The sequence below is a fragment of the Nyctibius grandis genome, chromosome 16 (assembly GCF_013368605.1).
Source record: "Nyctibius grandis isolate bNycGra1 chromosome 16, bNycGra1.pri, whole genome shotgun sequence".
Classification (NCBI taxonomy): domain Eukaryota; kingdom Metazoa; phylum Chordata; class Aves; order Nyctibiiformes; family Nyctibiidae; genus Nyctibius; species Nyctibius grandis.
Window position 1 is genome coordinate 6,954,436 of NC_090673.1, and position 280,271 is coordinate 7,234,706.

At 47.2% G+C, this 280,271-nt stretch overlaps 9 protein-coding genes and 1 non-coding gene across 19 annotated transcripts in view; 8 read left to right on the plus strand and 2 right to left on the minus strand.

Annotated features, from left to right (window-relative positions):
* Positions 1 to 1,882: 1,882 nt before the first annotated feature.
* On the minus strand, positions 1,883 to 32,135 carry LRSAM1 (leucine rich repeat and sterile alpha motif containing 1). 3 transcript variants are annotated; one of them, XM_068414088.1, is made up of 26 exons: positions 31,496 to 31,559; positions 30,205 to 31,141; positions 27,002 to 27,186; positions 25,356 to 25,412; positions 23,660 to 23,704; positions 23,141 to 23,218; positions 22,189 to 22,257; positions 21,359 to 21,443; positions 19,541 to 19,662; positions 18,224 to 18,314; positions 17,476 to 17,606; positions 16,797 to 16,826; positions 15,615 to 15,737; positions 15,389 to 15,528; positions 14,885 to 14,929; positions 14,440 to 14,510; positions 13,566 to 13,665; positions 12,575 to 12,662; positions 11,764 to 11,838; positions 10,077 to 10,157; positions 7,739 to 7,834; positions 7,052 to 7,150; positions 5,658 to 5,789; positions 5,045 to 5,126; positions 4,612 to 4,760; positions 1,883 to 4,090 (listed from the first exon to the last, which is right to left on the minus strand). In XM_068414088.1, the coding sequence occupies exons 3-26, from the start codon at positions 27,071 to 27,073 to the stop codon at positions 3,965 to 3,967; spliced, it is 2,187 nt and encodes a 728-aa protein (XP_068270189.1). In that variant the 5' UTR covers positions 27,074 to 27,186; positions 30,205 to 31,141; positions 31,496 to 31,559; the 3' UTR covers positions 1,883 to 3,964. The 3 variants fall into 3 exon arrangements, with proteins under 3 accessions (XP_068270189.1, XP_068270191.1, XP_068270190.1); XM_068414090.1 differs by lacking the exons at positions 30,205 to 31,141; positions 31,496 to 31,559 and adding an exon at positions 32,066 to 32,135; XM_068414089.1 differs by lacking the exon at positions 30,205 to 31,141 and having other exon boundaries at positions 31,496 to 31,551.
* RPL12 (ribosomal protein L12) lies at positions 31,728 to 34,573 on the plus strand. The gene is made up of 7 exons (XM_068414091.1): positions 31,728 to 31,868; positions 31,984 to 32,057; positions 32,448 to 32,546; positions 33,246 to 33,327; positions 33,791 to 33,877; positions 34,282 to 34,394; positions 34,480 to 34,573. The coding sequence occupies exons 1-7, from the start codon at positions 31,832 to 31,834 to the stop codon at positions 34,483 to 34,485; spliced, it is 498 nt and encodes a 165-aa protein (XP_068270192.1). The 5' UTR covers positions 31,728 to 31,831; the 3' UTR covers positions 34,486 to 34,573.
* Positions 32,976 to 33,104, plus strand: LOC137671032 (small nucleolar RNA SNORA65). The gene has a single exon (XR_011049383.1). It is a non-coding gene; the product is annotated as a small nucleolar RNA SNORA65 (small nucleolar RNA).
* Positions 34,574 to 35,644: 1,071 nt separating the features above from the next.
* ZMYND19 (zinc finger MYND-type containing 19) lies at positions 35,645 to 46,601 on the plus strand. The gene is made up of 6 exons (XM_068414031.1): positions 35,645 to 35,740; positions 35,994 to 36,053; positions 37,481 to 37,587; positions 42,678 to 42,818; positions 43,822 to 44,002; positions 45,058 to 46,601. The coding sequence occupies exons 1-6, from the start codon at positions 35,690 to 35,692 to the stop codon at positions 45,199 to 45,201; spliced, it is 684 nt and encodes a 227-aa protein (XP_068270132.1). The 5' UTR covers positions 35,645 to 35,689; the 3' UTR covers positions 45,202 to 46,601.
* Positions 46,602 to 50,226: 3,625 nt separating this feature from the next.
* Positions 50,227 to 59,147, plus strand: DPH7 (diphthamide biosynthesis 7). Its single transcript, XM_068413878.1, has 9 exons — positions 50,227 to 50,426; positions 50,881 to 51,017; positions 51,460 to 51,547; positions 52,288 to 52,382; positions 54,047 to 54,213; positions 54,727 to 54,799; positions 55,602 to 55,667; positions 55,868 to 56,040; positions 57,090 to 59,147. Exons 1-9 carry the CDS (start codon positions 50,289 to 50,291, stop codon positions 57,710 to 57,712), a joined length of 1,560 nt encoding a protein of 519 aa, XP_068269979.1. The 5' UTR covers positions 50,227 to 50,288; the 3' UTR covers positions 57,713 to 59,147.
* A 928-nt stretch (positions 59,148 to 60,075) lies between these two features.
* MRPL41 (mitochondrial ribosomal protein L41) lies at positions 60,076 to 61,671 on the minus strand. The gene has a single exon (XM_068414030.1). The coding sequence runs from the start codon at positions 61,558 to 61,560 to the stop codon at positions 61,153 to 61,155; it is 408 nt and encodes a 135-aa protein (XP_068270131.1). The 5' UTR covers positions 61,561 to 61,671; the 3' UTR covers positions 60,076 to 61,152.
* A 139-nt stretch (positions 61,672 to 61,810) lies between these two features.
* PNPLA7 (patatin like phospholipase domain containing 7) lies at positions 61,811 to 178,903 on the plus strand. Of its 4 annotated transcripts, none has more exons than XM_068414086.1 (36): positions 61,811 to 61,945; positions 62,593 to 62,650; positions 65,603 to 65,668; positions 66,125 to 66,212; positions 67,266 to 67,348; positions 68,518 to 68,606; positions 68,993 to 69,133; positions 70,508 to 70,667; positions 71,734 to 71,814; positions 76,711 to 76,839; positions 78,214 to 78,294; positions 78,847 to 78,991; positions 79,556 to 79,648; positions 84,197 to 84,297; positions 85,193 to 85,339; positions 89,501 to 89,578; positions 90,427 to 90,632; positions 95,699 to 95,830; positions 97,070 to 97,193; positions 107,779 to 107,892; positions 118,338 to 118,398; positions 120,585 to 120,737; positions 128,992 to 129,055; positions 129,546 to 129,714; positions 130,861 to 131,043; positions 131,611 to 131,729; positions 147,904 to 148,060; positions 155,592 to 155,708; positions 158,402 to 158,471; positions 160,534 to 160,650; positions 162,657 to 162,805; positions 164,244 to 164,396; positions 167,141 to 167,248; positions 172,493 to 172,577; positions 176,836 to 176,906; positions 178,057 to 178,903. In XM_068414086.1, exons 2-36 carry the CDS (start codon positions 62,618 to 62,620, stop codon positions 178,135 to 178,137), a joined length of 3,948 nt encoding a protein of 1,315 aa, XP_068270187.1. In that variant the 5' UTR covers positions 61,811 to 61,945; positions 62,593 to 62,617; the 3' UTR covers positions 178,138 to 178,903. The 4 variants fall into 4 exon arrangements, with proteins under 4 accessions (XP_068270187.1, XP_068270185.1, XP_068270186.1 ...); XM_068414084.1 differs by having other exon boundaries at positions 61,812 to 61,945; positions 176,836 to 176,939; XM_068414085.1 differs by having other exon boundaries at positions 61,812 to 61,945; positions 120,588 to 120,737; positions 176,836 to 176,939.
* A 16,242-nt stretch (positions 178,904 to 195,145) lies between these two features.
* Positions 195,146 to 241,596, plus strand: NSMF (NMDA receptor synaptonuclear signaling and neuronal migration factor). 4 transcript variants are annotated; one of them, XM_068413842.1, is made up of 15 exons: positions 195,146 to 195,278; positions 203,576 to 203,637; positions 214,094 to 214,573; positions 219,098 to 219,173; positions 221,900 to 221,968; positions 226,152 to 226,204; positions 228,213 to 228,302; positions 229,959 to 230,080; positions 231,224 to 231,307; positions 232,402 to 232,435; positions 233,001 to 233,071; positions 234,215 to 234,294; positions 235,950 to 236,052; positions 236,450 to 236,525; positions 238,323 to 241,596. In XM_068413842.1, the coding sequence occupies exons 1-15, from the start codon at positions 195,172 to 195,174 to the stop codon at positions 238,418 to 238,420; spliced, it is 1,605 nt and encodes a 534-aa protein (XP_068269943.1). In that variant the 5' UTR covers positions 195,146 to 195,171; the 3' UTR covers positions 238,421 to 241,596. The 4 variants fall into 4 exon arrangements, with proteins under 4 accessions (XP_068269943.1, XP_068269945.1, XP_068269944.1 ...); XM_068413844.1 differs by lacking the exon at positions 228,213 to 228,302; XM_068413843.1 differs by lacking the exon at positions 221,900 to 221,968.
* An 8,514-nt stretch (positions 241,597 to 250,110) lies between these two features.
* Positions 250,111 to 269,491, plus strand: TPRN (taperin). 2 transcript variants are annotated; one of them, XM_068413909.1, is made up of 4 exons: positions 250,111 to 252,282; positions 265,628 to 265,811; positions 266,081 to 266,211; positions 266,578 to 269,491. In XM_068413909.1, the coding sequence occupies exons 1-4, from the start codon at positions 250,117 to 250,119 to the stop codon at positions 266,638 to 266,640; spliced, it is 2,544 nt and encodes an 847-aa protein (XP_068270010.1). In that variant the 5' UTR covers positions 250,111 to 250,116; the 3' UTR covers positions 266,641 to 269,491. The 2 variants fall into 2 exon arrangements, with proteins under 2 accessions (XP_068270010.1, XP_068270011.1); XM_068413910.1 differs by having other exon boundaries at positions 266,084 to 266,211.
* A 1,914-nt stretch (positions 269,492 to 271,405) lies between these two features.
* ANAPC2 (anaphase promoting complex subunit 2) overlaps positions 271,406 to 280,271 on the plus strand; it is an 11,681-nt gene continuing 2,815 nt past the window's right edge. The window contains 10 exon segments of the mRNA XM_068413908.1: positions 271,406 to 271,873; positions 272,696 to 273,318; positions 273,828 to 273,960; positions 276,240 to 276,414; positions 276,562 to 276,681; positions 277,155 to 277,272; positions 277,356 to 277,537; positions 277,686 to 277,827; positions 278,582 to 278,657; positions 279,240 to 279,443. Of these exon segments, the coding sequence (XP_068270009.1) occupies positions 271,406 to 271,873; positions 272,696 to 273,318; positions 273,828 to 273,960; positions 276,240 to 276,414; positions 276,562 to 276,681; positions 277,155 to 277,272; positions 277,356 to 277,537; positions 277,686 to 277,827; positions 278,582 to 278,657; positions 279,240 to 279,443 (2,241 nt within the window).

Consider the following 280,271-nt stretch of genomic DNA (forward strand, 5'->3'; position numbering starts at 1 on the left):
GGGGTTTTTTAGGGTTCAGTCTTGGGACCTAAAATAAACCATGTTTGTCCTCTGTGCCCCTGTGCACCCCTGCCTTGGGTGCAGGAAGGGTGAATGTGAGAAAGCTCCGGGCTCCTTGGGGGGACAGCAGGCTCTGGGGGTGAGGGACGTGCCCTGTCCTCAGGAGGGGAGAGGTACCATTGTGGGGGGCTGGAAAGGGGCTGGTCCTGCTGCTGGGTGCTGTTTGTGGCCAGGAGGTGGGTGAACCACGGAGGGAGGGACCCTTCTGAGGATGTGCCCGAGAGGGCGTTGCTGGGTGGAGATGGGGCTGGCGGAAGGAGAGGACCCCCCCTCCTCCCTGCCAGGGCCCTGGGTATCGCCCCCAGCCCCGGTGCTGGCTGCCGAGGGCGTCGGTGGGGCATCGTGCTCGGTGCCAAACACTCCCTGCCTCGGGGACACAGAAAAACAGCCAGAGACGGTGCTGGGCCAAGGTCTGTCTTTAATGTCTCATGTCTCTGTGGGGCTGTGCCCTTCCCCAGCGGCCTCGGCCCCCGGCCCTCTTCGTGAGGGGAAAGGGCTTTTTTAATTGCTTTTGAACAGTTTCACCCACAGAAAAGCAGGACGGTGCCCTTCCCGTCCCCTTTCACCTCGTCCTCGCTGCCGGATGAGCTGGACTGAAGCGCAGCCGGGGGAATTCTCCAGCCTCTGGGATTGCGACACTGGGATGCGTGTGTGGCCCCACGCTGCGACTCCCGCTGGGAATGCCAGAGGTGCCAGGAGTATTATAAACACAGCACGAGTGCAGCCAGACCCTGGGGGGTGAAGGAGAGCTCTGCAATAAGTTAATTTTTAAAGAGTCTGATGCCCTGGGGCTTGTGTGGCGCTCACATGCCTGGGCTGGATCCTGGGAGGTGCTGAGCCCTGGCTGTGGCCATCTCCCTGCCCGCCTCACCAGGGCTGAGCTGTCCACGGCCTGAGAAGTCCCTGACCCAGCTCCGGGTCTATCCTGGGTGCCCCAAGGGGGGCGGCGGGGGGCTGCGGTGCGGCACGGGAGCCCCTCTCCCCATCCTGACCTACTTGAGGAAGACCAGCAGGAAGAAGGTGGAGACGATGAGGACGAGGATGCCGGCGGCGAAGCCCAGGCGCAGGTTCTCCATGGAGGCGAGGGGAGGCTGCGTGTCCAGCAGCAGCCCCCGCCCCGGCAGCCCCAGCACGAAAGCGCCCGGGGCCTCGGCGCCGCGGCGGAGGCCGCAGGGGGACACCATGCTGCTCACCGTGAAGACGGGGGCATGAGCTGCCCATGCCACCTCCATGGCCACGGGGCGCACCGAGGCTTGGCGAGCAGCTGGGGAGACGCCGCTGCCTTCTTCCTCATCCTCCTCCTCCTCCCCATGTGGGGTCCCCAAGGCCGCCGTCACCCCGGGAGCGCCCGGCGCCAGCTCGGGCACCAGCGTCACCATCCTGCAGAAGGGGCAGCTGACGAAGGCGGTGGCGGCGGCGCGGCACACCAGCTTGCGCAGGCAGCTCAGGCAGAGGGAATGGCGACAGGGCAGCTGCTGGGGAGCTCGGCCCCCCCCGGCGCCCCGATACGCCTCGTAGCAAATCCCGCACTCCCCGCCGCTCTCCGGCCCCACCACCATGGTGCTCTGGGGGAGCACAGCCCGGCCTCTGCGGCTTTTGAAGGCGGGAGGTGGGCGAGGGACGTGCCTGGGGTGGGGGGACGAGGGTGGCCACCCCCCTGCTGACCTTCAGCCCAGCCCTGGGGTGCTTGGCGGGTGCTGGACCGGCACGCTCCTCCTCTGCCACCCGAGGAAAGGTGCTGCCCAAAAACAAACCACCTTATTTTCCCCGCCCCCTTTCCCTTTACAAATCCATTATATTATTATTTCCCAAACACAACGTGTGGGGTTTTTTATTATTTTATTTTAGGATGAGCTCACTGGTGGGGACACCAGCCTCCCCCCAAGCATCTTCAGCCTCGTTTCACACCAAACCTGGGGCACATTTGTCACCTAGTGCAGGGGATGGCCCTGGCCAGCAACTGGCACAACCATCTCGGGGTTCAGGTCGGCCGGGCAGGCAGGGACATCTCCGAACCCCGAGAGGGTTGTGCTGAGCAAAGAGCGGCTGCAGACAACTCCAGCCCCTGCACGTCTTGAGTCTGGATGTGGGCGAAGGGCAGGGATACATTTTTTTAATTATTCTCTTTTTTCGCCCCCTAATCTCTGAAAATGCCCCAGCACAGCCTGGGGTGACACTTGGTGGGGACAAGCTGGCAGCCCCCAGGCTCCCGGGTGATGCTCCAGCTGTTGGGGTGTCCCCGTACATGGCCCTGAAGCTACATGAGGCTGTGGTGGCCCTGGGGACATCCCGGCACTGCCAACGCGCCAGGAAAAGCTGGCACTTATTTACGGGCAGGCAGTGGACCTTGCCCTGAGCTCCTGTCACTCATTACCACCCCCCAGCACAGCCCGGGGGGCACGAAGGCAATCACTGGCCACTGGCACGTCTGTGGCCAGTGGGATGGGGTGGAGGGGGCTGTCAGCAGCATCCTGCTGCTGAGCAGGTCTTGGGGCAGTCGGCAGAACCTGGTGCCTCTCCTCCCTCTCCTGGGGGGGGTCCTGGCCTGGTCCCTGGACGTCCTGGGGGGACCAGGGTGCAGGGGAGGCTCCCTGTAGGGCAGGGGGTTTGCAGAGGGTGGCCAGGACCCGTCACCCTCCCTGCGCTTCACCCCTGGCAGGTCGGCGTCTGACTCCTTCCTCCTCCCCGATCCTGGGGAACACCGAGCCCCTCCACTGCCAGCACCCTCGGAGAAGCCCAAGATCCTCAAATTCTTCCTGGTTTGATGTGGGAGAGGAGGAGGTGACACCGGGACAGCCGGGCACGTGGCGGCTCTGCCACCGCTCCGCAGGCCCTGGCGTCCAAGCGTCCTCCCCCTCCAGAAGGAACGAGGCAGCAAACACCCACCAGCAGAAACCAGCTGCTCTTTAATGGCTTCTCCTGGGGGCAGGGTTGCGGCAGGACCGGGCTTATCTCCGCATTTTATCCTTCAAGGTCAAGAGACAAAAGGCTGACCGGGATCGTTACTCATTAATGGCGATGGAGAACTGCCCGCACGCCCATGCACAGTGGCCATGCGGAGCTGCGCCAGGCACGGCCCCAGCCCACCCGCCCGCCCCTGGGCTTTGCTGTCGGGCGGCAGCAACACTTTCTGCTCACAAACTGTGGGTTTTGGCTGAGGAACCCCCCTGGGCTCCTCTGGCCAGGGCAGGTCCCTCCAGTCCCGGATCTGGGGCTGCTGCAGACTCTCCCCTACAACAGGAGGATGAATTAGGGGTCAGAGAGCTCCTTGCTCTGCCCTGGCACCCACTGCCCGTGGCTGCAGCCCACCAGTGCCCCAGGGATGCTCCCGTGGGTCACCAAAGCAGAAGCCCCAGACCTCTGGCATGACGTAGGTGCAAGGCACTGTCAGCACCCCAGAGCATCGCAAGCCCCTGTCCGAGTCCTCCCACGGGAGATTCACCCACCTCCGGGCACCAGCGCTTGACGCAGGAGCACGGCAGTGCCCCGGGCGCAGTGGGGGAGCTGCCAGGTCATGGTGGCTTCAGAGATGGCACTAACTGTGTCCCTGCTGAGCGAGGGGCATTTCTGAAGACAAATCCATCAGCCAGAGAGGAGGATCAGAACTGCATCCAGTTCCACCACCCAGTGCTCCCAGGCAAGAGGTCGCTGGGCAGGCAGGCAGGAGGGGACGCAGCTGAAGAGGGAACCCCAAGGCAGAGGCCGAGAAGCCACCGGGGACCGTGGAGGGTGCTGAGACTCCGGGGTGCAGCCGGCGGCCAGCCCGGGGCCGTGCACAGGGAGGGCGGTGCTGGTCATGCTGTGCGAGTGTCTGTTTGATACTGACACGGAGCAGAAGAGGCACATGGCCCCGGGAAGGGGTGAGGGAGGTGATGCCAGGCGGCCTGGCCTGCCCCCGTCCCGCCTAGCCGCTGTGGAAGATGCGGATGCGCTGGGTGACGTCCTTGCGGCACAGGGGACAAGCGTGGAGCCGCTCGCAGCAGGTCTGGCAGCAGCAGACGTGGCCACAGGGCAGGAAAATCATCTGGGTCTGGGGGGAAGAGACAGAGGAGAGGACATGGAGAGTGTTGGCGTCCCGTAACACTCATCCCAGCACCGCCGGACTCCAGCACAGGAGGAAACGAGGCTGGAGGAGAGGGGGATGACCCAGGGGTGTCACGGAGCGGGAGGCAGAGCCCCTCACCCCGAGCTCCATCCCCGGGCACAGCCCAGCGCGGTGTGTGCGCGAGGGTCTGGGCTGTGCAGGGCGCACAATCGCAACGGGCCTGAGGGAGGGACGTGGGTCAGGGCTGCACCAAGCAGCCCCGCGAGCGCTTCCCACGGCTGCTCTGCGGACAGACCCGCGTGGGAGCTCCGCAAGCTCCTGTCCAAGCCCGCAAGGAGCCCAGCCCTGCCCTGCCCTGCCCGGCCTCCCTCCCTGCTGCTCTCGGGAGCTGGAAGGACGAGCATCCAGGCGTTGCCCAGGGGCTGGGGACACAGATACGGGGGTTGTGCTGGATGCTGCCCTCGCTCCACCCCTGCTCCAGCACCACGTGTGTGCCGGGGTCTCACCTCCTGCTCCATGCAGACAACACACTCCGACTTCTTCTCATCCCACCGCAGCGGGGGAGCCGTGGGGACCACAGGGCTCGGAGGCTCCTCGAAGGGAGCGCTGGGTTCTGGGGCTGCAGGGACCTCGGCCTCCGCCGTCCTCAGCAGCTCTGCAACCACAAGCAGGAGGTCTGAGCACCCGGAGAGCCGCCCGTCTCCCACCCGCCCGGCACGCACAGGGATGGCTGCAGGCAGATGGGACCTCAGGGCTCCCATAAATAGGAAAGTCGATGGCACCAGCCTGACAGTGCAGCCCCCACTCTGCCAGCTCCCTTGCATGGCTCCGCTCCCCAAAGGGAGGCATCTGGCCCTGCAGATCTCCCCGTTCGAGGTTCAGGTACCTGCTGCAAGTGTACAATGTGTCAAAGATCCGGCAGAAAAGAACCGGTGGTACCTGGGATTGTCTTGGCCGCAGCCAGGATCTCCTGAGCTCGCTTGAGGATGGCACGCTGCAGGCCAGCTTCCATCACACCGATCTGCGGTGCAAGAGGAGGGCTGTTAGCTCTTGGAGGGGAAAGGAGACTTATGTCCTGAAGGGGACACTGGCAGCTCTTGGGTCTTGCTGGCAAGACCCAGCCATGCCAAGGGAAGCCACGGAAGCACCTCCATCGGGCATCAAAGCCAGATAAAGGAATTCCGCTGGTGCCATTTTTACTACAAAGAGCACCTGAAGGATCTTGAAAGACAGACCCGTGGTGCTTAGGGACATGATGGCTTTGGCAGTGCTGGGTTAACGGTTGTACTTGATGATCTTAAAGGTCCTTTCCAACCAAAACGATTCTGTGATTCTACAGCTCATCCTGCAAGTGCTCTGGGAGAGCTGTCGCTCACTGGGACGGGGCACAGGGCAGCGCTGGCACCCTTCCCTGCTGGGAGGTGACACACCAGGAGCACCAACGCTCCCTCCTGCCAGACCTGCTGTGGGCACAGCCATGGGCACGGCCGGGCTCGGAGCAAGGGCAGGGTCAGTCGCTGTTGCCCTGCACTGTGTATCTGCTGTCTCGTACCTTTTCCAGGTCACTGGCAGTCATGGTGCTGAGCGCTTGCAAGGATATCCGATGGTGTGCGAAGACTGGCACGTACTGTTCCGCAGACAGCTCAATTAGAAGGTTCACCAGCTGCCGCTCCAAGCCCTCCTCCTGCAAAACACAAGGCGAGCTCCCAGACTGCGCTCTCGAGCAAAGGCACGGGGCCAGGGCTGGCAGCGAGGGCAGGGACCGGGCTCATTCCTGCCCTCCGCCCTGCTCCAGGCACTCTGCACCCCCGGAGACACCAAAGCTCGAACGCCCGACAGCCGGAGGGGCTCTGGCCCCAGGCGTCCTGGGAGCACCATTCGAACCGCTGTGCTTTGGGAAGGACGAACCATAACGGTGCCGATGTCCGCAACAGCCCCGGTTTGCAAACGCGAGCCAACGCGCACACGGGCAGAGCTCAGACCCGTCCCTTTGTGGCAACCCCACAGGTATTGTAACAGCACAAAGTCCCTGGCTCTGCGTTAGGGCAGGGACAGGAGCTGCTGCGTTTGGGTGAATTTGCAGGGGAATCTGGGGAGCCAAGCGGAGCTGTTTGGGGGTTCAGCTGTGTCCTGGTTTTGAAGGCATAAAATTTATAGAATCACTTTTCTGTTCCATTTAGTTTCAGTGTGTGGGCAGCTGTGGGATGGAGATCAAGGCCATGAGCAGTTAAATCCAGGGCAGCTGCCCCAGGCTGGCCCACAGGTGTGTGCTATAACATTAACATCACCTTCACTATAAATGGGAAAGCTGCTGGGGATGGGGGGCTCTTTGCTCTGGTCTCACTCATTTTCCTTCTTCTCAACTGTTGTGATTACTGGAGGGACTCGCCGAGGGACTCGCCACCACTCTATAAGCTAAGTATAACTTTGTGTCTTTTGTATTAGTATTGATATTGGTTTCCTCATTTTATTAAATCTGTTTAAATTTCAACCCATGAGTCTCCCTCCTTTTCCCAATTCCCTTTCTCAGCTGGGGAGGGGACACTGGGTGATAGAACAACTGGTTGTTGTTTAGCCCTTGGTGTGGGCTAAAGGGGGAGACAAGCTGGAACAAAAAGCCCTTCCTGGAAGATGCTCAGGAGTCCTCTGCTCCTGGCAGGCAGTCTGACAGTGGGATGGCAGCTCCTGCTGGCATGCAGCTCAGGTCTTGGCTCCCTCCAGACCCGGGCAGCCCCACAGCCTCCGAGGCAGAGGAATGAGAGGGCTGCTGGGCAGCCTTGCTCAGAGCAGCTAAATGCAGAGCAGCCCGGGGGCTTCCCTAGCTTGTCACCCTGCTCGAGGGGTCTGAGCCCTGCCTCAGCTGAACCCATGGGTCCAGGCAGGGCTGCCTTTGCTCCCCCCCATGCCCTGCAGAGCTACAGTGAAAGCATTAACAGCAGCAGCGACCTGGAGTTTCAAGGAGAGGGGCTTCTGGTTCAGCAGGCGCTGGTACTGGATCAGCCAGTAGTTCTCCTGTTTGGTTTCGCTCTTTGCCTCCATTTCCAGCTGAAAAACAAACCCATTCATGCAGCAGCCTGAGATAACGTTGCAAGCGGTGTTTAGGGCAGCCTGAGTTGGACGTGTCGGGGGGAAACCACCAGCCTGGGCTGTGCAGAGTCAGTTCAGAGCACTGTGATGGGCACAGTTCGGGTGAGATGGGCATTTCTGGCCTTCTGCAGCCTGGCCCCGCTTTGCCCCCACATCCAGCCTAGGGTCGTGCATCCCTCTGGTCACTTTGCCCCAGACACTGGTGCAGCCCAGTCTCCTGAAGCTCAGGAGAGCCTGGAGGTCTTCAGGATGACAAGACCACACACAGGGACCTTGTGGGATTGTGCTCATCCCCCCTACGACTCCCTTTCCTGATGGAGGAGACTGATGATGCTGGTGCCTCTTGCTGCACCAGGGACCAGCAGTAATTGTGCTCCTGAGAGCTTACATTAGCACTTCCTGAAGTTAAATTACTCTCTAGCTCTGGACACAACCCCTCTGAGCCCTCCTCTGCTCCCCTTTATCCCCATGCTGACCCATGAACTCTCTCCCTGGCCAGCCCATGCACTTCCTCATCTACAGCACCTAATTAGGGGCCTTCGTTACCAGTATTTGTTGCAGTTCTTCTTCCCTTTGCTTTTTTTCTTTGAGCAGCTGCTGCAGGAGGTAGCCGAGTGCTTGGCGTTGCTCTGCGATCACCCCCTGCAACAGAAGGACTCTGGCATCCCCACCTCCATACCATATAGCTGTAAGCCACCACCCTGCCCTGGGTTCCCAGCAAAGCACTTACCGTACCCATAACAGTCACAGCAGAGGTGGAAGCCCTGTGCTCCACGGGCCCTCGGCCTGGCTGAGCAGCCAGCCCGAACCCTCTCCTAGCAGCTGGCACGGCAAACCCAAGCTGAACCCATTCCTATAGGTCCTGCATTGATGATTAGCCAGTGGTGCCAACCCCCAGCATGTCCTGGGCAGCCCCAGACTGTGCTGGCCTGCAGCAGCTCTTCATCCCTCCACCAGAAAGTCAGTCAATGGCATCACCAGTGTTCATGGTCCCCCTCCTTAACTGAGAAGGACCACCTGAAACTAGGTCTAGAAGCCTGCAGGTATGCGGGACAGGTAAGGTAGCACCTCCCCACGCCTTTGGGATGTTTGCTTTCAGTGGGGTCTCACACCAAGCACAGCTGGGTACCAAGCAAGGTAAGTCATCACTGCAGCCACGCTGCTGGGCAATGAGGAGAGGTTAATTGTCTCAGGAACCTCAGATCATGTGGCATCTCTGCATGGTTCAGTCCCAGTTAGCTCATACCTGCTGGGAGGATCATTAACTGAGAGGCCGGTAGTCACCGGCCACAAGGACTTCAGATGTTCATGGACAAAGGGACAAGGATGCTGTTAGAGAGCTGACCTCCCAAAGGAGAAGCATGGGGAAACCTTCATTGATTCACACCTGGACCCTATGCAGGGACAAGGTCCTCTGGTTAACAGGAGACAGGAACCCCTGCCTCTCACTGGCAAAACCCACCATGAGCTGATCAGAGATGCTTTGCCCTGATGGAGGCAGGAAAGCTCTGCTGCGTCAGGACCTCTGCAGAGGTGAGAGAGACAGCTCATGACACGCACGAGATGCCCCAGATGAGAAACCCAGGCAGCTTCAGCTAACCTTGAGGTGAGCTCTCCTGCCCACCCGCACTGTGGACACCCCGACGGGACCACACTCTCCCAGACTGACGTTGCAAGAGACCTGTGCAAACTCTTCCCTTTCTCAGGGTTTTTTTGGTTCTTCCCACTTTCCAATGATTTCCCTAGTTCATTACTAAAGCACCTGCCTGCTGCACAGGAGGCATCAAGCATGACTGCAGAAAAGCTTCTGCCAAAGCACTTTGTGGGCACTGCCCGGGCGATGGGGGTTCAACCACAGCAGGGAACCTTTGGGCTGCAGAGTGCCAAGTGGCCGGGGGGTACGCACAGAGATGAAGCTGTCCTACACCTTGTTTCCTAGTGTCCAGTGCTGAAGTTGCAAACATGCTGTGCTGCAGACAGGTACCAGGGCAGAGACTCGTCTTCTGCACTCCCCTGGAGCTCCTGTGGTCACCTAACGGAAATCACCCATGTCCTGTGTCACTTGAACTGCATCTGCCTGGGGTTCCTTGGTCTTCCCTGCATGGACTTTGAGCGGCCCCCGCCACCATCAGACCTCCAACACTGCAGTGTTATACAGAGGAGCCGCATGAGTTATGGTAGTGTAACCCAAACCTTACACTTCAAGGTGTCCAGCACAGGACTCAGAGGCAATCCTATCTTGAGTCAGTGCTTACCAGCCTGCTGGGTGCACTACCCTTGGTGTTTGCTACTGATTTCAGGCTGACTAAACAGGTGACCTAACCTGGCAAATAGCACACACAAGAAAATAACTGATGCAAAGGCGTAACAAAGAAATTTAAAGCCGAGCTGCTTAAGCCAAACTTGGGGTTCCTCAATGTGTGACTGCTGATGGAGTCAGCCCGTGGGATGGTGGGGCAGAGCAGCCTGAGAGACAGGGCTTAGAAATGAAGGGGGAGAGCTGACAGCCATCACTGGCAGGTATTTAAAAACAAAACACAACACAGCAATGTAAGAAGACATGCGATGCGTGGCAGGCAGGCGTTCTGGGACAGCCAACAACTGGATTGCAAACTCCTTCCCCACCCAGCAAACCTGGAGCTGCCCATTGCTATCAGGGCTGCTTGTTTGGCTCTCCCCTGAAAATGCACCAAGATGTTTAGGAGCAGCAGCAATGTTCCCATGTTAGCACAACAAAGAGGGTTTCGTGGTGTCCTGTGGGTAAGTACCCTTCTGACTAAGCATAAAACCATCTGGAAACTGCAAGGAGCGAAAGAAGCAAGTGGAGCTTTTGTGATGCCAGAGCAGAGAGAGGGTGGGGGGGCAGCCTCAGAGCCCTACATACCTGCAGCGTCTCTGTGTCCAGTTCTTGCCTCTTTAACTCCAGCTGTGTCAACTGCAATAACTCTGTTTCTATTAATTTAATCTAAACAGAAGATGAAACATTTTTTACTGACATTTGAAATGACTTTAATTTATGCTCTTTTAAAACGAGGTCTAACTGCTGCCCTGGGAGGGACGGCACTGCAGAGCTGCCCAGAAGCTTGGGGAACGTGCTAATGCCCTTCTGTGATGCATGCTCTTAGGGTTGCTCTTCATCTTTTGCCTGAGGAGCTCTGTCCCCTGCTCTCTAATTGCCTCTCTACTCTAAACACCTTCTGTTCAAGTCTAGAAGCACATTGCAATCAGTTTGTTCAGCCAAACCTTTTGCAGCCACTCTAGAAGGCAGCAACTGATTGCCAAAGTCCCCCTAGCACCACCGCTCAAACTGCAGATTAACTGGGGCAGGGTCCTGGTTTCCAGATGCTCCAGCAAATCCCATAATGATATGTGCTCTTTTGGGTGGGGCAACTGAGACACAGAGAGGTGAAGTGAGTTGCCCAAGATCCCACAGCAAAGCCAAGATGAAAGCCCAGCTCACGGATCTGCCAGGCCATCTACCATCCCCAGGCCACGCTGCTTCATGTGCACCACTGACCACGGGATTCCTGCGACACTGGGGCTCTGCAGCAGGTGGCACCCAGGGCTCCTGCCCGCTCCCTGCCTGTGCAGGATGCTGGTGGGGTGGGCTGGATTTCAACAGTAAAAGGTCCAGCCATGGTATCAAGGAACAAACTCCCTTGGTTTACAGAGCAAGTGCGAGCAAACTGCAGGGCTCTTATTGATGAACTGAAGCAATGGAGAGCTGTTAAGAGTCATCTCCTCAATTGTCCATGCACAAGCCATAGGCTTCTAGCAGAGACTGGTCACTAAGTAACTCATATATCAAAGCTCTTAAGCTTATCCTGACCTGAGACCTTTCTGCTCATGTCAGATCAGGAGAGGGAAGACTCTGGAGCACTATGTCAGAAACCAGCCACCCATCTTCGTGCATCAACCACCACTACTTTCTCCACCAGCTCTTGCTCTTCCCCCCTGACTATCGCATTGCACCTTCTGCAGAATGGAGCTCAGAAAGGCAGGCTGAGAATGGGAAAGAAAAGGTGAACTTATGGCTCAAGGTGCTGTTCCGATGCGCTGGATGGAGATGCAGTGGGCTCATGTGGAATCAGCAGCCCTGCTAAGTACACAACCTGAAGGAAATTGTCATTGCAACTGCAGATCACCCCTACAGAGCCAATGCAGGTCTGTCCTCTAGTGACCACTCTCCAGCACTTCATCCACATTAGTGCTGAGATGATTCAAGCAACGGCAATTCCACTGCTTCCATGAATCTAAAACCTGCACTGACGCTCCCTCCTATGGAGCTGGGAGACTTTAGTTTAACCAACCAACGCTGCCCAACGCTTTGTTACAGAGGTCTTGGCAATAGAATCACAGAATCCCAGACTGGTTGGGGTTGGAAGGGACCTCTGGAGATCATCTAGTCCAGTCCCCTGACAAAGCAGGTTCCCCTAGAGCAATACAAGAGCTCTTCATTTCCTCCAGACCCTGCTCTATGCTCACAGCGCTTTGATCTTCCTCAGAAGTGTCTCATCGAATGGCGCTATGAGCTGAGTAGCTGGTTGCTCTTTCCTCTGCCGCTGACTCACCTGGTTCCTGATCTGCCTGTGCATAAGATCCTTCTTCACTTGGAGAGCTTCAAAAGCAGCTTTCTGCATCTCGATCTAAGGGACAAGCAAAATCCTGCTCAGTGAAGCTGTCGATGCAGCTGCAAACGGGCTAAGAAACCCTGTTAGCTGGCAGTGACTCACGTACGAGCACCTGAACAGGGCTTACTGTGGGCAACACGGTCCTGGTTACACCATGACTTAGATCCCACAGTCGCAAAAGGTAAAACCCACTTTACAGACAGACACAGAAGTTATATTCATGTTCTTCAAACACATATTTTGAATGCTCTGTATGAACCCCGCCTCTCCTTTTTGGGCAGCACTGAGCACCCAGGCTGTGCAATAGGACACGGCTGCCCAGTGCTGCTGAAACATCAGCTGCAGAGGTCTCAGGTTCAAAATGAGGTATTCAAAAGGAGCAGAGGCTTCAAAAATGCTTCCTGTAGGCAGCTTGCCCCAAGTCACCCAGGAAACCTGCCACAAGGACATGACTTCTGTCTCAAAATCCTCTCTATTAATCATCAGACCAGTTTTGTTTCCCATGGTCTGTGCCACTGTCTTTTCTGAATATCTGCTGTCTAGTTAAAAAATAAATACATTTTTCTTTCACCCACCCAAATCAGTTTGTTAGAACCCCAGAGAGTATCAAAGTTCAGCACATAGTGTTAAATAAAATAACTTTTGCATGCAGCCTGGCCACCATTGCTCCTGGGATCCACTCTCGATCCTGCTTTCACACGCGGTTGCTTTCCCTCAATCCCCCCCACCAGCAGTTTGCTCCCTTGCCCACCTGCTGCAAGATCTGACTGACGGCTTTGTTCTGATCCAGCTGTTGCCAAGCCAGGATTTGCTGGAACTTCTCGTCCATCTCAGCCAGGCTGCAAGAAGACGGATTTGCCATGGAGTTACTGCTGGAGCTGTGACTCTCAACACAAACAAGAGGAAAAGCAGGCAACGGGGAATCCAGGAATGGAGAAATTTGTTACTGAACAAGGGTTACTGAAGGCTGACAGATTTAAAACCTCCTTCCCTACAGACAAACCAAACCTGCACCACAGACCAAGCCAGAACAGAAGCACTGCTGCCTGCATGTGCACAGCTTGAAGTCTAAAAAGGGGCTGCTCCTGCCCTGGCAAGTGCTCAGGTGATGAATTTGCACGTCGGTATTCTGCACTGGAAAGGGTGTGCTGATGGAGACCCGGACAACGTGGCCAAATATTGCCTGCACTGGCAGGCAGGACCATGTCTGCCCACAGTCCTCTGTTGGGCAGGTCACAGGCACACAAGTTTGTTCCTTTTAGTGTCAGACGTTGCCAGATTAAAATTTCTCACCTTCTTGTAAATAGAGAGAGCCAGAATGCTCTCGGTACCTATAGCAACGCAACAAGTCCTACCTACATACAAACAGCATCCTCCAGACAACCCTGGGAGGTGAGGCAAGGAGTTCTGTGCTAGAGTTTGACACGGAACTGGCTAACAAAACAGGGAGACGACCAGTCTAATTTCATCCTCCATATTTAGCAGAATGTATAATGTAAAATAAGCAGTGTAAAAAAAGTGGTAGTTCACCCAAAGGACGATTAACGTGCATATTCTTGTGGTTAGAAGGTGGTTCATTTAATCAAGTTTGACAGTTTCTTTAAATTGCATTGTCACCTGCTCTCACACAGCTGTCCTGCTGCAGTGGTTCCAGGGTGTATAGATGGGAATGACAGCAGGGACTGCTGGAAAGAAAGGGACTTTACAGCAGCACCGCTAGCCCCAGACATCCCCCACTGTACCTGGAGCAGGCCTGGTTGACAAGGTCTTGCCGACGAGACTCGTAGGTCATCTGGATGAGCTTGTTCTTGTAGCTCTCGGCCAGCATTTGTTGCATGGCAGCTAGGAGACAGAAGTGCTGTCAGCTTGCGTCAGGAGCCCGTGTCTAGAACAGGCACTTCTCTACCACTGCTGCTACAATCACTTGCAATTGACAGCGCCTTCTCTCTCATTGCCAACCTGTCCTTGCCTGTTTCATTTCATTCATTTCAGAGCAGACTCATTCAGCTGCAAGAATCGTAGCTATTTATTGGGAAATTAACTGAGCAAACTCCCCTCTGCCTGTGCTTGCATCTCTCCAGCGCTCAGAGGAGCTCAGTCCCTGCCTACGAGCCCTCAGATGGGCTGCAGCTCTGCCCGTCCCACTGTGAGTAACCCAGCCTCAGGGTGACAACACACACCACTTCCCTTGCAGCCCCAGCAGATCTGTTCATGGTCATCATGAGCAGAAAAGGCTCCTTAGTACCATTCTTGCTTACCACACGCCTCCTGCCTCATGAACCTGATCAGTTAACATCTCTTTGGTACCTCTGAAATATGAAGCACTGTGTGTGCTTATATCCAGTCTCACAAACTCCTTGTGTGTACCTGTAGCTACACAGGGAGCACAGCTTGTGCCTCAAGGAGAACTGTCGTGAGCTGAAGGTGGAAGCGGTGGATCAGCTATGGTACAGGTGCAATGCTACCGCTGCAGCTCTGCCCCACTGCACCAAGCAACACAGCAAGAATGTCTACGTGACAGAGCATCTCCCACGTGGTTGTCACCTATTCAGCTCATCTCCAGAGGAACCAGGTCTTTCTCGCACCTTACCACCCCAAAGAGTTGTCTGGACTTACAGGCCACTTCCCTTCTGCGTAGATGCTCCGTCTCCTCCTGTGTTATTGCCATCAGCTGTTCCATCCTGATTCTGCCCAACAAACAGGAACAATTCAGCCACTCCTTCAAACATGCACTATCATCTCACTTCTCCTCCACCCACCCAGCTCAGAGCCTAAAGGCTGGGCAGATTAACCCTACCACCTGCTCAGGAAAGCCATGTGCTTATAAGAGACACAAAAGTCTCAGTGATTTCTTGGTAAGGAACCTCTAAGTCTATGGGACACTACACGCACATCTACTCCAGTGTCTTGCCTCCAACAGTGACCAGAACCAGCTGTAGGTATGAGATGAACCTCCCCTGACTTACGGTGGATTCAGACTTGTGGCTCTGAAAGGAAGGTCCCAGCCCTCTTCCCAGCTTCTTGCCCCTTTTCTAGAAGAGCTTATTTCAAGAAGACTCACCTCTCATTCTCCAAGGATTTCAGAATGTCTGAACTTTGTTTTTGCCTAAAAAAGATAAAACAAGAGGTTTTCATCAAGCTGAGCAGGACATCCTGCTCCCCCAGAGGGCAGAAAACGCCTTTGCTGCTCATGCACAGAAGAGCAGCTTGAAGCAGGCTGGTGACCTTGTGGCAGCACCAGCCCAGCAGGAGATCCAGCAAGTCCAGGCAGCAGTACCTTCAAATACTTCAAATATGCACCTTCCATGAGGAATTCAGATTTTTTCCACAGCACTGTGAAACTCCAACAGCACACATATGTGTGAAACACAATTTTTTAAGGTGTCAAATTCCACCTCCTTTAAATGGGACTTTGGCAGTTCAACAACTAAGGCACCTCCTACAAACACCGATCCTGACCGGTTCCGTGAAACTCAGAAAGGGCAAAATGAACCGCTCGGAATGGGACAAAATAACACGAGCTCCCAAGGGACAGAGATCACTGCAAGACACCCTGGGACCCTACCTCTGATTGTCCTCTAGCAGCTTCTGGATACGGCTGGCAATGCCTTGCTCCGCTTGCTTCAACTGCTGCAGCAGCTTCAGGCGCTCCTCCTCCAAATAGCGCTGGTGCTTTGTCAGACCCTCCTCCAGCCTCATCTGGTCCTAGGCCAAAGCAAGAGAGAACCAAAGGTGAAAGTGGTCCGTTTAGAAGGCTGTGTCTTGTATGGGGCCTGCCAGAGGAGACCTACCTCTCTCACTGTCTGCAGTATCTCGTCCTTCTGACTGTTGATCTGCTGAACGAGCAGAGCATGTTCTCTTTGCCCCATGTTCAGGCGCCGCTCAAATTCCAGCTTCTCCTGCATTTTTTTTTCCTGAGAGGAACAAGAAGAAAGATGAATGCCAGAAATCAGTAGGCTGCTGACTCTGCTCTTTCCCGAGCAAGAACAAATTCTGGCAAAAACGTAACCCAAGGCACACTAATCCTTTTGACAACATGAAAGCAAGCCAAATGGCAAACAGGAGGCTTGACTAGGGGATGAAAACGTTCTCTGCTTAGGAACCCAAAAACTGTGAAGCAGAAGCTGCTCCTCTCTTTATGACAGTCTCCAAACTCCCCACAATTCATTTCATAGTCACCAAGCCGAAGTCCCTGGGCATCAACGCATGCAACTGAAACAGCCCATACAAACAGGCGGAGGGAAGCCCAAAATTAAGGTTGTGTTCAGTTCCAGATGACAAGGGGACTCCCTCGTCTGAAGACAACAGAGTGAAGGAGGGAGCCAGCTAAAAGCAGCTCTAGCCAAAGGGAGAGGTGAACTGCATGGCAGGAGCTTCTGATTATTTCAAAGTGAGCCTTGCCCAGGGGAAGAGGCAGAGAGCAGTGAAATAAAAAGAAGAGCAAACTAAAAATGCAGCCAGGTGAGGGGATTGGAGGACAGAAACAAGGAATGCTAGGAGAGAGCAGGAGCGGTGGCACGATGAGCCAGAGGGCCAAGGTAGGAGACGCAGAGGGGCTGGAGTTCGGGGCAGGGGCGTACTGAGCAGTTTGTGCATGGACTGCTCACACTCGTCTGCCCACCCCATGTGAAAAACAAATGAGCTTTCAGCACCAAGAGGCAAGAAAAAAGCCACCTGGTGCGAAAGCCCCCGGATCCAACTCTGCAAACACGGACTGACGTAAACTGGAACCGCCTGCTCACGAGAGAGACCGCAGCTCGTCAGCTGTGTGTGTCAGACCAGTCAGTCACCAATTCCCCCACGCTCCCGCTTGTCTCCTGCAGTGAGGAGTGAGCAGCTTTGGGGGGTTTTCTGCAAAAACTCAGCTCCCAAAACGTTCAGCTTTGGCTGAGAAACCAGATAAAGGGATGGAAAACAAGAAGCAGAAGCTGGCCTACGCTGCAGACAAAGTGTTTGCAGGCATTTGTCCTTACCTTCCTCTTCTCATAATCCAAGAATTTGTTCTGAAAAATAAACAATATTAGCAGACATTTACTCCCAGAAGCAATTTTTTGTAGATATTATTAACCCACATTATATCTTCCCCTAACTGAGTAAAAACCAAAGGCACAAGAAGATTAACACAGGCACAAAGTCCAGTCATTCATGCTTCTCCAGGGACAACGAAATTTACTCTGCACTTGCCAAACAGCCCAGGAACTAGCACAGCTTATCACAGTTCCATGCCTGGCCTCACCTTTCCCAGGTAGGGCTGAACAGGTCTAGCACTTGGCTGGCAATCACAAGGTTCTTCTGCAGTTTGTTGTCCCCCCCAAAACACACGTTACTGTGCTGCACACACTGTGTCACATTGTCACCCCTGTCCCTTGACTGCATCATTGCTTTCCAGGATGGAGACAGCTCTTTGCGATGTGTCTTCCAGGAGTCAGCAGTGGAAACACCATACCCAGCTCTCAGGAAGGAGACGAGCCACCCATGCCCACAGTGCTATGCCTGGTTCTGGACACTGATGCTCTCTTGATCCCAAAAGACACATCTCATGGGGGGGAAGGTGATGAGGGACGATGGGCTAAGTGCTGAGAGATCCATCGATGGAGCAGAAAGACAAATCCAAAACCCTCTCGCACGACTTTACACGCAGTGGGGCCTCACCTGCCACTCGCTCTCCTCCTCCAAGTACTTATGCACTGCCCTGTCCACCCCATCCACCGATGTTCCTCCTCCATCGCTCTCAAGCGCGGGGAGCAGATACTGTGAGGGAGGGTAGTACGCAATTCCACACTCTGGAAGGTATCAGACACAAAACAAGAACATTTGGTGCTTAAAGACCTCCTTGGCAGCACGGCCAGGGGCTGGCTGGCGTGCGAGACTGATTCTAACTGTGCTCCCTCTCCCCACCCCATTCTCACCAGGAAGACGATCAAAGTGAACCTGCTTGGAGAGAAACGCTTCCTTCACACAGGTACAGGTATGCTGACTTCTGCAGGGCTGCAAATGTTACTGCCCATAGCAAAGTAAGTTCTGACTGTCCTTTTATTTCAGGGATTAGCCCAATATCTGGTAAGGCACTTCCCCTGCACGAAACCTCTACCAAACCTTCCTGTCTGTATCAAACACAGTGTTTACAAACTCACAGTACATTATCTTTGTCCTCTGAGTTTTCCATCTGGTTTCATCTTTCTCTTAACAACCCATCAGTCTGCAGGCCCCAGGTCCTTCCTCATAGCAAATGAGGGTGGAAGAGACCTCGAGTGACTACTGAGTCTCTCTCGTTGTCCCAAGGCAGCTATAGCTGGACAATGCCTAATCTTCCCACAGAAGAAAATACAACAGCACCTACTCAAGAGCACAGCACAGTCCCTCAGGTTCTCATTACCATCCACGGACTCTTCTTGCTTACCTTTGCAGAGGAACTGCTGAATGGACTCTGTACCTGCACTGCAAATGTCAGGTGATGGGTAGGTCATGGAAGAGGCATCCAGGGTCAGCGTCTCAAAGAGAACACACAGAGCTCCGGGTTATTCTGATGGCACAGCCAGGGTCCAACTGCAGTTATCTTTGCAGTTCCCCAAAATTTCACTTACAGAGTGATAACTTTATGTTACTCTAAATCCTGACATAAATATGAGGTTGTACTGAATTTCTGCTGTGTGTTTGACACCTTTCAGAGGTGACTCTGCTGTCCCTTACTTGGGAGCTTCTGAGCTGGCCCTTCAGTGGAACATCCCCCTCATGCAGACGTGTCTACTTCGTCTTTAAGTACCAGAGGGCACAGCACTTCACAACCACAGAAATTTTCTACTACATTTCAGTGTGCTGGAGCCCTTAAACACGATGCATGGAAGGGATGGTGATACAAAGGGCACAGAGAGAAGAGCAGCACCATAAAGAATGAGTGGAAGGACCACTTGCTGTTTTGTCCTACTGTGGCCACCAAAAGGACCTAATGTTGCCTCCTGTAGAGAAGGGCTTATCAGGAAGGCCTAGAAAGGAACAAGTTTATCAAGCACAGGGGAGCATGCTGCACAGATCCCTCATCTTAGAGACCGCCCACAAGAGAAGTGAAGGCTAATGTTGTGTGTTTGAGACAGGAGAACATTTATTCGCATCCTCCATGCTGGTGTCTGAGTCAGCCCTGTAGTCTGACATTTGCACAGTTTAGTATTGACAAGTTTGGCAGCCAGAAGATAACACATCCATAAAAACCTGGATGCTCATCCCATTTTGAATGTGCACCCCAGGGAGCCAGAAACCCACGGAGGATGATAATGAGTCAGAGATCTGTCAAGTTAACAGAGGCAAAAACCCCATTGGAAATATCCCACCTGCTCATTTAGAATCAGAATTCAGAATTCTTTCAGAATTAGAAAGTGGCTGAGTCAGCCTGAGCCCACAGGCACAGTTCGTGCTCGCAGACAGCCCCAGGAGGTAACACCGAGAGGTTCACTCCTTGTGGATTGCTTTTGTCATGATTAAACCATGGCAAAAAGGGATCAGAAAAGACCAGAGCGGGAAGGGTACGCAAAAGCTATTGCGGACACCATGGACCACATATAGCCTCGTTACAATCCCCCACAAGTGGGTTCTGCCCAAACCCTAAAAATTCACTTTCTATGCTAAATTTATTATCGTATTCAGCAAGCAGGAGGGAAGCAGCCTGCAGCAGAATAAACAGCCTGCGAAGGGGAGAGACAGACAGGGCTGGCTGGCTGCACACCTCCAGCGTGCGGACGTGAGCCAGCACCCGCGGCAGCTCTTGCAGCACATTCTCGCTGATATCCAGAGTGCGCAAACTCCGCAAGCCACTCACAGCAGCAGGCAGCTCCTTCAGCTTGTTACCTAGAGTGAGAGAGAAGCCACTTAGTACCACGTATCCTTTCCAAAGCAGGACCCAGCAAGTTCATCTGCTGGAATACCAAACCATAATCATACATATGGCTCACTTTGTACACTCTACTACAGGGATGGGGCTGTCACGGGTCACACGAGGACTCCAAAGGCTGCCATTGCCCACCAAGGCAAATGGGGATCAACATCTACTTGCACACAGCCCCAGTGCGCAGGTCCAGCAGTGGTTCCTCATGCCAAAATGACCTTCTCAGCTGAGGTCACTGCTGCAGGCTGGATCTGTGCTATTTATCAGGAGAATATTCATAACATGGAGCCTTCCTCCCGTTGGTGTAAGTACCAGAGATGGGAGAAAGGGGACTGTGTGTGGGACTGCACATCTAGGGGTCAGAGGCCAGGTGATGAAGACAGATGCAGCAATGAACTGAGCTGCACTTCTAAGTCCCTGTCCTCGTTTCTTGGGAATAAAATTTATAGAATCAAGTGTCTGTTAGATTTTGTTTCAGTTTGTGGCCAGCTGTGGGATGGTGATCAAGGCCATGAGCAGCTAAATCCAGGGCAGCTGCCCCAGGCTGGCCCACAGGTGTGTTCTATATCATTAACATCAAGTTCACTATAAAAGGGAAAGCTGGAGAGGAGCTTTTTTTGCTCTCCTCTCCCACCTCTTTTGCATTGTCAATGATAGCTATTCCTAGAGCAACTTGCCAGCCCTCTTGGAGGTAAGTATAATTTTGTGTGTTTTATATTACAATTGTGGTTTTTTATTTTATGAAATCTGTTTAGCTTTAGCCCGTGAGTTTACCTCCTTTTCCCAATTCCCTTGCTCAGCTGGGGAAGGGACACTGGGTGAGAGAGAAACTGTTATTGTTTAGCCCTTGGTGCGGGCTAAATGGAGACAGTCCCTCACTCTCCATTTCCTTCCCTGTTTCAGCAACAGCTCCCTGTAACAAAGTCTTCTTTTTCTCCCAAATTTATGGCACTGTGTATCTGAAAAATGCCCAGGAGTCTTGAAAAGAAGTATGGCTGTGACCTTTGTGTTAGGGCTGTGCAAACCTGGTTGGGCTACACAGGCTCCAGGTGTCGGTGGACTTGCTCTGTAGCTCAGTTTATCTGGGCTGACTGCTCTGCTCGCTTTACTGAACTGCTTCTGCCTAAGGCCTGCTATTTTTCTTATACTTGAATCTGCACAGACAGATTTCTTAGGTCGGTTTAAATCATTATCCAGAGGGGGACAAACCCTGGCCTGGGACCCCTCTTGCAGGGCAAACACAGCACTCCCAGCTTGAGGTGAGTCTCATGCTCCAAGAGGAAGATGTGTGCCTCCAGCCCTCTCAGCACTCCTCGCCGCAGGAGTGGGGCAGCGGGGGCTCTGAAATGTGTTCATCTGCAGGCACACAAGTCAGCTTCTAGCTCTTGAGATTGGGCACGATGACCCACAACTTCTCCTTTGAGAAAAGGCTGAATGATATCATCATATGGACCGAGTTTGACCCATTTTCTGCTTAGATTATTTCTCTTGTCTTGCCAACTATTTGAATTCAAATCTTTATGTTCTTCCTTAGCATTCACAGTGTAAACCATTTGCTGCTTGCCCTGGTTGAAAGGAATAATTACTAACGCAGCTCAACACAACCCAGGTAATAACTGGTGCTTTGCCCAGAGGACTGACAAGAAATATGTGCCATACCTTTCACATTGAGCATCTGGAGCTGGGCAAGGTCTCCTATAGATTGTGGAAGACATTTTAAAAGGTTCCTTTCAAGGTTTAAGACCTAAGGTATTAAGAAAAAAGATATTCAAGAAATTCTTCATACAAGTCTCAGGTCTTCTACACGCCTATGCTGTTGGGACTACTTTCAGACCCAGAAGGACAACTTGAAATTGGTTTTAGGCAATACTTTCAGGGCTAAAAAAAGTGTTATACCCTGTATCCAGGGTATGCCTAGCTACCACACACAGTGAGAAAGGCTCCTCACAACCAACAGCAGCAGCAGGTGCTGAACCCAGATGCAGGAACTGGGGAGCAAAGTGTCCTTCCCTCCAGGGCAGCTCTCCCCCACCCCAGCTCCTGCAGAGGGGTGGTGACTGAACCTAAAGCTACACCCTGAGCAGAGGGGACCCTCAGCATGCACTATGTCCCACCGCACTGAGTTCTCAACATAATCACACCAGGGAGAATGGAAAAACCTGAATATTTTGGGAAATCTGTGGGACTGGAAGCTCCAGCTCTGCTTGCTCACAGCACCTGCTAGGCAGTGTGAGCCATTTGGACTGCAAGCCCTTGCACTAAGCTGGGTCTACATAATTCAGCATGCCTGCTCTTCTGCTCTTCCCCTGCTCTCCCTCTCCAACAAGTCAGCTCAACAGCAGCAGTCAAGTCAATGATATAGATATGACAGCCTGAGGACCATCATTTAAGTAGTGATTAATTAAAACCAAATAGCAGTAACCCCATATTTGTGCTGTCCTGTAACATGCCCTTTACAGACATGTGGGATGCAGCTGCAAATCTTTTACCTGAAGAGATGTCAGCTGACCAATATCAGCAGGAAGCGATGCCAGCTGGTTGTCATGCAGGTCTAGAACCTGGAAGAGTAGAAGATTTCATTAAACAAGGTTGGGAAAAGACGACACGATGCAAGCATGAAAGGTCATGAATTATCTAGCAATGAAAATTACTTCTCTTCCAATGGGGCTTTGAAAAGCAGCTTAATTTTTCAAGGAGACATAGGCACTTAATTCTTGTAGGCCTTTTGAAAACTCAAGCCTCTACACATTGATAAACAAAAGACTAGGGAGAGCAGTGACAACAAGGGAGCTGTTCCACAAAACTGGATGACCCAACTGGATAAATCATCTCCCTGGAGCCAGCCTGGCAGAAAAAGACATTTTCTGTCACTCATCAGTGAGCTGAACTGCTCCATGGAAGCTGAACTGCTCCAACACCAGCGCTGGCACAGGGAGAGGGCAGGACTACGCCTGGAGACCTCCCTCCATGGGGAGAAGTGAGCTGCTGGAATGACTCTACCTCTTGTGGAACCACAGCATGAGGGTGGTGGAGCTGAAAGCCCTCAGCATTTATATGACAGGTACAGTGATACAGCCCCATCACACATGGTCACCCATCACCAGTTGCATCCACATTCCAACGACCCACCAGTGCAGAAGAGAGATAGATCTACCCCACAGCACACTCAGCCCTGACTGACCACCACTGTGAGAGGCTGTTGAGGGGGGAAATGTGGGATTATGAAGAGGATAAATGAGTTCTGGGACTGATTATGATTTTATACCAACCACTCAGCGACTGCTATCTGTCTACCTGGGAGGAAAGGCAGGTTTCACACCTTGTAACCCATTCTTGGTGAAGACAGTCAGGCAGAAGGGATTTATTAGGACTAGTGTGTTTTAATGCAGCTAGAATGCAAGGAAAATAGGCTGCAGATTAACTGTTAAGAATCACAATTACCTTCACAGTTATGAGATTCAGGAGGCTGCAGGACTTTGGAACTAAAGATGTCAGATTATTTGTATGAATAATCAGCACCTGAGGAGGAAAAATCCCATTGACACATGAACACAAGAGACACTGCTGTCTAGAACAAGCCAGTTTGTTGGGATTTAATTGCAGAGGCTGTATAAGAGCTCAGTATCATATAAAATGTTAAAAGAGTAAATGGATTTTCATAGAAGGTCAAACATTTAACATGAGATCTAAACAGCCTAGTTCTTTACATAGGAAATATGATTAGATAGGCTAAGACAGAAACAACCATCTCATCTTTCATGACAGAAGTCAGCTCTAAGCACACAGACAGGATTAGTCCTGCCCAAATTGCTATGTAGTATCATACAAGTGGCCAAATGCATCACAAGCAAACTTCTTCTGAAGCAACCCATAAACAACCACATACAGTCATTTCAAACACAACAATAATACTCAAGCATAATAATAGAATTATCTAATAATTTCTGATTGCAACATTACCTTTTTTTGCAAGACTTTACAAGTTGCAAAGGCCCCATAAGGAACCTAGAAACAATTAAAAAATAGTTTAGTGTCAGACTGCTCAAGATACTATCTTTGTAAGCACTTCTACAGTAGCCACCTGTAAAGTCTGAGTAACTTAGCCACCTGTAAAGTCTGAGTAACTAACTGTAATGAAAATGCAGGTGATACTTAAAATTACTGGCCCCTGGTTTTAGCCCAGGATGCCAGTAGTTCCTGGTTAGCTTCCATTTAAACAGCTTGCAATGGCTCTCCACAATACGAGCACTGTGCACAGCACAGAGCAGACTGAGGTTTAGGTAGAAGCTCAAGTCTTGAGTGATTTAATATTCAATGTGAAGATGACTCAAGAGTTCAGGTGTATTTTCAGTTAGTCATCATCCAAATGTACTCTATGGTTTTGCAACCTTGGCAAACACGCTCCAGTGGGCTAAATGAGAAAGGTGAGCGACAGGCAGGACTGAGCGTCCTTGTATGTGCTAGGCTCTGCAGTCAGAAAAGGGATATTCCAGCAAATTCAGCCCATGCCAGCCAAGGCTGAGCACTGTGACCTGCTCTGCAGCATGGAACCAGCATCAGCCAAACTGTCATCCAGAGTTAATTTTAGGACCAAATGGGTGGCTCGCTTTATTTATTGAAACTACGAAGGCTAAAAACAAGACAAGAAAGACAGAGTTTTATGGTACCAATCCAAAAGGAGCTGCTGGGGATACAAGACCAGCTCTGAATGGAGTTGGCTCAGTGCATCCTCTGTCTGCCACCCTCTTACCCAGACTGGCTCACAGACTGTCCCACACAGCTCGCAAACCTACACACAAGATGCTGTTGGCTTCTGATCTTGGAACAAAACATCCCAAAGTCTCAGCAATGCCATTTCATGCTGCACAGCAGACAGTTATCCTCTCCAGGATGGTCCCCAAATCTCTCTCCAAAGAGCAGTGCAATGTCTATTAGCTTGTTTGGCAAAGGCATCCTGTGACAAATGGTTACATGGGTACCAATGTGTTTTAGAAACACAGGACAATGAATAAAAACAAAGTGAAATAAAAATGGGCTTCTGCTTAACAGGATTGCCTGGCTGCCAGAATGAGAAGCTGTGTCTCCTCTGAAAGCCTGGCAATCTGTCACTGACACCTCACACTCCAGCAGACAGCTTGTTTCTAGTTTAGTTGGCTGCCATAAAAGAAGCCAAGCTGGAAGTCAGATTTCCATCCTTAACCAGCAGCCTGGAACCAGGGATTTTAACTTATACAGAAAAATAACTGCTGGTGCCAGACTTTGTAGCTCTAAGATTAGAAACAGTCAGCCTTTGGCAAACAGATCCCCTTATGACCAGCAAAATTAGGCCATGAGGTCCCAAACTAGGGTCCTATTAAGGTACTGGTGGAGGGTATGAGACCACTCTGTCCTTCCCATCTTGTCAAATGAAAAAGGATTCCCAGGACAGAAATGCTGATGCGTCAGGTAGGACAGGCCATCTCCCACCAGAAAAAGGGGAAGAAGCCCCCAGCTGAAAGCCAGAGCTCAGCAGACAGAGGAAGAAGTGGACCAGTAACAAGGCCATTTCTGTCACCAGGCTCGTAGACACAATGATACTAAATCTGACTGTCGGTAACAAGAAGCAGACAGAGGAATCAGACCTGTGAGCTAATACTGGAAGTTGTAGAGAACATACCTCTGAGAGTTCACATTTGGATATGTCAAGAATGTCATCAGCACCAGCTTCTTTTGCCTGGAGAGAGAAGATATGCAGCCAGAGAATTAGACCATGCAGAAATACACGACCTCTTGATGCATATTGACTGAACTACTCAAGTGGCCCCTTCCTAGAAAATGCAATTCCAGTTCTCTGCCGCAGCTACATAATTCAATGACGATGCTAGAAGCAGAGGGTGTGCTGCTACAACTGCAGCAAGCAAAAGCAACCGGGAAACCAAACTGCAGAGAAAACCTTTTGGTGCAAGACATGAATTTCTGCATGAAGAACCAAAGCACATCCTAATTCCGCAATTTGAACGGAAAGGATATGGAAAGGAAATGATGGGTTCTCAAGCACCAGAGAGGCACTTCCTAGGAACAACAGCACTGCCATCCTAGCCTGGAAGGAGCCCGCTGTGTCACTGGCGTTTCTCACCCAGCAGACCAACCTTCTGAGCCGTACACAGAAACCAAAATAACCCACTATTGCCTTTTTGCTTCCAAAAGAGCTGTGCTGTGTAAGAAGGAGCAAGGACTTGCTGCTTCTGTACAAAAGTGGTTTTCCATGTTCCAGTCAACTACATCCAATGCAGCTGTTGACAGCAACGAAACTGCACAAAGCTCACCGTGAGCAGCACCGCATCTCTGGAATTATTTTCTTAAGTAAAAGGCACTGCACGAGGTAACAAAACCTGCTTGTGTTAGTGCCTCTGCCAAGTCTTCAGAATTGGATATCCTGACCCTAAACTAAGCACGTGCAATACAGAACTAATCCTGGAACGGACAGATTAAGCTCGCCCTCCCCAGCCACGCAGGAGCTGAACAGAAACGCTCCAAATGAATAAATTCAGTAAAACTAGTTTCATTATTGGTACATAACAAAGCCTTCCTTTTCAAAATACCTTACAGACATCCAACAGGCATAATTTTGTCACTTCTAAAATGCAGGTGCCTCTGGGGTAGAGCACAGCAGATCCCCTATGCCAGCACCGGTCCACAGCTTCTATGGCAGAATAGGTGAAATAATACAAAAGAAGGTTGTATTCAGAAAGCCAACTTCAAATCTGCGGCTGCTGTGAGGCAGGTAGTTCTGCCAGCGTTGCTGGCATGACTGCAACCTGCTGAGGATCTACCCCAGAGGATCCTGGCTAAATCCTAGTCCAGGAAAACAAACAGCAACATCTAACACATTAATCCTCTGAGTGATAGAAAGAAAAGAAATAATAATAAGAAGCAAAAAAGGGGCACAAGGAAAGCCAGGTATGATGGGAAAGGGGATGTCACAGGTTCCTTGGCAGGAAAAGCAAACTGGGAGATCTGTAAGAGTGAAGGGGCATGAAGGAGAAAGGAGCAATGGGGTCCCAGATGCAGGCTGGCAGGAGGTGGGGTGGGGGACACTATGTGGAACCACAGCAGCAGAGAGGGATGGAAATGGCACAAAGGGGATCTGTGGGAGGGCAAAGGGAGACGGGGAAAGCAGGAATTCTCTGATGTACATTAGGAAGATGACCTGCTGTCTTGGTGAGATCAGTAACACGATTACTGGTAATGCAGTGGACGTACCAAGTCACCTGGCATCCAGGACTAGGCACAGAGAACAGAAAAGACCTCGGCATTGCTTACCAGGCACATTTGGTATTCAAGGCGCTTCCGAGCATCATCACTGGGTTTCTTCTTACGGCAGAAGAGTGGCATCTTTAGTTTTGACTATAGCTCTGTCTCAGTGGCACAAATGATCAGCGTAAATTAAAGGCAGAGGGCTGCTGGAGTATGTGTTTGCTGGGGAGCCTGGACTACAGATCTGTGCCCTAATAAGTGAGGAAAAAAAAAAAAGAAAAAAGAAAAAAATCACTGTCTTGCCGATTGTCTTTGTTTAAGCCCTTCTCTGGCTTGATCAACCAGGCAGACTCCAGCACACCTCCACAGCGGAAGTGTTAACGCGAGCCACAAAAGCACTGCTGTGTCTCTGAGACAGGTTGATTGTCTTGGTCATCCCTGTGCAAGATAAATGAAATCAAGCTGGAACATGTACAGAGAAAGGCTATTGAGTGATCAGGAAAATGCAGGGTCCACTCTAGGGGAGGAACTAAAAAAGCTGCAACTGTTTCAAGAGATCAAGCACCAGGGACAGAAACCGAAGTATTTAAACTCAAAGTCAATTCTGGCACAATAATAAGCAACTGTAAAATGTTCTAGAATAAAGCTAGGCTAGAACTGTGAAAAACTCCTAATCCTGAAAGCAACACAGCTGCCTTCCCCTTCCAGGGCAGGTGAGAATAAACAAGACCCCAATGCAGTTCAAAATACAGGTAACTGTTTGCAAGGGACTTGATGACCACTGAGTACAGAAGAGTCTCCTCTGGCACGTCACACAGCCCGTCCCAGCCGCTTCCCAGGACGCCACGGGGACCCCAGACAGGCACCGGAATCGGGATGCCCAAGCTACACTTTGCTTCTCAGCTTCAGAGGTTGTCTCAAGTTAACAAAACTCTCAATTCGTTTGATTTCTAGGCAGCAGCAGAGTCGCCCAGGAATACTTTCCCCATTTTAGTCACACAGTGAGGTGAAAAGATTCTGCTAAAACACCTAATAGCTTAAAGTCAGATTTTTGATAAGCTTATCAAGCCATATCAATTTCCAATAGTCTAATAACTGCCTGCAAAGCTAAAAGAACCTAACTTCAGAAAAACCCTGACTGCAAACCAGAGCCGATCGCTGCTGCCCCAGCCACATGCCAGGGTGAGCTATCTGCCCTCCCAGGCACTTAGGAGTGTCTCCCAGGCTGCGTGACTCCAGGTCAGACTGCCGTACTCCATCCTGGGCTTACAGGGCAGCCAGATCCAACCCCAAAATGGTTGTTCTGGGTCACTACAGGACTGAGACCTGGGGAATGTTCTTCTGATAATTCAAGTGGACTGTACGCAGACACCAGCTGACTCAAGAGTAGAGGGAAGAGAAGTTGAACCAGAAAGAGGAAAGAGTGGATCACAGTTAAGATGCCTGATGAAACCAGGACCACAGGTGGGTGATGGGGTTGCAGAAACCGGAGTCAATTCTCAAGAGGACTCTGAACCAGCAGGGGAGAAAAAGAGAGTGTTGGCAGATTTTGTGGGAAGGGCAGAAAGCTAAGGCTGGACAAGAAATGGGGAGACCAGCTGGGAATTAGATGGGTACCAGTTGGGATGCTGGGAGAAGAGGGATGGGGATAAGCAATAAAATCATGGAGGAAAAGGGGTTCGTCTGCTGCTGCATGAGAGCAGGGGCCAAAAACTGGTAATGCAGAAAGAGTCCAAGTTGGGGCTGCTGGTGAACAAGGGCTCACAAGGGGAGAGGATGCAGGCGGGACTGAATCTGGCTTGGTGATAAGACTGGGACAAGATGAGAGAAGAGCACAAGTGCAACAGTGAGCCCAGAATGGGGAGACTTGAACCGGCTGGGCCAGAAGCCTCAGGGTACACGAGGAAGCTAAGGAGCCATGATCAGCACTGCAGGGCACAGAGGGTGGGCACGGGCAGGAGCTACAGCTGCCCAAAGTCCAAATCAAGAGACATGCTATGAAGCCTGCACTGGAAGTTTCACTTTGCAATGACTTTTTTAAACATTGTTTTAATAAGCAATTTAAAAAACAATACAAAAGAGTCAGTACTTCACCAGTTCACCAGTACATTCACCAGTAAGTGGCACAGCTATACAATGCAGTTAATTTAGTGCTCAGTGAAGCTCCTGTGTTGTACATAAAAAAAGATGGTTCTCTGCCAGCTCAATGTCTACAGATTGGTCTCAAACGATCCCGAAGAGCACAGAGCCACAGGACACAGTCAGAGCTGTTCCTCGCGCATGGAGATCCCCGCCAAAAACTAAACAGAGCTTTAGGTAGACAAATCCTTAGCCTGAAAGCAAAATATAACTTCAGTCGAAACGCATCCAAGCAACTACCCTTCATTTCACTCCAGAAAGAAGGAGGTAAAGATGTCCCCTGTTTTGCTGTACTGCTGTCACACCACTCTGCTGGAACAAGCTGAGTCACAGCAGAAGGTGGCTACAAACTTGTTCTGGGCACTAGAATCAAACTCTTAACAGTTTCACGGCTCTTTCCCTGCCATCTCACTTTGCCGTCTTTTTAACAAATGCCCCTCAGGCTCACCTGCACCCAGGAGGGGAGGTAAGAGCAAAAATTCAGAAGATTAACCGAGAAAGGAAGTTTGTTGTCAGGAGCTACTGTTTGGAAATGCAGGAAAGAGATCAAGATCCATAAGCAAGTGTAACATATCACAGACAGAAACAAAAGAAGGAAATTTAAAGAGAAACCAGAAGGATGAGGGTGCCTGCGGCAAGGTATCGGTAACTGCTGAACATGTTCAGCTCTTTGCTGAGGACTTACACGTTCACTTGTCATGTCTTACCTTTCTCTATTACAGCTGGATACCTTTTATTACCCATGTGGATAATGGAAAAGCATGAAAATTTCACCCAAGAAAATACATAAAGACGTGAAGGCTGAAGGACAGACAGGTGAACAGGGAGAGAATTGTATCAGGAGTCAAAAGATGAAGAATCAGAGACTTGTTAAGTGGACTGAACAGCCTTTAAATGTCAAAACTTGCCTTAGTGAAAAGACATGTCAAATCTGCAGCAGCAAAGCTGTTCCTCTCTGTGTGACACTGGCTTTGCGTGCTCTGCTGACCACCTTCAATTTTAAGTGAGACTAGCACTCAGCAGTCAATAACGAGAAGAGCCTTTGGCATGCGACCATATTTTATACGATGTAATTTTTATTTATTAAGTTATTGAAAGAACTATCTGTGCGTGCCTGAGAGAGCACCCACCCTGCAGCGAGGGATCATCCATGAACTGCAAATCCTGCATCCCTAGGGATGCCGGTGGCTGGTCTTTGCAGGCACCGGCTCTGCCTGCCTACGCAGCAGTAACACACACACAGGGCAAGAAAGGGCAGGGGAATGTCCACCCTGTTTACAGTCTGCAGCTGTCTGGATGTTAAGAGTAAAATAAAACCAAAACCCTAATTTTACAAACAAATGTAATGACAATGAAACAGCAACATGGCTATATAAAAAGACCCCAATCAAATCCCAGCTTTAAAAACATTCTGCACATCACAAATACAGCACGGCACTGTAACAGACAAGATGGGGGTCTGGAAGGAAGAGAGATTTTATTTTCTGTGGGAAAACATGCTCAGGAACAGAGCAATGAAGCAGTGAGCCAGCATCTGGACCTGAGCAGGGCTCCTGCAGAGATGCTGCCTAGTCATGAAGGACAGAGCTGTCACCAGACATCTCTCAGGCAGCAGTTCTTGCTCACTGAGAGGATGCTTATCGAGCCACTATCAGTGTTAGCAGCACGCCCTGGAACCAGACTGAGGAAGGATGCAGAAGGCAAACTGCAGCTTTGTAACTTACTCTCCCACAGCACGTTTGCTCTTTGTGCTGGAGAGCTGTCATGAGAGTGGTACCACACCCTGTAATAACCAGGCTCTGCTCGATCCCGCCAAGGTCCTCCCCTGGCAACGCCTAAAACAAATCTCTCTTCTTCTCCAGCTGCAGCTCTGCCTCTCAGTCCTTTCCCTTATCGTCACTATTCTGTTCTTCTTTTTAGCGACTCCCTGCAGTGTCCCCCTCCCCGGTTCCACACGGCTTCCAAAGGCTATCTCTCTCGGTCCTCCTCTTCTTTACTCTTTTATCAGCCACAATGGAGCCGTTCTGTGCCCGAAGGCCCGAGCGCTGCCAGCACCGACCCCGACACCTGAGGAAAGCAGCAACAATGAGCAAGGGCAGCGTCTCCTCCCGCAACAGACACACCCGCCGCTTCGGGCACCGCTTGCTCCCAAAGCCCCGGTCGCCTCTGCGGAGGCAGCACAAGCGCCCGCACGGTGCCCTGTGCCTCCCCGCTCCCCTCCGAGGAGCCCGGCCGCAGCCTGAGGGATCTCACGCCCACACAGAGCCTCGCACCCTCGGGACGGGCTGAAGCCGCAGCCGATCCGCCGCGAAACCCGGCCCCGCCAGGCCCCGCGTCTCCGCGCTGAGGCTAGAAGAGCCCCGCACACGCTGCCGAGGCCCCGGAGGGCCGATCCCCCCCCTCCGGCCCGGCCCCGCTCACCGCTCCCCGCCGCCATGATGCGACACCTCCCACCCGCCCGCGGCAGGGGTCACGTGACCTCCCGCCCACGGGGACCACCGAGAAAAGCCGCCAGACCGCCTCGCTCCAACCATAGAGTTCTCCCCAGCGCCCCCAGGCGGGGAGGCCGCCCGCCCCGCCCACTGCCCACACCAGCCACGCACGGCGGCGGAGGCGGGGCCCGCGCGCGACCCCCCCCCTTCTCGCGAGAACTCGGCGGGTATATCCGGTGCCCGCGCGGCCTGCAGAGCCTTTCCGCCGCCGCGCCAGGCCGCAGGCTATCGTATCCGACGACATCCGCGCTCCCCCGCCGCCGCCATGCCGCCCAAGTTCGACCCCAACGAGATCAAAGTCGGTACGTGCCGAGGGCGGCGGGAGGAGGGCGGGGGGAAGCGGCTGGGACCGGGCTGTGAGGGCGGGCCGGGCCCGGTCGGGCGGAGCGGGGCTGACTGGCGTTGCTGTGCCTGCAGTGTACCTGCGCTGCACCGGCGGGGAGGTCGGCGCCACCTCCGCTCTGGCCCCCAAGATCGGCCCCCTCGGTCTGGTACGTACCGCGGCACCGGGCGGGACGGGGCCATGGGCGGCTCGTGGGGCGGCGGGAGGCCTCATGGCGCTGAGGCGGAGGGAGGCGGCGCTTCTCCCGCTCCAGGAGCGCGGTCGCTTGGGCGAGGGACGGGGCAGGGAGGTGGGAGTGGAGGCGTGAGGCGGTGCGCGGGGTGCAGCATGTCCCGGTGGGTGCCCGCTGGTGGGCGGCGGCAGTGGCGGGCGGCTGCCCCCGCACCACCGTTCGGCCAGGGAGAAAATGAGGGGGTTTTGCGATATTATAATGCAGGGAAGGGAACGGTGGTGAGTGTGGGATACAGTGTTGTACGGGGATGTGCTGCTGTCATCCTGGTGCTGTTTTTTGTGACTATAACATGTCTTGTCTTCTTAGTCCCCCAAGAAGGTTGGTGATGACATTGCCAAGGCCACGGGTGACTGGAAGGGGCTGAGGATCACGGTGAAACTCACCATCCAGAACAGGCAAGCTCAGGTACCGAACGCCAGAAGGGATGGCTTAGTGGTGCAAGCGTCGAGCACAAACGAGCTCTTGCTTGCTCGAACCACAAGCTGGAATCCCGGCAGGGTCGACTCAGCCCTTCATCCTTCCGAGGTGGATAAAATGAGTTCCACACAGTGAGCTGTGTGGGGGTCTTCTGGGAAAGACCTTAAAACACTTGCGTGAGCCTTCTGAGAGCCTCTGGCTCCAATCCAGCGCGGAGGGAGCGTGTGTGCAGCCGTGGGCTTGCCAGGCTGAAGGTTCCCAGCCTGTGAGTGATGGGAACAGATCTGCTCACATGCAGAAGTTGATCTTTTATCCTGTTGCAGATAAATTATTCCTTCTACAGAACATCTGACCAGGAAAAAACTATTTAAAGCGATACAGAAATCACCAAAAACTCTTTCCTTAGTCCTGTAGCCACCTGCCACTATACCTGACCTGAATTCCGTGGCTGGTATATTCCAGTGGTGAGCTGAGAGGAAGCCCCAGCCCAGGAAGCAGTCCTCTTCTGGTGGTGGGGAGGCCTGTGCCGAAAGGCTGGGAACAAGTTTCTGAATCGCAAAACAAGCCTCATGTACTAACAAACTCACTGAAACGTGGTGCTCTGGCATGGAACTGCTTGGTTGAGTATCTTCAATAGCTACCTAATTGTGCTTGGAGGGGGGGAACAATTAATCTCTTTTCATTTAGATAGAGGTTGTTCCTTCTGCCTCTGCTCTGATTATCAAAGCTCTCAAGGAGCCTCCTCGTGACAGGAAGAAGCAGAAAAACAGTAAGTTTTCAGCTGGCTTCAGTTCTGAATGTGATTGGGTGCTAAGAGGGGAATAGGTAGGGTACCTGCCTCCAAATTATTCAGTGTAAACTGGCAAACAAGTGCCATGGGGCTGTATCCTGGGCAGCCGGCATTTCTTAAGGGTCAGACAGCAGTTTGTAGGCCAGCAGAGTCCAGAGTCTTGGAAGATGGGGTAGAACAGCCACCTGCTGCTGTACCTGTCTTGTGCAGACTAGTGCAGTGTAGAGGTGAACTGACAGAAAATACCAGCTTAGGAACCAGAGTTCTGGTGGGAAACTGTGCTGAAGTCTGGGAAGGGGTGGGCTGATGGCAGCCCCACTGTAGTTGTAAACTCTTTGTTTGCAGTCTGAGTGCTGGGAATGGTGCTTCTCTAACGAAGCACGGGGAACTGGAAGCACCTGTGTTGACATGAATTCACTGGTGCTATTGCTTTCCCTCCCAGTTAAGCACAGTGGCAGCGTCAGCTTCGATGAGATCGTGAACATTGCGCGGCAGATGCGCCACAGATCCCTGGCTCGAGAGCTCTCGGGTAAGTGCTGGTGTTGCAGAGTCCTCCCTCTGCTTGCTCTGAGCTCCTGAGCCAGGTTCTGGTCTGGTTCCTGGGAGGGCCCCGTAGCTGTGGTGTGGTGGTGGAGCTCCTCAAGTGGCTTGGCCAGGAAGAGCATTGCGGTGCTGTGAGCAGCCAGCCTCATGCCTTCTGGTGAGGGTGGTACGGGGTGGTGAAAGGAACGTGGGGCACTTTCTGGTGTGTTCACTGGAAACCAGTACACTAGACCTGGCTTAAGTGGTTTGCTGTCCTCTGGTGAGCCCTGTGGGTACAGCCTGCAAACCCCAGAGGGGAGGGATGGACAGCTGAGGGGTGAGGAATTGAGTTCCATGTTCTTCAGTTTTTCCTGTGGTAAAGCACTGACAAGCTGTATCTTCCCTCTGCAGGGACGATCAAGGAGATTCTTGGGACAGCCCAGTCTGTGGGCTGCAGCATCGATGGCAGGCACCCACATGATATCATCGATGACATCAATAATGGTGCAATCGAGTGCCCAGCTGTAAGTATCCATCTCTGACTGCAGCTGCTGTGTTAGACTTTACTAAAAGACTCTACTAATGGGCTGTGTTTGCTTCTTTCAACAGAGCTAAGACTGCAGAAAAGAAGTTGCCATGTGAAGGCTCCTTAAGTTTTTTGTAGCACCTTAAATACTTAATAAAAGACCCAGTTGTCTGCAAACAGCATTGCTGGCTTAGTTTGTCCTCATCCCACACTGCAGGAGTAGTGAGTTTTGGCTGGGGACCACCTGCCCTCTGCATCAATCAAGGTGATGGTTCTTACACAAACTTCAAAGCTATGGGCAGGGACACCTTCCACCAGACCAGGTTGCTCCAAGCCCCATCCAACCTGGCCTTGAACACTGCCAGGGAGGGGGCAGCCACAGCTGCTCTGGGCAGCCTTGGCCAGTGTCTCACCACCCTCACCGCAAAGAATTTCTTCCTAATATCTCATCTAAATCTCCCATCTTTCAGTTTAAAACTATTTCTCCTCGTCCTGTCACTCCACACTCTTGTAAAAAGTTCCTCTCCAGCTTTCCTGTAGCCCCTTCAGGTACTGGAAGGTGCTAGAAGGTCTCCCCAGAGCCTTCTCTTCTCCAGGCTGAACAGCCCCAGCTCTTTCAGCCTGTCCCCATAGCAGAGGTGCTCCAGCCCTCTGAGCATCTGCGTGGCCTCCTCTGGACTCCCTCGGGTTCCTCCGTGTCCCTGCAGAAGTGCCCTCCCGGCCCCTTTTGCCCTGTTAGGTTTCCCCTCCGAGCCGTTTCCCAGATCAGCGCCAGTGTCCGACAGCCCGAGCGGCTGCGCGCTGCCGCCGGAGGAGGAGGCGGAGGGCCCGGGGCTGCGAGGCCCCGAACGTCCCACCGGACCCGCCTGCCGCGGTCCGCCCGGGGACCCCTTCAAGCGGCCCCTTTAAGCCCTGCCCGCCCCGCTCGCGCTCGCTGCTGTTGGCGGCACAAAGCTTCCCGCGAACGTGACGTCACCGCCCGCGCCTCCCTCTCCCGCCCGGAGCCCGCGCCCGCGCGCGCGGCCCCCCGCCCTCTCCTTCCCCACGTGACCCAGCGCCGCGCCGCTCGCCGATTGGACGACCCGGCGGCGTAGTAGGAGCGACGCGCCGTCGGCGCGGGCCGCCATTGGCCGAGCGGCGACGGGTGGGAGGTGGTGCGGCGCCCCGCCCCCCTCCCCTCGGGTGTGCGCGAGGCGGCGGCGCGTGGCAGCGGCGGCTCCCGCCGGCGGGCTCTGAGGGGCGAGCGCGGGTGGCGGCGGCGGCGGCCCCGGCCCGGCCCGGCCCGGCCCCGCCATGACCGACTTCAAGCTTGGGATCGTGCGGCTCGGCCGGGTGGCCGGCAAGGTGAGCGCGCCGCGGCCTGAGGGGGCGCGGCCGGGCGCTGCGGGCCGGGCTCGGCCGCGCCGGGCGGAGCGGGGCCGGGGTTCGGGGTCCGGCCGGGCGCGGTGCTGAGGGGCCGCGCTGCCGCCGTGCCGGGGGCGGGGGATGCGGGCAGTGCGGCCGGTGCCGCCGGAAGGGGACGGGAGGGGAGGGGACGGGAGGGCCGGGCCGGGCCAGGCGGCCGCGCTGACGGCGGGGCGGGCGCGGTGTGTTTCAGACCAAGTACACGCTGATCGACGAGCAGGACATCCCGCTGGTGGAGAGCTACTCCTTCGAGGTGAGCCCCTTCCTCCCCCGCCGTGACCCCCCCATCCCGCCCGGGTCCCCCCGGTGCCGCTTCTCGCCGGCCCCGTCCCGCCTGTGCCGCCCGCGCTGCTCCGCCTGAGCCGCTTTATTCTCATTTCTCTCCCCGCCGTACCGCATCCCCCGCGGGGACCCCACGGACCGCCCCCCCCCTTCCTCCCGCCGCCTTCCGCGGGCACCGGGGCCCCTTTGCCGCCGGCTCCTGGCCCAGCGGTGCCGGGAGGGCTTTGCGGTGGGACCGGCCTGCGGAGTTCCTGCGGGGGGGGGTCATCGCCATCTGTTGCTGAAGGGTTTTTTTTCCCCTTGCTGTGTGACACGCTTAAATAAAACCGCTTGTGGAAGCGCTCTGCCGCGCAACGCTCCTGCTTTGGGGGGAAAAAAAAGTTTTAAATCATTAAAATACCCGTGTGAATGCTTTCTAGCAGGAGAAGTTCTGGTTTTTCCTTTTATACGAGCATTAATTTAAAACAAATCAATTTTTTATATAGTTTTTTGTTTTCAGCTTTCTGTTTGTATGCTTTTTGAGAACTGATAATTTGTCTTCCCTCATTTGGTTTGGGAAACTTCACAAATTTTCGCTCTGCACTCTGTCTTGGATGAGACAAACTTCTTTTATTGTAATTTACTCTGGGACCAGAAAAAATATTTTCTCTTAACATCTGCTGAAAGAGGGTAAGTGGATTCTACCAAGGCTTTGAAAGGGAAAGAATTCTTTTTTACAAAATCTTATAAAACACAGGCTTTTTTGGAGGGGGAACCGTTTTTTGCTCAGTGCCTGTAGCGCAGCGGGTACTTCAGAGCCACTCGTAGGAGTTTCAAGTGCTGTGGCAATGCTGCTACCAGAAAACACCACGTTTACCCATTCCTGCTCTGTGGTTGCTCGCTGTAAGTGTGTGCTGTCACTGAGAGGGGTAATACACTGGGAGTAGCCTAAATTTGCCTAGTCCTTAGTGCAGTTTGTGAGCATTAGCACCAAGACAAAGCGTGGAGCGGAGAAAAGAGGGCAGGACCACTCCTTTCCACTAGCAACCCCTAATTAGATTGGTGTAAAGCAACACTGAAAACAAAGCCTTGGTGGCTTGCTGATGGCTGTACAGAAAATCTGCGCCAGAGCGGAGAATGGATCCTGGCCCTACAGGCTCACAACTGGATTGCTGCTGTTCTTTGTCCAAGTGGGAGCCCTGCTGTGCACAGCCTCCTTTCTTCCCCTTCCCATCTTCATAAACGACAATAGCGGCGCTGGTTGGTTCCCCTTGGAGGTTTGAAACAACTCAAATTCCATTAAGGTCAAGTGACCTCTAGGAAACAAGTGTTAAATGTTGGATCCTTCCCGTATCCTAGTGGAGCGTGTGCTCTGCTACTCAGTGTTGGATGTTCTCACAGCCTTTCCGTTTTCTCTAGGCCCGGATGGAGGTAGATGCTGATGGAAATGGTGCTAAAATATTTGCTTACGCGTTTGACAAGAATCGTGGAAGGGGATCTGGCCGTCTCCTGCATGAGCTGCTTTGGTAGGTATCGTAAGGAAAGCTTAAGTACTTGAAGGGTTCACTAAGGTGGAGTTTGCTGCCACCAACTTGTATGGTGTTTATTTCTCTGCCTGTAGTATTTTAAGTCTTCTCAGGAGGCTTGCAGCTACGCTCAGTTGGAAACCCAGCACGGGGGGTGCCCATAGATCTTATTATGGTTTGGTTTTGCACTGAGCTTTCAAACAACTGAGCCTCTGTAAAAACATTACTCCCAGGGAAAACAGTGATAGGTGAGTATTATCCTAGTAGAGACTGTTTAAATGTGAGAAATGCCACTGAAACTTCATTTGGGAGTTGGGGACTGGCTCCATTTAGTAGGGGAAGACTAACCTTTTGAGTTGTCAGGTTTTTTTTTTGTCCCATGATAATCAGGTACGACTTATTGGCACCAGTGAGAACTGGCAGAGCACTGGAGAGAGAGAGAGAATCTCTGATAACTTAAACCTTTGAATTTTTTTGTTTTGCCTTCTGGAAAGCTGCCTCAAGTGGTGCTGATGGTGCTTCATATCAGCTGCTACGTCTTATCTTCCGTATTGTAGGAATCCTTGCTTGATGGCCTTCGTAGCTGCCAGTTTAGCTTCAGAGGCCAACTTAGTTGTGAGAGATGAGTTCATCCGGTGAGCTAATGCATTGCTCTTTCTGGATATGTTCATGGGTTTGTAGAAAAGATAGGGTGTGCTAAAGAGAACTGTTATTTCTCTTAAAAGCCTTTTTTGAGAAATTAAGCATATTTTCTATTCAGTTCCATAAATTACACTTCGTAGTCACAGTGCCCAAGATACAGCTGTGCTTTCTTTATTGTTCCAGGTTACTTTTTCTTCCCCAATCTAGTCTCTCTACAAGAGGAGAGAGACAGGAAGAATATCAGGGACTATTATTATTATTTACAATCTGCTCATTAAATATGGATTTTCCCCTGCATCTGTTAATGTTTAATCTTCTTGCACAGGTAACTTTGGTGAAGATTATGAAGTAGGCTACAGTATGTGGAGCAAATCACTGTCAGCTACTGCTAGCTGTGAACCTCATACAGTAATAACTGTCGTCTGCAAGTAGCACTAAACAGCACCTTAAAATTATTCCAGCTGACTGTTGAAGGCTGTGTAGATGATGACAGTCCAGCTGTTTGCTTATTACACAGCCCAGTCATTGCCTCTTCTGTTTTTTTTACTTAAATTAGGAAATAATTCTAATGTACTCGGGTAATTCAGCTTGTGCTACGCTAGCCTGCACTGGTGTTAAAAAATCTGAGATTATCTGTGTAATAGGGAGTTTTGAAAGCCACAGAGGCAGAATGTAAACTGTCAGACCAGCGAAGCTGCAGTTCTGAAATTGCAAAGTCAAATTCTTCAACTAGAAAATACGAAGTATTTCAGCTGTTCCTGTAAATTCAGTTTGACCCCTTTGAGGGTGTACATTTTGCTGTGATCTTTAATTACAAGCTAACACAGTGCAGGTTAGTGTACCTTTGTGACTGAGTCTCCTGATGTTTTTAGAAAGCCTTTTGGCTACAGGTGCTGTGTAGCTACTGCCTCTCCTAAACAGAATAGGCACATGGTTGTTTTACTTACCTGCACTGGGGACTGCTTTGAGAACAGAACAGAAATGTATTTTAGTGGCAAGTCCTTCTCTTTGCAAGAAGGAGTCGTGCTGAAGGTTTTGGAACCTTTGACAGACAGGAGAGGTGGGCAGTACCAGTCATTATGCTTTCCGGTGCCAGCCTTGCTTCTTGGGTAAATTAAAAGCAAAGAACTTGAATTACTGCAGGTGTAGGAGTGTAATTTAACTGCTCTCCCCCAAACATACCCCAAAAAAGCTCACTCTGAAAAAACTAACCTAATTGTGTGCTTCTGGTTGAAGATGAAGTGAGTAGGCATGTGTTGGATGCTAGTGCAAGTAAAGCAGACTTTTAAATTTTTAAATTTTTTTTTTGAATTTAGTTAAGCAGGTATCTTTGTTCACATAGTGAGGCCCTCAGAATAGGACACTGGTAGCTACCGAAGCTGCAGCAGTGACACGGACCTTGTCCCACTCTTCCCCCAAAGCCCTGCTGCTGACCTGCACAGTGGAAACTGTGGTACTAAATGGACACCACTAGCTGAAAAATGCCCGCATGTGCTGCAAATATTCTTTCAGGATGGACTTCCTGCAGCCTTTCGTGTGCTTGCTGTGTTTTCAGGATGAACTGTTAGCTCCTCCAAAGCAGGATTTGGAGGTCTCTGGCTAGGGACCTGCAGAATAAGTCTGTCATCTTCTCGCCCTGTTCCCTGTATAGAAACCCCAGCTTGCTGTATTTTGGCTGGGTGTAGTGATGTTCCCTGGGGAACAGCAGCATCAGGAGATTAGTCATAAGTATCACTAAGTCTGTGTTCAGAAAGACATCTAAGACCTGATTTCTTTTTTTTTTTTGGAGCACTTACCATCATACTGCCTATAACCTACTCAGTTATGTCTCCTGTTGACTTGAATTGCTGTTGTCTGTCCTTGGCGCTTTTATTATGGGCCTCGCTTCTCGAGTTAGCTGCTGAGATACAAAAAGAACAGTTTCCAGTTAATTCTCTGAAAAGTTTGGGTTTAAGTGTTTTGCCTGGCATCTTGCAGGAACTCAGGTGTGCTGGGGGAGGTGGAAGCTACGGCTCTGCAGGAGAGTTGGCTGCGTTACTGAGGCTGTTTCTTCTCTGTCCCCTCCTGCAAGAAGGCAGGTTCTTCCATGAGCCTGTCCTTCACTGTGCATTTCTGATTAACTTCTAGTCCATTTGCACACTTTCGAAGTGTAGGGCTGGGGAGAGCAGTAGTACATACTCATGCATTCAAAAGGTTGCTTGGTTATGTATGGAGAAAAGGGACCGTCCTGAGTTTGCTGGTGCTAATTCTGGCATCTTAGTCAAGGGGTGTGGTGGTAACACTCTTACTGGTCATCAGCAAGACCCAGTTTCCACATTTACTTTGTCACTTGAGGTAATAGAAAAACTGACAGCAGTGTAGGCGGATGTGGGTTTGTACAAAGTGAGGAGAGTGGGCTCACTTGTGAATTTTATCGGTATTTGCTTACGGGGGGTTGTGGGTGCAGACCTGGACTTTGTAAGAGCAGTGGTAGGCATGTGCCCCACTGCTGTGGCTTCCTGGTGTCATGAACAATCTCTCGTAATCCTTTCTCTTTCCCCAGCTCCAGCCTTTCTTAAACTCTCATTATCTAATCCATTTCAAATATATTTCTTAACTTGGTCTTAGACTCCCCTCCTCCCTTTCCCCCCCACCCCTCACAGTTTGCTCTTGCTCTGAACTTCTGTCTCCTCCTCCCAGATTCCTCGTTCATATCTATCCCATCTCTCTTGTTGGCACTTTATCCTAGTCTCAGTCTAAGAACCTTAACTCCTTCCCTGTCTGTGTGATGCTCACCTTCATCTGTTTGGGTCCGTGTACCTACTGGGTTCCCACTTGTAGCCCTTGGGATTCCAGATTTCCTTTGCCAGACCCTCCATTAGCCTTTGACAACTCAAAAGTAGCTTTTCCTCCTTTAGGGCATCTCAGCAGACTCCTTTCAGTAGTTTGTTTGCTTTGGTGTGTTTTGGTTTGTTTTGTTTTCCTAAAAGAAGGATTTTATTCCTTTTACCTTCAAAAGGGAGAGCTTTTCCCTGCCCTGTGGAGGCCCCAAAGGCTCCCTAGCAGGAGGTTCCACGCTCTGTTCTCGTGCAGGGCTGCTGTTACGGGAAGAATTGCTTTGCCCTTGAGCTGGAGCACAGGCTGTGTGTGGGTGCTGCGTGTAGCCTCTCCAAGGGAATTTTACTCATTAAATTCTAGGAAGTTTGGGGGCATATGTGAATTGCAAGTGTTTTTCTTTCTCCCGAGGTATGTAATTTAACCATATCTGGATGGATTTTGACAAAGAAAACAAAAGACTATGTATTTCACTGTCAGTCACATTGAAATGAATTTCCCTGTTCTGCTGGATAATGCTAGAGCTTTGTGAAGGATTTAAAAAGTGGGAATTTTTTAACTTGGGCAAATAGTATCTCTTCAAAATTGGATGAGCCATTTGAACTGAAATGTTCAGTAAACACTGGGCTGGAAGCAGCATCCAAACTAGATTTGGGTGAAGTTGTAAGTAGCTGTTGGAATGGTCTCCTAGAAGGAAATACTGGGTAACCCTCAGACAGCACTGCCAGTTTTACATTGTCCTTCTTGATGACTGCCAGTATGTTCTCTCTGTGCTGTGAAGTTAATCATGGCATAGCAAACAGACTGAGACACAACTTCTGTCCCAGCCTTACATTTCAGGTAGGATGGGGATTCCTGCCAGAAGTGATACAGAAACTCAGCCAGGCATAAGGGTGCTTGACAGTGAACTTGATACTTTGTGAAATAGAGAGAGATGAAAAGAAGGTGGAATGGGAAATGAAAACTGTTAGAAGGCAATGGGGAAGAATTGCAGTAGGACTTGATGTGCAGCCATGCTCCTTGCTAACAGCCCTGCTTTGGTTTTGAGCAAGTTTCGGTAGATGTCTCTTGGTCAGTTGTGGAGTCATCACAGGCTTTCTATGTATTACGCACAATTAGAGTCTAACAACCATTTGCATACTTGAAACCTCTGTCCTGTAGCTTGTTAAGAGACGTTTCTTCATAAATAACAAGCTCTGTGACTTCACACCAATGCCAAACTTTCATAAATGTGTCTGATAGAATTTCCTATTAAAATAATAAAACAGTATTGGCACCTTTCAAGTCTGCTCTGTGCAACGCAATTACATAGGTGCTCTTGCAGTAACTGGAGTAGTAGTCTCTGGAACTTTCTTTACAATATGCTTACAATTAAAAATACCATGATTGTCCTTTGATTCAACTCATTTATAGTGGAAATAACATCTTGGAACAAGTCTATTTCTTCTGGGAGTTGATATATCTGAAGTAGCCACTGTAGTCTGTTGGCAACCCAAGTTTTACTGTGGCTGTTTCAGTGACACCAGACAGCAGGCAAGGATGCAGCACACCTTCTGGAATTAGTCTGATTCTTTGCTTTTTAACTATGGAGTCTTGTTCATCACTGACCTTCAAGTTGTTTTTGTCTCCTCCAGGGAGAGACACCGGGGAGGGATTGCTCCTGGATTTCAGGTGGTACATCTCAATTCAGTGACAGTGGACAACCGCCTAGACAATCTGCGCCTGGTTCCTTGGGGTTGGAAACCCAAAGCTGAAGAAATCTCTAGTAAACAAAGGTACGTCAATATTTGGCAGGGGATTGCCATCAAAAAGCTTGAAAATAGCTTAAATTGTTGTGTCTCCTTCCTTTAGTGATTTTTGTCTTGGCAGAGACTTTTTTTTTGACCTTGGACTGCTTACACAATCCTATACACCTTAAGCTTCCTCACCTGGGGAAGAGAGTTAATGCTCACTGTTCATGCTAGCTGTGAAGGGACCATCTAACCCCATGGCAGTATTATGTGGAAGTCCTGCTGTGCCAGATGTTGTCACCGCTGTGAAACAGCCTGCATTCCCTTCCACTTGGGTGGTGGCATCTGGGCACGCTGAATTCAGTCTGCAGATTTTACTGGCTTGTGGCACTTGTCCTCAGGCACCAAAATTCTAACACAACCTGTAGAAGCTGACAGCTGGAAAATACTTACAGTTGTAATCCTGTATTGGGGTTGAAAACAAAATGAGTGCCTGGGATCAGCTTCTATCACCTTTCACTTAGGAGGCTGTGGGAGCTTCCTACATGCTGTGTTGCACTAATGTTGCTTAAAGCACATCAAACTCTTAATGTCAGGATGGATTTGTTTAATTTATGATGTAATACAAGTGTGTTTGTTTTTGGTGGGAGACCCATAGACTTAACATCACGCTAGACACTTTTCTGCAGCACCCATAAGATGGGGATGTTCAGAGCTTATTAAACTGATTTTGAGGAGACGTAGTGGATGGCAGTGATGCTATCCTAGCATGTTTCTGGGAGCTCAAGAACAAGACACAGACTTCAAGCCATTTACACAGAAATAATTTTGCTTGATGTGTTTCTTGATAGATAATTTTTAACTTTTTTTACATTTAGGCTAAAATAACCCTAAAAAGACGCTATATTTGAGGAGTACATGTAGGCCTGAGGCTTAACAGGCTAAATATGTTAACCATACCTACTTTACTAATGAATTGGGAATCAATTTCCTGCTATGCTTATTATGAATTTATGGACCAAACTTTTACTTTTTTTTTTTTTTTCAGGGAGCAAAGTCTGTATTGGCTGGCAATCCAACAGCTTCCTACAGATCCTATAGAAGAGCAGTTTCCTGTACTGAATGTAACACGCTATTACAACGCTAACGGGGATGTTGTGGAGGAGGAAGAGAACTCATGCACATATTATGAATGTCACTACCCCCCATGCACAATGATTGAAAAACAGGTGTGTTCAAAAGAGTTGAAAGTAAGCGTGTAATGGCTCAGGTACCACGTGTGTCCAGGGGTTTGTTCCTTACAATGTAAAGCTTTACGTGTGCCATTCAGTTGCTAAAAGCAATAATTCTTTTTAAGTCAGGTTTTCTTTGGCATGAATCCTCAGACCCTATGATAATTTTCAGTTTGAGAGAATGTAGTTTTGAAGTGGGACAGTAAATGACCTAGTGGTTCACTGGGAGGAGTGTGATTTCTGCAAAGTGTACGAAAAGGCAGGTGGAAGAGTTTCCCTAGGGACCCAGAGCTGGAATGAGCAAGCAGCTGTATAAGACAGGAGAAAGCACTGTAAGAGGTTTTGGGCAGTAGTGGAATCAAAAAAATAACGTGCTTGACCTTTCATGAGAAGAGGGTGGATTTGAGCAGCTTTTATTCAGGGGAGAAAAGGGAGAAAAGCTAGTTCTAGTTCTTTGCTGTAGGTAGATGAAAAGAAGCCACATAAGTAGTCAGAAAATGAGATGTCCAAGGGCTGTGCCTCTTTGTCAGACAGTTGTCCTTAACTGTGAATAAGAAGGGCTTTTCTTGTGATAACAAGTGTTGAGTAGGCTAAAATCATTGTGTTCCACTTTTTTATTTGGGGAAGGGAACATTTGCAAAAGTGGTCTTAAATGCCCTCTATTTGAACAAGAGTGAGCTTTACCTTTTCTTTGGGCCTGCATACAAAAGCTTCCTGGATAACTAAGTTTGGTGGTGGCTGAGCTTGTGCAGCCCTCCTAATGATTTCTGAATTTTAAGATGTTTGTAGTTGAAAACAGAACTTAAGTTGGCAAAACAGTAGCATTATGAGAACAAATGTGAAGCGCTCCCGTATTTTGTAAAGCCCATTCTGCGAGAGCAACTGCAAAGTGAAACAAATGCAATCACTTCAAAACCTCTCTGACCCTCCTGGCGGGATGTTTATCCTTATGATAGGTGCGAAAGACCTGATCTAAACCTACTTGGGAAGTGATGCAGGGGTGCTCCCTGGCACTGAGCAGGCTCACTAACGCTGTCTTGTGTTCTTCCTAGTTACGTGAATTCAACATTTGTGGCCGATGCCAGGTAGCGAGGTACTGTGGGTCACAGTGCCAGCAAAAAGACTGGCCTGCTCACAAGAAACACTGTCGGGAGAAGAAACGGACCTTCCAGCAAGAGCTCGGACCAGAACGATGACCGGGTGGCAGAGGCCTCTTAGCAGCAGGATTCCTTCTCAAAGGCATTGGACTCTTGCTTTTGCACAGTAATGACAGACTGCTTATTGAAGCCAGAGGCACTGAAGAAGAAAAAAACCCTGTGATGCTTGAGCAGAATGGCTGACTGGACTAAGCCAGCTCTGACTGGTGCTGTGGAAAGGGATTGGGTCTACCCTTCCAGTATTATATTCTCAAGCAAAAAGACTACTGTGGAGGCTCCAGGCAGGAAGCTTCTCATTATTTATATGTTAATACGTTTGTAAACTCATGTACAGTTTTTGTTAGAAATTCTTGATAGGACTCATTAACTGTAATGTTCAGATGAGAACACGTTGTTGGCCTAAACGTTTTAAAAAAAAAAAAAAAAAAAAGTTGTGTAGCAAAAGCTTTTCCTCCCATGTGGCTAGAAGTATCTGTGGCTGTGCCAAGGCCAGGAGGCAGGCTCCGACATCGGCAGTTATTGCGGAGAACTCTGCATGGAAGTTATATTTAAAAAAAAAAAAAAAAAAAAGGCAAACAAAGTAAAGGTTGGAATGAATTAATGTCTGCTCTCTAGCTTTCTCCCGTTCCCTTCCAGCTGCTGTCAGAGCACAGTCACGCTTGGACGTTGGAAATACCCGCTCAGTAGGAACCAGCACACCAGAAATGGGAGCGGAGTGTAGGGGACCATCTGGGATCTGTGCGTACAGGCAAGCTAGAACATGTCGCTGCCTTCAGAGAAGGGCTGCTGGAGATCGTGCTTTAAGCAACCAGTATTTTTAGAAAGCTCAATTAGCTTTATTGTTATGAAATCTTTGTATATAAAGTAGTTGTAGGGAAGCTCAGGTAGTCACCTGTGTGTGGATGTGGTTGCCCTTGTGGCTTCCCCATGAGCATAGCAAATACTGTAGTGATGTGCAGATACGTTTAAATGATCTAATATTTGATAATTTGAGTTATTTATTCATTTTTTAAAGAGATGCCATCAATCCAAGAATCATTTTTTGATTTTTTTTTTATGTAGTAATGAGTAAAACAATATGGGAGGAGGATTTGACTTGCAGAGTACACGCCTGTTTTTCTTTTCAGACGTTGTCATGTATATCTGAAAGTTTTTTCTTTTTCATTTTTGCCTTAGAAATGTAAGGAATATCAGCTGAGTTTCCTGAAGAGCTAAATGGATAATTTAGTGCCAGGAGTTAGTCTTACTTCACAGTAGAAGAATGTGAGCTGCTGAACGCTTAATTCAGAGCCTTTCTTGGAGTGCTTAGTGAAATAGGTATTTAATTTTTTTTTGTGAAAGCCATTAAGAATTTAATTTTTCAATCAGGATTCACTTTGTCACTTCATGTTGCAGTGTTGGTCTTGCTTGTATTCAGTTTGTTAGAAAAATTGAACTGCTGTGGACTTCCAATATTATATTGTGTTTCTAATATCTGCAAAGGAAGTTCTTAATTATTAGTATTTGGGTGGGTTTTTGTACTTTGGCTTTAAGCTTCTTGGGAAATAACAAAGAACTGAAGGCTCCCACTGGAAGTTCACTGGGTAGGCACACTGTCAAGTTGCAACTCTTAGTTCATGGTTATACTGTAACTTTTCTGTTTAGGCAGACTAAAATGCCCTTAAGTATGAAGTCAAGCAGGACATAATGAAATTTTTGTTTAATGGGTGATACTTTTTTTAAGGAAACATTCAATTATTTGCTTTAAATGAACTGTACAGTTTTTGATGAATGTAAAATGGGACATAAGGAATATTTTTTTTTTGAGGCAATCCATTGGAAAGAGCAGAAGTATTGAGTCTTTTTTTCTTTTCTTGCCTTTTTAAAAGGCTGCTATTTGTCACACCAATTTTTCATTGTATTCCCATATATTTCCCATTGTATTCCCAGTAATCATGTTTAGCAAACTGAAGTGCAGTCTTAAGAGCATTTAAACACTTCTGCAGCACTGAGCAGGGAAAATGGTCATGGTTAGTCCTAATGTCGGTAATGTTGCTGCAAGGAGAAATGAGGACAAAGATAGACTGCAGGAAGCCCTGATGGGGCAAATGGGTAGATTCCTCTTGAGCAGCAGGTGAAGGGAGCGAAGGAAGGGTGAGACTTGAGCTAAAGAGTCTGCAAAACTAGGATGGTGGGTGCTTAGGGCAATCCTGATCCCAGTGAATGTGGGAGGGAAGGGGGTGGGAGGAAGGTGAAGCAGGTGAGGAGGGAAGATGCCCACTAGGTTAGGGGTCTGTTAGACCATCAACCAAATGAAAAATAACAAGTTGCCTGGACATCCTGAAAGGGCTTGGTGAAATGACACAAGTTCTGATTTCAGTGTGTAACCTCTGACTCCAGACTGTCCTTGTGCCAGAGGAGGGAAGTGGCTACAGGGATTTAGACTCTTAGAAAGGTCCCAGGGACTGCAGTAAGCATGTCACTGCCTGCAGAACAGTTTTTCCTGATGGGTGTGGGAAGTTGTGTGGTCAACGATTCTGGCAGAAGATCTTTGTAACTTACAGAGATCTTCCCTGTTTGTAAGGTGTGTCTGAAAGGAACCAGTTACACTTGAACATGGCACTTCCCCTTCATATAGTCTATATGGTTTTCAGAGGCTGAAGCTCTTGTAAAGGACCTCCTTTCCCCTCTTAAAGAAACCGGGCTGACATGGATATCCTCGTATGGGCAAGTATTTAAAAAGCACAGGGTTAGAGTACGTGGTCATTTATCTTGGAGCAGGCCTGGGCAGTACTGGTAAATGAGCTGACTTCTCAAGGACTTACCCTGATGGAGTTACTCTCCATTGAAGATGTTTCCTGCAGGGGAAGAAAATGCCTGCATCTGTATCTTTTATTCCTTGATTCTCTGAAGCATGGAGTACTCTTTGTACACACCTCTGATTTACTTGTGGACCAAAACAAGGCTTAATGAGTCAGGTTCCCTAGATAGGAGCATCCGTTTGGAAGAGGAGCTCCAGAGGACTTCTGGGGAGACGCGTGGTCACACTTGCTGGGCTGTGAAGAGTATGGAGAGAGAGAGAGAATGAGAGCAGTGGGTTAGAATCAGGGTATGTCTGGAGACAGTTTTAAGACAGCACATTGGGGCCAGGAGCAAATGTTTGCTGCCCATCAGAACAGAACTGGGAGAGGACAAATGGAGGTTGATGTGATTGAACAGCAGAGTGTGGGATGCTCATAGAGTAAGAAGAAATCCTTAATAAACTGAGCTTGTGTCCAAGTGTAGAAGATGGAAAGAATAAGATTTGGCAGGTGAAATGTGGAAAAAAAAGCAAGCAAATAAATACCCCACCAAGCCCCAAAAAAATGCAGAGGAAAATGGAATATGAAGAACACTGAAGTCATAAAATTTGCACAAATTTTGAAAAAATCAGGAGCAGGGAGACTGCCAGAGTCAGGCAACTTGATGCAGAGTAAAGGGAAGGTCTGACCTGAAGTTAAAATCCCAGCGGAAAAAAAAACCCCAAGTGAATTATTTGCATGTGTTCACTGTGAAGGAGCTGGGGGAATTCATACAGGAGTACCTCTGTATGGAGAGCTCAGCAGAGAATCTGTTTAAAACTGAAGTGGTTTTAGGAGAGATTAAAGTTCAGATGAAATGAGTGGTAACAAGCTGCCAGCACCAGACTGCCTGCGGGCTCTAAGGGAGCTCAAGGATGAATAAGCTGAGCTGCCAGCCGGAGTGGTAACCTCTCTCTTGGTACCCTGGGCAAATGTGACAACAGCTTCTGAAATGAGTTTCAGGACAAAGGTGGCAAACAACAATCAGGTGAATGCAGGACTTGCACTTAGCAAATTCATAGATGCTATAATGCAGCATCAATGGGTAAATATTGGGGAGGAGTCAGTGCAGGTTTTGTACAGGGAAGTTGTGCTTCAAAACTCCATTGGAATTGTTTTAATGGCATCAATAAGCAGGGGATAAAGGGGATTTGGTTGGTATGGTCTGCTTGAACTTCCAAAATGCGCTTGAGCGTGACTTTGCTCAAGGCACTTAAGGAAAAAAAAGCTGCTATGGGAAAGGGAATGTCATCATGTGGACAAACAACTATTTAAAAGACAGGAAAGGAAGAGTTAAAGGGAGGGTTTTTTTGGTGGAGGGAAGTCAACGGTTGGATGCCCAATATATTAAAAAATAATTGGGAAAAAGTAATGAATCAGGAAGGTGACAACATCTACTGAGGAGGTTATTCAGTGTAATAATAATATAATAAAGGCTGAGTAAAGAATTGCAGAAGGATCTTACGAGACAGGCTGGTAGATGAAATTCAGTGTCAATAAATGTAGTGTTGCTTATGGGAAAACCTCAAAAGACAAGCCCTTAGCTGCCTATTTTCTCTCAGCAATGAGACCTTTAGGTTGTGAAACACAGTCCTGGAGAAATTTCTGCTTGGGTAACAGCAGCAAACCAGGCTCAAGGAAAGGATGGGGAGCAGAGACCAGCACCGCGGCATAAGTTGGCTGCGTGTTGCATCCTGAGCGTGCGGTTCTCACCCTCCCTCTCGGGAAGGCCTGCGAGGAAAGGGGAAAGGCCCAGGGCAGGGAACAGGGTCCTTCCATGGTCTGTGAGGGCACAGCTCTATCAGTGACCTCCCGTCTCTGGGAGAGAGATGAGTGATGGGGATAGGAGGAAGGTCTGTAAGAGCGGCACAGGGAGGAGGCCAAGGGAATACTGCTGCTGATTTTCTCTCTAATGAGCAGCTGCTGGGTTAAACCGAGCAGCAGCCCTTCACCTAACAGCGGCGGAGCTGCAGACACCTCTCCGCGGGATGCGGTGGGTGCGTGTGGGAAGAGCTTGGACCAGTTCATGGAAAAACCCCTCATCCGAGGGCGCTAAGGACGAAGCTCAGCGCGTCCCCGAGCTGCTTGTGTCACCGGGCCCCGCTTCCCGGCCGGGCTGCGCGGGGGCAGCTGCTCCCCCGGTGCCCCCGACGAGCCGAGCCGCGCCCGGCCCGCCCCGCCCCGCCCCGCCGGCCCGCCCCTGACCGGGAAGCAGACGGGCGGCGGTTCCGCTGCGCGGCGGCGCGGCCTCCCCGGCGCCGTCCGGCCGCCGTCCCGCCGCCCCGCGCAGCATGAGCCCGCCCTGAGATGGCGGCGCCGTGCCGGACGCGGACGCTGCAGGTGGTGGACACGGAGTTCAGCGCCGACGCGGTGGAGTGGTGCCCGGTGGAGGGCTGGCACAGCATCCTGGCCTGCGGCACCTACCACCTCCGCCCGCCCGCCGCGGTGAGCCCGCCCGGCACCGCACCGGGGCTCGCTTCCAGCCCCGAGGCCGCGCTCGGCGGGTGTTTCCCGCCCGCCGCGGACCACCTCAGCCGGGCCCGGGGTCGCCCTTGGCCACCTCAGCCGGGCCTGGGGGTGGTTTCTCGCCCTTTGTGGGTCGCCGCAGCGGCCGCCTCAGCTGAGCTCCCGGCCCCGGTCCTGTCAGTCCCCGAGCTGTGGGGCTGCGCCTTGTCCCGGCTGGCTTGGCTTGAGGTGGCCACAGCATGTGGGGCTGAGTGGGCACGGCTGGCTCTGAGGGAGCTGTGGCGACTTTAATCCCTCCAGGGAGGGACTTGACAAGTGGGAGCCCTCTGCCCTGCTGCTGCCGGCTGCTCCTGGCAAGGCCTCGCGTGGGGAGAGGTCTGGGGAAGGTAGAAATGCTGCTAAGCCTCTATTTTCTTCCCAATTGTTGATGTAGACTGACTGCCGAGGAAGCAATGGGGCCTGCGACCGGACTGGGCGCCTCTACCTGTATCACTACAACGAGGAGCAGCCTTACATCCCGCTGACCGAAATCCAAAGGATTGACACTGCTGCCATCCTGGACATCAAGTGGTAATGCTGGCCTGTCAAGGCTTGGAGCTCCCAGCAGTGCGGTCTGCCCCTCTGGGGTCCTTTTTTGGCTGTTGGTATGGCAGCAACAGTAATAATCACTAACTAAACTGCCCCTGGCTTCTTGGAGGGAAGTATTCTTCCCTTTGCTTCAGTGAGCAAAGGCTGCGCTCATTTCTGTTACGCTCTTCTGCTAACTTATGAACAGCTGCTTAGTGACTGTGGACCTCTTTTGTTTATATATTAATATATAGTACATTTCGCCTATATATATTCGCCTCCATGCAGGTTTGTGGAAACTTGAGGAGCCTTAGCTTTTCTTCATGAGATTTTTTTGGTCGAGTACCTGCTCCTTGTGCATCCTGGAATAAGAGTTATGACTTTGCTTTCCTCCTTAAATACAAGACAGATGGACATTTAAGACTTGTTTAATTTGATCTTTTAGGTGCCATGTTCCTGTTGCAGAACATCCCATGGTTGGCATTGCAAACTCGACAGGCGCCGTGGAGTTTTGCCACCTGACTGGAAGCGAGGTAGGTGGCTGTAACGCCTGCTGCTGTTGAAGCTGTGTTTAACCCAGATTTAATAAATCTCTGGATTTATTAGCGGTGTTCAGAGACTTGTAGGAAAGCTGTATGGTTTCCATGGCTTCCTCAGTATGCTTAGCGTTTTAAACACTTCTTTTGTCTTCTGATAATGTTTCTCATAAATCCCACAAATTTGTTCATGGCACCAGAGACTGGCTGGGCTGTACCCACTTGCAGAGTGTTGGAGATTAGAAGCATGAGGGGACCAGAAGCAAACCCTGGAAAAATCTCACTTGAGAGTATGGACTAACTGGTAAACACAGCAGAAGGTGCAAAGGTGTTAAAAACAGGGAAGAATTTTGGAGAGGGGGTGTCTTTTGGTTGGGAAGAGAAGGGAGTAATTTAGAGAGCCATTCCCACAGCGAAGAAAGCGGAAGCCAGTCTGTAAGGGAATTCAGCAGTCAGGTCCTCCTGCACTTCATCACTCACTGAGAGAAAGCAAAGTTTACGGGGGATTTGGTAGGAGATGGGGAGCAGAAGGGTGGGGATCCATGTGTGCATATGTTTGCCCTTCAGCCAGTACAAAGCAATTGTATGTTGCTGTGAGATGTTTCATCTCTTCTGTAGTGCTGGACCCTAATATGCTCATCAGTCTCTGGAACTCCTGCTGTGGGAGTAAGCAGCACACATGTTGTTAAATACCTGGTGTCCTCCTAGTCTTAACCCATTCCTTTTCTTTCCAGTAGAAGAACAGCTGCATGTTGGAGCCATGCTTCAGGGTTGATCTCGGTGCTCAGCGTCTGGCCTTGTCTTTAGACTGGTCCACTGGACGAGAGCAATGGTGAGGATGGGAGATAAAGGCTGGTGTTGGAGGTGGTTGTGTGTGTGACAGTTTTCAACCATAAGTTGAGGACTTTAAAATGAACCTTTGATGGCTTTTTGTGAAGTGGTTTAAGACTTTCTTGGTCCCAGCTGTCTCCCTGCACCTTCTCTAGAAGTTACTGTTTCCAGAGCAAGGGTAACAAAGGAACACGAACACGTACTGTGGCTTCTGTAGCAGAGACTAAACCGGCAACAAATGTGAGGTTGTGCTCTGGTGAATGGCGGCAGGTGAGCCAGGGATGTGTCTTCTGTTGCCTTTGCTAAAAGGAAGGACCAAGATGGGATGCAGATGGATCCACTGGTTTCAACTCTGCTCTTAGAACAACTGAAATTTTAGTGTGCGTTTCTGCTTAAGAACTGCTAATAATAGCACGTGTAGGAAGTTTAAACGTGAGTTAGTGAGAAACAGGAGAGAATTGGTTTGGAGGTGGCTCCTTCCTCTCTCAGATGCTCATATATTTGATTTCAGAAATGGCATCACTGCATGAAATAACATGAATTAGCTGCACATTGAAAGAGGTAGGGTGTATGTTTTCTGTAAGTTAAGTGCAAAACAGAGAGTGGTGCCTTTGGTGTAAGACTGGAAACTGCGGGGATCAGGCAGCTGTGTACTTAATGCTGTGGGGCAAATATTTCATAGCTTTTGCTTATTAACACTGTTCCTGTGCGTGCTGTTTAATGAATAAGTAGAATTCCCAGTTATACTTTCTTCTTCCTTAACGTTCCTTATTCTCCTTGTCTCTGCCCTTCAAGATAAATGATTGTTGCCATGATGAACAGTCCCTTTAAAGCCTGTCGCTGTTGTCACTCGAGAGACAAATAACCCTTTCTAGAAGCTGAATGTGCAGCCTTCACATGTCTGTAGGAAGGGGGTGACCCCGTATCTCTTGTGTGGAAATTTGGGGGATTCAGTATGGTTTAGTAACTAGCATACAGTGTAGAACTGGAAAGAAGCCCTGAGCCACCAAATCAGTACCTATGGTTGCAGGTAACCAAACAGAAGGTACCTAGTTCGTCAGGGAATGTCAGAAAATCTGTGCACTGTGAGCTGCAAAACTTTGCCAGTGCTCCAAGAACATTGTGTCCAGAAACTGCAACTGTACTGTGCCACAGCAAGAGAGCAGGAAAGGTCAGGGTCAGCCAGTGCTTCAGATGTCTGTGATAGCAGGGAAATAAAACATTTCTTCATATTCCAGAAGAGGAGAGAGACTCTGAGAGATCTTGTCAGTCTGACTTGTAGGAAAAAAAATCCCTCTTCACATGGAATTTGTTTATTGATGTAATATCAAGCATGTGCGAAGTCAAGTTACGCATCTAGGAGAAAGATCCAAGGCTCGTTTTCTTTCCCTCACGTGAGCGTTTGCTCCCCCTGTGAGATCAGGGAATGGGGATCGTTGATGTAGATGATTTTAAGATGGGATGGGCTGAAGCTAAGAACAACTGTACAAATGCATGAGTTCCTTCCGCTCTACTACCTGTTTCTATCAATGTTTAGTTGAATCAAACATATATAGTGTTATGTTACATTATCTGTCTATACTTTGGCTGCTGTTTTTTACTCTAACAGCTTCTTAGGACACGTGTTTCAGTAATTTGTAATGTTTTCTCTGTATTTCACTGCAGTGGATGTCCTTTGAGAGTGATCAGCAGTGATTCAGAGGGGAAGCTGAATCTTTTCTCCATAGATGAATCTGCACCTTCTGTGCATGTCTTGAACCAGTGGGAAGCTCACAAATTTGAGGCCTGGATTGCTGCTTTTAATTACTGGGACACCGATATTGTGTATTCAGGTCTGTAAGAACTGGGAATGTCATTTGGGGGTGTCAGGGAGGGGGCATCTTGTTCAGGGATATGTGTTCCTTGTGATTTTTACGTCCCAGGGTTAGGTACACTGCTTGCATCACACCTCTTGAAAGAGCTGGGGCCTCTGCTAGGGGTAAAAGGCTTCTTGATTGTGGGGAGTGGTTGGAGTTAATTAGGAGAAGCTGTGCCTTTTAAACTGTACTTTGGTTGGCTCTTGGCAAAAAAGATGTTACATCTCTTGTGGTGTGCAAGAGAGAGCAGAGAGCTTCTAGAGTCCAGTCTTTTTTTCTTCTAAATTTTTTTTGTTTAGCAAAGTGAGGGTACTGTTAATGCACGTCTCTTCTGTGGTGACGAGTACTGTGAGCCTCAAGTGATGTTTGGTGTGTCCGTTAAATGCTGTGAGATCCCAGGGCTGAAAAGCATCAGCTTGGTGTTGCCTCAGTGTCCTGCCCTGGTCCTTTGGATGGTAGTCAGGGTACCAATATCTTTTCTTTGTGCAGGAGGAGATGACAGCCTGCTGAAGGGCTGGGACACCCGGTGCAGTCCTGAGACTCCTGTCTTCACCAGCAGGAGGTAAGCAAGCCATGGCTTCAGCTGGACCCTAAAGCTGTCGTGTATGAACACACGGTGCTGCTGTGTCCCTTCCCAAGCTGCTGAATTCAGAGACGTGCAGTGACAGTGGAGTCCTGTTTCTGACTCCCTTGAGAAATGGAGACATCAGGACAATTTCAGGTTGCAACTTTCGTCTCTGTGTCCATCAATATAATAAACCAAGAGCTCCCTTCCATGCATGAAGATGGCGGTAGCTTCTTTCTAAAAGAAGGGTCCTGATTGACACTTTTATTTGGGAATTTGTGTGTGTGTTAAATTTGGTTATCTTATTATGGAACGTTTTTTAGAAAATATTTTATTCTCACCTGTTCACTCACTTGAAGTAATCTCTTTTTTCTGGTGGCATAATGTATCTTTTAGAATATGATTAAAACAATATACACAACTCTCCAATGAAATTGTATATGTAACCTTAAAATACACTGGGGATTATTGCTATGGAAATATTGATGTTGGGAGTAAAGTGTCGTGGGAGTGGAGTTGTGCTGAAATTCTTATGGGCTCTGAACAGCAGTTTATGGTACAACTATTACTAGAAAATATTTGTGCTGAGAGACTATGTGAGCAGCAGTTTTGCCCTGGAAAGGCTGTTGGATTGTGTAGGTGGAACTCTGCCTGTGTATTTCACTGGGCTGAGATTTGAGTTCACCTTGCTCTCCTTTCCTGAGACACCTTGATGTAGTTGTGTTGACCCAAAATCCTTGAAATTCAAGGAAGAATCCCTTCTCAAATGATACATTGCTGTCTCTTCCTTCTTTTGCAGACACTCAATGGGCGTGTGCAGCATTCAGTGCAGTCCCCACCGGGAGAATCTGCTGGCTACTGGCAGGTAAATCCCTTCTAGCTGCCCTTCACCAGTGTGACCAGCCTCCCCTGTTCTTTTGAACACACTACTACTGCTCAAGGTGTGGTCTTCTCAGAAATTCAGTGTGGTGAAGAGCATGCAATCTTTTGTAATTTTCTTTTGTACTTGTTGCACTGAATCAGGTTTGCTGCTTGTCTGCGTATTTATTTGTGATATGTCTCCAGCTATGATGAGCACGTGCTGTTGTGGGACACCAGGAACATGAAGCAGCCGCTGGCGGACACCCATGTTGAAGGTGGAGTTTGGCGGTTGAAGTGGCACCCGACCTGTGATTTTGTGCTGTTAGCAGCCTGCATGCAGAGTGGATTCAAAATCCTTGACTGCCGCGGCAGCATGGGTGAGTGTGCAGTGGAACAGAGATGCTCTTGGCACTGCTCTGCTGCTCTCCTTTCCTACCCCCAGGTGAATGGGGGAACACCAGCTCTGAGCTTTCTGGAAAGATCTGGATGTTAATAGCCGTAGACTTTTATTCCACCTTGAGCTAACTCTTCCCAGACCTGTCCTCACTGTTGGCCCTATCGGTTGTGCAAAGGCACTGTCATTGTTCATCCATAAGTCTCCTGTAACTTCTTTTTACGGGAAGAAAGCCTGTTAGTTTTGGTGTGAAGGCACCACCTGTTGACATGACCATCCAGGTTTGTGTTCATCTTGATGGTTCAGAGAGGTTCTTCCGATGTCAGGTGGTGCTTTACTGTCAGCAGAAGTTACTGACCTGCTGGTGAATTGGTTATTGCCTCAGAAGGGAAGTGCTGTGCAGTCTGGTTAATCGAGAATAACGTGAATAAGCTCTCCATGTGAATCAGAAGGTATTTACACGATTAAAAGCTGTTTGCATTTACATTACAAATAGAATCTTGCATAAATGGTCGCCTTCCTGGGCTTCGTCAGGCCTTGGGCAGATCCACAGCTTGTGAAACGAGGATAACATTTCTCCTGTATAGGGAAGGGAGGAACTTGGTGTCCATTTAATATCAGAGTAAGCGTTTGACTCTGAAAGCTCATGGGAAGAACACATCTGCAATTTATTAATAACCAGAACCTGGTCTGGCAATCTCACCAGCTGTATTTGTGGCTCAGTGGGGATCGCTGTGTGATCTGGCTTGTCTTTCTTGAGCCTCTTCAGGTATTTTGAATAATGAAGCTCTTAAACCTCATGCACGTTAAACCCTCTTCTCCTGTCTGCTTACTGAACCAGGGAAAATCACGGGTGAAAAATTGTCAGGAGAGGCAGAACCTCATTTCTCCTCGAATGCTTAGCTCTCGTGCGTAAGGCAATAACCAGAGAACTCTTCCTGTAGGACACAGCCGATGCTAGAATGGCTTCTGAGCAGTCTGCAACAAACCATTTCACAACTTGATTTCTGGTCATTTCATTTTTTTTTAAAGCGGAAAACATGGAGGAATGTGTCATCCTGTCGTCCTATGTCTTGCACAATTCCTTGGCCTACGGAGCTGACTGGTCAAGGCTCTGTCCGAGGGATTCCTTGACTGCAACACAGGACTCTGCTGCTGCGTGCCAGTCTTCGGAGGAGCTTGTGGGAAGATCAGAGGAAGGAGATGAGAGACTGAATTTGCAGGTCCAAAACTTGAAGATAATTTACGAGTCTCCTACGGCTACTTTTGATGTAATACTGGATGAGGAGAGCGAAGGCCCTGCCTTGCCGCTCAGAGCAAAGGGGCGTCCTAAGCTGTCTGGGGATCCTGACCTGGCTAGGGGCCCTGATTTAAAGGGGAGTTTAGATTCGGCTGGGAGTCCTGCCCGAGGGCGGGATCCCGAGTCAGCCAGCTGTTCTGCCTCGGGAGCCTGGAGACCCAACAGAACAGGCCTGGACAGAAGCCGTGATTCAGCCAGGTCTCTAGACAACCCGAAAGAAGTGAGCATTGTAGCAACTTGTTCTTTCTATGACAATATCCTCCATGTCTGGAAGTGGGAAATGAGCCTGGTGACTGCTTCAGAGACGCCAAGTACCACATCTCTGTCTGAAAGAACAGGTGAAAGTCTGCATTGACCAGTCCCGAGGCAGAGGGGTAGGGAAACTCCTGTGCTGGGAGCGGCAGCTGAGCTTATGCCCCATCTAATTTCTGTTGGGCATTTCCAGTTTTATTGTTGAGCTTGTGAGTCTTTTAAGGCTGATACTGATGGAATTACTGGTGGTTTATTTTCAGCCTTTGCTTTGGGGTGCATGGTCAGGCACAGACACGTTTGTTTAGTTTTCTCTTAATGTACTAGTTACAAGTAGGAGAGCCTTCCTCTCAAAGGCTCCTTGTTTGTACCTTCTATTTGAATCCCTTCAAGGCTGGTTTGCTTTGTATGATTGATTTATTAATCCCGTTCTCCTCCTTCCATCACAAACCAAACTTGTCTGCGCTGCTCCGTGTAGGCAAGCACACAAGATGTGGTCAGAGGGTTCCCCGAAGGTCTCAGAAAAGCCCGTGAGTAGAGGCTTAGCTGTGTGTGTGGCTTGCTGTGTGATCTGTAAGCTAGCGTGTACCTGGAGAAGAGATTCTCAAAGACAGTCCAGATACTGGCAGTGCAACGTGCTCATGGTGATCTTTAGTAGAGAGAAATTCTTTTTTAGAAGGAAATCCAGACTGACCGGTATGACAGGCGGCAGTTCAGTGATGGGAAGCGTTGTTCTGAGCAGGGCCTTTCTTGTGAGGGTGCTGGTGTATCTGCACAGCCCGATTTTTACATCAGACCCATCACCTGGGTGCAGTCTTACTTTACCACTCTCCAAACTAAGCACAACCTGGTTTAGCATAACCTGTGTAGCGAGGTTTTACTGCCGGACTTAACCACCCCCCTCCATAGCCTCTTGGTATCAAACTCATGTTTTCTGCTCTCCGCAGTGAGACATACATTTAGGTCCAAAGTCAAGATCTTTCACATTTGTAAAGGTCAACAGCTTTAAGGTCAAAACCTCCAAAAAGTACAAGCAGTGTTTCCTGATGTCTTTTAAGTTCAAAATAAGTAAGTACAGAAACCAAAATCTTACCAACCTTGCCCTAACTACCTCCAGGAATGGCTGCAGAATTTCTCATGGTTGCTCCATTAGCTTTCTTTTTTCACTGTGAAATATCAGCAAAACACCGTTTCTGGAACACTTTATTATCTTCGTAAAAACAAAAAACCAGCTTAAGCTAGGTAAGTAACTTGTAGCTTGCATGGTTTCTCTTTGAGGGTCCTAAAGAATTAGTTGTCTGGAGGGAAAGAAACACCAGCAACAGGTATCTATCTGTAACAGTGCTGCCTCTAACACGAGGCACAGCAGATCAGAATTTAACTGCTTTGAAACTCCTCTTTCAAGGGTGAATGTATTTTAGAAAACATTCTTGAGCACTGTTACATGAAGATTCATGTTAGTATTGTGAACAAGAACTTTTGTTTAAAAAAAAAAACCACCCTATTTTTGGATGTTTCTAAAATAAAATCCATATAAGTGATTTATCTTTCTTGGTTGTTTTGATTTTAAGAAGTCCTTCACAGTTAGTCCTTGTGAGGACCTTCCGTCTTGTCCTATGATGGCTCAGTCTCTTCCAGGGCGTTTGGTGGTGTTGGATGTTCTTGGGGAGTCAGAGCAGACAATCCAGTTTCCTTATGCCTCTGTGAGAACACTGAGGGTGTGTCCCTGTAGCAACACGGCTTTTGACTATGACTCGGTCTTAAGAAGGTTGTAATGCTGTTTTATTGCCGTGTGAGATTAAGAGGAAACAGGTTAGTGAAGCTGGTGTGGTGTCATGGAACGCGACCAGCTTGGGGCACTGGATTTATGCATTATGCCAGTCCTTGCTTTGCCCTGAGAAATGAGTTGTCTCATGTTACAATCTGCCTTCCCGTGGGGATGGTAAGGCGGGCGACTTGTTCAAGACCAAGCTGGTATTAGCATCAAAGGTCTGCTCGCCAGCCTTGCATTCACCTGTCCTCTGCTTCCCCTCCAGCCAATGGCAAACGCTTGTCCTTTGGCAAGCGTGAGGTGGAGCCTCAGAGAGCAACACCCTGCCAGGAAGGGGCGAAGCACCACCTCTGCCGACAGCAGCAGCACCCACAGCCGAAGGCAGAACCCAACCACGTTTGTATAACCATTACTTTGATGAGCTGAAAAATAAGTGAAAAATGCGTATCGGGCTCAATTAACCAGAAAAACTGCACCTTCCCTCAGCCCCACGATGGATGTGGTTCTTGCACCCCCTGTGCCAGTGTGCAACAACTCCTTCATTTGCGGTCACTTAGGGCTGCAGCACCAAGAGGTGGAAAGTGGCGCATCCCCTCCCCACCCGCACAGCCCTACCCAGCCCTGAAAACACCCTTTAAGGACTCATCTGTCAGTCTTCATGACAGACTGGATGCTCACCAAGAACACAGTAAACATGCTTCCTTTCTCCAAAAGTGAACATTTTAATGGCGATTTAATTCTTTAATGCTTAAGCTTTGCAGTAATTTTTATTTGGAAAACCTCATGGAAACCCCAGACACAGCACTGTCACACAGAAGAATCATTTTCTCATACTCGTGCACTTGGGTGTCAGAGAAACATGTTATTTCCAAAGACATTTAGAATTTCTACTTTAAACAGTTGCACACTACTGTCTTGTGTCACTTGTATCCATGTAGTATCTGATGAACAGCAGGACACTGCTCTTGGAAGCATATAGGTCCAAAAATAACAATTCTTGAGATACATTTCAAATTTAAACAGTTATCTTACAACTTCCATCAGCTGCACTGCCCAGGAATAGACATTAAATGTTCCTATTAACTGCGTCTTGATTTACTCTAAAAGAAAGTGTAGGCTTAAGGCTTGGGAAAGTCTGGAAAAATTGTGGCATTCAATATAAGCTGCAGTTCTGTCCTCAGAGAGTTTAGAGTGCGGACTTGGTTTTGCCTGTTGGCGGTCTCGCTCCTGGTTTAGTGGAACACTCTGCTGGGGATCAAACCATTGCGGTGTTCCCTCTTTGGCTGCAGCTGCCCCTCAGAGTGAGCGGCAGTGCTCTGCCTGGGGTACACCGTTCGGCTGGCAGCCGCCTGCTCTCCACAGCCAGGAACTTCCCGACTCCCAGGGAGGTAAGACTCGTCCTCCTTTGTTCCCAGAAGTCAGGAATTCCTTCCCAGGAGGAAGGAATGATGTTTCAGCAGCCCAGAGAGAAACTGCCTCCTGCTAATGATCAGCGCCTGGTCAATCAGCTCTTGTCTGACAGCAGGACACCCGCAAGCTGACACAACTCCACTCTGTGCCAGACACGAGTAACGCTTTCCCTACTGATGGGACATTAACCACCAATTTTCCCACAGCAATTTAAATCAGACATTGCAGAAACACAAAGTGGAAGGATTTGTTTATAATAGCCAGTGGCAGAAACCGTCCCGTATTCGCTGGTGCGGGTCACGTCTCGCAGAACGACGATGCTCTTCCCGTGGCGCAGCAGCCCAGGGAGCCCCGCCGCTTGCTCCCTACCGCGCGTAGTTCTTGGGGAAGAGCTGGAAGAGCTTGCCCTCCTGCGTCGGCTCGAAGCCGTACTTCTCCAGGTTGTTGGGGTCAAAAGTGCCTGCCTTCACGTCCTTCTCGATGCGGGGAGCCACCACCTCGGTGAAGAGCAGCTTGGCCGTCATGGGCGGCTCGGAGCCCTCGGGGGCGCGGTACGAGACGTAGGGCTTGAGCTTGAAGCCCTCCAGGTCGGGGACGACGAACTGGGGCACCATCTCTTTGATGAGGATGAACTTCTTGCTGGAGGTGAGCACGCCCAGCTTCTTGGCCCCGCGGCCCTTGTTGTAGCTGCGGGGGCCGCGCTTGCTGGTGAACGGGGACATGCGGTCGGCGCCCCGCACCAGCCCCCGGGCCAGCTCGGTCAGCAGCCCCATGCCGGGCGCTCCTGAAGGCTCAGCGCGGCCGGTCCCACGCCCCGCTCACGCACCGGCAGCGGCCCCGCGGAGCCCCCCCTCGGCGCACTCCGACCTCCGCACACACCAACACCGCCCGCTCCCATTGGCCGAAACGCGCCAGCCAATCCGCAGCGCCTATCGTAACCTGCGACGAGCGCGGGCTGTTCGGCGCGAGGGAGTGGGGACTTGCCCCGCCAATCAGCATCGAGGAGCCCGGGGCGTGGGCGGGGCCTGCCGCTCCCCCATGGCGGGCGGCGGCGGGTGGGCGGGGTCTTCCCTCACGTGACCTTCGCCCCCGACCCCCGCGGGTGACCTTTGACCCTGGCCAGGGCGGTACCGAGCGCGGCGGCGGCGGCGGCGGCAGGTGAGGGGCCGGGCCCGGCCCGGCCCGGCCGCGCCCGCTGCGGTGCCCGGGGCTCGGGGGGGAGCGGGGGGGACCGGGCCTCGCAGGCTTGTGCAGCAGCTCGGGAGGCGCCGGTGCCCCGGTTATTTAACGTCCGTGTTCCGGGATTTATTTTAAGGAGAGGAGGGAAGCGGAGCCGGGCGGGGGCCGCGGGCTCGGCGGGGGGAGCCGGGGGTCTGTCCGCACCCGCTGGCGGGGCTGCGGCTTGTGTCTGTGGGGCTGTTCCCTGGAAGGTGGGTGTCCCGGGGGGCTCCCGGGGGTGCTGTCAGCCTTTCGGGTCCCGGTTCTGCGGGGAGGTTTCGCTCCGAGAGAGGCAGCCGCGCGCTGGGGCGATGGGGCGAAGCCCTGTCCTGCGTGTGCCGGCGGCCCTCGGCTGCTGTCCTGGCTGGGAGCTCCGCGCTCCCTTCAGGGGTGCTGGGTGTCGTTGCTCGACACGGAGAAAAACGGACAAGGAAGTAAAAAAAAACCAAGTTGTTTCCCTTGAGTTGTCTTGTTCTGCCAAACTGGAAGAGCCGCGCCGGTGCGCTTTGTGTGGGGGAGCTGAGAACACTTCGGGTTAGAGACTGTGGTCAGCTCTTAACTCTGTCTTGTCTTTTTTCTTTTTTCAGTTTTGCTCCAGCTGTACCTCCAGCCATGGATGAAGAAGGGAACAGCACCAGCCTCCAGGTACAACATGCTTTGCTGTTGTTTTTGGGGGTATTTATTTCCCTGTTAGTATTTCCAGAAGCTGAAAGCTGCTGCGCCTAACTTGATGACGTGATGTCCTTAGATACAGTGCTTTTATTTTGAAAAAACTTTTCCTGATGAGAGTTTTATCCTTCCAAAAATTTCAAGATTGGTCCCGTTTTTTTTGTGTGTATGTTTTTGTTATTATTTAAAAAAAATATTTATTTTTTTAATGCAAACTACTCACACTCTGCTTCATATTCCAAGCTGTTACCAGAATGATACAATTTAAGTACCTTTTGCTTCAACAGTGCGTTTTTACCCTAAAGATGGAAGAATTGCAGAATTCTCTGGCAGCCAGCTCTTCTTGCATTTGTTCTTAATCATAAATAAGAAACTCATAGTCCAACAAGGCACGTGGTGCTTTTCATAGTAATGAGAGACAAGGCCCATGATAGGAAATAGTTATTTTCAGAACTAAAAAATGCACACAGCCTACTTGTATGTGGTTAAAAAAGGTTTTGTGAGAATCCAGTATCTGTAGTCAAAACAGAGGCACGTGGACCCGTGTACTTATGAGCTCCAAGGACATTCCATGCTCTGGGCAATCCCAATTTTAAGGCCTTGCTTTTGGCACTGGTAAGCGTTTCCCTCCCCTCCCGAAATGGGGTCTGTCTCGCTGTTTGCCTTTGATTGCTGTGTGAAGTTGTTAAACTCCCGGCAGAGCTGCTTGTTCTGTGCTTGGTACTCTGGAGCTTTATTTATGCAGCTGGATATTTTTGTTAATTACTGTTAATTCTCATTTTCTTCATGAAATTTCAACATCATTGGAAAAAGCAGACAGATGCTATTGATGCTAATACATGCGCTTAGCATATCATTGCTCCATTTTGTAATGGCGTGAGGGTCTTTTCAGGGTTGTTCTATATGTGTTTTGTCTCTGAGAATTGTTTGAGACTGTGTAAGGCACGTGTGAAGTCCTTGAATTTCAGTTGCCCTCCTAAGAGAGGTCCTGCAGGCTTGGGCTGATGGCAGGGCCCTATAGACCTGACTTAACCATGACCTCGTACTTCTCTCAGGTGCTGTCATGGAACAATAACTGCTTACGCATCTCCAGCATCTGTGTGGTTGCAACCTGTCTGCTTGCTCTGCTTTTCCGAAAGGATTGTCAGTACTTGAAAAGATACCCTGCCAAGTGTGTGTGGGAATGTTGTATTTTCACTGGTGGTTGTGAGAAACCTTGCAAGAACCTCCCGGTTTTTCTTGGAGGTCTGAATTTCTTCTCTCCCTTGTCATTTTTCTGTATTGAGGCACGAGGGCTCAGTCTGTGCGTGTGTGTTTTCTTCTTTTGCTCATGAAATCGTTTCTTCTCCTCGTGTGGCAGCAATGTGACTGTCAGTTGGCAACTACTATTTTTGATGTTATTTGAGATCGTGCAGGCCTGGATAGTAGCAGAACTGCGCGTGTCCCTGACACTGTCAAGGGGAGATAAATTAAGTGACCACAATAGACTTAGACCAGGAACTTGCTGTGTTTTGCCTGAATGTGTTGTGTTTGTGGCTAACAAATTTTCAACTTTTTTTTTAAAATTCTTGTTACTTTCCACTATGATCCCACTAATAACAGTCTGATAATAATAGTGATAGAATTAGTTTGACTAATATTGGGAAGATACATTATCAAAATGCTGTGTTAAAGCAACCAAAGAAGACAAACTGAGGATGGGGGTCTGTTTGTGTTGACTGGTCAGGCAGGAGTTTAAGTCATGCTGTAGAACTGGAATGACCGTCATGAGAGAGACTAGTTTGGTGACTCTCAGCATGCACGTCCTTTTTCTCTTGGTGGCAAAGCTAAATTAAGAAGTCATCTGGATCTGGAACCAAGGGCAAAGACTGGGACCAGAACTGCATGTAGGACTTCAGATTCAAGTACTTGTAAGGCTCGAGACTTATAGAGGGACTGTCTCTGTTTAGCCTGCACCCAGGGCTAAACAATAACCAGTTGTTCTATCACCCAAGACCCCTCCCCAGCTGAGAAAGGGAATTGAGAAAAGGAGGGAGACTCGTGGGTTGAAATTTAAACAGATTTAATAAAATAAGAAAACCAATATCAATACTAACACAAAAGACATAAAGTTATACTCAGCCCATATAGTAACAGTGAAACTCTCCAGGGATGGTGACCATTAAGGGGAGAGAGAGAAAAGACCAGAGCCAAGAGCCCCCATCCCCAGCAGCTTTCCCATTTATAGTGAAGGTGACGTTAATGTCACAGCACACACCTGTGGGCCAGCCTGGGGCAGCTGCCCTGGATTTAACTGCTCATGGCCTTGATCACCATCCCACAGCTGGCCACACACTGAAACAAATGGAACAGAAAAGTGAATCTACAATTTTATCCCTGCGAAACCAGGACAGGGACATATCTGTCCTTGTACTTGCTTTGTTTCCTACTTGTTCCTAATACTTGGTTTGCTTTTTCCCCCCTGTTCTGGTAAGTTTTGAGCTGGCATTTGTGGGACTACTGCAACTGCCAGTTTTTTTTTCCTGAGTAACAATAGTAGGCACAGGTCTGGGACTGTATACCTGAGGTTAGAGCTTTTTCCCATGTGCATAATTTTCTTTTTATAGTGAATTCATTCAGCTGTTTTATTACTTATTTTCTCAGTCTCATGAAGTCCTTTATGTTCAATTCTTGTCCTTGTTGCTCTGAATAACAGAGTAATCAAAAAAAGTTATCACCTCACTGACCCTGTTTTAGGACTATTTAGGAATGCGTTGAGCTGACACCACTAATGACCCCTCTCCACTGAACGTCCTGTGTCTGCAAAGGGGGCTGTAGTTGAAAGAAAGACGCTGGAAAATACAGTGAAGTAGAGCAGGCATCGAGATGTTTTTATGGAGGCTTTTTGCCACTTGTGGGAAACTAATTTCACCTTCCTTTTGGTGCTAGGCTGTGTTACCAGCAGGAGGAACACGAATTCTTCAGTTTGTAGAAGACAGAATACAGACTACTATGGTAACATAGAGCTGTAATCAGCTGGGTGAAAGATTGTGCGCGCATAAATAGCGTGTGGCTTCTCGGAAGTTCTAGGAACTCTACTAAGTCACAGTCAAAGTCTGAGTGTTTGTTTCTTTGCTGTCACTGTGCATGAGGCAGGAATTAATTCCTGTTATTTCATCCCATGTACTCTGAGTTGATCAGCTCACAGGTCTTTGGGGGGAAAAATTCTGAATATTTTGCATGTGAGCTTATGAAAATTCTGATTATTTTGCATGTGAGCTCATGAGTGAGACACTGATGTAGTTTAGACTTCTTGCATGTGTGATGTTTTAATTAAAAATTAAGTATTTATGAATGTGCTTGACTTTTAGACATCTTGCTGAGATAAGTGTTCTTCAACCCTCTAAAAAGTACTTCATTTTTAAACTTTAGAAGTTACTAAGTTCTTTCCTCCCTAAATTCCTCTCACAGCTGACCGGAATTGCGATTGGAGCTGCAGTCGCATTACTGCTTATAGCGATTGTTGTGTTTGTCGTTTACAGAAGAGTGAAACGATCTAGTAAGTACTTGTCCTGGTTTCATTGGGGTTTGGTTTCAGTTTGTGGCCAGCCATGGTGGTCAAGGTCCTTAGCAGTTAAATTCAGGGCAGCTGCCCCTGGCTGGCCCACAGGTGTGTCCTATATCATTAACATCAAGTTCACTGTAAAAGAGAGGGTTTGCTGGGAAGAGCTGGGGCTTTTCCTGCTCTCCTTGCCTCTCCTCCCTCTTCCTCATTTCTAACAATTGTGATTTCTGGAGCAACTTGCCAGTGCTCTGTAGATGAGTATAGTTTTGTCTCTTTTGTGTTGTCATTTATATTTATTTCTTTATTTCATTAAATCTGTTTAACTTCAACCTACAAGTCTCCCTCCTTTTCCCAATTCCCTTCCTCATTTGGGGAAGGGACATTGGGTAATAAAAAAACTGCTCGTTGTTTAGCCCTGGGTGCAGGCTAAACAAGGACAGTACTCAATAACTGTGTATGTTTTAAAAGCAGTTTTCTCAGTTATCTTCAGTATTTTTGTAACGATATGTGGTAGATTGTGTGCTGGTTTGTGATTATATTGGTTGCTGTGAAGGTAGGGGTTCTTGCAGGAAAACAGCTTTAAAAAGATGAAGAACTTGTGTTGATTCACTTACTTAGGTCTGAACATAGAATTCATAACTGTCACATGCAGGACGCTGGAGGATTTTATTTCTGCAGTGTATTGGCATGCAAATGATTTCAACCCTGCTGTAATTTCACTGTTACAGTAATGAGAAACAAGTGAATTAGAGGTTTCCTTTATGAGATTAACATTACCTGATCCTTATATCTGTTTAGAGAGCCTTTTTATCTCCTCCGGTGATTAGGTAGAGCCTCAAGGCAGCTCTTCCCTAGTCCAGTGTGGCTAACCACAGCTGGATAGAGATATCTTGTGTTGGTTTAAATTCCAAACACTGCCCACAAGAGCTTGCTGCTCAGTAGACAGGAGCTGCAGCAGTTATGGAGGTAGCAAAACTGAGAGCCTGTGCTTTGCTTTCCCTTAGCAAAGAGCTGCAGGTGGTTTCTGATGTGATGCTTCTTTTTTAGAACAACTTCAGCCACATGTGCCTCAGTACAGATTTCGCAAGCGAGACAAAGTGATGTTCTACGGGCGGAAGATTATGAGAAAGGTAAGGGCGTCTGGCGTGGTGGGAGGGAAGTAAACATTACAATCCAGTTCAGGAGGTGGTGTAAGTTTTGAAGTACTTCACTTGCTTAGCCTGGCCCAGGGCCTTCAACTTAGAAAACTTCACTGGAGTTTGGGGATGTTTCAGAGCTCCTGGAATTCTGCCTGAATTGCTGATGGAACAGCAATAGCTTCTCTTTTTGGACAGACCTTTTTCAAGAATATTTGCAGACAATGAGGGTAGTAATAAATCAATGAATATCGAACTCAGCATTTATGTAGAACTTGGCCAAAAAAGCCCCCAGTGAAAGGAAATTGCGTGTTGCCAGCAACTTCTTAATTATTCTTTAACACAGTTGTTTATATGTAACACACATAAGTAAAGGATGCTTAGAATTCTGCATGGTAAAATCATTTCAGGTAGTTTTTGGGTTTGGATTTTAGACCTTGCCTTTTGTTTTTATTTCTAAGACATAGAATATTACAAACTAACTGCTGTTGACTGTACTTCATGTATTTTCGATAAAATACCAAGATTTTACTTTCAAAAAAAAAAAAAAAAAGGAGCCTCCAAACTAATTAGAGATTTCTGTCGTGAGAGAAACTTTTTCCTGGGATTCCAGTCCTGGAGAAACAAAAGGAGAACTAGTAATGTTTTGAAAGTAGTTAATGAGGTGTTTTCTTGGTCTTGCAGTGGATGCATTTCTCCAGAAGGTGGCACTTAGGAACTGTTAAAAGAAGTGAAAGCCTTGCTACATGTCTGTGTCGCTGCTTGTCACCATCTCAAAAATGCCTCAGTCCCTAGTTTGTCGGCATCACAGACTGCCACAGGAGTAGTGGAGCTTTAAATGTTACTTGTCTGCCCGATATTGAGTGTTCCTGAGCAAGAACTGTATAGCTAAGGGGTTTTTCCCCTCTACTATACATTGCCACTGTAGTAGTTGCTTATTAAAATCAAAGTATACTCCACTTGCTTTCTAGAAGGCAAGTGATCCTAGAGTAGGTGTTGTTCCAGTCCTCCAAGGTCTTGTATGAGTGCTTCACTCTGCTCACGTTCTTCTAATGACTTGGTAGATGAGTTGGATCCTTTGCAGGGTTGGAACTAGTGGGTTAAGAGTTGTTGTTTGTTTTGGTTTTTAGTAAATGTTTTTTGTTTTCATTATTTCCTCCGAGGTTACAACTCTTCCAAACTCTCTGGTTGGGAACACTGTACCTCGCCAAAGGATGCGGAAGCGCGCAAGGGTTTTATCTTTGGCTAAAAGGTACTTGGGCTTTTGGGAAGGGGAAAATTCATGCCATGGAGGCTGGTTTTGTGGGTTGTTTTTGTCGTTTGTGGTGTGGAACCTATCCCCAGCATAGTGCTTTTCCGTAGCTGTTGTTTTTTTCACAGTCCTGTCAGCTGCGCAGCAGCCTGGCATTTTGCCGGGAAGTTTGCTGGAATGGAGTGGTTTATGCACACAGCATTGTCTCTAGTTTTGCTGAAGAAAGGCAGGAAGGTGGAACGCTACTGTTTTATCTGCTTGATAATGTGTAACGTGGTACGATGTGCATTTAGTATTGCAGTCAACCTACGCTGTCGATGTACAGCCCGTACTTAAGACACACGAGGAGACTGACTGAACTTTCTGGCTTCTGTTTTTCCTTGTAGGATTCTGCGTATTAAGAAGGAATGTCCAACTCTGCAGCCGAAAGAACCACCTCCCTCTTTGCTAGAGGCAGATCTGACTGAATTTGATGTAAAGAATTCCCATTTGCCATTGGAAGTCCTATACATGCTTAAAAATGTTAGGTAATGTTAAATGGAAAGATAAGGTTGGATTTTGCTTTCGATGTATGTTCAAGTGATCTAAATATTTGGCAGTTTGTGTCAAGTCTTACATTTTATCACTGCATGGTCAGAATCTTTAAGCAATTGACTGAAAGCTCATCACAGAGTGAGAAAAGAATAAATGACTTCTAATTTTCTAGAAACATTAAAAAAATAGTTGAGTGTTTAAAAAAAGAAAAAAAAATATAGATTAGTGGCCTAAATTTGGGGACAGTGATAATAAAGCTTTTCTAACATGAACAGATTTCTGTTAGTACGTTTTAAAAATTCCCTTTAGAGTATATCAGACAATTTTTTGGTACGGAAAGGCATCAATTGGTAAAATGTTAATTGGATACTATATTGACAGCTCTCTAAATTGCAGAATCTTTTATTTCACTGGTTGAAAAGGTTGCAAACAGAATCAAAGTCAACTTAACCCTCACACCTCTTCAGTGGGTTGAGAGGAAGAGATGGTCTTTGTGCTGTTCAGCCAAGTGTTTGTATTGCTGACAGAACAAAGAGGATGAGATCTTCAGACCCGTAATTTTGGTTTTGTTTGTATAGGTTCATTTTTCTCCCAATTATGATATAATTTAGTCCTGAAGGTCATACATACTGTAATAAAACTGCTATTTAAGTCATCTAAACTTTCTACTGTGGAATTATGATCTGCTATGACTAATTGATGTTGCAGTTGAATTTGATTGATTGATCCATCAAATGTGAGCTAATGGAGCTGTATGAAGGGCCCTTCTGGTGCTGTGCACAGAATGATCAGATTTAAGCCTCGTATTTCTGTCTGCCTGGTAGTGACTGACTAGTTTCAGGATCAAAGGAGTCCAGTTGCACATTACTTGCAGGAGGTGGAATATTCCAAACTTACAAGTACGTGCAGATGACAGGAATTTTTCCCTTTGTTTTCAGTATTTCTGTGGTGTTCTGGTTAGGTGGACAGGGTAGCTGTACTAAAAGGGAAAGTTCCAAAGGGTGTCGTATCTCATATGATGGGTGAATCTATTGCAGGTTTTTATATTTTTTCCCTTTCAAAATCCATGCTGGTGTTTGCTTGAGGAAGACTGGATATACTCCTCCTGAGCCTGCTGGCGTTGCTCGGAGTGCTACTCAAAAAGGAACTCCCAATATCTAATTTTCAGCATTTTACAGTGCTCATGCACTACTGTCTCGGGGAGTTCTGCTACTTCTGCCATGCAATGACTGACCCTGGGCTTCCTCTGCTGTTCATGCCTGGGGGCTTTGCTAATTTAGGAAAGATTTTCCAAGGGCAGTGGCGATTTTTAGGTTTCCCTTTGCAGAAAAGGGAAAAAGGCTAATACCGAATTTTCTTTCCTGCAGGGTCCTGGGCCACTTTGAGAAACCCCTTTTCCTGGAACTGTGCAAGCACATGTTTTTTGTGCAATTGCACGAAGGTGAATACATCTTTCGTCCTGGGCAGCTGGACAACAGCATCTATGTTGTGCAGGATGGCAGGCTGGAAGTTTGCATTCAAGAAAGTGTAAGAATAAACTGATCTGTGGTTCTTGAGATAAATCTGTTGGTATAGCATATAGGTTGGCATGAATCATTAAGCATTGATTAAACTTAGACATTTGAATCATAGTGATTCAGAAAGGATTATTTCCAACCCTTCAGGGCCATGATATTTATGAAGATCAAGGTTTTGAGTTGTGGTCCCCCTTGTCTTAGATGAGAGAGCGAAACACAATGCTGATCAGGTATTCTGAAATGTCCTCACGTGCTCTAGTTGCATAGTTATTGAGGGAGGACAGGGTGCAAGACGGGCTTTGCAGAGCGTTGGGAACATTCTCCTTTTGGATGGTAGTTATATAAAACAGTTGGGTGTACAGAGCAGGAGAGACCAAGTACACTTCGCTCCATAATATTCTAGCATAGTAGTTAGCAGCTTTGCCTGGGAGGTGGGAGATTCAGATTCACTTTTGGGTAGACAGGGAAAAGAAATAATGGCTTGTTTTATGGGTGAGTCTTAAAATGTTGAGTGCTAGCCCTTGTGATCCCTTCTGCCAATTTAGATCGTTTTTTGCCTTTCTTCCGGACTGAACTTTGTGTTTAGCCTTAACATGTGAACAGTTTTCTGGTGACTGGAAATGCAGGGGTTTTGTTTTTGTAAATTATCCCAAATTTGCTGACTTCTGTAGATTTCTGCATTTTGCTGTTGTTTGTTTCGTACTACCTCTTGTCCCCTAATCCCTTGATAAAGGGAGCTAATTCTGTCTCACAGTGAAGGAAGCTTTTTTTTTTCTTTTAGTGGTTGTTACGTAGCAAAGACAAGCAGGTCACATTTCCACCTAGATAAAACTGACTTCTAGTTTCTTTTAATTTATCACTTTTAGAATGGTGGTTTAAAACTTTGATGGTTTGAATTAGCACATTTCCATTAGAGCAGAGAGAACACAAGCATCCAAGTTATAATGGGGGACCATTTCTTTTAGGGCTCCTCAGAGTACTGGGAGAATGAGAGCAAGTGAAGCTTTCTGAAATGCTCCATATATGCCAAATATGCAACTGTGAGCCTGCAGTAATCTCCTGTCCTACACTTGCAGGATGGAACAGAAGTGGTTGTTAAGGAGGTGCTGGCAGGAGACAGCGTCCACAGCCTTCTCAGCATTCTTGATGTTATCACGGTAAGTTCTTGAACGTGCAGGTTTTCTGCAGTGCTGCTTTATGTCACAGAGCCTGTCAGGGGAAGTGGGCTTCGGATATTGCTAAGAAAGAATCAGAATGGAAAATGTTTCTTTGAGCAATTCTTTTCCTCCTCCCAGGCCTTCACAGCTATAAACTTAGCTCTGTGGTGTGTAAGCTGGTTGTGAAATGTGTATGCTTGACAGTGTAACACCGGCTATTTCTGATAAGCAGCAGGATTTGAATTATTCTTTTATGGCTGAAAAAGTGAGGTATGGTTTGATTTGCTCAAGGTCACAAAGCAGTCAGGAGGAGGACAACGACTAGGTTAGGGCCCAGTCCAGGCTTTCACACTGTTTGATTTGTTACCTACTGAATTTATTTTTATTTAGTTTAATGAGAATAAATCTGACAGTTGTTATTATTGTAATTATACTGTGAAACCAGTTGATGGATTTAATTTTTTCTTAATACGTTAATGTTGCTGGTAACCATCTGAAGGTTGTGCTCTTTGGCAGGTGACAAGATGAGCTAAATGCCAGCGGGTCGTATTTATTGCACAAATTAGTAGTGTGGATTTTGTTTCAGTTGGAATTACAGTGATGGTTTTGCTGAAGTTGTCACGGTGCTTCTATTTAGGAATACCTAAATTAAAGGCGGTGAATTCGTCATTGTCAATAATACGAAAGCACTTGAAGTGCTTATTTGAAGGATTTTGATAGTTGAGGGGATGAAGATAATCTAATCAATAAGTTGTTCATATTTGACCTTGTATAATGTTTCTGTTGTGCTTGGCTGTCTCCTTTCATTAAAAGGTAACGTTATTCTGTGTAAGTCATTTTAGTGATTCTGTAAAGTGTTCTTTGCCACTTTTAGATGCTAGCATGTATCTATATATCTCTATAATTTCCATAAAGCTCACGGAGTGATAAACAATTTTTAAGCTTGGTCACGCTTTCTTCTGTAGAAAGTAATGGCATGTGAAGAATTTGGACTGTACAAGTCTAGTTCTTGCTGTTGGATCCATATTAATAGCAGATTTATAGGTATCTTTGCCCTTGTTACTTTCACCGGTGAATTTTCTTAATATTCTAAAGAGCAGGACCATCGTACAGGGACATGAATACTAGTCATGTTCTTTTCCTATGTTCTTTTTGAATAAACAGGAAGAAATCCTTGTGTAACAATGGTTTGTGGCTTTGTGTTTTCAAAGGGTGGTTGCTATTCATTTTGTGTTGTGTGGGTTTTGGGTTTTTTTAATTCTCATTCTATCATTTTTTTTCTCATTAGTTATACCACTGGTAAATCAGAAAATAAAAATTATTGAAAGTGTGTTGAAAAGAGTTACCAGTGTGCAGAATGGTATATAACCAAAAACCTTGCAAATTTTTTTGCTAAAGTAACTTGTTCTCATTTATTTTTTCTCATTTCTCCCTTGTTTCACAGCTTTGTGAACTGGTTGTTTTGTTTCTGTTTTTCCTCCGTTTTATACTCCTTGCTGACTTTAGGTATAGGAGTAGCATGAAAATGGGCAAGGAGGGAGAAAGTAGCATTGATCAGAATAGAGGAGACTTCTCAGTGGTGTTCCAAATTAGTGAATGAGTCTTAGAACTTCCTGCAGATACCATGACCTTAATTAAGTTTTACTATACCACCAGACATGGATCTGACATGAAGAAATAAAGTATTCAGAGAGGATTTGAGTTGTCTTTTTCTCATTTAGTTTTCCAATTTTTTAAATTGAGAAGTTCCCTTAGATCTACTAAATACAAAGGTACCAGCTGTGACCTAAGAGACTTGTTCTGTGTTTCACTTGTTCTGAGAACAGATAAATGCTGCTTTCTCAAAACTCAAAGGAGAAATTGAAGGCTTTGAATCCAGGTAGATGCGAGCCCTTTCCTGGTATTTTGGAACAATTCTGTGTTGTAGTTAATCTGATACTGAGCTGATACTGCCTCAAATATTAAAGAAGTCTCCGAACTGAACATCGGTGATGTCCATGTGAGTGTTTGCCGAAGGTGTTGCCGAGTGCTCCCTCTACCCCTGTGTGCAGTCAGATCTGTTTCCTGAACAGGGAATTTTCATTCAGAGTTAAACGGGACAAATAGAGACAGCATTTGATGCTGATTGCTAGAGCTTTGGGTGTTAGGCTTCCTTTGTCCTCCATGTGGAGATGGTATTTGGAAAACTCTGAGCAGGTGGCATAGCTGGAATGAAAAAGAAGAAACTGGGAGGAATATTGATCAATTGCCAGTGACTGAGGGGAGAAAATGAAAGTCTGAGGATTAAAAGAAGCTGAAAAAACACTTGGGATAAAGGTGAGCCTGCAGGGCTCAAGTCTGTTTAAATGACAGTGGACAAGATGAGGTTATGAAGGAGCAACTGATTGCTGCAAGAACTTTAGGTTGCAGCAGTGCTGGTGTAGTGTGGAGGAAGATGAAATCTAAGCAGTGGGAATAGAGAAAATATGCCAGATTTTTGGGTACAAAAAGGAGTTACCCCTCCAAGTGGGAGAGTGTAAGGCACTTGTGTCTCTTGTAGCAGATGTCTTAACCAAATTCATTTGGATTTGGCCATTGGCTGTCATCTGGATTCAACTACTATAGCTGTGACATTGGTTACCTGCAATATTTAATTACTCCACAACTCTTAGAGCAAGACAGAAGTAAATAGTTATCCGTGTTGAGAACGAAAAGTTCTCTGTTGAAAAACTCCTAGTTCATTGCTGATTATAACTGAACTGTTCCTGGTGACCTCAGTGTGCGATTGTAAAATATTGTAATTTAAACGTGGTATTCTCCGTGTGCAGCTGATTATGTTTGAGAGAACTGACAATTACGGAACATTTCCTCTTCGTGTTCCTCTGACAGCTTTTAGCATGTTCCAAACCAATTAAACATGGTGGTTGGCCCTGTCAAAAGCAGGCTGCTCTCGTGCAGGGATTTCGAAAAGGAGAAATGATATGCTGAAAAACTGGAGCGGTAGGCTGCTGTTTAGAGAAAAAAAGGCTGCTGTGTCGTTATCTGTTATTATCCTTAAACTGGTTTTCTGAGAGACTGTCAGCATTGGTGTATCCTCAAACAAGCCCTGTTCAGAAAAAACACCAAACACTTTTATTGGGTAGAATGTAGACCATATAAATGTGATATACCGTGCTTATTTTGCCCTTTTGAGTAACTGTTATGGAACACTGTTAAACTTAATATTTATCCTTTGTCCAGCAACTAAAGATTTAGTAGATTTCTGTAGTTTTTCACTGTGTATTTGGTATAGGAAATACAGTTGATTATAGTGATGTATGTACTTAAAAGCAGACTATATAAATTTTCCTTTACATTTGAGTATAAGGAGAATTCCAAACTACTTCTTTGTCTGAAGTTAGTCTTTAAACTGGCCTGAAAAATAGGAATGTTGCATTAATTTTTGGTGCAGCAAAAGGCACAGGAGTGTAATTTGTTAATTTCTTTACTTAATTAAAAGACACTCAGAAAAACTGAGTACACCTGGTAGCTTTGCACTGTAGGTCAGAGATATTTAAAATTTCAAATCCCTCAGGATCTTGAAAAAAAAAGCTATTATTTTATAATAGATTTTATAAAAAGGTCAGCTGAAGTTGGTGTAATTAAGAAGTTGGTTCCAATTAATTTAATTTAATTTTGGAATCTGCTTCATCGTGGCTTCCAGACTAGCAAGGCAGACAGAGCTGTAGCTTTATTTTACAGAGTGTTTATCATTGTACAGAATGTATCTTGTTTGGTTTTGCTGTGTTCTTTCAGCAGAAATTCTTTTGCAGTGCTTGTGTTCAGCTGTCTGATGTGCTGGAAGACTTGCAAGTTTTTCTGTTTGTAATCAGCATTTAGCATCTGTGTGTTTAGCGTTTGGAAAAATTTGCCTTCTGCTGCTGAGGAGGAATGAAAGCTTCAGAAGCTGTGACTGTGTTAAAGTAGAAACTCCATTTCTTCCTTAGCTCCTGCTCTGTACCACAAAAACACTCCTTTTATCTTAGAAATATTGGCTAAATCAGTGTCTCATGTATTAGTAAATGTATTCATGACTTATTCTTTTCAGCATTTACTAATGGGGTAGGAGGAGTGTTGTCTGGAGTTTTTTATCCAAGTGTTTGGCAGTAGATTTTTGGTAAAATCTATTTTGATTCAAGGGGGAAAATCCTAAACCAGAGGCAGACCTTCCCGTGTAAAAATCTCTGTATTCTGCCCACTTACAGTTTTATCTTTCATTGGTTTGTTAGTTCTCCATCTGTTCTTTGAGCAACTCAGGATGGTCTAGACCCAGTTTATCTCCAGTAAAGAGAAGCTGTTTGGCTTTGTCATTTGGAATATTTCATAGCCATATCTATGAATATATATATATTATATCTCTGTCTTAGAACACAAGAAGTCTGCCTGGTTTTTGTCTTATTTCATTATGTATGTAATTACTATACAATTTTATTATATTTTTTTTGCTGATTGTGTGAGTCTATGATTGTTATTGCAGGAAATAGCTTGGTCGTCAGTACACATAATAAAATCAACAAAACCTCATTTCTCTGCAGTCTTGAATAACTGGAAGCTGAAATACTTCTGAAGCCTGGCTTTGTATGTAATAAAACTGTAACAGAGTAGACCAACCAGCCAGGTCCCCTGAACCTGATACACCTTCTTGTAGCTCTTATTTCTCTACCTCTGTCTCTGTTTAATGCTAGTGAAATTCCCAGTGTGAATTCACCTGACCGTGCTGCCCTCATTACACCACCTGTAGGTCATGGAGCATAAGTTCAAGGCTTTTTGTGGTCAGATGATGTCTGTCAAGCATATACAATATCAAAGTAGAAATTTGGGAAGAATTGGGTCAGATAATTGGTGGATTAACCTTGTGTCTCTGAAACTTTCTATTAGGGTCACCCTGCTCCTTATAAAACGGTCTCAGCCCGAGCAGCCATTCCGTCCACTATATTGCGACTTCCAGCAAGTGCCTTTCAAGATGTCTTCCAGAAATATCCTGAAACTCTTGTTAGAGTGGTACAGGTAAGCTTCCTTGTTAAGTAGAATTGGCCAGGGGGGTGTGTATGTAGAGGAATCACTCTAATTTCGAAGTTACAGTGAAGACATTTTGAAGTTCAGCAAGCTCATCATCCTTTTGCAGGTGTGGAACTGTTCAGTATAACTTCTTTTCAAGATTTGGACTCGTTCTGCTATTCCTCTTGCTCTTAGAGCCCTAGACTTAATGATCTCAGCATTAATGACATACAGGAATAAATAAATCAGATACGTTGAATCAGTTTCTGCATATGATAGCCTCTCGAATCAGCCTGACCTGCACTGTAAGCTCGTTGGTCCTGGTGGAGTAGAATGTGCTGGCATGGGCTCTGTGTTATGGTTATGCACCAACAAAGCTTCAGAATGGCTTAGAGTGTGGAAAAGACTGTCACATACTCTGAAAAAGGACTGATGTACCCTCAGAAGCTGTTTGTTGAGGGGTGATGCTTTGTAAAATTCACAAAATTCAGACTGAGGTGTGAATTTCCACTTCAGGAGCAATTGGCAGCATCTGAGGAAAGAGCTGTGCTTTGTATTAGTTTTAAGTTCACCTTCCCTTGCTTTGCAGGAGCTTAGGCAGTTCTCAAGTGAGCACTGCAAATGTCTTGTATATCCCGCAAGTGGAAGCGAGTGCAGGGACTGGTGTATTAACAATTTGAGTTTGGAGAGTTTGCCAAGGGGCGCGTTGTCCCACAGGTATAATAGTCCAATGGGCGCACGTGACCTGATCATTCTCGTCTGTCCTTTTGTTTTACTATCACTTCTAAATCTTTTTGTCCTTACAAACTGTTCTGGTAGCTGGATGATTTATGAGTGACACATGAACCTCCTAATACTGATGGTTGAGGAGAACAGATAATTATACCAATTTAATTTGCTCTGTGAGAGCTGATACAGAAGAGAGGATGGCTTAAGAGTGGGAATAAGGTGCCAGGGCAGAGGAAGGTCAGCTGGCAGTGATGTCTTATGCTAGCTTAGAGTGTTCGTAGAGCAGTAGCACAGGCTCTGGGTGGGGAAAGCTGAAATAATTTTTTTAACGAGGGGGGAAAAATGGAAGCAAATGCATTTATTTCAAGGCACATTTATTATTAATGTTTACAGAAAGCAAAAAGCATTATTTGGTGTTTGGAAATAAGGCTTTGGATTCTTGTGCCATCAAATGATTATGAAGTCTTTGGTAAATGACTTGAATCTATCTTTGCTTCAATTTATCAACTGCTAAAAGGAATTTCAGCTTAGGGTACAGTCTCTGTTTTATAAAGTGCCTTCAGGTACTCTGGTACATAACTGTATCTAAATGCAAGAACAAGTGTGGGAGAATCCTAAATCCGTTCCTGTTGCTTCTTGATTTCCCATTTCTAGATCATCATGGTAAGGCTGCAGAGGGTGACGTTCCTCGCTTTGCACAACTACCTTGGTCTGACTACTGAGCTCTTCAATTGTGTAAGTTCAGTGTACATTTTATCTGCCCTTCCTGTGCAGCCTGTCTGTGACTGGGCACAGAGAGGTTGTCCTTCTTTCAGAAGATCATAAAGCAAATGTTATATATTAATTTAGTAATGACAGTACTTGAGAAGTTCTTGCTATCACCAGCCCATAAAATCTAGCTTAGGCTGATGCGTGGGGAATTGGGGAGAGGTGGGCAAGCTTAAAAGAAGTGCATCACTTCAAAGTGGTGTATGTGCCTCACTGAGCGTGTACATCAGTGTGTTTCAGCAAGTCCTGATGCATTAAAGATACTGAGTCAGTTCTACCTGTAATGGTTTGAAGGGTGATGTACCCTTGGTGGAAGAGGACCAGGTCAGGGAATACTTAAGCAAACTGGACATACGTAAGTCCAAGGGCCATGATGGGATGCACCTGTGAGTGCTGAGGAAGCTGGCAGATATCATTGCAAGGCCATTCTTGATAGTCTTTGATAAATACAGGGTCCAGTCCTTTTTAACATGTGTGGGTGTGTGTTTTATGTTTGCCTTTTCACCGTGCTTCTTGTAGCAGAGCCAAGCCATCCCGCTCATCTCTGTGGTAAGTGTAACATCTGGAGGAAGTTCAAGTAAAGCAGTAAAAAGACAAGTGTCTAATGTATCAGAGGAAGATCGTGGAGAAAAGTTTGAAAAAGCTGGGGAAGCTCTGGAAATAGGTAATGTTTCTGGAAATGTGCAGTAACTGTCCTTTGTGATGTTCTTGAACTGTTGTGCCATTCATCAGAGAGTTTTTACTTGATGAGAGTAGTTTAGGGATTGTCTTAAATCAGTTTCGGGTTTGAAGTCTTTGGATACTCTTTTAGCTTTGTTAGGAAATGATTGCCGTGTTGTTAATGATACTGAGGGGTGAGGGGAAGGGGAAAAGAAAGTGGCTCCTAATGTTGACTTTATAGGAGGAGCTGTGAGAATTCTGCACTCTAGATACTAGCAGAAGAATTGCTGGATATGTGTAGGCTTTGGGGTCGAAGTGTCAGTATGTAAGCTGAACCTAGGAAAATAGATTGAGTTGAATTTTGCCTTTGGACCTCAAAAACAATTTTTAATTAAATCAAAAGCAGGAAGCAAGTTTAAACAATGTCTAACACTGATGTTTCAAAACCTTTAACACAGCCTTTAAGTTTTAAAAGTGAGTAGCGAGAGGTTCTTGCTGTCAAGGGAATGTATTTTATTAGGGAGTAGCTTGTGTTCACATTTGTGTAATTTTTGTTTCTAAATTTCAGATATGTTGAAGATTTCTGGTACAGAAATCTCTGAGCATCTTTTCAGAAGAAGCCTTTCTTCACCTCCCTCTGCAGGGTCTGCAGAGGCTTCTAGTAAGTAGTGCTTGGCAAAATTGTGGGAAATATGTAGTGTAATCTAATCGTATGGGGGAAGACACATGCTCTCTGGAGCACTGCATTAGATAATCTTCCTGTTTATGTTAGATAATCATCTTGCAGTAGTACTGCTTCCTAACTCATTTGTCAAAAATTTATTTTCTGAAGTAATAAAGGGACTATTATATAAGAGAGCATTCCCTTGCTGTCTCTATTAGCAATGGGGAGCAGTACAGTAATTTGGCTACTGAGAGACCTGCAAATGAAGAGCTTTATTAATTGATATAACTGAAACAAAGTGAGTTATGATGATATGCTATGATCTTCCATGCAAAAGATGACAGATTATTCTTGTTTGGCCGATTGTCCCTAAAAGCACATTACATGGCTTTGTTGCTTTTAGAGGAATGTTTTTTGAGTGGGTAATAAAGGTGATTTATCATTGAATGCTCTGAGACATTTATGAGGCTGAGCTGTTTTGATGCTGTGATACTCATTTCAGTGAACTTCAGTCATCTACACTGTAGACATCTTCCACTGAGCCAGTAGCTTATGTTAGCTTTATGTTCAAGGTAGAGAAACTGGAACTTCTTAGGTGAACCATCAAGGAAAGAATCTGTCTTTCGTCAGCAGAGTACCAAACTAGCCATCTTGAGGTAGTTGTAAGGTCATGCTTAGATACTGTTGTCATTATGCAGATATTGTTAATAGAGAAGTCATATGAAGTTTAACCAGTGGAATAAATGTACCCTGGATACGTTAGAAGATACATGTATTGCTTATATTGACTATTAAATGGGTTAGGAGATCATCTTATGAGGGGTTAGAGAGTATGGAGATGAGAGAGGAGGGAGACAGGCTGAGGGAGCGCTCAGCGTTGAGGGCTTTCCCCTATGTGAGGTTTCTAACACTTGTTGCTATCAAGTTAAGTTGGTTCTATGTATAGAAGAGTAGAACAGGTAGTAGGGTTTCTTATATCTTGCTTCATTTTTAACAATAGAGAGCTGATTCACTTTCTCTTCAGTTTCTACTATGAAAAGTACAGTGTCTCAGTTACATTTTTTCATAACTTCCGTGTTATTGTTGAGGGGGATGAATGTGGCAGAGAAGTAGGATTTTGGCTACTGACAAGCGGATCATCTTTCTGAAGCAGGGAAACAAATGAAGGGAAAATATTGAAGTGACCCATGCGAGACTTGACTTTATTTTCATATGTGCTAGGTAGTTTTGCACTATGCATTATAAAATGTACCAGCAGACTTGATTCAGTGGTGAATTCAGCAATGCTTGCTCTGAACATAGGTGGTTTTTCCCCCAGGTAAATAAAGTAGTCCAGTGAGATCTGCCTGTGCAGCCCTGTTGAAGTAGAGTCCATGCATGTTCTCGGAAGGATGTGGAGGGATCCCTGCGTACTTAACAGTGAATATGTCCATTTGTCCTTCCTTTCTCCTTTTCTGTGTCATAACACTTACGTCGGGTACACAGAGCTTAGCAGAGAGAGAAAATTAATTTTTACTGACAGAAGGAGCATATCTAATTGGGTAATTATGATTTACCTCAGTTAACGGAGCTGATTTCTGCTCACTGCACTGAGGTTACAGTTGCCATTTAGCTTGCACGGAAAGTATCCTGATGTCTGTAATGAAAAGATCAAGATCTTGCTTCAGACTCTATTCCGCTACCTTACTGTGTGTTCAGACTCCATGGGATTATTGATTGTTTATTACTGATTCCAAGAAAAGAGAACTGTCTGTTATTAAAGCCATGCAGGTGCTGTTATCTCAGCATCTCTTTGATTTGCTTGGCTCATTAGAATTAACAAAAATGCTAAAAATTACTTTGGGGAAAACATTTTTGCCTCTCTTGCTCATGGGGTTAGGGTGTAATTTGTTCTTCTGGTTTTTGTATAGCTACCTAACTTGAAACATAGCAATTGTGCAGATGAGGAAATACAATCCTGCCAGGTTAGGCTAGCCTACTTTTTAAGTATACTAACTCTTTATGTGGAGAAAGGTGTAATTAAGTCATGTGGAGCATCTGGGCTGGTGGACAGAAGAATTAGATTAACAAAATAAAACAACAGGATCTTTTGTATGTGATAACTTCATCAGTTTTATTGTTCTGGAAATAAGTGTTCCCAGCTTAATTTTTTTACAGGTTAAATAGCAGCTGTCTTTTACTGGTTGATTTGTTGGGGTTTTTTTTAATCAAGAGTTAAGAGAAACTACTTTTCCTTCTTCAAAATTGAAGCCATGATCCTGTAGCGTACGTGCAGGAGCGTAGGACCACCTGCGTTAGGAGAAACAGGTAGTTCAGCGAGCAAGTACTTGGAAGGAAGGAGGCAGTTGAAACAGGGCCAGGGACTCTGTCAGTTGTCATTGTTTTTGCAGTGACTTCCATACCAGCAGTGTGTGGGATACCAGCGAGCACATGTTCATCAAACAGGGTTGCATTCCACTCTTGAGTTTCCCACTGCCTTCTGTTCTTTTGACTCAACGCTTCTAGTTAGAGCTTGTTCTGCCGTATCCTTTCTAACTCCCATTTGAGCAACAAGACAGTTTAATTAATCACTGTGTGGGAAGTTTATATCTATGACTGAGATGAAGACTTCTGCTTTGAATAGAAGTCTGGTAGACATAAACTTTTGCTCTTAGAATGCCTCCTCTTTTTCCTCTCTGATTTTTTTAATATGCAGAGCTATGTAGAGGATGTGTTTCATGCCTACATGCCCATTATCAGATTATTTAGGTTTAACCTGAGAAGTGTGTGTTTAAATTTAAAACACACTTGGGGTATTGAGGTTTAGTAATTATGCTGACACTGTGATTTGTGTGGCAGTGTAACTGTCGGGTACTCAGATCAGCCCATATGGAGTTCCGTGCTGCTATTTCTACTATTCCAGCTTTTTTTTGCTTATAACTAATTTAGGGTCTTTAATGTTGCAGTGTGTATGAAATTCAGTTAGTAGCATCAACAGTTTTTTGTTTGTTGGGTTTTTTTTTCCATCGTATGGTTTGTAAGTTTTGCTGATGGTGATCTTTGGGTCACCTTGTTAGGTTTCTTGTTTGGAGGCTGATCATTAAATGATGTTATGACCCCAGTGGCAGGTGTAGATTTACTGCGTGCAAAGATTTGTTCGTATTTGTAGATAACATGGAAAAGAGTACTCTGAGGTAGATCTGAATCTTTGGGACAGTAGGATTCTCTCCTTGTCCTAGCTGGGGTGGAGACAGGAGTCAAAGTCCTTCAGAAATAAAATAATTGTATTTTTAAAATTAAATTTGTAGACAGCTGTTCATGGGAGAGTAATGTTTTCACATGATCATATGTAATAAAGGTGTAAATATAGGGCAGCTGCATGTTTCCAAAGGCCAACTTTCCAAAGAGCAGGGCAATCCTGGGCAAACTCAAGAGTGTGTGTGTATGTAGAGAGGAGGGGGGACAGGCGAGGAATGTAGAATTAAAAACTTGAGCCCTTTCAGAGTTTGTTAGGTAAGAAAATTCAACAGTCAGGAAAGACAATTGCTTTTTCTAAGGGTCCATCCTATTTTTGAGCAGTAATTTTTATTTAAAAAAGCAAAATTATAAGAGCAATGTAGTAACAGAAGGAAAAAACATAAGGGAGAAAAGTTAAACTTTTCAGAATACAGTATATTTTTGAGACATTTTAGGCATAGCAGTATGATAGAAATGATTATAGATTTGTTTGTCAAAGGAAATTGCAATCTCTGCATCATTCTTAAACTCGTCTGTAAATGATCAGGCTGATATGTGGGTATCCTGTTCAAGGTAATTAAATAGGATGTGTTTCCCAGTTATGTTTGTGTTATTATCTCAGAGAAGTTCCTGGAAGGTGGATGGGACAGCCAAGGAGCTAATATAATTAAGATGTATTAAAATTGGGAAGTAAGGAATAGAAGTTGTTAGTGACTTCAAATTAATGAATAAAATAAGGGAGACCTATAAGGGAACTCCTTATGTATCTCTTGGCACATCACGTGCATTGAAAGTTTGGACAAGTTGTAGAAAAGATCTGAAATTATTTTAGGCATCAGGGTGGGATGCTTTCTATGGAGAGACTTTAAGAAGTTGCTGATCATAATATTCTCCCTATGAAAGCTCTTGCAATATACTGGGTACAAAAAAGTTCTTTGGTTTAGTGGAGGAATGGTTGACAAGAATCATTTCCTGGAAACCACAACAAAAATTTCATGGATTTGCCTCTTCCTGATAATCTTCAGATCCAAAATTACTCTGTTTTGTCTACCCCAAAATAATTATTGTGCTCTGTACAAGAGTGGGTGTGGGAATGTTGGGATATACTGTATACATGAGCTCAGATGAGAAGATGTAAAGTTCCCATCAGATCTTCCAGGTCAAAAGGAATGAGGAAATTGGAATATGAGGATGCCACTTTCTGTTCTATCCTCAGCTTCAGAAATGAAAAAACAAACAAAAAGTTGCTCAACTTTGTGTACTATCTGCTATTTTTGAGCAACTGTCATAAAGGAGGTGCCTAAAAAAAGATTTTTACGTTGCTTGTAGATAATTCCATCTGTGCTAAGTCAGACATGGACATGGCGTACGAAAGAGCCAGAGTGCACTTTGGCTCTGAGGACACTGCCAGCAGTCCTGTTGCGGGCAAGGTAGGTCTTCTCCTTCGCAGAGTCCAGCATGTTTCTTGCACTGTACTTCTTTACTCATCATTATTCTTTGAGCAGTAGAAATGTTTTCTTCCTTACTTCAAATACATGCCCTTGCAGGTGTTCATCTCTCTACAAGTTGCAATATTTGGTGGTCTTGTGTCAATGTGTTTTCTACCTTACAGTTGTTTCAGTAGATGTTGGTGACTGTTTAGGCTTTTTAGTGAAGATCTTGAAACTTTGTGGAGATTCCCTTGGCAAGTAATGAGAAAGCACTGCTGCAACTGCTTGATTTTAGGTATATTGCCTTCCTCTGACGCATAAAAAGGATTATTTGGAAAGGTGAATTTGTCAGACCATGCTTTAGTTGTAAGAACCACCTTGCAGCAAGGAATTAAAAACCTGTGAACTTTGTGTAGGTTTTCAGTCGTGATTTATGAATCTGTTTTTCTTTTGTGCTCTGCTTTTTACAAAGACTGACCTAGAGGTTAAGAGCACAAAAATGCTCTTGAATTATAAAACTGCAAACCAAAATCTGAAGAGAAGCTGTGGTTAAGTGGGCCGTTGATGGACATGTTAACTTTTCCTCCATCTTTGTATGTGGTGTTGATCAAGTTTTAGTTCTATCAAGCTGGCAGCTGCCCAGTTTGTGACAAGTCTCTTATTCTTCCCTTTTGCAAGCTGTGATGAGTAACTTTGTTTGACTTAAGTGTCAAGCTTTTCAGAAAAATACCAGGATAATGAAGTTAGCAAGCTGTTGCTTTTTTGGAAACCTACCTCTTTATTCAGGCCACCAGTTGTGGTGGATAGAGAACACAGATGATCCAGCAAGTTTTTGCTGGGTAGGTGCCAATTATAACATCTAAGCCGATACTTGTTGTGTATCTGTTCTTTGCAGTCGATATTGAAGAAGACTGTGATGGTGACAGGAACTCCTTCAGCAGTTTTCCATTATAGCGCTGTGCAGGATTCCTGTAACAGCAAACACACTGATGCCATCGTTGAAGCAGCGAAGAAAGACCTTTCAACCTTGATGAAACTTGATGTAAGTTATTGCAGGAAAAAACAGCTTTGGTTTTGCTTTTCATCTCCTTCTGCCAGGCACTAAAACGTAAATTGTCTCCCTAGTACACCGTAGACTCGCAGAATGTTTTATTCTCTAGTCTGTTGAAGTTATTAGCAGGACTGAAATAAATTCGAATTATTCTGCCATCTGAATTATTCAGACCATACCGAAATGCACTGCATAAATCTTTTATCACTGTACAGATTTATCCATGTGAGAAGTAAACGTGCAATTTCTGCCGCCTTGTAATTTCATGCTCTCACATGCTGTGTGAAGAAGTTACGTAAAGGCGTTCAGGTGATTACTGAATGTGTTAATGCTGTTGGCAGAGTGTCTGAGTGCCTCGTTTGATTTCTGCACTTGAGTCTCTGTATTTGGCCATTGGACATGAGTGCATTTCACAGCTGAGTGACTGTGCTATGCCCATTCCAAGTTAAATGCTTGGTGCCCTCGCAGTCGTTATTATTGAGCTCAGCCCTTGCTTCTCACCTTCATGTTGTAAGAAGGAATGAAAATATTTATTTTCATCGTTCCGGTGATTCCAGCTGCATTTCGTTATGGAGGTGTATCTGTTCATGCAGCTAACCAGACAAGTTGGGAAGATTGTACATCTGTCTAGATCAGTCACAGATAATCCTAGTTTTGTTACAGCATATATTTCAATAACTCGTCTGTTGATGCTGCCAGAGGCCTGGGCACAGCTCCTGCAGCCTCCTCTGCAGCCGCCTCCTCTGCTTTAAGAGATCTCACCAAGTGACACTTAGTAGAACTTAAAATCCAGAAGTAAAATCTTTTAACATTCCTGCTGACTTCCAAATTATTCCTGTTGCAACTTCAAAAATCTTGGTCATGATCTTTCAGGTACCAGTAGTGAGGCTTGAGCTACATGTTCTACGTTGATTTGACTAAGGGGTGCAGTACTGGCTGTTAGTTTGCAGGAAACTTAACTGGCTTGTTACGTTATAATTTTCAATTTTTTCAGGCGTCTATATCCTCATGAAAGGCTCCAGGCTATTTCAGAAGAAGTTATTGTTACAGATGGAGTGAAGTAGGACTAGGTACTTTCATCTGCCTCGTTCAGCCTCCTGTTCTTGATAGGACTGGCCTCAGACGCTGCTTGTGACAAAAGTTTGTATCCAGTACACAACTGATGTCTTCCTTTTTAGACCTATCAGATAGCAAGCAAAAATTCCAAGATCACTGAAGCTACTGATTACAGCACTTTTTTTTTTTAATCTGGAATAATTTTCTCAGTGATTAACAAGTAAACAGATTAGAGTTGAAGTTAATTGGAACAGTATTCTTAAAATGCAGCATCTAATAGGCAGTGTTTTTAACTTGAAGATGTAAATACTGATGAGATAAGGTAGGCTTGTCAAACTTTGTTAGAGCAACTCAGTTTTTCACAAATGAATAAGAATCTGATGGAGTGTAGCCAAATGCTAGAAATCTCATTTAAATGTCAATGTTAATATTTTCTATGCAGGATAGCAGAAGTTGATTCTTCTACAGGCAATGGAAGAAAAATCTTATTGTCTAAAATATTTGTGTTCAATACTACTTACATCAAGGAAGAAAATGAACTCTGTAAGCTCTTAAAAAATTAGCTCTGCTCTCTCATTTCTTAGCTGGCTGGATGCATTTTAAGATGTTGTTTTTCAGAGCAGCCAATCAGTGTGAATAAAATCAAGATGTTTTGATGACAGATGGTGGTGTTTTGCTTTTTTGGTTGTTTGGTAGGGTTTGTGTGTTTTCGCTTTTTTTTTTTTCATGAGACTGTAAGAGAGAGGAGGGGATAATTTACTATAGGAGAGAAGCAGTATTCTTTCAAATGACCCTTAGGTATCTGATTTTCTTTTTTTTCTTCTAAATAACTTGAATTCCTCGGGTCTCTGTCATGAATGGTTTTCAGTCTCATACAACTTCTACATGTTTTCGGCTTTGTCTGCAGTTAGGATATGAAAGTTAAACAATGTTGCAGGGCGTATCTTCTGCCTGAGCTATAAGGGAATTGAGTCCTCTGACAAAAAAATTGTCTGTCCCAGTTAATTACTGCTTTTGTTTGTTGTTTATAAGTGGTTTGTGCTTTCACTTCTACATCATAAACCTCTGCTAATTTCTTATCTATTATGGTAGCACAAAGAAACTAACTTGCTATGAAATGGATTTTGTTGTGCTAGCGACTTGTGTTCCTAAAAGCTGGTGGCTGGAGGGGATCGGTGCAACGTTATTTAGCTCGAACCCTGTAACTATACGATATTGAATTTGGGCTTGCTGGTCTCGCCCCTTCAAGAGAGAAGATACTAGAAAGGATGGATCTTGTCTGTGATCTTGTTTGTCAACTCCTTTGTTTCTTGATCAGGGTAGTAATAGCACAGAAAAGTAGGATTTCAAGGACTGCTTGGAGGTCATTCAGTCTCTTTTCATGCCCAAGGCAGAATCAAATATTGCTAAGTCATTTCTGGTGGGCTTTTGTCTAAGCTGGTCTTAAAGCTCTCCAATGATGAGGACTGCACGGCTTTGTGTGCAATCTATTCCAATACTTAAGTAGTCTTAGACATGAAAAAAAATCTTTGCAACAATTTTTGTTAGAGTTAATGCAGACAAAAAAAAGCTGTTGATAAGTAGAGCTCATTAGGGAGCTTGTGTTCCCTTACTGTGAGACAGTTAGAACTTTGTTTTTAAGTATAGGTAATACTATACAACCATAAATCTATAAATATAGAAAAAACATCATAGAAATTAGTTGAGTTGATGCTGCTGAACTGAAATATTTTGACAGGTGCTTGTCAGGTTCTTTGCATTGCGTATGTTCCATGGAACAGATTGGTTTCAATAAAACTATTTTTTGATGGAAATCTGTTCCTTTTATCAGCTGTAGGTGTAAAGAATAGTTCTGATTATTTCACTTGTTCTATTTTTCCCAACCAAAAATGAAAAGAGGGAAAACCTGGCGTAACGATTACAACAGTGCAATGTTTACATCTCCGCTATATTGTTTTCCTGATGCATTAAGGTTAATGACTATGGGCAGATTCTGCCACGCTGCTTGTGCTGAGTTGTTTCTGACTGCATGCAGCTCTTGCTTTTAGTGGTTCAACCTCTGTGGCAAAGTACTGGACACCGTGGTGGCTGGCTTTGCCTTGCAGAGGCTGAGCTGCCAGACGCCAGGACTGCACTGTCCCTCTTTAGCATAATGCAAGAATCACATAATTGAGCCTACATCTTTGCCCTTACCCATTTGGATGATGGTAATAAAATGTTGAGCTTTTGAAAATTTACTGGTTTGGGTGGATGTTTTGCCAAAGCAAAGGTGGCCTGAGGCATTAGGGTTTGATACTGACTGCACGTGGGACACCAGATTGTATGGGCAGTTCTTTGAGATGAAAGAAAATTCCCTCCATGCCTGGTGGTTGTCTGTGCCTTTACACAGGATTATGGTGGTGACCAGCTTTGGAGCTGGGAAGGAATCAGCTGGTGCACTTAACCAGATCAGCTCGTTGCCACTGCAAGGGTTTGGGGTTGGGTCCAAACCAAAGGCAGGCTTTTGGAAAGACCTTCCCTCCTGTGTGCTTTTCAGTCGGGAGGAAAATTTCCACTCTCCTGTGCAATCCACATGTGCGTACACACAAGAATTCATTACTTGGGGGAAGCTTTTGGTCTACAGTGTGTATGAAAATCTGCTACATGTGCATGGCAGAGCTGAGCTGTGTGACCAGGGAGGGGCTGTGATAAAGCAAGTGTTAGATCATCTTGTCCAGTTCCTCCATGATGTAGACTGGTTTCACTTTCATTTGAAAATAACTTCATATTTCATGATTTTTCATGCCAGCTGATATAGGTCTCTTTTTGTTATAGACCCTTAAAAGAGTCTGGGATCAAAACTGACAAATATAAAATCCTTAACAATCTAAGTCTGATAATTGAAATTAATTAAACCTTTTTTCTTCTAGAAGAAATATTTGTTGGGTAGAGAAATATAAAAACCATGCACCATATTTTAAAGAGATTCAAGTACTTATAAGATCATCTTTAGTAATTACTATTCTTATTTGCTTTATTTCAATGCTTCCTCACATTTTTGGAGCCTTACATGTGCACAGACAAGTAAATTGTCCCCCCTGCCCCTTTCTTCTCCAGGATCCTTCATTGTTGAATGGCAAAGTGACACTGCATCAAGTTACTGCTGGGACTGTGCTGTCGAGGCAAGGAGATCAGGTGAGTGAGCATCATCTGAGAGCAGAGAGAACATTACAACTGGCTCAGTCTTTGCCCCCCACCAGAGGGTATTTATACATGTCGATAATAAATAAAAAAAGCCCATCCACCCACCCTTCCCAAACCACCTCTCTCAAGGTGAACTTATCCCAGCTCTCAGCCTTTCTGCGCACACGGAGTAGCAGTGTTGCCAGAGCCAGAGTGGAAATCTGGTACCTGTCTGTGTTCAGCTCTTATGTACCTTCAGGAGAGGGTACGGAGTATCATACCTCCGTCCTTCCCGAGGAGGTGTGGAGGCTGGGCAGCCCTTTTCATGCCCTATACTGCCGGCTTTCAGTGATGTCAGTCAGTTACAGTAAAGTATTTTCCTCCCCCCGTACAATAGAAATCCAGTGTTATTTGTTTATCCTGTTAGGATATAACGAGATTCATTTATAATAATACTGTGTAAATAGACAAGCTTATGCAAAGCAGATGGGGGCAGCTGCAGTTACAGTACTGCTGTATTCTGCTCTGCTGAACTGTGATGTCCCTCATCATGCTGCTGTGATTACCTCGTTATTTCCATTTGCAATTCTGTTGTTATTTCTTGAGATCTTACAGATGCAGTCTTCATTTTTCATAACCATACAAAGAGAAACACATTTTTCAATGTAGTGGCTGCTTAGTTTTAAATATTCATAACCTGCTTTTAATAATTCACTATTGTGTCTTATTTTATCACCTAATTTTTCAAAAACTATAGGCAGTTTTCTAGAAAACAGATCAGTCATGATAGTACTGTCACTGTGATAATTGCTTTTAAAATCTTTGGGGATTTTATTGAGCTCTTTTTCCATTTTCTCCAGGATGTTAATGTTTGCTTTGTGGTCTCGGGGATGCTTCACGTGTACCAACGGAAGATAGGCTCAGAGGAGGACACCTGTCTATTCATTACCCATCCAGGGGAACTCGTAGGCCAGCTCGCTGTCCTGACTGGGGAGCCGCTGATTTTCACCATCAAGGCCAATCGAGACTGCAGCTTTCTGTCTATTTCCAAGTCCCATTTCTATGAGTGAGTTCTGCCACAAGAACATATATTTTTTTTTATTATTTTTTATTTTTTGATGTCCCTTTTGAACAAATGGGAGTGGTGGATGTATGTGTGGCGTAGTACAGCTACAATACATCCTGTAGCAAACCAGATAGCTTGTGTGAGAGTTTTAAGCACCCAGATGAGCTCTGACCTATCTATCAGATGGCTTTATTTCCAGCAAGAGGTAATACAGGGAACTCGGTAATATTAAACAGTGGTATCTCCTTTGTTCCAGGTTTACAGAGCACTTAACCCAATGGGGTGTAATTTATGACAAGACTCGTGTATTTCATAATCCAAATAAGAAAGTCTGGCCAGAGCCTGTGCTTTGCTGGGTTAGGTGCTTCTTTGCCAGGCCCTTTCTCTTAGATTCGTTATTTCTTTTTGCTGGAGAACCACCCCCATTCTGTTTCCAAACACAGCCCAGGCTGTTGAGTGTGTTATGAATGGTTGGTCTTGGTGTAACCGTAGGTTTTCAATGCTCAGCAATAGAATAGGTCAAAGAATAATGCCCCTGTGCAAGATGGGTTCCTTTCTGGACCCTAGAAGTAGTACATGACTCGTGACTTAATACTTAAAGGGGGATATATGTATTTCTTAATTAAAAAACAGCCAAACCCAATATGATGACTATCATTAGCCTCACTGGCCAAGATTAATGATTAATACTCTTGATTTATTCCATGATCCTATTGTTAAGACTTACTGTTAGTTCACACACATAATTTGTGTCAAATACCTCTGTTTCCTTTCCTTTTTCAACTTCTGCTCGAATGTGCCGTCAGTCCTGGGTTATGTGTAGGACTTTTTGAGGTTGTGTTTTTTTGAGGCCACTGTTATGTTGTATATTCCTGCGTACTTCTTACTTTCTAAATGATTCTAATTGTTTGTATTCCTAATCAACTCTACCACAGAACCTTATTCTGTGATTTCTGTTTTCTCACCTCAGGCCAAAGGCTGTACGCTGTAAAACTGAACCTGCTGTTCTTAGCAGTGTGCTTGGTTAATTAGCTGTGTTCTTCCTGGTCTGTGTGGTGGATGTCAACTCTTTGACCTGATTTCTGATAGATACTCCCCACTTGTGCCATTCCATGTGCTATTGAATCTATTTCTTCTGAACCCCTGCTCTTTCTTTCTTTCTTTTTTTTTTACTGTTGTTTTCTCACTTGTTTTTTTACTTCAAATTTCATTTTGTTGTCTCAGCCAACCAGTCAGATTCTACCTTTTCCTCCTCTTTTTCAGTTTTGATATTCAGTCCTGGACTGACTCATTTGCTTGAGCTCATTTTCCTGAGTTTTCTCTTCTCTCTCGAGAATTGAGTTGTCTCGTGTTTATTCCAACTTAACTTTTTCCTTCCATTAACTCCTTACCAGTCAGTAATCTCAAACCCCTCACTGTATCACCTCTTCATCATTTCTGGGACCTTTGCAAATCTTTTTCTCCTTCAAAAAGTCTATTTCCATTTCTCTGCTTTTTACAATCTCTATGATCTTCCAGCATTCCATCTTCACAATTTCTCCTGAAACTCAAGTTTTATATCACTTCTAACTCCTGTTCCCATATGTAAAAGTGTCATTGTAGAAAGTCTTTGAAAAAGCATGAGGTTTCTTTGAGTTTGTTCATTTTTGCTTTGAACTGTATGAGAAAGAAAAACTTGTTGATAAAATTAGAAATAAGTTTTATTTTCAACTTTTTGTGCCAGATTCTGTGCTCATAGTCCTACAATGTTAGGCTTTCTCCTTCGCTCAGAATCTCACAAGAATTTATTTTTTTTAAAATTTTTTTTCTTTGGCTCTTATCTTACTGATGAGAACAAATTTGACAAGAACCTCCATTATTCTCCAAAATTCCTTTCTTGTCAAATATATTACTCTTCCTTTGAGCTGCCCTGGAACATTGTATATGCTTTTTCTCAATAATTAATGAGAGGGCGAAGCAGAAAGAACACGGTCAGTAGTTGCCATTAGGCAAAGAGCACAGTAATGGAAGGAGCCCAGGGTTTAGAATTGCATGTTGGATGTTAGACAACAGGTTAAATCATTTTCACTGAAACTCTGAGGCGGGAGCCTTTTACGTGGTACTGCCATGACTAAATAACTGTAAATGTAGAGTTTAAGTACAGGAGTGACACGAGCTAATTATATAGTATGTATCTTAACTGCTTTGCTATTTTGCTGAACTGATGTGCTAAGTGTGCGGTGCCTACGCTGCAACTGTTGGTGTCTCCTGACGAACGGCGTAATCAAGCTGTCACCAGACTCTCTTGAGGGAGTATGTTCAGGCTCTGCAGTACTAGGGACTCTGTCACATTTTCTGCTTCAGTAAACTTCACAGTTTGGAGTCTGAATCATGTGTGCTTGCCAGAGAAGCAGGAATGCTTTGATTTTTATATTGCCAGCCAAGCTGAATATCAAATTGCATCCACGTCCACAAGAATATCTGCATAAGTCCCAGGCTTTCACAGACACTCATTTAGCCTTTTCATCACTATATTTGGTGAGCTTTCTAACAAAGAATCCTGAGGATCCCTTCAGGATCAGGTTTCTGTAGTACAGAGCTTTGGTTTTTAATTTTCCCGGTGGCAGGCATGCGCGAAGCAGAAGAGCAAAGATGAACATACCCAGGTGAAAGGAAGGAAACCTGGCTGATAATGGGGGGAAAAAAAAAATCTGCTTTTCTCCTCTTGTGCATAAGGGTGGGCTTTTACCTTCTGTGCTAATACTCTTGTAGAAGCTGTATAGCACTCAGTGAAATAACAGAGCTCCAGATGGAAGTAAAAGCAGCCTGTTAGTAGTTTACATTTTGACTGCATTGAGTATTAAGATACATATCTTGAGGGAGGAAAAGGAGTTAAATGGCTTTTATTGATCACAGCAGACAGCCTGCGTGGGAGGAGACTCTGAGGGCTGAATAAGCAAGTAGAGTAAAAACAACGAGCTAAACCATTTAGGGGTTTTCAGGGGGTTTATTTAACTTTCAGATCAGCTGAGAAGGGGGATAGGGCTGGGTGTTTTGTGTGTGTTGAGGGATTAGGTTGTCTGTTTATTAGTGCTTATCCTGAGGTGCCTTTTTCAGCTTCTTTGTCCAAAGTTCTGTTAGTGTGGTACAGTAAGATAACATGTTGTTTTTGATAGCTTATGGAAACCAAGGTGGTCTGTAGGCAACTTGGGTCAGAGACAGGGCGGGCATGGAAACCTTGGGGCAAGAGAAGAAGGGCAGGAGAGTAAAGCTGTCCTGCTTTTTCATAATCCTGTTTTGAGGGCTGGATTTTAAACTGTGCTAAGTGTAAGATTTGTTCAGTTTAACTTACCTAGTAGCACATATGAGCACAGGGGGACAAGTGTGACGAGCTCAATATGGAATAGGGATATACACCTACGAATCTCTTCTGTTTCAGATTCAGGGATTTCGGCTGAAGAAGTTATAAGCTTCATTATTGTGAAAAGTAGTAATTTGAGGCATTGGGTAAGGAGAGTAGGTAAATATGAAAGCTCCCTGCAGTGGCCTGTGTGCTGCACTTGACCCATAGCACTGTCAGCTCTGGGTCTACTGCTGCAGCTATAGGGCTAATGAATGAGAGATCTAATGTTTTAGAAACATCCTGGTGAGTTTGCTTTTGTTATCATGTTCTAGAATTAGGGATCTCTGCTTGGGCTTTCTCTCATTTCTCCCAGGTTACAGTGGTCCACAAGGAACTGTATTTCAGTTAGGGAACAACAGCTGCCAATGCTCTTTCCATGCCTTTCTCTCCTCCTTCCTATTTTTTGGGGTGCAAGGTTAGATAGGAAGCTCACAGGGTTCGTGCTTAATTAGAGTTCCCGCATACACAGGGTCTCCTAAGTAGATTGTCTTACGGCAGCCTGGTATCTTCATTGTAAAGGGAACGTTGATGCAGAAGACATACTAGGTATTTATCATTTTCTCTTCTTTGTTTCTGCCCATGTGTGGCTTTAACATAGCTCCCTCGTCTCTATCTGCATGTACTTCACGTACCGGGTCTGCATACACTTACCTACTTCTTTCTGAATTGTGCTGCCTCTTGTGAAGTAGCTGTTATTTAGTAGTCTGCCATCAATTGCTCTTGATGCTGTGCAGGAACAGAAAAGATAAGATGTCCTAACAGGTACACCATCTTGAGATGTGTGTGATCAGCTCGCTCCTGTGGAGTAGTGCTTCAGTGAGAATTGGAGTGCTTACTCACGAGGTAACAGGATGCAGTGATCTTTAGGCTAAAAAGAATGAGAAATAAGACTTTCTTGAGCAGTTATCAGGTGTCTGTGAGAGCAGTTTCCCTCAGGCCTTGCAGTCAGTGTCGAGTTTGCAGTTATCACTGGCAGAACATTCTCAAAAGTTTCTCAGTTTGGGAGAAGTATTGAATTACATGGTATCTTTACTACTAAAGACTTTAAGCATCACTCAAAAGATTCAGCATGAAGATCAGCAGCTTTATTAGGAGATGTTTCAGTTCTTTGTGGCCTTTGCAACAGGGAAAAGGGAACATTTGAAATACAGAGAAGGTCTCTTGTTTTGAAGAGCGTCAGACTTCATGTGTAATACCTGAAATCTGGATGAAACTGTGAGCACGTGTGCATGTGTGAGAGACTGAGAGGTGCAGAATGGCAGGGAGGGACAATCTTCTGGACAGTACGAACATTTTCCTGAGTAATAAGAGCCCTGGGTGAAGGGGAGGTTTGGAGGGTGGCTCATAAACAAGAGCTAGCCTGGCTCCCATCCATCCCGCTGCTCACTTAAGGAAGGGAATTGGGCCAGGCAGCAGGACTAGCTAGCATCCTATTAGCGTAGTCCTGCTGCTACTAGGACAGTGTCAGCTTTGAGTGATGTTCAGTTTGGGCTAGGTTGGCAGGCTGGGCAGCCCCCTGCTTTGTCAAATTAGCACTCATGTAGTGTGGTTGTGGCGATAGTGTGTATATGGACTAACTTCTCAATTAGTGCCTATATAACTGCCTGGTTGCATTGGGATGTTGTCTGGTGTGCCTGTTCCTATTTTGGGGAGGTACTTTAACGCCACTTTTTTTCCCTTCTAGGATAATGCGGGAGCAGCCAAGCGTAGTTCTCGGCGTGGCCCACACTGTTGTAAAAAGAATGTCCCCGTTCGTTAGGCAAATTGACTTTGCCCTGGATTGGATGGAGGTGGAGGCTGGACGAGCTGTTTACAGGTGAGACATGGACAAAATTGTATGTTGTCTGTTGAATATTTAAGTTTTCAGAGTTAAGGAGCTGTGCTCGCTTGGTGACACACAGAATAAAAAACTCATTGGACTAAATTTATCAACCATTCCATCAGGTTCATCTGTTTGCCTATTTTGAGATTATTTTCTTTCTGCAGTACCCTTCAAGATTGCTTCAGTCTTTTGTCTCCAGGTGTTATTAAAATTCTTTCATACTATTCCTCATCCTTTATGTTGTCTTGGCAAGCTTTTGAAGTGACATAATTGATTAAGATATAGACAGTTGTATGTTCTGGTGGTAGTTTCTGTATTGTTAAGGGCATGAATGTCTATTGTTCAGAGGGTTTTTCAGCCTTTCTAAAATAAACAACAAAAGTCAAAGGTAATTCAGTTAGGCTTGTTCAATAGTCAATTGAAAATAGGCACTGCACATTCTGTTTAAGGGGCAGAAGTTATCCTTGGGAAAACTTAGTTTTATGGATTTTTGCAGTAGGACACATTTGAGCCATTATATGGTTGCTGCAGTGGTGGGAGAATAAAGGTCTAATTTAGTATGTGTTCTGTATAATTTTCATTTTTATAACTATACCTGCAGCACTAAAGCTAGTGGAAGTTTTGCATTACTTTGTGCATCAAACCAGTCATAGCTCTCAATATCTTGTTAAAATCTTTTGGAAATCCTTGCATTAGTTTTAACTCCACTCCCAGAAGGATGATGCTTTGTCCATGTGCTAGGTTATGCTGGAAGTGGGCATCCAGACAGCTCTCTTAATCATGCAAACTGGATAAAGCAAAACCTTCCTGGTGGACCTACGTGTGCACCAAAAGGAACCTGAGTCCTGAGCCCCTTGGGGGTTTTTCTCTTTGACCTGCAGAATTTCTCTTCTCATCTGTATTGACCTTGCAGTGCCAACAAGCTCCTGCTGTAACCTGGGGTGAGCCTGGTGTTTCCCCTAGAGAGCACTTGCATCCTGCTCATCTGCTTCCAGACCTAACATTAACCACTTGTGCCAAACCTGTACATTTAAACATTAAACATATTTCCAAGTCACCTTTTAACGATTCATGTTCAATTTCTTGTTTGCTTGTTGTGTTTAACTGTTGGTTAAACATTTTCCTATGTCCTCTAAGCAAGGTAGGGAGTGATCAACTTATTAAAAGACTCTAGATGCATTTGCTGAGCAAAGATGCTTCACTAATCCTCATTATGGATTATTCTTTCTGCAGACAGGGGGACAAGTCAGACTGCACATACATTGTGTTGAATGGCCGACTTCGCTCAGTCATACGGATGGATGATGGAAAAAAGCACCTGACCGGTGAATACGGCCGAGGAGACTTAATTGGAGTGGTAAGAGCTGGTTTCAAAAAAGAATCATTCTGCTGAGAAATTGGTATTGACTCCACACTAAACAAACAAAATCTTTCTCTGATCAGTTGTTCATCTTACTTAGGTTTTCACAAGTTGAAAAGATGGAAAGTCCTTTCTACCTGGAACCTTTGTATAAGAATACATGAATGGGATTATTAGACTTGATTTTAAAAGTCACAACCAAACCCAAAAGCCGTGCACAATGCCCTTTTGTGATATGAGTTACTTTCTTTCACATTGAGAGGGGCACGGCCTGTTAGAATAGCTCAGGAAGAACTGCAGGAATGTGCACTAAATGGTGATTTGAATAAAGTTAGTATAGAAAGATTCAGTTTGGCTGGGGCCCCCCTGGAAGTGTCTAGTCTAGTCTCCTCCAGGTTAGCAGAGCTAACTTGAAAGCTGCATCAGGTTGTTCAGGGAATGTGTGGTTATTAAAAGCTGTTAAAGCCACTTTTGATTTCAAAATTGTAGTATTTATCCGTGTTAAACACTTAATATTTATCTGTTTATAGCCAGAATTAGCGTCCCTCTGAATAAAGAAAACACAAGAGCTGGTATTAGTACTATGGGAAGAAATACTTGCTCTTAGACAATAAGAGGAAGAGGAAGGAGGAGTACAAGGCTGTTTCCCTCTAGGGAGCTGATTCAAGATTGTGCTGATTGCGAAAGGTGTTATTTTTGAAAGTGGCATGATCCTGCAGTTAAGTGTTACCTCCTGGTATCAGAGGTTCAGCTCTGCTACCTTGCCTCTTTCCCTTGATCACTGGCTGTGTCTATGATGGAGGACTCTGTAACTGGGGCAGGAATACACCATCAGCATGTGAGACCTGGTTGTCTCTGATGGTAGGTGGGTCACAGACCAGTATCTGTATTGTAAAGTGTTTGTGGCAGAGGTCTTGGGTACTGTGTGAGGCTGGAACTGACCTCACATGTGAGTTGTTTTTCTTGAGAGAAGTAAAAAAGTTTTCTTGTAAGGAGGATGAAGTTGCTGGACCTTTTCAATGTGTGTTCACAGCTCATTTTCACTTGCCTAGTAACTTGAAAATAAATGGTATATCATTTGGAAGTGACTGCAATAGAGTACAAGAGGCAATTCTGGTGATACTCACAGCAGGAGACAAAGGTGGTCTGGACTGGTCACTGCACCATATTCCTTGAGTTGCACATGGAGAGTAATTAAGGATATCTTCCCAAGATCAGTGGTACTTCTGGCTAGGAGTTTTGTTGGCTTGGGGCTGTGTTTGGAGAAGTAGGTCTAGTCTTGCTGCTGGGCACGCTCTTAAATTTTTCTTTCTTTGTTTTTCATTTTTGGGCTACCTCTTTGGGGTACCTCATTAAAGGCAAAATGACATGGTTTAACAGGAGCAAAAGCTGAGATCTTTTGTGACTGATCATGCTGGTATGAGGCCTTTTAGTGTGTGAATAAGGGTTTGTCAGTTTTGATACGTACAAGCATTTTTCTGCTCCTTTCCCTGCTTTCTTTCACCAGCTGTGATCTGTAGCTCCACTATCAAGCTTCTGGAGTTTTGCAGAGCTCCCAGGTTAAAACAACAGAGCTGTTCTACTTTTTGGAAGCAGTTTTGAGTGAAGGTGGAGTACACAGTCTAAACTCTACCTCCTGTACGAGCACTATCACTGGTTTTGGCATAACATTTTGTGCTGGCTCAACCGTTTATCTGGTGAGGAGAGAGAGGTTGATTCAGTGGATGGACTGGGACATGTTTGCTGTAACAGCACCATGTTTGCTGGTGAGTCCCTAGGCACGGATACAGAAATACCCATATAATTCATGTCTAAACCATAAGTCACTTTTCTGGATCCATGTTATGACATGAATCATTTTGAAGACTTTTGTGGCTCCATGGACGTCACCTACTCCTTCCTACCCACAGCTCCCAGGCCCACTGACTCATGCAGCCATTTGTTGAACGAATCTCCATGCCCTGGCTGTCTTTCAAAAACACGGGGGAGGATTTGTAAAGATTGCCAAGATTAATGTAGCCGTTCTTTGCAGAGGGCATTAGCAAAATGACATTTTTCCTTTTAAAAAGGTTTGTTTATCCCCTTCTGTGGATCTGTTATAAACCTTTAAAATCCTGCTGTAGGGGTGAGGTTTTTTTCCTCTGAAATAAAGTAATTGGAGGGTTCTAGGTGCTTGCAGGGAATGAAATTAGTGGTTGGTAATCGGTATTTTGGTCAACTGGTGGCGTGTTCCTCCCTGAAACCCTTCCAAGACCCTCCCATGTCATTTGGAACTGTGGGCACTAACAAAATACAATTCAGTGTCTTTTTGTTTGTTGCCTTTATCTCAGAACTTTAAAAATGCTGTGTGTCATATGCATGAGCTGAGTATTTGCCATTTCTGCTTTCAGAAGAAAAGCACTGAAAAACGAAGGATTTCAGACAAGATGTGAATTTTCAAGCACGTGTGTGTGCTCCCAAGGCTAAACTTGTGGCCTGAACAGTTTTCTTCCATATAATGACTCAATGGCATCTGTTTCTGAGGTCTGTCAATTCAGGGGGAGAAGAACAGATTAGAAACTAAAGTTTGCCTTCCCTGTACAGTTACTTGAAGAGCTGATGAGGGTAGTTACGTTAGGGGAAAATGATCCCTGCTCCCTGGGAGCCTTTTTGGAGGGACACTGTGAGCTGCTTGCTGCTGCTGACCTGATCGATGGGCAGCTCCAGTTGCTGTATCTGGTCAAAACTTGGTTAAAGGCCTTCCAGGTAGTTTTTAAAGGACAATGATGAATCTGTTAGTTAATTCCCTCGCATCTGAAATACAGTTGACCACTTGAAATACAATTGACAGAAGAGCTGTTGTCTGGAGACTATGATTTGACTCATTTTGGGGGGAATCTTTTAATTTGTTGGTGCCGTTGCTACAGATGCACTTGTGGAAAAATGCTGAAATGTTTAATTTTACTAAACTGTTACGCGAGCTAAAGCGTAAATCTTCTAGTGTCATTTCTGCCATGCCTAGGTGATCAGAGGAAATCCAAAAAGCCCAATGTGTTGATAGAGTGAAAGGGCTTCTCTTCACTAAGTTATTTGTTTAAAATGCTTATGTTAGTCTCTTTTTTTTTTTTCTTTAGTGTAGCTGCTTTAGTTCTGATCTTGGTTAAATGCTGCAAACTGTAGTTTTTACTCTTGTTATCTTGATCTTCTTAACACGTTGTCTGAGAAAGAAGATTCCTTTTCATTTGTTAGTTTGTTATGCCTATCGATATCAGGCAAACTGGCCCAGGCATTGCCATTTAGTCTTGTCCCTAGCACAGCTGATGAGGCTGGGGCAGTTATTCAGTATTTTTTTTACAACCTGCAAAATAGGTTGTCCCAGTTGGGTTACAGGATCACAACTCCAAGCATCCTGAGATGGGTGTTCTTTGCTTTTTGCGTTGTCGGAAGGACACTAGTGGGTGGGGAGAAGGGAAAATAGCATGACAGAGCTGTCTTGCAGAATAATCTCCTGCTGAATAAAAGTTATTTGTATACCGCCTGCTCCCTTCAAGTATCTGGACGTGATAGAACCTTCTGTGCAATTAGCTTTTTATGCAAGTCGACACTTTTTCTTAATTGGGTTCCTGAAGAATGGCTGCAGCGTTGGTAAGATGACTAAATGCCAGGCAGTTCTTGGGGGCCTCAGTGACAGCTGTTGAACTTGCAATATTTTTAAAAGCTGGGGTCTTACGTAGTTTATAGCTCGACTTACTGGTAGCCACCTGCCTCGTAAAGCTGTTTCTGCAGTGTCTTACCAGCAAACCAGTTGGCTTCCAAAAATGCCCTACTGAGGGGGAAAGTTGCAGCAATGTTTTGATTAATTCAAGATCCTTTCTGCTTCTCTTAACAACTAGAATGCCCCTTCTATTAGTAGGACTATACCCAGTCGTTGGGTAGCAAAATAGCAAAACAAGTGCAGAAAGTCATTAGTGCAATAGTACTTTCTTTTAATGCAGGGCAGCACGAGTGATAAATTGCAGAAGAAGAATCCTCGTCTGCCTGTGCTGTGGCATATGAGTTCTGCTGTGGAAGAAATCAAGCTTTACATTCTAGAAATAATGGCTCTTTAAGTGTTTTTAGATGTTAAGCTGTTCATCTCATTAATACCATTAAACGTGCATGGCTTTTTTCACTCTCAAAAAAAAGTTGAAAACCCAGAAGAATCTGTAAGTGGCTTATGATTTCCTTAGGGGTTTGGAGCATTGTCCTTTTGAAATGTAACACTGACTGTTAGAAATCTCTAATTGCGGAGTAATCCTCAAAGGAAATACACCAGTGTCAGGATTACACTTGTCAGGCTTTTGCTCTTTGTCAGCATTAATGTTATCGTACGCTGCGTCTTTTGACGCTACCAAAGCCAGCTGAGTATCATTGTATCCTCAACAACCATGCTAATGCTGGGCAATTTCTACTCTGTTAAGCCTGGTTTATTTTGTCGTTTTTAAGCGTGTGGATGCTTTTTGCTGCTTACATGCATGTAATTTTTTTCAAACCATGACTGTTTCATTTGCTAAAGCTTTAAGTTACTAAAAAAATAGTTGGGGTCAATTCAGGTTAGTGGTGCCTCGGGCACACTCTGTGCACAGCCCGTATCTGTGGAGATTGGAGGCGGATGAGGTCCAAGAACTGAGCTGGAAGACGTGGTTCTGGAAGGAGGTGTTCTCTTTCCATCTCTTCCACCGTCTGTCTTGGTAATGCGTTACTAAAGATTATTATTTGCCTAGCAGCATCTTAGGTGTGAAATTGTATTTAAAACAAAAACACCCCAAAGCTAAGCAAACAAAAACCCCAAACAAACAAAAAAACCCCAAAACAAAACATAAACCACACAACAGCAAACCCTCCCAGTATTTACTGGCAGCGAAGCAAGACAGAGGAAGCTCTGAGAAATGAATTCACATTTGCACAGCTGAATTAGTGTCAGACTGAAATCAGTGTCCTGATTGCCAAACCTGTCTTGAGAGTGTTTTTAGCTGAATTCAAGTCACTGATCTTGAGCCATCTGAACCTCCGTTTCCTACAAGCATCTTCACTTACAGTGTGAGCTGCTGAGTACTGTCTGTTTTTCCAGTTTTCTCTACAACAATTTATTCTTTTATCCATAACAGTTTATCTTTTATCTTTGCCTCAAGTTCTAAACAGCTGATGGAAGTAAGAGACCATTCATCACTGAAGATTGTTGTGGTGCAGTTTCGTGGTCTCATTTCTGGCTGGGAAAACCACAGGCACAGTTTTGACAGGATCTGCTGTTAAATTATCTGGCGTTAATGTTATATGGATAAGTCATTTGGCTTTGTAGCTGCCACAGATAAAACTGCAGAGAGCTTTATCTCCCTAGCCAATTCTTTTTAGAGAATATTAGGATCTTTGATGACAGATAGCGATAAAAGTTGTGACCTGCTGGGTTTCAGGTACGTGACTGCATGCATCAGACCATCATTCCTTAAGCTATTTTGTGTCTCCCTCCTGCTTCCAGTTAAACTTCCTTGTTACGCTGTCATTGCTAGTGTCCAGCTATCAACTAACTCCTGACACAACTTCTGATCCCCTTCAGGACCATCTTGCACCTCCCTTGCCTTCTGCTCCTTTCTCCTTTCCATTTTGAGAAATGCTGCATCGAACTAGGCAAGAGTTATGACTGCATCCCTTTAACCTTTCCAAAACGCACAAGTAAGTTGTTAGCAGAAGAGAATTTTTTTTTTTCTTGATTATAACTTTTCTTTTTGGCAAGCATCGTTAAGTAAGAGCCATTGAGAGAGAAGTGTGATCCTTTTCATTGTCATGAAAATGCTTGGAGGCCAAGAAGTAGTGGGAAGCAGAGTTCAGCCGAGGCAACAGAAAGTATTTATGGAGGAAGAGTCAGCAGTGAAGGATGGGGAAGGATGTTGCTGAAGTTCCATCCAGGTTTGATATTCTATATAAGGAGTGAAACTTAAATACACTAGGTAGGACTGCTATCAGTTCCCTTCCCCAGCTATAATCTTTCCCTTTTCTGTCCCTTAGCTACATTCACTGCAACAGGACTGTTGTAGCACTGCTGCAAAATGCAGGCTCAGTCCTCTCAGGAGAACCAGTAGCATGACTCCCACTGCCTTAATTACAAAAGGTAGCAAGCTCAGTCTTATTTAATTTTAGAATCTATTTTATGTATAGACTTACACATACACACATCTAGATCTACAAAGTAAGACTTAGATGTATGAGTATGTATATAAGTCTTTTTTTATATATAGATATATATTAAAAAAAAGAGGGAGGTTTGGATTCTTCTTTCTGCACAGCAGAAGTGCTGGGTGTCCTCAGTCACAGGGTTAACTTGGCACACGAAAGATTGCAGAAGGTGGTTGTTAGAACAACTTTCAAGAGTACACGGTGTACTGCATTCATCCGCTGGCACTGCTCCCGCAAATAGCATTGATTTGCGGCTTGTCTGGTTGTTCTTCCCACTCATTCATTGCTTCCAGCAGTGTCTCCTCCTTTGTCCTTTTCTGATACAAACAAGTTAGCATTTCAGATCCTTCCTGAAGGCTGGAGGAAACACCTCTGAGATTAGCATGCTTAGTTTGCTGCTTCAGGTGCAAAAGAGCTGAAGAAGGGTCTGGGAGCAGCTTGTTTAAGTCAGAAGAAAATTGTTCCATGTAGTGTTTGGTCGCCCTTCATGTAACATTGATTGTGTGACATCGCTGTCTTCAGTTGCAGCAGCATCATCTCCTGTCCTAGTCTAGCAAGTCCTAGTCCTTATTTACACGTGGCTATAGAAAAGATGGGAAGTTGCATGCACATTTCGCTCCCCTAATCCATCATTACAGTCAAAATAAAAGCAAAAAATATACCAAGTTATCTGAAGTGCACACACACAAAAAACAAAATCCACGGTGCCTGTGATGTTCCAGTGTTGGCCATTGAGATACGGGTGTGCTACCTGGTGCCTGTGCATCTGACTTGTAGCTGATCCCTTTCCTTGAGCCTCCTAAACTATCAGCAGATGTCAGTGTTGATATTTCTTCTTCTTATGCCTCCACGAGTGTATCCACGCTTCCTTGCACAGCGTATTTCATCCCTGTCCCTTGTGTTTCCCGCTGTCTTGCGATGGTCCTTCCCCAGTGCCTTTGGGGTGAGCTGTTGGTTTTGCGTAGCGCCTGGCACGGTTTGGGGTGGACGTTGTGTAAGGAGGGAGTGAGGAGGCAGTTTTGGCAGACAGGCTTTGTCTTTTCAGTGGGGATCCGGGGTGTCTGCGGGGTGTGTGCCCCGACAGTGGCACCACAGGCGTGCTGAGAAGTGTCTGAAATGCTGCACCCTGTGCAGGACAGCCTGTGCCCCCTCCGTTGATGCTGCTGGTGGAAGCTACGCTTGCGTTGAAGAGAAGAAAATGACTTTTTACTATTTTTCTCTGTTATCAGAGTTCTCGCTTTGTTTTGTTAGGCCTGATGCTGTTTTGTTGAAACACGGCTGGGTGTGTCCTGACCGATCTCCTTGGCGCGCTCTTCTGTAAGAGGGTGTGTGTTTGTGGCTGCTGGGTCTTGCCAAAGCATCTTGCATGAACATGAAAAGTTGAAGCCTACAAATATCAGGCTGATGGACATGTGGTGGTTGTGGCTTTCATTAATGAGGATTTGGAAGATGAAGAGTTTAGGGAGTCAAGGGATATGATTTAGTGGTGGACTTGGTAGTGTTAACGGTTGGACTTGATCTTAAAGGTCTTTTTCCAATCAAAACAATTCTGTAATTCTGTGATTCAAAGGTGGCTTTTTAACCACAGGGTGTAAAGAGGGGAGAGGTGAGAATGTAGTGAAGACTCAGAATAATCCTACTGATGGTCCAGATGTTCAATGACAGCCCTCTCACTTCTAGTGAAGAGAAAGTGTTTTATGAATAGTTTGGGGTAACTAATAAAAATAGAGATGATAATTTCCAAGGGGAAAGTAAAAGTTGGATTTCTTGGTGTACAGTGTCTGGGACCCTGATATTTTCCATGCTAGAATACCGGGGTGTATTTGCATGAAAATATAAAAGCTGATGGCAAGACTTATAGAGTACCTGTATGTAAGAGTAATACAAGATCCAATTTCTGTAATCAGTTGGGAATTACAGTTAACATAACACTGGTGGTGCTGCAAATGCCACTTGCTTCAGAGATTTGAATGGCTCCTTGTAAAGGAGGTTTGAAAAAGGTCTCCACCTCCCCTCTGATCTGCCTAGGGAACAATTCGAAAGGCAAAGTCATGGTTTGGAGAAAAAAAAATCCCTGAGGCTTTGTTTTAAAGTTAAAATCTAATTCCTGTTTTTACAAATCTTGTCTTTTCTGAAAGACTTGTGAGCCCTTTGGAGCACAGTTAATTTTATGCACTCGTATATCACAAAAAGAGTGGAAAAGGATATTAGACAGTTTGAGTGTTCTTCTTCTTTATACAAATTAAACTCAATTGGGTGATGACTGGAGAGAAGAAAGGTTTTAACAACTGAAACGCTTAACCTGCTTTCAGAATAAGGAAGGTAAATTACAGAGCCAAAAACTGTGATAAAAAGCTGGTAATAGGGGAGAGAGAGAAAACAGATAATGTTGTACAACCATTTGAGGAGCCTAAAGGGGACTTGTTGCTCTGTAAATGTATATACAAAGAAGGCGTGACCTTTTTTTTCCCCCTTCTATATGTTTGGTTTAAAATGGGATCACATAACAAAATGTCCCTGGCATCTGAACAAAACACAAAGGCAAAATGTAGTCACTTTACATTTACTTGTGCAGTTTTTCATGCATAGCAGTTGGTGTTGATGAAACTCTTCTGTACTTGCTGGGGTTACCATTCGCAGCCTGATCTCGGCTTTCTGGACTAAGGGCAAGTTTTTTGAGATCTAGATGTTCTGGCTGTCTGAATTGTCCATTTTGTGTGCATGGAGTCTTCCAAGAAAGCACTCTTGTTGGGAGTGGGGTCACTGAATTGCATGTTTTAAATTAATTTTCTTGTACTGTGGGCAGCAGTACATGCCCTGGTGCCTGGCACCGCTCAGCTGTTGTACAGTGCATTAGAGACACAAGAAGTTGATGTAATGTCTCTCAACCCCTAGTTTTATACGGAAAGCGGTGCTTGTGTTGGAGTTTGCTGTAAACATAACCTTTGGAACAAATTCTGAAAAACAAATAAGCAAAAAACCCCACTAAACCCACCCTCACCCTCAAAAAAACCCAAACCCAAACCAAACAATTATAAGCTAATATACTATGTTTCTTTTTCTACTGGAAAATTTAAGAAGAGAAGTCATGTTCACTTTAACTGTCCATGAATTGCAGTTAGATTGAGGAATTTTTTTTATTTGTATATTAACCTCAGTAATTACAGCTACTACAGTGACAACCATTTTTTTTCAGAATGACTGATCCATGGATTTTAAGCCCAGTAAACGTTGCCTGTTGCTAAAACTTGCAAAACTGAGCCACCAGGCTGTTTCTAAGCAATTAAATGTTGTAGCTCACGCCTGAGCTCTGAATGACGCAGTCTCGCCTAGCAGGCTATCTCATTAAGCATGTGAAGATATTTCAGCAGGGAATTTGATTTCTGCATTTCAAAACAAAATCAGAGCTGGTGGCGGGTGCGGGGCTCTGCAGATGGTGCAGTTGGGGATTTGGGGAACGGCTGCATTTTGCAGAGAAGGCTTTTAGAACCCGGTTTTGTTTATGTTGTGTAAGGTTCTCCCTGTAGAGTAGACTTATCTCTGTATTAATTTTCATGGTGTGATCATTTTCTTCTTTAAACTATTACTCTCAATAAAATAAATGTTTCCAGGTGAAATAATTGGGCACTAGGAGGTAGGTGTGTACTGTCACACATTTTCCTGTTTACATAGCATAGATACACATGCGTATGTAGAAAAAAAATAAAAAATAAACAACTGGAAAAGCAAAGCTCACTTCTGGCCAAAATGGGCTCATTTGCTCCTCATCCCTTTCTTCAATCTTTAGGAGGTCTTGATTATTTCAAGGTTGCTGGTATTCAGCTTCTGGGAGTAAAATGAAAGTATTTCAGGGTGGCATGGGGAAAAAAGAAAGGAAGAGCAGTAGAGAAGTGGGGTTTTCTCTTTCTCTCAGATGGCGCTATCACAATTAAAAATGATGGATTAAAAGGTGTAAGTGGTGGTGTGGTAAGTGAGTTCATTGTGTGCCTCTGGTTGCTGTTCTCACAAGCTTTAAAAAAAGTTCCTGTGCCCACTCTGGAGATTCACTGGGTGTGAGAGCTTGCAAAAGCTCACGCAACACTTTCTCTTGTAATACTGTCTGTCTGTCGCTGTGGGTTCTGGTTCTGTGAAAAACTGCCCCTATCTGATAGCAGAGCGTGTGCCTGAGAGATGTGGATTGAATAGATGCAAATACTTGTTGCAGATGGATGTGCCTTAAGTAAACCACCTCTGCAAGCGCCCGTGGGGGAAAACAGCGTTGTGGTTTGAGTGTGTGTGAGCAACAAGTAGGACAGTCTGGTTCTTGGCAGTCGTTTGCTTTCTTCATCCTGACGTTTGATTTTTGCAACATGCTGTGCGTTATCTTTAATGTTTTGGCTGTGTGCTCTTTCAGGTAGAGGCATTAACCCACCAACCTAGAGCCACAACAGTACACGCAGTCAGAGATTCAGAACTTGCCAAACTCCCAGAGGGAGCCCTGACGTCTATCAAACGCAAATTCCCCCAGGTAAGAAAATGGAAAGTATTTTCCGTCTATCTCAAAAGATGTGTGAGGAGCTAAAACTCTCCATTACCACCAAGTCCTTTGGGGTTTTTGTATGATTGGTGCATACTGAGAAAACATTTTATTCTCTTTGTACGCCTGATCTGATCTATACCAGACTTTCACCAGCTTCTCTTCCTTTATCTTCTAATCAATTTTAGCGTGTTTTATTGCAGGGCTGTTTTGTGTACCTGGCATGCATATTTAGCAAAGTGGAAATCACTTAGTGCTATTGATAGTAAATGAAAGTTTGACTTCTAAAATCACTTTAAAATGTTGTTATGCATTTGTCTTGCTCGCTGAGACTCAAAATCAGTGCTTGGTTATATGTACCGTGTCCAGAGCATTGATATTTGGGGGTTGGTTTTCCTCTTCCTTGCATTTTAGGCTGTCAATCCTCATTCTGCAACTGCCAGATCTGTCTGTGTCCTGAAGACTGTGATTGCTCCCTTTGAATCCATCAACCCATCCATCTTCTTTAATTCACTTGACATTATACCTCTCTCCTGCAAATCTGGAAACTGGTGGACTTGAAATTTAATTCTTTTGTCCCTAAGTGTATCAGGGACATTATACTAAGCACTAAATCATTGCACTAGCCTTAAAGGCAATTCTTTAATGCTGTTACTTCAAATTATTTCTGATTTTTCTTTTTGCTCTCTTGAAGACATATACTTATTTTACCAGATTTCTAAAAAAAACCTGCAAAAGTAATAAACCTAATTAAAATACTTGTATTCTTTTGCTTTCCTAGGACCCATAATAACGTTTTTGGTTGTTTTTTCTTTTACACTGTAAGATATAAAGCCTGTATTCATGCATTCTCATGTTACAGTAACTCTGGGAGCTTTGTCTGTATTATTGCTAGGAGAATTTCATCACTGCAGTAAGTGTTCAGAAGTCAATGAAAAATAATCTTCTTGATTTCCCTGTAAGCATTATTTTTGCTTGAGTGTTTTGGAACTTCTGCTGTGGGTTGTTAAGGCACTCCTGTTCTCTGCATTTCTCTTGAATACTCCTCTGATTCTGTTCTCTGTTTAACGGAGCAGATTTCCTGCCCAGATTTATGAACTGGTAGCAGCGTGCGACGTCTGTACATAACTAGCCACAAACTGGGTACTGACAGCACGACCTGTCTTGAGTTGCCCTTTTAAATATCACTCTCCTTGTGAGTGATCAAGAAGTGAGGAAATGAGCCAGGTGGAATTTAAAACCACCTTTCTCCTTACATAGCGGATGATTTTAAATGTTACTAGTAAATATTTAAACTGTAAATTACTAGCAAGCACTGAACACGTAATATTTAGTAATGCCTTGAACACTGATCTGCACAAAGCCTGTGTTCTAACTTTGCTTTTTTGTCCGGGGCAAGAATTGATTTCAGTGTCTCTTTTCTCTCTGTTCCCTTTTTCTGTTCTATCAGGCAGATTGTTTTCCCCTAAAAAGTGTTCTCTGTGGAGATGTGGATCTTTTTGCTTTGCAGTTAAAGTTGAGCTTGAATGTTACGTTCACAGTACAATACCAAACATTTATTTGTAATAGATTTCAAATGTCTTCCCATGTCTAGGGAGTGCAGCCTATCAGCCTCATGTTCCTGACCTTTTTGAATATGGAATTAGTTTTCTCTAGATGTGCATGTAGTTTGGCTAATTAGTTGCAATGAAACAAAATGATAAGAGATCTTTTAAGGAAATGTGTTTCAAAAAAGGTTGTTAGAAAAATACATTCTTGCTGCTGTTTGAGATCTCTAAATTCTAAATAGCTGTTAAACTGGTATCAAAAATGTGACAGCTTACATTTTTGCTCTTGGATTATTTTAGAACAAGCATTAGCAGTAGAAAGAGGAGAGTAAGACAGACTTTAAGTAGGTGATTTATGCGGTTAATGCCTTCAGACTGTCTTAAGAACCTAAGATGAAATATTCTTTTTTAGTATCTCAAAGTTCTTCTCTTTTTATGTATTAAGTCCATCAGATAAGAGAGGAAGGACAGAAGTGAGAGAGGATTGAAGCGATGGAGGAAAACAATAGCGTAGAAAGGTTGAAGTCAAGTTGAAAAAACAAAGTCAGCTTTCAAGCTAAAGGAGTGTACTGGAGAGAAGTTTTTGAGCTGGAAACTAATAAATTACATACAGAGAAAAAGGTCCCGAGTAGCTGTTTGTTAGGAAAAGAATCCAGGCATTAGAGGATCAAAAGCTGACCATGGCTGAACAATGTCATGCAGTTGCGAAAAAAATAACTATGTTAACAGAATGCTTTTTGGAGAGAAGAGAGCCTTGCATTCTTTGTGATGTTGGAAAAGCTTCAGTACCAGCCTGTGGCAGCGCGTTCGGAGGAAGAGGCAGACGAAATGAAGAAAGTCTAGAGGACAAAAAGGAGGCTAACTGGTGTTTAGAAATATTAACCTGTAAAGGCAAAAAGACTGTGAAAGGTTAAGGGAAAACACGGCAGCTATTTTCAAATGTATAAAGTTGTCTTCTAATAGAAGGGGCATAAGCTACTCACCATATTGGGATAGAGCAAATGGTAATGAACTGAAATTGCAGCAGTTGGATATTAAGAAAAACTGATTCTGCTCCCTAGAAAGGCTAAAAGATGGTTACTCGTTTTTATAACCTCTTAAAATATTATGTTTGAGGTAATGCTTTGTGCTGAGCAGAGGGATGGGCCAAATGAATTCTCTCTGTCCTATTTTCTCTCCTGTTATTCTAGTAGAGTGATTTGTACACAGGATTTATGTTTTCCCAATCCAACCAGAAGTAATAAAGTAATGAAGGGATAGCAGGTGCAATAGTTTGGAAATAATTGCCTAGGTAGCAAGAGCTAGCTTGTGATCCAGCAGTGTGGTGGAAGATTTCCCTCTTAGTCCTCTGCAAATCAGAAAACCATTTTTTAGAAAAAAAAGCCACTCTGCCTCCATCAAACATGTGCTCCCCTACTGACTCGTGAAGTTAAGTTAACCTGAGTCTTGCTTGGTGGAACAGCGATCAAACATTGGTGCTTGTCCCCTGAGTCAGGTGAAATGCTCTCGTAGTTCAGAGGCATCCCACACCAGGGAGAATTGCTTGTTTTGGTGTTCCTGTTGGCAGCCTCTGTAGAGCTTAAATGGTGTGTGTCTCAACAGCCAAGAACTGGGCAGTTCCTAAGGTTGCATTACCCTTTCCATTACCCTTGAGCTTTACTATTGCCTGTCAAGGATGAAGAACCCTTTAATTCTAGGAGTTAGTGGAGGGACTTCATCCTGCATACTTTTCACCAGTCGTGATGTGTTTGTAGATGATCCAGAAAAGGAGATGGCTTTGGAATGCATTGTAGGAAAGTATTACCTGATCGGTAAGAAAACTGTAAACGTGGGTGGTGCTTGCTGATAAGAACAAGGAGGGAAATCATGCTCTGTTAGTCTGTACAGTAATTCAAGTTCCTTGAGCTGTGATGTACAATCTGGAAAAATTGCACAGCTGATGCTCAGGGAAGCACTGTATGCTTGTCCTCTGGTTTGTCTTCTCCCCTGGGCATCCTGTCAGACACAGGATACTGGTCTGCTGGGATCTTTGGGGTGACCCACTATAGCTGCTGTTATTCTGAGGGATGAAACAGATCGCTGAGCGTGGGGAATCTCATCTCAGTTATAAGTAACAGCCAAAATTTCAGAGTATGTGCCCAGAAACGACAGATGTTGACTTCTAGGTCCTGCTAAGTGTGCAGAAGTCAAATCTACATCTTCTAGCTTCCCAGGAAAGCATCCCAACCTTGAGTCACTCTGGATGTGGCAGCCTAGACATTCCCCATTGAAGGTGATCCACAGTGCAGAATTTCTCCTGTGCTTTTTAGGACTCATGCCTGAGGGCCACAGCTCTCCGGCATAGCCATCAGGGCACGCAGCCAGTGAGAGCATTTGCTCCTCTGACAGCCTCGGTGCTTGCTTCTGGTGCTGCTTGAAGCTTTTCAGAGTTGCAGGAGTGAAAGGGAATTGATTCTTCCTATTTTCATCTCTGCCTTCAGTTCTGAAAAGTAGGACAGAGAATCAGCTCACGATTTTTGGCACCGAAAAGCGGTTTCGAAGTGGTAGCGAGGGTGCAGAATTTGTGAGCAGATTAGAGATGTTCTAACATCAGTGTGTAACTTGGATCGCATTTCATAGATTATCTCTGCCTCTACTGAGCTGAGATTGGTTTTATAATTCTAACTTGAGATTTAAACCTGCTGTAGCTGATGGAAATTGCACTGACAAATTGCTTAGGAGCCGCGGGGGGCGGGGGGTAGCTGTAAGACAACCTTTTGCATGTTAGAAAGGCATGCTAGAAAACAGTGTTTCTGCATCTTTTAATTCTCTAAGTCTGCCTTTGGGGTTTAAATATATTCAGAATCCATCATGAACAGTGAGTCCTGCTATCTTTGTGTGCGTATTTTAACCAGAGCTTTTCGAGGGAGCTCAGTAATGTGCCCTCTTTTCAAAACGCCTCCCCCAGGCACTGTGTATATTTTGCGTCACATTATTTCAGCTTCATGTGGCACTGTGGAATAGGTCAGGAGAGGCCACGCTTCTAGATTTTTCTGCATTTGTTCTCATGGCCTATTAAAATAAGTTTTTCTTGACTGTAGGAGAAGAGGATGTGAAAAGAAAAACGTTCAGTGGAAGCGTGATCACTGGCTGTAGCTGCCAGACGTGAGGCAGGCAGGAGTGAGTGCTTAGTCATGGCAGTGATGCGAGACTAACATTTTTCTTCAAGACACAATTGATCACAAGCGTTAGAAACTCAAACAGCCCCAGGATAAAGCTTCAGTTCTTCTGTGTGCTTTAGCAGCATTTGTAAAGGTGCCAGAAATGGTTGCGAGGGAGCATTTAAGATTTGCTTTGTCACGGTGGTTCTCAACTGTCAGAAGTTTTAATCGGAGACCCCTTGCTAAGCTCCCTGATCCTGTGACGAGCAGAGTGTTTTATCTGATCTGGGGCCATGTAAAGCTTCAGTAATACCATGGTTTTATTTAAGTTGGTGATCTAATTTACCTCTCCTCCTCCCTTGTCCCTCAAAAAAACCCTTAAGAAAGCTGGTAGAGAATAATCTCAGCTCCTGGAAAGAGCTCCACAGAAATGAACCTGCTATTATGGGCATTTGTATAGATAAAATAGCTGTTATTACTATTTTACCCCAGTGCCTTTACTTTGTAGAACAGAAACCCCTTGGCAGCCCCATTTTCTATGCTAGGTTATTCACATTGGGTCTCTGTGTGGTAGAAAGCCCTTTATGTGTCCTTTAACAACATCCCATATGTATGTGAAGGTCTACAATACCTTGCTGTGAAGGCATCAGTAAATTGTTATTTAACGTATTTAATTTAAAGGTGGCCTATTGGATGACTGATTTGAAGTTCTAAAGGCTTAACTGTTCAGTATCTTATTTTTAAACTTCAAGGTCACCAGAGAAAGTCCTTAGCTCACCTGCAAGCCATCTTGTTCACTGCAAGAATACAGGTCTTTGGGATCTGGCTGATGGGAGAGGATGCACTAGACAGGATCGGAACAGGCTTGGAAGGAGAACCACGTTCAGATTTGTAGGGCTGTATATCTGTTGGTTGTACAGGATCCAAACTGGCGTGCCAGGCTTGCTCCTTGCCTGCTTTAGCCAAGGCTGGCTTCCTAAACCAGGGACCTGCAAACAGACATCACTGACAGGGGACGGTACTGCCCTTCCTAGGGGACTGACCTTTGGCGTTCTTGGTGCAGGTGCTTTCTGCTGAGATTTAAAATAGCATACAATTAAACCTGAGCCTTAGTGCAGCCTGGAGCAGAGTTGATGAATATATTGTTTCATTTTTGTTCTTATGTTTCTCCTTTTCTAGGAAAGATGGATTTGTACTACACTGTACCTTTTCTATCTGTTACTTGTTACTGTGAATTTGGATATTGGTGGAGATTTTGTGGAATTTTCCCATGATTTCTCTCAATGAGCTTTGTTGAAAGTTAGTTAAGATGGGAAAAGCTTTGTTTGGTACCATCGTTATCTATTAGCAGATATCAGTTTGCCAGGCAATCCATACTATTCACAGAATGAAATAAATATCCATAGGAAAGTATTTTACAACTGAATTCTCATGAAAATCACTTTCAAAAGGGCTTATTGTAAAGCAACTCTTAAGTTTCACAGTTGAATGGGAGCAAAAGCTTTAACTAGAACCCAGCCTTGGAAGATTAGCTTGGTGTGGATAATGGGTTGAAATATTTAAAAGGATTATAGGAAATACGACAATGTGGAGAGACCATAACCACTTGGTGTGGGAATTATAGTAGCTGTGAAGCAAGGGGTGCTCAGGATAACACCTAAGACCTGAAATGGATGGAGCAGTCAGCTAGCGGGGCATGCAGAGCTGTGATACTGCTGCCCGGCCCCATCGCTGAAGGACGTTTATTTTGAACCTGAAATTAGTCATCCTAAAGTAGGCAAACACAGTCCCCTTGGGAGTGTGAAGTTTAGTCCTTGCCCTGCAGTGCAGAGGCTGCAGGTCTGTTGAGTAATTTAATGTTAGTTAAGCAGAGGGAAAATTAATGGTTTCCCAGAACCTTCTCTGTAGCAGATGCAGAAGCACTTTCACGTTCAGTGTGAGGGAGCTGGAGGGATTGGAGGCTGCCAAGAGAGCTCGAGTGGGTCTTCCTGGGGATGGAGCTGATTCAGAAGCAGCCAGGAAGACAACGTGCTTCTAGGCAGATGAAGTGGTAAGTGGTAAGCTGGGTCAGAGAGGTGGAATTGTGCTGAGGAAAGTGCTCTCTAACGCCATTTGAGAAAGACAAATACTCTCTATCCCATTTTACCCTGCACAAAAGCGTTCTGGTGAGTTAATCTGAAAAGGTGAGTAGGTGGAAGGAGGAGGAGGAACATTGTATTTCCCTTGCAAAATGTGTGTCTCAACTGAATGGCCTGCTCTGGGACAGGTTGTATGAATTTACATGTCTGTGAGAGCAGGAGAGGTTTTGGGGCTTTTGGGGAATGGTACCGATGCACCTGCAATCTTGAGTAGCTTTTGAGAGGGAGAAATACTCAATATTTTAGCCCCGTAAGGTCAGTTTTCTTCCTTCTGCCCTGAAAAGTCTTTGGCATAAGCTCAGGAGAGTGAATTTTTGTTTGCTTTGGGATTTGTTTTTTTATAGTTGACCTAGTTGTCTGTATGACCCAGGCAGGTTCCATGGCTCCAGAGTCCGGACTCGTGCTGCGAGACCCCGTGGTGTATATTTAGGTTGCTGGCAAAGCTTTGTGACCTTTCCGAGTCATTTCACAGCTGGAGATGGCAGCAGTGGGGAGGAAAGTGCGCTCTGTGTCACAAGGACAAGTTTAATCTGCACGGTGGCAATTTCAGCGATGCTGCTCTGTTCACACCTGGCCTACAACAGAAGTGCCTCATCCATGTCTGTGCTTCTCGTTATTGGTTGAAGTGATTAACTGTGATTAACTGAGCAGGATCCGCTCTCAGCTAGCGCAGTCTCTAGTAATGAGGAATGATAAACTCAACGTCCTCACAAACTGAAACAAGTTTGGCTCTATCCCTAGTACAGGGGGTCCAAAAGTTGCATTTACTTTCAGGCAATTAATGATTCTTGCCTAATTTAGAAACCTCCCGGTGTTCTTGGAGAAGTCTGGACTCCAACTCGATGCCTTTTTGCAGTGCAGATTTTTCTCCAAACCTGAAATCTAAACCGCCTGATTCTGTGCCAGCAGATTGGGCTGTGACTCGGTGCCTGAGGAGAGCGGGGTGTGTGTTTGCAGGGCTGGGTGGATGGGTGCTAGAAGAGACTGTAAAATCCAGGCTGTGCCGTAGGGTTGAGCACACCAGACGCTTCCGACTGTGCTGTGAAGGCTGTCTAGCCCTGGGTGATGGTGACACAGGGGAAGTGAGACAATTTTGCATGTACAGATGTCTGGGAAGTGCTCTGCGCTGTTCTGGCACCGTGCTTGGGAAAGACTGGCGTTTGCGTGGGAGAGGGCGTAGAAGTCTTGTGTGCTTCTGGAAAAGCAGCACCCAGTCCATCGCTGGCTTGGCTGTTCTGGGGGCTCTAACGGGGGCTGTAAAGACACACTGCACCTCCAGAGGATTGAAAATTCAGGGTTTCTTCCGGGTCAATCCAGTTTTCCCAGCAACACTGCCAGAGTTCCTGCCTTCCCCCTCTGCCCAAACCCTTGCTGCCAATTCCCAGAGCTTTTCGTATGAAATACAGCTAAATAGGTAGGGTGGGAATAAGTGGCTGCTGAATCGCTGCCCGGTTGTCTGCACTGAGGTACCTGCCTGCTGGTGTCCTGTTACCTGCCTTCCTCCTGCCTCCATCTCCTCCAGGCATACTTGGAATAACTCTGTTTCCCTTCAATCCCTGTCCTAGACCTCCTAGCCCAAGGGCTAATTTCTTGCTTCCTCCTCCTCTCCCCAAGCTAAACCAAGTCCCCTCCATGCCACCCCAGGTCCTCTCACGAGTCTCCTGGCTTCCTTGTCATAGTCTCTTGGGCTGTGTCTGGCTGTGCTGCTCCTTCTTTTTGTGCCATGTTACTGGGGGGGTTAGAATAAAGGGGTTTGGAAACTTGAAGGGTGATATTTTTTTGTCTGTTGGCTTTGAGTTCTCCCCAGTTGTACTGAATTGGGTGAGAGCTTTGGCTGCCCTGCTCAGTAATGGGTATAGGTTGATTGCTGAAGCTTGGGTCTGTTGTCGATGGAGAGATGTGATTTATATTGACTTCTCCTTCAGACGGATGGACAAGTCTCTTTTAAAGGGAAGCATTGCCTTTTTGTGAAAGAAAATTTAGTGTATGTAATATAAAACTCCAATGAAATTTCAGGCCAGTTCTTAGCTCCGATCCCAAATTGATGTTCCTTCAATGTTGCCATGACTGCGACAGGGTGACTCATCCCGTTATGGCTGGCAATTTGCTTGTCTTACAAAGTCACTGGGGAAATAATTTTTCCATATCTATATGTACCAAGGCTGTAAGGTTTACTCTAGCAAACAAGGCAAATAATATTTCCTGGAGCAGCCAACTGGAAAATGAGACCAGTAGGTTCTATTCTTAGTTCTGTCATTAACCTTGGACATTTTCTTTAACTTAGCTGGAGCTCTCCTTAGCTGTCTGTAAAGCAGAAAAGGTTATAAATACAGGAGATGGAGTTTTAATTACTTACTGACTTTTAAAGTGGTTGGGAAGTGTAAAATGTTGATAACACCTTCCAAAACTGCTTAAGGGAAGCCCTAGTGTGCGGATACAGGTTGTTAGGTGAATGCATGTAAGCTGGATATAGTGAACACTCCCGAGAGGCAGGTTATATCTCCCTTAGGAAGAGCAACCAGACTCTTAATTTTTATTAAGAATTCCCTCTTTCCCTCTCTGTTCCCTGTAGTTGGGGCAATTTTCCGTAGCTACACCCAGCACTATTAATTGAATTCCAGAACGGCAGATCTTGGCGTTATTAAAGATGGTTGATGTGGCAATTATGATTATGGAACAGAAATTGCTCACATAACTTTGTTTAGCTGTTACTCCTTCCTCCACTATTAGTTGCACTGTGTTGGAAGTTGCCTCTTTGCTCTTCTCCCTTCTTCCTCCAGATGCTTAAAAAACATTGGTGCTTATTAAAGCTGTGGAGTTTCATAGTGTAGGGCAATTTATTTTATTTTTTTTTTTAAGCAGGATATACAAATGATTCTGATGGGCATGCTGACTTGTCTTGATGCTTGCATGGTCTTTTATTTGAAAGATGCATCCTGAAGTGCTTGTTCTTACGGGAACAGTGTCTCTTTCTTTGTCCAAAATGCAAGGTACCCATTTGCTGCTGCTTGTTTAGCTTGTGGAGAGTTTGGAGAACTTTCATTGTTGAGGTTTTTGTTTTTTTTTTAATGTCCTCATGAAGGTTAGAGTTATTTTGACCTTGAATTATTTGTCTGTGGGAGAGTATCTAATGATTGCTCTATTACTTCTTAATGCATTAAGAATTGTCTCTTCTCCTTATTTGGTAAAACATTTATGCATAGCTTTTCAGAATAAATGATGCATTTTCCAAGTCTACCACTCCTCGGTATTGCGATTCTTAGTCTTCTTCTACACCACTTGGTGGGAATTATTGATTGACATGTTTCCCAAAATAATTGGATTTTTTCTTTTGTTCCCAAAGCGGGTTAAATACTGCCTTTTTTGCTTTTGTTTTGTTTTCATGTCTTTCCAGATTAGAGTAAAATAAGGTAAAAGAAATCAAGACAAATGATCAGCCACCCTACATTACAGCCATGAAAGAAGCTGTGGTTGTAAAACGTTGTCTCTGGATGGTTCAACCTGAGATAACACCTTACAAAAGTTTGAAAGTATCCATTTAGATGCACTATTTTTAGTACGTTCTGCCTGAATGTTTGTTTCTTTTCTCTTTCTTTCTCTCCCATTGCTAGGTTGTGACTAGACTTATTCACTTGCTGGGCAAGAAGATTCTTGGCAGTCTTCAGCAGGGAGGTAAGACTCATTCCTGAGCTGCTCCCATTGATGCTGGTGCTTCCTTGGAGCTCGATTTACATCGTTAAATCTGGAAACAGAAAGCGCATACTGGAAAAGAGAATTCATCACTAAATATTTTAGCTGTTGTCACAAGTGATTTTCTTAGATATATATGTGTACAGATTTTTTTTTTTGGCAGAGCATGGTTAATTAAGTGTGGGAATGGAATGATTTGCAATTGAGATAGAAAAGTGCTGCCGCATAAGTGCAGTGAAATTTCCTTGAAATTCCTTGCAAGAGAAGTGCTCGAAGGGAGCGTTGGAAATAGTGGCTGTAATAGACTTGAATCAGATAGTCATGCTGAGTGGCATCTGCTTGTAGACTGACTTAATATGTTTGTATTTGCATTATCTTAATGAATTGCCTGAGAGGAAAGGGTCTGCTATGGATTGACTCTTAAGCTTTTTGTATGTGTCAGAGGCAAAACAAAGTGTATTTACTGATTGAAGTGAGTAGGAGGAAATTTTCCAAATTTTCTTGAGCAGCTTTTAAAAGAAAACATGCACGTTAACTACTGAGGGTGTTGTGAGGTTCTTTGCTGTTGTGGGTTGTTTGGAGTTTGTTTTTAATTACTTTTATTTCTGTTTTTGCAATATTCCAAGGAGGCTGAAAACAAGATAGCCAACTCTCATGTTTCAGAGCAGTCTTGGGGAGTGAATCTCAAAGTCTGCTCTTTCTTTACATGCTCAGCTTTCTGTACACTGTCAGTTGTGTATGAATCTCTAGTGAAAATTGTTCTTAAAGTTTTTTGCATGCTGAAATGCCTTTGTGGCCTAGGGCACTGCTTTCTGAACTGCTTGGGAAATAGGGCAATATACGATCTGGAGAAAATGAGAAGAAAATTAGTGGCAGCGACTGGAGTTCAATCAGAGAATCTCCATTGAAGTTCTGAGGAGGGAAGGACTGGTGGAGATGAAGGAGTTGAGCAGTGATGTGTAACTTGTTTGAACCTACAAATGTCTTCTTGAAGATCGCCAAAAAGTATTTAATGTTCTGTGCAGAGCTATTTCAGAAGACTTGAATGACTCAATCGCTGAATATATTTGAAAAAAGTTTATCTGGTATTTCTTTGTGTCCTGCAGTGTACTGTTGATCTTGCATATAGACTTTGAATGAGTTTTCATATGGTATATCAAGTACTTCCATATGTTCATCTCAAGAATTCATTTTAATGGTGCATCTTAGGCCTTTGCTGGGTGAAATGAGATAAGCAGGATGTTAAATCCTAACTCAGCTGACAATAAGTTTATTGTGTACTTAGAGCTGAGTTGATAGGCGTTAGCAGCAAGTAAGGTTGTCTGAGAAGGCTTAGTTAAAGAGAAAAGAAATAGTATCAAAATAAAAAGAACAGTTTGTAGAACACCCCTGTCATTGGTCTTTTCCTGTTCTAAGCTGTCTAGGAAGGTGTTAATCTTTGTCACGTGCATCGTGTGCTTCTGTCAAAAAATGCTTTCTTCTGCCCCTGCTCTTTGTCCTTACTCAGCTGACCATATTATCTTGGAGATACTTCCACAGTTCCTTAGCAGCTGCTTCAAAGGTTCCATGTTTTATTTTAATACTCTGAAGCACATATCTGTAAAGCTCCACATTTTTCCATCTTGGAGAGAAGTGAAAATAGGTGGAGATACACATTTCCTATAGCAACTTTGTTTGTTGAAAACAGGTATTTATTTCCTTGATCAGGAATACCATAAAAATTGAATGTTAATTTTTGAAATATTTTGATACTGACAACAGGTTTTGGGGTTTTGTGAGTTAAGCTAATTCCTCTTGTGGGCTAAATCAATGCCTATTTCAAAATTGTGGCTGTTCAGAGTGACTCAGAGTTTCTTTTTATCTTTTTTTGTAACAGATCAGATAAATGCACATTGTATTTAACCTGTTCCTGACATCTAGATATGTTTAACATTGCCTGACTTTTACCCATGCATGCTATGTCAGCAGCCAAAAATGATGGAAATTGATCTTCATCCTCTTAAGAATGAAATATGTGGGAACTCTTTCCTTTTATGTGAGATGGAGGATGTTACATTTATCTTAGGTTAAGCAATTCGGTGACACTTCCCTTGCTGCCTGACAGTTGCAAACAATGAAATAGCACCTAGCTTTCTGGGTTGGCTGATGGCAAGTATTTTCTTTTCAAGCAGGTCACCCGCTTGGATTACACAGCTCGAGCAGCAAGTGGGATGCTGGAAATCCTGCCAGCAATCTCTCCACAGTAGCAATTATGCCGGTGTCTGAAGAGGTGCCACTTACGGCTTTTACTCTGGAGCTCAAGCATGCTCTCAGTGGTGTGGGTAAGAAGTGTTTACTGCATGTAATAAATGCTGCTTAGCTTTTTAGGGAGAGGTATGGCCAGGTAGCTGTCATTAGTCAAAGGTGGATTCATGCTGCATTGGGGGGTAGTGGTACAGCAGTGCTCAGGATCAGCCTTTTTCATGACCTCTTGCTTCTCTGTTCCCATCCCTAATGTGCATTTAATTTTAGTGGAAAACTTTGTGGCCTTAATGACTCAGAAATACTAGCCAATCTGTCTGGTCTCTCGCCTTGGCTGCCCTCAGCACCCCTAAGGCTGCAGGCACTCCACTGGACAAACCCCACCACCAGTTCATCGTTCCAATGGTGCGTGGCTGAGAGTCTGGTTCTCTCTCACACGTGTGCGAGTCTTTCAGGCTTCCTCGATTGTACAGCTTTATCCAGCAAAGGATTTCTTACGCAGTTTTCTTTGGTTGAGGTAGTACAGTGAGCGGTAAGCGTAAGACTGGATGAAAGAGACTTGTGGAGGAGATCCAGGTTGGCACTGGAAGTTCAAACTTAAGTCTTAAATCATTGTCCCGTTTGTTGCCAGCTTGTTTGTCTGTCTCATGCTCACAAAACCATGTATTCAGCTCACAGTTGAGTCATTTATCCATTGGTGAAGTTCTTTGGCAAGTTCCAGTTGCGCACAAAACCATGTATTTAATTTACAATTCAGTTCGTGCTCGGTACTACAGTTTGACATTTCCTGAACATCCTCTTCTCATCCTCGTACACTATCACAGATCTCTTGAGTAAATCTCCTATAGTCCTTTGATGAATTGTTAGTCTGCTATCTCACGGCTTATTATTTTGAAAAGTACAGGTTACATGATGCTTGAGGTATAACCACGTACATTTCTTGGTTATTTCCTTTTTGACCTTAACGGGAGCTGGAGCTGGCCCTTATTATTCTGCTTTAAAAATCTTCGAGGTGAGCAGGCACATGAAAAAGCTGTTGCTGCTTGAACTCTTACCTCTTGAAATACAAATTTGTATGCAGCTTATGGTGGAGCTGTGTTACAGTGCGTACTAATTTGTGGGCGTTTGAAGATTCCTCTTATTTTGAGATGGCAGAAAAATTCTACATCCGTAACTGAGCACAGATCTCAGCCGTAGCTGTATTGCTAATGGGAACTTCTTATGGATGGCTGCCAGCTTGTTTTGATGTGTGACAGCACTAGGAGCCTGTAAATAAAACAAACAAAAACTTGAGTAGTAGATGGACTAGTCAGAATAAACATAACCATTCTAGTTGAAGGAAACTAGAACGTACCAAACGAGGGGTTTTGTTACGATAACTTGGCCTTTCCTCGTTCACCCTTCTTTTTTCTTTTCTTTCCCTAAGCTGATGCCTGTGCAGTACTTGGCAGCTATAGATGGTACCGTACAACCTTGGCATCTGAAGTTCTTGCCAAAACAGAGCAGACGGCTGCAGTGGGAAGAGGAAAGTGTTGTGTGAAAACACAGCTAGCCGTATGGTTCAACACACCGCTGGCAGACCAAGCTCTGGGGCCGTGGTGGCCTCTGGTTGCCGGGTCAGCCTGTTGCTTGTTCAGCCCCACAACACTCAGACAGTGGTTAACCTTCTGCCAGCGCTTTACTGAGCGTGGCTCCGTACGGTACAGTGCTGAGGGATTTTCCATGCAGGCTTTATTATTTATTTTTTTTTAGCAGAACCAGGTTTTTTTTTGGTGTTGGTAGCTTTTGTGTTTTCTCCTTTATACTACGGCTATAAACTTTTTGGGTATTCCTTATTGGTGCGTGACAGAGTGCTCTGAGCTGTGTGCCAGATGGTGCTTTGCGATGAGGAAAGGGGCTGCTTTTTGGAATGATTTTTCTTCTGATTTCTTGTATCAAAAAATAAGTAGGAAAGTCAGCATTGTGAAGAAAATTTTGGTTTATTTTTAGATTGTCCTGGTAATCACCTGCCCATTAGAACTGTGTGCGTTTTACTTGTGGGGAAATTGAAATGTTATGTGAGAAGATCTGCGTTAGGGCCTTGGTGAGCAGCTGGTGTGTTGGAGCTTTGTGCCTGGGCCACCTGAGTGCTTCCCCGCTTCAAATTGGCTAATTGGCGCTTGGGGTTTGGGTGTGAACTGCGATTAGACCTTAAATGTATTTATGGAAATGAGAGATGTTATTTAATATGCTTGAGAAGGCTTAATTGAAAATCTTTCTTATAAGGAACTATCTTTCAGTGCATATGTTCTAATTTTGAAAATAAGAGATTTTGCTGTGTAGATTTGTGCTATTAGCATATTTTTGTTGTTTATCCTTTTGTTGTTTTTTTTTTTTCTAGAATAAAATTTTTGTTTAATTTAAAATTGTAATCAGATGTTGCCATTTAACACTTGACTTAACATTTGATCCATATTGTTTCATTGCTCTGGGCTTGAAATATGTTCCGGAGCAGTGGAGGGGTAGCCTTGGTATATTTGAGCTTGTGTGAGGCTAAAGCAGTTGGTTTTAGATTCCTATTGCAACTTAATATATTATTTTAGAAAATTCCTTACTCTTCCTGTTAATATTGACTTAGATGACTATTGCAGTGATGCCTGGAATCCCCTTGCTGTAGGTTGGAGACAAGAGGATAGAAGAAATTAGGAGAAGGCACTCAGTAATAGCGAGATTGCGGCAAGAACCATCATGAGGTATCGGCTATTGCGGCTCTTGGGAGGACTCTGCCCTGCTGCAGGCTGCCCCTTGTCCCAGGGAGGGTGGTCGGGGTGCAGACTGGAGGTAACACAACCTGCTTAATTGGGTTAGAGGGTGGTTTTTGTTTTTCCTGGAACTGGCAGGAAAAGGCTGTTGGCAGTGCTGTGAGTTGGAGGTGGTTGCAGGTTGATCTATTTAAGATAGTAAAATATTTGGTAATTTTTAACTGCTTCCATCTTATTAAAGGAATATAAAAATAATGACAAATAGAATATCTCAGTCTGATAGCGGAAGCTTCATAACACCATGAATTAATATATACTGTCCACAAGAACTGGAAAATTACTCAGATTTTTTTCTTTTTTCCTGCTGAAACACTTCTGCCTGTAATGAGGCAGGACATATTGGTCTGCTTGCTTGATTCTGTTGCGTGGGTTTAATTATATTTTAAAAAAATTTCTATTTTTTTAATTTGCAATGGGAACACCTCACATGACCAGCCTGCTCTCCATACTGGGCTTTCTGGGCCCCGGAGCACGCTGGCCTGGCTGACCAGGTTGTGCTGCATTCTGCACCCAGGGAGCACCGACGTGTGGTACCACCCACAGCTTTATCCAACCAATTTGTGCAGGCTTCTTTGAGATTTGGTGTTTCTATGGTTTATAGATACTGTTTCTGGACAGTGTGATTGTGTCCCAATTAAATACTGAGGGATGTTCATGTCTCCATGGTGTTTGTTCTGTTGGACAGTGAAGCGGGTACTTGATATCTGACAGCAATAACTCTACACGAATCTGCCTTCATCTTGAGACAGGTATAAATGTAAAATATGATCTGAGCATTGAGGAGAGAGCAGGGAAGTCCCGCAGAGCACGGTGAACCTGAGGCTGCATCACTGCGGCCTCACTCCATTTGCTTGTATGCTTCGGTGTAAAAGCTCTTTCTTTGAATCTTGGTTTTTGGGTCTCCAAAGAAGCAGGATGTGGGATATAAAAACTTCCAAAAAACAGGGACAGAACTTTCTACTTCTGAACTGGAGTAAAATGAAGGTGGGCAAGTTTTACTGCTGTGAAAAGTTTCAGGTTAGGATAACCACGCCAATGAATTCTGGTCAAGGTTTGTGATGTCTGTTTTTTATTATTAATATTTTTTCCCCTTAATCCTGGTAGAGCTGAGAGCATCTCTAATCAAAAAGCTCTTCTGCAGTATTCAGATTTTTAAAAGCTATTTGCCTAACTATTTTTTTTTTGTTCTTTTACTGAGACCAGCTAAATGATACCACGTGGCTGTGCAAATGCTGATTATATGTGGGAGCCCTCTGATTGTATGTAATTTAAAACTGAAGTAGAGAGGGATTCAAATCCAACATATGGGTTTCTCTCCTTCCTTTCTGCCCTTTAAATATAAGCTTTCTTTTAATTTCTAAAAATGTATAATATATTGGAAAGCTCACTGAAATATCTTTACTAATAATTTATTGGAGCTTTTAATTGTAGCTCTGGCTGAATTTCCCTTCTTTACACACAGATTAGATTTAAATGTGAAGTGTTTAATGTGGTGCCTGGACCCTGGCACAACGTGGTATTTTTTGCTGGGCAAGATCTTCTGACACCAGAACATCAAACTCATTTATCACTTCTGTCTCTTTGGCACATAACTTTGTAGACTTTTATTAGGCCAAATATAAATTCTCTTCTGATGAAGTCCAGACAAGTAAGTTTGCTATGCTACAATTTTTTCCACAGTTCATTTTGTACTGGGTGGTATCTTTTTGTGCAAGAATTTTTTCCAGGTGAGGTGGATTTGCAATGATTTCTCACCATCAGAGATCAGTCCTTGACCTCTGGGTCTCTGATTTCTCTGGGCAACTTTTTGACCGTGTTTTATTAGACTTACAACTGGGATATCATAGAATCACAGACTGGTTTGGATTGGAAGGGACCCTAAAGACCATCTAGTTCCAACCCCCCCGCCACAGGCAGGAACACCTTCCACCAGACCAGGCTGCTCCAAGCTCCATCCAACCTGGCTGTGAGTGCTTGTGTTCCCACTCCTTCACATCTTATGAAATTCTTGTTATGTGGAAAAAAAAAATTTACAAAGTTGAGTACCGTGCTCATCTTTGGAAGAAAACGAAAGTGTTATGTCTCTTGTGTGAGACTTATGTCTCCTTACAGGGGCAGGATTTGAGCTTGGAAGCCTTGCTGAAGGGCTGTCTCAACTTTTTCTTGAGTGCCTTATAGTCTTAAAAGATAAAATGAACCAGACTCTGATATTTGCCAGCTTTTTTTTCTTTCTCTTTCACGGGCTTGTAGTTCTGTACTGAAAAACGGATGACTCTGGAGTACCAATTTAGATGCTCCATGGGGTTTCCCCATGAATCATGATCTCTGTGCCCAGGGTAAGACAGCAGCCATGCTGTGTTTTCTCACCTAAAGCACATAAAAGCTAAGATTCAGAATCCCAACGAGTTCACTGAAAGAAAAATCCCCCAAGGGCTCTTAAAAGTCACCACCTCCGGCTTGAGGAATTCATGAACTGTGAATTGCTGGAGGCTCAGAGAATGTCCTTAAGTTTTCCTTGCTCTAATACTCTCCCCCAGCAATCTGCTGCTGTTCACAGTCAGAGACACTACTGGGCTTAGATAAATATTTAATGTTACCTCATATCACCTCTCCAATGTTCTTAACTTTGAGCTATTCACCCCATGTCTAACCCTACTGGAAGAGGACAGTCCCTGAGGGTGCAAGAGGCTGCTGGAGGATGGAGGGGTGTTTTCATGATGCCAACAGCAGCTGTAAATTGCCTGCGAGGCTGATGTCGGGTGTGGAGAGAGCGTCACTAGATGATGGTGTGTAACTCTGAGGATGCACTAACACAGTCTTGGACACTCCTGCCTGCTGGTGTGGCTGTTTGAGGGGTCTGTACTTGAGAATTATTTTTTTTATTACTTCATTGCTCTCAGCAGTTTAGTTTAAATAACACTTTGGTCATCCTGTTTCATGCACTTGAGAACACATATGTTGGTGTTCTTGATCACATTAACAGAGGGTTATTTAACGGTTGATTAATTGGGAGCTTGGTAGAAATTGGAAGTGTAGAGCAGATGGTTGTTATTTCTGAAGCAAAACAATGTTGGTTCAGTTAGAAGCATCACTGTGTTCTGCGCTGGGGATGAATAAAGGTCTGAGTGTCTTTGTGCCAGGGTGCAGAGGGGATGCTGGGCAGCCTCCTCCCGAGCCAGCTCAGCTGTGTCTCTGCCTGTACACACGTGTTTGTGTCATGTACTGTGAACTGCTCCTTTTCCAAACACAGAAGTGAGGTGAGTGGACATGATTTCTGAAGTCAAATGTATCTGCAAGGCTCTCTTGAAGCTTGATGGGGATGCGTTGTCCCCATTCAAGATATCTGTGGGTGAAGTAGCCATCACCTTGACTAACGTAAAGCTGCACTCCAGCTCTACCTCTGCCTCTCGCCTGGTGTAAAAGGTGTTCTGGCTGGCTGGGTCACTGGGTTTAATGGTTTCTCCTTAGGGCACGTGCCCCCAGTGCATCAGATCAGTATGGTGCACTCCAAGCTCCTTTGCTGATGTTCTTGGATCTCGGTGACCGGGTGCAGGAAGGTAACAGGCAAACGCAGAGGTGGAGCACGCTGTTCCCTCCTCGTTGTTGGTCTTTCTTACTTGACATTTTTATTGTATTCCTCGGCTCGTTTTACATTCCTGGCTGTTTGTCTTTGCCTACTAAACTTCCACCGCTGTCACAAAGCTTTGTAAGTCACATATTGTGGAAGAATATTTGGTTTACATATAATTTCTATTTTGCTGAGAACTTTGACACGTTAATGAACGCAAATGATAACTCTGCTGTTGATGGCTTTTCCAAAATGTACACGTCCTCTCTCCCTTGCTGTCTTCATAGCATGCACTGTCACGAGTATTTTTTCTGGGAGACCTCTCTCAATCCCATTACCTCACCCAGAGCTGTGCAAGCCCAGCTGTTTGTGAGGCTGAATGGTGAACCAGGTCAAAGAATCTACGAATGTTAAAAATTAAGTGGTAAAAGCCCCCACGAGCATTGGGTCTGTTCCCTGCAGACAGACGGTTCAAGGAGCACAAATGGAGGAGCAGCACATGCAGGAGTGAAGGGCAGGTTAAACCAGTTCAGGTCTCAAAATGCTTGTGAACTAATTCCCTCTCCTTTGGACTTGTTCCTTTCATAGGGACCAACTCCAATAAACTTTATTGGAGGATGAGGAAATTAAATTCTACTCTCAAGTCATCTTTTACTTTTTATCTTTTGGTCTCAACTTCTGGGATATTTTTTGTCCTTTTTTGTTTGTTGTTCCTTCATCATCTGTGTCACAAACAGCAAACATTATTTGGGTGTTTGAAAATACAAGATGAAAAATCATACTTCTGAGTTCTTTTAAAGTCTAACACTAAAGTGTCTTCAAACAGGGTGAAGCAGGAGGGATCAAGCGTTGTCGGGGAAACAAGTTGGCCCTGGAGGTCAGGATGCCCAGCTCCAGATACCGTACTTGTGGTTTTTGCTTTTTGAGCATATAATGCGAAATTGTGACCTTTTACCACGTCGTTCATTCATGGTTCCTTGATTTTTTACTAAACACATTAAACCACACTGCTCTATTAATGCCTTGAGAGACCTCACATAATTGTTTTGTTATTTCATACATAAATTTTAGTTCTTTTATTAATGAAAAAATGAGAGATTACATTATGAAAACATTAATACAAAGCAACTGCTCTTTCATGTTTTGTAAATGTGACTTTCTCTGTCAATATGAGACAGATAATCTTTTCTTTAGGTATGAGGTTAAGCCCTTAAGTTTTCTTTTCTTTGCTTTTTTGTATTTAGCTGCAGTTATTTTGCAGCCTCCACCACATATGGCCTGTATTGCTGCTGATGAAATAGAATTGCTAATAAGAAAAATAGACTGAAGTGCCTGAAAGAAAGTTCATGTGCACCACAATTCATCTCAGATATAACGTTGTTGCCAGATGTGTGTGTATACCTGTCTCGGACTGTGCCCTACAGATTTGGGAGTCTCTTTCTGCTTGGGGTTGGTAGTGGTATGGGTTTCTGTTGGCATGTTGAGTAAGAAGTTGTACTACTATAGAGAGCTTTAGGATTCATCTGGGTAGTTGGTTCAGTGCAGGATGAATAAATTATATATTTCAGTAGGCCAGTGAAATAGCTTCTGTCTTTGTCCTGGGCTTTCTGTGGTTGAAAAGGTACCTGATATTCTGAATGTTTGTGAAATGCAGCTGCAGTGGAAACTGTCATCCGAGGTGACATTGAGGAATGCGATAAAAGAGAGTTTGGAGGCTGAGACTAACAATAACAGAGCTCAGGGAACACGGAGAATGGGAAGATGTTATTGTAGATGAGTGTGGGAATCTTTGTGAAGGCTTTGTGCCAGCTCTTTCTTCCACGACGGCTCTAACCAACGCACTGATCCATCATGATCTTCAAAGCAAATTCACAGAACTGCATTTGTTACAGCTGCATTTTCTCAATACACTTTGTCAGGAGCTGAATGGAATGTGTTCACACCTGAAACTTTTTGTTCTTCTAGGTCCTGCTTTGCTGCTCACCAGCGATAACATCAAACAGCGACTTGGTTCTGCTGCGCTGGATAGGTACCTGCCTTATTTCTTACAAAAAATGCAGAAGGATACTATGCTGGTCTTACAAATATACAGTGTTTGGGAATAAAATCCTGTGTTCTAAGATATATTGTGCTTTCTCATCAATGTGTTTGAAACACAAATGTTTCAAGAGTTTTTGGTTCAAATGTGGGTGGTTTTTTTTTCTATAGTTTTTCTCACTTGTGAAATTGGAAAAGCTGAATTGCTCCAAGTGGGTATTGAGTACTCATTCCTAGGGATGTTGTGGAAGTCCTATTGAAGTTAGGCACCACTGCGTCCTCTTTGCTCTGTGTGTATATCTAATGGTATAAATAACAGAGAAATAAAGAAAGCATGAGCTAGAAATGTGGGCGGATAAGGTTCCTAGACTGGACGAGATGCAGGTTTGCCCTTCCGATTTTGTGCTTGACATGTAAGATTTCTCTCTACTTTGTCAGGAGCTATGATCTAAAACCATTTGAATTTGTTTTTCTGTCCCCAGTATCCATGAATACCGACTAACTAGCTGGCTGGGACAGCAGGAGGATATTCACCGTATTGTGCTATACCAGGCAGACAGCACCCTTACTCCCTGGACCCAACGGTGCATCCGGCAGGCTGACTGCATCTTAATCGTCGGGCTGGGAGACCAGGAGCCTACTGTTGGAGAGGTGTGGAAATAGCTCCTTTCTGGATTTGCAGTGTCAACAGTCCAGATCAAAGGAGGTTGTTTCATACTCATGAATTTTCCTGGGTTTAATACTCAGTGAAGCATAAATACTGAAGTATTCCTAAGAAATGTGTATTATAAATTGAAAAAGAATTGAACGAGGATCCTCTGAAATGGCAAGTTCTATATAGATGTATTTCCAACTAAATTCTTTTCCTCTAAAGAGTCATTTTGGCCAATGGTAAATCAAAAGCCAAATTGCTTTGAAGCTTTGCGTTTCTGCCCAGAATTTCTTTGCAGGATCTCTAGATAGAGAGAGAAATTCTTTCCTGCCTGGATGGAATTCATGATGTGTGCCTAGGAAAAAGTAGATATCGATTGTATTGTATGAACAACTTAATATATTTTATTACAGACTGTAAGCTGCATTTTTTTATCCCCTTACTATCTATTTTTATTTTTGGTATTTTATTACCAAAGTTATTTGACCAGACACATAAAATCTGCAAGAAATTTAAAAATGAGGTCACAAGTGGGTTTTTTGGGATAGTGAAGTGCTGTGTCTGACCTCCAAAGAGCCCGGGACTGGTACCATCTGCAGCGTTCTTGCATGTCACTCTGTGTTGGTTCTTCATGACTGTGTGTGGGAGGCAGGAAGCACAGTAAAAGCAAGTCTCCATCAGTTGCCTAAAACAACAAAAAAAAAATAAAAATAAGGAATGCAAGGAGGCAAAAGTGATCTGATTAGAAGTGAAAGAACAACACGTGCTGAACATTTGTAGGCTTAAGTATGACTTGGGAAGCAATCTCATTTTGCATGAACAGTGTGTGTCTGTGCTGTGCATTTAATAGTTTGTTTTAGGTAAAAAGCATTCACTTTTAAGTAGTCAGGTTTGAATCCTTGTCTGATTTTGGAGTTCTGTATGCCATGTAAGCCCACAGCTAACAGGGTAGTTGTCTAAGTCAATCTTGTTTGAGTGTGCATAGTTATCTGTAGATTCAGATAGGAATAGGGGTCGCATGTATATTATATGTGTGTATATATATATATATATATGTATTTCACAATACAGTATTCTGTTAAACTGATCCTGGAGCAGTAAATACCTGATGCCCCCATTCCTTTGGTGTGTATAACGTGCTGTAGCTGGAGAGGATGCTGGAGAACACCGCAGTCCGAGCCCAGAAGCAACTTGTCCTGCTGCATAAGGAGGATGGGCCTCTCCCTTCCCGAACTGTGGAATGGCTCAACATGCGGAGCTGGTGTTCTGCTCATGTCCATCTCCACTGTCCACGCAGAGTCTTTTCCAAAAGAAGCCTGCCCAAGCTGGTAAGAGATTCCTGCTTTGGTGGCTGGTCCCTTAGCTGTAGTACTTTATCTGTAATCCATGTATCAAAGGTAACCTGACATAATGATACTACATGATATTCTGATGTGCAACTGACTGTTACACAGATAGGGTTCTCTTTAAATCTGTTTGGCCTCAATTTACCGTAGGAAACGCAGGGGTAAGGGGCTCATGTCGTCTTTATGGATGCACACGTGGCTGAAGACAGTACATACTATCTCAAGGTCATATTGATGGGTGTGTACAGGCGGAGGAGTTCTTTTCATTGGGAGGATCCCTATGCTGGTGAAAACCATGCTAAAGGTAAAGCAGAGGCAGACTTGGGATGCTTCCCAGTAACTTCAAACCCTTGTCAAGAAAGAGAAATAGCTCCAAAGAAAATACTGTACTACGATGAAATTCTCCCAGCTACTATGAGATGCATGTGATCGCTAGAACTGTTTGGGTAGTTCATTAACCCTCTTTTCCTTTGAAGAACAGCTATCCACTTTTTAACAGTAGACTCTACCCTGCCTTTAGAATGACCATCTTCTGCCTCTCTTCTGCAGATAGAGATGTACGAACGCGTATTCCAGAAACCACCAGACCGTCACTCCGACTTTTCTCGCCTGGCTCGTGTCCTGACTGGAAACGCCATTGCACTGGTGCTTGGGGGTGGTGGAGCAAGGTAGGTGGCTTCTCCTGGGCACACTGGTGCATTGCTGCTAGGTCCTCAAGCACCACTGTCACTGGGCCGTGACAGGTTCTTCAGGATAATAGGCATCCTGTAAAATCAGCGCTGTTCTGTAAGCAGCATTTGGGGGAGACGCTGAGGACTTGCTTTTCTTACACAAACTTAACCTGCTGTGTGGATTTGTGTTTGGATTTCTGCAGAGGAACATGAGTGTTTGTGACCTCTTGAGACCTCTCATAAGTTGGGCTTAATACCAGGAGATGACCAGGGCACTAAATATGACGCTGCTTTCTTTTGTTGGCCTATGCTATGGATTTTTTTTCCCCCCCTATGGATTCTTATATTAGAAAATGTCTCACAATATTTCAAAGCTCTTCAAAGTTTGAGCAGTAAGAGGAATTATGTCCTCTAATGGGAGGATGTTCTCTTCTTTATAATCACCCAAAACCCCAGGTACCCATACACTGCTGACAGCCTTACTTTACAGAAAGATTGTATTTTTGCAGATGTGAGGGCGAGGTGTGTGCTGAACACTTTATTAGAATTCCATCTGAATTCCTAGTGAGCTTTGGAAATAAACTATTACTGATGTTTTTCTTTGGAATCCCTTTTTACTTTGAGAGTTTTATGTTGAGACAGATATAGAATTTCGTAGCCCTTCGTCTCACGAGAGCGCTGTCTTCGTTGTCTTCATCACCGTGTTCTTAAAGCCCTTCTTTAAAACAGTCTTTTGAAGTACTGTTCTCAAAAATAAAAAATATAATTTGCATGTAGTCTGTCTATTTAAATCCACAGAAATATCACATTTTTGTCTTTGGGCCAGTGCGTGTTTTGTGGGGAGTATTCATTACGGTAAAGGTTAGTGCTCCTTTGTGACAGCTTGTTCTGATTAGTCACTTGATGCTGAGACAGCCAGCGCTGTGGCTGTTAATCTTTGAGTGTCTGAGAAGATGCCTTTATCCCGCTTGCTTTCACAGTTTCCTCACCTAAGATGATTTCAGTATTTCATTCTGAGATAAGCACTATCCTGTGGAGCCACAAAGTAAAGCAGAGGAGGGGAGCTTCTACCTAATCTGGGGATCTCAGGAGGCTTCTAATCGACTGATGCAAAGCTCTTGTGGGGTTTTTTGTTAGGAGCTATCTGGTATCTGTCTGTTCTGAAGCCTGTGTCATATATGTGCACTTCTGTATTCCTGGCAGCACATCTTGCTCATTCCCTTCCTTTCTTCCTTCTGTAAACACTCCTGTAATTTTTGCGAAACTATTTATTTTTTGTTCTGCTACTTAATTTGCAAGCTACCACCTGCTGGTTTTCAAGAGCAGAGGTAAGAAAGAGCAGGATTATTGAGCCTGTTTGTTGGTCCTGTGTTCTCCTCCTCCGCTGCACTGTTACTGTGTTGGCTTTAGGCTTTCTGGATGCACACCACCCATTCAGCAACGTGACTGTGTGCCATTAGCCATTAATTTGCTCATTTCTGCATCTGTGCAATATGGAGGACTTCAAGAGGATTAAATGGCAGAATGGATAAATACAATAATTTCTTCTTTCTCTGAAACCCTATTTATGTCATGGACTAGAATGCTTTTTCTAGGGGTTCAGGCTTGGCACATGGATGGTGTGAGCATTGTGTGTTCAATGGGAAGGCACAGAATGCTGTTTCTGTAGGTGAATTGTCATCTAAATTGTGGTGAGATGAAAGACTGATTTCTAAAAGATTTGTTTTTGAAGTGAGAATATAATTAAGACTGGGGAGAGAACAAAGTTACTCTGAACTGTGTAAAAATCTGCCTTTGGAAGGTTCACAGCTCAAAGTAAGTTCTTAGGTCCCCACTTCTACTAACAAGGGAACTTCAAGGGATTATGCACTAGGTCCTTAAAGTCATCCTGTGATTAAAGCCCATTCCAGGTAAAACCGTTTTGACAGGTCGCTGCACCAACTCTTGATAGTTAGCATAGCCTTTGGATAATCTGCTACACAAAGTAACCTCCTACGTTGTTCTAGAAGCATGAATCATACTGGTCACAAAAACCAGAGTGAGCTAATAGTTACAGGGTGCTGGCTGGTGGTTATTTCTGTTCAAGGTATTGTGTTCTGTGACTCCACTAATATCAATTATTTAGTTGTTATTTTTGGGTATGTTTGTCTCCCTTCCCAGTGACAGGCAGTTTGGGAGGTTTTACCAGAGCAGCTTCCTAGTAATTATCTTTGTGGTTTGTCATGACAAAAGGCTCATAGGAACTAAAGGTTTTCCTTCTCTTGTGACTATAAAAATAAAACAAATCGAAGTGATACAGTTCTAAAATTATAGTGGTTTGCTTTTGTGAAGTGCTAACTTAATTTCAGTTAGAAACATGGTGGAGTTTGAGGGAAGGGAAAGGGGATTTGCGTTTAGAAGAATAATACATTTGAAATGTAGTTGCAAGAGCAATGACACATCAAATCCTGCAACAAAGGCATAAACCCTCCCACATATCACTCTCATGACCTTCAGCCACCCCACGTACAGCCCACCCTTTCTTTGGTTTTCTATAGTCATCTTAGCAAAGCTGTTTGAAAACTAAAATTTATGGGGAGTAAATAATACAGAAGTATCTAGGAATCCCTAGGGCTTTGGGGAAAAAAAAACGGGTCGTGCTGTTTCAGAAGATTGACTTAAGCAAAACTGTGGTGACAAGCTTTGTCGTTGATTGTAACGTCATTATTGTAGGAGTGGATTTGGTCCAACGTGCCTGTTCCACGTAGGCATAATGGGAGAACACAGAGCATCAGACCTGTTCCCGTTTGGTTATTTTGATGGGAAACTGTATTTGCAGTAACATCCATGATACAAATACATGAGATGCTTATTGAGAAGGAAAGGGCTATTAAAAGAAGTTACTTGCCTTTTTCGGATGTGCTGTCTGAAATAAGGCATAATAATCAGCTGCAGGTTCATCCAGGGAATGGACGCTCGTGGTGCCAGAGACCTTTACTCACGGAGTCCACACGTCCTGTCCTGTCTGTGACACTTGGTGCGTGGGTGGACGGGGCTCTGCAGCATGCCGTGCCTTTCCCTTCTCCCCACTGCCCTTTCCTTCAGGCAGAGCATTTAAGCTTTCCCCGGGGAGCTGCTGTTGAAGGATATTTGTAGGTACTTCATCAGGGCATCTTTTCTCCTTTTTCCATTTAGTTTTCTCTCAAGCTCCTTATTTCACCTTAGCTCTTGACATATCAAGTAGTTTGTGGTTTTTTTTTTTTTTCCACAGTGCTTTCTTGCTGACTCTAAGGATTTGACTCACGCTCATACCTTTTCATTTTGGGCAGTCGACCTGTTTCATCAGCTTGTTCTTTCTGCCTGTTCTTTATTTTAAGCTCTGGCCCTCTGAAAAGAGAGAATAAAAGCAGCAGCATAGGAGAAGCAAGTTATGCCTTTCTTGTTAGGGAGATATTTGTGGCTGATGAACCCGCTTGTTGCCTCGTCTGTCTGTGCTCCTGAAGCCTGTGCCACGTGCAGGGTGCTCACACTCCGTGCTTTTAGAGAAGGCCAGACGTGCAGGTCTATCTACCACCTGGTGATTTATTGGCTGCTGCACTGAGCCTGACTTGGGTCTCTGTGCTCCTTAAAGCCTGGCTTTATCTTCTGATTCGCTGGCTTTACCCGATGGTGAAAAGACTGGAAGAGTGCCCAAGAGGCAGATCTCATAATTGTTCTGCTCTCAGGAGATCACATTTGCCTTCTGCACCGTCAGTGTTTGACTCCAAGACCCCTGAATGCACAAAGAATAAAACAAGGAGGCTTTACTGTTTGGCTGCAACTCCAATTTATTCAGGCAAGTCTGAGTAAAAACCTGTTTATCAGTCTTGCTTACCTTCTCTGCTACCAGATCCCTCAGCACTGCTGTTCATCCAGAAGGCACAAAGACAGAATTTGTTTGTGCTCAGTCTGCACTGGGACAAAGACTTGCAGCTTGTGAGTAATCCCAAGCAGAGTCAGGTCGGGCAAAACTGCATTCTGCAGTTGGAAGGAACCAGGGGATGTACAGGTCAGATTGTCCTACATACATGGGTCAAGCAAGGAGAAGGTAGGGCATGCCCATACCCACCTTGCAATGTGGTGGATGCACATGTGCATCTCCCAGTGCAGGTACAAGCAGCTCTTATTTGCAGGCTGGGTCCAATGTTGGCAGCACGTTGAGAGGTTTCCCAGCTATCCCTGTGCCCTGTTGTGTTTCTGAACAATCACGGTAGAGAAGGATTGAAGAAAAGCTCCCCACATAACGTAAGGAAAAGCTTGAAACAATCATTTTGAGAACTTTAGAAGGTCATATTCCTTTTTTCAGTGTTGATGCCTGCTTTTAGCATGCCAGTTTGGCTAGGAGGTGAGGAGCCCTTGCATATGAACAAACCCTGTAGCGCTTCCCCTGCTCCATCTTGTTTAAAAAGGAATTGAATTTGGGTATTGATGACCTGGCCTATCCATGTAAAACACTCGAAAGCAAGTAAATGCTGTGCTGTAAGATGGTATATTCTTGCTAGAGTGTCTTTGGCCATTGCTGTCCTCTGGGGAGCTCCTGACTGCATTTAGCAGACGAGGGGGCGTGTTGCTGATGTTCCGTGGCCTGTAATGCAGTACTTTAATTACAGTCTCGGCAATTAAGTGGTATCAGTGTTGGCATGAGTGCAGAGGCTGAATTTGCAGTACGCTCATGTGAGGAGTCAGAAATGATTAATGAAGACACTAGTATGTTTTGGGGTTTGTTTTGCTTTTCTGTCTTGTTTGTTATTCTAACTTGGAGAGGAGTGTTAAAATGTACAAAAATCTTGTAGTCTCATCCCGGGTGAGAGGAGACTGATTCTTAATTCTATCTTCTTCCCATGATAATTGAGGACAGGATGTGTTTTGTGGTTACTCTGGTATTTAGTTGCTTGATGCTTCCTACTTAATTGGATTTTGCCATCAACTCTGAGAAACTTTTGCATCTTCATTGCATGATGCAGATCTTCAGTGTTTGGCAAGAGGATACGCTGCAGGCAACAGAAATTCCATTTTCACCTCCTGTGAAATTCTCCTCAGCTTTTTTTCTGAGAGAAGCTATGAAGTCACTGTTTTCTTTCCCTTGCTTGAATTGATTAAGGAAAAGTTGACAGGCCAAAATTAATGAACACGCAAGTACTCAGCAGCATAACATGGTAACGCAACAGCTGGACTTATTGGGGCAATGTGCTGCAAGGAAGGGAAAATAAAACCTCCTCTTTTGGGGGGCTATTGTTGACCAAGGTCAAACGGCAGCACAGGAAGGTCTGGTTGCCAGCACTGCTGCTGACGAGAGGAGCACCGGGAGCTGTGGCTGTGCAAGTTCTCTAGCGACTGAGATCCCTCCTGGACTGTTGTCTTTTGCTTCGTGGTCCACAAAAGCAAAGAGAAGCATGCCTGTTCCCTGGAAATAGGGAAGGCTGCACGGAAAATGTGTAAGCTTAGCGAGTCTTCTAGGGCATAATAAAAGTGAAGGCTCCTAGGTCAGGGCTGAGGTTTGGACACCATGGGTGGAGCAGGCTGGCTGGTAGTGCAGTGGTGGAGCTGACATCTCATAGCCCAGTGTTCAGTGTGTGATGAAACATCCGAGGAATAAAGAGCTGAAATTTGAGGTGGAAATGATGTGCCAAAGTGCTGTCCTTGGGATGGACAGTTTGCTCCCATGACGCAGACAACGCGCTTTCCATGCTGTAGCTGCTTCTCCTGCAGTGCAGGTGATAGCAGCGTCGTGGCTATGAAACCCTGATGTTCAATCTTGGGCAATAACAGAATCTCCTGGGGAGACTGTGTGAAGTTTTATGGTACAGGTGCTTCGGATTCAGTTCCAGCAGTTAAGGAAGATTAATTCTTATTCCTCAACTAAGATGGATAACTGGTGGTATGAGGCTTTTTACTTCTATCAGTGGGAGAAGTGTGTGCATGGACATTGTCTTAATGCTACCACTGCAGAGCTGCAGTACTTGAAATGGAGATGGTGGACTTGTAAGATCAATTACTGTACCTCAAATACAGGGGAGTAACTGCAAGCATGAGGGGAGTTGCTTTTTTAAACTTGACACAAGCACCCAGACAATGTGCTGTAAAAAGAATGTGTAGGGGGAGAGGGAAGGAATTTGCTGCCTGAAAATACTGTCATAAAGAACAGAGAGCAGTGTTTTTCCCTATGGGATCCTAAACATGCTCTATATAGACATTACAGAAGGGATGAAAGAACATCCCATGGGGATTTCCTGAGCTCTTGATGTTCCTTACGTAAGCTGGAACACAGCAAATGTTCCTCAGCTCTTCTGCTGGGTTCAGAACTTTACATAGACTGAGTCTAATGAGGGGCACCCCAAGGTACGAGGGATTGGGATCTGTGGAGACCAAATGTGCCAGGACTTTATTCTAGTGCACAGTGGCTGAGGAATAACCAGGCTTCTGGTGATGCTGTTTGCGGTGGTGTTTTTCTCCTTGTGCTGGAGAATACAGGTAATGCTCATCTTGAGAACTTGCTTAATAATGTCTTCTCCATGCTTCCATTCCTATCTAGATCATATATAATCTATTTACCTTTTTTCTTTTTCCACCTGGCCATGTCTCTGTTAGGCTGCAAGTCTCTGTTTTCCCTTTCTGACACATCCAAGCCCGAAGATTACCCAGTCATTCATTCCACTGTCATTCCTGCTTGTTTTCTTTGTATCTGCCCTTTAGTTCCCTTTCTCAGTCTTTGCTTTCAAGTCGTCTCTCAAAGGACCTACTGCAAAAAATGTAGTTTGTCAACTGCTTCTACCATACTGGGGGGTGCCCTTATTTGTCAACTTAACAGAAATGCGCTTGGCTTTGAAATAATTCTCAGATCCTGCAGTGAGCTTTAGGACCACACTGTGTTTTGCAAACAGATTATTGATAGCAATGTTTAAGGTTGCTCTCAGTGGTTTATAATGGGGTGCAGCTGTCCCCTTTTTTTTGTTACCTCTATCTCACAGTGCTTAAAATTCACAGTAAACAGAGGGCTGACAGCTTGAAAATGTGTGAAAATTAGATTCGGATTCTTTGAAGTATTCAAAAAACATAGTCTGATAAAGCACTTGTTCTGAAGTAAATTATGGAACAAAATTCTTGATAAAACCATTGTTCTTCATTCTGACCTTGGCTAGGATAGCTCTGAAAGAGCAACAGCAGCCTCTCCGAGGTGCTCCTGGTGTCATGAGTTTACTGCAGCTATCAAGGGTTAAATCACTGAAGCAAGGAATGGGCAGTCAGGACTTCACTCGTGTTCAGCTCCTGATATCTCATGGGCTTGAGCAAATGGCTTAGACGCTTATAACTTGTGTTCTCCTTTTGTAAAACAAGGCGTTTGCCGGCTCTACTTTGGCATCTGTGCAGGTCACCCTTCATAAATTGCTCTGAAGCACTTACATGGAACAGAAGGAAAGGATAAACATTACCATTAGGAATTGTTTGGGGTTTTAGCAGGGTGTTGTTATCTCTCAGTGCATAGGGAGTTACGCTCTCATCTCATGGGTTGGATGTGTCTGGGGAATTTGCTTGAAATCTGACATCCAGCCCAGTTACTATGATAAAGTTAACTCTTTATTCCAACGTGCAGTGGCTGAGGAATAACCAGGTTGCTGGTAACGCTGTTTGTGTTGTCTGGGTACAGTGCCAAGACATGGTCAACATTTTTGCAGGGCCTGCTGAGGTTTGAGAGTGTCCTCGCCTGTTCTGGGCAGCAAAGAGCCCACACAAGCAAACCCTGTCGTCCCTAGCCAATTCTGGGCAGCGCCAGCTCTGATGTCTTCTCCCACAGTGCAGAGATGCTGTAGGAGAGGGGCTCTGATGGAAGCCAATGGGTTCCTGAGTAGCTGCCTCTGAAACTGAGTCTGAGGATGTGCCAGGTCCTAATCAGCTGGAGGGTGTGTTTGCTTTCCTGGCATCATGGAAAGGTTAATGGCTGGATGTGGTGATGTGTGATGCTGTAGAGCAAACATGGGTCCAGCACTATCCTGAGGCAGGTGAGGAGCCTTGGTGGTGTGGAGAGCGGTGGTCAGTGGTGCTGGGCTCTGCTTGGGTTTGGCCAAGGTCCCTGTCTCCAGCTTGGTGTCTGGCAGTCCCATACGGAGCCAGTCTGGCACAGATTGGGTCCTTCTGCACTCAGTTCACACCATTTCCTAATTTCTACTTATGCAAGATAAGAGTGAGGGTTTCATGCAGTTCCTGTTTGTTCTTTTTCTCTCTCCCAACAGTCAGGCAGCATCAGTGCAGATAAACCAGACCGAAATCTGAATTCCAGTGTCAGCCACACAGTCAGGCTCCTGAATCCCCTGTGTCTTTCAAAAAGCAGATTTGATTTCAGGGCAATATCCAGGAGCTAAAATAACAGAGAAGAGTCTAAACTCTTTATCCTTAAAGATAAAGTTACACCTTTGACTTGGTCTTTTACTTTTGATGCTGTTTTGTAGAGGCTGAAGGAGAAAGATAAGGAATGTGTGGGCTCTTCCTTGGAAAAGATGATGATAACTTATGTTTGGATACCTAATTTAAGTCTTATCCAGGTCAGCCCTAGAGTATATTGTTTGAACAAACAAAACCCAAGTCCTAAAAATAAAACAGTGAGTTCTGAGTATTTGCTTTTGTTGAGAAAACCTCATGAGACATGGCTGTGAACTCGTCCTGACGGCTTCGGGCTTTGTTTGCAAATGGTTGGTAATACACTGCAGCATGATTGCTCCCGAGAGGCTTGGCTTTGATTTCTTCAGGGACGGACTGTCTTGTGTATTGCCTGAGAGCTCAGTCATATTAATCGTGTTTATGCATCTGTTCAAAATTCTGCCTCAAAGTGCAGTTGTCTTAAACCCAGACAGAGCTGTGTGGCTGTTATCAGATCTGACTGCTAATTGCTCGGTGACTTGTGTAATAGTTGGGTCATCACATGCACGTAAAAGCCGTGTTCATATGGCTTGGCACCCACGTAATGCTTAATGATCTGATTTTTCTTTTTCCCATCTGTAGCACCTATGTAATTGCTCATTTGCTCCCATTTGCCATGGAGGTTGAAGATTTTAATGGCTCCTATTAAATCCTCCAAGCAGCAGGAGCTTGGGAGCCATCTACTTTAAAGTTATGACTTAAACAAAATAAAAATTAATTGCAAGCGGTTTATTTGGACTGTCCTGTCCTGATCTTCACTCTTCAACCCACCAAACTCATTTATTCATAGCAGTACTTTGATATACAGATGAAATTAAACAAGGAGATGGTGGAGTTGTGGTTTAACTCTTATTCCTGGTTTCACATCTCTTTTTATCAGCTGACAAAACGTGTGCCGTGTTACAGAGCTGCAAGTCTGAGGGAGCACTTTCCACGTAGCAGTCGTAATGCTGCTTTGGCCAGTCCACGTGCTTTCAGGAAGATGGTAAAGCTCTTGTATTACTGTGATTTTTAGGAATCTCTGTCTAACTTTGTCTGGGCAATGAGCTTTCCTGTTAAGAAAGAGGAAATTAGAGAAGTTGTAAGTAAAATCACAGTTAAATTCTTTGAAGTGCTCTGCTTTTGTCTTATTTCTGCAGCTTCCAGATGTTGTGCTCAGAGTGGGTTATTTTAAGACTTCTCACAAATCAGTCTCAAAGGGGTGGGGGAAGGAGGATATATTTGTTTTCCAAAGAAATTATCTTTCTTTGCAGATAACTGACTTCTTTCTTGGCTCGGAGTAAGAGACAGGATTTTGTTTGGCATCCCCAAGCAGGGAGCGATGGAGGGGTGCAGTTTGCCGTTCAGCCTCTCTTCCCTCCCTCCTCCTGCATGCACCTACCGGAGCGTGCTGCTGGCAGATGGGATCAGAAAACAAAAACCCTGGTGCATTTTCTGATTTCCTTTTACTTTGGCTTTATTTAGTGTTTTTTTTCCCCTCCAATGGCTTACTCATGTATCCCTTCACACCCCAGGACTGGGTAGACCTGACAGCCCTCCTGGAAGGGCTGAGCAGTTTTTCCTCATTTACTTCTGTGTCAGACACAAATCTCTCAGTTTAAAGCTTGTTCTATAGTTTGTGTATAAAGCAGAAACAAGACCAGTGCTAAAGGGATGTTGTATTTGGATTTTCTTGCAGGAAAGTAGTTTCACTGGCGTTGTGATAAATAGGAGTTGCTTTTTCTGCAGAACGTGCCTGTGTAGCCCTGGATGCGCAGGGTTAATCTCTATAGCATGGCAAGGCTGAAGGGAAAAAGGCTCCTTATCCTGAGTTAAGGACACGGTGGGAATCTGAGGGCAAGGCTAAGTGGGAGGATGAAACGAGGCTGTTGCTAATGGAGGGAGGACAGGAAGAATTCAGGTCTCTGAATCAATACGTGTGTAACTGGGGACAGTTTGAAAGATGGGCAGTGGATGGGAGAAAGGTTCCTTCAGGGCAGCTGCTGGGAAGGATCCTGTTGGTAGCTGGTTGTTGGGGTGAGAACCCAGTAATGTGGGATTATTCCCTTTATTTAGCTTAGAAATGGGGCTTAATTCATTAATTAATTAACATTGTCCTGATTGGAAACTTCTTTCTAAGTGCACAAGTAGTACTGCTTGCTGTTATCCTTTTGAGCTGTCAGCTGTCACTGTAATTATTCTGGCAAATTTATGACACTGGGAAGTTTTATGGTCAGGAAAGCTGGGAAATAATGTTATTGGGAAGATCCAAGTGCGGTTAGGTTTCAAAGCGATATTTGTATGTATTGTTGCAGAAGATTGAAGGTGCAACTGGAGTTGCAACTTGCAGAAGAGTTGCTTGATCTCTAGGTATGTGACCGTGCCCCTCAATGTTGGGATCAGCAACAAAACACGTACCAAAAAATGCTGCTTTTTGTATAAAGGACAAACTTCTCTTTATCTCACATTTCCAGATACCGCAGTATTCCAGATACCACCCTTCATTTAAATCATGTCTAATCCTCAGTTAGACATTATAGACGCCCCCAATACAATGACCGAGGTGTCTAACAACACCACCACAAAAGATGTTATTGATAACAGCTCTGTAGTGGATGGAGCTGTATTTGTTAGTCTGAGACCTGATTCAGGAACCAGCCCCAGCTTCAGGATCCAGGACGAGAAGTGCAGGTGAGCCCGGGTGCTGTTCCTGGTGGTGTTTCGGGACATGCTGTCCGTTCCTGTGGGCTTGGAAGCTCAGTCACCTTCGGTTTATTTCTAGTGCTTTCAAAGCGGCGCCGGGGAATCGTTGTCCGACACACCACTTCTGCACGTCTCTGAAGTGGATGTAGTAAATACGTATTCATCTGCGCTTGCCCCGTAAGCTGGGTGATCTGACAACTGCTCGTAACGTACTTTGAATGAAAGCTGTTATAGGAAGGAAAAGCTGTTTTTATTTGTATAGCTTTGCTTCTTCAGGAGTTTTAAGGTTATGAGGGAGCCTTAATTCAGGTTTGTTAGACTCTAGCGGAGCTCAGTAAAGTCCCCTTGGCAATTTCTCTATTTTTCTACCTACTTTGCCATTTAAATACATCAGGAAGGTGGTGCAGCAAGCTGTGTATCCTGCTCTGGGGCGGCTTTGGTTAGAGACACGATGGAGCTCTGCAGCAGCCATGACCTTAATCTTGTTTTAAACCAAAGGAAATAACATCTCTTCAGTGCAGTCAGATCTCCTTCATCCTGATGAGTCAGTTAGGAGAGGTGGGTGCTGGGGAGGCTGAATACCTGAGCTGTATTTTCTCATCCTTTCTGAAACTGAAGTGGACTTTGGAGGGGTGCAGCGTGATCAAGCTGCAGCCTTACCTTGCTGCTCCATTAGTCATGGTCTGAAAAATGAGTGTCCCGTCTCTGTGTGCTCATGGTATCATGTTTATTCTTCCTAACGCTGACAGGCAACATCCTATTGATGTGTTAAACGTGGCTTGTGGAGAACATATTGGTGCACAGTCTCTGTTTTTGTATTAATTGTATTTTCTTCAGCCCCTTGACCTGAGCACGGAGGACAGCCTGTATTCCTGCTGACGCTTTAATCTGAACTGTCCTGCTGCATTTGCTTCTTCCTGAGAGTCGTATCTAATCTGAGCTCTGGCAGGCACGTGAGGAGCAGGCACATGCACGTCTCACAGAAGAATTTTTCTTTTATCAGTTGTGCTCTGGCCTTTGTGCATTACAGTCACATGCCAGTGGCATTTCCCTGGGGGATGAAAGCAAGGGCTTGTTTCAGGAGGAGGAATTTTCCTGCAAGACCTTCTGCCAGAAGAGCTGTGCTCTCTGCTGGGCTGTGTTATTTCAAGGAAGCATGTCTTCAACCCCATAACTCCCCTCCCTGCTTTGTGGTCATTTATTTGTGACCGTTAGTAGTAAAGAAGAAATGGTGCTTGCAGTTCAAGAAGTACAGCACTGCTTTGGGAGGCTTTTTAAGCACATTGAGCACGAGTTTGGCAAGTAGCGCGGTAAGCGGCACTGCAGGGCAGCTGATGCACGGAGCAGCCCGTGACTTGCCTGGCTCAGATCAGGTTGCGAGGCAATGGCAGGGGTGAAAAGGGAGCGTGGCTCTTATTTCCAGTTCCTCCTCGAACTGACTGGTGCCGTTTCCGCTCTCTCTGCAAAGGGCGCTAATTAATCAGGCCTGTCCTAGGGAGTGATGTACGATGGAAAAGAGGCTTTGTTAATATATAGACTCTGCGCTGCTTGGGCAAACCTTTGGGGGTCTGGTGCAAATTATTTGAAAGTAATCTTCTAGGTCGTTTGTCTTTGGTGCCAGGAGTCCTTGTCGCTGTCCTGGGGACAGGCGTTAATCCTGGCAAGGGAAATGCTCCATCCAGCTGCACCATCAGGCGGCTTTAGGCAAAGGACAGCGGCATGTGCAGCTCCAGCGACACACTGTGCGTCCCCTCTGAGCTCCTTCCTTCTATCTAGGAGGACTCCCCTGTGCCTCCTTACCTCTGGAGTAAGTGACATTCAGCTCCGTGTCAGCCGGGTAACCAGAGATTTCCCCGTCCCTTCCTCTGCTCCGCACGAGTGCTGTGGCACTGATGTGTACAAACAGTGTTGCCACAAGCAATTGTCCTTTGTACTCACTTGCCAAACACTTGTATTTTCACATGTTGCCCTAAAATGGGACAAATCCCCTGTGAAATTGTGCCTGGTATTACAAGAAGTGCACGATCCCTTTTCTTCTACTCTAGTACTCTGTTAACAGGGACTTAGCTCCCGGCTTCAATTTCTTTTCCTCTTTAGTTGTAGCACGAGAGCTGCCCACACCGGCTCTCCGTGATGCACCGGCGAGTTGTCAGTGAGCGGGACGCGTGCTGCCTGGCAGAGCGCCGGCTCCGCACGCAGCTTCCCTTGGCAGCCTGCCCGTGTTTGTGTGCGCCGAGAGCTGCGAAGAAGTGGCCAAGAGGGAACCAACCGTGAGGAGTTGTTGAAAAGTTTCATGTAGTAGCGTTGCTGGGGTAATGATGGCCTAAAACTGTAGGGAGGGGGGAAAAAAAACCTGTTTATGTCTTTGAGGAGGCTGGGTGGTACATGGAGAAATGGGGTGGGTTTGGGCACATTTGCTTTTCTTTGGGATTTTAGTTTGCGCGGGTACATTCAGTCACAAACGCTTCTGTTCAGGATGGTGGAACTGGAAGAATCAGGTTTGTAGATATGTATAAATGAAACATAGTTTAGTCTGGCAGTTCATAGGAGGTCCCTTTCCAAGCAAGAAAAGTACTTTCATTCCCATCTTGCAGGTCAGCCCTTTGAAATTGTTGCTTCTGTTGGAGATTCGTGGCTGTTACACGTTTAGGTGGATATTGGCAGGGACTCTGCCGATGCACGACACAGAGGTGATGGCTTGCCAATAGAAGTGATAATAATCTTTTGTTATTCATGCAAGGGCATCATGCAGCAAAGTAAAAGCCAATCAGAGTGATCACATCAAATCCCTTGTATTTTATGGATGCACAAACGCATGAATGAGGAGATCCAGTTTCGGAAGAGGTTAAAGGGAGAGAATCCAGTCTGAGGCTAGTCCTGGCCAGTTTAAAATTGTCCTCCATGTAGGAAATGCTTTACAGTACTTAACATGTCTTAACAAATCCACATGATGTAGGCCTTCTGCAGAAAGCAGGTTGGATAGGTCTGTTCCTCGGCGAAACATCAGTGTCAGGTAGTAACTTACACGCAGGGATGAGGCAGCAGCAAGTGCCAGGTGCAAGAAGCAGATTGCAAAAATAGCCTAAAAACAATGGGCTCCTCTGGCAGGGATAAAAATACTCTTTTAACTTAAGGCATCTTATGAAGAAGAAGCAATAGTAAAGCAAGGGAAGGAGAATTTGGAGAGGAAAGCTAAATGAGCCGTTTTCTGCTCTTGGATTACACCAGCACAGATTGGTCATTGAAGTAATTTACACCAGTATAACCGAGAACCTGTCTGAAAGCATTTCAGCAGCTGGAGGGGATTTATTTAGATGGAAAGAATGTGTTCAGCATAGCTTGGCCAAATGACACCTACGGCGGACTTGGCAGCTGTTAGCAAGTATTTATAGGATGTAAACAGCAAGGGGAAAGAGGATGGAAATAGAGCAAACTGGGAGGGAGAGAAAAATGGGAGGAAAATGGGAAAAGGAGGATTTTACAGCTGTATGGGTTAGACTGCAAAGCATCCATCCAGGTGGAATGAACTAACTGATGTGACTTGATGTTAATTGGACAAAACATTTGAAACTAGAGGCCATAATTTTCTACTGATAAGGCAGCAATCAGCCTCTGCTACTAATTTTTCTGCTTCTGTAATGGTTCTGTAGAGCAGACAGGGATCCCTCTCCCATTAGGGGATTGCTCTTTATAAGATCAGATCAAATGTTCCCTACCTATGCTTTCTTTTCTGATGGTAGGTAGTAACATTTGCTTCAGAAATGAGTATTTGCAACAATTAGCAGCTTCTGAGCTTCCTGAACGCAAGGTTGCACCTGATCTTTCACGTTGAGTAGCCACTGACAGCCTGGTGCCTTTGATTCATTCAGTCCGCATTTGAATCCATCTGTGATTTGACCTCTTCAGCATGTGATAACTGTGGCTTCCCCAATTTGTGCTTTACATGTGTGTCAATTCTTTCCTTTACATTAAACTTTCTGCATGGTGCTATCCTTGGCTGGCCCTGCATGTCTCCCATCAGTCACGATCTTCCCCAGTCGAAGATTTGAGTCTAGTTTCTTTGCACGTGAAGTCCTTTCCATATTCTGGTCACCTTTTGTGCTTCTCTGTCATTTTCTAGTTCTGCTATTTTTTTGTATTATTTTTTTTTTTTAGTGAGAAGTCTGAGCCTCCTTGCAGTTTTCAAAATGCTGGTGCATCATGGATGTATGTTCTTGTGTTTACTGTTTTATTCTTGTTTCTTTGATTTGCCTTTTGAATTTCCACTGAACACTGGGTGAATATTTTTCAGGGAATATCCACAGTGGTTCCAAAACCTCTGTGTGTGAGCAGAGGTAGTTAAGAGCTCATTGCTGCAGGGGCATTGCTACTTCTGGTTTTCTCTTGTCCCGTCAGCACTGAGGTTCATCTGTTGTTCATCACTTGACTCCATCATTGCTCCGAGTTCCTTCTGCACTTCTTGAAATCAAGGAATACATTTACTGTCCTGAAGGAATTTGTATCATCCTTGGACGCTGCCTCCTCATCTGCCCCTTTCCTGGGTCTGTGTACAGACGAAACTTCGGCCTTCTCATTGCTGTTTGTCTCTTCCTGCTCTTTGTTGTCCATCTTCAAATTCATTATTAATCCCTTCGGTGACCCATCCTGTGATCCCAGGTTTCCTTGCAGAATCACTGGAAGAGAAACTTGTGGAGAGGTCTCTGAAATCCAGATGTTCTTGGCTGCTTTGGAGGAACCCTGGTAGAGTTTTTGATGCGTTGCTCCCTTAAAGCCCTGTTAACTTTTTCCTCACGATATCCCCTGGCTTGATCCTTGGCTGTTGTTTTCGTATCGCTGCCTTTCATACTGAAGTCAGGCTGGGTGGTCTGTATGTCCTGGGACCCTCAGAGTCTGTTGGAAGATTCCTGCGTTCATACTGTTTGTTTCTGGCACTGAGGCTTGTTTAGCCATAGATTGGCGGTTCAGCTAGTGCGCACTCGAGTTCCCTCAGAAGGTGGCATTCATGTCTTTATGGCTGTTTGTCTGATAATGGCTTTTTTTTTTTCTTTTCTTGGCACAGGGGATGCTCCCAAGTGGGAGTTATCAGAGCGCTGATTGAAGCTGGCATCCCCGTAGACATGATCGGAGGAACATCTATCGGTGCTTTTATGAGTGCCTTGTACGCCGAAGAGCGCAGCTACAATCAGATGAGGATCAAGGCTAGGCAGTGGGCCATGGTAAGCGTTGGGGATGGTGTGCTTCTCTCCTCAGATGGAGCACAAGAGCTTAACCACAGGCCTTAGCAGGCAGCAACGCCTAAGCAGCCACCCAAGGAAAGTGCAGCCGCCTGCACTTCAGTGTCTATACGATGAAAAGGGCCCTGCCCAGCAAGGTGCTCAGTGTCACGCTGGCAGGCGAGGGCCCGAGGAGGCAGGAGTCAGATGCTTGACTTTACTCTGCACAACTTCTAGTCACGCTATAACTGTAGAGTGATGTTGTTGAAGTGTGTTTGCCTGTGTTTATCTTTGTTTTATCTTCTCTTTTTATGTGCTTGGAATCTTGTTTCCTTTCCAACTCTCAACAAATGTCTTTCTCTTTTGTATAATTTTCTCTCTTTCGTTCTCACATGCTGTCATTTTTCAGTGGAACTGATTGACAGAGGTAATCCTTCTCTAAACTAAATACAAAATGTGTGATTCACGGTGCAGCCTGAGAACTCCAGAGTGGTGGTACTCTGGTTCAGGAGAAATTTTTAACTTTAAATATTTAATACAAGCAAAACCGTATTTTCATAGGTAAACCAAGGTTTGGGAAGGTTGTTTTAAATATTGACCTCTGTGGGTCAATTTATTTATTGATAAGATGTTGAGCAAGAATTGTCCTGGCACCAGATTACACTGGTTCAAATTGACTAAAGGTGAAGATCAGCGTTATTTCTGAAGTTTGCTAGTTACAGCTTTGTACTGTTCATATGAAAACTACATTTTCGTGTTGGTTTTCTTATTGAAAGGGAAGCAACATGGGGAATTTTCTAAATTAGATTAAGCTCTGGATCTGCTTAGATCCTGAATTTTAGGGTGAAATAGGTGTCTGTAGTTGGCACATGTATATTGCTCACCTTTCCCAAGTGTCTTCTAACCTGCCATGGCTTTGAGACAAAATCTACTGTACCTTGGTAAGATACCACTTACTTTGCAGCTAGACAGTCTGGGGCATGAAAATACCTCTTGGGGCCCCAGCGTGTTTGTGCTGTCCTGGTGGGCAGAGAACCATGGGGCTCTGCTTCACCTCCCTCTCCCTGTGTGCTGGAAGGATGTGGATTTTGTGCTTTTTATTTAAGAACTGCCTGTGCCTGGCAGGGTTGGGAGACACTCGAAACATAAACTGTTTATGATACAGAGCAGTTTGCTGGAATCGCAAAGGTGGAGGAGGCTTGAGATTTAAGGACGTGAAACCAACTGTACTGAATCGTATCAACACCCATTTAACCTTGCACTTTTATTTCCCACATTGGTCGCTACCAAATGCTTACAGGACAGCATCTGAGCAGGGCGAGCACGTGGCGATGCCTCCCTGCAATGTTTTCCTCCCCTCCAGCCATCTGTGGCTCACTGCCCTCTCTCCATTGCTTTTCGTTAGACTGGAGCGATGGAATTTTCCTCCGTGCATTTATCCAGAGGATTAATCTCCTCTTGTTTGTGAACTTGTCAGATCTCTTCTGTGCAGGGGGTGATGCAGAGCTGGAAATGCTGTTTTCTGGGCTTCTCAGGGCTGTGCTCCCATCGAAGCCGGCTTCATTTCCAGCATTGCGGCTCTTGAGCTCGCCAGCCTAATGTGGAATCACGCTCGCTTTTACCAGAAATAGTTAAAGATGAAAAGAAGAAATTTAATCTATTGATTAACTTTTGAACACAAATTGCAAAGCTCGGAGAACATTTTGCAAAGGAAAAGGCAGGTTTTGGTCCAGCCTCGGGCTCTTTCAGGTATTGGTACGTTAAAATCCGCAAATAAGTAGCGGGAAGAGAGGTTAGTGTCCTCTGTTAGAGCAAGCATTTCATCTTCTTAATGAAGAATGGATTTACTTGAGGTTTTTCATGATTGTTCTGACGAGGTTGCCAGGTCCACATCCAAACCAGAAATTGTTCAAGGGTTTGAGAATGAAAAAAGAAAAGACTGCTCTGTGTGAAGCCCTTTTCACTGTTAACAGCACAGTCCAGCAAAGTGGTTGCATTGTAAATTGAAGCAAGCCATGAAAACCCTCTCTCCAAGTTCAGATCACAGCTAATGTACAAAGTAGCTTGAGGGATTGTGAATCCTTTTAACAGTGGCTATTCTGAGTTATTTTTCTCTTGTATTGTGTGGCTGGGACTGTGGACAGAGCAAGGAGAGTGGCTCCTTTCGCTGAGCACCGGCTCTGCGTGTAGTAGCAGGGAGGTTTGTTGGGGATTCACAGAAGATCCACCTGAAGGGACCGAGTGTGAGCAAGGTGACAAATCCACCAGATAAGCCCCAAATTCCCAGTGTCCTAAAGTTGCAGGGCTGTCCCTGCTGTCCTGCAGAGCAGCATCGCGTGGACGGCTGCAGGAGGCAGCTGCTGTGCAAGGGATGCTCTGGGCAGCGTCCTTCGATAAACCCAACGTCATGCAAAAAGGGCTCGAGCTTCTGCTCCAGAAGCTGCTGATTCTGCTCCTCTGAAGCCTGTGAGCTTTTGCTGGTGAAGGTTATTGCTGAGTGCTCTTTGTGCAAAACCTTGCAGCCTGGCTTTTGTAGCCTGTGGGGGTTTTGGAAAAGTGTTCGCTATGATGGCTTAGATAACTCTGATATTAATTTCTTTTTTAAAACCATCAAAAGAAATGCTGGTTTTGTCCTGCAGTTATTTCTCTTTTTGTTTTTTTGTTTTTTTGTTTTTTTTGGTTTTGGGTTGTTTGGGTTTTTTTCTTTAGAAATTGGCATATCTCTAGTTGTACAATTGGGTCTGGGAGAAGGGGTATTTTTAATGGGATGTGTTTTCTGGACCTAATGAAGCAGCAAAGAAATAAATTACTTTTTTTTTTTGTCAAAATACAGAGTGGTATGAAAATTACCAGTCACATTAGTTCCCTGTGTTTTTCTCTGTGTGTCTTCTGTGCCTGTGTTTAATCATGTTTCCAGATTGTTGAGTTTTCTTGTTTTTTCGCTGGAGAGTTAATATTTCAAAGTATAAATATTTCACAAAGAATGGAATATTCTACTGTTGAAGGGAATATGGTTGTAGGAATGTGTAGCTAAAAAGCTTCCCATAAGAGAATTAAGAAGGGCTGGGAAGGTGCAGTCGTTTACTGTCTATAGTTGCATGACAGCTAAAATAGACGTGGGGCGTTTCTGAGGTCGCAGCCATTAGGTTCTGCCTCTCCCTGATGCTGCTCTAGTATTCGTGCGTTGGGAGATGCTGTGGTTTAACGAGCTGGTCTGGCCAAAAATTCATCCCTTTTGTTTTTTCTGTCCTGGTTTCTGGCCAGCTCAGCTTCCAGAGCTGCCCGCTGCAAAGGTGGCCGTGCTGGCCCAGGGCAGTGGGAGGCAGAACCATCAGCCCCGGTGTGGGTCACATCAAGCTGCTGTCAGACTGGATCCCGATACTCTTCTGGATCCGTTACACCAGCTGTTTTCTGCCATACCCGTGATGCCCATGTGGGACCGGGTGCAGGTTAAGGCTGGCTTAGGAGCATGGTGGCAGCCTGCAGCTGCCCTGCGTGGCCCAGCAGAAGGGTTAGTGGGGAAGGGTGGGATGCCCACGCGACGGGGACCATGGAGGGCCCTTTCGCTGTGGGAGTCCGAGGGAGAGCATCGTTAGTAGGGGCGGTGTTCTGTAAACCGCTTTGCATCCTACACTGTTTGCTTTTGTTCGTACGCCAGATCTTCCCCTGTAACAACAGCTACAAGGACAGATCCCTGCAAACAAACACAAAATCTGAGCTCAGCAGGCAAACGTTGCCAAATTAGATTGGCATGAAGAGGGGGCAGGATATTATGGGAAAGATACCTCCTGACTGGAGGAGATCAGCAAAGTAAACTGGTCCCAGTCCCGCAGGTGAAGGGAGTCTTGGTTCCTGTGCCTTAGCACTGGTTCAGGCACAGCGAAAGGTAATACGGGCTGAAGCAGCTTTAAAGCGTGCGGTGAATCCTAAATAAATAAGTTCGTTACAGATTGCACGTTAATGAATATGCACATGTTGTCTCCGAAATTGGGTTGATGAGCTGCAGCAGAGAACCTGCTTTGGGTGTCCTCCAGCCTGCTGGCGCTCGAGGACAGTGTCGGGCTGCCAAGGTGGGCTCTGCTGTGCTTTGGTGCTTCTTAATTGCCTCTTTTTAAAACTTTATCAACCGGTTTTGAAGGTTTTATTCACTAGGTTTCTTTGCTTGCAAAAATTAAACCAGGGCAGATTGCTTTTCCCTTGTAAGCCAGTTGAGGTGTTCCCTCTCGTTGCCTTTCAGGTGAAATTCTGTATTTGAGATTATTAATAACAGGAGGCAAAAATACTGGGTGTGTTTTTGTTAAATATTAAAAATTTGTTATACCGAGAGGTACAGGAAAAATCTGTTTTCGTGTAGTGATAAGGCCTGATGGTTCATATTTACCATTTCAATCATATTATTTGGGATGTTGAAATTAACCCTAAATCAAACATTATCATTTGGGAAATTCAGCTAAAAGGTTGCACGCAAAATCCAGACTTGCCTAGTGCTTTGAAATGCCCAGTTAAGGCACCAAACTGTCCTATTTCTGCCCCGTAGCGACCGTGTCAGCTAATGGTCATGCAGATGACACGTTAATGTTGCAGGATCAGAACATCTGAATCTGATTTTAAACATACATTTACTTACCGCGCCTTTCTTCTTCACCCGACTCTGCGATGGTTACGGTTTCTTAGATGGATTAATTTTAATTTTCTTCAACTCTTAGATTTCTTAATAGTTCACCTTTAAATCTGAACTTCTATTATATGTTATTCCTGCCTTCAGGATAAATATTCCCTGTAGTGCTGTTTATCTGAAACTGTTGGCCGGAGTTAAGTTTTTTATTTTGTCTTTAACATTTTTTTCTTTGTGAATTCCTTTGCTTGTTTCATTGAAACTTTATATGTGAACACTGAAAAGACACTAAAGGAAATTCTGGATGCTATCTCTAGTAGTTTAAAAAATATCTAATCTGTTCTGTTGTTTAAAATTTTTGATCTTACAAGAAGTTTTCCCATACCCTTGCACTTTTTTTATAATCAGGAACACTGAAAAATCCTGGGATTATCCTGGTTTTAGAATGGTTGTAAACCAGCGTCAGCATCAAAGAACAAAATACCCAGAGATTACAATTCAAGCTTCTTTTTGTCCATCATCACGTGCGTTTGCTCTTCTTCTGCTCTTCTTGAGCAGAAGAACCTTGTCCCTTCCTTGTTGAAGTTGCCTCATAGCACAGGGTAGCTTTTAAAAATAATTTTTGGTTTGAAGGTCTTCTTAATAAGAAAGCTCATCTTGCAGCAGAGCTGTAGAAATGGAAGTTCATGAGAAGTTAATGAAGAATTGTAAAATACCTGCTCTCTCCTAAGGGAATTGGTAGAGGTGCCTTAAGGCTGTGCTTCCCGTCACTGGGCTGGAGGGAACCGAAGCTGTGTTGTTCTTGGAGACGCTGGTGTTGACCCTTGTGCTGTGGGTTAGTAGATAAGTCTGAAGTGGAGCAGGAGTCAGAAGGCTCTGGCTGCCTTCCCAAAGGGTCATCTTTAATTTATCTCAAGAATGGTAGGTGGTGGCAGCTGTTCTTGGAAGGCTGAGGGAGGCTGTTGGCCATCAGCATCAGCTAAAAGGGCATCTCCCAGTTATGAGAAATGAGAATATTAAGAAATACCCATTAATTGGAAGTGTTTTGTTCATGTACAAGATTACTGTGAGCATTAATTGCAGGGAAAACGTAGAGGCTCAGCATTATAAAGATCATTTGCAGCAAGGATAGCCCGATGTTTGGTACTAAGTTGGAGATATTTTTCTTCAGTATTAAATAAAGGACTTTTTGTAAATGCCTCTTTCCCTGATTTAATCATTTTAAGTAATGTCAGAGACCAAATCCCTGTTTTAAGTACAAAACTAATTCCATTTCACTCTGAAGCTGGGTATATAGTATATGTCTATAGTTAGGTTGGCATGCTGTCCTTGCCCCTTCAGAACCTAAAATGAGGATGTGAATGAAGGTGACAGGTTCATAGTTGGCTTTGTGCTGAGGCTTTTACATTCTCCCATGTTTCCTGTTCATATACTTCTTTTTAAGGATCTTTTTTTCTTTTTTTTTTTTTATACTTGGACATGTATTCTCTGGGCAGATACCTACTATATATTTAAAAGCAGCTGGACATGACAATATAGGCTAATCCTGCTCTTTAAATCATTGCTAGAGTAAAGCAAAGGCCAGATGTTGATCACAGATCCTTTAACAGACTGCAGGTTTAGAGGCTGTTTTGTGCTGTCGATCTCTGCCTGGGTACAATGCCATATTGTCTGTTAAATTATAGAGAACATGTAGAGAGAGAAGGTATTTCATTTAATAGAAATATTTAATCCAGTGAAACCCTATTTAATTGCAAATTAGTTAATTGGGGTTTTTTGTCTTCTGTTGCATTTTAACTGAGCGTGATGTAATATATTGGGCATTGAATTTTGTTAGGATTTATTAGGATTTGAGACCAATAGCATGGTGATGGGACAAATACGGTGGCCATAATGCCATACAGTTCAGGTATTTTCATCATTTTATCTTCTAAGTTAGTGCACGGATGTAATGCACTTGAAACGAGAAAAAAAGAATCCATGAAAGTTTAATTACAGTATATGTGTGTTTAGAGGAGACATGTGTGACGGGGCCAGCGGCTGTTATGGGATGTAATAGGTACCTATAGTGCTTCAGGAAATCCCATGCGATTTGGTTTATCTAGCTTATGTGGAGTGCCCATACTGGGATCTAAATGCTGGCTGCGAGCAGCGGGTGAAGAGCACAATAACTCATTTTGGGAATGAAAAATAACTGACAGTAATCCACAGCGAGTGTGTTTAAAGCTCTTTAGGTTGTGACTGACTTAACCTCGTTGCAGTCCCAGAGAGTCACGGATATGTCTTTGTAAGGGCTTACACTTACAATAAAAAAGTGTTCAGATTGGAAGAAAAATCAGGTGTGATCCAGAAATGAGATGAGATCTACAAGTGTTTACATCAATTCCTATGTTACAGATTTAGGATTTCCCTTCCACGCGGGTAAACTGCACATACCCCGTGGAAGACTTTAAATAAGCTGAAGTTTCAACGCAAAAGGATAATGAAGAGGGAGATAACTAATCATATCTGTTATTAAAAAAAAAAAATTCAAGAATTAAACTGTATTGTTCACGTGCATTTGTTAAGGCAGAAACCTGTGCCCATGCACGCTGCTTTAGAGGGACATCTTGATTTGTGGGTAGAAGGGAAGCAATGCAAATGTACATTTTTCTGTAGCCTTATTGCAAACTGGCTACAGAGTTTGCTTTTTCTTTTAAATGTATGGCACCAGACAGGGAGTTACTGGTTGTAGTTTTTGTAGTTGTCTTTCTGTCCCCTTGACAACTTTTGTACTTAAAATAGCAACGCTTCCAGCGTGTTGGCTGTAGAATCGGGAATATGATGTCTCTCGAATTGCATACGTTAATGCATACATTAATATGGATTCTTGCACATATTTACCTTTGAAATGCCTTTTTTTTTTCCCTTTCTTTTTAGGTTATGAATTCAGTGTTTAAGACTATTCTAGACTTGACATATCCAATAACATCTATGTTTTCTGGAGCAGCTTTTAACAACAGCATCAACAACATCTTCAAAGATAAGCAGATAGAGGTAGGTTGCTTATTCACTTTATGTATTGTAAATGATGTCACTGTATTCTGTTGTAGCAGAAATAGCTTTCTTCCATGCTAGTATGAGATACAGGGCTGTGGGATGACTGAAAACATTTTAGAACTGTGAATGTGATGTTACATGAATATAGGAAGGAGCTTATTCTTTCATTTTGGATTTAGAAAACACAGAGTAGATTATTTGTAGCTACTTCTGTTCTGTTTGGTAAAGGTATACAGTTGTTTGAGAGCAGAAGTTAAAATTGTGTCACAGAAGTAGAATTGCTGAGACTGTTTTATCACTTTTCTGCAAATCAGGTCTGAGACACCCTTAAGGCACACCAGAAGCACTTACGTTGAGCTGTTATTTCTGACGTTGAAAGGGAAGTTTCCATCTTCTCTTAATTTTGCTCTCTCACAACCCTTGTAACGTAGGTGTCTCCTGATTCCCAGCAGTGCTGTTTGTGGGGTAGCCCTGGTTACCAGCAACCCCCGTGATTGCTGCTACAGATGTCAGCCAAAGGCGGTCCACGAGAAGAGATCAGCCTGTGCAAGTTCTCCCAGGAAAGCACGCAGAAAGCCAGGGCTGGGTGCTTCAAAGATATTTCTCAGGAAATAGTTATTGCTCCTCTGAAATTAGCTGTCCTTCCAGGGGAGTACCAGGCTCTGGAATTTTGATCTCTCATGCCAGAGGCACAAATTGCTCTTGCAAGTCATCTCAGCTGAAGGTTCAGGTGTGAGGAATCAGAAGAGAGTCTTATCAAGCCTATTTCAGACTTGAATAATGCTCTGTCCTGAAAATAAATGAAACGATGTCTGAGAAATGCAGTCTTCATTACTGCGTGATAGGTCTTGGTTTAGTTTCCATCGTGCATGTGTTTGCATGAATATGAAGTCTCAGACAGACTTCTTTCCCCATTCCCCTATTTTTGCTTAAAATGTGGTTGATGCACCAAGATCTGCAATCATCAGAATATCTTTAGCATGGAGAGGCACCCCTAATACTCTCGTAGTCACACTTTATTCATCCGCCCTCCTATGGCATTTATACCAGATGGGTTGTAATACTTGTGCAGCATCTGTTAGTCCTCCCCAATTCCACCATCTTTGCAGAGCTGATTAAGAGATTAAACTCGTTAGAAAAAAAAACACCTCCTTGGGAGTTCAGAATTTTGTATCAAACAGCACGGAAACTTATCCCAGCAACACAAACTGACCAGAGAGGGAGTGCTGCTCAGCTCGTACTGACAGCTGGAGTCCAAACCCTTGTTTGGCTTGAATTTAAGGCACATCAAAGCCATGCTAAGGAGGGCCCAGACACCTTGTCCCATGAACAAAGAGGCTGGCTGGATGGGAAAGCAGGTTTACCTCTTCAGTTTTCATTCAGTTCTGTGTGACTGACAGAGAAGTATCAGCTGCTGTTTTCTGGGCATAAGTTCAATTCAAACAAGTCCTCCTCCTCCCCCTTTGCAGGCAACCCTTTCATTAGACACCACAGAGACTTTCCAAAACTGTCTTCTCTCCATCAAACGCCAGTGCATTTGGAAGGCCACCTTCCTATTCAGTTTTTTCCAGCTAGTGGGATGTGAGTACAGACATGGCTGAAACAAAAATGAGAACTTCCCCTGCCAGGAGCAGGGCTTGTTAGTTTGATTTAGCCCGTGTTGAATAAACTTGTGAAGGACTTAGCAAGGCCATTCTTGTTGTATATCATCCTCCTCCTTAGGCAGGTTATGTACCACACTCCTCACTGCTGTTTTACTCTGTAAACAAGCAACCTCTGGGATCTTCTTGAAGATGTACCTTGCAGGATCCTTTGTTCCTGGAGGTGATGCTGCAAAGCTTTGTGGTGTTCTCTTTGACTCCAGGCAGCTTTGGGTGTCAGCAGCACTGCGCTCCATCCTCTGCTGAAATGACTAGCTTCATAACCACAAGGAACAAACTGAAAGGCATTTAGTCAAAAGGCCATGACTCATGTTTTTCCCTCTCATTGCCTTGGGCTCTGGGGTCTCAGGAACTGAGGCAAGGAAGATACTGCCCGCTACAGTCTTAGGTTGGGTTCCCAGGGAACTGAGTAGTTGCATGCTCATCCATGGTGAATACGATTATGGAAGACTTGCTCTGTGTAGTGGATCAACACCACCTTGAGTGGAAACTGTTGGGTGAAATGCAAGAATGACCATACTGGGTGAGATCAAAGGTCTTTCTAGCTTAGTGCCATATCTCCAGGGGAGGCCAAAAGCAGCAGGTATTTAGTGAACTAGATAAAAGGTGAGCCTTCCCTTCATGTCCTCCTGCAATAAACAGCCTAGGGATCTCTTCAGGTGAGAGTTATCATCAGACCCCCACATTTCATCTGAAAGAACAACAGATATGAGAAAGAAGGTGAGCTCCTGGTTTGAGTGATGAGGTTTCTGTGCTGCTCTGTGTGCTGGACAGTTTTCTGGAACAAGTATTTGCTATTAAAAAAAGGAAAGAAGGACTTTTGTCTGTCTTGATTCTGCATGAAACTTTTGCGTAAGAAACAAATTTATGAACTTAAACACAGGGCTCACGGGTTTTTCTCCATCCATGCAGGCTTTTGTGTCTACAGCGCTCTCTACAGAGGTTGTTGCTTTGGTTTGTGTTAGGCATGGGTTTTAGTTTAAGTGCAAGGTTACAGATTTAGTAAAACTGGGACCTTCTCTGTTGCAGGATCTGTGGATTCCTTACTTCACAATCACAACCGACATCACTGCCTCAGCAATGAGGGTCCACACGGACGGTGAGTATGCAGGCAGCCTTTCTGGCGGCAGGTTGTAAATAACGATGTGAGACTTCATGTCACCCCTTGTTCCTGGAGTTTTCCTTGCCTTTAAATTTGTCTTTCCTTTTGTTTCTCCCTTCTCTGTTATTTGCTGAGCACCAAACTGTGGTGGTACACAGATAACAAGGAGCAGAGCTGTTGGGAAGAAATTAAGTGAGATGCTGTATTCACTGTTTAGAGGGAAAATGGGTCCATTGACACCATTCTGGTTCCTTAAAACATCTCATGCAGTGCAGGTGTTTTAGCCATAAATCAGAACTAATGCAACCAAACCACTGCAGGATTCAAATTCCCCATAAAGGGAAGCTGTTGGGAAGCTGTTTTCCCAATAAACAGACTCCTGTGCCTGAAGCAGAGGCTGGGTTAGGTTCTCATTTGTGTCCAGTCCTCTTTATTTCTCTGGTGGAAAACTGTAATGTACTTTACTGACTGAACAGAGGAGAAAGCTCCGAGCTGCCTGCTCTGCTGTCAGGACGTGGTGGCAGCCCTGGGGGACACTTGCTTTACCTTTTGTCTATATGGGGTAATGGTGCAGTGAGTCAGGCTTCAGTGAAGAAAGCAGAAGGCTCCCGGGTACCCCTGGGGTAGCTGAAGCCTTTGCTGCCACATCTCTCATGTTTTGTCTTTGGAGCCGGCGCAGGCAGGACTCTCCATTCCTGCCGTTAGGCTGCGGGTTATGGAACCCCTAAATTACCCTGACACCGGGGCTTTGTTGGCCAAGGGCAACTGAGGGAGCTAAAACACGCAGACAAAGCATTAACCTTTCTTAGAGGTTTTGTATTCCCGTTCTGCAGCAGGTTAAGCCAGCTTGGGTCAGGAAACTCACTCCATCCAGCCGCTTGTTCCTGTGAAAGTTTAATATAAGGATAGAAACTGGGTAGAGAATGGTTATGGTTGTCTCCAGAATCTACTGAAAGGAGAGGAAGGAAGCTCCCAACTGCTGCAATTGCCCATCTTGGTTTCATCTGTGGGGTGTAACATAAGAAGTCAGCATTTTTCTTGGGTGGAAGTTCCAACTCAACTAAAACTATTAATAATAAAACCCAAATCTGCCTGTATTGACCTGTGCTAAACAGTAGGAGTGCTTAGGTTATAATTAGGAACAAAACTGTTACGTATTTTAAAAAGAAAATAAAAAATCAATTCCCGGTTTGCTGGAAAGAATTGCTGTTTGAAGAACCAAGTAGTTAATTACTGAGAAGTGAGCTAACACTGCAGGTCTTATTTATTTTTGATATTTTAAAGATTCACTTCTCAGATGAGGCTCTTGACCTCTTTGGAAATAGAGTGTCTTTGTAATTCAGCTGATGCAAATGTTAAGAGAGAAATCAGTAAAAGGGAGCCTTAAAGCAGAATGTTTTACAGGAAACAGATCAGATCAATTTCTACTTGATGAAACTTTCTGTTTCTAACAGCTTAAAAGATTATAACTTTCTTCCTTACAGCACTATTAGCAGAAATGGCCTAAGAAGAGATAAGATCGCCACCATGCACTTGCACTGATTTTACAAGTGAAAATGTTTGCTTATGACAGAGCAGGGAAAGCAGAAATTTTGGGCTTCTACAGCATATATTTTTCATGTTGAGCTCTTGCTAAAAGTCTGGGGTTTGTGGATCTCTGTAGAACATAATGGCTCTAATGCACTTCAATCTGCTTATTCTTCCTATCCCCTTGTCCCCAGGAGAAGCCTTTTCCTTTCCGTACTGCTGTAAGCTCAACAAAGCACTAAAGATGATCCCCACAGCCAGGCATATGCTGAAATCTCCTTGAAGGCAATAAATGAGAGTCATGGGCTTAAAACTGGGGTTTCTAATGCCTCTGCCTGATAGTACATCTGAATATCCTTTTTTTTCTTTTTGCCCCTAGCCAGGTTTATCATATAGAAAGTAATAAACTGCTTTAATAACTTTCTAACAATATTCTCAGGAGAGCCTCTATCTCCCGATTATTTTAATGAGCGCAAAAGCCTCTGTGGCAATAATTAATGCTGTTGCCGTTCCCTCCCTCTCGTTCTTGCAGGCTCTCTGTGGAGGTATGTCCGTGCCAGCATGTCCCTCTCTGGGTATATGCCTCCTCTCTGTGACCCGAAGGATGGGCATCTCTTGATGGATGGAGGTTATATCAACAATCTTCCAGGTGGGTGCACAGATCGGTTGGGAAGAAGTTACCAAGAACACAGCCTGTCTAACAGCCTGAAAAACTTTGTCTTTTTTTTTTATTTTTCCCCAAAAAGGGAAACGAGGAGAAATAGTGCAGACACCTTTCATCTCATGGTGGTTACAGGGAGTCATTGTTCTCTGTTTCCTGGATGCTTGCTTTGTCATGGCTTTATTAAGACTATTTTTTGTTATGAAGTATTTCCTAATAGGCATATTCTGAACGTACAATTCCAAGTGAATTTTGAATTCATTTTAGTGCTCACTGAAAGGAGAGAGCAGAAAAGAAACTGCAAACATATAGTCTGTCTTTGAGTTTCTTTTCAAACAGTATCAGTTGAATAAGGAATAGTTCTGAGCAAGCATTAACTCTTCATTGTTCCAACTGGTGTCACCCAGAGCTCGAAGGGTTCAGCTGACAGACATCGGTGTCTCGGTCAGCTGCTAGCACAGGGCAGAGGTGGAATCATGGGGTGTTCAAAAGAGCGATGTGAAGTTTGGGGTGTTCTGAGGACTGAACCCAAAAGGGTCAGGTGTGTGAATTCACTTGTGTGTCTGGGATGTGTTTTATGTCAGGGTTGTCATCGTAGTCAGAAAGCATTAGCAGGTGGGTGGCTCGGGAGAGTGGCCAAGATAGAAGAGAGACATGTGGTGTCATTGCTGTTTGTGACTATAATTGTGTACAAATAAAGAGGAAGGAACCTAAGCTAGAGACGCCGCCTCTGAGCAGCCGAAAGCATTTACATGTTCAAGACAAACCCAGACTATATTTTTCCATCAGGGCTGTATTTGCCTAAAAAACAGAAATGGAAATAAAACAAAATAGACCCCCGCAATCTGCCTCTGACGTTCTCTGAGTCTGTGAGCAGAAGTATAAGTTGCAAACCAAGGTACCTTTTCCACCTGCAAGTATTGGAGAAGGCAGAGAGCCCACATGCAGGTGACACTGGGTGGAAAAGGTACAATAGATGGAACGAGCCCAGGAATATAAATCCAAGCTACAGAACAGATCTGATTTAAGTAAGTGTCTAAATTAAGCATCTAAATTGGCTCTTCAGAGCTGTGGTTTTCCTACGCATAACTGTTCTGGAGACTGCAACTATCCTGGACTCAGGGGGTGTGGAAGAAATATAAATTCATTCTGTGAGGTACATGTCCTTCTCTTCCCTCCCTTGGCACGTCCCTAAATCCTCGCCCATATCCAAAGGCTGCACCTAGTCCTTTTACTGACCCTGAAGTGGGAGGTGTTGCCTCATTTCTCTCCCACTGCCAAATATGGAACTTTCTTGGATCCCAAAGCTTTTCTTAGACTGAAATCCTCCCAGCCTCTCCTGGCTGTCTGGTTCCCATGCTGCTCCTTTCCTTTATTACTTTCTATCTGTTGGGCTGACCTCTGCACTGCTGACCCTCCTCTTTAAGGCCACTGCCACTTGTTCTCTCTACAGGTCCCCCAGATCTTTTGTTCTCATGAGAAATGCTGCACGAGGTAGAATTAATGTGGGTTTAACGTGCTCTTTCACATTATATTTAATGTGGTGTAGCTGTGGCCCTTAGCTGTGTGCATCTGACCTCCTCTCCCCTGCTCCCTGCCGTACTGTTTTGCTGCTGCCTTCACGTTGGTTCTGGTGACAGCGTGTCCTCAGGGAGAGTCATCCGCTGATCTGGGGGAAAACATACCCCATAAGTGATGTCTACCAGCAGTTCAGCAATGGGAGCTCAGTCTGAGATCACACAGGGGCTCGGCGGGTGCGGAGCGTGCAGCACGCTTGGATCTCTCCATTGAAATGGAGCTGGTGGGGTCGGAGCCTCCCTGGGGAGATGGTGTCAGCAGAGTTGCTGCGAATGTTTGTATCTGAGGCTGTTCAGAGATGCTCACGGTAGGTATGATGTCAGGTTACACACTCCCTAGCAGGACGTACGTAAGCTTTGGTTGAGCAATGCCAGGGTTGGCAGCACTGGTACTGATCCGACCTCCTTTCCCGCTAGCTGATGTTGCGAGGTCCATGGGCGCCAAGGTGGTGATCGCGATCGATGTGGGGAGCCGGGATGAGACAGACCTCACCAACTACGGGGACTGCTTGTCTGGCTGGTGGCTGCTGTGGAAGAGGTGGAATCCACTGGCTGAGAAAGTCAAGGTATGGCAGACTATATTAAACTGGCAGCTGTTTTTATGTACGCAACTGGACGCTTCCCCTTGCTCGTTCTGGGAGCCAGCCTGGTGACAGACAGTCTTGTTTCTTCACTTTCAGCTCTTACTTATGGACCAAACAAGCTGGGCAGTGCCCTAATGCCAAAGGAAAGGCAGCGAGATGGGAGAGGGTAGAGCCCCAGTCTGGGAAGGGGACGGTAGAATTGTTAGAACAATGAAACCTTTTCTTAGAGGTGCAGTAAGCTTTAATAAAGTCAGAATTCACAAATTTTACCAATTAAAGTAATGCAGTGTTTCTACCCTATATGTCTCTGAACTGTTGATTTAGGGAGATTTTAGCGCTAGGCAGTAATTAACATTACTGCTACTGATAAACACTGGGCTGCAGAGTATGATGATGGGTTTTTTTCTTGTTGCAGGCAGTCAGGCCAGTTCTGTTACTCTTCTCCATTTTTTAAATTATCTGGCTCTGCAGCTATCCCCCAAGTGAATGCTGTTGGTTGTTCTTCCCTCCCAACTACAATTAACACGTTCCCCTGTTGGAATTGGAAGCAAAATACTTGTTTGTGCTTTCCAAAGTCAGGGAAAATACTACAAGCTGTGGGTGCTGCTCTGTAATTGAAAGCTTTTCCTCTGCAATGACTCCCATCCCTGAAGAGGTCTCATCTCCCTGAGAAGTGGCCTTTTAGGGTTGGTGCAGCTGTGGTGTGCCCTGCTGTGCCTTGGCAGAGTTGACCATGCTCCCAGCATGTAGTGGAAGCGTTTGGTGGGGGAAAATGGAAGACCTCAACTCTTCTCAGTAGTGCCCGGTGAAATATTACAACTGCCCAAATGGCAATAGGCACACACAAAATCGTGGGGTTCCTTCTGAACACCAGAAAACACTTTCACTGGGGGTGGTGAAACACTGGCCAGCCAGAGAGATTGTAGAGTCTCCATCTGTGGAGATATTCAGACTTCAACTGGATGTGGTCTTGGACAACCTGCCCCAGCTGACCCTACTTGAGCCAAAAGGGTTGGACTAGATGATCTCGAAAGGTCCCTGCCAACCTCAACCATTCTGCAAAATCTCTGCCCTGGTACTGGAGAGATCATCACTGAATTCTGCCTTGAAGGGTCACTGGGCCCCTCTCACCTCAGCACAGGTCTCTCAAAGTCCCACTATATCCTGGAATAAAAGACTCCGTTCAGCCTTGAACTGCAGAAATATGTTTGAAGGCAATTCCTTTTCTGCTGTGGGTTGTGGAGACTCATTGGCTAGCTGTCCACACTGCCTGGGAAACAGATGGAGGTGCTGATGTGTGAAGGCTTCAGTGGGCTTCTGTGCGCTCTTGGAAAAGAAAATTTCCATTATGAAAACAGAACGTATTCTGAAATGAAATTTCTGAATTAATCATGATTGGTGTGTCTGGCCTGGTTGGCAGGTGCTGAATATGGCAGAGATCCAGACGCGGCTTGCCTACGTGTGCTGCGTGCGGCAGCTGGAGATGGTGAAGAACAGCGGTTACTGCGAGTACATCCGGCCGCCCATCGACCGATACCGAACCCTGGACTTCGGGAAATTCGATGAAATCTGCGTAAGTGCATCCTGGCAAAGGCAATTCCCCCGTGTTGCCTTTCCACAGAAATCTGCTGCTTTGTGATGCTGATTAGTGCCTAAGCTGGCGGAGAAGTCAGTTGGCACAGAGTGAATAATCAATGCTAAATAATGCTGTGGAGTGGTATCATGGCGGTGAGATTGGATTAACAGCAGAAATCGAGTTAGTGATCTTGTTTATGTAATGACCTGTGAACAGAATGGTTGCCTCACTCTCTGTCATGACAATTCTTGCTCAACCGCTTGGTAAAAACTCTTGGGTGTCTGAGCTGCTTTGGGCAGTTGGGGTTTGTCAAGTGATGTCGTTTCTCTCCCTCCATTATGTGGCTTGTTGTCACGTCAGAGATTTGAAGAAGCCTGTAGGGGAGGCCATGAATCACTGAAATGGAGGGCAACAAGCTAAAATATCTGGCTCGGTTAACATTTCAACACTTCTATTAATAAAACATATCATCCACAATTCCTCTGCACCTGATAAGAGTATCAGGAAAATGGCAGCAATGTCAGTGAAAGGACGTTGTAAAAAGGGTGGTACCAGGTCACAAAAGGGTAAGACCAGGTTACACATCTCTGGGATTTAGTTTTGGTTGTTTATGTATCAGAAACCAGCATGGGAAGAGCTGACTCCAGGTGCGCAGTTGAATTGTCTTAGTGACATAATTCAGCATTCACAACAAAACTGTTTGTGCCCAGGCTGGGGTAATGACAGCAATCCTGGCTCACTGTTGCTTGTCAAGGAAGTTATTTTACCATCTCTCTCCATTCTTTGCATCTTCCATCTTCAGATGTTTCTGCACAGCTTTGCTCTTCTCCTAGGCTGGGGAAAAAAAACCCACATCACCAATTTTTCTTTAACTTAATCTCCTTTATAGATGTAGTGAGAACCTACAATACTCATTAGGCTGCAGGTTGATTTCTCTGATACCATCTTCTAAATACTAAACAAAACCAGTAAGACAGTTAAGCCCTGCAGATTCACATTGGAGAGAGTCCTTAGGACAGCAGCTATTCCAAACCACCAGCTGATTTCCCCAATATAAATATTTTCTCAAGGATATTTGGTGTCTCATAGCCCCTGGGCAAACAGTGCTGTCTGCCAAATGTGGATCTGAGGCTTTGCTGATAAATAATATTCTTCACTAGATGGAGTGCCCTGGCGGTTGTGAAAACCTTGATGAACGGATCTGATAGTTCATCACAGTAACAGATCGTAAGCTGTCAAGTCATTGTTCTGTCTCTGTCTAATTTGGTGTCATTAAAGAGATTTAAAGACGCCAGGCAAATTTTTCTCCGTGGAATTTTTCTCCGCACTGGAGAAAAGTGCGGTTCCTCAAAGATGTCACTTTCTGTGAGTGAGTTCTTGGCACGAGATGCTGCAGGTTTGGAGGGGCAGCGCCCTCCTGGATTTTCATTCCCTGCAGTGCAGCTAAATAACTTCTGTCCGCAGGGACACTTTAAACTGTGCTGACCTTAAAGGGCATCCTAGGCATTGCTTTACTGTTACAGGCTGTGAAGTAGTGGGGGGGTTTATTCCAGCTATGTACCTGGATTTGTCAGGAGAGAGATGGGCACCATATAACCATTGAGCACATTCAAACGAACAAAAATCCCCCTCTTCTGGGCAAAACCCCTCTCTGTACCAGCCTAGAGCGGTACGTTGGCTGCACGTCATTTCCCAGAGCTCAGGGTCTCACAGTTATTTTGGATCAGCCTGACCCAGCCAGTTGCAGATCTGTCAAGTCCCTTTTCCTCCCGAGTAATCACATACCCCCCGGGCTGAGGAGCTACGATGGATTACGGGAGGTGAATTCCAGCCTGAGTGCCTCCTGTCTTTGAACCCTGGTCCAAAATCCAGAGGAGAGACAACACCAGCTCAGCCAGGGCTGCTCCCAGCCCTCGGAGCTGCCATGCGCACCTGAGATTTAGTGTGTGCTGCCAGCGCGAGAGCTGGAAACGGGATCAAGGGCTCCTGGCGCCTGCTCCCCCATCTTTTGGTTTTTTTCAACGCCATTTCTACTGTCTTGTTAGAAAAGGAGTAAAACTTGGAGCAATCAGTTTATTTTTTCCAGTTTTTGCCATGCTAACGATGCAGTGCTGTGTTATTATTCCAAGCCCAAATTACTTTATACTTTTAAATTAGAGGAACGTGGAGTTTGTGGGTTCGGTGGTGTCCATGGGCCATCATTCCTGCTCCAGCAAACTGACGCTTGCATGTTCAGTGCTGTCTGGCTTAACTCATTGCAGGAGACTTTGGAACTGGCTGCCCTACGGTAACTATTTTTGCTAGGAAAGTTTTCTTGGCTATTCTTGAGACGAGAGGGGAGAAGACACAAATTAATATGTGGTGTTACCTTCTTCCAAAGAAAGAGCCAGTACTGGAAGGGCGTACACGTACGCATCTTAAGCTTCTCTTTATATGGCATTATTCTGTGAACAGCCTGCTTGAAGCCACTGCTGTAAAAATAGTTGTGTCAGGTGGCACTTTTCATTGCATATGGTCGGGTCAGAGGTCAAGTTAGTGTTTGGACTTAAAATAGCACCTTGTTTGCTTAATCGTTCCCCTGATTCTTAGGCCGAACAGCTTATGTAGCTGAGGCTGGAAGGTAGCAAAAGTACATCCTGGCTTTCGGCTAGACCTCTGATTTGCAAAACATTGTAACATAATGGATTTTTAGCTATTAATTGCTTTTTTTCCCCCTCCCCCCCAACTCTCTTTTTTTTCAGGAAGTGGGATATCAGCACGGGAAAACAGTCTTTAATGTCTGGTGTAGGAGCGAAGTCCTTGACAAGATGCTAAGAGACAGGCAAGAGACCTGCAAATCCAAGACTGATGTAAGTGTTGGGTTTAAATGCACTACTCTGCAAGAGCTCCTTGACACACACCAGATTGCGTGCTGCCCAGAAACCAGGCAGGGGTGTGAAGGAGAATGAGGGATTGCCTCAAGTCCTTATTGTGAGCGTGCGTGTATTACTTAAAACTGTATTTTAGTCAAGAAAAGGCATGATCAGTTTTTCAGAAGCTTCTTCCTTGAACCATAGCCTGGATGAATGAGGTCCTGCACTTCTCTGATCATCAGGTACAAGTGTGGCCAAAGTGTGCTCTGCCAGAGCCCAGGCTCCGATGCCAGCCTGTCCATCCCTGATGCGTGCCCATGCAGAGATCCATCCGTATCCTCAGCAAGTACGATGGGGTCTCTGAGACTCCAGGAACTGAGGTAGTGCTCTGTAGGGTGGCTCTCCTGGTGCTGTTTCATTCTAACAGCTTATTGATACCGTGTTGGTAACCTGGAATCATTCACAACACAAATGCCCTTGAAGGATGGTGGGCCATGCTTGTACCCAGTGCTTGAACGTGTGTGCAGACTGCATGCCTCAGTAATGCTGGGTTGGAACGAGTAACCTACTAAGAATTTTTTAATTTATTCTTGTGCCACAAACTTTAGGTGGTACCTGGATGTTTTTCTTGCTACTAGAAACTGGTCTGCCAGGGCAGTGGCTGTCTCCCACCAGCTACCGGGTGCTCATCACAGAGGATGTGAATCGGGATTGCTGGCATTGATCTCAGCCATTGCTGGCTTTCAGGATGTGACTCAAATAGTTCTCAAATGATTCCAGAAAACCTGAATTAAACCCTTGCTGGAGATGTGTTTGTAGCCAAGGAAGATCCCTGCAGAGCCATACGTTTCTCCCTTGCAGTGCTGCCGTGGTACTGGCTTTCACGCACCTTGTTCTGCTCGCTTCAGCACATCCGAGCAGTTAATGTACAGTTTGGAAAATGCCAGATTGTGGTGAATCTACAGGCTACGTAGTGTCGCTGTGTGGTTACAGTGCCATTAAGATTTCTGCTCAAAAGTAGGATAAAAATGTCTTGGTTTTACAGTTTAAGGATTGAGGGCAGCCTCTAGAGTTAGTTCAGTAACTCAGGGACTGACTGAATTTCTTGGCAAGGAAGTTTCAGTTGTTTTTACGAAACAGTTATCACCTTTTTGAGGACTTGGGTACAATATTATAATATATTGGCTTGTTATCCTTACCCTCCTTTGAATTCCTCTGATTTAAACCCCAAGTGCTACAGAGGCTTCATGTTTTACCCAGTAATTCATCTTTATCGTCTTTTAGAGATAGGGCAATGAGCAGCAATATTTTAAGTGATTGCCAAAATGTATCATAGCTGTAGTGAGCCTCCCTAAGGAAAGTCAATAGAGGTGAAATATGACATTGAGGATTTGCAGCTCTTCCAGAGAATGACGGGAGAGCGCTTTTGCTAGGAGTGAGATGGCGTGAGCAAGGGGAGAGGAAGGGCAGGACTTGCAGGGTGGGCATTAGCCCAGCAGCGAGGGGTGGATGATGCCCACATCTGAGCCAGTTGCTCCAGACCCCCATTTGTCACCAGAGAGAGATGAGCTCTGTAGGGTGTGAGTCACTTGGTGAAATGGAAGTGGCTCCACTGGGGTAAGATGAATGGCACGCTCGGCTCCGGCCATGTGAAAGGAGCCAAGGGGACTGGCGCTGAGGACTGCTGTCATCCATGAATCCCACCCACGCTGCCTGGCAGGGTGAATGGCTGTGGGAGGAGCACAGAGGGACTGAGCTTTATGGGAAACCAGCTGGTGATCCGAGTGGCCTGAGGAGCCCTGAACTCATCAGCTTGTTATTTCTTACTGGGAAGATGACCTGGGCTAGGAGATACATTAGTCTGAGCTGCAGAAGATGGGTCCCCATTCTGCATCTAACACCTTGAGTTCAGACTAGTTATAAGCTGGTACGTGTTTGTTTATGTGTATTAATAGTCATAAGGAGAAGTCAAGGGATAGAAACTTGTGTGTGTCTCAGAAATGGTTGTATGTCCTATTTCATCCTCTGACTTTTATGTCAAACATATTAATTGCTGTAACAAATTATTCTTTTAAAGAAGACTTCTTTTAAAATTGCCTGTTATATGGGATACAGTAATTCAGGCTAATATTTCAGTTAAATCATGGCATTACAGCTGTGCATCAAGCAGCATGTTGAACATTTATCATAATCTACCCTGGTTTTTATGGCTCTTCAACTGCCCTGGAGATGAAATATGTCACGTACTCATTGTAGACACAGCCTGTCACTGCATTTCCGTGTGTGCTCGGTAATAGGCAGAAAGTGCTGATTGCTGAGACACCAAGAGTATGAAAATAATGGGGTCAGGAGAGCGACTCAACAACCTGCCCGGGTTACGGGGCGGGAGCCATCGGCTTTGTGCATTCCCCCAAACCGACGCTGAGGCTCACTTCCAGGCTGTGCTCCCAAGGACCTGGAGCTCTTCTGCTCTTCCTCTGAAAACTCTGGAGTCCAGTAACAAACAAGATTTTTTTTCATCTGACTTTTGTTTCAGTAGATTTATTTCTACAAAATAACAAGTATCGCAGGCTCCCACTGGAGTGTTTGTCTTTTTTTTTTTTCCCCTTAGTCCATTAGAGTCACTTAAGTCCTTTAGCCCTGCTATCTTCCAGGGATAACAGCTGATATTTTTAACTTGCCTTTCATTAGCGAAGGTTCTGATGCTCTGTATGGTTTAGTTCTTCAGCTGTTTCTGGAGTGTTGAACGTCTCGGAGAGCTGAGCACTGTTTCTTATCATCTTGTTTCCATGTTGTAAGCATTGAATTTTTACTTAAAATCTCCAGATATTTAATCATTTAGATACTTCTCCTTTGCTTTCATCATTCAATCTGTTTGTCTTGTCTCAGAAATGCAAATACTGAAGACACAATCAGCAGGAACCGTACATAAAGTTCGCTTGAACAACCTTTGCTCTTCCCCAGCACAGAATAATGCAATACCGTTAATTGGATCTCCTCGGGGAAGTTTTGTCTACTGAAGTGTTATTCATAGTCAAAGCTAAATATAATCTAGCAGACTACAATAGTAACTGTCTTTCTCCTCTAATTTATTTAATAAAGATTGTGCCGAAGAGAGTACTTTCCTCCTTGGAAAAAAAAAATATCAGCAGAAAGGTTTTAGAGTAGGTTTCAAATGAATCTCTGAGACACTTCTTTGCCGTGTATTAACTGATGGGAGTGTGGCTTTGTCCTTAAAAGTAGTGAGAGGAAGTGTTTAAACATTAAATTCCTGTTTGCAAAGCATCAGACGAGTGTGGGAAGGCACCTGGTTTCCCACAAGTCACGTTCCAGTCTTAGTGCTGAGGCTTTGGGGTGCAGCTGCCTCCGCCTGCATCCCCTAACAGGGTTACGCGCAGGATCGACTCTGTGTCAGTGACCGTAACAGATGCTCCTGTGGGTACGGTCGCGCTTACAGTTGCCTTCATGCTCCTCTGTCCTCTCAGCTCGTCCGCAGGAGCACGTGAGCTGATGCTGGTTTTCCTGAAGCACCTTTTGGCATCGGTCGCTGCAGGATTTTGTTCAGCGGTTCATGCAGTGCCCTGGGCTTTTGTGCCCTCCAAAGCCCGTCTCTGCTTTGTAAGAGCCCGTGTTTTTAGAGTACAGGTGATTGTCTCGAATATTGCCGTGTGTCTGCTTGGTGGCCAGAGTTTGCACGTGTCCCTCACTGAGTCATGTGGCACCAAATGAAGATGCTTTTTTCCCTGTCCTGGGGAACAGCCTCCTGCATATGCTTCACTGGGAGACCATTCAGGTCAGATGTTCAAAATGAGACCAGACTGACTCACCCTTCTTGACTGTTCCTTAATGTTCACACTGAGCTTCTGAGCTTCCTGACTTCTGTGTATTTTAAAGTGTGTGTCCTAAGCTACTGCTGTTTCATTTCACACAGGTATCTTTTCATTCCCTCTGGACTTTTCTCTGTCCACCGCTGCCCACCAGCTGTTTGTCCTGGATCCACACCTTGCTTTAGCCGTACTAAATTACATCAAAAGTTAGTTATGGATTAAAAGTCAACTGAGAGCAAACTGCTGCAGCTGTAATGGGCTTCTGCTGTGGCCCCCACGGGGGCTGTATGATTCACAGTATCTGTGCTCTTGCCAGAAGAGCAAAGAATTGCTCATAAAAACCCTGCGTTAGGAAACTGCACTGTCTGGAAGCACATGGACAGGGCTGGGGGTTTAGAAAGACGACTGTCACAGCAATTCCTGGCAGCCCAGTGCTGATAATGTGCCCCCTGCCAGCTCTTCCCTGTCTCTCTCCTCTGGGGGTGGGTGCTGTTGCACTAATTAAAACCACTAGTTTTAAAACCAGGTGAGCGGTGTTCAGGTTTCCAGCTGGTGACCTTGTGCCTGGCCCCACGGAGGCAGGTAGGGCTGCTCATGGCACGGCATGTGGGAAGACCAAAACGGTTCTTAAATGCCAAAGTTGGGCTTCATTAGAGGAGAAACTGAAGCAGGCAACTTCTCAAAATAGAGAACACTCAACCCACTGCTTGGAGGAGACAGAGTAAAAATAGAAGGGGATTATTGAAAAGAGGAATTACAGTGGGGAAATATTTCTCCTTGCGGGCGGACCACGCACCTCAGGCTCTTGCTCGCTGCAGCACCTCCAGCTCCATGGGTTGCTAAGGTCCCCAGGTGGGTCCTGGTCACCCCAGTGCCTGGGCTGCTGTCTGTGCAGCATCCCATGGCATCGCTCTGCAGGCTTGGGGCTGGACCACATGCAATGTCTCACCTGGGCACTGGAGCCCCTTCTTCTCCCAAGGGAAGGTGAAAGCTCCCTGGGGGCTGCACCTGGCCCAGCCGGTTCCTCTTATAAAGAAACAGTGATGGAGAGGAAAGATAAACAAGGAAAACGAGCACTATGTGTCACGGAGCCCAGACCCTGGGGTTCTTTGTGGTCTTTTCTATAGTTTGCTAAATTTTTAATAAGGCTTCTTGTTGCATGGATGGAGAAGAGGAGCCATTAGAGGTTGTCCCACTGTTTGCACTCGGGAATCCCATCTCTGCCACCAGACCTCATCAGGAGTTGTTCTGAGAATTACTCACTGATGAGTAATGGCTTTTGAGGGGGCAGTCGTGGAGAATTTGTGTGTCTGGAGCTTTGTCTGTTTAATGTCATTTTTATATAGTCTTGACTTGTTTGGGATTTTTTTGTGTATATTTGTTAACATTTGTAAAACTTCTCTCTGTGTTTCAGAACGTGACCTGTCCCACCACCTCCTTTACAGACCTGGCAGAAATCGTGTCCAGGATCGAGCCCGTGAAAGTGCCCGTGGCAGACGGTGAGTCGGGTGATGCGGCCGGTGCTGCGGGAGAGTTGGGAAGGGCAACGAGGCTGGAGGTGCCTCCTCCGGACGAGGGTGGGAGTCGGGTGTCCCTGTCATGGTGAGATATCCTCTGCCAGCCCGTTACCGGTGTGGTTTCCTGGTGGGAGAAATCCCACCAGGATTGAGATAACGCACGTGGCAACTCCTGCAAAGACAGGCTTTCCTTCCCCTTGTGCTGGCCCCTGTCCTTGCGATGGCTTCGCTCTTTGGTCCGCGTCCTTCTGAGATGGGAGGAGGCTCGTTTAAAGCTTTGACTGAAGGATTTTTTTCCCTGCTGTCGTGAGCAGGATCTGGAGTGACTCACTGGCTCCGTTGCTTTTTGTACGCTCCTGTTACGGGGAGCAGTAGTGAGCTAACGAGGAACAGGTAATGGCTCCGGCACCTTCACATGAAGGCGCTCAAGTGCCTTGTGCCTCAGCCGTGCCCTGTGGAGCAGCTCCCTGTTAAATGCCACGACTGAAGCTCACTTAACAAAAAGGATCAGAGCTTTGCAGGCCTGAAATCTCCCGAGCGTTTCGCCAGTGCTAGAGCTCCTTACAAACAGGCTCTCCCCCTCCTCCCGACTTCTTGTTCTGGCAGAGGGAAATCTAAAGTTAGCAGTCCTCCCATCTGTGACTGTTTGTAGAGATGTCCCTGTGGTAATTTGAAATGCTAATTGCAATCATATGCCTTATGAAGAAAATATTAATCAAATGTGGCTGAAACAGCCATTGTGAATAAGAATGAGGAGTTCCTGGTTATTTAAGGCATGGGCATTGAGGCCTGCTGAGATTTAACCAGTGTTCTGGGACAGATCTTTCTCCCTTATATAGTTTCTGATCGTTTGTCCCTGTTAGGAAGACCTGCGTTCTGCTGGGTGAGGCCATGCACATGAGCGTAACAAAGGGACACGTCTTAGAAAGTAGAAGTGGCAGATTTTGGGCTAAGGAGGGCCTGTGCAGGGGGCACTTGGGACAGGATGGGCAGGTGCCATGTGCTCCTCATGAATGCTGAAAGCTGTTGGTTGTAGGGACCTCAGAGGAGGGTGGGGATGGCAGGAGAGAGTCGTGCATGTGGGTGCTGTGTCTTGAAGGACCATTGATATCCATGTGTGGGTGACTCCACACGCTACCCGCAGGAACCTTGCCTGGTTTTCGGTGGGCAGTGGCTGTAAAGGCATTCTTCTGGACACGGCATCGCCTCGGTGCCTCTGGGCCGGCATCACTTTGGCTAAAGAGGTCTCTGGAGCTATCGGGGGAAGGGGTCTGTACCGAGGCAGGCTCAGACAGAGGGTGACACCTCCCCGGCAGCAGCCTCGTGGCTGTCAGATGGCTCCTCATATGTGCTGGTGAGCCTTTGGGTTTGTCTGCTAGTGATGGCGATAGAGATGGTCTCACTGCTTTTGCCCCATGTAAGGAAGAAGGCAGTTAGTTGTTAGTCATCGCTAGTCATTGTTTTAGCAATGACTGAAACAACTAAAAAAAAGGCAGAATGTCCCTTGGAAGAGCTGAGTGGAGGGAAGCCGGGAGAAGCCCTCACTGGACCCAGGGAACCTGTGCTCCGGTGAGCAGGCGGGGAAGCGTCTGTAGGAGAGCAGCAGCTCATTTACACAGCTGAGGAACTGCAGTATTTGTGGCCGTGTTTCTGTTCTGCATCCAAACACTTCCTCAACTGGGACTTTCTGTCTTTGGCTGTAATTGTATTTTATGCAGCCGTGGCCAGGGGAGCACAGGTGCCATCCTCCAAGGGTGGCTCATCTCCATCCCTTGTCACGCTCCCACCCATAAGGGATTTCTGAGGACCGAAGTCACGCAGGCTCTTGGGTGGTTTCCCCCAGCAGGTTTCACGTCCCATTTTTCAAAGCAGCAATGCTTTGGGCTGTCCCCACGGCCAGGTTGCATGCTGTGAGGTGAGGTAGGGCAGCCGCCCGCAGGGGATGAAGGAGATCAAGCCACGTAGCAGAGCCATGGTAGCAACAGCCACGTGGAAAAAGAGACTTGGGAGAGAGACGTGGTAACGGTGCTGTGAAGTGCATGGGTTTGCAATACAGCTGAAGCAGGAGACGTCCCAAAACCTCTCAAGGGACACAGTTATGGGGCACTAGGTCACCCCCTGCATCTTTGCTGCTTAAAAAGTACTTTTATCAAGAAGCACTAATGCATCTTAAGTTGTGAGGAGGTACCACATTCCTTGATTTACATCAGTCTGTCGGTGTTCCTGAAACACAAACCTCCTAGCCACACAACACCGATTTTCTTTAAAAGCCCACAGAAATCAGGCTATAAAAGACATGCAAAAAGTGATGGAATCACAAAGCAGATCTTTGGCATGAGCAGTGGTCGTGTACCCTTCCCACCCTCCCCTTGGTAGCAGTAGGCTTGGGTGCCGTTCCCTAGTGTCATCTCTTCTTTGCTGGCTCATTTTTGAGCTGCAGTGTTCAGGTGTCGGCATGTCGAGTGGAGCAACAAGGCCTTGATCCTCCTTGATGCTTCTTGGAGTTTTTGTAGCGTATAAAGGAGCTGCTGCCCCATGAGCCCCAGACGCTCAGCCTCGAGGGGGACAGTGGAAGGTGATGTTCAGGGACAGCAGAACCACCTTCTGTGCTCCTTGTCCCTCTAGTTCCCCAGCACCCAGAGCTGCTGGGTGAAGGATGTGAGAAGGGACACCCCGCTCTTGTTTTTGGTGTCTGTATAAGGACCTTTTAAATGCTCAATAGTGCTCAGAAAATCAAGGGGTTTGGTTTGGATGGCGGTCGGTTTTAGTGGAGCTGTAAACTGCAAACTATTGTTTGGGCTGTCTGTTGCTCTTCAGATGAGTTTCCAGTTTCACTGGTGTGTTCTCTCAAAGATTATCCGTCATGTTTTTAGTATAAACTAACAATAATTCTCTGATCCACAGTAAAATAAATAAATAAAAAGACCAAATGGCTTTAGGACTAATGTTCTAGCATTTGGTTGAAGTTATCATGTTAGAAGAAAATGCTGGGGAACAGACTGTGCTGTTGTCTTCAGCGTGGAGCAGATGCTATTGACTGTTCCCAAAAGAAATACTTTATCAAGAATCCAGTTTAAACACGAGCCACTTTCTTCACTAGTGGGCTGAAGAGCAGGTATTGCTTCAGCAACTCAAAGCACACTTGAATTAACTCAGGGAAGTGGCAGAAAACCTAGTGTCAAAAAAAAAAAAGGTATTTTCTGTCCTTTTAATGTATTAACTTGTGTTCTGAAAAACTGCGTGCCAGGAACTGTGCTGAAGGAAGGTGGCCATCTGCCACTGGGCTTGTTTGGCTGCCTTGGCTCGACACTGGGTTGGGATGGGGCTCTGCGGTGGCTGCTGGCGCGTTGGGCAGTGCTGGGGCCGATAACAGGTGGCTGCTGGGGAAGCAAGTCAGCCCTGTTGGTGAGGGACTCTCCTGTCTGTTTTACAGCCCCTAAAGTGGTCCCCAGGTGCTGGAAGGGGCATTGACTCTGCACTGATATATCTCATTCCTTGGGAGTGGGTTTTGGTGCTGGGGGCTTGGTGGCACGTCCTGCTGATGACTGCTGCGCCTTGGTGTGCACAGCTCTTGAGCTTCCCTAAGTTATGTTCATCTGCTGGATTACCAGAGAAAGCAGGTGATGGTTCCCTGTGGAGAGGAGGGGAGTGTAAATGTCACTGTCCCCTGTGGACCAGAGATTGTGAGACACATAATTACCATCTCCGCACCAGGAAGAGCTCGTCCTGTGCCTGGAAGTCCCTGTTTCCAGTGAGTCTGTGACTGACGTGTCCAGGGGAGTTTGCATTGGTAGCTCACAGGCGTGTCTTCAGAAGGTATTTTACTGGTCTTGTCTGGACTGACGGGTGGGAAGCAGCAACTGTCCTGTGAAGAGCGTTCACAAGGACGTGGGAGCATCTCCCCATTGCCAGCGTGTGTCCCCTGTTGGGCTGGGCAGCTGGCGCCCGCCAGAATAACATGGACAGTTTGTATCTCACTCCTCTTGCTCGAGGCTCTTTGGATTCTAGAGGGCTCCAGGACACCGATTCACGTACAGGACACAGTTTATTTTGTGATCTGGCTGGAGAGCCGGTATCTGTGTTTGAGTAGTCCCAGCTCCCTGGGCTACGGAGAGCTGGCCAGCAGTCACACGGCCCTGTGCCAGTGCTCAACGCAGACAGCTATCGTTCCTCTTCCAGTTTTCTCTGCCTCTCTGAATGCTACTTAAAACCAGTGTTTTTTTCTCTTTTCTCTCTTTAGATGAATCTGACTACCAGACTGAGTACGAGGAGGAAGTTCTGGACAACCAGAAGGATGACTACATCAATTTCGTAAGCAACCAGGTTGAAGAAGACTCTGACTCGGTACGAACTGCCCTGGAAACGGGCAGTGCGTTTCTGAGTCCCCCGGGAATGGTGTGCGGTGGGTGTAAGGTGGAGGTATCAGGAAGAATACTGAGAGAAGCACCTGGAAGGGACTTGCTGAGGAGAACTGTGCAGAAATAAGTTTGCTTTTTGTGTAGCACAGACACTAAATCACGCGTGCTCACCCTGCCCAGGTCCGTCATCAACAGCAGTGCTGTGTGTGGCAAAACCTGGCCACGGTTCAAACCTGACCACGCAGCTCTGTGGGTTTGCCTGTGAGGGGGGTCAGGGCTGGAGAGCGTCCGGCACCAGGAGAGGCTGAGGGAGCTGCTTCCTCCAGCTCGGAGGAGAGGAGGCAAAGAGGGGATCTGACTGCCGTCTGCAGCTGCCTGTGGGGTGGTGGTGGAGAAGGCAGCAGCAGAGATGAACAGCAAGAAGACGAGAGGTGACAGGCACAACTTGTGCTGAAGGAAATCCTTGCTGGGTGCAGGGGGAAATACTTCCCAGTCAGCGTGGCTGATACCGGCAACGGGCTGTGCAGGGAGATGGTGGAAGCTTCCATCCTTGCAGATACTTGAAAACCAAGGAGAGGCCCTGAAGAACCAGATCTAGCATTAGAATTAGCCCTACTTAGAGCAGAAACTTGTGTTACACCCTCCAGAGGTCCCTTCGAACCAAAATTGTTTGAATCTGTGGGGCCTCTGGTCCACCCTGAGGAAAACCTGCACTGTGGGGCCAGACTTCACATCATGGTGCCCGCAGCAAAGCTCAGAAGGGTCGTACCGGGGCTCCTCTTACTCCATCTGGAGTGGCCGGCAGGTTTAAGAGGTGAAGCTGCCTGTTGTGTTGGTCACAAACAGTTTCTCAGTGGGAGCACGTGAGTGGTTTGGGAAGGTGCCCGGCCTGGGGAGCTGCCCACTGAGGGTGTAAGAGGACTTCGGTGCTTTGAGTGAGGAGCTGGAGTGATGGCGTAAAGATTTTGTTTGCTGGGCTGATCTCCAGTGGATGATGGTTGGGGGGACAAAGAAAGGGTGGAGGGGACGAGGACAGATTTTATCCAGCTCCGAGAGGATGCTGAAGAATGAATTTTTGCTTGCTTTCTTGTTTTCTCCTTCAGGATGAAGATATGCAGATAAGAAAGCGCAGGAATCTCCCCAGTGCAGATGGCCAGGCAAGCAGCACGGGAGAGCCAGGCTAGTGCTCAGAAGAGGCTGACCTCGCTGGCTGAGAGCTACGTCCCACTCATACTGACAGCAGCCATTTTTATTTAAGATTAAAAAAAATAAAACCAAATCAACGTCCTAGTTGAAATTAAGCAAGCTTTTGTCCTTCTCTGGACAGGGTATGGGGCATTCAGCTGCCAGCACTAAGCACAGATATCTGCATCATGCCCAAGCCCCTTTGGACCTCCCGTGTGGGGTGGCTGACGCGTGCCGTGCTCCTTCGTACAGGTGCCAGGAGGAGCGGCCGGTTATTAATCACTGAGACTGGCAGAGGGGAAACGTGCTGGGAACACGCAGTCAAATGTTGCCTTGATTTTTTGCTGCTGTATGTTCTAGTCGCTGTTGTTACTGCGAAGGCCCAAAGAGCGATGGGATGCCGTCCTGCCGTGTGCTGAAAAGGCTCCGAGCGGCAGCACTGGAGAGAGGGAAGGTTTTGTGGGTCCCAGCAGCAGCGTTGCTTTCTTTTCATATGAATCAGGTAACTGTGTAATTAACTCCTCGGTGACTTTCAACCATGTACTTGTGAGCAGTGCTCTGACAGGAGCAAGTCTGAATGTATTTCACTTGAAATCTAAACCTAAGAAATCGATTAATGTGAACGCGAGCTATGGAGCCTGTATCCTCGAGCCATCAGCGGAACATTCACCGACGGATCACGGAGCTGACGCTTGTCGGGCAATTCTGGAATCACTACTTGGCTCTATTTGCCCTGTGAAATAAAGTTATTCTGCTGGATTGAAATGCCTGCATGGTTCTTTGTGTTGAGTCACCCAAAGAGAAATTTGTCAACGACTAAGAGCCCAACTTGGCTCTGCTTATATCAGACTTGCAAAGAACCGCGTGTGGTTTTCAGTTCCTAATCCCCGCAGGAGCTGCTCGGTGTGTTGTCAAGCTTTGGAAAGAAACCTCCAGTGTTCTTCCCTGCCCAGGGCTGCAGCGGCCGATGTGAGTTGGACTGTGTTCAGAAGTCCCCTGGTGCTCGCTCTTCTTGTCTCACATCTGTTGTTGCTGATAGCTCTGCTTGGCTGGATGATCAACCTCATTCTTGCTTTCTGTAAACTCTTCTGCTCCGCGCCAGCTCTAGGTGCTGTTGCCTTGAGGGGATTTGGCATCAGACCCGAGCACGAAGATGCTCCTCAAAGCTGCCTCCTTTGCTGAGCTCTCCAGGCCCTCTGGCACGTGCCAGCAGCCGCGGTGGGGCCTCCAGGCGTGACCAGAGCTGCGCAGTGCAACTCTGAGGCCAGAAACGTGTTTGGTGGCACCACGGAGCACTGTGGTGGCTGTGAGCGCTGTGAAGTGCGACCTGTTCTCTGCGCTTACCTCCTCTCCCATGCACTCCCTCATGGCGCGGGCTCTCCTCTATCTGCCCTGCATCATGTTTTCCTCTGTCGTGTCTGTGATTACGCAGCCTTTACCCAGGCTCTGCGAGGCTGGGCCGGCGCCTGCTGCTGCCCGCTGTGCCGAGAGCCCTGCTGAAACGTGGCCAGGGGATGCCGCAGGACTGGGGTGGCTTCCCAGAGGAGCCGGGGCAGGAGGCATGGGGGTTATTACGATGTTGTTTTTTTCATTAACGTCCTTTTGTGATGCGGCTTTTGCTGGGACCAGGGCACAAACTACCGTTAGCCATCCCTTCCTGGCCCGTGGCCGATTCTGCTCCCATCGGGTGTGGTGGGGTTTGTGCCCATGCTCCTTGTCCCCATCCCCTGCTCGGGTCACGGTGAGTCTGACCCTGTTTTTCCCCAGTAGCCTTAATTTGGACTTTGATATAAATAGTGCTGCGAAAGGCACTGAGAGCTGGCAAAAAATAATAATAATAAGGCAAAGCAAAACCAAAGTGGTATTGATGTTCATCCTGGTTTTAGAAGTGAACGTACCATAAATCTATACAATTGTGTGTCAGGATTGTTCTTGAACACGTTGCACGCTGCAGGAGCATCCTGAGCGCTGGGAATGCACCTGGGGCCTGAGCGTCCCTTAGTGCAAACACGGCATTTTCACAGGTAATTGGCAGAGCCCCCATCACACCTTAATTGGTGGCCCCAAATGCCCCGTTTGCCCTTGGCATTGGCTGCCAGGGTGCTCTGCACCCCGCCGGGCTCCGGGAGGCACAGTGGGGTGCTTTTTGGCACTGGCTGTGCCTGTGGCTGCACTTCCAACCTCTATAATTTCTTTTATTCCATCTCGGGCGCGTGTGCATCCACCTCTGAGAGGGCTGAGTTGCAAATCTCTTTTTCCTGGTGATGACTAATGGCTGCCTCAAGGCAGAGGCACTCATTGGCAGTTTTCAGCCCATTGCTGCCAGTGCCAGAAGGGTTGTTTCTGCTCTTTGAGTGACAATTTGCCCAGTTTGTGCGGTGCGTTGGCTGGATGTGGCGGGGAAGGATCGTGTGTTGGCTCTGTTGTCCTTGGCTTCATCGTTCTCAGTCCCATCTTGGTGCTTTCCCCTCTCCAGCTGGTGTGGGTTTGTTCCTCCAAAATTAGGAGCAACTTCTGCTGTCCTTCTCCCAAATTAGGTGATGAATTAGCTGGAAGGGGCCGGTGGGTGACTTCTCTCCCTGCTGCAGAGCTGGGGGATGCCAGCCTGGCTCAGGACATCCCTTAAACTGCTGCCCCTTGGCTCAGCCACAGCACTGTCACCTGGGGGCTGTAAAATCCCTCCCCTCCGCTCGCTTTCTCAGTGGAAATAGAAAGCTTTTAACAAAGTAAAGATCAGAAAAGCTTTTAGAGCAGGGCTGGCGAAGCGGTGCACCCCTGTGATTTTGGGGGTAATGAGGCAAGAAAGAGCTGGCGAGGAGGAGGTCGTGCTGGCCTCATGGATTGGCGTCTGGGCTGCAGCTGAGAGCACGGGCACAGGGCTGCCTGCCCCAGCAGCTGCTGCCGCCTCCGAGGCTCCTGCCGCAGCGTGTCCCTGGTGCTGAAGGAGATTCTGGTCCCTGTAAGCGGAGGGGAGAGCTGAGCCTTGCAGGGTTGTTGGGGTCAGCGTGCCTCTTCCTGGGGCTCCTCTCCTGAGAGCAATGAACCTTCCAGTGTGCTCTAAGTGTCAGGAAAGGGATTTTCTAAGTGCCCGTGAGCTGCCGCAATTCATGGACGTGGTGTCTCCGCTGCAGCCGTCCCTCGGTGCGAAATGGGCGGCAGGAGAAAACACTTCCATGCCTGTCCCTTGCTGTAAAACCGGGATTGCAAGTGGGGATTTTAAAGTGCTGGCAGAGGATGGATGACTTAAAATAGTACCTGGCTGGTAGCACCCTGCCAGCCCCCATCCCTCAAGTGCCAGGATCGCCCGGACTCGGGGAGCTGAGCTTGCCCTCGTGTCCTCAGCGCAGCGGCTGCCCGGGGAGGCTCTACGGAAGGTCAAGGCAGATGCATCAGCTGCCGAGCGATGCTGGGGCTGAGCCCGGTCCCTGCTGGAGCTGTGAGCAGGGTGAACACCAGAGCCTGGGCATGGACCAGGCACCACAGCAGCTCTGCTCCCCATCACCAGAGCCAAGCTGGATGGGGCTCCATAGGGGACCCGTGGGGCTGTCTACACAACTTGGCAGCTGGGAAGCTGAGTTGTTGAAGGCAACTCCTTGGGGACCCAAATCCAGGCTGCATCTGCATTGGTCTGGGAGCTGCTGATTTTACACGAGGCAAGAATAAAGCACAGGGCCCCATCAAAAAGGCTGTCAAGTCCCCGTAGAGCAGCGCCCACCCAGGGGCCCTGCACGTGTCCCCGCTGCAGGCAGCCCTGCCTCCCCTGGGACCCTCCTCCTCCTCCCTGAAATCTACCCCGGGTCAGCTGTGCTGGTCCACAGGGAGGCAAAGCACCATATGGTGGGGCCACGGCACCCCAGGGGAGCTGTTCCCAGGGCCACCGGCGTCCTCCCCAGCACATGGCCGAGCAGGGCGAGCGCTTTGCCTTGCCAAACTAGGTCACGCCGTGAACTCGAGCGGTGTGGCGGCCAGAGCTAAAAATACTGGCAGAGCCGAGCGTTTCCCCAGCAGCTGTGAAGGGCCGTGGCCTCGCCGGTCGGACTTTGGCTGGGAGATGCCCTGATCCTGGCCGTGTCCAGGAAGGTCACCAGGGCCCTTGGGCTGCTGGGGCTGGGGGTGATTTAGGAGGCGGTGATGGAAAAGCCCCTCCAGGGCTGCAGGTCCAGAATCCACCCAAGCCAATGCCTCTCTACTGGTGGTGTAAATAAGTGATCACGACGCAACGTGCAGCTGGGCCCCTGCTCCTTGTAGAGACCCTGCCATGAGCCTTGGATGTCTCATCTCCAACTCATCTGCCTCCTCAGAAAACCACCTCAGCTTCCCTTTATTATAAACGTGTAAACTGTTAGTGGCAGAAAATAATGTCGGGGGAGGAGTGTAACCCAAGCCTGACGCAAGACTTGGCAAACCATTTTTTTTTTTCTCTTGGGAAAGCAAGTGCTTTCGTTTCAGTGTAATATGTTTGGAGGGCACCGAGAGGATGGGGACGAGCGTGGCTGGGTCCTTATGCTGCTGTAAGGTAGGTTGTGTGCTGGAGCCTGTCCCCAGCCCCATGGCTTGCACCCCATGGGGTGCCTGCAGCTCAGGGACCTTGTCTATCCCCTTGTTGGGATTTTGTCTCCTTTGGGACTTCAGCCGCCCTCTCTCTGGCTACAGCTCCTTGCGCTGCAGGAAAGCACAGCCAGGACAGTCCTGCTTTTCTCATCCTCTGCCTCCAATTTCTGCTCCTGGGGCCAGTGCCGTGTTGCTGGAGTCCTACAAAAGCACCTGCCTCTGACGCACCTTCCCCTGCTGATGTCTAGATTTTTTTGCATCCCGTCTTTTTTGGATGAAACATTTCCTCCGTTCCTGTTTGAAAGCTGGCCTATTTTAATACTGCCAAGTGGAAACGGGTTTGTGCACAGAAAAGATCCCAGTTGCTCTGTATAACTTCTCTGCCATAATTATTCACTGCCAGTCCTCCTGCTTCCAGCTGCTGTATAATTCATCAGCTGTGTTTTGTGCTCATTTCTCAATCAATGATGAAAACATTGATTAGTGTCAGGCTGGGACTGACTCCTGCAGAATCCCTCTAAATCATCTCTGTTCACTGATGACTCCTTGTTTTGGAGATGGGTTTGCAGCTCTCCATCCATTTAATGTGGGCTTTATCAAGATTGTATAGCGCTAAATTTGTAATTAGGGTGTCATACGGTATTAAGTCAAACAAGCTGCCAAAAGCTAAGCAAATAATGGCTACGTGGTAACCTTTATCTACAAACTTGTAATTTTCTCAAAGGATGAGGCTCATCTGACAAGACATTTCCCATTACACCACCCTGATGGGTGTATTTTTAATCCTTGAATTCTCTATTAATTGAATCCTCTGTGGCCTCTCCATTTTTCAATCTGAATGTCATGCTGGACCGACCGCCTGTAAACCAGGGCGCCTGCTTTGCACCACGTTAGCATCCTGCCAAACCTGGCATCTCCCCAGGCTTCCAGCTTTTCAGCAGGGAGTGCACGCGGCTCAGCTCGGCACGCTGCTTGAGGGCCCTCAGGTGCAGATCCTGGGGATCTGCTGATTTAGAAACCTCACAGATGTCACCTGAGATGCACTCGGTTGATAGTAGACCAGAGAGTATTTTGTCATCCTCGTGTCTTACGTTCCCATCCTTTCTAAACGCAGAAGACACACTGAGGGCCTCGTTGCTAGCGCTGTACCTCCTCCCCTAGAAATGCCGTGACTTCTCCATGCTTGGAGATTTTTCAAAATTCAGCTGGGCGATCCCTGAGCAAGGCAGTGTCGCTTTGACAGCAGTCCTGCTCCAAGCAGGACATTGGACTAGTGACACCCGAGGTTGCTCCTGACCAAAGTCATCTTATGCTTCTCATAGTTTCATAGAACTTCTATGAAACAAACCTACAACATCATTAACGTTTCTTTTGTTTCTAATATATTTAGTGAACAACTTCTTGCTGCTCGTGGCTTTGCCAGGCATGGATTTTTCTCTGTCTGTTTACCCTCTATCAATATTTCTGCTTCACAGCTCATTGTGGTGATTGCTGCATATTGATTACTATCTATTACTTTCTTCTTCATATATATGTCATTTTGCTTCCAATTGCTGGTTTCAGGTTACCAACTTATAGGATGGGCTTTCAGCCAAAGTTATATTTTCTTGACCCTGCAATATTTGCTTTTCTGCCCTGTTGCAACCTCTACTCAAAGAACTGCTGATTTCCCACTCTACGTGTGTTTTTTTTTTTTTTCCCCTTCAATTTTCTTCATGATTGCCACCATCTCCATGAAGTTTGTGAAGATTCTGGTTCCTTGAGTGATGAAGAGACTGACAAGCCATACCAGTCCACGGGAGAGTTACGTGACTCTGTGGCACGTTGGCAAAGCAGGCTGGAGCGGCTGTGCCAAGACCATTGCGACCGAGCTGGTGCCCAAGGGAGGTTCTACTCTGGCTGGTTGCAACCCATACAGCACCTGAGCTGCTCTCCCCATGCTGGAGCACCTCTGCTGTCCCTGGCAGTCTGTTCCACTGCTTCACTATCCTTAAAGAGTTTTTCTTTAGGTCTAACCTGAATTTCCCCACCACAGTTTAATCCCATTGCTTCTCACCCTGTCCTGCCTTCAGCCTTGTACATAACTGTGTTGCTGTGGCTCCCCCCAGTCTTTCATTTTCTGGGGTGAATCACTCCCGCTTTCAGCCTTTGCTCACAGGCTGCTCTTCCGCACCATCCGATCCCTCCCAGTGCTCCCTCTGAGCCCTCCCCAACCAGTCCAAATCTCCCCTAAAATGCTGCAGCCAGGGCTAGGCCAGGTCCTGGGGCTGGTGTCACCCCAGACCTGCACAGCCTGCGCACGATGGCACATTTCTGTACGATTTCTCGTGCTGTGACATTCACCTGTTCTGCACAAGCACAACACTTTTGGCTCCGGTTCAGCTGAAGATCTGCAGCAGCACCCAGGTTCTTTCCTGCAGAATGGCGACGGGTGCAGCTGCTGCCCATCCTGAGCTCCCTGCTAAATCCCCTTCAGCACCCCTCTGATTTCACCATGGACCTTTGGGGGCTGCTCTTCTTCCTCCCCGCGGGACAGCTTGGACGTGGGGCACGGGCAGGGATAGCAGAATGGAAAACCCCCTCCTGCCACACACACCCACCCTAGCCTCTCCTCTTCTGTGCCCTGAGCTATTTTATTTGCAATTGTGGAATTTGTTATCCCCGCCAACAGGGTCTAACCTAGAGGCTCCTTACTGCCTGCACCCTTGGTGATGCCCCAGCTGAAGCAGATGGCACCTATTTTGCTACACCCCCACCACGGCCGGGAGCTGCTGACAGCCCTGAACGTGTGCACAGCCCTGCGTGAACCTCCCCACGCTGCCCAGAGCCACCGCTTGTCACCAGCACAGACTCAGGTATGGACTTCAGGCCAGAGAGAGGAGCCGTGGAAAGGCTTGCATTGCACACAATATAGCAAAGCCCAGCTCTCCTCTTCTCCTTGCCTTCCTTTCAGCTTCTCACTCCTTCTGCCACAACCACCGTGAATAGTTCCCTTCCACCCACTGAGAGGGAAAGGCCAAATGCATCCCTCCTCATTCTCCAGCTGAGCTTCCTGAGTCATCCTCCCCGTATGTTTCTACCTGCTTCTCTCCTCGCTCCTCGGCCTCGCTCCTCGCAGGATCAGTCCCCACGCACACGACTCGTGACGGGCAGAAGCACCGTGTCGGAGGGAGCTGGCCCTGCCGTGCCCTGGGCTGCGCGGAGCGTGTGCTGCATTTCCAGTTCTGCCTGAGCCCTTTTGCCAACAGTGATGGTAAATGTACAAGGCAGCTGGAAATGGTTTCATTTCTGTGCCCAGCACCTTTAGATACAGCAAGGGTTAGACATGGCGCGGCGTAGGGTTGGAGCAGAGCTTCAGAAGTGAGATGTTTATAGGGACTCAGTCACACAAACTTTCCTTTGGTAGCAATGTTTTTTCTTCTATCTTAAATATAACACAGCCACTTCAAACTTCAGCTCTTCTGCTGCTGCGTGGTACCAATGTCAGGACAAAGTCAGACTGTTATTTTGCCAAACAGTGAAATACTGAGATGTGGATGGAGCAAAAACTGAGTAATCACTGAATCATTGAGCAATCAATTACCATCAGATCTCTTCCTGGGGTTGTTTCGGGAATCCCGACCTTGAGGAACCTCTGTTGTAAGGGCCAAGTCCTGCACCTCCACAGCTGCTGAACAGTGCTTGCCAATGCTGGGGACCTGGGAGTAAAACCTGTCTCTGGTAGGTGCAAAATCAGCTTCCCTTCACCAGGAGGGTGGTGCAGCTTGGGAACACGTCACCCTGGGGAGAGTGATCACCATCCAGCAAGAGCGTCACCACTTGGCCAAGCAAAGTTGCTTAGCGAAGGTGACGGTTCTGCTTCGAGACAGGCAGCAGGACCAAAGATCTCTGGAAAGCCTTTGCGCCAGTGCTTCCACATTTCAGTGGAGAAATTAAGGAATCTTTTCCCCGTATGAAGTATCCACATTGTTGTTTCCTTTGTTATAGCGATTGGTTTTATTTATTGCAGTTTATTCTGAGGGACTGGCTTATGTCAATTTGATGCCACTAATTTAGCCAACAAGAGTGAAATGGTGTTACCACCCTGCTCAAATCCTCCCTCCTGCTATAGCCAGTGCTTGTTCGATGTCAGGGTTCTTTTGTTCCGCTCTACCTGCAGTATCTTTTTAAGAAAAGAAGAGGAAAATAATATTATGCTGCTTTACAAATGCCCACTTTCCTGTCAGCTCTCCTGACGCAGAAACATGGTGTCTCATCCAGAGTCTTCCTCTCCTGGGCAGAGTGATTTCCCTCACAGGTTGGTGGGGTTGGATATGCTCCTGTCCTCCCTTAAGTGTCTGAATTGTATAATTATTATTATTATTTTTGTTGTTGTTATTACTTTATGAATTGGTGTGCGTGCATATTAACAAGGGAGTGCACGGGACTGAATCTCCCAGCTCCAATCTCCCTGGCGCAAGGCATGGCTTGCATCTAGAAAATGCTTTTAGCCTTCTGGGGCCCGGTTTTAAGGCAGATTGGTTCAATACTTCACATTTCAAGCCCTCAGTCCTGATTAGGCTTCCCATTGGTAATAGAAATCTAATAAACAAGAGGCATGGCTGAGTGGTGAGACCTTTTTGTGGTTGCATGTGAACTTGTGTCACCTGGCTGTTGTAATGCCAGTGAGACCTGGACGGAGCAGCCTCGTCAGGAAGGCAGCTCAAGACTTCAGCCAGCAGAGTAACAGCTAATTGAGTGTATTTGAATCATGAGATCCACAGAAGGAAAGCAAACTCCACAGAGTAGAAAGAAATTGCATCTTAGAGTAATCTGAATGTGGGTAGATAATTAGGCCTATATTTCATGGGAACATTTGCTGGGCAACATAATGAAAAGGCCAGCAACATAATTTTCTTTAAGTAGTGTGATGCCTCCCACTGGGGATGGGCCGTGCCAGTGCTGGTGCTGCAGTGCAGCGGGAGCTGGGAAAGGCATTGGCTGGCCAGAGGGGCTGTTGCGTGGTGGTGCCAAGCTGAACCCTGTCCTCCCCATGTCTGATGTCTGCTCAGAGAAAGCTGCTAAGTCTTCTCCACTGTTCTCGGCAAGAAGGTACCAAAAAAAAGTCCCGCAGCCTCAACTTCCCATCTCTCTGGACAGCAGCCACAGCAAAGTTTGGTCCAGTTGTGTTTGCAGAGCTGGACAGACCCAGGCCAGTTCAGTGCTGCTGTGGGAGTCTCCCAGCGGGAAGCTGAGCTGCTGCCACTGGACTCGACTTGGAGGAGCTCCTGCTCGGAGCCATTGTCTGCTCCAGCCTGGAAGGTCAGCAGGGGCTGACAGAGCGGCTCTGCAGCTGGGCTTCGAGGGAATCGCAGCCCGTGTGGCAGTGCCCGGGGACACCCCTCGTGCCAGAAGCCCAGCGCAGGGAGCAGCACCATGCTGTGCCCTCCAAGCCACGCTCAGACGGTGCAAGTGCCGGGCTTTGCCCTTAGCGAGGGCAGTTCGTGCTGTTAATGGGCTGCTGCACTCATCCCAAGAGAGTGCACCAGCCCGCAAATCCCCCCACATTATAGCTATGCAGGGGAAGTAGAGCTCCAAGGCCTGTTTCAGTGTTGTTTTCCCCAAATTTGGGACAGAAAGGCTCTGCTTTTCCACACCTCCACTCCCAGCTAAGGACAGATCCTCCCTTCCAAAGCCCCAGTTTGGACCAGGGCTGCTTCTGGCTTGCCCTGCCAGGGACCCTGCTGCCTTGTGCAGGAGCAGACAGATACTATAAAATAATATTTGGCTTCTTCATAATGCTGACAAAATGAGAATATTTGGAAAAGTGGGGTGACTTAGGGGGGTGGAGGAGAAGGTTTAATCTTTGAGCACAGGCAACCCTGTGATCAGGGTCTAAGGGGCTGATTTCCCCTCCCGACAATGCTGCACTCATTAGCACATTGGGGCTGGTACATGTCACATAACAGAAAGAAAGGCTGAGAGGCTCTATCCAGCCCTGATAATTACTGATTAGGTCTTTTACTAAAAATACCTGGGGGTGAGCTGGCCTAATATAGGGTCTGAGTGCTCCGTATCCCAGCTGGTTCAGAAGAACTGTTCATCCAGTGATCAGGACTATCTTTGGGACTCATTTGAACAAGCTCTTATTTTCTTATGTCAAATGCTTGGCCATTTAAGAACAGCTCTGTCCAAATGAATCCGCTCAAAGCAAAGCCATAATTCTTGGCTAACTTCAACTTGTTAGCTATTGATATTGCTTCTGTGATGTATTGCCTAATTTTAATTACGCCAGTGTTGGGAAAGTTATTTTCTTACCGTGCCTCATTAGAGTGAGGTTTCTAGTCGGTGAATTCAACAGGAACAACTCGAAGTGACTAAACTGGCCAAGCAGGAAGGTGACTAGATGATATTTGAGTGACCTCCTGGTACCTGGAAGACCTTGAGCTTCCCAGGGCAGTTGGACATAAATGTTGTCCTCAAACTCTTTCCAAGCAGTGCCACGCAGATAAACCCCGACAGCTCCTCCAGCTCCCCCACAACCTTGGTTTTATCGCCATCTCTCAAGGGCTGTTGTGATGTGTCGAAAGAGCTGAATTGGGATGCCGTGTTTATGGACAGTGGGCACATCAGTTTGTCTTCTCTTTTCAGCCTGGTGCTTTGCCTGTCCATTACCACCACACTTGGGCCAGTTGTTTTGTGCAGAATGATGGGAGCAGAGGGCAGGGAGCTAAAAACATCCTTGCCTGAGCCAGTCCTCTTCCTACCGCTTCTGCGGTGTCAGGGCATCGTGTGCCCGGGAGGCATCTGCACCTCAGCTCGCCCTGCGGTAATGTCCAGCCCTGGGAAGTGTCCCTGGGGAGGGGGGCCCACACCTCCCTCGGCACTGCTAACCCTGTTATTTCACCCTTCCCAGTAACTAAATAACTGACTGTGTTATCCGTGGGACCACGAACAATCCTGGTCTCAATTTGGACCAAGGAAATGACAGTCGTCTCACAAGGCCAGTGAAACATCATGCCTTGTCCTGTTTTTATGCTTACCATCCTGCTGAGTCCCTCCTGGCTTCGTACTCCCTCCGAAGCCAGCGACCGGTGTGTGAGGCACAAATGTGACTTGGGTGGGGACGACATTCAGGCGAACCTGAGAGAAAAAGGGGCCATTTCTAAGGATACGGATCAGCGCAGAGCCCGGTACTGTGCTGCTGAAGTTGGGATTGTTTTTCTCCTGTGTGCATATCTTTGCAATTATCTGCTCTGGATGTCCTGAGCCATTTTATTACCTAGTTATTCACTGTTGTGAGGTCCTTGTATAATTCTTTACAGTGTCTCATGTATTTATGACCCTGAATACCTCAGCACCGTCGGCAAGCTTTGTCATCCCTTTTTTCAATTCCTTTTCAAGACTATTTTTGAATATGCTGAAGTGTGCAGACCCCAACACAGGTCCCTGTGGGGCTCCATTCAAGTCCTGCCTGCATTCAGGAGCCTGCCTATTGATAGCTACTCTTTGAGAATCCTTTACCCAGTTATTTATCTATTTCAAGCGTTTTCGGTTAATCCCATGGTAGCTGTAAGAAACTCCTGCGACAGCCCTTTTGGGAATGCAGGCAGAGTGTACCACAGGCTTATCAACTCCTTTAAAGAACTGTAATAGATTTATGAAGAGTTCCTTTATTCAAGGAAAACCACCATTTTTCCTTCATAGTATTTTAGATGTATCCAGCTGTGCACTAATCATATTCTTTATTACAATTTCAATCAGTTTGCCCAGGAGGGACTTCAGACTTCATGGTCTGTAATAACCCCAAACCCTTCCCATTTGTCACCTTGAAGGACACTGAGGCTATGTTATGCACAGTGATTACATGCTACAATTAAGTAATTAAACTGTTTCATCTCTGAGTTCCTCAGCACTTAAGTGACCCATCTCAGTCTGGTGAATTTGCACTCTTTCATTTCACTATTTATTCCTCATCTTCTTCTGTTGACACTTGAATATGAGCCAAATTCAATGCCACGTCCATGTAAAGATGACTTTTGGCACAGGAACTTCTCTGAGCTTTTCCTCACTGGCTAAAGATGCGAAATATTCATTGTTTTTCTGTTCTGACTTTATCTCCTACAAATGCTCCTCTTGCACTGTGGCCAACTTCTGACTCTCCAGGCTCTGACAGCCTTTCTGGGCTTGATGTGTTTGAAAAAGCATTTATTATTATTTGGCTTTGCCTTTTGCAGGATGTTCTTGAAACTGATTTTGGCTTGCCTTCTTTCTCTTTTTTGCATTTAAATTGTCAGGATACACATTCTTTTGCTTGTTTAGGAAAAAATGGCTTTTCTAAACATAAAAAAGGCTGTATCCCTAAGGTCTGAGAATCATCAGGCCATCTCATCTCAGCCTGATCTAAGACCTCAAGCTAACCAGGTCTGAGGCTCTGCGTTTCCCACTAGGGAGAGATGTGCTGTTTGGGTTGACAGGATGCTGAGCTACTAGATTTTTAAAGTGACACATTTATATCGACAAAAGTCATCACTGGCCAGGATGAATTTTTCCTGGTTTGGGCTTCAGGGTATTGCACCTTCACTGGCGGAAGGAGCAAAGCATTTCTCTGACCAGCTATGATTATTCTGGAAGCTGTTTTGGGGTGTGCTCCCCTAGCATGACATGAGCTCAGCAGAGAGAGCCCCATGAGGGGAGGTTTGGGGCTTGGGCAGAGGGATGGAGGTGCTCCCTGCCTCCTGGGCCTGCTTGCCTACGTGCGTGCGTCTGGAAGGCCTGTTGCCATGGAGAAGCAATGGGGAACAGTCTGCCTGGTTCGCCTTTTTTCCTAGCACGAAGCAAAGGCATCTCTCCAGCTGTAACGAGCCAGAGGCCTGCTGCCTCCTTTTCTGTGCTGCGCTGGGGTAACCCAGACCCCCAAATACCTGGGAGAAACCCAAAGGTGGGGAGGAAACTCTAAATGAAGGTAGGGAAGGAGCAGGGAGCAAGAGGGGAAACTGCAGGGAGATGGACCAGAGCTCGTGGTGTGCTATGGAGAGATGGAGCTGGGCGCTTCTCAAGGGCACACAGACCAACAGGCACCTGTTGCAACAAGGGAAATTCCCACTAGATATATGGAAAAAATCTTTCCCTGTGAGAGTGGTGCAGCCGTGGGATACGGACCGGAGCGGTGGTGGCACCTCCATCCTTGGAGGTCTTCAAAACCCATCCAGTCAAGCCCTGAGCAGCCAATGTGTCTTGGAAGCAAGCCCTACATGGGGCTGGACCCTCCCAGCCTCAAAGACCAAAACCTTGCCAGGGAATGGGCAAGGGAGAGTTTGAGAATGTTCAAGGAGGCACAAATGTGGCAGAGAGTGGTCTGAAAACAGGATGAAGGTGGAGGCATCCCTGCTTTTTAATATGGGGAATTGACAGTACTGGACACTGCTTCACCGAGACTCTAACTGCTTGCATGGCTCAAGTTCTATACAGTTTTTTAAGGCAGTCCCTAAAAACAGATGGATTTTCTCCCATTTTCTGTTGTAGAAACTCTTTGGTGACATGACTGTACAACAAAAACTGGCGGGGGGGAATAGTCATGAGTAGAAGTTTAATGGGAGTTATTTGTTATTTTCTGTGGGAAGAAATTCAATGCACTGACGCCGGGTTTTGTTTTGTACCTGAAAAATGTCACTGTGAGCAACTTTGGGGTGTTTCCAGGTAGATCTGGTGGGGATTATGTTGGGGATAGAGTAGACCTGTCTGTCAGTTTTGTTGGGGTTTTTTTGTTTGCATTTTTAAAGAACAGCATTTGCCACAACTGACAAAATATTTAAACATAGAAATAAAGAGCATTTTTCCCCCTCTAATTATGCAGGAAAAAAAGAGGGGAAAGCACAGTCAAAAGGCTCAAGCTGACCTTATTTTGAAAGTATTCCCATGTATTTCTCTTTCCTCCCTTCTTTTGACTGTGCGTGCACCTTCAGGTCTCTGTGCTTCTGGTGGTGTGAATCAAGGCTAAGCATCGAATTAGATGACCACGCATCAGCTCTACCACCCTTGCTTCCAACACACAGGACTGAGATGTACCTGCCCTAAAAATCTGTTCACTGATATTAGCAGGTGGGATTGAGATTGTAACGTTTAACAAAGTCTCATCACTCAGTTCAGCGCTGTGTAACAGCAGAGCTGTGTTCATCCTGCTTGAGATACACAACCCCACGGGAAGAGCAGCGACTCTCACCCGCAAGAGCAGCTCTGCAGAGCGAGCGGGACACGGAGGCCAGCTCCCTCGGTGGCAGTGATGGAGCAGCTGATGTCACTTAGCACCTCTCCTTCGGTCAGCTGGGCTAAGCAGGCTGATGTCTTTATTTTACACACATGGCACTTTTCCCACTCACAGCTTGGGTCTAAGAGAAGATACATTTCTGCAAGTTTGTTATTCACGGTGAATTCCCCAGGGTACGATAAAATTCCAGCTGATGAGGTATTTACATCCCGCTCCTTGCATCCACACACACCAGGGTAGTTGGGTACCTTATTCATCTTTTTGTCTGTTCCCTACATGAATTACTTTATTTTTCAATTTCTGGATTAATAGACCAAATAGTTAGACTTAATTTATTGAAATCCTCATATGTTCTCCTGCAGATTTTACTTTGGAGTCTATGGAGAGAGACAACTGAAGCTTTTCTCAAACTTTCAGTCTCTTCCATGCCGGGTTGCTGAAGGACAGTGAAACTTATGCTACAGCCTTTCCCCAGGTAAAGACAAGACAAGGTGTGTCTGTCTGTCTGTCACTCCCTCCTTCAGCTGCCTCTTTTCACAAAGCTTGTAGGAAGTTTAATTAATTATCTATAAAACTTCTATCCCTCTGTCAAATATTGTTGAATGAGTTGGCTCTGAATTCATGGGATTTGTTCACCCACTTGCAGAGCCAGGGGACCACCCAAGTGCTTTGCCTGTTTATATTGTGAATAATATTTAAAAACTTGCTGTCCCTACTCACTCAGGTGCCCTGAAAGCAGACTTGTAAAATACTTGCTCAAGGAAAAGCACTTTTCCAAACCCTGCTAGGGATCAAAACCTACATCCATGAAATTGATCTGAGGGGTGGAACCCCTCTGCTGTGAAGAAAGGCTGAAGGAGCTGGGGTTGTTCAGATGGAGAAGAGAAGGCTTCAGGGACACCTTCTTGCAGTCTTTCAATATAGAAAGGGAGCTTATAAGAAAGATGGAGAAAGGCTTTTTACCAGGGCCTGTAGTGACAGGACAAGGGGCAATGGTTTAAAACTGAAAAAGGGTAGATTTAGACTGCACATAAAGATGACATTTTTTACGATGAGGGTGATGAGACACTGGAACAGGTTGCCTGGGGAAGTTATGGATGTCCCATCTTTGGAAGTGTTCAAGGCCAGGCTGGATGGAGCTTGAAGCAATCTCATCTAGTGCAAGATGTCCCTGCACATGGTGGGGGGTTGGACTTGGGTGATCTTTGAAGGTCCCTTCCAACCCAAGCAGTTCTGTGAGTCTATGAATCAAAAATCCCCTGAGGCTTGGCTCATCAAGCAGCCGATCAGCTCCTTGTGCCTGTTTTCAAGCATTCAATGGCCCCGAAGAAGGTATTTGCTCTGGCAGGTGACACTGGGGACGAGGAGTTCTCTGGACACCTGGCTCTGCCTCAAGGCTCTGCTGCCTCTGGTCGCCTTTGGGAACTTCTGTGTCACCCTGGGACCTGCTCTGGGACAATGGTGGGGGGCTGAGGAGGCAAGGGCAGTGGAGGAGAACGGGCATTTGTGTCAATCCTTCAGAGACGTCATGTTCGAACCCTGACGCCTCAGCCTGACCTTTGTGACCGTGTCCAGCCCGTGAGCAGTGGGACCCCGGTGCAGCCACCCACCACCCCAGCTGTCACAGAGTGCCCAGCTGCAGAAAATAAACCTTGCACCGGCTCCATCAAAGGCAGGCTATGGCTTTGTATCAAAATTACTGCTTTTTTTTGCAGGTGGCAGGTGTCTTCCCTGACGGGAGCCCGGCGGGAGCGGGGCCTCCCCTTGCCACCGGCCGTGTCTGTGGGCAGGCGGCGGGACATTCACCTCAGGTGCGGGCACGGCCCGAGCAGGGCAGGACCGGGGCTGCGCCGCGGGGGGACAACCGCCCTTCCCCGGGGTCGCTGGGCCGAGGCAACCGCCTCCCGCGGCCCCTCAGGCGGGGCCGGCGCCCCCCTCCCGCCCAGCCCGCCATGATGTCAGCCGGGAGGAGGCGGGGGGCGGAGGAGGGAGCCGCCGGCCAAATATAGCGGCGCTTCCTGGGCGGTGGGCGGCGGCCGGGCCCTCCCTCCTGCCGCAGTCAATGAGGAGGCAGCGGCGGCGGCGGAGCTCCGCACTCGCCGGGGGCAGCGCGGCGGGGCGGGGCGGGGGGCGCGGCGGCATGGCGGGGCGCTGAGGGAGCGCGGCAGCGAGGGGCGGCGGCGGCGCGCCCCGGCACCCGGCCCCGCCGCGGCATGGGCAGCCGCGGGGTCGTGCGATGAGCGCTCCCCCGGCGGCTCCCCCCCGCGCGAATATGGGCACAGCCGTGTCCAAAAGGAAGACGCTGAGGAACGAGGCCATGTCGTCGGTAGCGGCCAAAGTGAGGTGGGTGCCGGGGGAGCGGGGCCCCGCCGGCGGCGCCTCGGGGAGCCCCGCGGTGCCGGGGACCCTGCCCGCCCCCGGCCGGGTTGGGGCGCCGAGCGGGGGGGAAGGCCCCGAGCCCCTCAGGGCGAGCCCAGGCGCCGGCTGCGGGCACGACCCCGGGTCTTGTCCCCCGGGGCCGGAGCGGCGGTGGCACGTCCACCTGTGCGGGGCCATCGGGGCAGGGTGCGCTCGCCGGGGCTCCGGAGGGACCCCGGTTTGCACCCACGGGCTGCTGCGGTGCCCCCCAAAAGCAGCCGCCCGCTTGCAGGGTACGTGCTCCCCCCGCACACAGCAGACCCTCAGCCTTTGGAGGGGTGGTTTGTCTCCAAAGGTGTCCCCACGTCTTGTTGCCAGCCCAACTAACATCATCCGCAGGTTTTATTTGCTGGGTTGGCAAGGAGCAGGTCAGAAGTGGGTTTGTCAGGGCTGGATCTTTCTAATCTTCAGGAATTGGGAGCGCGGTCAGTTCGGTCGGTGGTTTCTCATCAGCTGAAATGCCGTCTGCATGTCCGAGGGCAAAGTCAGCAGCTTTCTTCAAGGGGGTCTCGCTTCTTTGAATGGAAAACCTATTGCATGAGAATCTGGACCCACCACACTGCCCTCTCCAGCAGGGTCCTAAGCCGCTACATTGGCCAGTTAAAAGATTTGGGTTCATATTGTTGCTGTTTTTGTATTGCTTGTCCTACAGCGTAGAATTTCACTTACTGTCTGGTGCCTGTCCTTTTAATATCAAACATGGGAGATCCTAGAAAATGTATTTGCTGCTTGATTGTACTTAGGTTTAAAAAGATGAGCTTTTGCTACAGTGCCCTTTGCCCAGAGAGGTGGGAACGACCCTCCTCCCACGCTGCAGTGCAAGTGTCACGGCAATCATCTGGTGACTGTTTGGGGGCATTGGCGCAGCTTTTTAGCTGCTCCTACAGCACGGTTGTGTAAAGGGGTAGGTCTGTCAGCATCTCTGCTACATCTAGACTAGCTCTTTGCTGCTGAAAAAAATGGGAAGAAATAAACTTTTCAGCTGCATTATATAACATCTCCTTTGTGTTAGACAAAATTGCATTAGAATAACCTGGAGTCATGTGTAGGACTCGATCTGTGCTGCTGAGAGATCTCAGTCACCTCTGTGTGACTGTAACTCAGCATTACGGCATCTCTGCTGTGCCGGGAGGAAAGATAGTCTTATGGCTTGAAGTGAAGAGATGCAAAGATGTCTCTGTATTGCTGTCTGTTTGTGTTGTAAAGAAATCCGTCCTTCAAAGTCTGGAGTGCCTCTGGAGAAAGCTGTCTGGGCAGAACCTGGAACTTTTCCCCACGTTACGATGCACCTTGTTCATAACCAGTAAGGAAAATCTGAGCGCTTTCAGCGACGTTCAAAGATTGGGAAGTGGGATTCTTATCAGCAGATGTCAGCCAAGTGGGTATGCAGAAATGACACAAAGTGCACCATAACTGCTGTGATGGGGCTCTGGGTGTAGGATTAGACAGCCAGTCACACAACAACATACTCGGTAATCAGTAAGGTTTCAAATGGTAGTGTGGGTGTTTGAGAGCGACTACTGCGTTTTGAACACAACAGCCTTTTAGCCCATACCAGGACGAGCAGATGTCACTCAAGTAATATCAACTTTGAAGGGTCCAGGAAGTGTCTCTGGGGTTCTAGTTTGCTACATACCTGCTGTAACTACTGACAAGCTGCTGCTACTGTTATGTGGGAGCTCAGAGGTTTCTCTTGGTGGTGTGAATTATGGTGGTTTGACCAGAAAAGTTAGCTGAGTGGACTTGGGCTGGGGAACATAAAGGCCTTGAGGAGTCTCAGTCTCTCAGGATAGACTGTTCTGTCCTTCCCAAGAGGGTTGGGGACTTGGATCACCTGTGTAGGTAGCACTGCCACAATGATCACATCCCCAGCGGTTTCATGTAGGCAGCTGTGGGATCCTGTTCTTGTGCTGGAGGAGGAGATGCCCTGGGATTATTTCTCTGCACCTCCTGAGCTCTGCCCTGTTTATATTTCTCCTGACTTTATTCTTTTAGAGAGAAAAATAATTTTCTGAACTTCACTGCAAGTCCAAGTGGCCGCTGATGTATATTTATTGCGCGTGGCTGGAGTGTGTGCATGCATTTGACTGTCTTACTGAGTAGGAAGCATCATTTGTTTGCTGTCGTGAGTCGTGTGATCTAACCAGAAGGTGCAGGCTCCCTAGATTCTTAAATTAAAATCTCTGCAGAGCGACTCAGGGGAGTCTCCTGTCCCAGGAGAATTAATTAAGCTCTGTGCAATTTGTTGTGTGCTAGGTCTTCTAAATAGCTTCTTACAAAATAATGGCATAGTTGCTCTGTGCTAGCCTTGTTGAGAGCATCCACAGTGCTGCCAACTTTGGTCTCTGTAGTTTTGTCTTCCCCTGGGAGACCAGCGAACTGTGTGCTGATCGTGTGTACGGCACCCGGGAGGTGGCTGTGGCTTGGTGCTGTCACTGTGATCAAATCTGAAGGGCTTGTCTGCGAGATCTCGCTGTCGTACTGTGTTTCCTTCCTATGTGTGCTTTTTTTGCCTTGCAGCTCCTGGGGCACGAGTGCTGAAGGCAGGGATGACGCAGTTGTCCTTGAGTCATGACCTTGGTGCTGCCCCTCCGCTGACAGCTCCCGGGCTGCTGCTGGTCGGGCTTGTGCAGGTTCTCGTCGGGGTCCTGGCCTGTGTGGTGTCTGACACACGCTCCTTGGCTTCCTTAGCACACTGTCAAGGGCATAGGTGAACCAAAGCCGTTAGAAATGGGCTCTCTTTGTCCTTGCTGCCTTGACGCCTACAGAACAATACCAGCACGGGAGAAGAGAGAGAGACCTGGCTGCTTCTGCTTGGCCAGGAGTTTGTTGCCCCAGCTGGAGCAGAGCCCCCGGCCGGCAGCTCTCTGCCCGCTCTCCTCCCTGCCCCATGGGGATGGGGCTTTGCTTTGTATTACTGCGGCCTCCAGCTTTTCTTTGGGCGCGTGTGAAAGTGCGAGCAAACAGACATGAGGCTTTTGCTGGGTGTTCCAGAATGATCTCTCCTCGCTATAGTTAGCACAAGAAATATGTGAGTCGAGCGTGTGGTTTATCTTGCCCAATTTCAGGCCTTTGGTGTCTGGTCCAAGATACCCCACAGAGAGGTCAGAATTTGGTCTCACTCCCTCTCTACTGACTAGAGACAGTGGGTTTAAACAAGGCCACGAAGTGTTAGTTGTTGTGAAAGGGTAAATCTTGCACTGACAAAACGCCAAGGTACTTGAATGTGTTCCTTATCCCAGGTTTCTCACTGTGTGAGCAATTTTTGGCTTAGATTGGGGTTCTTCATGGAGTCTAGATTCCTCTTGTGAATTTTCCTGTGAGTGTTATGAACTCTCTCATGCTTTGATTACTTTGTTGTTTTAACTTCTTCCTGCTTTGTCCTCTCTCCTCCTGTCCAAGCTTTGTGACTATAAATTCCTTTAGGACTATGGGGTCTTTGACTTTAAGATCCATTGCTCACATCCAGTTTCCCTTTCTTGAGAGTGAGAATTTAAAATAATTTTTTTCCAGCTACCATCTCCCTGCACAGATATTTCAAAAAACTAATTTTTGTCAGGGTATTGTTACTGTTAGGTTTAAACAACGTAGGTGTCAACAGCCTTTAATGGTTGAGCTGTTAACTATGGATGTGCTGGCGGCATTCCCCTCTCCGCTTAGTGACAAGAGCAGGATTGCTGCTGGAGGAGGACGTAAGTCCTGATGATGCAGGAGGTCTCTTCTCTCCTGTTTTCCTGAGATGCAGCACTGTCAGAGGCTGTCACAACAGATTCCTGCTGCAGTTCCTCTGGGCGTTACTTCTGAAGGAACACGAGAAGGTGGTGGGTGTTCTTTATTTTTCCATGTAATACTCCTGAATAGTCCAGGTTTTGCTTAGCTTGCTGCTATGCTCTAAATGGAGTTATCTCAGATTTTTCATGTATCTCTTGAGTGTTTCAATACACATTTCTTCACTCATTTTTCGGCTTTCCTCCTTCTAGCAAATGTATCTCTGTGCTTCTTTGCAAAATCTCAGTCACTTTCTCTTCCAGACTCAAGTCCAGCTTTGACATCTAATGCACAGTGAGTACTGAGAAATGCCCTCAGAATGGCAACTGCCTTTGCTGCCTGTGTTGTGCTACCCCACACCACCCTCCGCACTCTTTAAGTCATTTTGATGGAGAAGAAGCCAGAGAAGATGGTGGTGTTTTCTCTGAGGCAATGGCAGGCTTGTCTTTACTGGTTAGACTCAGCAGTGCAGCGTACCAAGGCTGTGGTCCCTGGTTGATGTCCTTTTGTTAAATCGAGCTGTGCTGGCTGTGTAACGTGCAGGTCTGATCTGCCACTAAAATGAAAACCTCTCGCTAGATGAGTCAGGGCTAAACTTGTCATCAGCTGATTACCTCTCGGTACTACCTGCTCATTTGTATGCAGCTTTTGCAGCGTCATACACTCAGGGTTATAGCTCATTGGCCTGTATATCTGTAAGGCACCTTGTACTTCATCTCGTTTATGTAAAACAAGTTTCCTTTTTTATCTCTTGACAGTTAAATTATCGTGAGGTGTCTCTGCTCTGAGCCCAGTTGAAGGGTTTTCTGTCCAATGCCATCAGAAGGCTTGATGGGACTTGAACTACGCTGGCTGTGATAGCGGAGGCAAAACTGAGCTGAGAGAAAAGTATGATTGTGTGACTTGTGTTAGTACAGCGTGTTGACAAAAGAAACAGAAAAGAATAGGATGAATAGAGCAGCTACCATCTGTTTGGATTTTGCTCTGACTTTATTTTGATTAAGTCAGTGGGTAGCCAAGGAGAGGGGGTAAATGGCACGTTAATGATACGGGCAGATGCTGGTAAACTGGGGTGACTGTGAGCACAGTGAGGGCAGAGAAGGAACACAAAAGGCTTGGCAAGGGGAGACTAGGCATAAGGAGTTAGCGTGGCCAGCAGAGTCCCCTTGGCAAAGGGCACACGCAGACATCTGTGGGAGATCAGCTGAGGCACAGCCAAGGAGAAGCCGGTGGCACTCGGGAAGCAGGAGTGTAGAAGGGAACCACTGAGATAATAGGCAAAAAAATTAGTCTGAAGTTTGCTGTGTAATTGGCTGGAAAACCCCCGTTGCACATTGTGCTGTGCAGGCATCATTGCCTCATTAGCTGTCACTAGATAACTGTGATCAAGCATCCACATTCGCTTGCTCTTAGGTTCGCCCGCAGCGTCTGCGAGCAGTGGAAGTGGAACAGTAGTGACAGAACTGCAGGTTCAGCCTGCAAGCAACAACATTTTGTACTAGTTTTGTGCTCCTCAGCTGTGTTTCTGACCTGCAAGGACAGGTCTGGGTATGGCCTGTTCTCTGGGAGCTCTGGCGCTTGGGATTTTACCCTCCTACCTCATCTGCTTGGGGAAACAGGAGAGTGAGGTTAGGGACACTGCAGCACCTCTAAACTCGGGCTCTTATTCTGAGTGACACTGTTTTCACCGTGGAACAAGGAGGGATGGAGGGTGGCAGTGCTTTTCTCTGGTTCCTTGTTAGCCGTTTGCAGTTTGGGTCTTAGGAAGTGCTTGGTACTGAGTTGTGAGCCTGTGGTTTGCAAGCTAAGGGTGAAGCGTTGGTTCAGATTTGAAGGCAGACAGATCAGCTTCGGGCATTGGCAGAGAGATGAGTGGAGAGAATGACAGATGAACATGCTCTTTGAGCTTTTGAACTAGTTACAGACTAAATTTTATCATCATATTTCAGCACTTTGTGTGTAAATCGCCTTGTTCTCTCGCTGATAATTTGCCTGAGAACTTGCTCATGGTTATTTTTTCTACATGCAGTGACTGCTGACGCGCCACAGAAGCTTCAAAGTCTTTCCCAAGGGTGTAAGTGCCCTGTTTATGAATGGTGGTGATGATGCCTTGCAAGGACAGACATTTCCATGGGAAGCCTTGGAGTCTCAGGAGTCTTGGTGGAAGGGATCTTGGAAGTCTGGAGCCCAGCCATCTGCTGAAAGCGGGGCTGTTGCCAGTGCTATGTGAGATCAGCCGTGGCTTTGGCTGAGCCTTAACCACCTCTAAGATGGTGCGCAGGAGTAGCTCAGGAGAGCTCTTGCAGCTGCATAGCCGAGTGTTAGAATCATAGAATCATTTAGGTTGGAAAAGACCTTAAAGATTGAGTCCAACAGTAAACCTAACACTGCCAAGTCCACCACTGAACCATGCCCCTAAGTGCCACGTGTACACGTCTTTTAATACCTCCAGGGATGGTGACTCTACCACGTCCCTGAAGTTGCCACACTCCAGCTCCTAACTTTACTTTTGTGTGTTGCCCCAGGACCAAGTCCTGCTTTTTGCCCAGACAGAAAGGTAGTGGGTGCAAGGAACATCCATAAGGTGCTTGTCCTCCTGTATGGGTGAACCATGACAGTCATCCCTTTGCTCTTCGTAGTGGGGATTGCGTGCTAACTGTACAGCCCCGCCATGTGACAGAGCCTCTGTGTGACCATCTCTAGGGGTGCTTAGGCATTGAGGGAGACAATTTGGGCAACTGCCACCCCAGGCTAGTGTCTAAAGGTACAGCCTGATACTAGACAGGCAAGACTCTGGAAACAGAAAAAACCTCAGCACTGTATGTTGGCCTGTAATGACGCAGAAGGTTAAACCTTGCTTCTCGCACAGCTCTGGCTGCGCTGCTCCAAAGCATTTTGCATTTGGCTGTGCTGAAATTTAGTCCCAGGGAGATTAAATTACTCTTTCTTCGTCGTTCATATCGATCTCCTATTGCTGGCTGTGGATGACAAATGGACTTCCCACTCCTTCCAGCTCTAGTCGCTCTGGGAGGTACATTGTAGGTTTGTTAATTTTTTCCCCTTTGGGAGGAGGTGGATAAAAGCAGTGGGGGAAAATCCTGGCTACCCAGGTTGGGATATGCTGCTGCATCAGGTAACAAAGCAGAAGGCTATTTTGGAGGTCAAAGCCATTTTGCACTTAGGTATTCAACGGCTGTTATGAGTGTGGCCCTTTGTGGCAGCTTGAACTGGAGAGGGATGTTCTGAGGTTGAGCACCTCTGAAGGAGGAGGACAGTGGACATGATGCCTTGACATGGAGAGTCTTCCCTGTTGCAGCAAGTCTTCATCTCCTTCCCCAAGAGTTGCTGGTGTGCTTACAGGCTGAGACAGCGCTTGGCTTCTGGGTTTTGTTGGCTTGGCTTGCCAAGGAGGTGGGTGGCTGTTTGTGAGCCTCCACCCTGGACTGTCCATTGGCAAATATCAGCCTGACTGTGATGCTGCAGACCTTGGAGAGATTGTTCTGCAAACCTGGGAAAATGGATGGCTGGGGAAAAGCTGGTATTAGCTCTCTTGAATCACAGGTCTGTTGGGTACAGGAGAACAAGCACGGCAGCAGGATGTTACAGGTGTCCTGGCAATAGGAGACTGGAGATGGTATTTGCTGTATACCAGGGAATGCACGCCTTGACCAAGGTTTCCTTTCCTGTGTGGGCTGCAAGCAGAAAGCTTTTCCCTGTTGGAATATTCATAGGTTTGCTCTGTTATGTAGGCCTTGATGTGTGATAAGGGTTGAGCTCACCCTGCCTGGTTGATTCTTAAAATATATCAATAAAATCTCAGTCATCCACAGGACCTGACTCCATCAGAGAACCAGGAACTGCTTTTGTCGGGCGTTACGGGGGTCTCTGAAATAAGGTTGTCCAGTAATCCAAATACTGACATAGTTGGTACTTGAGAACTTAGGGTTAAGGTAGGTGAAATGGGTATTAGCAGTAATGTCTAAGCTGTGATAGCTCACAGATAGGAGCATTCAGAACCAGAGTAGAAGGTTGGGGTGATGGCTGGAACCGGGGTGGAGATACCTTCTTCCCTGGGCTGCCAGAAGGGCCTTAGCTTAGGGTGGTTAGAGACAGCGATCCACTTCCCATGTGCAGCGTAGAAACAAGGCCAAGTTTAATGCAGATGTTTTTCAATTTTTTTTCAGTTTTAACAGCGAAGCTAAAGACTATAACGGTCGTGGGCTTGTAGTCCAACTCTGTTTTCCGCTTTGGCCAGGGGAAAACTGAGGTGTGTTAACCAGGAAGCCCCCACTGCTATTGCAGCATGTTTAAATTGGTGTCACCTGAAGATAAGGGAAAGGCAGCTGCAGGAAATCAGCACTATATTGAGCTGTTGCTTCTTTTCTTGGCCTTTAACCATTACCCCTCTCTTTCTTTCTCTCCTTTGCTGCCTCCTGTGATGTTTGGATTTGCAGAGCGGCAAGGGCTTTTGGAGAATATCTTTCACAAAACCATCCCGAAGGTAGAAACGGCTCAGGTAAGAGAATTGACATTGATGTCTGTGTGTGTGCATGTACCTATTTATTAATAGGCCTTAGAATAGAAGTGCATTTATTTATCATCTAAAGGGTTAGCGTGAGATCTCAGCAGCAGAGAGGCAGGAGAAGTCACCCTCTAGATCTGTGAAGCCCTTGAGGAGAAAAGTCAGTTTGGTGACTCAAGGTCTGGGTGGGCTGTGGGGACAAGCTCAGTTTTAGTGGACAAGTGCCCTGTCAAAAATTCACCGTCAGAGCTGATGCCCTTAGAAGAAGTTTCAGCTGAGAAGTGAATGACTGCACTGCACAAGGCTTCTGCGCTGGTTTGTCACTCCTAGGTTTTGCTTTCACTGGGGAATTAAAAAAACATGAGTTATAGTGTGTTAACTGATGTGCTTAGTGTATGTGCAGCAATCTGTCTTTGCTGGCAAAGGTGACCTCTGGATTTATTCTCAGGGTTTGCTTCAAGAGGGGTTAAAATGAGATTTGCCTCCTCTAGTTCTGAGGACACCAGTATGTACTAGCTAATGTGTTAATTTTTAGGCACAGATATTGTCCCTGTCATCTTTTGATGAGTTCTACTTGATGGGCAAGAGAGCATGAGAGAAACTCACTTGACTTGTAACAAGGCCGTGTCTCCTCTGTGAGGAAAGAAAACATTTTGCAGACAATAAATCCGCTACAAAATCTACAGAAAATCCTGTGGAATCCACAGAAAATCCTGTGTGAACAAGTAGCAAATTGTTCTGTAGCACTGAACTATTTTGCAGGGGATAAAGTTATTAAATAGAACGTAATGTAGAGCGATGTTATCATTTTATGTAAACTGTAAGTGTGTGTGTTTGAACCTCTACGGGCAGGACATGCCTCTTGCTGAAAGACAAGCCCAATCACGCTGGTCTTTGACAGCCAGCTGAATGAGTCCCTGCCTTTTTTCTTGGATCTGTTCTAATGACCTTCAAGTTGTCCTTGGCTGAATTGTGCTAACTTAGTGAATGGAAGGGCTTTAAAACAATGTAATGCAGTTTTCTTTGATTTTTTTCAGGCATGAGGAACTCCAGTGACACATTACTTACAATATTTGGTCTAAGAACAACCCGTGGTGGTAGGAAGGGAAGGGTAGAAAAAGGCTGGGGTTTAATGCAGTTGAGATGAAGCGTCTGTGAGGCAGAGGGAAGGAAGGGGTTGGACAGACAGTGCAGAGGCAGGCTGAGCTGGTCAGAGGAGGCTTCCCAGAAAACCTTTGTCATGGCTATTTTTATAGCTGCTTCTGTCAGCTGGAGTCTTTGCTAGCCCTTTTCCACAGTTCCCAACCCCAGTTTCCAACAGGGAGGAGCATTGTCTCCTGCTTGCGTAGTAATACCCTCAGAGTACCGGTGTGGTCACATTCAGGCCAGAGAGTCTCTGATGGAGATGAGGGGAAAGAGCAGATCTGTTCGGGTGCCTGAGACCTGGGGAGCCCTGGTCAAAGCCAATGGGTAGGAGCCTCTCTGATGAACACCTACAAAGCTGTTGTTTTACTCAACCTTATGGGTGCTCCTAGTTGCTCCTTCCCCTCTCTGACTGTAGATAAGGAGAACATGGAAATGGAGCTGATGTGACTCCTGGATGATGCACTGCTGTCGGGCTCCCCAGACCAGTGCTTAAGCCCTCTCTGTGCTTGAAACATATCCCTGAGCTAACCAGGGAAGCCTTCTCATACCCACTGCCCCCTTGGTGTATTAGGCTTGAGATTGTATTTCAGTCCAAGCGAATTTAGTTGCTGCAGATGATAATCAAGCAACGAGAGGTACGCATGGATATACCACAATCCTTATGGGATCCTTAAGTATTGACTTGGAAATAAAAAAGCTCCCTAGAAATTACTCTAAATGTTTATGGAAGAGGGGGGGAAAAGAATCATCATTTTTTAAAGTCATCTTTTGAAATTCTGCAGTGTATAATTTAACACAGTCTGTAACATTTCTCTAGAAATAACCATGGTAGGAAGGTTGCTGTCCTATAAAAATGTTGTGAGTAGAAAATTTGGCTCCCTTTTGTTCGTCCCAGTAGTCCAATAATGGGGAAGCCAACTCTTTCCTTCCTGCAGAAATTTCTGCTGCACTTCTGTTCTCTGAGGATCGCTCATTTTGGTTTGACTTTTTTTATCTTCAGAGTCCCTTGACTCCAAGGGAAGGAGGTGGTATAACAGCTTTTGCATCCCACCTCTTACTTCACATTCCACAGCTGATCAAAGAGCTTGTTCTTTGGTGGTAACCTTTACACCCCAGAATCTATTTCTGATGGCTCCTGGAGAGCTTGTGTGTATGTGTGTAGCAGAATGGCTTTGAGAAACTGGGGAGTGGTAATTAAGACCTACAGAGGGATTGTGTATCAGCAGGGTGGGCCAGCTGCCATGTCCAAGCGTTTTAATGAGGAGTGAGTTATTTGTGAGGCTTTGTGTACCTTCTCTTTTCAATAAAATTGCAGTCTGTCCGTGCTCTGCTTCCTTCACTAGGGCAGTGGGTACATCGGTAGGAGGTAAAGAGGTTTGCAGGGTACTGTAGGGTGTACGTGTAGTGAGAAAAAGGTGAGGGAGAGTATGTGTTGTTGGTTACAACTTCTGATTCTTCCTGATGTGAGGCCTGAGAACTTCATGGCTCAGAAATATCGTATGACTATCCCTATGCAACTCTTTGATGTGTTTTTCTGGAGGAGGTTTTTCCAGGTGACTGGGGAGGCACATTTGCCTTTTCTCCTCTGTCGCTTGCCTCAGAGTGCTCTGACCGTGTTCTGTGAGGTTACAGCAGGGAAGAGGGCAAAATGGATTTTTCTTCTCTTTGCTTCCCTTTTGGAACAGGGAAGCTGCCTGGTGACGGGGTATGAGTTGCTGGCAGAGGATGCAGGGATTGTCCCCTTGGAATTCCTCACATTTTTTTTTCCTGATCTTTGAGATATTCTGAGGAATTAGAAAAAAGGGAGGGGTGGACTGTGCTGCAGCTGGTGGGACACAGATCTGTTAAGGGAGCTGGTGCTCAGGTGGTAACGCATCTCCTGCTCTCTCCCTGCCTCAGTTCATTGCTGGCTTATTCACGCAGGCTGAAGGTCTGGGAAGGCTCCCAAGAAGAGCACTCGCCCATGTTCAGCGTTCATTCTGACTGCAAGGCTGTTGCCAGAGTCCTTGCTGACTCTCGTAGCTTTCTGGTACCTTCCAAAGACTTTCCATCTTGTCTGTGGTGTGGTTTTAGTGTAGGAGTGGGTGTTCCTTGGGACAGACTTAGAAGACAGACAGGGAAAAGGATTGAAATGTTGTGAAAGGGAAGTGTAAAAAGGCCGCAGAGAGCAAAACATAGAAGAAATCACTCAGAGTTTCACCAGAGCTCATGGGATAAGAAGTTTTGGACATTCCCAGAGTCCCCTTCTCCCAGCTTAGGTGTCAGAGGCCCCACACTGAGATACTGCTTTAGATTTATCTCCATGTACCGGAACTGTGAGAGGAAAAAGATACCCAGGGCATGGGGCAGTGAAATATAAAATGACAGCAAGCAGAGCGTTTGAGAAACTTCCTCCTGTCTGGGGAAGCAGTGATGCATCGTGGTGAGATGGGATGGAGACACAAGGATCCTTTGCTGAGGAAAGGAAGGGAGCTGTGTTGGGTTTTTTCCTGGTACTTTTTTGTCAGGCAGTTTCTACTTTGCTCGATTGGGCTATTTGGAGGGCAGCTACTGCTGCTGGAGTGCTGGGGCGGTCGCTGCAGGGTGCTGTAGGACGCAGCGCTGGTCTGCCTGCTGCAGGCTGGCTGCTCTGGGCAAACTGCGTGTGAAAGGCTCTGGAAGCAAGAGAGAGGGAAAGAACCCAGCAAGTATAAGGTGTGCTTGGTGCTGCAGAGATGGTGGGCCTTGGGCCAGAGCTGCCCAGCAGGTCTTGACCCAAATTTGCCAGGGTTATTGCAGAAACAGCATGGCTACTCTGACTGGTTTGCATCAGTACAAACTGAAGGGGATAATTGCCTAAAAATGGAAGAAGCTTCTTTTTAAGCTCAAAAGAAGTCATCTTTGCTTCTTTCCTTTGTTTTTGCGTGACGTTTCAGCCATCAGTGAAAACACAGAGTGTGTGAGAAGAGGGCACTTGTGAGCTTCCCCAAGCCAAGCAGCAGTGGGTAGTGGTGGCAGGAGGAAAAGATGTTTGCTGAGGCTACTGTGCCACGTGCAGAGACTGCACTGAAGCAACCGCTTGTGTTTGCACCCTGGGCTTCTGCCGCTTCAGAAGAGAGGGTGTGAGTGCATGGGGAAGGCAGCAGCCATGCAACAGAGGAGGTTCCTGACACTGCCAGGGACTGACACGGGGCTTGAGAAGCTCCAGGGTGAGGCTTTGCAGGTGCTTCAGTCCAAGCAAGTGACCTGCGAGCTGTGCTTTTTATGAAGCCATGAAGTAAGACTGCAGCTGTACAATGCTCTGAGAGGGACCTTCAATTTGCCAACGTTCAGACTGTGGAGCTGCCAGTGGAGCCTGATTCAGGGTGAGCACCAGCTCTGCCTTTTTCTCTGGAGGATGTTTACCCTGTCTACAGGACAGACCCCAGCAGCATGTCTGGCCCTGCTCTCTCGGTGTATCGCTGTGCTGATGTGGCGTGGGTGGCCTTGAGCAATGGAGGTGGCCTTTCTAGAAAAAGCCCTTGCTGCTGAGGGGTCTGTAGGCAGCCTGAGTTCAAGGCAGAGCAGGGATGTGAAATCTCATCTCTGAGGGTTTCAGGCTGCTTCCAGGATCAGCCAGCACAGGTATGGTGTAGGTGTATCCTAAAACTTGCTGTGGAATATGTTGTTTGCTTATAAAGTGAATAAAAGCGTAGGTCACAGTGTTACCATGGAAATGCTGAGGCTGGTGGTGGTAGCTGCCACTTGCTCCTTTGGGTCGTGTCTCACAGTAACAGTTTCATGTATTCACATGAATGTTACAAGCCAGACTAAAAGGTTACTCATCTATGAGGCACAATGTCAACAGTGTCTTCAGTTTGTTTGTTTTCTAGGCCCATTTCAGCTCATAAGACTAATTGGAACCGTTTTGTCATAGTTAAGTGACCTTCCGTTTCTCAGAGCAGCTCCCTTACTGAAGCAGCCCTTGCCTTTTCTCTGTGCCTTTGCAGAGAAGCGTGTGATGTTCCGTCCCTGGGAGCGGTAGGGTCAGGGTCCCCGATAAAGTCCCGGCAGGGCTGGCTTGGTCAGGCTTCGGGTAATCCCATGGCGAACATTGTACATGACATTCGCTCACTTGACTCTGAAGTTACTGCACAGCTGAAATGCCACCGTGACCTTTTTTTTTTTTTAATAGCTGTATCTCCATTTTTATCTCTCTGCCTCATGCTTCAATATTTTGAACAAATTCCCTGTTTTTTTACCCTGCCTATTTCTTGACTACGCTTCACCCTGCAGACCAGCGAGGTTGGCTGCCAGCCTGTCTCCGGAGGCAGGAGCCCTGTGCTGGCAGGGTCACGTTAGCGTTGGGAAGGACAGAGCTGACACAGCAGGGAGCTTTGCATTATGGCTCCGATGCACGCTCAGAGAGGGAGCAGAGGAGAACAGGACCTGACAGCCTCTTAGCACACCTGAGGGGCAGTGGCAGGCATATGGGACATCTCAGAACTGAAATTGGAAGAGAAACTGCTCAGCTGTGCTGTTTGAAAGGTTGTTACTGTTTTTGCAATGCCCTGGGCTCTAGCCAGCGCACCCGTCCGCTCCCCTCACCGAGGGTATCGCCTGGACTCCTGATGGTGTAAAATAAAAAAAGCATTAACTCCATTCCTCCTACTATGAACTATGCTGTATGTCCCTCTAATGTAAACCTAAAGTCTTTCCATTCATCTTCAGTGGCCGAGACGGTTTGTTCATTTAAAGTTGGTACCATAAAGATAAGGTCCAGAGAGGTCCAGCTGAGGTGGAGCAGGGAAGAGAGAACTATTTCTCTGAAATTTATTTTTCTGAGCTGACAGATGGTTTTTTAATAGGGTTTATCGGATTCCCCTTTGCCACTTTGCTTCTGGTGCTGGAGCTGAGGTTTTAAATCTAAGGTGCTTTAATCATCAGTTTGGCTGCTAAATACAGTAATAAATTCAGGACTTTTTTTTTAAGCTTATGTCCATGCCTTGTTTATAAATCAAGGCTATATTCTGCCTTGATTTATAAACTTCTCATCCCTTGGGGTTACAAGGCAGTGGGCATGAGATACGAGTTTGGCTTGGTGAGTTTTTCCACTGTTGTGAATGTACATTAGTCAGCTGAGGCGTATCCCAGCATGTTACCTCCTCTTGAGAAACGTGACAGCGAAAGAAAATATGAAAGTCCTTTCATGGTTGGTTACCTGGGTCAGAGCAAGTGCTCAAGTTAGAGTTACTCAATGAGAAAGGATGTATTGTAAGTATCTAATAAGTGCCTAATCACCAGGGACTACATGTACCGAGAATGTGGAGTCTTTGTTTCCCAAGATACTACAAATTAACCAGTACAGATTATCGTTGCTGTCAGTGGTCATGTCTTTGGTGATATGCTTGCCCTAATGAGTGCGTTGGGCAGTGCTGCGTGGAAGGTAAAGAAAGAAATATCAGAAAGGAGCAAGTGAAGCCAGAGAGATGCATTCAAGTAAATAACACAGGAGCTGAGGAGTGGATTGGCCCTTGGGACTGGACTGTCGAGCCCCCAGGCTCTGGACAGGCTGTTAGACTCAGCCCAGGTAGGCAGGGAAGTGATGAAAATATGATTTGAATGTTTCTGTTACCAGTAGACACATGATCTACAGATCAAGCATGTTGGGCCTCTTCCCTTCGTCTTGCTGTTAAGTATTTCAGGCACAATAAATCCAGGTAGAGCACAAATCTAGATGAAAAGAAATCCGTTTGTGGAAGCTGATTTGTCTGCTCCAAGGTAGCTTTGCAGCTGTGTGAGACAGAGGTGTTGCTGATGAAAGCAAGTGGGAGAGGAGAGTTGTTACCAGGTCAGCTTCAGCAGAGTGGCTGGAGAGGAGGGTGCTGTGCCAGGCTTCCCGAGTCACGCTGTCCTGGGCTGCCGTGGCGGTTTGATGGAGCAGCTGGTTGTGGGAGAGGTGGCGAGAGCAATGTGAAAATGAAATGAAAGGGAGCAGCAGCAACCAGGCAGAGGGTGTTAACAGCAGTCTGCTTCAGCTGACTCTGGGAAGGCAATTCCAGTTATTCCTGAAGTCCCCTGTTACTGTTTCTTGGTTCTCTCCACTGAACATCCCCGTGGCTCAGATGTAATTCAGCATTGATTTCTGGACCAGCTTGACATCTTTCCTAGCAGAAGCAAACTATTAACCTGAAATGCCATAGTGGAAGCAGGTGTGGTGCTTTGGCACCTGAATCCAGTTCATTGCAAGCACAGACAAGGGAACTAGTCACTGGTAACGTCTCTGGGCTGCTGGTATACGTGAACGCATGTGTGTGTGAATGCTAGCACAGACCTGCTCCCTGAAATGATGCAGGTTTGTTTTTAGAAGCCAATAATTCGTTATGATGGGTGTTTGAATCTCTTTTCCTTCCATGCTAATTTTTTTCTGTAGATAAATTCTTTATTAACTAGAAGACTTGAATAAAGCTTCACATTCCCTTAGCATATGAAGTTGCTTCTCCAATGTGTAGTTACTGAAGGTGCTAAATTGAATGGAAAGAAATAATTATCCAATTGTTTGACAAAGAGAACGCATGTTGATGTGGTGGCAGGCCTTTGGAGTGTAGACCATGGAAACTCCTGGATAAGTACAAGTGAAAACACCTTGAGTAAGGGACAAATAAGGTAGGAAGAAAGGATTATCCTCGCATTTTGCATGCTAGATCAGAGAGGTAGTTTATGTCAAATATATCCAGTCAAGAATTGTATCCCTGCCATGATTTCAGTAAAAACTTGACTCTTGAAACCAGTCACGTCCCACTTGCGTATCTGTAAATTTTATGGGGCTGAAACAGACCTCAGTGCTTATAGAACAGAGACTGGAGTTGGTCTCTCTGCACTTGTGATCATCAGCGGTTTCAGACATGCTATGCTTCGGGCACTTCATTTTTCCATTTACCCACTTACCTTCACTTACCCACAGATACCAGAGCTCAGAAATTCTCGAATCTGTGAATTGTGGTGCTGTCAGTGCGTGGGTAAAGGTGCACAATCCTGTGTGTTTGCTCTAATGAGGCTATACATCTTCCGTGGAAGTATTAATTTCAGGAGGAACAGGGGCAGCTGTCAGCCACTATTTTGTGTTGTCTTAAGAAATATGTAGTGTCATTGAGCCCACACAGTAAGTTTGACAGTTTGAAATGAATACTTAGAACTGGCCTTTGTTTTTAATTTTAAAAATTGTGTGCTTGGCACTATTAGCCAGCACAGATCTTGGCAGATCTTGAAGAGTCATTTGCTGGTGTTTTCCTACGACATGCCCACTCTAGAGCATAGTTAGTCTTGGAACTGGAGAGAGTCTGAGTCGCTGGAGAACAAATATGGTGGCCTGCTGCCTCTTGAGGGGTGACAAGTGGTTGGAGAGACTTTGGAGCATGTGAACACTTTCTGCACTGGTTGGTCCATGACACCGTATCGTAGGACTCAGTGGACAAGCTGCTGAATGACAGCTGGTGGAGCAGCTTCTCCCAATTGAATGGTTGCAGTTGTTCTGGTGATGGCCCTTGTTGTCCATCAGGCTCTCCCCCAGGAGGAGGTGCAGATGTCCATGCTGTCTCTGTGCAGGAGACCATGGGTGAAGTAGATCACTGCCCACCTTTCGTATTTTACCTGGACAGTATCAGTGAGGTGCATGACTCCTCACTACACCTAGGCATGTGTTTTGGACTTCATGTGAAGCCTGGAAAGACAGCATCAGCTATAGATTCAAGAGGTGTAGCTCTTTCTTTAGGACTCCTATATGTGGCTCCTCCTGGTCAGCTCAAGGAGTCACACAGCTGCCAGCTACAGTATCTGGAGACTGTGAGGTCTCACTAGGAGACAAGTGACATGAACCTGAGTTGTGTCAGACTGGACGGTCCTGACGGTCACTTCTTGAGCCGAGTGGCCAGGGACGTATTTATCTTGTCGTGGTGCTGGAGGAAGTTGTGTCTCAAGCAGAAAAATGAGATGGGGTGACGCGCTGTACCAGTACCCGCTCAGTTCAGTTCAGTCTTGGCTGCAAAAGGAGCAGGGGGCAAAGTGAGCACAATCCAGGATAAGCTTCGGATTCAAAAGCTGAAAGTGTGTGTCCTCAGCTTGGGAGGGCTCTTTTCAGAGGGGCACAGGAGCACTTCATAGGAAGCAGAATGTGGCAGCAGTGAAAGGTCCATGTTGCACACATACAACATCAGGCTTGTCCTGAGATAGGTCTCTTCCTCCTTCATCTCTTCATGGCCAGCTACAAGCCTCAGACTGTTGCCAAGTTCTTCCAGGTCGTGGCTCGGTAGCTAAAGGAAAGATCTTCGTTAAATATCTAATGAAGTAAAAGCTGGGGTTTGCTTTCTGCTTCTGTTTAAAATGCTGCTGTCTGTGCTGGACACTAGTGATTTTATTTTTTCTGGGGTAATAGTCACATGAATAATGCATTCCCTGCTGATCCTTTTTAACAGTCCCCTAGCTGCTTCCCATCTGAAGGGAAGTGTAAGAGGTAATTAACAGCCACTTGAAAAAAGGATTAGCAGGTGGGTGGGAGCTACTGTTGGGTTCATGCATGGAATTGCCATGGAAATGCTGAGATTTCCTGGCACTTCATCCAGTGTGTGGGCTCCAAAGATAGTTGCACTCATGGGCCTCTCTCCTTTCGATCTTCCTACCCCACAAAGGGAGCAGCTGTATTTTGATCCAGGACAGCTTCCGCAGGCTGTGCTGTCGCCATCTGCCCGCACGACGAGGCCGGCTGACCGGGGGTGCTGCAGCGAGCGGGACGCTGCGTCGCAGCTGTCGGCTGAAGCCTTTCTGCACTTTCATGTCAAACCAATTGGCAGAAAATCAGGGGGAGAAAACGCCAAACCCTGATGGTTTGCCCCTTTCATTTAGTTCTAAAAACAATAACTTGGTGCACAAAACCCTCAGAGTTTGTCACTTCCAGGAGAAGCAGGTGCTGGTCCTTGTCCTGCAAACCTTCACCAGCTCAGTAGCCGTTGTGTGGCTGAACCCGCTGAAGCAGACGGGACTGTGCAGCTGAACAGGGGCTGTTTGGCACGTAAGCATTTTCAGGCTGTGCAACGAGACCTGCATTTGCTTCTAGCCTTGTGGCCATGCACGCTTAAAATATTGGACGTATTTGTGAGGAAAAGTCTCTCATTTCACTACCAGCTCTGGAGGTTTAGAAGGCTATGGGCACATGTTCATCTGAAAAGGTTCCTCGGGGAACCTACTGTATCTCTCTCCCCCTTCCCCTTTCTGCAGCAGTGACAGCAAGCCTCCTGAATTTGTCGGTGTCTGGGGTGCTTTGGTTTTAAGGAAAGTGTGCCATTTGTTTCAGATCACCTGTTAGCAGACTCCTACATCGGACAGGAGGACTCCCCTGAGATGCAGCAAGCGGCACAGAACAAGCGCAGGCTCTCCGTCATCTCAGACGGCAAGTTTGAGAGGAGCTTCTCTGAGGAGCAGGCAGAGAAGATGCCAAGCGAGGGACCGAAGCCACGAGTCTACACTATCTCTGGCGAGAGGCCGATGCTGTCGGACCATGAGAACGAAAGTATGGAACTGGTGGTGATGAAGGGGACTGCCCAAGAGGAATGCCACCACGGCCACCAAGTGCACAGTGCTGGCGGCTCTCACGGCGTTAGCAGGCATTGCAAGGCCTGGCCAGGCAGCCGGCAGGGCTCCAAGGAGTGCCCAAACTGCACCCGCCTGGCTGCCCCTTCCCAGCATTCCTTTGACCTGGAGCAGCATCAATCCAGCGAGACTGGGTGGCACAGAAAAAGGCTGGAGAGGATGTATAGTGTCGATCGAGTGTCTGGTAAGTAAGGGTGAGTGCTGGGTGCTGGAAGGACACAAAGAGACTCATCGACTCAGGGTTGAAGGGTGACACCCATCTTATTCTGGCGTGGAGGTTTTGTTGCCGTGTACCTCGAAATGTAGTGTTTCCCCTTCAGCACCTTGCTTGTGCCTTGTACCAGTGTTCATGGAAAGGGATTGTCAAAGGGGGAGTTTAAAGTAAGCTGAGTTCAGTTTGAGGCCAGCTCATCCAAGCCCCACTGTCTCTGCTTCTAGCTTGTCAGCAGCAGATGACCTGGGTGGTTTTCATGCCAGCTTCACGTACCTCAGTGTGGTTGATCTCTGGGGGTTCCCTTTCTGTTGAAGGAAGAGCAAGAAGGCAGGGGCAGTGTCAAAGCACCTACGTTTATGCTCACTCAGGAGGCAGTTCAGAGCAGGACCCTCTCTCCTCTGCCTCATTCTGGGGCTCAGGCAGGTGAAATCTTTGTGAACATGCTGGGATGCTCCGAGGGAGCCTCAGCTCGGCTCAGGTACTTTGGTGCGTCCCCGAAATGCTCATCCGCGTGGCTGGAAGCAGTTTAGCAGGGTCCCTCTCGTAGTGCCACCTCACAGTCTTTCCATAAATACTAGCAAATAACTCAATATTGGGCTTTCTTGCCCACTCACTATCTATTTGTTCAGTATTTTCAGGGAATAGGGCTTGTAATTATTCAATTACATTAAAAAATTCCTGATTGTCTTTAAAAGCTTAGCTGTTAATCAAATATATATCACAATCTATGTGCTTTGAATTATAAGCTAGTACACAGTCCATCTTTGCCCGTCAGCTCTATATGTGGCTGGCAAAGAGTCTGACCTAATTTGTCTTTTTTTTTTTTTTTTTTTTTTTTTTTGTAAACATGCATCAAGGCTTTTAGAGTGGAGTATCCAGCCAGGAAAGGTCAAGGTTTTCTCCTTGAAAATAAATTGAGTGTAAGGACTGTGGAGATCAAACTGTACATCTTTCCTGGGTTCATAGTTTTCTGGTAAATATCATAGTGATATTTACTGCAGGTAAAATCTCAGAAAGGTTGGGTTCTGGACCATATTTTCATGCCTAGAGGCTTGAAATTCTGTGACTAAATTATACTAAAGAATAATAATTAGAAAATAATTGATTGTCAAGTGTGCAGAACACCTACAGTCCCACTAATTCCTGTGCATAGTTTTTAGGTGGTGTTTCTCTTTGTTCCCTGTGATTTTTGGGCTTCGCATCAGACGCTACATGTGCAAGTTTAGACTTTATTATTTTTATTGCTTAAGAAGAGTTCTCCTGTATGGAAACTTTTAATGGTTTTATGATCATATGTGTTTTACCTGCTAAATGATGGCTCTGCATATGATAACACAGCCAGAAAGCGTGTGTGAAGATAGAAAAAGAAAGCCATTGAAGTCCCAGCCTTTCAGGAAAGGAGATCACCAACCACAGGGACTTGGTCTTGTGGAGATCAGGGTGCTGAGCTGCATCAGTTGCAGCCTCATGATGTATACTGAATTAAGAAAGTGAACATTTCCTGTTCTAATGCTGATGGATTTATGTTAAAAGCTTTCCTGAACAAATCAAAATTGTACTCTGCACTGTGGACTGAAGCAGGTTAATTGATACAGAACCAAAGGAAAGCTCCAGATCACTAATGGAAGAGTTTAACTCCTCGTAGCTGGAGCTAAATGCCTCTATTTGCTGGAAAACATGTCCTAGGAAATGCTACAGAGAGATGCCATGTTCCGTTTCTGCGCCTTGGGATTTATAGTATGTATCATCACTAGGCAGCAGTTTTTATTAGGGCGAGTTATCGATGTGAAATGGAGATTTGTCTTTCTGAAAATATATTGGAGTAGTTGCTTAAATGGGAACAAAGTGGACAGTGCTGAACGTGCAGATGCCTCCATGAGTATTTCGTGTTTCGTACAAGCAGGCAGCAGCTGCTTGTCTCAAGCTCCTGTGTGCTTGCACATGTGGCTGCGCCGGCAGCGCTGTGCCTCTGAGGCCAAATCCCACCATAGCGCTGGCATCAGGGAATGAAAGTTTTCTCAGCTTGGTCTCGTTTGTGCTCTCTATCCAAGCGTTGTTACTCAGAGAAAAACCAAGCGTTGAATGGCACAACTGTCGAAGGTTGCCAGAAGTATTTCTGGGAATGTCCTTCATGCATGGCTAGCAGAGGAAACAGAGCAGGGATGAATGGAGACGAGAGAGAGACTGATTTTCCCCAGAGGTTCACTTTACAGTGCTGCTTTCTCTGCTTGGATTTACATGACGCATTATTGCTGCAAACCAACACTCGTGGCAGTTAGGCCAGATTGGCATAATTTAATATAGGGTTTTATGCTGAATTTATGATGCCCAACACCATTCCAGAGAAGCGCAAACTGTTGTCTCCTGTGCTGCTCCCAGCGTCTGATACAAACACATCCACTCATGGACAGAGGTGCTGAGATTTTAATGCAGCCTGGCAAGTGGCTGGAGATGCTGAACGTGGTGGTGGTGTTCCTCCAATCTTACCCAGGCCCATGGTTCTTTGGCTATTTCAGCACAGTTGATGGTAACAAGAAAGGAGAACAAGATGCTCTGCCTGGCCAAAAAGGAGCGTGCTGCCTGCTCTTGGAAGCAAAATAGCCATGCTCATAATCTCGATTGAAATTAGCTGGATGAGCTCTGGAGCTGCGCTGTGCTCCTTAGCCCCCAGCTGTGTGCTGCTTTGCTGCCGTTCTCCCTCTGGCTGGTAAAGAGGCACCTCCAAAGGCTCACAAATGCTTTATTCTCCATTGAGTGCTCTGGGTAGGGGAGTGATATCTTTCCAGCGTTGACTCCTGTCTATCAGAAAAGGAGGGGAGGCTTCCAGTGATTGTCCAGGCAAAGCCTCATCAGGGTATTAGCTGTTGTTCATAAGCTCTGCTTTGAATCAAAGGTAGTGGCTTAAAAGCTGTAAAACATATTAAGAGATTGTCAGTCCTTCGACATGCGTAGTCCCTGAGAAGTCCGGACAGAATTGTTGGCTAAAAAGGAATTTGTACAACTTCTCCTTCACCACTTCCGTGGGTTCGAGACTTCAAACAAGTAATTCATTTACAGTTTGAGCTGGTTTGAATTTCTTCTCTCTCTGTTTTTTGGAGGTGAGCATTCATAGGAACTTCATAATAAGTATTTAGCATACTAGAATGCAGTTTTCATTTAACATATATTAGGGTGTCTTTATGCAAGGCTTGACATGAACTGTTAGCTGAGAAGGAGTGTCCCACCTTTCTGTATGATTTCTTGGAAGCTTCACGTCAAACGAAGCCTCCCCAGTTGCATTTAGCATTTTTTGCATCTGTAATTGCAGCCACTGTTTGTACTTTCAGGGAACAGCAGGATCAGTCTGTAGAAGTTGATGATCTGTACAAAACATTTGGTAAGATATCTGGTGTGTAGTAATTATGTCTGCAGTAGGCATGCAGGGTTTGATTGGGTTTTGGCCAATGAAAGTGAATAAAAAAAATACTCTTGACGATGCCAGAATATTAATGACGAAGATACCATAGTTGCTAATGATCTTAAAACTTGAATGAGTGAAGCAAGACATGTGATCAGCAACATGTGGCAAGGCATTAAGCAAGGAAGTCACAAGTTGGAAGTGAAGCAAGATGAAAGATCAGGTAGCTCCAAATCCCAGGGATCCAGTCCACTGAGATCTTGCACATCTTGTGTCAGTGGATTTTAATACACCTCTGATTCCCTGCATGACCGACTTCAGCCTCAGAGTTCTCAGTAGGAGCTGCTTCTTGGTCAGATTCCTCCTTCTGGTCACCACCATCCCACACATATAACTAGTGACTTATTTTGCTGCCTGCTTTTTGTCTTAGTAGTCATCATGTGAAGATGATGCGGTGTCCTAATGCAACGGACTTAGGAGATAATCTGCAGTTGGTACAAACATAGGGGACCAAAAAAGCACAGAGTTACCTGCAGATTGTACAGCTGATGAGCTGTTTGACTTCTCAAAACAGAAAATCTCATGAAGGCCAGGTCATCAGGAGCAGGTGTGAGGGGTTTATTGAAACTTCAATGGTAGAAAAAGAGAGTCTGTCTCAGGCTTACGGTTGTGGAGAGAGGAAGGTGAATGCTTTTTGTCTTCCACAGGAGGCTGTATCAGAAAGAACTAGATGAATGGGACAGTTCAAACTAATGGTACTAAGGAAAAGGTAGAGGCTGGAAAATGCTTTTAACGAAAAATGTTTCTTTCCCCTGTTTTTTTTCTTGTTCAAATGTCTCTTCTGTAATTCTTGGATTATTCTAATCTTCCATGCTGAGGATAGAGCTTTCATTCTTTATTTAGTAGCCTGACAGACAGGCTTAGCACAAATTTACAAAACACTCAGTGGTAGTGTGCGTATATATGAGGGGGGTGAGACTCTCCTGTTTAGTACAGGGCAGGATGCTGAAGTACTAGGAGAAAGAGCTTGGAAAGTCTTGCTGTCTGGATGGTGTCTCTACCCGCTGGATTCTCAGGTTTTGCTCTCTCTCTTCCAGATGATGTTCCCATACGAACCTGGTTCCCAAAAGAGAACCTCTTCAGTTTTCAAACTGCTACTACAACTATGCAAGCGTAAGTGAAACTACTGCCCTCGCTTTTATTGTGTATCTTACAGCTTTGAGTGGGCCATGAACTTTATCTGAGAGCCTGGAGCAATCAAGTTGTATGTTTGGCACCGCAGTCCGTGAGTGAGAGAGAGTCTCTTATTAATTCCTTTTTTTGCACTTACTAGTTCTCTTTCCTACTACTCCCACTTGTTTGGTTTTACCTTAACTCCTTGGGCTACCCAGCTCTTCTCTGCTTCTCTTATTTTCTCTGTGACACTGTGCCCTGTCCCTGGCTGCCTCTGCAGAGCGAGCGTCCTGTGGGAGCACGAGATGGGACCCTCCACCACTTGCTTCTACTGCAGCCACTGCCCTGAGGGAACATTATTCCAGGCGTGTCCTGCATCCATCGCTCCAGAGGAGTGTGTCTCTATAGGATGAGGTGTAGCCCTACACGTTCTGTGCTGGTCTGGTCATTTGAAGAAGTTCTCAGTAAAATCTCTGCAGAGTGTGGGTGGATCTGAGTTGGGAACAGCCTTTCCCTCCAACACTGCACGCAGGTTTTGGTGCCCCTGGTTGCTGTGCGTTGGGAGGAGGCAGTTCTTGAAGGACAGAAGAGCGTAAGGGAAGCCTCATTTCCAGGTTGTACCCAGCTTGTCAGGAAATGCCGTCTTCCTGGGTTCAAGTATTTCCTACCTGGCTGGAAAGCCAAGGCAAGCAGTGAGGGAAGTGAGACACTGTTCTGCCTTCTAAGGCCCTTCTCCAGCCTTATCACCTTTTTCTCTGTCCTTCTTCCAGTGTCTGTGTCACCCTCAGCTCTACTGCTCTCTTTATTTCTCCTTGTCTAATCTGGTGTCCTTTTTGTAATCTGTCTCTCTGCCATTTCTTTTTTCCTTTGTACCTTTCACTCCCAAATCCTGAAAAGAGGCTGACTGTTGATCTTGGGATAACCTAGACTGGATCAGACCTGTAAGGACTAATGCAGGGAGGGCCGGATCCAGCACTGGGGAGAAGGGTAGCCGCTCGGATATTGGAAAGGATCTGCATCCCCCAGAAAAAAACACTTATCTTCATGCCCTTCCCCTCCAGCTCAGCTGGGGGTGTGACCCACCCTCCCGTCATGGGGAACAGCAGGGGGGAGGCATTTGCCTGGTGCCTGTCTGCGGAATCTGATGCATGGTGGTGGGGTGCTCATCCTACCCTGACAGTGGGAGTGAGGAGCCTCCGTGAGCTTCTGCTCTCTCTGTATTGTCCTAGAGCTGCTTCTCTTACCTGACCCCTATGTCCCCCTGCCTCCTCTTCAGGGGTTGTAAATCTGGTGGCATCCTAGCTGGGTAACGCTCCTGGGCACCAGGGTGACAGGGCCTGGGGGCAGCCCGAGGGCAATTGGACAGGTACTTGCTTTGCTTTTTACAAAAGTTGGCTGGTGACAGTGAACGGTATTTTACAGTTCTGATCTGACATATCAAACCATGCACAAAATCAGCAGGTTTCCTTTGCCTTTGGGCCCATCCTTTGCTATCTAAAGTCATCTTTGCTGGGCACAAGGTTTGTTGCAGGATGATGGCCCATGGCAGAGCTGAAGGCCAAGGTGAGGCTGGTTTGGGGAATGGTGCCCTAACAGCTCCCTTGGTTAACGTAGCTCCTTGGTTAACGTTTCTGGAGATTCTGTGCTACCTCTAGAAATTGCACAGAAACATCTCCAAAAGTTCAGGGCACCTCCCTAAGCTGGTTTGGGTGGCTTCCCCCCATGCCCCTGGCCTCTTGGCCTCTGCTCTAGTGTTTTCAGCCCACTGTGCTTGTTTCCTTCGTAGACCAGATTTCACAAGTCCTCGTTACTGTGGGAGAGGGACTCCCTGCTCCAGAAGCCCGTGATGCTGAGCTCCCACCGTAGCCTGATGGGCTGCGTTCAGCTGTAAGTTGTACATCTGTGTGTTCTCTGGGTCTACATGGAGCTTAAATTTCATCCAAGCCACATGCCAACGCTGTCCCAGGGAGAATTTAGCTTGGTCAAGTAGGAGTCTCACCACTGAGAAATGTTTAATTTAAAAAGCAATTTCCTTCCACCTAACAAGAAATATTCCTTCTGGAGTGAGAATTCCCTCAGAACATTGGCCGGGGCTGAGCACTAATGAATTCCTCTTCTCTTTCTTTTTCCCTGCGTCTCCTGGAATCTCTAGCATCTCGTAAGTATAATCTTCATTTTTTTATTTCCTTGTCTGTTGGTGTCCTGGATAAACTCTCCTCTCCTCTCCTGTCCATCATATTCACTCCTGCTTTCCCTATGCTAGGGCTGTTTGTCAGCTGGCAAGAGGTTAGATGGCTACACCTCGCAGGCCTACATGGATCACACTGCAGCCATCCTCATCTTCGAAATGGAGACTACAGTTGCTAGCATGCTTTTGTCCCTCTTGATCCTGGTGTACAGAGGGGTTGTGTCTGCAGTCTCCTAGGTCCATTCCTCCGTAGCAGGGATGATGGCTACTCTCTCCCATTCTTTGGGCCGTGCTCTGGCCAGTCTTACGTTTGCTTTAGGAACAACTGCTTGTCCAGCCACCTACCCTAGAGAGTGAGGAGCTTTGGTTTGGTGAGTCTTCTGCCTGGCCCCTGACTCGCACGCAGTCCTGCAAGGGCTGGCTGTCTTCCTCGGTCAGCCTGATCTCTGTCGTCTGGTGAGAGCTCTCCTGTCTGTGTTTCGTGTCCTCTCCAGTTCAAAGCTGTGTAGTTGGTTAATGGCTTAAAATGGTTTCCCAGGGCGTTCAGGGGCTACGCAGAGAGGAAGAGACGGAAACGAGAGAATGATTCTGCAGCTGTTATACAGAGGTAGGGCCTGTTTTCTCCCATAGCCATAACCTTGCGTGGTGTTGCATGGGCCCTTTGGGGGTCATTAGTGGTGTTTGATGACATTGAACGTGGCTGTCCCTGTGTGTGTTGCTGTTCGTAGGGACACTAGCAGTGGCTGTGTTGGGAATGTGGAGGTGAATGGTGCTGCATTGCTCAAGATAGCTGATCTCCATCTTCTTAAAGGAACACTGTCAAGTTTCTTTTAAGCTTCCAAATACAATATGCAGTATCTGTGTCTCAGGCAGAAAAATATAATATACATTAAAAAAATAAAAGATTCTATTTCCCCAAATGCAATATTTGGAATTAGTTTGAGGTTAGCTGAGTATCTAAGCAGTGACTTTCATGTGCTGTTGCTGCATCTACAAATGTACCTCAAAAATCTGAGACCTACGTAAAATTAACATCTCTAGTGACCAGAAGCCTATTTTTTAAAATCTTTTTTTTAAGAACAGAATGGAAATAAAAAGGGATGAGGACTGATTCCTTGTCCTGGTATTACAGAAGGGCCCTGGTTTCCCTCTGCTGGCTTCACAGGGCATATCACTTGGCCACTGTGGTAACCAGAACTGTTCTGGTGTTTTAAATGTGCCTTTGGCAGCCTACTAAGAAGGATAACACAGCGTGTGTGTCATTGGTTAAAAACCACCATGATCGCTTCAGCGCTGTTCAAAACAAAGTGGGAGAAAAACATCAGGTTTTCTCAACTGGGAAATTGCCAGGAAGATTTTTTTTTTTTTTTTTTTTTTTTGCAACTCAGGGGTGGTGTTTTTTTTATCAATAGTGAAGAGAAATAAGAATCAAAACTAAAGATGCTGTAAATAAATAGACAGTGTATCATTAAGAAGAAAGAGATTTCTCAGAATTTGTTAGAGGCAAGTCTGTTAGAAAATGTGTTGTTCATGTGGCTTGTGAGTACAGGAGGAGGAGTCGTGTACCTCGGTGGTGCTGTGTAGTCAGGATGGAGGACGGAGTCATGTCATCCTTGTGTTGAGTGGCCAGCGTGTCCCTTCACCTCCTGTGGACACTGAAGGTCTAGGCAGGATTGTATAGTGGGAGCCCATCTGCATTTATCTTGTCATAGAAGAGGAGATAGGATAGCAATGATGGGTTTTTGGCTGTGCCACGCAAGCAGAGCCTGGCCAGCTGTAAGGATTGCTGGCAGGTAGCGTTCAGCTCTCTTCTCCAGGGAGTGAGGAGGACCCAGCCCCACCGCAGTTTTGGATGCTTGTTGGGCAGCCCTTCACGGCCTCGGGTGTTTCAGAAGCTCAGTTGTTATCACACAGCCCCTTCAGTGCTCGGCCCTGTGTGTCTGGTGCACAGGGAGGCTGGTTCACACGGCATGGCGCGTGTGCTGGTGCAATGGATACTGCCTCGAGAGTGAGTGATGCCCAGTGGTTTGCTGAACCTTGTGACCACTGCAAGGAGGAGCTGGGGAGGAGAACGTGAGAGGTGCTCTTGGGAGTTTTGCAGAGCGTTGATATACGTCAGTAATTCTGGCATTGACTTCTGTTTGGGTAATGAAAAGGCTTCTCTGCAGAGTGCGAATGACCAGCTGCAGGCAGAGCTGCAGAGCGTGTGGAGTGGGGCTGCTGTGCCTTGGAGACCCTCTGGCTGGGATGGATACCATGGAGGTGGCACAGGGTCGTGCGGACTGCGTGGCAAGCTGGAGCCTGTCAGGAGGAGGACTGTTCAGGAAAGGGAGTAATAAGGAGGTTTTACCACTGCAACTTGAGGGATGCTTGTTAGATTTTGATGGGCGAAGAACTCTTGCTAGTGATCAAATACCACTGGGTTTTCTGGGTGCAATTGCAGGAGCCAGGCAGGAAGACTGGGCAGGTTTATGTAGCCCCACTGCTCAGAGCACATCGCAGCTCCCCCAGGGTGCTGTGCCAGTCCTTTCATGCTGACATGCAAGAACAGAGGGGCCTGAGGACCAACACACCTGCAAAAATCCCTCAGAAGGATCTAGATGGCCACAGGATGCCCACATTAAGAGGCAGTCCCAGGCTCGCACCTCCTTTCCAAAATGCTTTTTTTCTAGAAGAGATGAGGAGGAAAAAAAAGGCCTTTGTCCCATTCTCCTGGCATTTAGTATGATGGTTAACCTTGAGCAGCTGGATTCTCCCTGGAGCTGCTCTCAGGAGTATTTAGGAGATGCATCTAGACAGCTGCCCTCAACCCCTACTCATGGGAGAGAACAAGGTGTCTAGGCAGCGGGGAGCAGCACTCTTTTATGGCAGAGACTGCTTTACTCCCCTTCCCCCAGGGTCTGAAGAAGGTCCTCTGCAGAGAGGACAGCTGAGCATTTAATAGAAAAACGTATTTTACTGCAAAATGCCAAAAGCCCAAAGGCTGTAACAGTGCCCTTAGCAATTAACATTGGTGCTCAGTCTCATAATGAACCATAAAGATTTTCATTCTAATGAGTTACAACGTTCCCTTAAAATATTGTATTGATTTGGATTTGAATCTAATGTGCAATAAACCAGCCCACGTTGTCAGTCATCATGCACCTGAGAAGGCTTTGTACATAGAGCCAGTCCAGCATGTGTTAGTGAATTGTTTTAATTACTTGTGTAAAGGGAGCAGTTGTCTGACCCACAGCAGTGAGTCTTCACGTACCCAAGTAGAGCTAAAATAAATCTTTGTAAAAGGACATTAATAGCCCAAGTGCCGATGGAAATTTGTCATGGAATAACGTTGCTCCCAGCTTCACTACCCAGCTGCTAGTTTTCCTTCCTGAGTTGCTGAATTTGGATCCTGATGACGGCGTGGGGACCGAAGGGGGATCAGTGCAGAAGGTGGCACGGGTTAAGTGCTCCCCCTCCCACGAGGGCTGTGTTTGATCTCTCTGTATCAGAGTAGACGTATCTGACTTGCTCTAAACAACTTAATGTTGGTGCTGGAAGTGTCTTCTAGTCCACCTAGCTTGCTAAAGCACCTGCATGGTTGTGACATGTCCTTACTCATCCCACTAACTTGTACGTGAGCCAGATGACTTGTCATTTTACCTCTTTCACCAGCAGTAGTGTGTGTTGCTTGATGTCTGTGGTGGTTGTTGGTGGGGAAGGAGGAATCTGGGAAGGCTCCCCCACTCCATGCAGGCTGCTGGTACGCAGGCTCACTGACATCCCTGAGGGCCATGGGGGCTGCACTGCAGGGTGAAGTCACCCAAGGTAGTGGCACTTTTCTTGCTAGTCCACCTGCTGCTTCTTCCCTGTGTCTCTTCTGGTGTCCTGTTTGGTTCCTGTCCTCTTTGGTCCCTGTCTAGGTGAGTGATGAGAAACTAAGGGGAGCAGGTCCCTTGCATGCAGAGAGGCTGGACAAAGAGTCCCTTTGCTGTGGTGTCTCAGGAGTGGCCAGGACAGTCTGACTATCAGGTGTAGCTGCTCCCTAAGGCTTACCCACCAGTGGGCTTTCCTCTGGAGCTGTGGACTCTGCAGCCCCACTGAACTCTGCCTGCGGGTCCTGGGCAGGGCAGCACGTGGTGAGGCAGGCAGCGTTAGCAGCGAGCAGGCCCATGACGACAGTCAGCCTTGCTGAACGGCGCGGCCTGAGAAGGAAGAACCTGCTTCAGTCTTTCCCAGCTCTTTGCCCTGGACAGTGGTACAGGCTGCATGGTTGCTAGCAGCACGGGTGGGATTTTAGCAGCTGCTGTGAATGTGTTTAGGAATGAGCACAGCCATGAGCATGGTGTGTGCATGCTGCCCAGCAGGGCAGAGCCCGGGCACCACCTTCCTACTGGAGCATGTGTGGAAAGAAGGAGAGAGGGGAGCAGTTACTGCTGCTCACCAGGAGAAGGGGGAGCATTGCCAGCACAGGCAGTGGCAGTGTCTTCAGCAGTTACAGCACAGGTGCCTTAGTCATAGGAAAGTGAAAGCAGGCCGTGAGAAGGGGACTGCCATGTAGGACCTCACCTACCCTGCACCCCCAGCCCAGGGAATTCAGAAGAAACAGCTGCGCTCTTGACAAACGTAACCATCCCCAGCACTGAACAGCTGCAGGCTGGAAACCTGGTCTCCAGCTTTTGAATGTCCAGAAGGAAATATGCTGTCTTCCCAATTTTATTTATTTTTGCTCCCAGTTTTTTCATTCCTGCTGGGCCCAGGTATTGCTTCATGTTACCTTTCTCAGAGGTTGTGTTTGGCCTTTCTTTCAGGAATTTTCGGAAGCACCTCCGCATGGTGGGGAGCCGAAGGGTTAAAGCACAAAGTAAGTGAGCACCTGTAAGATGTGGCTCTGAGGAGCTGGGGTTTATGTGGGTGGGACACAAGGAGCCCTATGTTGTGTGCAGGTGTGGGTAGAAAGGACCTAGCATGGGGCTGGAGAAAGGATTTTACCTGTTGATGCCATTTTACCCTACAAAAACGAAGGCCAGGTTGTTGCAAGTCTCCAGGACACAGGGATGTCTGCAAGCAGCCTTGAAGCTATTTCTGAGGACCCTCTGCCTTGGCTGTGGGAGATCTCTGTGGCCTTAGTGCAAGGAGTGGAAGGAGAGCTGCAGCATCCTTGTCCCGTGTGTGTGTGGTTTTCGGTGATCACCGGCACAGACGCTTGTGAGGAGAACCAGAGCTGAGAGTTCAGCAGAGCTGGCGAGGGCTGCCTGGCCTCTGACCGAAGCTGCGGACCAGCTGTGGCTCCCTGGGGACAGTCAAAGCACCGACTGTCCCACCACCATCTCCACAGCAGGACCTCAGGGAAAGTCGCCTGGTGGAGCTGAGAGGACGGTGGAAAGGAGAAAGAAGAGGAACAGGGAAGAGATTGGAGTAAGGGGGAAATAAGGGAGTGTTATGCCTCGCTGGGAAAGAAATCACTTCTTAGGCCTGGGAAACGGCAGTTCCCTTTCCCTGGGGAAGGCAACACTCCTCTTTAACTTGGTTGGGGCAGCTCCCTTATCGCTGAGAAACGGGCTGAGAATGGTGTAACCAGCTCTCGAGAGCTGAGGATTGCTCCAGAAGAGGAAACAGCTTGTTCTTCCCACCCCCTGGCCAGGCATCGTGTACAGACTGCCCACAGCAAAGCGTTGCTGAGTTGAATTTGCATTCTTTCCTCTCCTTTCTCATATGCAGTGGGAAATGAACTGCAAACAGCATTGCCCTTTAAAGTGTCTTTATTGGCGTCTGAGTTAGCACTGCCTGAAATGAACAGAGCTCGCCTCCACCTAGAGCTGTCTGGAAGTTCAGGCACGCCTCTCTGCCTTGGTAACTCTCGGGTCATGTTTTCAAAGCTTTCTTCATGTGCACAGTAGCTAAATGCCTGGTTTTAAATGAAAGCTGAGGATGGAGATCACCTGAAGAACTTCCTATGTGATTTATCTCCCTGGACACTCACGCTTGGACACGCTGCAGCAGAGGACAGGTTGCTTCTCAACTCTTGTAATGCAGATCTGCAGTGAATTCCTGTGCTGCTGACATGAGATGCTGTTACTAGATACACTGCAGCAAACTTGCTGTGTCTGCTACCAGAAATAGGTATTAGTGGCTATAAGTGGCTGTTAATCTAGGCGTAATGGCTCTCACATGGGCTTGCCAAGTCAGACGTTGTGGTTGGCAGTTCCTGGGAATTTGCCTGCGGGGCAGCCAGCTGGGCCAGGCTCCCTGGATTCCGCTTGGGAAATGCTGGTACAAACACTATAATGCCTGTTGGGGGGGAAAAAAAAAAAGCCTTGGGGGGAGGCAGTGCTCACAAGAGTGCAAGCAAAAGCTGAAGGATTTCCTCTTTTGCAACAAAATTTAGAAAGCATGAGCTTTCCAGAGTCCCCCCCTCTGTTTGGTCCAGCTCTGATTGGGATGTCACTAGAACATGAAGTAAGAACTGACTGGAGAACTACTGCCTTCTTCTGGTTGTGTGTGTCCTAGCTGTTGAGTACATCTTCCTATGAGGCCTTTGAGTCAGAGCATTTACACTGGGGCACTGGAATAGCCTTGATTAAGTTGAGGTTTGAGCAGTGTGCATTTAAGGAGAGACCATCAAGTGTCCTCCTTTTTCTGTTACATACCCCGTAGCGGTCCTGCTCAGGAAGTGGGCACTTGGTCTTCTGTCTAGAAGACAGACCCTTGTTTGCTGTGTGGAAAGGACTCATGTTTGGCAAATGGAAGAACAAGCACAGGGGAGCCCATGATGTGTAGCTTTGGTGGAAATCTACTGGATGTTTTGTTTTGCTGGCAGCAACAGAGGTGGCTTTGGAGTCTCTTAATGTCGTGCTTTGGTTTTATCCTAGCATTTGCCGAACGGCGTGAGAGGAGCTTCAGCAGGTCCTGGAGTGACCCGACTCCCATCAAAGCTGATTCCTTCCATGACTCTCGAGAAAGTGAGTTCTGAGTCCTTTGAGCTTCCTCCTGTGGCCAAACCCTCCAGCTGAGGTGTTGACTGGAGGCCCACCGGAGTAACTCCTCTGTGCCCTTTTGTCCTATCTGTGACACTTTTAGTTTCATGAGATCTGAGCAAGTAACACTCCAGGTATATGCGCCTGTTCATCTGTGTGTGCCTATATTTATTTGCAGAGCACAACGCATCTAACCTCATGTTATTGTGCAGTTTCCAGAGGACACCACAGCTCTCTTACAGCCCTCTGTTCTCATCGTCCTTTATTCGTTTGGCACCAAACAACCTACCTGGAAGCACACCAGTCCAAGGCTACATTCACCATAGTGGGGCTAACCCACCTGGCTTCCCATGCAAGAGCCCCTTCTGAGCATTTTCCTAGGCTAGAACAGCTCAAGAGCACAGCTGCAGCGCTCCATGAGATGTAGCTTTGATTTCCTGGCCACGCTGGCTGCACAGATGATAGCTTGGGGCAATTTGATCTTCGTTTGGGCTGCCAGGAATTCCTCTGGGAATCCCCAGTAATGCTGTGATGTTCTGCTTGTGGGAACTGAGATGCTGCTGTGTTGATTTACAGGAGGAAACGCCAGCATCTTCCCACTGTCTTTTTATAAAGGGAACGGCTTTTTTCTACCCAGATTTTATTGAAATCCTGTGGCAAGGGACTTGGTGGATATGAGTTTGCCCATGTTGAAATGGGTTGTATGGTAAATGAATTTCACTAACGAAATGAACTGACCTATCAGGTAAGCACGAGAGCCAGCCCTCCTAGCTATAGAAGACACCATACCAGGTTGTAGAGGGAGATGTATGAAAGGCCAGGTTCAAAACATGACCCGATGGTTCCTTTGCAGTCTGATTCCTCACTGCTCCCTCAGCTAACTCAGAGGCGAATGGAAAAGACATGGTTCAGACAGGCTCCGGGCACTGCCCAGTGACACTCGGACGTCCCAAAAGGCACAAATAGAGGCATCTTCTTTCTCTTTCCTCAGTCCCTGGCTTCAGGGCACCTTCTCTGTTTTTAACCTTTAACGGTCAATTATATTCCTTCCAGATGTTTTTTTCCGCAGGAGGCATTGAAGGCCAACAGGTAAGGCCATGTTAATGGAGAGCAAATCCAAGTGTACTCTTGCAATACTCCTGTTTGCTGTGGCTGTCCTCACGCTCTGGGACTTCTCTGCCAGGATCGGTTTGACCAACAAGGCAGAGTTTCTTTATAACCACTCAGAAGACCTAGTCAGAGCAGTAATTATTATAAGGAGACCAGCTTTGAAGTCTTTGGACTTGCTCATCAGCTTGGCGATGTTAAAGTGTAGCGAGTCTGTCTGCGTTCTGTCTCCTTCTCCGTTTCTGAAATGACAGGGTGACTGTTGTGAATTAGCATTTGAAAGCTAAACTCGGTGACTGTGAGAGTGATGAAATGTTATGTGATACATGGTATCAGGCTCTGTGTGTGCACTCTTCATTCGTTAAGTGTTTGTTTAGAGATGCCAGCCCCAAAGTGTGGTGTCTGTCGCTCTGTGGAAGAAAGGAGGGCACAAGTCTCATGGCTTGTGGTACGTCTTGCGAGGTAGCTGCCAGACAGGATCGAGTGGGGAAGGCAAGCTGTTCTGCCCTTGTAATGCACACTGTGTTCTGGCAGGCCATGACCTTCAGGATTCCTGCGGCGCTTTGGATGGCGACTTTGACTTGAACTGGGAAACAGAAAAGGAACTTGAAGCCATGGCATGTGACGGAGAAGACTTTATTCCACCAAAAATAATGGTGAGGCTTTCCAACTCAGCTACCTGTATCTACTCAGGCTCTGCCTGTCCTTTCAAAGCTGCTAAATGTAGGATCTTCATGGGAGGAGGCAAGTCTTTTGTACAGGCAACTCTTCATGTGTATGAGGGTCACTCAGAGATCAGCCAAGACATGACATGGTATTCAGCAGCTGTTATCGCTGGGTATAATGTCTTGAAAGAAAACTAGAAGTGGAAGGACCTGTAGTCCAACCCCAACTCAGAGCAGGACTGTCACCAACACTGAATCGAGTTAGCCTGAGTCTTCATAACCCTGACTTTTAATAGAGACCTGAGTCCCCAGTCCCAGAAGTCCCTCCCTCCTGTTGTTACTTGCATGATTTGCTTTGGAGCTGTATGTCATCCCTTGAGATGCTTTCTGCTCTTTTATCATTCCTTGATGCTAGGCTCTCCTCTGTGCTCCCCCCGCTCTGCTCTGTGGGGTTTGGCAGACAGGACCAAGTTTTGACACATCCCTTCTGTGGCCAAATGCACAAGTACTCAGCCAAAATGGGGTGTTGAGCTTCCAGCTTCTTCTCAGGGCAGCATTGCCAGTCCAGCACAGCAGTACTATGTTTGAATGGGTCCTGCTCAGACTTGGGAAGAGCGAAGGACACGGAGAAGTCTGTTTTTATATAAGTTCCCAGGCTGTCTGGGCAGCCTCTGCCCTGAAGCACCTCAGGGCAAAGTGACCAGATGAGACCCAAACACTAGGAACCCAGCCCTGGGGTTTGCTCAGCCCTTGGTACCTCCAGGAGTGATCTCTAGCAGCATACAGCCATTCGTGGTGATGCACAAGCTTCTTCATCATCTGTGCACACCCGTCTCCCCTTTACAAACTGTTATATCAGACTCAGTCCTGCCTTTTAGGCAGAGCTGTGTGCTCATTTGTTGGGGGTCGAGGAGACTGTGACACATGGGGGTACTTGGAAGGCCTGAGGGTGCTCTGGAGTGGACCAAAGGCTTGAAGGACCTTCCACAGGGGTGCAGATAGGCTGGATTAGCTGCTAGTTTGGATAACACCTGAGTGCAACTGAAAAGGGCACTGTTATCATGGCCTTTGTGCTTCTGTCCAGACTCTACTGGCTTCTCCTCATGCTGTTGCACTTCTTTTTTCCCCTTCCAGCTCATTTCTTCCAAGGTGCCCAAAGCAGAGTATGTCCCGACCATTATCCGCAGGGACGATCCCTCTATCATCCCCATTCTCTACGTAAGTATGTCACTTCTGCTGTGTCTGGATGTGTGGGAGCAGGCTTCATACAGAGAATTGGGGTTTTTTTTTTGTCCCTATCCCCAGTTCCTGTTTTGGCGGTCCTGAAATGCTGATGTGGTTTGGAAAAGCTGTCAGGAAAGGGCTGGGGGTGTGCTGAACCTAGATTTGGGGTCTGGGGTAGCTTTGTGGGGGCTCAGGTCTAAGTGGAAGAGTAAAGTGGAGTGAAAATGGCACATGTGGTCTGCCAGACTATGCAGGCACAGCCAGGCAGCATGGGAGGATTAACAAGGGAAGGCAGGGCAGGCCTGAGCACACAGCAGAGCTGTGTGTTGCCAGGCTTAGGGCTCCTCCTTGTGCTCATCCTTAGACAAGATGAGCAGGACCTCAGAGCTCTGCAGTGGACTGTGAACCCTGTCACCCTCTGTACAGTGGTGCGTCCCCGTCAGTCATTCATTTAACCTTGATTTCTCACTAGGAGTCCTGCCTGAGCAGGTGTCTGAAACACCAGCAAGGAGACATCGATCTCTATTTCCTCATCACTTTATATTCACTTAATTTGAAAGGGAAGGGTGGGACTGACAGCCCAGGAAACTCAGTCTCCATGTGCAGCAGGCAGTGCTGCTGGGGAGTTTAGCTTTGCTGCTTCTCTCTTCCTTTGGGAGTTGTGCAGTTGTCCTGATGACCCTGCTATGCCAGAGGCAGATGTGGTGGGAGTGTGGCTGTTTGTTACCCAGGGACGCGTGTAAAGCCAGAGGCTGGCTGTAAAACATGGGCCAAGAGGCAAATACGCATTGCTGATGCTGACTGCATCTGATGGTGTGTGCTTTGGACTTGTCTGTAGGATTCATCTTCAAGCCTTTGGATGGAGTTGGTCTTCATGGACCATTCAGTCTTCAGCTTCTTTGCTGAGATGTGTTTTAGGGTGGTGATTACTGTGATGTGACTAGAAGCCATCAGTTGGTATAATTGTGCTCTTAGAGCATCTGTTTGCCTGGAATTGGGATTGTGTGCAATATTGGAGACTACAGTAATGTCCTGGGAGCTGGTGTAGTGACAGTGAATCTTGATATGTCTTCTCTCTTGGTTTCCAGGACCATGAACATGCCACCTTTGATGACATCCTAGGTACGTGAGTGTTATTTCCTTTCTTTAACTCCTGCCCATTGCAAATGTGACTGATCAATATGTTAAAGTCGCTCCACTGCCCTGTGCCCCAGCTGCCCCTCACAAAGGTGTTTTTACCACCCCGGTGACACCTGACAGTCAGTCAGCTGCTGTTGGATGCACTGCAGTAATAAAACTTCACTTCTGTGGCCCATTCTCTATACCAAGCTCCTGGTTTATGAAAGAGAAGCTGAGGCACAGGGCAGCGAAGACACTTGTTCATTGTACCCTCGCAGGTGAGTGGGAGTGTTAACAGAGGGTCAGAACAGCTGGGTCTGGTACGGTGCTGCGGGCACTACGGAGCAGTGTCTGGTGCTGCACCCTGCCCTCTCTGCCCTCTGATACACGGGGGTTTCCTGCTTCCCACAGCGTGAAAGCAACAGGTTTGCTTTGACATCAGTGGGAATGTAGGTGCTGAGCCCCTCTCACAGCTCCGCTGCCTGCCTTCAGGACTAAAGTGAGAAAAAAATAAGATTAATTTTTAACTTCCTCCATGGTTCATCTTTTCCAATATGTTTTTTTGCAGAGGAAATAGAGAAGAAGCTTAACATTTATCGGAAAGGCTGCAAAATCTGGAAGATGCTGATATTTTGCCAGGTACATGAAAGTTGTTAAGCACTTGGGTGATGTCTTACAAATTTGTCTTTTTCTACAGCGAAAATTACGTCAAGGAACCAATACTCCAAAGTCAGGTTCTGTTAAAGTAACTGCATGTGTACAGCTTTCACTTCACACTTCCCCAGACACCGAGCAGTCTCAAGTTGCTGTGACAGCAGGAAACAAAGTCTGATTTAGCGTGGCCAACTCCAGAGCTGGGCTGCTTCTCAGCTGCTTTCAAGGAAACTCAGGCAAACCAGCATTAGCGCAGACCTCAGAAGGAAGATTCCAGAGAAGGGAACAAGCATTTGCGATGTGATGGTTATAGTTTTCATACAGCTTCTGTGTGACAGTGGTGGGTGTTGTGGATCAGGCCCACAGTGGCTCAGATCAGAGCTGGAGGCCAGCGTACGTGGGAGAGGGGTCAGGGTACAGGCTCGCCGAGCTGTGGGTGGGACAGGTTCAGGCCCTGCTGGATCTGGGGCTTGCCGGGGGTTTCCTTCCCAAGTCTCTTGTTCCTCAGGGTGGGCAGCTTCGGACTTCCCCCGCAGCTGTGCAAGGAACCTTGAAATGAGAAGCTGGGAGGGTAACGTAACTTGAACTCCCTCCCATGGGCCTAATGCTGCAAAATAACACGGTTTGCAGCACACTGAGCTGGAGATTGCAGCTCTTAATCTTCCTGATGTTGTGCTCAATCTTTTTATGCCTGCCATGGCCAAAGTCCAGTTCTTCTACAGTGACGTCTTGCCTGCTTCTCTCGGCTTTGCTCAGCTTCTCTCTGCCTACAACGGCAAGTCCCCTGGCATCCCCAAATGAAAGGGACTTTCTTGTCTTCTCTATTACTCTCCAGCCACCCACAATGAAGATTTTTGTCTATTATTGTGCTTTTCTAGAGTGAGGTGGGCATATAACAGTAAAAAACAGAGAATCCAACCCCCAACATACTCCCCACATGTGAATATTTCCTGAGCGAGTGTCTGCAGTGTCCGCTGTGGAGATTGTAGCAGCCGTGCCAGGCTGGCGTGTCTGCTCTGCTCCCTTGTGGCACTCGTGGGTATGGCTGTGCAGGACAAGAAGCATACCCAGGGTTTTTTTCTTCAGGGCCTGTGCAAAGTGGTTTGCATGTGTCTGTCTCTCTTGCAGGGAGGTCCCGGTCACTTATACTTGTTAAAGAACAAAGTTGCCACTTTCGCCAAAGTGGAGAAGGAGGAAGATATGATCCTGTGAGTGGCTGCGTTACGTTCTGGACTTGTGTTGCATTTTCCTGCTCGGTTTGCTCAATGTTTGTAGCACATGGCCTAGCAAGAGAGGCGAAGGGAGCTGGGGCGGCTGGGTCAGGGGAAGAGGAGGCTGAGGGGGGATGTAACAGCAGCTTACAGGCTCCTTAGGGGGGAGCTGCAAAGGTGACAGAGCTGAGCTTGTCCCTGGGGTGGGGCAGCACTGGGACAGGTCACCAGATTTATGCTTTTATCTGCTGTTTAGTGTCTCTCTGGACTAGAGACTATCAAAAGAGGGGGGGGGAAGATATTTCCTCTGCTAACAAAGGTTTTGCTGACCAGCAACCAGAGCATGCACCTCGTGCCTCTGTTGCTCAGAAGTGGCTGACAGAGCATTTCTAAGCAGGCGACTAGTGGCAGAAATCCAAACCGTTCCCCCCACAGCTGACTCTGGTAACTCCCCTCCTAATTGCAGGGGGAAATGGAATTTGTCTCTGCAAAGCCTGCTCAAAGTCCAGCACGTTCCTGAGGAGGATTTTCACTAACATGCCAGCCTGTCAGCGGGGGTTGCTGAGGCCATTTTGCTTTTCCTTGCAGAGAGTTAAGCTTTGGCTGTTTTGCTGCCTGCTCGCTTGTGCTGGCTCACACTTGCTTGGCTCACAGCGCTTCGTTGTAGGGGAGAGGATGTATACCAACCTGTTCCTACACAACTTTTTGTTGGTGTGAGAACTGAGTATTAAAATCAACATCTGTTCAGCGCTCTCATGCTCTGGCACAAACACCAGCAATAGGATTCTTCAGCACGTGTGCGCGTACACGCTTCTGAACACATTCCAGGCATAGCTGGTCCCAAGTTGGTAATTGAGGGACCCTCAGAAAGCTCTGAACACACAGCTGAAAACTTGGATGCCTGGCAGTGAACCTCTCCATCCAACCTGTATGTCCCTGTGAGGCAGTGCTGAGAAAAGCTCAGGCTGCGACCTGATCGCAGACCCCACAGAGGAACTGCTGGGCTTTAGAGCCCCCCAGAAGTCTGCTCTAACCCGCTGCACAGGGGAGGTGGTTGTATTTCGTGTCCCTCAGTCACAGTGTGCCTGGTCAGTAGTCACAAAATGTAAAGCGGGTGTGAGTGGTGAGCAGCACCGAGCACGGGCTAACATGGAACAGCCTGCTTTGGTGTTGTCTCTGTAGCTATGTAGGAGAACCACCTCTCCAGATGTTCTGTGCTGATTTCATGCCCTGGAAATGAACCAGTGCACCGATAACACTCATGTTTAGAAAGCTCAATTATTGATAGGTATGGGAGAGAGGAAATTGGAGGGAACTGCTACAAAATGAGTATGCTTAGTAAAATCATCAGTCTAAAAGCACTCCTTGTGGCCTTTGCTCCCTTCTCTTCACCTTGGAGCCTCCTTGGCTTGATGGGCCGCTCCTGCTTCTCTACCACATGACCTGGACCTGCTCCTCAGCCCCTTGCTCTGCCCCTGCTCTTCCTTGTCTAAGAACCAATGGCTCTCCCCGAGCAGCTTGCTCCTCAGGCTACAAGCCTCAGGCCACTTCTGAGCAGTGTGTGCACACACATCCTTGTGATTCCTCGTGCATATGAAGGAGATAGATTAATTTTTAAATTATGTATTCTGTTTTTTTCCTGTTTCTTTCAGCTTCTGGAAGAGGTTGAGCCGGCTGATGAGTAAAGTCAATCCTGAACCAAATATCATTCACATCATGGGCTGCTATGTTCTTGGAAACCCCAATGGGGAGAAGGTAAGAACTTCCCAGGCCCCCTCTTGGGGAATGTCTGCTGAGTGCCACAAAGCCCAGGGAGGAAATAGTCACACTGTGAAGTCTAAACCTTCCTCTTCTGCTGTGTGAGACCATGCTGCTGTCCTGTCCCACGAGTGGCTGTGAATGAATGAACCACTGTATGGATTGTGCCTTCCACAGAGGGCAGGGGTAGAATAAGTGACATGCAGGAAGGGACAGATACTGAAGCCTTTGGGGGGAACAGTCATCAAAGCACTTTATGTACTGGTGAGCTAGATGTTTTAAAGGATGTGTAGTGGAAGGTTTTTTGAGGTAGGGAACAAGGATGGGCAGTTCTGGGTGCCCTGGAGTTCGTCTTTGTTTTCAGCTGCTGACTCTTGATATGTTTGCCTTTCAGCTATTTCAGAATCTGAAAAACTTAATGAATCCTTATAGGGTTGCCTTTGAGTCTCCACTTGAACTATCAGCTCAAGGTAATTTATTTTCTGTACGAAGACACATGTCTTCATGATCAGCCTGCCCCCTTCAGTGGGCATCTTCATGAAAAAGCAATTTTGAGCTCCCTTAAGCCCTGCCATGGTCATTCTTTTGCTTGTAACCACCTCATGTAGTTCGCTTGCTGAACCTGGGTTTTCCCTTGCGATTCCTCCATGCTCACATTTCAGCTATCCTGTTTGGTGTGCCTGAAGCTGCAGAGCTCTCTCCCAGGCTACTGGCAGTGGCAAAGTAGCCTAAAAGATAGGCTGCTTTCCAGGCTGCATTTAGGAGATGCGTCATATTACTAGAGCATATGAAGTCCATGGGAGAGATGCACATGGGAGCAGAATCTTTTCTGTAACCAAGTGTGCAGGGGTCTCTTACTGGTACCGAGTGAGTTTTGTCATCAACAAGCAACTGGGATGTAGCCCATTAGAGCCATTCTACATCTCAGTCTACTTTGTTTGGGTTTTTTTTTTTGCCTGTAGCTCAAGATATTTCAAGGGGTTATAGGATTTTTCCCGTTCTTTGGTCAGTGTAAGTAGTTATGGGTGCAGGTTCATAAGGGACATATTCTGCGTTTGCCCTTGTTTTATCCTTGGTACTTTGTTGGGAGGTAAAGGCATGCAGCATTAGGCTCTAAGCACTGTGGATGCTTCCTTCCTCTGCTGCTCACAGCTGGCATCAGCACTGCTGGGTTATTCTTAACTCCCACTTACTGTCACAGGAATGTGCCGGAGCTGAGCCCGTCCGAGCTGCGCAGGGCTCTCTGTGCGCATCCTGCTGAGGTTTGGGCCCAGCGTTATACCGTGCTTGCACAGATCCCACAGCGAACACGCTCGTACGTGTGCGCCAAGAAGCGACTTGCAGGGAAATTCCTGGGTTTATATGCAGCCTGGCAGGCAAGGCAGTGGGGTTTGTGTGCACACGTTGGAGCAGTTGATCTTCCAGGAGGTTGGGCTGAAGAATAGGCCTAAATTTATCCTCTTGGTCAATCTGGGATGTGCTAATAGTATAACCTCTCTAATCCTTTGCAAAGTCACGTCAAACTCATCTTAAGCAGGCCTCAGAAGCGAAAATCCCCTCCTTGAGCCCTGTCTCAGAGCCCAGGGTTGTTTGCCCTTGTGTTTTGAGCTGTACTCACTGCCTCCTGTGCGTGGCCTTCAGGCTGTGGCTGCCTTGTGAGACCCTCCCACCTTCCATCAGCGGTGCCGGGGCACAGAACTTGCTTTAGTGTGTCCTGTTGAGCTCATTGCTGTGAGAAGAGACAGCTCTGCAGGACAGAGGCAGCCTGTTAACGTTAATTTAAAAAAAAAAAAACAGTTTTTATTTTGAATTTTCAATGTTAATTATTTTTAATGTTTCCCACAAAACTTTACAACGAGTTAACTCTCGATTTGTGATTTTCTGAAGTCCCTGTGCCTCGTGCAAGCTGTTGGAGCTGTTCTCTGATACTCTACAGCCCCTGGCCCTCCCTTCCACAGTCAGTGCAGAGAGGTCAAAGTCTGGAGACAGACTTTGTGCTCAGTTCCCGCCCCCATGGACAAACCCCAGGGGATTATAAGGAGCCTTTCATGGTCTGAGGAGATCTAAAAAAGATGTTTGCTTCTCACGGGCACCCTCACATGTGCTGGGTGGGTGCTGAATGTCAGTGTGCTCCACGTGAGGCACACGGATGGGTTCTCCTGTGCCCCTGCCTGTAGGTGGGTTGGGTTTTTTTGCTGCTGCGGCCTCTCGCGTCTCTCCCTTGTGCTGCAGGGTGTAAGCCCTCTGCTTCGTTTCGCTTCTCCTAGGTAAGCAAATGATTGAGACTTACTTTGACTTCCGCCTTTACCGCCTCTGGAAGACCCGCCAGCACTCGAAACTATTGGATTACGATGACATTTTATGAGCTGGAGAAGACTTTGCAAGAGGAAGTCGATCACCGGTGTCCAAGAAGTCATGCTTATTGCAGAGGGACTTTTTTATTGGCACAGGGAGCCCTTCAAAGCCCTAGAGGAGACAGCAGTGCTAAAGGGAGGGAGGAAGGAGCCCTCAGAAGTGTGTCGGGAGGAAAGTCTCCTAGGTCAAGAGAGACTGGAGGGAAAGGGTTTGACACCTCACTCGCCTCAGGTCAGAGCCGTGGTGTCTCAGGAGGAGCTGTGGGAAACGAGGACAGGATGGAGTTCCTTGCAGAACTGAGCTGTTTTGGGTCAGAATGGGCCAGATTTGATTCCAGGTCCTTTTAAAGACTTTTGAAGCTCAGGTTTTCTTACAAAAAATAAAATCAATTACCCATGCACTACAACGAAGAAGTGACCAGAGCACAGGGGAAGGAGGCGTCTGTACTGATGGGTCCTTCTGTGCTGGGGATCTCGGAGAGCAAGGACTGCTACACCTACTCCTGCAAGCTTAGATCAAGACGATCCAGTTTCATTGTGAATATATACTGGAATATAGAATTGAAATCTAACTTTTTGTTTTGTTTTGTTTAATAGAAAATAAGTGCAATTTTTATAGCAAGAGGGGTAAAATCCCTCCCAATATTTAATTAGTTAAAAATAACACACCAGTAACCAATAGATGAGGTATTTTTGGTCTGCTTGAAAATATATTCAAAATGGTAATATATCTTCTGTAGACATATTTAATCACCAGCAAACATGGTTTTAACATAACTTAGCAGACCCTGCATGTCTGCTGCATTGATTAATCCAGTTTGGTTTGTTACTTTCAGAGTAGCTGTGTTGCACTAATTGTATGTGTATTTCTCCTCCAATTAGACACAACTTTGTTCCTTTCTATTTTGCTGCTTGCAAAACTATGGGACTTTAGTTTTGCTGAAATACTTTAGGTTAGAAATATGGTACCTGGCTGAGAAACCTCCGTCAGGTTCGCTATGGTATAAAAATGAATTAGAAATTAATAGCCATGGTAATTACTTGTTCATGCCAGTGTTTTGCTGTGTGTTGAGAGACGAGTTCTTTTTCGAGTCTGCTCTGTGGAGCAGTGCGGTGACACGACCGTCAGAAACCCTCCAAGGAGACTGTTCACTGAGGCGTTTGGAAGAAATGCTCCTGGAGGAATACAGCACGGGTTTGTAGCATGAGTTTGAATCTTCCCTGTGTTCACTTGATTGCCAGTTGTTTGTGCATAAACCACCTCTTTTTCTAGTGCTAAAAAGACCAGTTTATTGGTCTGAGCTGCTCACGTCCCTTCCTGTGTAGGATAGGGTAAACCCAGAGCTTTGTCAGAGCAGCTGTGGTTTGAGAACCCAGATTTGTACTTGCTATTTGAGGATATATTTTGGAATATATTTACTTTTTGTTTGTTTAGGTCAGGGGGTTGCTTTTTGTTTCGGGAAGGGTTTTTTTCATCTTCTACTCTCCTGTTCAAGAGATAAATACTACTTACAGTCTGTGTAGGTCACTCTGGCAATTCTGGGAGGTGATACAAGTTATTTCTTTATAAGTAAAATATACTGGAGAAGTAATGGGGAAGGATTACCTTGGTTTCCTGATTTCCTGGTATCTAAAATTAGTTGATTGTGACGTGAAGGAAAATATATGTACAAATCTTCTTTTAAATACTTACAAAAAGAACCAGTTGTTCTGATCTGTAGAGTACTCCTTCCCCCGTGACATAGCTGTGGTTGTAATTCTGGGGAGCAGGCCTCTGGCCAGAACTGCTGAACCCTGTACATTTATAGCAGTTTTATAGCAACACTTTTGAAGAAATAATGTACATATGATAAGTAAGGAGAGGAATAGGTGGAGAGAGATGGTTTAAAGTCATTGAAAGCATCATATTGAACCAAACAGGTGTGGGCTATTGCCTCCCCCTCTGCTTCGGAGCTGTGGGGAAGCCGCCCTGCTGAGCTGGCCTGACCTCGGGAGCTTTGGTGGCTGCATCCCTGGCTGGACTCTCATCCTCTTGACTCAGTCGTGTTTTCCAGACTTGTAGTGAAGGGGATAATGGGCACCAGTCTGTAGCTTTTGGAAGAAAATATTCTTCCACAGAGGATATTAAAAAGACAACAAAATTTATGCCAATTCTTTATTATTTAGCATGGCAGCTTCCACCAGCTGTGCTTGTGAGAGGTGGGAGCTGTAGGTGCGACGAAAGCATGAAGTCATGTGTTATCTGGAGAAGGAAATGGTAGTGGCAGGATTAAAATGCTGACACAAAACTCTCTCCCTTTCTGACCCTTTTGCCTCCTATGGTTGTGCTCCTAACTGGAGACAGACAAACTGTTCTTCCTTTCTCTTCTCTAAAGTAAAATCCCAATTCAGTGAACTTGGTAGCATGAATGTAGCATTGTGGAACTATTGAAAACCTTATTTAACTCCGAAAGGGCCCGTTCATGTATGCGCTGCGGTGATTTCTCTGTAGAGCTATTGTATATCTATCCTCATTGACCACGTGTAGAACTAGGGGTGCCAAGTAGAAAGGTAGATTGTGCAGTTGCGTAACTTCTGTAGGCAGATGTATGTTTGAATGACCATTACGGGCTGTTTTACTGGTGCAGTTGACTATAGTATAATGACAAGCGATGAATGCGTTTCTCTCTTTTCCAAAGATCTATATTCCTCATAGTTTGTGATGTTTATGACATGAGCATATTATTTCCTTTGTAGCGTTCATCTGACGAAAGAGATTAAATACTCTCAAAGCTGTGACTGGAAAGACAATAGAGTTTTGATGTTTAAAGTCCTTTGTGTGAATAGCGTCATTGAAGTTAACCATTTCTGAAAGAGGAAAACTAATTTCTTGCCCTTTGTTACTGGTTGAATTTTTCAGGTGGCTGCTGGGAAAGGAAGGGATCAGCAGAGGATAGGATGCAAGAAAAAAAAAATTAAATTTTTATTTATACTTTAGAGTTAAAAATAGAGCCTGTAACTTCCTCAGTTGGACCAGCCTGTAAAGGATGACGCCTGGGTGTGCACTCACAGCACGGTCACAGCCAGGACGTCCCCTCTGTAGAGCCCGAGCACCCGTTCCTCGCACCCCTGGCGCCTCTGCAGCGTCTTCTCCGGGGGAGGCTGAGGCCAGGCCCGCAGGGCGCTCTGCCTGGGGCAGCTGTGGCTGCTGAGCACACAGGGCAATTTGTTGTTCCACTTCTACCTGCTTCTTCCAGCCTTCAACTACCTGCTCGTGGGGTGCGTCTGTCTGAAGCCCTGGAACCAATTTGTTCACGCGCAGTCGGTAATTGGCGTGGTGGAGCTCACCTCTGATAAGGGTAATTGGAGGAAGCGGCTTACGGTGCGGTTGAGCTCCCGTCCCCACCAGCTCTGCTAGAGGATCAGCAGCCCCATTGCACCGTTACGCTCAGCCCCAGCACTGGGAACTGCTACTGCAACTCCTGTGTGGTCTGGATTTGCTTTTAGCAAGGGCAGGAGAAACGGGGACAACCTGCTTAACCCTGGCGAGAAGCAGATTAAACTGGGATAGCTAAATTGGGTGCCAGCCCTGGCTGTTCACCCCCGCCATGTGTGGGAGGTTCTGCTGCTCTTGCTACGAGGCAGCATTGGATGTGACCTCCAACCCCTTGCCTGACATGATGACTGTCAGCAGAGAGTCTGCTGGTTGTGTTACAGCCTGGGCTGGGAGAGGCGAAGGGTGGGCAGCTAGTGCATCAGCTGTCCAGTCTGCTGCTCCTCAGCCTGGCTCACGTGCTGGGAGCAGCCCCTGACCATATTCTCTGGTGCCTGCAGAGAATATTCACTCAGCTGTAGAGGCTTGGAGGGGGTTGTCTTCTTGGATGTGGCACTTGTCTTATACAGGGTTTTCCAGGGAGGCTTTTCTCTTTTCCTCTTGTTTGGCTAGGGAGGAAGGGGAAGAAGAAAATTCAAGTTACCCAAGGGACATAGAAATAGGTAGAAAATGGAAATAAAGCTTTTTGTACCTCTCCTCATGCTGCAGCCACCAACTTCCCTTTGCAGCTGACCTCCGGGCCTGGGATGGGAAACGGATGAGTTAGCAGATAATCCCTTCCTGCGTTAAAATAAAAACCCACAAAAACAGAAAAATCCTTGTAGCTGTAGCAAAACATCTGACAGCAAAAGGCAACCAGCCAACTCATCCTGCCCCGTGTGAGGACTCTGCTGTGCACACCCATGGGATCCCACCCGCTTCTGCCTCCGAGTGCCTCTAGAGCCACCTGAGCACGTCCCACAGCCCATAGTGGGGCTCCACTCTGCGGAGGGGACTCTGGAAATGAATTTGTTCTTCGTTTCTCAGCCTGGACGTGTTGCCTGGTGCTCAGCACAAGTTTCCTGCTCCAGGGGCTTCTGGAGTGCGCGTGTATGTGTGTTCACATCGTCTCTTCACACACAGGTTCTTTCCTGTGGTCTGGGGGAGATGCTCCCCCTCGACTGCCCCCACGTATTTTGCCACGTGCAGCAAAGCGTGAGGCAGCGTTATTGTTGTCCGTGCTGGGTTAGCATCTCTCCGGTTCCTGGCACGCATCCGTTTCACAAATAGCTGCTGTTGTTTCGGGACGTGACTGCGTTAGTGACCTGTGGCTGGGAGTTCCTGTTCCCAAGGCTCTGCTGGCAGAGCGACTGCAAATGCGGCTTCGTCACCTTCAGGCAACGTAAGTGGGGTTAGTTGAAAGAATGGAAAATGCTGATTTTAAATAGCCAGCCTGGCAGGATCTGGAAATGGGTGTCCTTAATCCCAGCCCAGACAGGAGGTGGAACGATGGGCTTGCTCTGCTCTCTTGTGTGAGTGTAAACATTCAAGCCATCAAAACCCAGTTTGAGTCACACATACATTATTAATGTCTTGGTCCAGGATAAGGGATGTTACTGTATGATTAAAAAAATCCTTCCAGGGCCCTCGGCAATTGGCGTGTGTTGCTGGAACCATGATCAGAGGATGTGCTGGGTTGTGTCGTCCTTCCTTGAGCCATCGGGCCACACTGCCCATACCGGGACACACATTTGCAGGTAAAAGCTGAACCGCTCTGTATTCTGGGCTTTGCTGTGACGGTCCCTGGAGCTGATGATGCAGACAGCCCTTCCTGAAGGATGCCCTGCAGATATCCTCCCAAGGGCTATCGAGCGGCGGTATCATTTCCCACGCCATCTGAACAAAGTTGTTTGTGGTCCTGTATTTTGTCCCCCTGATCACAGAGTGTCCGTGGCTTTCTGCATCTTCCACGGGAGTGTTTTGTAATTCTCAGTTGTGGAAACACAAGCCAAAGTCAATTGGAAACTGTTATGGTATTGATGACAAGTCAGCCTGCAGTCAGGTTTAATGACCATGAACCTGGTTGTGACCATTGTTACTCCCAGGTAATCCTGCTGCGTAAGCTGCAGAATTAATAGTGACATACCAGCGTTTGGTGTCTCTGCCTAAAATGCCAGTGCGCAATCTCTTGCCGAGGTTGTGCATGAGCTATTGAAGAGTGATAGGAACCAGTAGCTGCTTTGATTCAGAAATAAATTCAGCCCAATGTACTGCCAATCAGTGTGAAAAACTTAAAGACTGGAAGGAATAAACGTTAAGGACATTAAATGTAACGAATCCATCAGAAGAGAAGCTAAATTGCATTTTTCCATAAGTGTATTAGTTCTTTAAAATTTACTAAATAATTTTTCACATGGTGGTATTGCTGTTAGAGTATCCTTGAAGTTGGCATACGTAAGGACAGATAAGGCGCATCTAGGGTTGTCTTACATGGTGATAATGGGAGGCAGGCTGTATTTAGTTAGTTAATTGGGCACTCCCATCTTTCTTCCTTAGCTCCCAAATGAACTGTTGATTAATCACAGCAGTAACGGCCCTACACCCCTTTAGCCCCTCCACCCGCATTGCTAAGCCTCGAGCAAAGCGAACGTATTCACAGAGACCCTCAAGCAGCCGACGGAGCCCAGCTCTCCTCCCGTGCCACGGGGTGCCCCTCCTGTGACACCGAGCAGGCACAGCCATACCCTGTGGCACAGCCCCTGCCCCGCTCCCCGCTGTCCCTGGGGTTTCTGCGTGTCTCGGGGGCGGTTTCCTCCCCTGGTCGCGCAGGGGATGTGTTTGAGTTGTACTTGGGGAATGTTTCGTACCTGGGGAGACCAAACTGTGGGGGTGCTGAGGAGGCTGCGGCAGCTGGCCAGGGACTGCTCAATGCCACGGTCGCCCTGGCCTCTGGCTCAGGACCAGCACAGATGCACGTCGGTTGTATTCAAAAAGCTTCAATAGAAAGTGTGGGGTTATGAGAGAAATATTTTTTTTTTTAATTTATTTTTTTAGTTCTAAAACTCAGTTGTAGCGATATAGTCCCCACTACAAGGTCCTGTTAACTCGGAGCTGGTGCAGTGCTGGGAATTCAAGGACAGGTATCTTTGCCCTTATATTTGAAATGCCCTAAAAACATCGCAGATAAGTAGAGCCAAGCAAGGCCCTTTGAGTACGGATCCTGCTCCTCTGCGCTTGCCGTGCCCCCTGTGCTAAACGAGACCCTGTTTTGCCAGGTGTTAAGATGGGGATGACTGAAGAAACAGAGCGAGTTTGGTGTTCCCCGTGCCAGGAAACCAGGCTGGAGTCGTACCCAAATGAGCAAGCAGGGGCTGTAGTTTTTCCGCTGTGTGTTTCCTGTTGTTCTTTAACAACACTATTCCTGGAACTGGGCTGACATCAGTTGTGGGACCGAGCAACAGCAAGAACTGCGCTCTCACAGGGCTGCGACTCAGTGTGCTTTGGGATCTTTACTGTTTCCCCTCGGAGCTCAGGCACCGGTTTTCATTTCCAGCTCCTTTGCTCAACTGCGAGCCCTCCCTTTGCTACTGCACAGCTTCTAGTGAGGGGGGGATCATCGGTTTTCTGAAAAGAAAACCAAACGCAGCATGAGTAGCAAGTGGAAAAGGGAATGGTGCAGGCTTTGAAAATGGATCTGGTTGTGTGCAGAAGGATAGGTTATATCCTGTAGTGCTCCTGAACTCGGAGATATTTAAGTTACTTTCATCGAAATGAGAAAAAGAAAGAAATAATCACAGTTGTCACAATAACGGGGGGAAAAGCCCCAAACCACCCAAGTGTGAATAGTAATTGACCATCTGACAAACTATGTGAAGATAAAGACTCTGTGGTCTGATCCTGCCTCTCCTCTCAGCTGAGTTCAGAGGGAGTTGACAGCATTCTGCTCCTTTCAAAATCAAATCCGAGCGCAGGGACGCACGGCTGCATCCATCTGTGCTGCTCCGCGCTGCTCAGGTGGGGCCGGCTCCACGTGTACCTGCCCGCGGTGTATCCGAGCAGTTGGGTCCCTCTTCTGCTCATCCCACCTCAGGGGGAAGCTGAAGGCAGGACGGATGCATAAGGAGCTCGAAACGTTGGCCCCGAGAGAGTCTCTGGGTCAGAGAGCTCAACCTGAGACATGCTGGTTTGGGGCCAAAACTGTCTTAAAGTTAACAGAGTTTTAAAAACAAATATTGTAAGCTCTGAGGTCTCAGCGGGCCCGGGACCAGCAGGTTGGCTCCTTGGAGAAAGAAGAAAGTTACTCCAAAGCACTCTCCCTGGTTTTCGAGGCGGTTTCTGGCTGGTGCCTTCTGCCCAGGTGTGGGGCAAACCTGGCCATGACGCAGGAGACGTCTGCCACCTCTGCTGCCTCCGTTAACATCTTTCTCTGAGACTATCTGCTGCTGCCTGTATGATAACCAGGTTTCAAATACATTAATGTTTGTAAGTTTTAAAACGTGATTTAATAAAAAGAGACATTTCTGGGAAAGCAGGTTTTCTCTCTCATTTGGTTTATTTTGTTGTTGTTCTCTGGCTGTGGTTATAGACCCAGGAAATGCCACTTGGCAGGTGCTTTGCTGTGCTGGCAGGCACGGGGGATGCAGGCACTGGGCATCTCTGAACAGCAGCAGCGAGGGAAATACTGAAAACTCAAGAGCTCCAGAGGTACAAGAGACCCAGATGCAGTTAAAAGCAGGGAAAGATAAAAACTCCTGATGCTTTAAACAAGGGACCACGTGAGAGGTGCAAATCCAGTGACAGGGATAGTACAGAGTGATCCACAGTTCCAGCGGTATCTGTGGCTTAGTGAGGACGGACTGGATCGCTAAGGAACTTGCAGAGCATTAAGGGTTGTGCCTTTGCCTGGGAGGAAGGCCAGTCTCTGAGCACTATCCTGGGCACTAAGAAACAGAGCCCTTGAGGAAGTCAAGGGAGGCTAAAGGCTTGGTAACCCCTCTGGGGAAAAAAGGCTCCACAATAAAGCACATCCCCAGGAGGGCAGAAGGCATTGAATTCCGATAAGCCACGTTCTTTGTCCCAGGTCTGAGTTAATTGCCAAAGTGAGCAGGTCTGGCTTGAACTGCCAGCTGCAATTTTCCCCTTTATCTCCAACGCTGACAGTCACCTGCATGTTCATCTGCCCTTAAACGTGGTAACTGCAGCCCCACTGAGCAGAGGCAGAGAGAAACAGGCCAGACAACTGTCATTTAAGGCATTTTTCTTAAGTGCTGGCATCTCTCAGCCTTCGTTCCTGCATCCTCCCCGTTTGGAGACATTCTTCTCCACATGCCACCACCACAGCAGGGTGGGACATGCCGTATCCATCTCAGCAGTGTGACAGATGACAGAAATTACTTTTAATCCCTTACCACCAACTGCGCAGCCAGCCTTGGCCAGAGACCTGGCCGCTGTTCTCCCTAAGGCCTTTGTAGCATCACTGGTGCTCGGAGTACCTGGTGGCCAGGAAAACAGTCTTTATTCTTTATCCTGGAACCATTCTGTGTTGGCACTGTCCTGTTTTTAAATCATCATCATAGGGTACAAAGTAAAATTTGCTGCAGAACCCCAGTTACAACAGATTATTTTTACCCATTGCCGCCTTCCCTCTCCCTTTGTGCTCTGTTACCCATGGTGGTGTGATGGACACAAACCCCGAGCGCGAGCCGTGCAGGTGGAGTTTCGCTCTGCCCTGTAAAAGGGCGAGGAACTGAGATGTCTCGTGGGGGTTTAAGGTGAAATCACGTGTCTCTGAGCCCTGCTGGGCCCTGCTCTTTCCCTGTTCCCTTGTCACCTGTCTGTTCTTGGGGTTGTCCCAGCAGATCCTACTGTTGCCAGTCCTACCTCCCTCGCAAGCAGCATGTCTTATATGCCGCATCCTGTTGCGGGCTCCGCAGCCACATCAGCTGTGCCCCAGTGCTGCTGGGACGCCGGGCACTCGTGCCTGTGCTACACGGTGGCACTCTGCCATCACACCATCCGGGTCCTGACCCCTGCCATCGTCACACCTGGGTTTTGTAACTGAGCATTTGCTTTTGTGCCAAAATGTGAGTGCTGAGTGGGATTCCCAGGAGCCTTAGTAACAGCACTCGGGCACTACTCTGGGGTTAACCATGGGTGTAAACACAGCCACGCAGGGGATTAGCTCCAAAGCGCTTTCTTGGCAGCCAAGTTTCACTGTCCAGTCCTTAATGCTGTTTCACTGACTCAGCCTATGAAAGAAACAGTTGACAAACGATGGAAGGCTCTCAAATCTTGACTGGCAGGGGGGGAGATGAATAATGGCTGGATTTATTTTTTTGTTATGCAGGCAGACGGGCACGCAGTGAAAGCAGCAGATGTCAGATTCAGTCCCACAAAGGGAGGCGTTTTCTTTGCACCAGGTGCAGACAAACTGTGGGATTCATTATTTCAGGATTTATGGGCTTTACACGGGCTCAAAAGCCAACCAGACAAGACCACGAAAAGAGAAATCCATTGAGATCTCCAGAGTACAAAGGCACATTGTTGGCTCTGTACATGCCTGAGCCATGAGTCACCAGAGGCGGGGAAATGTCACTACCCGCTTGCCCGGTCTTTATCCTCAACCCCGAGCACTGGCTGTGGGCCCCGGCGAGGGTCAGGACATGGGACAGTGCATCGTGTGGCCCTGTGCTTTGGCTGAGTACAGCGGGTCACGCGTAAACCTTAAATCACTCTTGTGTTATTTAAGCTGAATCACAGAGAGCTGCCTCCTTCCGTTTCGCTCTGGTTTGCCGGCTCGCAGCGGAGCAGCTCCTCGGGGCACACAGCACATCTGGGCATCGCACAGCTCCCAGCACGCAGGCAGCTTCGGCAACAAAATACCATTTTCAGTAGTAGCGTTTCCAGGTATCACTTGAAGAAGGTGCAATTGCTCTGTTCTGGCTCGGGAGTGCAAAGGTAAGAGCCTTATCAGCAGGATACGGTGCTCCTTCCCGTAAACACACCTGTGTTTTCAGCAGCCCGGCTGGAGCGGGGTGAAGTCGCTCACGTCGAAGCAGCTGGGCATGCCAGGGTGCGGCTCCGCAGCTCCCAGGCAGGCTGGGACCTTGGCAGGTTCTGGCCAAAGGTTATTTATGTCACGGCGTGCCATGTCCCCTATGCCTCCTGGGCTGAGGATTTCAGCACGCAGCGTTATCGGAGGCGTGGAAAGTCCTGAACTGTCGTGTGATCGTTTCCTGCTTGCACAGACTTCCCAAAGAAACCTGTGGGTGGTTGATAACAGGCACTGCCTGGAAATAACGATGTGGCGGCACTTTTCCCCGTGCTTTTGTGCCCAACAAGCAGCCGTTGCCAAAGAGCGAAGCCAGTGGGAAAAATGTTTTCCCGCTCCACTGCTGTGTGCTGTGGAAATCCCCCTTGTCTCCTCCAGAGCTCCCCTTAAAACCCTCCTCTGACGGGCCTGATAAGACACTCCTCCGGTGCCAATGGCTTGTTCCTTGGCACCATGTCCGCTAATGCCCAGACACCTCCTCTTCCTCAGACTGTGGCTGAGGTGATGGTGAGGTGACCCCAAAAGGGATTTCTTGCTCCTGTCACAGAGTCCCAGCCTGGCTGGGGTTGGAAGGGACCTCTGGGGATCATCCAGTCCAACCCCTGCCCAAGCAAGGTCACCCAGAGCATGTTGCACAGGGTCGTGTCCTGGCGGGTTTTGAATATCTCCAGAGAAGGAAACTCCCCACCCTCCCTGGGCAGCCTGTGCTCGTGCTTGGCACCCTCAAACTACATAAGTTTTTCCTCATATTGAGTTGGAACTTCCCATGTTCTGTCCTCCTCGGCTGGCACCATGCGGGCCAGTCCAGGATGCTAAATGGATGAGGGGAAAGAGCAGATGAGGGTTTTTTGTGTAGGGTTGGTCACCGCGGCTCCTGGCAGGCTGGAAACCCCACAGGGCCTGCCCCGAGCCTGGCACCCCAGTGCCCGGGGGCTCCTGTGTGTGAGGGGAGGGCGGTGTGGGCAGCAGGGACCCCAGCAGGTCACCAGCCCCGGGGACGGGGCTGGCCATGTCCCCTAAAGCCATGTCAGGTCACACCACCCGGGCCAAAGCCCAGCCGCTTCCAGGCGGCCCCCGAGGGGCTCTGCCCGCCAGACAGCGCCTGCCGGGGCCCCTCAGGGGCGGATCTCGGCCACCGGCCCCAAGGCTGGGCGGGGAGCTGCGCCTCCGGGCGCCGACTGCGAGCGACGGGCCGCCCCGGGGCCGCCCCCGGCCGCCGGCCCTGTCATGGCGGCCGCCCCGCCCCGCTCCCACCGCCCCGCGGAGGGCGGCCCGGGGGCGGTGCCGCGGCCGGCGGCGAGGCCTGCCCAGGTGCGCGGGCGGAGGCGGCGGCAGAGAGGGCACTGCGCTGCCGAGCCGCCGCCATGAGCAGCGCCGAGCTGCCGCTCGGGGCCGGGCCGCGGGCGCAGCCCGCCTGGAAGCGGGAGATCCTGGAGCGGAAGCGGGCCAAGCTGGCGGGGGCGGCCGGCGGCGAGCCGGAGCCGGCGGCGGGGGAGCGGCTGGTGGTGGCGGAGAGCCTGGGCCCGCTCCGCGAGAACCCCTTCATGCGGCTGGAGAGCGAGCGGCGGCGGCTGCGGCAGGGGCTGCCCGGGCACGGCCCCGGGGCGGCGCGGCCGCTGCAGCAGCTGCTGGAGCTGTACAGCGCCGTGCCCGGCATCCGCACCATCCGCGCCGACAACATCCTCATCATCGAGTCCCAGCCCGACGCCGCCGCATGCTTCACCGACGGGGACGCGCTGCCTGGCCGCCGCCGGGACCCGGCTGGCGCCTGCTCCCCGCCGCGGCGCCCCGACCCGCTGCGGGAGCTGCTGGCCCGCCGCGGCGCCGCCCTCGCCGAGATCCGCGCTGACCAGGTCGTCATCTACGAGGCGGCCGAGCCGCCGGAGCCGCCCGAGGCGGCCGAGCCGGGCACCGTCAGCCGCCTCCTGGAGAAGTTCGGGCAGCGGCCGCGGGGCCGCCGACGCCGCGGCGGGGAGGTGCTGACCGGGCCCGGGCCCGGGCCCGGGCCCGGCGCCGTGCCAGGCGGGCCGGCTGCCCCTCCTCCGGCGGCACCGGGCTCCCCCCGGGCCGGGCCGCCACCTCCGCAGGTGGTACCTGGCTCCCCCCGGCCCTCGGCACCTCCCCAGAGGGGACCCGGTTCCCCCCGGGCCTCGGCCCCAAAAGCGGGACCGGGATCTCTGCAGGCGGCACCGGTTGCCCCTCAGCCGCTGCCGGCTCCCTCCCGGGCTGCCACCCCCGCAGCGGTGCCGGCCACCCCCCAGCCTGTTGTCCTGCAGCCGGCTCCCCCCCGGGCTGCCCCCCCTCAGCCTGCAGCCCCCCAGCCCGTGGCCCCAGCTCCCCCCCGGGCTGTCACCCCCCAGTCCGTGACCCTGGCTCCCCCCCGGGCTGTTACCCCCCAGCCTGCAGCCCCCCAGGCAGCCCCGGCTCCCCCCAGGGCTGCAGCCCCACAGGCGGTCCCAGCCACCCCCAAGGCCTCAGCCCCCCAGGCCAACTGCTTTCTCCACAAGATTGGCTCCAACTCCTTCACCGTCACCCCCCGGGGGCTGCCCCCCGGCAGCCGCGTCCCCGAGCCCAGCGCTGTCCCCACGCCCAGCGCTGTCCCCACCAGCCGTCCCCTGCCGCCCAAGGGGCCGCCAGTGCCATCCACCAGCGCTCCCCATGCCAGAGCCAACGCCAGGAGGCCAAAGCCGGAGGAGGCTGAAGCGGCCACGTTGCCCCCACCCAGTGCCACTCTGGCGCCCAGTGCCACCGGCTCCACCCAGCCGCTCTCCGCCTCTGCTCCCCGGGCCGGGGGCTCCTTTGAGATCCACCCGGCCCCCAAGCCCGACTTGGCTGCCATCCCAGCCCATGACCTGCAGGCCCAGGCCTTGGCCAAGCTGCGCCTGAATTCGCGCAATTCCTTCCTCTTCGTGCCCCGCCGGGAGGGCGGCCCAGCTCAGCCTCCAGCCCAGAGTGCCAGGCCAGGGCCGCCACCACCGTCCTCGGAGGAGAAGGCACCAAAGGAGGCCCCAAAGGCTTCTGCCCAGGAGCAGGAAGAGCCTGCCGCTTCCCCAGCGGCGCCTCTGGATCCGTTGGTACCTGTGACTTACATCGACGACATTGTGGAGCCGGACAGTGGGGAGCTTTCTCCCAGGGCTGGCTCGGCTGTGAGGATGGGGAGCTTGGCGGATCAGCCTGGAGGGGCTGGCCCTGACCTGGAGATGGAGTTTTCCTCCGTGCCCCTCTACAGACCACACTCTGTCCCCCACCAGCGGGGAGGCAGCACCTTCACTGTTGTGCCCAAAAGGAAGCCCGTTGCCTCGGGGCTGCAGACTCTCGCTGATGCCAGCAGAAGGCTGCAGCAGGAGGAAGAGGAGGAGGAGGAAGAGGAGAGCAAAGGAAAAGGCAAAGCTGTGGAGAATGCTGATGGGCCCCAAGCAGGCATGTCCCATAAAAAGCGCTACCCCACGGTGAACGAGATCGAAGTGATCGGGGGGTACCTGTCCCTGGAGAGGTCCTGCATGAGCAAGACAGGCTCCCGCCGGAAGAAGGTAACTGCCTGGGGTGCCTCTGTGCTGAACAGCCAGGCTGGAAGTAGCTCAGTACTACTTTTGGCTTGTCTTGCCATGAGGCACTGGGTGGGAAGATGTTTTTCTGGGCTTTTTAAGGGCCAGAGGCTTGCCCTCAGAGAGGGGGCATTGGGTGCTCTTCCACCAAGCAGATGAGGGTGGGATGTGACCTGTGATAACTGCAGGGCCTCTCCCGCAATCACTTCTTGGAGATATGATAACGGAGAGTAAAGTATTTCAGATATTTATAAAATTGAGGTGAGTCGCGTGGTTTGAGCGGCTTAGGACTTGCCCCCTCTCCAGCCCTTCTCTCTGTGTCCAGGGGCTGTTGGACATGTTGAGCTCCCCGTGGTCACTGCCCGGCTTGTGACACAGCGCAGCGGGCAGAGTGGTGTTAGCGTCTTCCTCTGCGTTAGTGATGTATTGATAGAGGCTCAGGAATTAGGTCTCTATTAGGCAGAAGGAGATCAGCAACAACTTAACTCCCCTTGATAGGATTATACCACCTGGCTGCTCGTTCTGGGTGTGCAGCTGCATCTCTGAAGATCTGCCAGACGTTTGCAGTGTCTTTGCTCCGAGTGTCTTTGGAGTGAATGCCAGGTTTTCTCACTGCTTGGGGTCTAGCTTAGATCCTTGTGAGCCTTAAATTGAGAATTAATCTTTGTATGACGTGGTGAAATGCATCTGGATGTGATAAAGACATGGTCATGCTGAAAGAGTGGGTTATTTTGCTGTGCCGGAGGAGTAGGCGTGAATTGTTCGGCTCTGAAAGCAGCACGCTAAGGTGACAAATCCCGATTCCTAGGTCTGCGACGTGACATGTTTTTCCATAGCGGGAAGAGTTGTTTGTCGTTCCGTTACCTAAATTCAACTAAATATTTGATGGACTGAATCCACATGGGTGCCTGAGGCACTGAGCATTATAATTTGAGGAAATCCTTTGAATCTCATTTAGAAGGGAGGCGGTGAGTGCTGTTTCTCGTGGCTTAACGTTGTTAGATTCCTTCATAAGAGCCCACAATCGGTGTTAATTTGATCATGACTAATGCAGGTAGCAGATCTGGAGCATGAACACCATGAGATCTAGAATAAGCAAATAAGTAGGAGTGTTGATTCTCACTCAGTGCTCCTGTAGTTTTTCCTTGTCCTCCTACAAGGAAATGCTTAATCAGACTGGAATTGTTCTGTTTAAATGCCTGCTGGATCACGCTCATTCCAGCTGTTTTCTTGGCTCTGTGCAGTTTGGGGTATTAATTGGATTTACACCAAGTCACGTATGTGGTATAAATGGTGAAAATATCAAGAATACATGTTACAGCTATGGGTAGTCTTAGGGTGGAGCACAAAATACACATGAAACCTTGCGGGACAGACTCTCCTAGATAAGCCTGGCTTCTGATGCAGCCAGTGGAGCTGATTTTGCTGTGCAGGGCAGTGCTGTTGGGGCAGCAGCCTTGCTGGTACGAGAATAAAGCCTCAGATGATAAGCAAAACCAATTAAGTGGTGCGTGGTGGAAGCTGTCCTTAAGCAGTACAGAAAAGGAGGAAGGGAGGTGAGGACAAGGCTAGTGTAGTGACTGAACTGGTTAAAGGCTGGTCAAACACTGGAACAGGAAACCAGAGAAGTGGTGGCATCTCTATCCCTGGAGCTGTTTGAAACTTGCCTGGGGAGAGCCTGGAGCGACTGATCTGGTTGGACCTGCTTGTAGCAGGAGTCTGGGCTAGAGACCTCCAGAGCTCCTTTCCCAACCTAAAATATGATTCTCTGAAATTGGTTGACAGCTGGTTTTTCTGCTCTGTGTTGGATTTGTGTGACATTGGGCAGGTCATGTATCTTCACCGCTTCTGTTCTTACCAGCTTAATAGCATTAACTATCCCGCTCTGCAGGCACTCTGATGATGAAGCGTGCGAAATACTGCGAGATGCACGTACAACTGTAGCGGTGTTCGCTTAGAATTATACGTGGGGGATGTCCTGCATGAGAACTTGCATAAAGATCTCGTTTCTGAGAAGAGAGGTATTAAAAGGTAAAGGAGGAACTGCCTGTTACATTGCAGAGCTCAGGAGGCTGAAACAAATGGGGACCCTTTGGAAAATAAGATCCAGCTTAAGGAGAAGGAGTAAAGAGCCACAAGTTTCTGGGTAAAATTAAATGTGGCAAAGTAGTGGGAGAAACACCAGGTTTTCCTTCAGTTCCCTTCCTGCTAGGGGAGGCAAGCGTGGAGTTGGACTTTGTAGCCAGTGTACAGAAGATGCTGTTGCTGTAGCAAATGGAAAGATTTCTGTTTACTTTTAACCTAGAGGATGTTTGTGGCTTTTACTCTGGGTAATAAGGCTGAGTGTTGATGCCTGAAATGAAAGGAGCTAGTATTGGGACGCATTCCTTGGTTTCTTCCCAAGAGATCGCTGTGTGTCGCCAAGGCAACCGGCCAAAAACAAGGGTTCTGTTTTGTAGATGTGTCGGGGTTTTCAGAAGCTTGGTTTTGGCCCGAATTGGGCAGACGCAGACATTTCCTGTGACCTGGAAGCTGCAGTTTTTTGGTAAAACCAATGTCCCTTTCTCTTTTGGGGGTATCAAAATCAAACCTGATGCTGGTTTCACTGAGCAGCTACACGGGTCTTTTGGGGTGATTCTCTCCAGGCAGACCTGCCGGATGAGCCCACCTCCTGCTGAGCGTCTTCCTTTCCAAACTTTGCTTTGGATTTGCTGAAAGGTCTTTAAGTATGCTCCAGGCTCAAGAAAGTGGCGTTTAGTGAAACTTCGATGACTTGGAAAACTTCATCCGCTCGCTGGTGCTCAGCAGGAATCTGGGCGAGGAAAACAGCAGGCCTGGCACAGCCTGGAAGTTCTGTGTTCCTGCAGATCAGCGGGTGCCTGTGCTTACGGTCAGGGCTAATGATTTAGTAGGAGGGAGAGAGGTGGTTGTGGCAGTTGGACTGATTGTTCTGCACGGTGCAAATTGTGTTTCTTCTTCAAAAGCGGAAATTTGGCCTCTCTCTTCTGTCCCCTTATTTGGCCACTGATTGCCTGACTATGGTAGAGATGCCAGCAAAATGCAGCTGACTCAGTCTACGTCCTCCAGTCCACATCTCCGTGGCTTTTTGGAGCAGGAGGGTGGCTGGGACAGCGTGGGAGTGGGTTCCAGCACTGCTCTGGTCTGCGCAGGGGGAGCTCCAGCCCCCTGCGATCAGCCCCGTGGCTGCAGGACTGAGTTTGACTTGTGACTTTGCTGTGGCCTGCTGGTGTTCAAGGAAAAATAGCTTTATTGCTCCTTCCAGACACTTCAAATATGTGAAGCAGCTGTTTGTTTTGGGGTTGGAGCTGTATCTTGAGCTGATGAGGGAGAGAGAGAAATGCTGTTCTTGTGTCAGAATGAAAAATGGTTTCCCAGCTCTCTTGTGCAACTAGAGCTGCTGCGGTGGGACAGTCGTCATTTGCCCAGGGCTGCGAAGGTGAACATGGGGTTGTGTATGATGGCACACGGTCAAGATCTGCAGGTGGAGGGCAGAGCCCCAGCCGTGCTTGTCCCGGGGACCGGGCTGCCTGTGTGGGCAGGGGGTTTGAGCTCTTGTCCTCGTACAGGCGTGAGGATGCCCGTCAGGACTGTTCATCCACGTTGTGGCTGTTCTGAGACCTCTCCAAGCGGTATCACAGAGCAGATAAAGCAGGAGGGGTGTGACTTCAGTTTGAAAATTTAGCAGGAGGGGTGTGACTTCAGTTTGAAAACTTAAGTGAACGTTTGCAGCTTTGAAGGGGTGTGCTGGGCTGCAAGCGGAGCGCTGGGCAGCTGCTGGCTGAGCTGTCAGCCCCGACGGTGAGGACAGGATACGTGCATAGGGGTGGAAGGAGACCTACTGACCTTTGTGCTAAACAAGGAGTGGGGGGAGAGGATGCAGAGCGCTGTTGGTGACCTCTGTTCAGTGCTTGTCTTCGTACTCTGTTATTACAGAAGAAATAAAGACACTTCAGCCTGATAGCAGGCTTGGGAGGAAGGGAAGGCTTTGCTGCAGGATGTGGATCTTTGGGATCTCACAGGATAAGATCTGGGTCGGCTGCTGACAAGAACTAATCTTGGTTTGGTTACCTGCCAAAATAACGTACAATAAATTTGTCAGCAAGATAGAAATCTAGGTTTCTGTAAAACACGTGACTGGCATGTTGGAGCGAGTGATTGGCCAGGACTGCAAACTGCTGAGCCAGCTGGGGTCCTGAGAAGTAGTTGTCAGTCTTCAGGCTTCACATTCTTATCTTGTTGGAGGTTGGACTCTGCCATGAAGGTCCTGCGTGTACAGAGTTTGCCCTGACTGTTCTCCTTCCTTATGTCTTGTCACTCCTGAAGTTTATCCCAAGTCACAGTATGTTTGTCCTCTCCAGGACCTGGTACCTCTTGGGGATCCTGCAGGAAAGGTGACTTCTGGCCAGGCCATCCAAAGTCCTGTAAATAACAGGACTTGAGAGCCAACAGACATCAGGTTGTTGGTGGTTTGAATGGTTTTTGCTTGACACAGTTGGCAGTTTGAGTGCTGGAAGATGAGCTGCAGCTGTGCATGAACAGAGCAAGAGCAAGGTTGGTGGGATCCAAACAGTTGAAGTCTAACACTTCCCTGCTTCTTTGCAAAATTGTCTTCAAAGATCTTCAGCTTCAGCTGACCTTCAAAAGGTTCCAGCTTATGTTGACTTCAACATGGTCCATTTTCTAACGTTTTGAGCTGCATAATGCCTGAATATGCTTTCCAAATGCCCACTTAAATATCTGTTAAAAAAATATTCTAAACATCCCTCAGCTTTTCATCATGGGCAGGATTGGGCAGCAGTTTTGTTGGTCTAACCTGCTGAACTTCTTGCTCTGTAGCTTTCCATCTGTTCAGTTCTGCTGGAGATGGTCTCCTGTGAGAACCAGGTGTAGGCTCGAGACACTGGCAGGGATGAACACTTCCAGCTGTTGCCTGGACCTGTTTGGAGCAAGTCTGCACAGGGTGGAATCTAAATACCGGTGAATGCCTCAAGTGTGTTTTTGGTTTGTTTTTTTTTTTTTTTTTTCAGTATATAACACAAGTAAATTAACCTGGTGGTAGAAGCAAAAATCTTTCTGCAAAAATTACGTAGATTCCCTCATCTCTCTGTTTTGGAGGGCTCAGGACAAGGATTTGTGTTATTTAGCTCTGGGAGAGCTGCATGTTCCTGTTCTATTTTCTGTCTCATGGCTGTGCTCTGCTGGGGCAAACACATCTGCCACCTTTAAGGAGGGGCTGTAGTATGTATCTGACATGGATGCATTGAATTTTTGGTAGATGAGGTCAGCAGTGGCAAGTCCTGCTTAGTAAATACATGTCTTGGATGATCAGGCATGGTTCCTCCCCTGCGGAGGTGATTTCTACTACCTGTCTGATGTGAGCAGGGCTGTTTCACCCAGACAGTGCAATTTCCCTGCCCTTTTCTAATTCTGCTGATTTTTAGCCTATGGTGTTGATGGCCAAAGACTCTAGAAGTCAGGATCTTGTTGTGGTTACAGTTTTGAAACCACCTTGCAAGCTGGACCTGAGGCTGTCAGTGGGGAGGTAGGTTGTGTTTTGTTGCCCCACTGCCCGCCAGCTCCTTGAAGTGCTGGTTCTTCGTTGTACTAAGTGCCTGGCAGAGCAGATGAAACATAGTTATCTCATCTCCGTAGTGGGAAATTTTCTGCGACTCAGATTCTCCGTGGCCTTGCCCCTCCCATGCTTTGCCTCGTGCCACAGTGACAGTCTGAGCTGCTCCTACATTTCCCCCGGTTCTCTTCCTCCGTCCCCTGCTTGCCTGCCGCTGTCAGCAGCACGGGGAATGGAACAGAAGAACTAAAATAGAAACTCTGACGCAAATAAGAGACGAGCCTGCCTTTGAAGCTGGTTAGGACATGCCCAGGGCTCAGCCTGTCCCAGAGCTCGAGAGGAGATTTGGAGAGCTTTGTGCTCTGAATTCCGATCACACGGATTACAGTTAACGTTATCTTAATTGGTTTCCTTAATCTGTGGACCAGATTGGAGATGGTTTATAATTTTCCTCCATCTCAAGTATTCAGCTTGTCTTGGGTTTGGGTTTTCCTTGCCCCTCTGTTTTTTCCATGGTGTTCCTCAGAAGGGCTGAGGAAGCACACTCTCAGGCTGGCCAGGGCAGAAGTCCTGCTTGTCTGTGTTATATGTGGGAAATGGTAGGAAAAATGAAAATGTTTAGTTTCCAGGTTCAGCGGCAGTGAAGGAAATGTCAGTAAGAGCTGCTGCAGCAGCATCTCCTTCACCTCTGGGGTTGTGCTCAGTCCCCTCCCAAATGAAACCTGGACAATTTAAAATCTATTTATACATCTGGACTCTTCCTAGTGACTGCAGCGGGATGTGGGTGTGCCATGAAGCTGTGACGATATCTCTGTTTGGGCAGTTTGTGTAGGGAGAGTCACGTGAAGCATCTGTGTCACACAGAGAAGCTTCGCAAACATCCTGGGAAAATCTGGGCTGAAGGAACTTGGTGCTGATGTTTTCTGAAAAGTGCCCTTCAGATCATAGAATGTCCTGAGTTGGAAGGGACCCACAAGGACCATCGAGTCCAACTCCTGTCCCAGCGTAGGACAACCCCAGAATTCACACCAATGATGATCCTGGGAACTTGGCAGGATGGAGCTGCTGTTCCGTAGGCATTTGATGGACTATAGGCAACCTGAGGAAAATACCTCCGACACTATGAGAGCAAAACGCTTGCTTAGGGAAATGTATAGCTTGCAGCTGGTGAAAATGCAGGTCTGAGGGTATATCCGTAAGGCCCACGGTGAACTTGCTGCACTGAGTCACTTCTCTTTGAGGAAGTACCATCTTTTGCATATTAGTAGTAGAGAAAAAGGGCAAGAGAGACACGAGCTCTCTCGTGCAGCTGATACTGTTCATGTCACTGAAGCCTTTTGCTCCTCAAGTCTAGAATGAGCTTCTTGCCAGGGTGGGAAGTAATTCTGTTCCCATCTTCACCATATTTCCTGGGAAATGATGCTGCGTCTGTCCAGTTCCAGCTGGAGACGGTTCACTTGCACCAAGCCAAGGTATTTGTTTGGACTGCTCTGCTCAGTCTTGGTTGCACAGAAGTGTTTGTGGGTGGCATCTCCCAGGGCTGCACCATGTTGTAGCCACAAATTGTAAGCTTGGAGTTCCCTGTATAGCAGAATCTTCTGCTCTTTGGGAGTCTTGCGCATTGTTCATGAAGATACCAAGTCTTGGCACTAATTGTATCTTGTTTGTGCCTGCTCTCTTTGTGTATTCAGATGAGATCTGTTTCATATATGTAGGGAGATTTGTCCAATTCTTATAGGCCAAGTAAGTCATATTTGAATTGCTTGTTAAACTGTGGAAGGCTCTGGCTCCTTTGCCCGCAGATGTGCAAAGGAATGAAGGGATCCTTGGGTGAATAACTGCTTTGTACCGCATCAGGCTGTGACTCCAACTGCCCCGGGGTTGTTTGGGCGCTGGAATCTGTTCTTGTCTAAGTCAAAGGAAGAGTTAACAAAGCTGCCTGCCCTGCGATGCTCTCGGGGACTGTCCCTGCCCTGTCACTTCTCATCAGGAATTTGAAACTTCCCCGTGTCTTGTACAAGGAGTTTAATATTTCGAATCTCCATGCATTGCTCCTGTCTACCATGTGCTTCAGCATATTGATTACACAGAGCTGGCTTTGTGGGTTGCCTTGTAAATGGAGACTTTCTTGTTTTGCCTTGTGGTTTGGGAGCTGGGATGCGATTCTGGAGGCAACCTCTCCTTTAGCAGCAACGCAGCGCTCCCTTGACGTGCTGCTGCTGTAAATCTTTAGTGCTTCTAGTTCTATTCAGTAACCAACTCTGTGATGCAGTTAATGGTTGAGCAAAACTCAGCGTTACTGTTGGGAAACGCTTCTTGGAAAAGTATGATCAAGTGAGCTTATGGTGGAGCAGCCAACTCCTATGCCCCAAAACTCTTCTTTTTGTACAGCATGACAGAAAAGTACATTTCTGAAGTGCCATCTGCAACTTTCTGGCCATACTTAGGCTGTTTCAGCCGTAGCAGTGCAGGGTTAATCTGATCCAGGAACAAAGTCTCAAGTCCTCTCCATTCCTAGGTGTACCTGTCAGGGAAAAACCCTTTCTTCCTGTGTCAAGGAAAGGCTTTAGAGGTTCAAAAGCTCCTTATCTTCTCCTGAATGACAGCAAATGCCTTGGTAGTATGCTCATGCTACTGCAGCCCTCATGGTACTATTCCAGGCTGCTGTGCAAAAGGTTGTGCCTGGAGATATTAAACAATTTGGGCTGACACATGACCGTGTTTCCAGGACAAATACAAGCATGCAGATAAGCTCATTGCTAACTCCTGGGAAATGGCTCATTTTCCGCAAAATTCTTTATCTAAGAGTTTCAGAGAGAAAACTGCATCGCATGAGAGTTGTCTAGATCATTGACTGCAGGCTGTAATGAAAAAAGATGGAAGGTCCCTGCAGAGGTATGCAGTTTGTGAGCTGCTCCCCCATGTCCTTTTACTGAATTTGCTGATCTGTGAGAATGGTCAGGCTGGGTCAGATGGAAAGACCAGGGTGAACCCTTTGGGGATCTTTGTCCACTCTGTAAAATATCTGCTTCTACCCTCTGTTTCCAGTCTCACAAGCAGTTATTTGTCTGTGCAGGGATCTTCCCTCTCACCCCATGGCAGCGTGGAGCTTGGAGGTTGTTCTGTGTTAGGAGACCCACCTCTTCGCACAGATCCTGAGCTCCGCTGGGCAGAGCCTCCTCCAACCTACCCAATGGGTTTTGGTGCTTGAGGAGCTTTGCTGCCCAGCTTGGGGTGCTGTTTCCTGCAAACCTCTATGGGATGCTCAATATCAACAGGCTTCCTGATGCGCTCCCAGCTCTCTGCTGCTGCAGTTCTTGGGTATCTGGTGCTTTTGTCTTGTGCTTTTGTCTTGTTGACCAAACCTCTGGATGCTCAGTGCAGCAAAATATGTAGCAAAGCTCAATATAAGGCTGCACAGAAGCATAAGGTGATTTTCTTTCTTCAAACCACCGATTTTTGTCCCTGCTTGTTCTGTCAGAGATTTCAATCACTTGCTCTTTTGTATTCATGCTGAATTCTTGTCCACCCTTCCTGCAGATATCAGCTGAAACCCTGCTGCTGCTGTTCCTGAAAAAGGAGGAGGCATTTGGCTGACCAGGTGTGAAAAACTGTTCAACCAGCTGCTTTAAATCACACCCAGCAGCACGTTGGCAGCCCGTGCACGTCCTAGGGAGTCAGTGCAGTCACTAATTTTGTCATTTCAGGGTTATATTGCTTGGGGAGAGAGGAGGATTAGAGGAAAATCAGTACCTGAAAAGAGCAAATCTTGATCCCTGGTGCTACTCAGCTGTTTGGATCTTGTGAAGTACTTGGGTGGCATAACCACGTTACCAAAAACTTGCTGTGTCCCTCTTGTCCCTCCGCAGCAGCTCCTGCCCTCTTGTCTAGTCTGTGCAGCAGCAGTGTGGTGGGGTTGGATGTGCTGGAGGCACCATGCGGTGTTAGCAGGGGCAGGAATCAATGCCAGCTTGTGCTCCGTGACTCGCCATCCCCTCCGCAGGGTGAGCGGGGACAGCAGTGGTGCCCCTGGCAGCCTCCTGCGAGAGCCACGGGTTTGGGGGACGGCTGGTCACCACCGCTCTGCGGGGAGGGGGAAACAGGCTCGGTCATTTTCAGTCCCATCATAGGCTGCTACGAGGGGGATCAATATGCTGACCCTGACTCTCCCTGCTGGAATATAGCTAAAGGGTGATTTTTTTTTTTCTTTTAATGCATAGAACAATTTTTTTTTCTTACTTTTATAAGGCGAGGATTTGAATTGCCAAAGAGGTTCCTGTTCAAAAGGTGTAAAGCACCCTACGGTATCACTTTGGCTTTGCCACACCTGCCAGTAAGCAAATACGATAATAGGTGGAGAAGAGAAAAGCCACACTAAAGAGATTGCTTCTGGAGTTGAGGATGCAGATGAGCCCCATGGTTTGCTCCTGAGACTTACGATGATGCCCCTGGTTTGTGAGGAGCCATCGGGTGTTTGCTCTTTTGTTCACTGCGAAGTCTTGTAGACTTTCCCACCTCGGTGTTCGGAGGTGATGAGGTGTCTGCTGACTTTTATTGTTCATGGCTCCAGTTGGTTTCTGTAAACTGGTTATTTTTATTTCTAATATGTACATGGGGGCTTTTTCGTCGTTGGTCTGGGTGCAGACTGGGTCCTGACAACCTGCATCACCTGAAACAAGGTTGACTTTTTTTTTTTTTCCTTTTCTAAGTTAGCCATGTATGGCTACTCAGATTTATGCTTGTCGGGCAATGTTTACCCTGGCTTCTCTTTCCTGGGATCTCTATTATTCATTACTATTCAAATATGAGCAAATAAATACATGGTTTTTTTCTATGGCAACAAGAATCTGGTGGCTGAACAGCACAATATTCCCTGAAAAGCCTGCCTTATTCTTCCCAGTGTGGCTCTGATTGCTGGGCGGAGTATTAACATATAGAGAAATGGTTTTGGGTTGGACCCTGGTTTTGTGACACAGTTCTGGGTGAAGCATTCAGCTGAGCCAGTAGTCACAAATCCCTGCAAACATCCACAGCTGAAGGGTGCAGAATTATTTTTTTTTCCCCAGCTGGCAGCTGCTGCTGAGGCAGAAAGAGGGGAACCGCTGCTGAGACACGATGAACAGTGTCCTCGGGCTGTGCTGGAGTGTGCTTGGCTCTTCTAAAGAAAATTACCCGTTGCCTTTTGTGTTCCTATAACAGTCTGTATGCTCTGGCACGGGGCTGGCTGGCTGCTGGCTGTGCAAACCTGTTGTCTGTGCCGTTACTGGGCTCCTGATTTTTCTTTTTTAGATGGTTCCTGGGACTGAATCTCCCTGTGTTCCCTACGCACAGTGCTCAGTTCTGCTCAGAGGGTTTCTTAGTGCAGTTATATTGACCTGTGTCCCCTGGTTTTTCCTGAATAAGTTGCCCTCCAGCTTCTGTTGGGTCAAGCAGAGCTGCTTCGTGCTTCCCCTGAAATGGCCTCGTGTTTGGAGAGGGGAACCCAGGTGATGCCACGGCTCTTGGCAGGTTTATTGCTTTGGGTTTTGGGGCTGCTTTGCCCTCTGCTCTCCCTGTGTGCCACGGGAGGGGTGTGCAGGTGCAGGGAGAGCACGTTCGCAGGAGTCCGACCCTGTGCCAGCGCCTGGTTGTTCCTCCGGTGTTTGCTTTGCTGGGGTGCGTCCGAGTGCTTTATTGCCGAGCGGCCGTAGGGCTCTTGGTAGAGTGCGCTGGGTGCGGGGGTGGGACGCTACCGTAGAGCAAGCCAACAGGGTTTGGGGGGCTCTTGTGCTGGGGTGCCCTCACACCAAGCAGGACTGCCTGGCGTCAGCCTTCGTGTAGGCTGCGCTGGCCCAGCTGGAGGTGTTGCTGAAGCGGCAAATTATCTTATGAGCTCTCCCCCGAGGCTGGAGCCCTGGGTGTGTGGGGCTGGCACCGCTGGGCTTAATTATTGCTCTTTTTGAATAGCTTCAACTTTTGCCTCCTCCAGCATTGCGGGCTCTCTGCAGCAGGTACCCGACGAACCCTGGAGACAGAGCGGTCTGCAGGACACCCAGCCCAGCCCTGGGGAGCAAGCGTGACCCCAGTTGAACTGGCTGTGGACAAGTGGGAGCTGCTTTAGTTCAGGGCTTAGGCTGGGCTGTTGGCACGGTGCCTCTGGGCACTGCATGGTCGGTGTCTCCTGGTCATTGCTGCTGCTTTCTACGCTCTGGTTTTAGTCCCTGGTGAGGCTGTTTTCTCCTCTTGCACTACACGCAGCTTTGGTCCAAATTGGACTCAGAGTCATTTTTCTTAGTGATTTCCCCCTGATAGCAGAAACCCAGGAAAACTTAGTTCCATCTCCCAAGCTTAAATTCTAAAAACAAAGCCCAGCTCTCCTGTCCCCTTTATTTTTCGTGTTTAGCCAAGCACTTCTTGCCCTACAGCACAGTTGCCAGCACTGGTCAGCAGCCTGCGTGCAGTGTCTGGGTCTGGGATAGCTTCTGAGCTTTCAGGAGCCCTGGACACCTCGACCCTCGTGGCCTTTGTGCCTGGAAGCGTGGCTCATCCCCACAGTACAGACCCCACATTGTGCATGGTCGCTGCCCGCTCCGCTGCCTGGCTCGGGTCGGGGAGCATCTAGGTCAGCAGCAGGGGTGAGAAATTCAGGGAACAGCAACTGGGATGCTCTGATCTTCAGGGTCATTTTGTTCCAACTCTTTTTCTCTGAAATATAATCATTCCTTTCCTCATGTGTCATCTGGAGAAGGTCATAGTGGCTCTGGCCAGGGCTGGGGCAGGGAAGGGGAAAGGCAGCTGGTTGCCTTCTCTGCCATTTCCATCCTTCCTTCTCCTGGGAGCGTGGGGAAAGGAGCCAGCCTGTACATCCCGAAGGGAGCCAGCCGAGGTACATCCCGAACTCGGGCAGAGTAGCACACAGCTCCAGCATGCTTCTTTGCAGCGCAGAGGAGGCATTAGGTGATGAACTTCTCTTAGAGCAAGGGTTGGTCTTAAACATCATCCCATTTCTAGTGTTCTTGCTCTCCAGTTTTCTGAATGACCCATAAAATTCTGTTTTTCCTTGAGGAACTCCTATGTTGGAGTCCTCTTCATTCTCAGTCTCCCAGTTATTGTGCGAAGGTCATTAGTGAGAATACTAAATTGGTTTCAAAACAGAACCTTTAAGGGCTTCCCACTTGTCCAGTGTTTTCCCTCTCTACTACCATCTGTTACTATCTCTCCTTTAGCTGCTTCCATCTTCTCCCTTCTGGTATTAAACCCTGTTTTTTATCTAGCTGAAATAGCTTTTTGCCAGGACGTCTTCCCAAAAATGTCCTGATCATTGCTGTGTCTATAGTCTAGAGCATGGGTACCCAAACGAGTTGGCAGGCATCAGCGCTGTCACCTTTCCAACATGTGGGTGCTTTCCTTTCCTCCTTGGTAACACTGATCCCTCTTGAGGGACACGCCGGCAGCTCCTCCTGGCTGCTGGGCATCAGCGTTAGATGATGGCAAAGTGTGGGCCAGGACAGAAAGGCAGGGGGTGCTCCAGACCTCTGAGCCTCCTGGCTCCATCCCATCTATTTGGCTATCTGCCTTTGTGGTTTCTCTCAGTGCGGTGAGAGATTTGGTGAGGCACGTTGGGAAAGGTGGGGGGATATGCAACGGCTCCTTTAAACCAGGGTGAGGCCCTGTGGTGGGAGGTGGCCGTTGCCAGAGCAAATGTTGGGATCAGCGGTTTCTTGTGCTGCTTTCTAATAATTCTCCTTTGCTGTTGTCTAGATGAAGATCTCTTTCAACGAGACCAGTTTGCAGACTATGTTTGAGTACCCGTCAGAGAGCTCGCTGGCAGAAGAGGAGGAGGAGGAAGAGGAAGGACATGCTTCTGAAACAGAGGAGGACAAATCTTGCACCTTTTACATTCCACGCCCAAATGGCACTTTGCATCCCACTACACCTAACTCAGGTGAGCGAGGCGCTGTGGTGGCACTGGGGGGGTTACTGGTTGTGTCCGATGCTGTCCATGTTTCCTACAGCCCCTTGTGGGGCTCCACCCAGGTGGGAATGCTAACGGAGGTGACTGCTGCCAGCTGACGGCAGAATCGGGGCTTAGTGGGGACAGGGCTTGAACCAGAACAGGGAACATGGGCAGTTTCCACGCTGTCCCTGCCAGGATCCTGATCCCTCTTCCTTTTGGGGCAGCGGGAAATATTCATGTCAGCTTTGTGCTTCCAGCAGATTTATCCAGCTACACCCCAAAGCACTCCGTGAAGTTCAGCGAGTGGCAGGAGCAGAAGTATGAGGAGATGCCTGCCACAGAGAGACCCCTCCCAAAGGAGGCTGATTCCCGTGGGAGCCAAGTCATGGTGAGACTTTAAATGAGCAGGTCTTGGCTTTGTCCTGCTGTGCTCTTATCCAGTGCTTGGGTTGGTGGGGACAGTGGGTGGGACGGGACGTGCCTTTCACTGAACACCTGCGTGTGTGTTTGCTGCCTCGGGAGGTGTGCCACTGCTCACAGAGGGATCAACACAAGGTCCCACTGGCAGACCTGCCTCTCCCTGTATGCGTAAAGGAGACTTAAGGCAGCTGGCACGCTCTGGACTCCAGGGCGCTTGGAGGGGGGGATTAAACATGCTTGTTAGCCTGGGGCAAGGTGCCAATGCAGCCTTCACCGTCCAAAGGTTTCCTTTGGCTTTGATGACACCTCCATGTCAACTCTGCTTTCTCCACAGCTCACCCCAGCAGAGAAGGGCGGACTCTCGGATTTCAGCAGCGAGCCTGCTCTGTATTTTTGATCGTTTCATCTTCTAGCCTGCAGCAGCGGCTGCTGGACACAACATGTCAGTGCACCTTCCCAACGCCCACGCAAGCACCACGGAAACCAGCTTCTGGGTCCCTCCCTCACTGCAGTTTTAGTTGGATCCTGATGCCAAGGGTGGACTAGATGCTATCAGGCATCTTTGGAGAATATTTGCACTGGATTCTGGGACCTAACTACTACTTTTAAGGCGTATGATTTATTCTACCTGTGGCCTTGCGTATTCCTTGTTCAAGATCAGCTGCCTATTAGGCAAGCAGTTTAAGAGCAGATCTGTAATCCCAGGATGGATGTAGATTCTCTCAGTGTTTATCTGAGTCCACACATCCAGGCACTGTATGGGGTCTGGACGGCTTTTGTAACGCTTCTTCCATCAGAGGCCCCAGTGAAGACCAGTTCTGGAGTTGGAGCACTGGGAGTATCTGGGCAGTTAGCTGGATTCACAGAAGTGGTGGTGATTTGACAGCTAGATTGGGGGTCAGTTTGGAAAACCGTTGAAGGTTTATGGTTTGTTCTCAGCACGTTTCTGGGTCTAGTTTAACTGAATCATGGAATTAATGTGCCAGTTACGTTCTTGTGAAGGACGCTGAACGCACTGTGTGAGGGATGGGAAGGGGAATAAATGCTGTTAGCTTTAGGTGTCATTTTTGCACTGATCTGTAAAGAAGTGTCCAGACTGGCTTCAGCCTCTTGAAGATTCCCAAACATTGGCCATAGCTTTGATCTGTCCATACCCAACTCTGGCGCCCAGTCTCTAATAACTGCTGACTGTGCTTCAGTTTGCCAGTTCCTCTTGTTGCATCTAACGGGGCCAGGCCCAAGATTTATGTCTTCGTTGGCGGGGAGGCTTCCTTCTAGCCATACTGGCTCTGCTCCTCTGATGCAAAGCACAGGAGGGCCATTTCACTCCTTTCTTCTGCAGAACTTGAACAAGGAATATGGTTTTTTTTTTCTAGGATTTTTATAGTTCTATTGTAATTGTTTAATGCAGCCAATATGCAAAGGAATCTGCTAGACTCTTCCATTTAAGTTTTCTACTATTGTAAACTCAGGGTCAAAATTGCACTCTGGAAAAGACGGAACACTGCTGCTAATGTAATTTGTACTTCTGGGATTAAAAGACACGCAGTTGGAATAGATACGGCCTCTTTGGGCTTCATGAAATGAGTGGTACCCCAGTGTGGCTCTATCCAAAGGAACAGGCTGGTATCTTTGATTAAATTTGATATGTTTATTGATTTGTCTATGATATATAGATGATGGATGTCCACTCAAGGTGATGCTGGTCTGTGAACTGAAAATGCTCTGCATACCTTGCACTTGCTTTGGTGTATATTGTAGCAGCAGGAGGAAGGTTGTTCTGCTGAAAAATACGGTCAGAACTAAATGTTAGGACATACCTACTTCTAGCTGTGCTCCTCTTCTGCCCCGGTTGCCCAAATATTTCTGGAAAGATAATGCAAAAAATATGATGAGATACTCAGCAGTTTGTTAGGCGTTGGCTGGAGGGGCCACAAAGACAGACTTTCCACCTCCTTGCACTTCTAACGCTTGTCCTTTTCAAGATAACTCGAGATCTGCTCCCCGTGTGACCTCCCAGGAGCAGCATGGGGCTGGCAGTGTATCTGCCTGTGACATGATGCAAGTACCGTGGGAACAGCAGCGAATCCCATGTGCTGAGGCTTCTCCCATTAATTAAACGCTTCAGGACAAGATGCTGAGACTGGGGTAGAATGAGGAAAAATGCAGGACCACTAGTGACTGCTAGATTCAAGGGATGAGTCAGTTACCAGACACGCAGAGTTAAACACTGAGCAGTGCCCATACCCAGTAGCTGTGCACGCAGCCAAAGGAGATCAGGGACTATGTTTGAAGAACAGGTTATGCGCAGCTTTTCTAGCAGAAAAGATCCCAGTGAGCATCTTGCACTGTGGAAAAGCTCAGGGCAGTTTAAGGCAGCTCTCGGGCTAGATTTGTAGCTGAACAAAACTGCAGGTGGTGAAGCAAAAGCTGCTTGCAAGTAAAGTCAGGGACAAGGTGTCTGAACTAGTCCTGACTTCATTCTGCTCTGGATCAGTGAGGAATGCTAAAGCCAACAATATCCTGCAGCTTGTTCCACTGACTTCAGCCAACTGAAAAGCTGCTCTGGTACTCTGTGTGCTGTTCTCAGTGAATTAGCTCTGTGCCTACAACTTCTCTGGCTAGGACAGGCTCAGTGGAGCGTGGGAGTGCAGAGTGTGCTTCTCGAGAGGAGCACGTGGTGCCCTGGTGTGCTGCTGACTTCCCCACTCCTCCTTCCAGTTTGTCTGCTCTACCTTGTAGCTGTGATTTGCACCTCACGAGTGCTGCCTTCGCACTTCCCGGCTTTGTACTCTAATAATCTCTGTCCGTACCAGATGAACTCTTAGCTTGCTCTTGGCAGAGCAAGGTGAATGCTGGTTTGAGGGCAGAAGCATTAGCTAATAACTCACCTCCTGGGATATACTTCAGTATCACTGTGCTCAAACTAAAGGATATTTTTTTCGTAGATGCCTACCCTGATCTCTAGCATTTGAGGATTAACTTTAGTAGCTCTCTAACTAATACCAAAGTGCACCTGAAAGGAAAATTTACTTCTGTGAAAAAAAGACTTTTATTAAATATGGCATCCTTGTACCGGAACAGCAGCTGTCCCAGACCAACAGGACTTTCCAGGTTGAAGAACAAGTTTAGGAATGCTTTTGTCCATGTGCTTGTTTTTCTTTGTCTTTTGAGGTGCTTTGTGGCTCACTGGCTTTACCAGCATTCCCAATTTCTTCCTTCAGGGCATTTAGCAATGTCTGAGAACTCTCCAGAATCTGGGAAAGAAAGAAATAAAAATAGCTTATTTTTACATAAACTGTTTCTCTTATGAGTTCCCTTCCAATTCAGCTGATCTGCCTTGCAGCAAAAGGGATTCTCCAGCCCTTACAATATCTAATTCTCTGTGATGTATCATCCTATCTCACTGCAGGAATATGTGTGGAGGAATTTCTCTGGTTTGTGCCCATATTCTGAATATGAAACACCTTAAGCAATTGATCTGTCTTGAAGCATGAGGCAGAGAACTTCGTGAAGCAGGCTGGGGGGTGAACTTTTGGGTTGGGTTGGGTTTTTTTTGGGGGGGAGGAGGGGGGAGATGTTGATACCTGGGCTTTTTAGATCAGTATTAAATTGTGCTCAGCTGACCCAGTTTCAACTGTCTTCCACTGTTAAAACTGCATGCTTTAGGTTTCTTGCTTCAAGACTAACTGAACTCCACAATGACCTTACTTCAGACTAAATCTTTCCTTTTATTCATTTTCTATTTTTAGCTTATATTGTACATAATCTAACACACCCACTTACTATGCTCTAGGAGGCAAGGCTACAACAGGTTTAGGAGATCTTGCTGCCTGTCCATCTCACCATTTGAAAGTTTTGACATGGTGGGCAATTGTGACAAAGTGTGATAGTAGGGTTGTAGTCCCAAAGATCATTTACTGTGAATCTGTGGAAATCACTAAGTGGTCAGAGAAGAGAGGAAGGTAAGTGCCCTGCAGGACGAGACACCGGTAGAATGTGTTCATGGAATCTTGCCATCTTGTCCATGGAAGAAGGGAAGGCAAGGAGTGCAATTACAGACAAGAGATGTACATCCACAGGAAAGGAACTTTGTTACTGGGTTCTGGTGGCAGGACATCTGTGACATCTGCATTTCCTCTCCTAACCACCCCTGCTTTTTACCTGCTGTGGCTGTCTTTTAATTTCAATAAACATGAATTCATTTGTAGGTTGGGGGGTTGTGACTTGTATCTCAGGGAAGGTTTCTTTTAAAAGGTGCTGTTTGTTTGTGTAGCTTTACAACACAACTTTTCAGGTGTTAAACTTTACCCCAACCCATCAGGTCTTGAAGTAGGCTGAGAAAACAGCTCCAGACTCATCTGAAAAATTGTCATGAGAAAGTACCGACTTTGGGAGATGAAGAGGATCTAACACGGAGTAGTTGATCACATTTGAAAACAAATGGAGAAAGGAGAATTTAGGGAGCAGCTAATGGGGGGAAAGAGTGCTCTTGAACCCAACAACTCCTTGTTACCAATAAAAAGAAGATCATGGCTTATCTGAAAGCAAGCTGGAAAGATCCTTTTATTTTTTTAAAAAAGCTGATTTAAATTTTTAAAATTCAAAAGTGAATTCAGCTGATATCCTACATGCAGGATCAAGCAGTCCCTGCCTGGCAGGAAAGGTGAAAGGGCTGAGCTATCCCAGGAACCCAAATAAGAGTAACAGCCCTTGCACTGTTTGCCTCCTTCCCCCCGCTTTACTGGTCCAGCATTTCTCCTCTTTTAATGAGATTATTCCATTAAAGATGGAAGAAATTACATTAAAAGTGAGGCAAACTGAGTGTCTAGGAGGCCAGCCGCTCTGTCAGCACAGTTTGGCGTTCCCTGCATGAATTCATGGTCTGCTGGGTCAATGTCCTGTCTCTGGTTTCTCCTTTTTTCCCCCCCAAATGATGGTTTCTGCGATGGGTCCTGTTTCAGGGGTCCGTCCCAAGGACCATTGGGATGTATCCTGACGCTATGCTTTCCCCAAGCTCAAACAGCACTAAAACAAACCCCAACCACCCTCCTCCTTAACGGTGACGCTCCGGCCCCGGGCAGCGGCCGGGCGGGGCGGGGAGCCCCGGGCGGGGGTACCTCGGCGCGGGTACCTTGTCGTAGGCCTCCTCGCTCTCGGCGATGGTCCTGTCCAGCTCGCTGCGGGCGACCAGGTGCTTGGCCAGGCTCTCGCTGGTGCGGGCCAGCCGCTCGGTCAGCTCCCAGATCCGGCCCTGAAGCCGGCTCCGCTCCGCCTCCTCCTCCCGGATCCGCCCGTTCAGCTCCTCCCGCCGGGCGCGCAGCTCCGCCAGCCCTGCACGGCACGGACCCGTCAGCCCCGGCCCCGCCGCCAGCCCCAGCCCCGCCACCAGCCCCGGCCCCACCGCCGGCCCCGGCCCCGGCCCCGCTCACCCTCCCGTAGCTCCGCGTTGTAGCGCCGCAGCGCGGCCTCGGGCCCGCTCATCGCCCCGCCCGGCCCTGCCCAACGTCCGGCCGCGCTCCGCCTCTTCCTGCGGCGCGGCCCGCATGGAGCCGCCGGCGGGCGCGGGGCTCTCGGCCGCCTGGCACACGCTCAGCACCGCCCTGGTGCCGCCCACCGCCCTGGGGCTGGTGAGCGGGGCCGGGAGGGCGGGCAGGGCCCCGGGGAGGACGCGCCGCTCCCCGCTCACCTTAGGCCGCCGCCCGCGGCTCTCTGGGCCCTGTCGGGTCCGGCCGCCCCCGGTGGGCCCGGGGCAGGGCCCCGACCCCGCCGGCCTCGCGCTGCGCCGCCCCCGGGGTGGCTGAGGTGGCCCCAGCCTCGTCCCCCGGCCTGGCCGGTCCACTCCGCTCCTGGGTCCGGTTTTCGGTGCCGCTGCCGGGGCTGGGGGGAAAAACGGCTGGAGCTGCCGGCTTGGGGAGGGGGGTCCTGCGGTGCGGGGGCTTGTGTGTGCTGAGGGGCCGTCCGGGAAGGGCCGCGGGGGTCCAGCCGTCCCCCTCTCACCCCGTCCCACCGACCAGGAAAGCGCAGGTGCCAAAAAGGTGCTCTGCCCCCTGGTCGCTCCCCGGGGGAGCCAACGTCAGCCGAGGGGGTTTTGCCCTGGAACTGGGCATTTCGGGGACCTGAGGGTGGCTCGTGGCTCTCCTGTCAGCAGCGCTTGGTGCCTCTCTACAGCTGCATCCTGGCCAGTGTGTGGGTCCTGCAGCAGCCGCCCACAGGGACAGCAGTGGCCAGTGTTGGGGTATTTGGCCTGGGACATGGGCACTTGGCTTCCAGCTGCGGGCTGAGACCCCAGTGGCTCTCCACAGGGGAATGGTATCTGCCTGGTGCCATCTGACAGCAGAGTCCATGTGCATTTGGTTCCCGCTATTTGAGATGAGCGGTCTCTTCTGCTTTAGATCCTTCCAGAGAAGACTTTTTTGTGTGCTTAACTTGATATCCCCTCCGCTTTTCAGGCAGCTCCGAGGTCTGATGCTGTGGGGCCGCTGAAGGATGCCGACCTGCGGGCAGCCCTGGACGTGCTGCGGTGTTACGACCTGCACTCGATTGTGGAGGAGTGGTTCATCGAGGTGCTGCAGACGGACCTTCAGGCAAATATAGCTCCTGAGTTCTGGAACTGCATCAGCCAGTATGAAAACACGGCTGAGGAGCCCCAATGCTCCTCGCTCCTTCTGGACGCGTTTTGTCTTCTCAAGTGCCGCCTGGACCCTTACCTGAACAGCCTGGAACTTCTGGAGAGGTGGACCAAGGCAGGCTTGCTTCTGGGGACAGGTGCTCAGATGCTGCAAGAAAAGGTCTACACCATGTTCAAGGCTATCCTTTTCTTCTCCACTACCAAGTCCTTCCAGGAAATGATCCAGCAGTTCTACAGCCGCACTTTCAGGATATACATGCGGCAGTGGAAGAAAGGAGAAGATGGAACGAACGAGTGCGAGAGCAGCATGAGCGAGAACGAGCAGGAGAGTGATACAGAGGAGGGCGGAGGAGAGGGCCCACTGTGCGCAGGCTGCAGCAGCAAGAGAGAGCAGTGCTGGTGCCCCAAAGCCATGGAGCAGTTTCAGCAGCTCAATGACATTCTGTATGTAGATTACGGGGTGGTGGGTGTCACTCAGAACAAGCACATGGTCCAGGTGGGGAGCAGCAGCAGGTTTTCTTGATACCTGAAAACAGGAGGAGTTGTGGATGAGGTCAGGCTGTGTGATAGTCGTGGCTAGAGAGCTTGACCCAGGGTTTCTGCAGCTGGTTGCCAACTGGTGGTTGATCTAGAGCAGATCTTTAGACAAAGTTCCTTTCCCTGGATATGAGAATATCTTCCCCTTGCTCTAAGGCCTTCTGTCCACAAAGAAGGAAACTCTTCTAAATGAAAAAGCTTTTGGTGGCTAGAAAATAACATTTCTGATGGGATAGCAGTAGTGTCACGTGTTATATATGTAGTGCGTCTATGCAGCTATCAGAGCATTTAAACTAAGAGCTGTGCCTGCATCTGTGGACCACAGAGGGGGGAAGGTGCCTTCAGGTAGATTTTCTTTATTTGCTTGTACCGTTGCTTCCATACGCTCTGACTCGGGTTGCTGTCTGTGTCCGTAGCCGCCGGCTGAATTTGCTGGAGAGAGTGAGCGCCGATGCTGTCACGACCATCTTGCACCGGATGATAGAGGAGAGGATGGAGCAACGCTGCAGGGGGGAATACGAGCACTCCTTCCTGGATGAGTTCCAGGAGGTAAGGAAGGCCTGCAGGCCGCGAGGGCCCTGCCTTTGGGGTGTGCAGCTGCTCCTCTTATTGCTTCAGCAGCTCAGGCTAAAAGCAGGTTCTGCCTGCAAACACCTGGTCCTGGGCTGCTGCTCCCACCAGCCCTGGCAGAAGAGGTGGTTAAAGCTGCCCGTTTTGACGTAATGCTGGAGGGGAAGGTTTGCTCTGACCTGTGCGTAATGGACTGTTAAATTTCACCCGGAGATGTCCATAGTACTGAGGGAATTTCTGTGGTTCTGTTTTACAAACTACAAGAAAGTGTCGTGCCAGCTGGCCTGCAGAGAGCCCTCCCTCTGTGTAGGTGGGCTCATAATTTGAATTTGTGCGGCTGGTGTTTTTTCCTTTCAATTTTTCAGCATCCCTTTAAAATAGGAAGCGAAGGTGGGAGGTGGTACTGTGTTATTGATCTCACCAGTGGGCCACATACAGAATTAAAATCCTTCCTTGCACCTACCCAGTTGTTTTCCTGCTACCTTAAACTGAGTTCATGTTGGGCTGTTTACCCAGTATGACCTTAAAATAAAATTCTTCTCTGGGTTATGGCTTTTCCAGGATACAGTCCTGGCTCTGCAGGCTTGCCCTGCGCTCTTTGTTCCTCGATGCATGACCTTGCCTTTGCCTGGGTAGAAGAACAAAGCGTGCAGGCCGGTTGCCATGCGGACCAGCCTGCTCTCTGTGCGTGTCCCAGTTCCCTTGCTGTTTGCCGTGCCGGCCGTTTTTGTCGTCTGCAAACATCAGCAGTCATTTTATATTTACTTCCCTTTAGTTGCAATGCCTTCTTTATTGGACCGAGTGTGAAAAATGCTTTTGGATGACCTGGAGATTGTTTAAGGACCTTTTTAAGGGCACCGGAGACAATGCAACTGCATTCCACTTGTCAGACATGGCAGAAGGTCCCCTTGCTCCCAGCTCTTCAGAAAGGCCAGCGTGTTTGGCCACAGATTATTGGAGCATAGAATTAGGAAGAGATGATTCTAACAAAAAAAGTAGAAGCGGTATCCAAACTGGGAAGATATTTTAAAAAAAAAAAAGAAAAAAAGCCCAAGCCTGGCAAGGTAAAGGTAAAATAGGAGAAGACTGAGCAACAGCTCGCTAAAAGTACAAGTGCTGACACGAGAGCCCTGTTTGGGACACAGCAGCAGCAGTCTGGAGTGTCAGGCGCTGATCAGGCTGTAACAGGAGCACTCGGAGAAGATAAACTCATGGGGCAAAGTGGATTGGTGTGATAATAATTGTATTCCTTAACACTGAGTTGCTTTGCATCAGTTCTAGTCCTGTCCTTTTGTCCTGTAGGAGAATTCTTTATCCGCAGTTTTGCTCAGATCGATGCCCAGGTGTTCTCTAGTTCTCAGGTTCGTCCTGCCTTGTGATTAGCAGAACTTGTGCATTCCTTCAGTGTTTCCTCAAGACGAGTAGATAATTAAAAATTAACATAGTCAAACCAGATCTGGACTTAGCACCAGTTATCAAAAAAGATTAATACTTACTAGCTATTAATACTCAAATACTATCCCAGGCAGTACTAGACATTTGCCACCTTAAAGGAAAAATAAAATTTAAAAAACCCTTTTCTTTTGGATATCTGGGTGTTGTATTTGGGTATATTTGCCAATTACACATTTCTCTGTAGAAAACTAAATCTCAAATATAAAAAATTTATCCTTCTGATGCTCTCTGTTCAGGATTTTTTTTTATTATTCAGTGACTGGGCTGGTATTTGAGGTCTTGGTTTCAAGTTGCCTGAGTTTGGTTGGTAAGAGTATGTCTGTGAGTCCTTGGGATGACTGGCTTGCTCTTCATTGATTTCAGGAATCATAGAAATTTTGGGCCAAGGATGGTGTGATGGGCAATTTACTCATATTCTTGTAAAGAGAATAGTTCTGCAGGTACAGAATATGAATGGAATTCTGCAAGAATAGAATAGTCTGCAAGTTTTTGAATATACCCTGTCCTTTTTGGAGCCCAGCACCTATGCACGGTCCTCAGTCACCCCTTATCTTCTCATACACCTCTGCATAGCCTATATCCCGTATCTTTAGTTGAAGTTCATATTCTTTCAGTGAGGCTTTCCCCGGCTATAACCCAGGCCAGGGTGCATTTGGAGAGCAGCTGGAGGCTATGCTGTCCTTGGCTAGCTGCTCATTTCTGCTTCCTGTGGTAGCTGCCTCGTGCTGGGATAAGTGTGGGACATGGTTTGTGCATCCAGCTGTGGTGTTCACCTTCTCTGTGCTCTCCCTCTCCTTGTGCAGTGGATTGAGAAAGTGCTTGGCTGGCTCAGCAGGGTTTTTCTGCAAGACAGTCCCTTGGCACGCTCCTCTCCAGAAGCTAGCAGCACCTTGAAGCGCTGGCGGTGCCACGTCCAAAGGTTCTTCTACCGCATCTACGCCAGCATGCGCATTGAAGAGCTCTTCAGCATTATTCGAGGTAGGTGTGACCCATTCAGTGTTCATTCACTCTTGGACTGGGATTGGATGAACAATAGATCTGTCTTCCTCTCCTGATGTGCCACGGTGTCTCCTCTTGCCTTCCTACGGAGCGTGGCACTGTTTCTGATCACTGCTTGGTTTGTAGATTTCCCAGAGTCGAAGCCTGCTGTGGAGGACCTCAAGTTCTGCCTGGAAAGGACTAATCAGAGGCAGCAGCTGCTCAGCTCCCTGAAAAGCGCCCTGGAAATGCGACTTCTGCATCCTGGTGGGTTTTACATCCCCATGTGTGTCGTAATACTGTATGGAGCCTGTGCATGAGTGGAATCTACTGGGAGCCATCATCTGATTTCGTGTTTGATGAGTGTGAGGCAACCAGGCTGTGCCCATCATGTGCTCTCTGTGTTGGAGCATGCATGAGCAGCAGTGGCTGATTATATCCCAGCCCCTTCTTGCCTCACTTCTGCAGTATGGTGAGGAGCAGAGCTAGAAGTTTAGCTTTGGTCCAGGTGGGTAAAGGCTTCTTTGCTGTGTGTGGTCTGAGCTCCTAACACAAAATCTAGGCTCAGCCAGTTTATAGTAGTCTCTGAGCCTGTGTTTGTGGTTGCAACTGGTTTCTCTGCCTTTGGCTGGGGCAGAAGGGCAGCAAGTCCTTCACCTCTGACTCCATAGATCGATCCTTGCATCCAAGCCATGAGTCTGTGCTCTGGGACTCTGACTCCCTCTGCCCCTCTCCTATAGGAGTGAACACATCCGACATCATCACTCTGTACATCTCGGCCATCAAGGCCTTGCGGGAGCTTGACCCCTCCATGGTTATCCTGGAGGTGGCCTGTGAGCCCATCAGGAAGTATCTGAGGTAAGAGGCTTGCGGGGCAGTCTTGCGCGTCCCCTTTCCCTCCCCATCCCTTCACTTGCTCTGTTTCTCTTGCCTGTTGGCAGGACTCGGGAAGACACGGTGCGGCAGATTGTGGCCGGTCTCACAGGGGATGCTGAGGGCTCCGGTGATCTTGCAAACGAGCTCTCGAAAGCTGACCCAGTGACCCTGGAGAACGGCCAGGAGAGTGACGATGACATCTCAGAACCAGGGGACTGGGTTCCTGACCCGGTTGATGCAGATCCAGGTTAGATGCCAAGACCACAAGTCCTGGCAGCCCACTGTTTTCCCCCGTGGGCTGTAGTCTCGAGCAGCTCATCTGCTAGTCCTTTAGAGCCGAGCTGGGCTGGGCCAGGTGTGTTAATCTCACGCTGTCATCTGCTGGATTCCACTAGGAAAATCAAGTTCCAAGCGTCGGTCCTCGGACATCATCAGCCTGCTGGTGAGCATCTACGGCAGCAAGGACCTGTTTATCAACGAATACCGCACGCTTCTGGCTGACCGGCTGCTACATCAGTTCAACTACAGTGCTGAGAGGTGAGGTCCAAGTGCCCAACCCCAGGGCTTCCCACGGTAAAATCACCTGATAAAGGTGTGCTTCGGACTCGGTCCTGTGAACGGCTGTTTCTGGAGCCAGGAGTGTCTTTGGCCATTTCCTCTGCAGCTTTGGGTTTGCATCTAGAATTTCACATGCTCACCTCTCGGGCTGCTTGCTGCTCAGTCCTGCCCTTGGCTTGCACTAATAGGGCAGCATGTAGAAAATTAGGGGCACCGACACCCTCTTAGCTCCATCCCACACGTTCTGGTGGCTCTCACAACGTGCATAGGCTACTTAGGGTCAGCAGAAAGTGTCAAAGTAAGAAAAAGGGATGAAGCATCAGGAAACCTCAGCTGCAACCCGGCTATGTCTCTTGATTCAAGAGTTGCTGTGGTTTTCCTTCTGTGAAATGCAGCTAGTGCGAGCCACACCTGGGATGGGCAGTCTCAGGCAAGTGGCTTGCCAAATGCTGAGGTTGCCCTGTGTTGTCGAGGGGGATGGCTAGGTGCCATGCTCATCCGAATGAAAGGGATGGGAAGGTCTTCAAAAAGCTGCTGGCCTGCAGAGGAAGTGACTGTTCCTCACTTAGATGCCAGGAGGCATCCTGCCCAGATGATGTGCCTTGCAAGGCTTCCTAGGAGAAGCACCCTTGTGCCAGGGAATCCCTTTTCTGGCTGTGTTGCAAGGGGTGGAGGCCAAGCCAGGCTCCTCTGTCTGAGGGACCTGTGTCTGATCCGTTGTATCTCTTACCAGGGAAATCCGCAACGTGGAGCTGCTGAAGCTGCGGTTTGGTGAAGCTCAGATGCACTATTGTGAAGTCATGTTAAAAGTAACTTTTTTTTTTTTTAAATTCAAGTCCTGGGTGTTTGAGCTCATTGGGGAAGGGGAGGGACTTGAGGAGTGACCCAAAAAGGGTCTTTTAGGAAAGTGGAGTTCCCAAAATCCCAGTGAGGGGGCTGATTTGTGACAGGCAGAAGTGCATCCAAAATCATGTCTGTTTTTTAAGGCCTGTGGGTTGGGTTATCGACTCGGGGATGGTTGCTCTGGTGCTGTTGTCTCTCCTGCCCTTCCTGCAGCACAGTATTCTGGCATTGAAGAGCTGGGCTCTTCCAGGTCCACTGGGGTTGGGACTCTGGAGTTTAATTCACTTGGAGCACTGTGAGAAGAACACAGGTCTGGAGGGACTCCAGTGTAGGCTAGTGTTGAGTTGTAAGCCCTTCCTTCACCTCCTCACAAATGTTTCTGAGTATGTAGCAGACTTTATAGTAGACACACATGATCGTGTCCTTTCCAGTGTCCCCATCATCATTTGGAGACAACTCTAGTCACCTTGTTTAAGCTTCTCCTTTACTAAGGGCTAGCACTGACTTGGAAGAGAAGGAGCTGCCTTAGCTTCCTCTGCCTTTTCCAGGATATGGCTGACTCGCGACGCATTAACGCCAACATTCGTGATGAGGAAGAGAAGCTCCCAGAGGAGGAGAGGCCACCGTTCAGCCTCGTTGCCGTTATCCTGTCCAGTGAGTTCTGGCCACCACTGAAAGAGGAGAAGCTGGAGCTTCCAGAGCAGGTCAAGGAAGCCATGGAAGCCTATTCCAAGAAGTATGAGAAATTAAAGGTGAGGCAACCTTAACGCTCCTTAAAAAAGGTGTATGCTGTTCAGACTGTGTTACATAGCATGGTTTTTGCAAAGTCTCCTTTAACATCCCTTAAATTTTAGCTACTAGTACACCCACGCTGGTACGGTGGAATCCCAAAGCCCTTCAGCTTTGAATCGAGGTTAGAAGCTGGGCTAGCTTAGCGATTGCCCAAAGAAGGGTTTATCTCTTTATGGGGTGCCTGGGTCATTGTAGTGACTGCAGATAGGGAAGAGAGTCTTCTAAAATATCCCTGTGTGTGAGTTAAATGGATACTGAGGTGGAAGTTCTTTGGCATCTTAAGTCTGGTCTAAGCTTGTTGGCCTAAGTTCTATAGTAGTAAGAGTGACATCCTGTCCCTGTTGGGCCTCGTGTTATTTGGTGCTCTGGCACTCTCCTCCCCTGTTTGTCCTCCTGAAAAGAAGTTCTTTTAACATGGTCTCATTTTAAGATTCACTGTTAGTCTGGAGTTAGATGAATGTTGCTTCCTCTTCTGCCTGTGGTCTCTCCTGGGTTGTTTCATTCATTTCTGGAGAGTCCCTGAGCTCCATTTTAGACAGTTCAGGTGCACTCATTTTTGGTCAGTTTGACTGTGGCTCAGACAAAGACTGAATCTGTACCTTTATAAGCAGCATGGAAAGGTGGGAGAGTGTCATACAGAGCAAATATAAGCAACCGTGACATGTTCTTCTGTTCTCCAGGCACTTGATCATGGCAGTTAGTCAAATAGAGAAGGCTGAGGTGCATCTTGCTCTGCACATACAGAATGGGTTGGAAGCAGGAGCGTCTGTCTGGAAGTCAAGGAGGAA

Excerpts from the sequence above, each read along its gene's own strand:
- LRSAM1 (XM_068414090.1), bottom strand. The coding sequence starts at position 27,073 with ATGCCACTCTTCTGCCGTAAGAAGAAACCCAGTGATGATGCTCGGAAG. Across the intron at positions 25,413-27,001 it reads TTGAATACCAAATGTGCCTG|GCAAAAGAAGCTGGTGCTGA; the intron begins GTAAGCAATGCC and ends TTCTCTCTCCAG. Across the intron at positions 5,127-5,657 it reads CTGCCAGTGACCTGGAAAAG|ATCGGTGTGATGGAAGCTGG; the intron begins GTACGAGACAGC and ends CTTGCACCGCAG.
- RPL12 (XM_068414091.1), top strand. The coding sequence starts at position 31,832 with ATGCCGCCCAAGTTCGACCCCAACGAGATCAAAGTCG. Across the intron at positions 31,869-31,983 it reads CCCCAACGAGATCAAAGTCG|TGTACCTGCGCTGCACCGGC; the intron begins GTACGTGCCGAG and ends CTGTGCCTGCAG. Across the intron at positions 32,547-33,245 it reads TCCAGAACAGGCAAGCTCAG|ATAGAGGTTGTTCCTTCTGC; the intron begins GTACCGAACGCC and ends CTTTTCATTTAG.
- ZMYND19 (XM_068414031.1), top strand. The coding sequence starts at position 35,690 with ATGACCGACTTCAAGCTTGGGATCGTGCGGCTCGGCCGGGTGGCCGGC. Across the intron at positions 36,054-37,480 it reads TGGAGAGCTACTCCTTCGAG|GCCCGGATGGAGGTAGATGC; the intron begins GTGAGCCCCTTC and ends CGTTTTCTCTAG. Across the intron at positions 42,819-43,821 it reads GAAATCTCTAGTAAACAAAG|GGAGCAAAGTCTGTATTGGC; the intron begins GTACGTCAATAT and ends TTTTTTTTTCAG.
- DPH7 (XM_068413878.1), top strand. The coding sequence starts at position 50,289 with ATGGCGGCGCCGTGCCGGACGCGGACGCTGCAGGTGGTGGACACGGAG. Across the intron at positions 54,800-55,601 it reads CCTGTCTTCACCAGCAGGAG|ACACTCAATGGGCGTGTGCA; the intron begins GTAAGCAAGCCA and ends CTTCTTTTGCAG. Across the intron at positions 55,668-55,867 it reads AATCTGCTGGCTACTGGCAG|CTATGATGAGCACGTGCTGT; the intron begins GTAAATCCCTTC and ends ATATGTCTCCAG.
- MRPL41 (XM_068414030.1), bottom strand. The coding sequence starts at position 61,560 with ATGGGGCTGCTGACCGAGCTGGCCCGGGGGCTGGTGCGGGGCGCCGAC.
- PNPLA7 (XM_068414084.1), top strand. The coding sequence starts at position 62,618 with ATGGATGAAGAAGGGAACAGCACCAGCCTCCAG. Across the intron at positions 131,730-147,903 it reads CTTGGGGGTGGTGGAGCAAG|GGGATGCTCCCAAGTGGGAG; the intron begins GTAGGTGGCTTC and ends TTCTTGGCACAG. Across the intron at positions 158,472-160,533 it reads AATGAGGGTCCACACGGACG|GCTCTCTGTGGAGGTATGTC; the intron begins GTGAGTATGCAG and ends TCGTTCTTGCAG.
- NSMF (XM_068413842.1), top strand. The coding sequence starts at position 195,172 with ATGAGCGCTCCCCCGGCGGCTCCCCCCCGCGCGAATATGGGCACAGCC. Across the intron at positions 232,436-233,000 it reads CACCTTTGATGACATCCTAG|AGGAAATAGAGAAGAAGCTT; the intron begins GTACGTGAGTGT and ends GTTTTTTTGCAG. Across the intron at positions 234,295-235,949 it reads AAGGAGGAAGATATGATCCT|CTTCTGGAAGAGGTTGAGCC; the intron begins GTGAGTGGCTGC and ends TGTTTCTTTCAG.
- TPRN (XM_068413909.1), top strand. The coding sequence starts at position 250,117 with ATGAGCAGCGCCGAGCTGCCGCTCGGGGCCGGGCCGCGGGCGCAGCCC. Across the intron at positions 252,283-265,627 it reads CAGGCTCCCGCCGGAAGAAG|ATGAAGATCTCTTTCAACGA; the intron begins GTAACTGCCTGG and ends GCTGTTGTCTAG. Across the intron at positions 265,812-266,080 it reads TCCCACTACACCTAACTCAG|CAGATTTATCCAGCTACACC; the intron begins GTGAGCGAGGCG and ends TTGTGCTTCCAG.